This window comes from Pseudoliparis swirei, chromosome 6 (genome assembly GCF_029220125.1).
Source record: "Pseudoliparis swirei isolate HS2019 ecotype Mariana Trench chromosome 6, NWPU_hadal_v1, whole genome shotgun sequence".
NCBI lineage: Eukaryota > Metazoa > Chordata > Actinopteri > Perciformes > Liparidae > Pseudoliparis > Pseudoliparis swirei.
Window position 1 is genome coordinate 10,728,101 of NC_079393.1, and position 278,839 is coordinate 11,006,939.

At 42.0% G+C, this 278,839-nt stretch overlaps 27 protein-coding genes across 43 annotated transcripts in view; 16 read left to right on the forward strand and 11 right to left on the reverse strand.

Moving 5' to 3' along the window:
- Positions 1–2,650: 2,650 nt before the first annotated feature.
- Positions 2,651–12,198, reverse strand: duox (dual oxidase). Its single transcript, XM_056416835.1, has 28 exons — positions 12,117–12,198; positions 11,730–11,793; positions 11,262–11,355; positions 10,995–11,085; positions 10,586–10,691; positions 10,221–10,393; positions 9,975–10,150; positions 9,730–9,848; positions 9,493–9,630; positions 9,278–9,391; positions 8,669–8,871; positions 8,196–8,381; positions 7,743–7,968; positions 7,169–7,262; positions 6,902–7,077; positions 6,738–6,807; positions 6,537–6,578; positions 6,092–6,270; positions 5,744–5,974; positions 5,528–5,627; positions 5,389–5,438; positions 5,161–5,288; positions 4,898–5,051; positions 4,497–4,729; positions 4,235–4,393; positions 3,967–4,122; positions 3,262–3,390; positions 2,651–3,167 (listed from the first exon to the last, which is right to left on the reverse strand). Exons 1-28 carry the CDS (start codon positions 12,159–12,161, stop codon positions 3,045–3,047), a joined length of 3,759 nt encoding a protein of 1,252 aa, XP_056272810.1. The 5' UTR covers positions 12,162–12,198; the 3' UTR covers positions 2,651–3,044.
- Positions 12,199–15,769: 3,571 nt separating this feature from the next.
- duox2 (dual oxidase 2) lies at positions 15,770–17,982 on the forward strand. Its single transcript, XM_056416201.1, has 8 exons — positions 15,770–15,854; positions 16,242–16,407; positions 16,520–16,577; positions 16,668–16,802; positions 16,924–17,131; positions 17,221–17,435; positions 17,528–17,718; positions 17,971–17,982. The coding sequence occupies exons 2-8, from the start codon at positions 16,261–16,263 to the stop codon at positions 17,980–17,982; spliced, it is 966 nt and encodes a 321-aa protein (XP_056272176.1). The 5' UTR covers positions 15,770–15,854; positions 16,242–16,260.
- A 283-nt stretch (positions 17,983–18,265) lies between these two features.
- Positions 18,266–26,896, reverse strand: apba2a (amyloid beta (A4) precursor protein-binding, family A, member 2a). Its single transcript, XM_056416956.1, has 12 exons — positions 26,859–26,896; positions 23,534–24,767; positions 23,187–23,291; positions 22,944–22,983; positions 22,707–22,852; positions 22,065–22,151; positions 21,782–21,967; positions 21,441–21,620; positions 21,076–21,288; positions 20,571–20,690; positions 20,289–20,429; positions 18,266–19,368 (listed from the first exon to the last, which is right to left on the reverse strand). The coding sequence occupies exons 2-12, from the start codon at positions 24,734–24,736 to the stop codon at positions 19,297–19,299; spliced, it is 2,493 nt and encodes an 830-aa protein (XP_056272931.1). The 5' UTR covers positions 24,737–24,767; positions 26,859–26,896; the 3' UTR covers positions 18,266–19,296.
- Positions 26,897–27,413: 517 nt separating this feature from the next.
- fan1 (FANCD2 and FANCI associated nuclease 1) lies at positions 27,414–34,446 on the forward strand. Its single transcript, XM_056416798.1, has 13 exons — positions 27,414–28,864; positions 28,942–29,082; positions 30,381–30,582; positions 30,665–30,898; positions 30,977–31,108; positions 31,197–31,305; positions 31,710–31,829; positions 31,926–32,090; positions 32,197–32,359; positions 32,441–32,544; positions 32,633–32,827; positions 33,228–33,356; positions 33,477–34,446. The coding sequence occupies exons 1-13, from the start codon at positions 27,661–27,663 to the stop codon at positions 33,612–33,614; spliced, it is 3,036 nt and encodes a 1,011-aa protein (XP_056272773.1). The 5' UTR covers positions 27,414–27,660; the 3' UTR covers positions 33,615–34,446.
- A 204-nt stretch (positions 34,447–34,650) lies between these two features.
- LOC130195476 (disintegrin and metalloproteinase domain-containing protein 10-like) lies at positions 34,651–49,181 on the forward strand. Its single transcript, XM_056417018.1, has 16 exons — positions 34,651–34,779; positions 36,926–37,076; positions 38,673–38,791; positions 38,892–39,050; positions 39,586–39,686; positions 40,895–41,044; positions 41,200–41,292; positions 41,377–41,560; positions 43,080–43,243; positions 43,357–43,540; positions 44,093–44,243; positions 44,355–44,538; positions 44,637–44,745; positions 44,895–45,115; positions 45,195–45,321; positions 46,272–49,181. Exons 1-16 carry the CDS (start codon positions 34,713–34,715, stop codon positions 46,466–46,468), a joined length of 2,361 nt encoding a protein of 786 aa, XP_056272993.1. The 5' UTR covers positions 34,651–34,712; the 3' UTR covers positions 46,469–49,181.
- A 6,627-nt stretch (positions 49,182–55,808) lies between these two features.
- Positions 55,809–59,820, reverse strand: LOC130195434 (aquaporin-9-like). The gene is made up of 6 exons (XM_056416961.1): positions 59,678–59,820; positions 59,410–59,536; positions 58,131–58,268; positions 57,885–58,003; positions 56,947–57,164; positions 55,809–56,429 (listed from the first exon to the last, which is right to left on the reverse strand). The coding sequence occupies exons 1-6, from the start codon at positions 59,777–59,779 to the stop codon at positions 56,225–56,227; spliced, it is 909 nt and encodes a 302-aa protein (XP_056272936.1). The 5' UTR covers positions 59,780–59,820; the 3' UTR covers positions 55,809–56,224.
- Positions 59,821–60,033: 213 nt separating this feature from the next.
- On the reverse strand, positions 60,034–72,814 carry LOC130195433 (cingulin-like protein 1). 2 transcript variants are annotated; one of them, XM_056416960.1, is made up of 19 exons: positions 72,725–72,814; positions 70,274–71,260; positions 70,105–70,199; positions 69,093–69,156; positions 68,867–68,962; positions 68,634–68,782; positions 67,795–67,936; positions 67,494–67,706; positions 67,200–67,406; positions 67,001–67,105; positions 66,691–66,843; positions 66,342–66,512; positions 65,901–66,053; positions 64,612–64,701; positions 62,507–62,590; positions 61,150–61,274; positions 60,808–60,916; positions 60,560–60,723; positions 60,034–60,463 (listed from the first exon to the last, which is right to left on the reverse strand). In XM_056416960.1, exons 2-19 carry the CDS (start codon positions 71,231–71,233, stop codon positions 60,388–60,390), a joined length of 3,156 nt encoding a protein of 1,051 aa, XP_056272935.1. In that variant the 5' UTR covers positions 71,234–71,260; positions 72,725–72,814; the 3' UTR covers positions 60,034–60,387. The 2 variants fall into 2 exon arrangements, with proteins under 2 accessions (XP_056272935.1, XP_056272934.1); XM_056416959.1 differs by having other exon boundaries at positions 70,105–70,202.
- Positions 72,815–74,153: 1,339 nt separating this feature from the next.
- On the reverse strand, positions 74,154–84,642 carry LOC130195758 (transcription factor 12-like). The gene is made up of 13 exons (XM_056417460.1): positions 84,490–84,642; positions 82,030–82,129; positions 81,487–81,632; positions 81,269–81,392; positions 81,111–81,181; positions 80,637–80,733; positions 80,446–80,519; positions 79,552–79,728; positions 78,469–78,580; positions 78,199–78,346; positions 76,234–76,469; positions 75,334–75,503; positions 74,154–75,173 (listed from the first exon to the last, which is right to left on the reverse strand). The coding sequence occupies exons 1-12, from the start codon at positions 84,556–84,558 to the stop codon at positions 75,361–75,363; spliced, it is 1,497 nt and encodes a 498-aa protein (XP_056273435.1). The 5' UTR covers positions 84,559–84,642; the 3' UTR covers positions 74,154–75,173; positions 75,334–75,360.
- Positions 84,643–93,023: 8,381 nt separating this feature from the next.
- LOC130195442 (DNA-binding protein RFX7) lies at positions 93,024–105,999 on the forward strand. The gene is made up of 10 exons (XM_056416970.1): positions 93,024–93,671; positions 95,443–95,476; positions 97,857–97,941; positions 98,200–98,236; positions 98,328–98,450; positions 98,546–98,662; positions 98,761–98,845; positions 98,947–99,154; positions 99,461–99,756; positions 99,855–105,999. The coding sequence occupies exons 1-10, from the start codon at positions 93,544–93,546 to the stop codon at positions 103,161–103,163; spliced, it is 4,422 nt and encodes a 1,473-aa protein (XP_056272945.1). The 5' UTR covers positions 93,024–93,543; the 3' UTR covers positions 103,164–105,999.
- Positions 106,000–108,386: 2,387 nt separating this feature from the next.
- On the forward strand, positions 108,387–123,200 carry LOC130195606 (protogenin B-like). Its single transcript, XM_056417234.1, has 19 exons — positions 108,387–108,453; positions 109,273–109,572; positions 112,503–112,647; positions 112,809–112,942; positions 113,039–113,335; positions 113,559–113,718; positions 113,821–114,068; positions 114,666–114,830; positions 115,087–115,392; positions 116,188–116,373; positions 118,225–118,320; positions 118,418–118,604; positions 118,872–118,999; positions 119,157–119,327; positions 119,787–119,969; positions 120,575–120,698; positions 120,815–120,953; positions 121,162–121,269; positions 121,367–123,200. Exons 1-19 carry the CDS (start codon positions 108,387–108,389, stop codon positions 121,778–121,780), a joined length of 3,558 nt encoding a protein of 1,185 aa, XP_056273209.1. The 3' UTR covers positions 121,781–123,200.
- Positions 123,201–124,423: 1,223 nt separating this feature from the next.
- rsl24d1 (ribosomal L24 domain containing 1) lies at positions 124,424–126,929 on the forward strand. Its single transcript, XM_056417299.1, has 6 exons — positions 124,424–124,565; positions 125,679–125,792; positions 125,877–125,949; positions 126,045–126,108; positions 126,217–126,302; positions 126,550–126,929. Exons 1-6 carry the CDS (start codon positions 124,485–124,487, stop codon positions 126,624–126,626), a joined length of 495 nt encoding a protein of 164 aa, XP_056273274.1. The 5' UTR covers positions 124,424–124,484; the 3' UTR covers positions 126,627–126,929.
- A 1,010-nt stretch (positions 126,930–127,939) lies between these two features.
- arpp19b (cAMP-regulated phosphoprotein 19b) lies at positions 127,940–130,377 on the forward strand. Its single transcript, XM_056417300.1, has 3 exons — positions 127,940–128,120; positions 128,635–128,757; positions 128,854–130,377. The coding sequence occupies exons 1-3, from the start codon at positions 128,076–128,078 to the stop codon at positions 129,022–129,024; spliced, it is 339 nt and encodes a 112-aa protein (XP_056273275.1). The 5' UTR covers positions 127,940–128,075; the 3' UTR covers positions 129,025–130,377.
- Positions 130,378–131,918: 1,541 nt separating this feature from the next.
- LOC130195604 (unconventional myosin-Va-like) lies at positions 131,919–146,633 on the forward strand. Of its 2 annotated transcripts, XM_056417230.1 has the most exons (40): positions 131,919–132,040; positions 132,437–132,547; positions 132,977–133,148; positions 133,410–133,554; positions 133,678–133,834; positions 133,916–134,059; positions 134,414–134,495; positions 134,603–134,710; positions 134,867–134,973; positions 135,080–135,345; positions 135,437–135,518; positions 135,601–135,741; positions 135,876–136,001; positions 136,281–136,364; positions 136,625–136,750; positions 136,993–137,090; positions 137,208–137,294; positions 137,409–137,517; positions 137,625–137,836; positions 137,917–138,073; positions 139,372–139,611; positions 139,710–139,958; positions 140,636–140,729; positions 140,811–140,953; positions 141,214–141,333; positions 141,772–141,906; positions 142,022–142,078; positions 142,271–142,498; positions 142,610–142,677; positions 142,756–142,830; positions 142,915–143,113; positions 143,640–143,733; positions 143,832–143,975; positions 144,098–144,252; positions 144,344–144,433; positions 144,530–144,680; positions 144,791–145,070; positions 145,493–145,667; positions 145,752–145,832; positions 145,951–146,633. In XM_056417230.1, exons 1-40 carry the CDS (start codon positions 132,014–132,016, stop codon positions 146,101–146,103), a joined length of 5,472 nt encoding a protein of 1,823 aa, XP_056273205.1. In that variant the 5' UTR covers positions 131,919–132,013; the 3' UTR covers positions 146,104–146,633. The 2 variants fall into 2 exon arrangements, with proteins under 2 accessions (XP_056273205.1, XP_056273206.1); XM_056417231.1 differs by lacking the exons at positions 131,919–132,040; positions 132,437–132,547; positions 132,977–133,148; ... (1 more) ...; positions 133,678–133,834; positions 133,916–134,059 and having other exon boundaries at positions 134,415–134,495; positions 134,603–134,705.
- Positions 146,634–147,916: 1,283 nt separating this feature from the next.
- myo5c (myosin VC) lies at positions 147,917–157,698 on the forward strand. 2 transcript variants are annotated; one of them, XM_056417232.1, is made up of 40 exons: positions 147,917–148,000; positions 148,416–148,526; positions 148,632–148,803; positions 148,904–149,048; positions 149,122–149,278; positions 149,443–149,586; positions 149,666–149,747; positions 149,847–149,954; positions 150,034–150,140; positions 150,227–150,492; positions 150,592–150,673; positions 150,771–150,911; positions 150,999–151,121; positions 151,259–151,342; positions 151,484–151,615; positions 151,775–151,872; positions 151,975–152,061; positions 152,150–152,261; positions 152,361–152,572; positions 152,661–152,826; positions 152,932–153,078; positions 153,149–153,313; positions 153,401–153,494; positions 153,576–153,639; positions 153,721–153,995; positions 154,094–154,157; positions 154,238–154,318; positions 154,420–154,600; positions 154,695–154,788; positions 154,896–154,959; positions 155,042–155,210; positions 155,339–155,423; positions 155,504–155,602; positions 155,709–155,863; positions 156,160–156,249; positions 156,359–156,509; positions 156,604–156,889; positions 156,970–157,144; positions 157,233–157,313; positions 157,438–157,698. In XM_056417232.1, exons 1-40 carry the CDS (start codon positions 147,974–147,976, stop codon positions 157,591–157,593), a joined length of 5,232 nt encoding a protein of 1,743 aa, XP_056273207.1. In that variant the 5' UTR covers positions 147,917–147,973; the 3' UTR covers positions 157,594–157,698. The 2 variants fall into 2 exon arrangements, with proteins under 2 accessions (XP_056273207.1, XP_056273208.1); XM_056417233.1 differs by lacking the exons at positions 147,917–148,000; positions 148,416–148,526; positions 148,632–148,803; positions 148,904–149,048; positions 149,122–149,278 and having other exon boundaries at positions 149,566–149,586; positions 149,670–149,747.
- Positions 157,699–158,509: 811 nt separating this feature from the next.
- Positions 158,510–162,997, forward strand: LOC130195629 (guanine nucleotide-binding protein subunit beta-5). Its single transcript, XM_056417290.1, has 11 exons — positions 158,510–158,707; positions 159,196–159,332; positions 159,438–159,479; positions 160,157–160,233; positions 160,330–160,462; positions 160,802–160,945; positions 161,042–161,133; positions 161,336–161,384; positions 161,463–161,559; positions 161,692–161,858; positions 161,964–162,997. The coding sequence occupies exons 1-11, from the start codon at positions 158,572–158,574 to the stop codon at positions 161,973–161,975; spliced, it is 1,086 nt and encodes a 361-aa protein (XP_056273265.1). The 5' UTR covers positions 158,510–158,571; the 3' UTR covers positions 161,976–162,997.
- An 872-nt stretch (positions 162,998–163,869) lies between these two features.
- On the forward strand, positions 163,870–174,336 carry ap4e1 (adaptor related protein complex 4 subunit epsilon 1). Of its 2 annotated transcripts, none has more exons than XM_056417235.1 (21): positions 163,870–164,153; positions 165,293–165,364; positions 165,478–165,601; positions 165,803–165,876; positions 165,958–166,079; positions 166,219–166,378; positions 166,455–166,621; positions 166,715–166,788; positions 166,880–167,002; positions 167,107–167,216; positions 167,304–167,443; positions 168,091–168,203; positions 168,345–168,463; positions 169,136–169,438; positions 170,105–170,216; positions 170,552–170,690; positions 170,797–171,046; positions 171,295–171,840; positions 171,937–172,127; positions 172,200–172,370; positions 172,999–174,336. In XM_056417235.1, the coding sequence occupies exons 1-21, from the start codon at positions 164,013–164,015 to the stop codon at positions 173,192–173,194; spliced, it is 3,447 nt and encodes a 1,148-aa protein (XP_056273210.1). In that variant the 5' UTR covers positions 163,870–164,012; the 3' UTR covers positions 173,195–174,336. The 2 variants fall into 2 exon arrangements, with proteins under 2 accessions (XP_056273210.1, XP_056273213.1); XM_056417238.1 differs by having other exon boundaries at positions 172,200–172,360.
- Positions 174,337–175,807: 1,471 nt separating this feature from the next.
- LOC130194975 (aromatase-like) lies at positions 175,808–179,601 on the reverse strand. Its single transcript, XM_056416202.1, has 10 exons — positions 179,568–179,601; positions 178,870–179,008; positions 177,807–177,957; positions 177,576–177,730; positions 177,165–177,341; positions 176,928–177,042; positions 176,727–176,841; positions 176,473–176,635; positions 176,143–176,381; positions 175,808–176,059 (listed from the first exon to the last, which is right to left on the reverse strand). Exons 2-10 carry the CDS (start codon positions 179,003–179,005, stop codon positions 175,808–175,810), a joined length of 1,503 nt encoding a protein of 500 aa, XP_056272177.1. The 5' UTR covers positions 179,006–179,008; positions 179,568–179,601.
- Positions 179,602–181,010: 1,409 nt separating this feature from the next.
- gldn (gliomedin) lies at positions 181,011–189,695 on the forward strand. Of its 4 annotated transcripts, XM_056417255.1 has the most exons (28): positions 181,011–181,359; positions 182,094–182,145; positions 182,251–182,268; positions 182,355–182,426; positions 183,143–183,235; positions 183,386–183,505; positions 183,841–183,894; positions 184,014–184,091; positions 184,326–184,412; positions 184,513–184,602; positions 185,099–185,185; positions 185,264–185,338; positions 185,525–185,605; positions 185,697–185,786; positions 185,869–185,943; positions 186,104–186,184; positions 186,277–186,366; positions 186,449–186,523; positions 186,749–186,829; positions 186,921–187,010; positions 187,093–187,167; positions 187,322–187,402; positions 187,495–187,575; positions 187,678–187,734; positions 187,883–187,957; positions 188,100–188,225; positions 188,333–188,483; positions 188,575–189,695. In XM_056417255.1, exons 1-28 carry the CDS (start codon positions 181,042–181,044, stop codon positions 189,044–189,046), a joined length of 2,925 nt encoding a protein of 974 aa, XP_056273230.1. In that variant the 5' UTR covers positions 181,011–181,041; the 3' UTR covers positions 189,047–189,695. The 4 variants fall into 4 exon arrangements, with proteins under 4 accessions (XP_056273230.1, XP_056273231.1, XP_056273232.1 ...); XM_056417256.1 differs by lacking the exon at positions 187,678–187,734 and having other exon boundaries at positions 187,898–187,957; XM_056417257.1 differs by lacking the exon at positions 185,264–185,338.
- A 2,574-nt stretch (positions 189,696–192,269) lies between these two features.
- clpxb (caseinolytic mitochondrial matrix peptidase chaperone subunit Xb) lies at positions 192,270–203,303 on the forward strand. Of its 4 annotated transcripts, XM_056417268.1 has the most exons (16): positions 192,270–192,468; positions 192,578–192,612; positions 193,173–193,250; positions 194,297–194,457; positions 194,580–194,694; positions 196,185–196,339; positions 196,444–196,603; positions 198,366–198,407; positions 199,059–199,235; positions 199,379–199,543; positions 200,619–200,707; positions 200,798–200,962; positions 201,055–201,351; positions 201,742–201,834; positions 201,915–202,021; positions 202,142–203,303. In XM_056417268.1, the coding sequence occupies exons 3-16, from the start codon at positions 193,196–193,198 to the stop codon at positions 202,230–202,232; spliced, it is 1,872 nt and encodes a 623-aa protein (XP_056273243.1). In that variant the 5' UTR covers positions 192,270–192,468; positions 192,578–192,612; positions 193,173–193,195; the 3' UTR covers positions 202,233–203,303. The 4 variants fall into 4 exon arrangements, with proteins under 4 accessions (XP_056273243.1, XP_056273242.1, XP_056273244.1 ...); XM_056417267.1 differs by having other exon boundaries at positions 192,270–192,612; XM_056417269.1 differs by having other exon boundaries at positions 192,270–192,612; positions 198,372–198,407.
- Positions 203,304–206,454: 3,151 nt separating this feature from the next.
- On the forward strand, positions 206,455–208,477 carry LOC130194976 (ubiquitin-associated protein 1-like). Its single transcript, XM_056416203.1, has 5 exons — positions 206,455–206,557; positions 206,615–206,862; positions 206,968–207,138; positions 207,703–207,804; positions 207,902–208,477. Exons 1-5 carry the CDS (start codon positions 206,455–206,457, stop codon positions 208,028–208,030), a joined length of 753 nt encoding a protein of 250 aa, XP_056272178.1. The 3' UTR covers positions 208,031–208,477.
- Positions 208,478–208,857: 380 nt separating this feature from the next.
- LOC130195618 (protein regulator of cytokinesis 1-like) lies at positions 208,858–213,928 on the reverse strand. 2 transcript variants are annotated; one of them, XM_056417272.1, is made up of 14 exons: positions 213,826–213,928; positions 213,022–213,149; positions 212,783–212,905; positions 212,465–212,698; positions 212,207–212,377; positions 211,944–212,093; positions 211,679–211,826; positions 211,445–211,581; positions 211,264–211,359; positions 210,755–210,901; positions 210,553–210,663; positions 210,329–210,430; positions 209,784–209,948; positions 208,858–209,315 (listed from the first exon to the last, which is right to left on the reverse strand). In XM_056417272.1, the coding sequence occupies exons 3-14, from the start codon at positions 212,888–212,890 to the stop codon at positions 209,244–209,246; spliced, it is 1,641 nt and encodes a 546-aa protein (XP_056273247.1). In that variant the 5' UTR covers positions 212,891–212,905; positions 213,022–213,149; positions 213,826–213,928; the 3' UTR covers positions 208,858–209,243. The 2 variants fall into 2 exon arrangements, with proteins under 2 accessions (XP_056273247.1, XP_056273246.1); XM_056417271.1 differs by having other exon boundaries at positions 213,022–213,154.
- Positions 213,929–214,846: 918 nt separating this feature from the next.
- On the reverse strand, positions 214,847–217,632 carry spi1a (Spi-1 proto-oncogene a). Its single transcript, XM_056417296.1, has 5 exons — positions 217,502–217,632; positions 216,917–217,010; positions 216,643–216,830; positions 215,546–215,708; positions 214,847–215,436 (listed from the first exon to the last, which is right to left on the reverse strand). The coding sequence occupies exons 1-5, from the start codon at positions 217,523–217,525 to the stop codon at positions 215,126–215,128; spliced, it is 780 nt and encodes a 259-aa protein (XP_056273271.1). The 5' UTR covers positions 217,526–217,632; the 3' UTR covers positions 214,847–215,125.
- Positions 217,633–218,997: 1,365 nt separating this feature from the next.
- On the forward strand, positions 218,998–221,403 carry tmem276a (transmembrane protein 276a). The gene is made up of 4 exons (XM_056417295.1): positions 218,998–219,637; positions 220,053–220,166; positions 220,268–220,405; positions 220,556–221,403. Exons 1-4 carry the CDS (start codon positions 219,247–219,249, stop codon positions 220,801–220,803), a joined length of 891 nt encoding a protein of 296 aa, XP_056273270.1. The 5' UTR covers positions 218,998–219,246; the 3' UTR covers positions 220,804–221,403.
- Positions 221,404–224,625: 3,222 nt separating this feature from the next.
- Positions 224,626–226,890, reverse strand: fibina (fin bud initiation factor a). Its single transcript, XM_056416204.1, has 2 exons — positions 226,758–226,890; positions 224,626–226,300 (listed from the first exon to the last, which is right to left on the reverse strand). The coding sequence occupies exons 1-2, from the start codon at positions 226,888–226,890 to the stop codon at positions 225,516–225,518; spliced, it is 918 nt and encodes a 305-aa protein (XP_056272179.1). The 3' UTR covers positions 224,626–225,515.
- Positions 226,891–233,341: 6,451 nt separating this feature from the next.
- ano3 (anoctamin 3) lies at positions 233,342–266,390 on the reverse strand. 5 transcript variants are annotated; one of them, XR_008832100.1, is made up of 25 exons: positions 265,985–266,390; positions 255,399–255,605; positions 252,062–252,189; positions 251,770–251,925; positions 251,578–251,678; positions 251,425–251,469; positions 247,420–247,554; positions 246,771–246,877; positions 245,945–246,000; positions 245,718–245,839; positions 244,050–244,184; positions 243,818–243,917; positions 242,741–242,801; positions 240,731–240,813; positions 240,430–240,570; positions 239,930–240,094; positions 239,433–239,698; positions 239,108–239,165; positions 238,763–238,860; positions 238,348–238,502; positions 238,084–238,236; positions 237,251–237,401; positions 236,974–237,160; positions 236,024–236,492; positions 233,342–235,876 (listed from the first exon to the last, which is right to left on the reverse strand). XR_008832100.1 is itself a non-coding variant. In XM_056417245.1 (25 exons), exons 1-25 carry the CDS (start codon positions 266,184–266,186, stop codon positions 236,310–236,312), a joined length of 3,075 nt encoding a protein of 1,024 aa, XP_056273220.1. In that variant the 5' UTR covers positions 266,187–266,390; the 3' UTR covers positions 233,342–236,309. The 5 variants fall into 5 exon arrangements, 4 of the variants coding, with proteins under 4 accessions (XP_056273220.1, XP_056273219.1, XP_056273218.1 ...); XM_056417245.1 differs by having other exon boundaries at positions 233,342–236,492; positions 239,433–239,544; positions 239,662–239,698; positions 247,420–247,551; XM_056417244.1 differs by having other exon boundaries at positions 233,342–236,492; positions 239,433–239,544; positions 239,662–239,698.
- A 4,007-nt stretch (positions 266,391–270,397) lies between these two features.
- svip (small VCP interacting protein) lies at positions 270,398–274,342 on the forward strand. Its single transcript, XM_056417301.1, has 4 exons — positions 270,398–270,907; positions 271,156–271,206; positions 272,180–272,296; positions 273,065–274,342. The coding sequence occupies exons 1-4, from the start codon at positions 270,845–270,847 to the stop codon at positions 273,077–273,079; spliced, it is 246 nt and encodes an 81-aa protein (XP_056273276.1). The 5' UTR covers positions 270,398–270,844; the 3' UTR covers positions 273,080–274,342.
- Positions 274,343–274,608: 266 nt separating this feature from the next.
- Positions 274,609–278,839, reverse strand: part of LOC130195631 (growth arrest-specific protein 2) — an 18,025-nt gene continuing 13,794 nt past the window's right edge. For both annotated transcript variants that reach the window (XM_056417293.1, XM_056417292.1), the window contains exon 8: positions 274,609–276,503. In XM_056417293.1, the coding sequence (XP_056273268.1) occupies positions 276,294–276,503 (210 nt within the window). In that variant the 3' untranslated portion in view covers positions 274,609–276,293. The remainder of the gene's footprint in view (positions 276,504–278,839) is intronic.

The window sequence follows — 278,839 nt, forward strand, 5'->3', positions numbered from 1 at the left end:
TTTGACCTTTAACTTTTTTGCTAACTGCAAACACTTCTTTACCAGAGAACCAGAAAGGAAATTAGATTAGATTAAATTTGATTATAATGGCAGCAGAAATTGAGTAATTGCATGAACAAACATGTAAGGACATTTACTGAAGATAAAAGATATAATTACCACATGGCGAGTAAGATAAAGGTTTTGTGGTTTGTTCTATATAATAATTGCATGGCATGCACATACAGTAAATATGCTGGTACCAAAAGGAAGTAAACGTGAATTTCTGACTTTCCACATCACCGTATTAATATCATACATGTGTGAAGAACGAATTGGTGGAGTACTTTTAGGTACTAAATTGCATTTAACAGTGAGTCAACTAATAATAATAACTAGAATGGGCACTCGGTAGAGCGCATACCTTCACATATCACAAGATTGGGCATTGCATTATGAACATGTTGGCATTAGTTGCATGCCAATTGGATAAAAATTGACCGTGCTATGGTAAAAAGAGGATTTTGACCTTTCCATGACCTTGATCTTTGACGCGATTGATCCCAAAATCTGATCAAATGGTCCCCGGATAATAACCAAACATCCCACCAAATTCCATGCGATTCAAGAAGATTTTGACCTTTTTCATGACCTTGACCTTTGACCTTTGACCCGATCGATCCCAAAAGCTAATCAAATGGTCCCCGGATAATAACCAATCATCCCACCAAATTTCATGCGATTCGGTTTAATACTTTTTGAGTGAGGCGAATAACACGCATACAAATAAATACGCAGCGATCAAAACATAACCTTCTGCATTTTCAATGCGAATGTAATGATGTAACCTTTATTGATCCCAAAGTGAGAAAATTCTTCTCTGCATCTGACCACCCTTACTTATCTAGGTGCTGCAGTGGAGTAACTGGGGGTTCAGTGTCTTGCTCAAGGAGACTTAAACATGGAACTATGGGGAGAGCGGGGATCGAACCGGGTACCTTGTAGTTGCGGGACAATCACTCTCCCCATGAGCTACAGCCGACCCTAGACAACTAGATTGTACTGTTACAGAGTCTTCTATTAATCTGACGAGAAGATCACCAGATTTGATCTCCAAACATGAAATAGCCGTGCTTGTCGCTCCCTCAGTAGAAATACTGAGCTGCTCTTTATTGAGGCGGTGGCCACCTCATCAGACTGGTTGAACTGGCTGTCAGGTGTGTGGTGTGACTGCACCAGGGCGTTCCTAAAGTGAAACTACCCTGAGTAAATAGAAGTAAAGAAAAATCAACATTGTTTACATCAGCTGGCATGCTGATTCTTGGAATTGCAATAAGCAAGATTATAATTGCATCAGTTTATATGTTTTTTTAAATGGGGAAACTTCCCTGGGCCTCTGGGAAAACGCGAGGTTCAATGTCCCACTGGATCTTTCTGCCCGATAACACACACTTGTCACGCATGACCTTACATTAAAGCGCTGTCTCCTTCCTTGTTCCTATCAGATTAACAGAACACACAGCTACCTCTGTGATTGAGCCAACCGTCCTCGGCTTTTTGGGAAAAAAATATGCCAGAAGTGAAATCTGGAAGTACTTTGGCTACTTTGCAGACAGTGAAGAGAAGCCCACTGATAGACAGAGACCCGTCTGCAAAACACAGACCAAAGGGGTTTGTTCACCTCAAACACACGTCTGTAAAATGATGTAACTCTACAGTTGCTCATCCTTACGGAAGAAACTATGTGGACATCTGGACAGATACGGACACAAGGCCTACATAGCCGTGTACAATCAATGCTATGATGGCACCATAGTTTTCATTAATATCCTGCTGTAGGCTAATAGTAAGATTAATGTAATTTGTTAAGTGTTCAAAAAGCTGGGCATGTCATGGTCCCCTGTTTGTCCTGTGTGTGTGTGGGGGGGGGTGTCTACCTGGGCGTGGCCTTCCTTTCCTCCTCCTGCTGCCAATCAACACACACATGAAACCCATTCCCTCATCAAGCCCGCAGCATATCGACCTCAGTTCTCCCTCAACTTCTCGCCAGATCCTCAGTTCACATTCCTGGAACGGCTCCTAGAGCCTTTTGGATTTTTGGTATATTCTTGTCGGTAAACTTGTGCTTTTTCTAGCCACAGCCTCTCTAGCTACCCAACCAGCAACCAGCCCACAGAGGACGCCTTCACGGATCCCACACCTCTTCCATCTCTGGCCTTGAAATAAATATAATTGTGTATGACTCCTGCTCCATGTCCTTGCTTTTGGGTTCAGCCCCACACCACCATGATAGGGCAGGAACAAGGGAACCATACAGATGTTTTATTTTGTACTATTATCGATAAATATACCTTCTTGTATCGTAATTATCGGGTATCATGATGTTTATGGCAGGTATCGTATCAAAGTTGTTAAGATAATTGGATTGATCTGATAAATACAATTTCACACAGCTGATTTGCGACTACTTTCTCAAGAGGAAGGGAAGGTTAGAGGTCTGTAGTTAGCCAACACCTCTGGATCCAGAGTGGGCTTCTTCAGGAGAGGTTTCAACTGCACACAATCCTAAAGGTCCTTACATAATCTAATGTACTACATAGACCAGATATATCCAGCTGCTGTTACGAATGTGGTACTCACAATGTTCTTCTGACATGATCGAGTTACACACTTATTGTCAAATGTGATTTTATTTGTTCCACATATTTTAAACAGAAAACAAGAAACCAATGACATGAAATCAGTCGAACAATCATGGCATTACCGGTAACAGCAGGTACATATGTGAGTCAAAGAGCAAATAAAAACCTGCATGATGATTACAAATTATTTGACATATTTTGTGAATATAATCATGTATGTTTTGTGATAAAAGAAAGAGAAAATCTCATCCATGACTGCTTGAAATGAATGCATGACAATAATATTTATGAATAGAAAATAAGTTGTAAAGAATAAGGCACATTTAATCCATAAACATTACATTAAATCAAATCTCCCTACATTGTCTCTGTGTCATTAACTGCTGTAGTAGTTCTGCATGTCGTCCGACGCCAAGAGGCAAGTCAGAAGTTCTCATAGTGATGCATGAAATGGGCCTGATCCCTCTTGTTCATCTTCTGGCAAGCTTTCTCCACGTTCTTGGTCAGTCCAGGTGGTCCGCAGCTGAAGACACCGAATTTACCCACCTGCAGATAGTAATACAAGTTGGAGAGCAGGCTGATGTATTGATGTATTGTTTCAGACAAACACGAGGTAGCTGAAGATGGATGAAGGACGGACCTCGGGGTGAACTTCCTGCAGTGAGCTGAGAAAGGACACCAGGGGCGGCCGGCCGAAGTGAGTGACGGAGCGCAGGCCGGTGAAGAGGCTGCGGCTCCACACCTTCTGAAAGTGGCGCTCACACAGGTACTGTGGAAAGACAAGGGGGGGAGGGGTCATTGGTGGATTTCATTACTATTGAGGAAATATGTCATTCGCTTTCCTCACAAGGGTTTAAGATGAAGATCAGTGATACTCTGCTCTGCTAAATATGAAGTTACAGCCAGCAGCTGGTTAGCTTAGCTTTGCATTAAGACGAGACAAAGTGGAACATGTTATATCTTGTTTATTTGAATCTGTAAAAATAAGAAGTTGAGGTTTAATCTGACGTTATCATATGTAAGCAACTATATTTTTTCGAGCTGATAGGCAGCTTTTGTTATCTTTGGACCGAGCCGGGTTAGCTGTTTCTGTTTCTTCCTGTTTCCAGTCTTCATGCTAAGCTAACCAACTGCTGGCTGTAGCTTCATATTTATCATCAGAGTGGTATCAATCTTCCCCTCTAACTACAGTTATTAAGATAATGAGCTTATCTCCCAAAATATTGAACTATTACTGAAATAAAGCACCTATTTGAAAGTGAACATTCAAATGAATTGTTATGTGGATTTATTAAATATGTTTGAAGTATTTCAGTTGATTTATCTGTGTACACTTGGATCTCACCAGCATTGTGGTGCGGAGGTCGAACTTTTCGGCCACCTGCGTGATGTAGGTGTGGACTGAGACCAGCTCCTGGGTGTCCATCTCCTCCACCTCCCTGATGATGTCTGACACCCACTCAAACTGACGCTGTGTTCGCGTCACCCAGATGAAGTACACCTTCAAACAACCAGGGAGTGGTCGAGAGAGAAAGAGTGAGCTTCTTTCACAAATCAATAACCCCTCAGGGACAGATTCAAGACAACACGTCTTGTAAGTTTTTAAGCAGTACCTTTTTACACTGAATCTTGGACTTGATGGATGACTTGAACACCAGGTCTTTTAGGATGGAGGTGAAAGGCGTGACTCCAATGCCTCCTCCCACCAGAACAGACACATCAAAGTCAATCCACTCCTGATGGCCCTCACCAAACGGACCATCCAAGAACAGCTTAGGATGAAATAGAATATGAATATCATGAAAACACATAGAATGGAGAACAAGAATCCACTATTTACACACACTAAACATACAAAATAACGCTTTAACCTGCCTTTGGATAGGCTCCGAGCTCGAGAAGGCTTTCATCTGCGTAGAGGTCTCGGAGCTGGCTGGTCCAGGGCCCCACAGCTCGGATGTGCAGGCTCAGCGTCTCTTCGTGGGGGGCTGATGTCAGTGTGAAAGGGTGGTACTCGTCTGTGTCCAACATCAGGCATGCGATACGAACCCACTGGCCCGAACGATACACAAAGCCCTGCGGCCGCTTGAACTCCAGATGTGTCACACCTACAGGTAGGAAAGCCAAGCGAAGTGTGAACTTGAACTCACAATGCACGCAATCATGACGCGATTCCACTGAAGATAATGGAAAAGTGACGCTTAGTTAGCGAAGATTGAAATCAAGGAGAGATTGTGAATAACATGACATTTCGAAGATTTTTCCAGAAGAGTCACCTGAAGGCAGCAGTTCAGCTCTGAGCACCGGGATCTCAAGGCTCTTCCTGCTCAAGCTGATCAGTTTGTCCAGCAGGAAGAGCAGCGCCGGTGGAATCAGGTAGATGTAGAAACGGGGCTCTTGGAGCAGAGCGAAACTGCCATGAACAACTAGCTGTTGACAAAGCCAGCATCACATGATTTGTAAAAAACTGCCCCTCATGATGTAAGCCACCTGACTGCAGAGTGCATTTGGGGTACTTTAAAGTCCGATAAGTACTTACTAGAATGTATATGGCAACGTAGAAGTAATGTGTGATCCAAAATCCACGAAAGCTGATGCGACGGAAATAGTGTGAGGCAAAAACATACATAAATGCCAAAATAAAAAGAAGTAATACTCCAGTCATTCCTAGGAAAAGAACAAAGAGGAGCAAAAAGCAGGATTTAAGCGCACTATATCAAGCCCTCCGTGTACCACTGGAGGTCATAAAAACTGTTTCCTATAATACCTGGAACGGTTTGAAAGAACCACCACGACCACTTCAGAGGAAGTTCAGACCTAACATGAAACACAGTGAATCAGCACGCGTAACTCCCCACAGAGTGAACACAGAGCTGTTATAATCAGGCAGAGACAGCAAACATTACCCGTTGTTGCAAAAGACTTTGGGGAACAGACAAGACAGGATGCTGAGGTTGCTGACGGAGAAGATGTAGATGTTGAACACATGGCCCAAACTATGAACAACTACAGTTGGAACAGGAATAAAAGTGAGCTCACACAAATTAACAAGAGAAGGCATCAGAATTGTACTTTCCACCCACCCCGTCACTCTCTGCTTTAATTTCCTCGGGGCTACCAACCTGAAAGAAGGATGGCGGTCATGGCCATGAAGCGGTGGAAATCAATTGCTGCGTCGAAGGGGATGTAGCGGTTGAGGAATGTCTCCCGGCACAGTGTGATGAGGTTGCGACACACGGTGAGGAGCATGTAGGGAAACAGGAAGGACACGGCGGCGGCCGAGCCACGGGAGACGACGATGCCCACCAGCGACGTCTCGGGGATACCTGTCGAATCGGACTGCAAACTGTAGTCTGAATTTTTTTTTTTTAAGTCAGAAAAAAAAGGTATCATGCCGGGGGGCAAAAGAGGACAATAACATATTACCATCGTGAGGAAGATGAACAAGGAGAGGAATGATTTCTACTCACAGTAACATCTCTCGAGTGCCACGCCCGCTGCGATGCCGTACACGACGACGAAGCAGACGATATGACGCCGATAATTCTCAATAAAACGCTTGAAGTGTTGAATCTTTTGTTGGATTGGGTTCTTGATGTACTGCTCACGCTTGGGCTTCACATAGACATTAGCAGTGTTGAAACCTGGCCTGAAAATATACAAAAACTATCATCTATTTTATACTCAGAGGATAGTCTTGATCTCATTTAGCTGAGGAGCTTCTGATCATATTCAGGTCACCCAACCACAGTTGTGATGCAACTTAATACATTTTGGTAAACCACAAGTTGCCATGGTTTTCCACACAACCAGTATCCTCAACACACAAACACGAGAACAATTGTGTTTGTTATCTTTATCTTATCTTTCCCTCCAGTCATTTGGAGAAACAGAAAAATCCAATAAGGAACCGACCTTTTGCGTCTGCGTATCTCCGCTCCATCTGTCTTGTTGCTGCTGCAAAAAAAAAGTGAGAGTGCAAGCTGGGATACAATATTCACTGATGATCTATAGATGAAACGAGTAAGTGACAAAGCTACAGCGGATCATTGTTTTCATCCGCAGTGACGTTTGTGATCTGGATGAGTGATCACAGCCTGCGTCCTGTTCTCTGACCTGTTTCCTGGACAGATGAAGGACACTCTCTGGTCTCGACTCATCCGCTTCTTCCCCTGTTTCTCCATCCCTGCACACACCGCAGGCGCATTCATTTCATCAGATGAGGTCAGAGAAATGAGGACTTTACAGAAAAGACCTTCCGAGACAAGACTTTCTCCAACCTTTGACATTGAGTTGGGCAAACTGCAGCTCCTTCTCGTGGCCCCGCAGGAGGAAATGGAAGTCTTCCCATGTGATTCTCTCCTTGTCGTCAAAGCCTGCTGACTGCATCATTGCCTTGATGCCAGCATCTGCCTGGCTCTTTGGCAGAGCACCATTTGAGATTTCAATTAAAGACCTGCAGCGCATCAAAAGGGCAAAGATGAACCATCAGACGTGCAACAAAAACCTGGTGCAGTCATGAAGAAAGAAGAAAACATTGATCAAACCTGAGCATCCGGACAAACTCCTCTTTTGATAAGAAACCAGTTCCATCAATGTCGTTCATGGAGAACATCAGTTTAGATTTTTCCTCTGGAGAACCTGATTAAATACAAACATCACCGATGACGTAATGTAGGACGAGATCGATCCTGACATCAACCTTTTCATCTGACATTCAGACGCTATCTGACATTGCCCACTTCTGTCTAGAGCTACACATCAATCTGTAAAACCTGTATGTTACTTTTGTTTATTTATTGATTTACTCAACTCATTTCAGAATAATAAACAGTCGCAGGAGATCATCCACCAGAATGCTTTAAATTATTTTGTAAATGCTGTTTCGTAAATTCATAAATTATCAGTTGAATTGTTGTGATTTTCTCATACAAAAAAAATGTCTGCTCAAATTTCCAGCTAATAGCAGAAATAAATAGTCATTGCAAATATATGAGCATCAGTTTTTTTCCAAAATGATTCACTCCATCTATCTGGAATGAAATATTTAAATGTTTTGCACAGTTCAGATAGCAGCACACTTCGATACACAATGCAGCACGTTGGAGTCCTGCATTTTACCTTTCATAAAGATAACCATCACGTCAAGAAACTCTTGGAAGGAGAGGTAACCGTTTCCATCTTTATCAGCGAGCGTGAACATGGAGTCTACGAACAAGGAGTCGGGCTTGAGGCCGAGAGCATCGGCAAACTCCGCCGCTGTCAGCTCGCACTGGAGAACCTCTCTGGCTTTCTTGTGGGGAACGCCACTCATGTCGCCAGCGTCACACTTCTCAATTTCCAAGACCTGTGAACCAGAGGGTATGTCATTAGAAATATCACGACGTTAACTGAGGTTACTGCGTGTCCATCACAGATGAGGTCACCATCAAGACCAACAATTAGTTCTTTTGGCTGGAGGTCGGACCTAATTTGACCTCAAACAAGGTTTGACGACATTTTGCGGCCGAGCTTAAACCTGCTGCCGCTGTAACAGAGCGAGGGATGAGGTAAACATCCAGAGGCTGATGGTACCTTAGAGAAAGCGTGTCGAATGAAAGTTTCCACAATCTGAGCCCTCTGCTCTTTGGTTAAAGCCTCCTTCAGCAGTTCCCGCTCTCTCATCTCCATCACTCTAATCTCCTGCGCGAGGTCTGTCACCCCCAGGCACAGGTACTTGACAAACGCTGCACGTTTGCTCTCGTCATCAAAAAACAGCACCTGGATGTACAGACAGGAGAAGAAAAGCGGGACCGGAGTGAGATAAAAAGTGATTTAGATCAGGTACATCTGCAGAATCTTGCTCGCATCATCGATTGAATGAGGTGCGAAATAACTTCACTGATGAAGAGAGAAAGCGTTTGATGAATTTTATGTTTGTGCTTCGACAAAATGCAACAGTAGCAACATCAAAGAAAACACTTTTTTATCCTGCAATTTGAGACACACTGTAGCTTGTTCAGAACCTAAAGGTGTAAATCCCCCCACCCCCATGTTCAGCTGCTCACCAGGTCGTACTCTTTGGATACTTTGAGCATTAGAGCTTTCTGGTGCTGGTCGTTGGAGAGATGGATGTCTAGGAAGTCCTGGTTGCCCAGATTGAGCCTGCGGTGAGGGGACCCAGATCTGTCAAAGAGCTGCAGCGTTCCCTTCTCATCGAGCTCCACGCTGACGGGGTGCAGAGGTTTTTTATGGCCCTGCCACTCACAGGCTAGAAAGCAAGAAGCAGAATGATGCAAAACAGGATTCAGGAAGATGATGCTGGTGTAAAATAACACAACTACCAGTTGGGTTTCACTATTACCTTTAAAAAAAATTGATTATCAGATTTTATAGTGTTTATAGGTTGGGTTCAGTCGCTGGCAGGATATATTAATAATGAAAGGTGCGCATTAAATCAACTCAGTTTTATAATTGTGTTGATACCATGTGACATTGATAGTGGCTGCTGAAGGCCAGCGCTGCAGTAAATCATAGCTGCTGGTGGTCAGCTGATTTTTTATTAGTAATTGACATTGAGTCAGTTTTTAAAACCTTACAATGTGTATGTTTTTACTAACATTGGACACTATTAGAAGTCTTCAACGTATTTTTTAAAACTCCCCTGGATTACTTACCCGTGATTCCCACCGCTGGCTCCTCTGTTCTGTCACCAGCTTTTCTTTTTCTCTGGAACTTCCTGTACCTGTACGTGCGAAGATACGCCACCATGCAAGCCACCAGAAAACTAACTGTGGAAGTAGAATAATCCCATGGGATTATCAGTTTCACAGCCAAACCGCTGAAATGATAATGGTTGCTGTGCAAAAGAAGATGGATTTGTGATACTGACCGACAGGAAAGAAGAACAGAATAATGATAAATATCCCAAAGCCAGCTTGGCTGCCATCAAAGTAATTAAGTTTGGTCGCATTAGTGCAGGGATGCAGCATTGATGCGTTCAGCTGTGCAGGCTGAGGACAAGGGTCACCTATGGTAACAGAGAGTTTATTTATCCATCCTTTAAATATTATATCAATGATTCGAACAACATCCTAGTTTCTTTAATAAATCAAATACACATGTTTACCATCTTTCCAGAAGAACACATTATGTTGTATGTCCGTGGTTTCTGCACTTGTAACTGCGATGAGAACGTCATGAAAGGTCACATTGCGGATCATCTCGATCTCCTCATCTGTGAACAAACTGAAAAACACCCCAAAGATCACACTGTGGTAAGATGATCGGCATATCAGGTAAAACACATAATCGTGTAGGATCAGACACTCTCTCAACGTTTTGCAATGTCCAGTCCTTCAGGGAGGAGCTTACCCGTTCTGCTTGTTCTCGAACCAGAAGCGGTCTCCATTTCTGATGCGTTCAAACTGGTCCAAGATTATTGCGGAGAAAACTGGACCGAGACCATCAAAAGACTCCAGCAGTCCTCCGGGGAAGAGCTCCAGTTTTGAGATGTCTCTGCCGTACAGTTCTGCAATATTGTTGAGCAACTGTTGGACAGAAGAACTTTAATGCACTAGTTCAATGCAGGAGGATCAATCTTTGTTTACAGATGTTTACCTGTGGGTTGGTGCTGTTGAGCTCCAGATGTATGTCTTCAAATGCCTTGACAGGAGGCAGATTCAGAGCTTTTCTGACCTCAGTGTAACTACGCAGGCCAAAGTCTCTTCCTCTCTGGATGGTGCTGGCCACCAAATCTGACCGAGTGAACCTCATGGGTCCGTACATGAAGTCTGTCGGGGTGCAAATGAGATCAGAGCTGTGAATATTACTTCATAACTTGAAAACACGTAAATGAGTGCATAGTGATTTTATTACAGATTCCCATTTTATATTCTATCAATATAATATAATAATATAGAGACAAAATCAACACCTTGCATTTGAAAATCTATTTCTGATATATGCATGAGGATGATTATCACCTCTTAAGTCCTCCACAACAACGTTGTCTTCTCTCTCTGCAATCTGCGAAGTCATGCCCATGAGGAGGTCGTCTATGTCCCGGCTGGTTGTCTTATCATCGCCTGTCTGGAAACAGATGACCAAAAGAAACACAAAGATCCTTTTACAGCTTCTCTGCTGTTCTCCTTCAGTACTTTTCTAAACTAAAATAATTGTACTAAATGTAAATGCTGCTGCTCTCATTTAAAAAATAAACATTAAACAACTACTTATATGAAATACTTTCCTTTCTTCAAAGTATGCAGTGTCCGACTGGAGACAGTTTGTGGTGATGAAAGCATATGGTGTTTATATGAGCACACAAATCAATTTACTGTAAACGTATTCCTTACATGAATATGAAAATGCAGAAGTATGATTATAATCTACCTGACGTTTCCAAAAGCTGTTACAGAGGCGCATTGCTGGTGATGAGCTGCCATCAATGTTGACGAGCCTCCTAAAATGACATGTTCTGTTTCTGTAGGAGAAAGAAAAGGCGATGCAGCTGGTTTCATTTCTAATAATTACATACTGTTTTTTTAGAGGGTGTCTGACACTGTTCACAGCAGCCCATTGACCATTCACACTCAACCAAAGCCCACTAAACATGGTGAGCTTGGATTCTTCTCTGTCACCTGAAACATGGAGAAGTACCTCATGTAAACACCAGGTGGGGCCATAGTGATGCCAAATCGTATGGCAGCCTGGAACTCAGGAGAGACCCCTGGATCAACAAACTTCTGGTAACCTGTAGACAGCGGAAGAAATAAAAAATGAAAATACAAGAAGAACACATAAACTTGCCATCGGAAACAATCCGCATGCAGGCAAACACCCGATGCGAACATCCAAAAGTTCAACCTGAGGCAACAAAAGCAGAGTAAATATGAAAATGAAGATTGAATGGCGAGTGATGGGCTCATCTGACTATTGTCCCTTTAGCTTTCTACAGCTGCGGGTGCTTATTCAGCAGAAGAAGGAGACTCAGGGTGATGCTTTGCTGACGTAGCACATATTTGTCAAACACCAACAACGATAGCTCACCTGACCACGGCTTGTGGTCACCAGTGCATTACCTGTTCCCCTCCACTTGTACGTACACGCACTCTGGCTGAGTCTTACCTGGGTAAGGAGGAAGCTTTTCGTCACCAAGATATCCAGGCAGCCAGTCGTAGAGAGCAATATTCTGTGTGGAAAAACAGCAGGGATCAAAGTTAGTGCAGCTTTTCTGAATCCACTCAAACTAAACATGATTGCATGATGATAATATACGTATTTTCCTCCGTTGTGTGTAATAGAAGAAGAAAAGGTGAAACATGTGTGTAATGTTGAACAGGACAATTTTTGCAGTGGACAGACTTGACTAATCAAACAAGTGAGAGGCGATGCCTTCGCCTTAAAACTAAAACCAACAACTGCATCCATTGATACAACCTCGCTCTCTCCGGAGCGCAAATAAAATCTGCAGCCTGAGTAGTGGGAGAATTACATGGAGACTCTTCCTCCTACCTGGAATGTGGCAACAACGATCTTCCTGGCGTTGTGAAACAGCATTTCGTCTGACCACTCTGGGTGTTCCTCATGCAGTTTGGAAGCTACATAATTGTGGTAGCGAAACCAGATAATCCCCTCTGCTGCCGTGAACACGTTCTCATTGGCCCAGGCATTTCCCAACTCTGGACACAGAAGATGGCACAAATTATAGGGAATTCTGCTCGCTATAGCTACAACACAATAAACAGAGAAGAGGCTGTTTATTCAACTTCTGTTTCATACAAATGCTCTAGGAAATGTGTCAGTAGTGACACTCTCCTATTACCTTTATTTCTGAGGATCTCTGACCATGAATGGATTGATAATTTGCCTGTTTGTTTTTAAGGACGTGACAACAGAGCGGCTACAACATCAGAAGATCCTCCACCTTCACCCCACATAATAACACACACACACACCTTTTACACACACAAGCAACAAAACACTGGTTCCACGACAACTGCACGGCATCCTCTGTGCGATACAGAGAGGGATTTACTGTGGTCAGTGGGACAAGCCATTAACGCAAGAATTAAAGAGTCATAAATCACGTCAGGCTGGGCCTCTTTTGACTAAGCCTCGGGCCGAAACCCTGATCGGGGAAATAATATTTGCAAGAAATTCCTGCCGCTTGAGTTCAGCTGCTTGCAGTATTGTTACTATGATCAAGTACAACAACAAAAGTTCAGGAACCTGATTGTTTATAGTTCAGCCAAACACACAATAAAATATATGCTTTAATCTGTGCCTCAAGATAGTTTTGGATCACATTTGCTGAGATTTGGAGATTTATTATATGCATATTATTCTATATTATTATATTACTAGCTTAGACGCTCATGATGACATAAACCCCAGTGTCTGGTAACCAGCAGACAATCCAAGTACTTATAATGCAAACAGTGTTTTGGATTGGATTACATTTGTTGTCATTGCACAGAGTACAGGTACAGAGGCAACGAAATGTATTCTCTTCATTTAACCCATCCTTAGTTATTAAGGAGCAGTGGGCTGTAATGATGCACCCGGGGAGCAACTGGGGGTTCAGTGACTTGCTCATTGACACTTTGACTTGCAACTAATGGGGAGAGCAGGGATCGAGCCGACGACCTTGGGGTTGCTGGACGACCCCCTCACCCCACTGAGCTACAGCCGCACCGTTTCAGCTCGGATCTGAAGTATATAGTAAATGTCTCACCAAAAAGCCCATGAGGTCCATGTTCTCCTGTAGAGGGGTCTGCGGCGCTCCACATTAGACTGTGTCCTGTTGCCTGTTTTGGCATGTTCCACTCAGGGCCTGAAGTCAAGAGCCCTCCAGAGAAGCTTCTCAGGGAGTCGGACCAGGACGTGGAGGGACCGTAGATGGAGCTGCCATCTATCCATGCTGTCACCAAGTTGACCTGCATGTGACATATTGGTTTTTTCTAAAAGGACTGCGCTTCAGGAAAAGTGGAAATATCAGGTAAAATAATGCAAAGTTCCTTTCAGAGCTGCAACAGATCTTAATTTACAGTTTTTATTTAATTAAGATAAATACCTGTGTGCGAGGATTACTGGGGCTCTGGCCGGACTCTTTGTCCCACGGTCCTCTCTGGAAGGGCAGCAGGACTTTTCCAGTGGCACTGGGGTCAAAGTAAGGGTCAGCTTTTGGGACTGGGATGTTCATGAACTCAGGTGGACAACCAGGAGTTCTTGAGTCAAATATTTCAAAAGAAACATGATAACCTGTAAAAAAACAATTAAAAAAAATTAGGGCTGTGAAACGATTAACATTTTTAATCAGGTTAATCATAGGTTTCTGTGGATTAATCATGATTAATCCCATATATACATTCAGGGTTTTTCCTGGGTCAAAATGGGTCTTCGGTGCTCCCAAAAAATTTTTTTTGCGTGCTACGCGCGCACCGTCTGTTCGTTGAGTGATCAGCAGCTGGCCGCTCGGTCCATTCGCGCACCTCACTGTTGCGTATTGATCAGACAAGAAGACACGCTTATCAACTCCAGTGTTTCCCCTACTATTATAACAGGGGGAAATCTCCACCCGTCACCCTGTAATTGTCGTCTACCCCCCCCCCCCCCCCGTATTTTTCAGCGTGAGAAATACGATGTGTGGCGGGAGTGCGTGAGTTAAGACCGAAATGCGTGAGTCTCACGCTCAATGCGTGACACTTGAGAGCCCTGCATTGCTCACCAGTGCGCGCGCCAGCATCCGAGCTCTGCCTGCATGAGTTAAATGCGTTAAAAAAAACAACTAGTTAAACCTGTAATTTAATTAACTGAGTTAACGCGTTATTTTTCACAGCACTAAAAAAAATATATCACTACAAAAACATGTAGGCCTATCTTGAATCAGAGTGTTATGTTGTTAGATTTTTTACTGAGTAACAAAATACAGATCAGATTAAACCTAACATAAGATTGGTTAAATATCTGCGAAATAATTGTATCTGCAATATGCATTTGTCAAATCGAGGAGTTAGACTCTTAATATAAATGCACTTAATATAAATGTAATAAAAGCATTACAATATTGTAGATACAATCTTGCACATTTATTTCGGTAAGATATGGGTCGAAAATATCATCGCTGCATATTGGTGCATCCTCGGAACAAAAGTTCAATTCGGGTCGATTCGGTTTTCCGATTACATATTTTTTTGGATAGCGCATTCAACGCAACGCACTGCCTGACGTATTTACCAAAGAACAGAGAGAGCACGGTCTGGTTGCGCGTTGAGGGCAGACCGGAGGGGCCCCTGGCCAGCAGGCGGCTCAGTCTGCGGGGGTTCGGCCGCAGCGGCTCCTGGACAGGCTGGTAGACTCCGTCCCAGTAATGCGCGGGCAGGAGGCGCACGAGGTGAGAACCTGCGCGGGCACAAAGTGCAGAGTGTTGGCCCGCGGTGAGCTGCCGCTGCTGCTGCTGCTGCTGCTGCTGCGAGCCTGAAACTCACCGACAGCTCCGTGTTTGGGATTCCCCAAACTGTTGTACCAGCCGTCGAAACGAGGAGCCTCCCAGGTGATTTCACAGCGTGACTCTGTTCGAGAAATGTCGACTTTAAACATCACTTGTGTAGTTTAACCGAGAAGCTGAATATGAAATGCAATGGCAGTGTACTTACGTCCACTGAGTAGGAGCAGCCAGCCAACCGCTGCGCACATACTCCAAACCCGTTTACGCAAATCCATTGATGCGAGAGATGCTCCTCAGCTCAGTCTGCAGCCGAGAGGAGTGAAGGACTTGTGGAAAGTGAAGACACGGTGAAGGTAGCACACATTTTCTGGTTTCTATGTAATACACTGTGTTGGTTTAGCAGACAGGAACATTTTGTGATGAACACCAACTTCGACTGCAGACAATCAAAGACAAGGTCTCCTGAATCAGTGAGTGTTTGATAGGAGAAGATGAAATAGTTGAGTCTTACCCACTGGAGAGGCTGCCGTGTAGTAGTGCAGAAGTAGTGGCAGTGCAGGAGCATACGTGCAGGATGGTGCAATAACTAAACTTGTATTGTGCAGCTCATCACAAACTGCACGAGACCTGTGTTACCAAAAATGGGAATGGTCATTACTTCTGGATACCACCTCCTTTCCACAGCATTCCATCCTCCTCCTCGGTGAAACGAAGGGGCAGGGGGTATAAAAGAAGTGCATGTTCCCTCAACGTTCAAACTTCAGCCTCTTCTTCTGCTGCCGTGCTCGTCTTTCAACTTTCAGGTAAGAAAGATCTTTTGGATTTTCTCTGTTTCATTGATTTTTTATTTTTGTATTTGAAACTTTTATTTTCATTTTGGTTCAAATTAAAATAACACCTATTCACGTCACACTAACTGAGGTGGTCGAGCGGATGAACTGTGAGCGCATGCTTTTGTTGTTATTAAACAGATGCATTAATTTATTTGCAGCAAAGAGACCCAGTGTTAGGGAATTTTAGCTGACATCACACGAGTCAGACGTGCTTGTGCTTCACCGTGTGCCATGTTACACAGCAGTGATATGCGTCCCATATACCGTAGCTGCCGAGAGGGACAAGTGCTGCTATGTCTCCCTGTGGAGGAAACTGAGAGCCCTGCATCTTACACTGTCTTCTCTGTTACACTCAAGTCTCAGCTAAGGAGCTAAGATGACTTTCTACGATGGCATTTACCCGTTCTACCCTCTACAAAGGACCTCCTTCATCTTCAGTGGCTGCTTGCTCACCATTATTCTGGTCTTTCTTGTGCTAGCAGCCGGTCTTCTTCTCATTCTTCCCGGGATACGAGGGAAGTCGGTGAGTGCAAAGCATCACTTGAACTATTGCTCAATGCAGGAACCTCAGAATTATTATCTCCTTTTTTGATTCAGTGCACTTTAAATAATGTTGAACTTTATCTTCCCATCAGAGGCTGTTCTGGCTGTGTCGAATAATTATCAGTTTGTTCATAGGAGTGGTGATAGTCGGTGAGTTTTGTATTCTTATCACTGCCGTTGAATAAATCACAGATTTTCCTTTTTCCCGCCGACTCATCATTTTGTGTCTCTTCTCTGCAGCGCTCAACTTTACCAACGACTGGGCCGAGGCCAAAATGACCACGAATGCCACCTACAAGTCTTTCAGCAACGCAGTGGTTAACGCTGACATCGGCTTGCATGTTGGACTGTACGGCATTAATGTGACGCTGAAAGGTGAGTCACCGTTGCTGCTGTTATGTGTAGATATGTTTACAATACACTCATACACTGGCAGCTCTTTGGCTTTGAACATCTTCTGTACGGTGTTTGCTCACTCGCCTGTTTTCTCTCTCAGGGAATCCTGTTGTACAGTTCAATGAGACCATTAACTACAACGAGATGTTCAGCTGGCATGACACGATGGAAGAAGAGTATAAGGATGCTCTGGAGAAAGGTTTACCCAACCCCATCCTGTACATCGCTGAGAAGTTCACCCTGAGCAGCCCATGTGGACTCATCTTTCAGTACAGATACTCTGGACGATATGCCTCTGCAACCCTCTGGTAATGAGAACTGCCAACAGTTTGAACTTGTATTTATAAACTGTCAGTTTCAGCAGACGTATTTGACAAGTAGCTTCACAATTTCACAGGACGGCATTCTGCTGCTGGATGCTCGCCAATATCCTCTTCTCCATGCCGGTCATTCTGTACGCCGGCTCCATGATGATGGCCACAGCTGCCTTCATCTTCTTCTCCATGGCCTCCTTCTCCACCATCATGAACGCGCCGCAGTGTGTTTTCGCCATAGGAACGGACTCCTTTGAAATCGAGTTCAGCCATTCATTCTGGCTGGCTCTGGCTACAGGTAACGCCGAGAAGCTGCACATTCACTCCATATGTTTTGGACCGTAAACTGGCACACGCGGCGCGATTTCTACTAACTGAAATGATTTCCAGGTGTGCTGTGTGCCGTCATCGGGATCCTGGTGGTGACGTTGAACCTTTTCATACCAGACAAAATGAAAGAGGCTTTCAGTGTTGGCGTCGACAGTTATGAAGACGAGGATAGTTCTTATGGGGAGGGCTACCTGAATGCAGTTTTTCTTGATGGAGTGACAATTTCCCCACTGACATCAAAAGTCATAGCTGTAAGTGGCTTTATTCATTGCACTTATAAATAAATCAGATACACATTTTACTTTGATGTGCATTTATTATATTTAATAAATGCACAATAAAGTTGCGGTATTAATAATGGATGCATGGGAAATAAGATTAATCACTGACATTACAGCCACCACACCATATACGTGAAGAATCTGACACAATTATGTCCATTTAGTATTTAAGGAAGTTATTTTCCGCTTGTTGACTGACATGATTTTGTTTCTGTGTTTCAGGAGCACCTATGAAGCCGTCCTGGATTCCCTCAGAGATTCCCACTAATACTTGAAGCTATGTTTGCTGAATGTGTTGCAGGAGTGTCTAACTTCACACCTGTTTGAATGATCCATGCAAACCTGTTATGTGTTATCCATGATGTAACTGTAAATAGTTGTGTGTGTAAAGTTCATTGTCGTGGGGCAGTAGTTGTGCGTACAATATGTTAATTTGTATGGGATCCATACACTATGTACATACACTGATCAATACATATTATAGATCTACCGTTGCTCTACTTTTCCAGAGATAATGAGAGGTGAAAAATAATTTTTATTTTAATATTGATTACATTTTGGATAGCGTGTATTTTTGAGGCGTGCATGTTGCCGTGGCAACAGCACATGGTGTAATTTGTACATAGGTCCTGAGCAGCGTCATTGGTTGAAGCATCCGTCCGTAACAGTTTCTCAGATTCAAACAAATGTGAAAAACAAGAGAAAAGAATGAAAATCAAACTGCTTGGATTAGAACAATTGATTCATGTCTAATAGAGGAAAATGTACTTTACGTCTTGTCTGTAAGTACTTTTTTTTTTGCAGTACCACCATAATACAATAAAAACCACAACAAGCATTAATCTATAAGATTGTATTCTTCGTGTGTTATACCATTACATTCATTCAGTAATGTATATTGTGATACATTCTTGTACTGTACGCTCTGGTAACGGTAATGATCACTCATACTGCCTGTGAAAGTTAAGTGTGTCTTTGGCCTTCAGCATCACCATAATACACATAGTTTAGTGCCTTTGTACAGCATTTTATTATCATCTTTTAATACTTACTGTAATAGATTATCATATTGGATTGAGAATGAATACCTGGTCAGTAATTCTTCATAATAACATGCATATACTGTAGGAGGAATATGGCCTTTCCAACCAAGTCCTTGAGTAATGCAAAGTATTTACAGTAGAAGTACATTTGATAAACTCCATTCACATTAGAAAAATGACTAAATAAAAAATAAATGTACTAATTTATCTCTTCATAAGAAAATAATCATGACCTTAAAGCTACTTCTCTTCAACACCAGAAACTCACGCACAGTACCACAGACAGAGTATTCACATTGTAAGGCCATCATAACAATGTAATTCAAGATAAAACCTGAAAATGAGAACTGGATATTCTTTACAGCATTCCAACAAGAGGCCGAGAAAATAAAATTATACAAAAATAAATTCCCCTCATCCCACTGAGCCACCTGTCCATCGTGTGTCCTTCGGCTCCACACAGCCAGACATGCAGAACTCCAGTGGGCCGATCCAAGCAGGGTCTCTATATGTAGACGGGCGTCTCCTGTCCGGTCAGTAGTCTGAACATCACAGCAGGCATCGTCTTCATGTTGATCTGGCGGAGATGAGAGACGGGGAACAATTACACTGTCAATTTGAGAAGCACAGTCCTAATCACATCACTTAAGTCCAGGCCTAATTTACTCCCTCCTGTGCCACCACAGTCAGAGGAGACCTTGAACCCATCAGGGGAAAAGAATAAAGGAGACATACACTGGGAGAAATTGGCGTAAAACACACACAAAAATAATGAGTGTGTGTTACCAGCTGGTGAAAAATGTAAATAATAGAGTAGAAGATGCACATTGCTCACTTATTAACACCTTGAATTTTGCTTATTCAAACACTACCAGAAAAACAAGGTGTAAAAAATGACACTTTGTGGTTTTACGAAGGTTCGTGCGCCAGACTTTGAATACGATTTAGAGGTGCTAGTCGGTGGATGTTGTACCAAGCTATCTGTTTGCCCCTGTTTTAAGTCTAAACTAAGCAGCTGCTTGTGGTAGTTTCATAATCACCATAGAGGCAGCGAGATCATCCAACTCTCAGCACAAAAGTTAATAAACAAAACAAATCTGTAAATCAAACTGTTCTTTTGAAACACAGTATCCATTTGGAGATAGATAAGGATATGGACTTTAATTTGTAGATTTAAACTAATATTGTATCCTATGTAGGTTGACATTGAATTGAATCGCATATATCTGGACAAAAACGAGGGTTCTCAAACTATCACTATTATTATTATCCGTGTTTACATCATACAAAATTAAAGATTTATCGTGCTCTTTTACAGATTTTATTTCTTGATTAAATGCATGAAGGATTACAATGATGTCGGAAACCAAAATGTTTTGCCTTTAACCTAACACTGATCTAATCTAGGTATGTCGTTAAAAGGCCAGTTGGGACAGTGGTTTTTGTGGTGCAGTAATCAGCGAAAAATGGCTATTTTGTGGCATGGTGACTCCTTACCTCACCCACTGAGACAGACAGGGTCTGAACAATCTTCTCATGTGCCATGGCCACAACACTCTGACCGTTTATTTCAATGATTCTGTGTCCAACACGAACACCGCCTCGCTCGGCTATGCCGCCTCGCATGAGACTGCAGATCTGAAAATGTAAAGAAGAAAAAGACCCATTGCGTGTAAGTGCATAACAGCCCCTCGCTACTTAAGGACATGTGTTATTTTAAACATGTAGCCTCAACCTAAAGTTTATTGAATTGATTCATGATAACAAGGGTTGACTCACAATGCCATTCTGCACACTGAAACCAAGCTGGAACTTGAGATCGGGTCTCTTGATGAGGACAGTGGTGACAGGAGGGCAGCTCACAATACTCAGCTTCACCATCACCTGATTCTTCAGACCCTGGACCCAAAACACATCAGAACACATTCATCTTGCAGTCATTTAAAGGACAAGTCTGATGAGTCTTACTGTCAACAAATTCCATGAATATATGAAAAACTAAACTAAACCCTTTTGTATTACCTGAAGCCAAAGTCTTCTCCAACTTATTCCTCCATTAGTGTTCGAATAAATATTCAAAACATGAGGGCAGCAGTTCTTTTTGATTTGTTCCTACATACATGTTCCTGCTAAATATTACCACTGCACGAAATCCACAGCTGAAAAAATAGTCTGCTTGAGTAGTGTTTCTAACCAGCAGGACATTGTTGATGTTGTGATACCTCCTTTGGAGAACGAATGAACACTGAATATGTGAAAGCCGGAGGTGCTTGATGCTGCGTACCTTGATGATGCCCTGACAGGTGGCGAGTGGCAGCCCCACCAGGCTGGTTTCATTGATGGACATTATCTGGTCCCCAACACTGAGTCTTCCAGAGCGAGCTGCAGGGCCGCTGTTCAGCATGCTGGCCAGGATGACGGTGGGCAGAATGGAGCCCCAACCAGACTCCACGATCACCACGCCGAGGTTCTCCCCTTTCTGCTTCTCCACATCCAGCTGCAACAAAGAGGAAGTCTTTCTTCGTCGTGTTCAAGCATATTCCAAATGTCACGGTTTAGTAGATTTGTGAGGTTCTTGTACAGTGATTTATTTTTAGGGAAATCCATCTGTCATCATCCACACCTGCAGCCAAATAGAAAATGTCCTACCTCTTTACAGTTGTCTGAGTTTGAGAAATGGACGAGGTCATCGTGGTACATTTCCTGGGAGTTGATGATGTCACTGTATTGTTTCTGGCTCAAGTCGGTCGGGTTGATGCCATTGGCTCGCAGGAACTCTCTGTAGGCCACGCTAAAAGCCTGACCGATGGACTGTGCAATGAGCTGCGCCTGTGGGGAGGGGAGAGTTTGGGGCAAACTACTCAGCAGAGAGTTGACGACAGCAAGGAGGTGAGACACATCGCAATGTTTTAGTGGCCATAGAACAAATATCTAAAAGAAAACTAAAGTAAAAACTCCAAACTAAACATGTTAGAGCAGCAAACACTCACATCCTCCGACTCAAAAACATAGCAGATCATCCTATACTGATTCTTCCCTTCGCTGGCAGAGTCGGGAGATTCTGAGAAGTCCTCCGACGAGGTCTGAGACATCCGCCTCCGTGCCATCAGAACAACAATATTGCCAATGTCGGCTATATAGGAAATGGTCCTCAAGGCACTGTCCATCATTGTCTCCTGTGGAGCAAAGACAATGACATTATTTACTCATTATTTCTGAAAATAGAGTTAACACAGGAGGGCGAGCTGAACCAACACACTGAGAGTCACCGACCTGTGTGTCAGCATTCAGCACTTTGACAGCTTTAGTGGAGATGAACAGATCCACCTCTGTCATCATTTGAGAGTCTTCATCTTGGCTCTTTGAAATATATGACATCATGTGTTAATCAGACATTTCTTATCTTTGTACTTTTATCTCGCAATGCAGACTTTCAGCACATTTTCAAAACGACTGACAAGTGCAGGTGTGCAAGAAAGACATGCAACAGCTCCACCGTGTGGTCGAGACATGACTCTGCTGCTGGGCTTCACAAATAAATCTGCTGCAGTTCAGTTATATAAAGACTTTAGATTACAATCAAATGAACTTTAGGAGCCTCTGCATCTGCCAGTGCTGATTAACCTGGTTGTTGTATCCAGAAACATCAGTTGTGATTCTTAAAGTTGCAAACACGCACTTAGGATAGAGAATAAAGTCTCTATGTCGGTAACTTGTCTTATCGCAAAAATTCCAGATCACCATCAACTTTGAATCAATTCTTCTGGTCACAAAGACATCTGTTTAATAAAGGTGTTGCTACATTATTAAGACATACACACAGGAAGACAGGATGCAGCAGCATCTTTGTCCGACTTGAATTTTTAAACTGAATCAATGCATGTTAACGAGTGTCTCCTCGAGGAGGCAGATTACCTTGATACGACTGACAGCTTCGTGGGCCTGGGACATGCGGACAGATTTGGATGGGTTCTTATCAGACAACACCTGAGTGCAGCCCAGGTAGTTAGCAGCAAAGATGATCCCATCAATAAGGTCCTCGGGCTCACAGGGACCTGGGACTATGCAGCAAAACAAAAGACTCTCATTGTAACACATGGTAATGTGCTGCAATGAATGAATAAATTACTCCGAATATTAGGAGATAATTACCATCCTCAAAGCTCGGGAAAGAAGCCGCTTCCTGTGTGTTCTTTAAAACAAGTTATCATGTCAATACGTTAGACTTCAATGGACAACTCTGTTATAGCAATAATTTCTGAAAAGACATATTAGCCATATCAATAATCAAAGCAGATACTTGTTGTGTTGTGGCCCAAATCAGAGACGAGTTAGCGACAACTACACAGTTAAAATATTAAACTGGTTGCATCACACATCTGACATCTTCTTTACCTTGGGTGTGTTGCTGTCCTCCTGAGGGACACGCTCTGGACACGGAGGCCTCCTCGGCTGCTCCGGCATGACCTCAGGTAATACAGCTGTGCTGGGCTGCTCACCCTGTTGTATACAAACAACTGCTTTAACTTCAGCAAGATCATTTTAAATGGCTTGTATTGTGCTCTGTAGGTGATAACCGAAATGGGGAAATGGGGAAAAAGACTATTTGTGGCTAAGCATGCAATTGAAATCATACTTAGTTAATTCCCTCTGGGACACAGAGACGGGGGATTGTACAGAAACAAACACAAGACAGCAGGGAATGAGATCTGACAAAGATCTGCCCTATTTGCATTGCCGACCTGCTGGGGTTTCTCTGGCCATCTCTGCCGCTCCTCCGGGGGCTCCCTCTCTTGTTCCGGTGTGTGAATAGGAGCCCGGGATGGTCTGATAACCCTGGGTTCACTCTCCCCCCTGTCAGCAGAGGAGGGACTGGCTCTGGGAACAGGGGAAGTCTCTTTACGAGGCGGGGCTTTCCAGGTGTCAGCAGGCGGCTGAGCATGGGAGTGACGAGGTGGTGGAGGAGGGTGTGGCTTACTGGAACCAGACCTAGCTCGGGTCCGCACAACAGCTTTTTTGCAATCCTTTGACAAGGTCTTTGGACGCTGTTCATTGCTGTTTGTCGAGCATCCTCTGATCCCAGAAACATTAGGCTCCATGTCATCTCCTGTTACCTTCCTCCCTCGTCCTTTCCCCTGCCTCTGCTTCTCTTTTGCACCCATGTGAGAGGACTCACACTTCTTTCTGGCTCCTGGGATATAATGGTTTCTTGTGACTTGAGTGTCATCGTCTCTTTCCTTTTCAGCATCTCCCTTTCTGATTCTTTCATTGCTGTTGTCCTGATAGAGGCTAGTCTTCCTTTGAACACTGTTCTCTGTCTCCTCTAAATCCTCTATAAATGTGGCCCCATCCAGCACCTCTTCTATCTCATCTCCATCGCTGAAGAAGAATCTGTTCTCCTGGCCTTTGCCCACCTCTCTCTCAGCTTTATCCCCTGCAATCGGAGCACAATGGGACCTAAAGCGATGGCCCATTTTGTGAGGCTTAGGGTCTGATTGTGGTCCCTCACATATTTCTTTGTCGTGACGAGGCCTGCGAGCGAACTGGTCAGCAGCACTGCTGTTCTCATTAACATCCCCTACTGCGTGCTTTATATAGCCACCATCCTCGGGAGAGTACTGTTTGTAATACCTCGTGTCCACAACGCCCTCCTTGCTTAAATGCAGCACCTCGTCATAGTCCTGCTCCACATCGGAGCCCACATTGTCGTACTCAGAGCAGGTGTCCTCCATGTCCTCGGGACTAGGGTCACAACTCATGTAATCGTGGCTTGTAGGGACAGAAGGAATCAGCTGGACGTTGTTATCATCCTTCAGGGTACACAGGGGTTTCTCAGATGCCTCCCTCACCAAATCTTGCTGCTCTTCTTGGCTCTGTTGACTGAGTCCTGGAGGGCTGGGCGCCAATATTTTGATAATGGTTCCTGGCTTTTTTCCATGAGCCATAACTGGCCCCGTAAGCCCGCTGGCCTCAACCCTGCAGACATTTATTGAAAATCGAAAATTAGATTGTTATTTTTTTTTTATGCATTATGCTCTCTGCATATTTTTGACTTGATGCCTTAAATATCCGGAAAGAAATTCAAGAATTCGCACAAAAATATTGTCATAATTCTTTACTGGAACCAACGTACTGTGAACTGCCACAGGTTATGTCTCTCTTCATCATAAATACATACATTATTTAGTCATTAAGATGTTGTGTGAGCTACAAAACCACTTTTTTATGGTTTTCTTTTCAAGCTATTGCAGTCAAACCCAGCAACACACCCCAGAGCTTCTCTCAAGCACTTCACACTATACAAGATTTAAATAACATACGATCAAAGATTTGTTTCCGTACTCACACAAGAATTTGGAATGAGATTATTTTAGAATAAATGTCTCTGTTTCACACTTTAAATTAACCCAATACCTACAAACAGTAACCAGTTATTAAAATCATAATAATGTACATATATGTATTACTTCCCGACCATCTAACAACTCACAGCCGCCATCTCAGTCCTTTTGTCTCTGACTGCTGTTGTTGTTTCTTATCTCTTATCTACTTCATTGCATCTGCTCTAATGTTGTCTTGATGTCCCGCAGAACAGGAAACATGCAGCAAACCCATTTAAAGAGTCAGGCCAGCAGCCTGGGATATTTCTCTTATGTTAAATAATTGTTACTCTACAAAAATATACCACGCACTTACAAAGCATTTATATAGTGTAAGTATGAGTGCCAGATTTATGATCCATGACTTATGTCTTCTTTGGAAACCTGTTATAATACTATATATTTATAATTCTATACAGTTATACTACTATACAGTTATAATACTACAGAGTTATAATAGCCTATATGTTTGCATCTGAGAAGAATCTCTGACGTTTGCTCTGGACTAAGGCAACACAACATATATTGGCAAATTAACAGATAATACCACAATTCAATAAGACTGAAACACATCTGGTGCAAAATGTATTTCTGCACTCTTCTTTGTCTCTTTTAGGATATTTTTTAAATAATTAAACAAAACTAATCTAATAAACAGCACAGACTACAGCTGATACAAATCGATTAATCAATTAGTCGATTTACTGACTGTTAATCTCAAACAAATTTCTTAAAAAGAAGAACAACATTCACTGGTTCAAATTCATGCGGGTTTATATGACTATAATTTGAACATCTTTAAGACAAGTACACGTGATAATGCTGCTCACATAAAGGCGTTATCACATGTTTTGTACTGAATCTATTGGAGCTGTCACTCTGAATGAAGTGATAGCAGTCTAAACATGTCAACACCCTCATCTAAACCTGAATCATGTAAGCCTCATGCTGAACTGCAATTGCGCTGTTTGGGCACAATCATGTGGATATGTTTCAGATGTATCCAACAAACAAAAAATATCCAACCGTGTTGACCAGGTGATAATGCAAATGAGATTACAGTATAAGAGCAGGTAACAACCTAATCCAGATCACCTCCAATACAACACGCGGACCTAATCATGACCTCTCCGTGGTGCTGAAGTGGTCATTAGGCTCAGGTTTTATGATTTCACGCATTTCGCCCTGCCCGTGACGTATTTGTGGTGATATCTTATAAACCCATTACGCTCAACTTTTGCCGCACCTGCAGAAGTGGTTGTTGTGGTTGCTCCGGTTTCAAAACAAGTGGACGCCGCATTCCCATCTGCTAATATATCGATAATATAATCAGATATATGGTTTTCCTGCGTAGGCTATATAGCACGCAGTGATGGAGCTGCCTCCCTGCACACACATACACAATCACACAAGCACACACACACTCTCTTTCTCAGAGAGACACACACTCTCTCGGCAGGTTTCACCATCTGGAAGCAAATATTCCACTGCTGCTGCGATTCACATCGACCTTGATTTGAAGCATCGAGACTGCACCATGCTGACATCCAGTTTATGGGCTGATGTTGTATTAGAGGAGCGCATCCAGCATTGTCTTCAGCTCTGTTATCGCAAGCCAAATAGGCCTACGTGCATTACTATTACATCACCCCCTCCCATCCATACACGGACAATACGTGCCACTTACCAACATTAGTCCTGTCGGTAGCCCTCCTTGAAAAAAATGCTCTGTGCCGTTCAGATCAGATTGTTCTCCGGAATGGTGGTTTTTGAATAAAAGCCGCACAGCAGCCCAGGAACCTGTGTAGAAAATACCCCCCCCCCCCCCCCCATCATGTGCTCACTGCTCGGTCCCCCAACAAATAACACAGTTAGAGGCATAATAAACGCACACAGTCAAACAAACACCTAATAATTGACCTATATCATTTGAGTTTAAAACACTTATATAGGCTAGTAATTTCTTATATATTTAACATTATAGTGAAACTGCCATTTTCATGCAAAAGAAATAATTATATAATATATGTATATATATATATATATATATATATATGTATCCAAATAAATATTATATTTATCTAATTATCTTATTTATTTGTACCTTATTTTGTTTGCGTTGTTGATGTAGTTAAATATCGATGTAGTTGGGATCGATTAGTACATCCTAAAAGGCATTCTGCGCTCCACTAGTTGAGCCTGAGAAGCGGGAGCGTTATCATCGAGCACTGCAGCTCTTCTCTCGGTATGTCATCTTGCGTTTTGAATTGACACTCTCTAAATTAATTAACGTTTTGGGCGTTTTCCCCCCACGCATACGTGAAGCACCAACAGCGACACCTGCGTGACAGTTTGAGTCTCTTTCTGAGCTAAATTAGCTAAACGGAGCCGTAGCGTCACTGCATGTCCACCGATAATCGTCCTCAAAGTATGCAACAAAGAGAAGCTTCTAAAACACGTGACGCTCAAAGTTTTCACCGAGCCGCATCATGGCCGAGAGAGCCAACAAAGACAAACTCAGACGCAGTGTGTCGTTGTCCAAGAGTAAGAAGAAAGGCCACGTCAGAGCTGGGCTTTCTGCCGGTGCTGCTGCCACCACGTCTCCCATCACCTCGTTCTTCAGCAGCCGGCCTCCCCCGAAGCTGGCCTGCCCTCTGTGTGGCCAGTTTGTACCGAGATTTAAGATCAATGAGCACATAGATTTTCAATGTCAGAACTTTGAGAGAGGAGACAGCAATGTCGCCTCAGCAAGTAATAGTGTTGTGCCAAGCATCCAGCTATCACCCACAAGGGATCCCCCAAAGCCCCCACAGCTGGATCCAGAGAATGAAGAAGAGGTCAAAGAGACCAAGACCAGCCCTTATTTCAAAAAGAGTAACCCTCAGCAGGCACCACGGGAGATGAGAAGTAAGAGTGTGGTCAGGACGATTGACCTGGGAAGTCTCTCCTCCAGGTTATCTGGGAAATGTCCCAAGGTACCTAAGAGCCCGCAGACGGAGGATAAACATTCACCAATGTGTTCTGAAAAGAAGCTATATTCTTCTGAGACCCTCAGGAGCTCACAGAAAGAAAATCTTCAATGTTTAGAAGACAACAAAGATTGTGTGACAGTCAATGACCTTACAGAAACTAGTGTTGATACTCCGACTGCGCTGGAAGATCCACCGTGTTCAGATAAAGGACGCAATCTTGAACAGAAAGCATCTACATCTAAATCAGAAACTGTCCTAAAACGAGTCGCTCCAACGCTGCGCTCTTCTTCCTCCAAACTCTCAAAGAGAAAGAAGGAAGCAACTTCCTCTGGCAAGGTGTCTGATTTCAGAAAGAAAGCAAAATATGAGGGGAGCGGCGGGGAGCCAGTTGAGTTGTTATCTGGTGAAAGTGTAGCAGAGACAGCTGATACAGACCGGCTTAAAGCTGAGGCACCTTCTTCCAGTACTTGTGAGGGCCCTTTGAGTTCAGAGGAAACATGTGAGAAAAGTGCTGCAGCAGCGATTAATCATGATTCCCTGGACGAGTCGGGTCCTGAGAACACGGCTAGTAGTGACCAGGAGAGCTCTCAGCCCCCCTGGCTTCCTTACTACCTGCGTAACTTCAAGACTGTACTCCAAGCTGTCCTGGAGAATGAGGACGACAGGTCGTTGTTCAACCAGGACGACATGTCCCTCGTGCATGCGTTTGAGAAACTCTCAGGTATGCTGGTACATCACTCCGTCGTCGTTATTAAATGTAACTAAGGTCTTATCTCACGTGTATTTTCCCTCTCAAAGTCATGGGGCAGAAGCTGTACGTGAGACTCTTTCAGAGGAAACTGAAGTGGCTTCAAGTAAATAAACTGGATTATGAAGAGATAAACAGAGATCTGGGACCTGCTACTCAGGAGTTGGTTCAAGGTGGTTTCCTACAATCAGGTAAATAATTCCTAATATATTTTGACATTTTGGAGCTTCTCTAGGAGAATTAGCTGAAGCCTTTAATTATTGGCATATTGCTCTTAACACTTTTTCATCTTCTTGATTTGTATAGATCGAAGGTAGAGTAGGACTGTCCTTGACCAAAGAAAATGTTTGGTTAAAATTCTTTGGAAAAAAGCTTTAGAAATTAAATATATCATATATATATTATATTATATATATATATATATATATATATTAGGGCTGTCAGCGTTAACGCATTAATCTATGCGATTAATTTGGCCGCGTTAACGCACTAAAATATTTTAACGCAATTAACGCAACTTTGTTTACTTCCGGTGTGCCTTGAAGTTTTTACACTCAAACCGAGTGTCAAACCGCGGCAGTACGGTTTAACACTGTTTCCGTTTTTAAAACAATTATTTCTCCGCGAAAATAAGGAGCATAAATCAGTTTAAACTCGTGGATGAATCAGTCGGGTTTCCTCCTGCTCCTCCTTCCTCCCGTCTCCCCCTCTGATACACAGAGGAACGGAGGGGCGACGTGTCGGGTGACGCGGCGCGGAAAGAACTCGTCACACGAAACCTTCACCATGATTTGTCAATCCGTTTGTCTGTCAACATTTTGCGAAAAAAACAACCAATGAACACTCAGTAAATCACAAAGGACCTCCCACCTCACAGGTGAGGCTCATTAGCCACCTGTCAGTCAGAGAACCAGAGAACACGGCGCGAAGACAATGTGCCTCATTATATAGAGATGAGATTGTTCTCGAATGTTTGATGTATAACACGTGAATATGTCATATGAAAACACCTTTAAAAGGTGAATTTACATTTTTTTGTAAAATGGAGACCATGCCCCCAGCCTCCAGAGGGTTAACGTGACATATGTGAATGTCAGTCAGTTACCAAGGCCACTGGTTCTGCTGCTGTTCAGTGGTAAAGATGACAGGACCAATGGGGTCTCAATATACTTCTTTTTTTTACTAATCTGGATGTTTCACTGAAGAAACAATTTATCATCCACAATATTAAATACCTCGCTGGCACTTTATAGGTAGGAGCCTCTTTGAAACACAGCTCTGTGTGAAGTTTTGTCTTTAAAAAGAAAAGAAAAAACCTTTTAATCGCGATTAATGAATTTCAAAATGTGCGATTAATTAGTTAATTTTTTTAAATCGATTGACAGCCCTAATATATATATATGTGTGAATTATCTGTCTGAAAGACCACTTCACCCAAAATATGCACATTTTCTCTTGTCAATCCCCTCCGCATTATTGTTCATCAAAGAGATTGACCTTAAGGATTTGGGGGAGGCCCTGGAGCTCCTTCCTGCTCCTGAACTCAAAGCTCTGGCTAAGACTTTCCATCTGGGCAATTCTGGGACTCTGAAACAGCAGCTGGTGGACGGACTCCTCCGTCTGAGCAGACAGAAGTGCCCCTTCTCTCTGAGCCCGGCTCAGGCCAACATCGGGGCTGTCATCCTCAAAAGGTGGGATGATTAAATGCAGTGTGCTGATCGCAGCACTCGTATCGCCGTCATGGTCTCACCCCTGGCCTCTCTAACCCTAAAGGGCCAAGCAGCTTTCGGGTTCCTGTGTGCACCTGTGTCGTGGTCCTCGAGCTGTCTTTTCTCGGATTCTTCTCCTCTTCTCTCTGACGGACACCTTGGATGAAGAGGAGACGGCGGCCGGTGGGCAGAGCCAGCTCTTCACCATCCTGCTGGTGAACTCAGGGCGCCTGGCCTTCCCAGACTATACGGTGCAGCGTAAAGCCAAAGTGTTCCAGGACAGAGACGATCTTATCAGGTCTGCCACGAGAGTTAAATGAAGTCATATCCACGCAGGACAGCCAGGAACAAATACTAATGACTCCATCCATCACAGGTATGAAGCATCCATGCGAGCTCTGCAAGAGGTCGTCTCAGCTATGCAGGGAGGTCAGTGGGAAGAAGCCATGGAGCTTTACACTGCTGCCAAAGGTGTCTGGCAGGAGCTGAGGGAAAACCTTGACCTCAGGTGACACAAATATGTATCTGCTTTTGTCTAAAATAGAGATATAGTCCCAAATATTGTTTCATGTTGACATTACCATTGTGTTGGATAGCCTCCAGGAGGAGCTGCCTGCTTTCCTGCGTAGCTTCTCCACGGGATGGGCTTACACTCGGATCTTATCCAGAGGCGTGGAGATCTTGCAGAGGCTACGTCATTACGAGGTGTCCTAGCCTTCATCCATTCACAATCTCAATTAAAGAACTTATGATGGTACAATGATGTAAACCGTACTTAACCCCTGTGTTGCCTTCGGGTCAATTTGACCCGATTCAATGTTTAACCCTCCTGTTACCTTTATATTCACTAACATATTTTACCCTTGAGGTCAATATGACCCCAGCTATTAAAATCTCCAGAAAATTATTAGAATTAATATTGTTTTCCAAGTTTAAGTGTGAGGTACTTTATGTTTGTTTGTTGACTCCCGAAAGAACACCGACATTAAACATTGAATCGGGTCAAATTGACCCGAAGGCGACAGGAGGGTTAAATATTGAATCGGGTCAAAATGACCCGAAGGCAACACAAGGGTTAAAGGTGTTGTGGGTCTACTTGTGTATTACAGGAAGCAGTAGAGGAGCTGCGGTCTTTACTGTTGCAGTTTGTTTACTGTCCTGACAGCCGAGGGAAATGGTGGGACAGACTGGCACTGAACCTTCACCAGCACCTAAAAAAACCCGAACAGGTGAGCACCAGTGTCTGCGCTTCCGTTCCGCTCTTGAAGACGCAACAGCTGATGTGTTTTCTTGTATTTAACGTGGTCTGTTCCCGCTGCTCCTAGGCTATCTGTGCTATCCGAGATGGGCTATCGGACCCTCTGGTGCGAACTGGACCTAAACTTTCTCTTCACCAGAGAGCTGTTAGGATGAACGAGTCCGCCAGCATGAAGAAGTATCGCCTTCAACTTAAAGAACTGCCCACTATCCAAGTCCAAGATGTCACACATGTGAGTTCAGCACGATATGTCAGTCTTTGGGTTAATAATAAAAATATAAAAAAACGTTGCATGTAAAATAGTAGATTTGAATTAATGTTAGTGCTTTTGTCTCCAGGTGACGATCCGGGGACAGCTGTTCCCTCATGAGGGGGGAATGGGGAAGTCCAAGTTTCTTTTACCAGCAAATGGTGACGGGGAAGAGAGTGCTGGGACCACTGTCATCTGCTCTGTGGAAGAGCTGTGTTTAGCACATTACCACCAGCAAGGCTTCGACCAAGGTAAGCCGTTTTAAATTCACTTATTAAATATATTTCGGTATCCGTTGAACACCTTGTGTGTTGCCATTGTTAATGTCATAGGGATCCATGGAGAAGGCTCAACATTCTCAACATTATTCGCTCTTCTGCTATGGGACATCATTTTTATGGAGGGTATTCCAGATGTCTTCAGGAATCCGTACCAGGTGAAGTGAGCTCGGCCTTAATAATATGTGCAACATTCCTGTGCATCTATTTAAAACTCATCCTACTCATCTTCCTTTCTGCTCACAGACATGTCCACTGGATCTGTACACCGACGGTTTCTATGAGAACAGAAAAGAGGCGATCGACTGCCGCGTGCAGTTACTCAGTGAGTCGTCGGTGGAGACGCTGCACGCCATGTTGGAAGATGTTTGGACGTCCCAGGAGGGTAAAACGTGTGCACTGGTCAGCTGGGAGTGTTTCTCATCCCTTAAACAGGCACAGGTATTTACTGTCACTCTTGTAAATGTACACTCAGTGACCACTTTGTTAGGTACACCTGTAAAATATAATGCAACTCAATATATTCTACCTTTACAAAGATGATAATGTTCCTGTTTCTTTTACACTATTAGCGAGGTGTTCATTTAGTACATATAGTTTACAGTGGTGTTGAACTTCACTTCATTATTTTGAGAGGTGTTTCTAATATTTTGCCTTCACATTTATAAACACGAGCGGGGACTGAATATTAGAAACACATTTCAATACATTACAACAAGACCAGTAACTACAACCTCAGTAATAAACATTACGTCACATTATAGTGTATAGACCTGTTCTGGGTCTTCTTGTCCACATGTGTAACAGTCGGTAATAACATGGTACTGTACTCTATGTGCAGTCTCTCGTGTCGTGCCTGGGAGGAGCCTTCTTAGGAGGGATAGTAACACGAATGTCCAAAGACTACAGACACTGCCGTGCAGGTTTGCCTGATCTGGTGGTGTGGAACACCTCAAACAACAGCTACAAGGTGAGATCACATCTTATTCTGGCTCTTTGAATTAGATACCTTCCTGTTTGTATGGATTCATAAAGTTTGTGGTACCTGATTATTTTAAGTCTGGTTACATGGGGTGTCTTGTTGTTGCAGCTGGTAGAGGTGAAGGGGCCCACTGACCGGCTTTCCCAGAAACAACAAATATGGCTGGATGAGCTGCAGAAGCTGGGGGCGGATGTGGAAGTGTGTCACGTGACGGCAATTGGAGCCAGAGGAGCTCGTCTGGAATAAACAGACGCGGAAGAACTGACTGATAAGACGTTGCTGCCAATTCATCAGAGTGCGGTCCAAAATGAGAACAGCATTAGACAGAAACAAACAAACACAATATGATCTGGGAGAACATATGTTGATGTTTACATGAATAACTCTATTTATGTTACCTCTATCACAAATGTAATCCTATTTGAGTAGAGGGACTCGCATGGCAGGGAATGTTCCGTGTGACATTAACATCAGGAAACCTACTGCCTTGAACAGGAAGAGGTGCATCCTGAGATGATTAGAAATAGCTTGACTCCAGATAATCTGAGATGATGCAGGACAAGACGTACGACCAAAGACCACACCAAAGTGATGGTGTTTCCTTTTATTTGGCAACACTATATTCTCAGGATTTCTGGTTGCCAAGCAACGAAAACCTACTTTTAGTTGGCTGCTTATAAATGGTATGACAGCTCTTCAAGTTTTTTCCACAAGTAATTACTGTGATATGAGTATAAATATGCTGCTTTGTCACTACTCTACATGATCATTGTAATTATAGGGCTGCAATCAATGATTATTTTAATTATAGATTAAATTGCTGTTTGTTCTCTCCTATAGCATTAATTGATTTATCGTTTGGTTTTTACGTTGGTGGAAGATGTGCTGCACATCTTCACAGTTAAGACGCTGGAACTTGGGAGGGTTTTTTGGCATATTTGTTTAAAAAGGCTCAAACTGGTTGCCAACTTTTATTTTTTGTATTAAAATCTAATGCTATTAACTGTCACTGAAATGTCTTAATATGTCAAACAGTTCACACACTGAAATATAAAAATAAAACTTTGATATAATTGTTCCTGTTTTCTGATGATTGTCACGTTGGGGAACAGACGTACACATTGCAGGTATTACATTGCAGACAATCGACCCAGAGGCAGTTGTCGCTGTGGATGCAGGCCTCTGGATCATGGATGCATTTGGGGGAAGGGATGCCAGGCGGCCGTGCGTCTGACGTCACGACGCTGGAGAGAAGGCGATGAGAGGAAGGTGCAATAAACACACAGGGCGTCTGCGCCTATCTAAGTAGGACAATAAAGTGAAAACGGTATCAATGTTCTAACAATGGATTTGTTAGACATGCTTCTTCTTAAAGTGTTCCTTTTCGTGTGTTTGCTGAACTACACCCAAGGTGAGTGAGACGTTTCGTGGAGAAAACGTTCCAAGTTGTGTTGAATCCATGAAGCTAAGCGGGGCAGAAAGGCTGATAGCCCGCTAGCTAACGGACGGATCAGCAGGGCCTGCTTGTTGTCAAGAGGACTGCACCCTTTTTGCCGGATTACTTCGAGATAAAAAAATGACACATGGAGTACAAACTGACTTGGAGGCGTGCAGTCGATTGAAATAAACCGATATCGATGAGTTATTTCTGCGTGTTGTCACCGTTTTTATTGTCCGGTTTGGCTCGGTTTTGTTGTTATCGTGCGAATAGCGCCGACAGCCATTGTTATGAGAAGATGGAGATGCCGACCGGGGGAACGAGCCGTTAGCTCAGCTCGGTGCGAGCTAACGGTCGAGCCGCGAGCGTTGTGGTTGCTGTCCAAAAATAAGACACGTAGCAACTGTCGTTATGGTACCTGCCTCGTGCCAGGGTTTACAATGTATCGTGTTCAGGTCGGCGTCAGTGTCTTCTGTGTTGGGACTCGGCAAAGCTGTCCTCTTGTTTAACCCATCCGTATTGTCTGGATTCAGTAACTTATTTTGAAAATAATTTGTCTGTATGATTTTGTGATGATTTTTTTCCTCCACGAAATCTATTAATTGCTGTATTGACTTGTGACGTACGCAACGTAACGCTATTTATACCTGCATCATATAACGTTACTGGTCAAATAGTTTGCCAGTAAAATAAAATGAGTTGCATGTGACTCAAATGTACTTCTATTAAAATGTCAAACAGTTGTACGGTCCATATTTTTTTTCGGCGATGGGAATATTTGTCGAAAGTAGCAGACTTGTTTACACCATAGGGTCATCTCCTGTGGTACATATATCTAAATATATTCATGTGATGTGCTTCCCCACGTGATGCTATCAGTGGTTTTGTATAGATTTATACAAAATAATGTGGATGGTTTGTTTTATCAAAGACACGCCTACTTAATGCTCATTGTTGTATCTTTTGTAGGCCTTGATAGATTACAATATTTCAGAATAGTCATTGCCTTCACTTCTCATAGTCACCCCAATGAAAAATGTAATGTTAGCATTTAAATATTTCATACTTCTAATGGACAGAGAAGTAGCGGGAGCCTGGTCTACTTACTGATGTTTCCTACATAGTTACCCTGAATCCTATAATTTGCTGCCCACTAGTAAGGCACAATTACCTGTCAGACGGTCCTAATTACATATATCGTATTTACTGAAAATACTTTCTCTTGGTTTAAATGTTATGTGGAAAAAATCCAATCTCAAAGACTTGCTAGTATGCTCAGTTTACTGTTTTAACATTGACAATGCAACTTTCTGAAGGAATTAAATGTCCTAAACAAAATTTTAAAAAAATGTAATGGAATTTTCAGTCTTTTGAGTTGAAGCAGTTGGTGAAATGGGTGGGAATTTCTTTCTCCTTCGAGCCCACCACCCACTCTATATACAATAATTATACTGAGACGCTGGGGGTTGTTGAGCACGGCATCCATTTGACATATTTCGCTGCATTTTAAAACCGGTCGAACAGGTTTGCTGTCAGGTTTCATCATTTTATTCCTGCCTGATGATCCCAAAACATAGCTGTTATAGTCTGATGACATCTTAAAGACTCAAATATGATCCACGCTTGAAATATATTGCCTAACAAACAAAACTATAATTTCAGTTTCTCTGCCATCAACTAAAAATCGTAGATGTGACGGATGCACTTTGAGATCAAGGCTGTTGCGAAGATTTATTTTAACAATTGAAATGATGAATGCGCTGATGAATGACACTGTGGTATGAAATGTAAACCACACGTTGGTGTTCCATTTGTACCTCTTTACTTAAGATTTCATTAAACATATTTATTTATTTTTTACATTAGGTAGTGGACATTTTAAGTATTTAAGTAAGTATTTATATTACTATTATTACTTTTGTAAGCTTACATTTTATCTATGTGTAATGAGCTCTCAGGTACACTTATACCAACATATTTTTTTGTCCATTTACTTCTTGTACATACATATACATTCCTGAATATATGACACTAAGAACATATCTTTACAGCTACGATGGCTGTATTTATTTCCCTTGTTTTTGCTGATAACCTGAGTTTCTCTGTTCTTTTCACACAGGACATTATAGAAATCCCCTGAACAAGTACATCCGTCACTATGAAGGCCTGTCCTACGACACAGAGCTTGTGCACAGCAACCATCAGAGGGCCAAGAGGGCGTTCTCGCCTGAAGACAAGTTCCTTCATTTAGATTTTCACGCCCATGGAAGGTTTGTCAATTTTCCAAATGTTAACTTGATGGGGAAATTCGATTTGGATCTTTTTCTGTCTGACTCTTGTCTATTTGTATGTCTCCTCATCTATATCTTTACTTACTGGTCTGTTTATTTATCTATTTGCAGAACCCATCCCATATTCCTTCATTGTTTCTGTTTAAAAGTGCAGGTTAGCTATAATGGAGAGTTAAACTATTTTTGATGATGAATTAATTTATTCAAGCCATTTCTAAGCTAAAATGCCAGACATTCCTCCAGTTTCAGCTTTTCAGTTGTGAGGATTTCCTGATTTTCTTTCTATGAAATATTAAACTGATAATTGTGTGTGCTTGGGACTATTGGTTGGGAAAAAAACAAGCAATTTGAAGACATAAACTTGGCCCAAATTGAAAATTGATTCATCGATACCGAGCATAAATTGGTAGTCACAGCCCTAGTTTAATTTTTTCTGATCCGCTGCCACAATCCAAATACATACAGGAGAGGTAGAGTCTATTAGTGCGTTGGTGTGTATCTGTGTGTTTGTTAGCCCTGTAAGGGATCGGGTGTTTTCAGGGTGTCTCTGTCCACTTGGTGCCTGGTTGTGAACCCCTTTTAGCTGAAGAAGATGGCTGGATGAGCACTTGTAGTCTTTGTCATGGTGCTTCATCCGGCATTTTGAAGAGGTGTTGTTTGAGAGAAAGTGTCCACACTCTCCGTGACAAAGTCAAAACCATCTGGCTGGAAGCGTGGCAAAGGCTGTTTATCGTCCAGCCTTCTGTTCCCAAACGGTGACACTGCTTAATCGGGAAGAGAAAGATAAGAGCTCCGCAAACAAATGCAGAGAAGGAAGATGTCTGTTCCTCTTTTTTTTTAAAGCATTAATGTGTCAGTTTCTTTTCCTTTTTGAATTCATGCTCGAGATGCAAGTCAATCCACTTCTGTTTGCTGATTGAACGAATTTGAAGATGTCTTACATTTTCTCCCTGAGATGACGTCATAACAGTAAACAATTATGGTACAAAAGGTTTTCTACATGTGCCATGTCAAGTTTGACCATAACTTTCTGATCTTAGTTTTACAAAGACCTGTTTTCTTGCAGTCAATTTAACTGCTGTGTCTGACCTACATAACCGTAGCTTACGCCCTATACGAGCACACCAGAGCACTGCGTATGTGTAACATGAACCCAAGATTTACTGTAGCATCTTTTGTTTCCCTGCCATATGTTTGATCAACCAAACAACTGGAGCATTGATTTAAGATGTCCTAATTTTCGGTTCCCTTTCACAAGATGAGTCCAGTTTTCCCTCTGCAACCAACATCGCTTAGAGGTTTTCTCTCTGCCAAACTATGCCCTTCCTTGCACCTTTTTTCTCCTTTTCATTCACAACTTCCCTTTTCTCCAAAACCGATGGAATATTGCTTACCTACAAAAGTGTGATCCCCACCCAAACCCATTGGCTCACACTCTGTGACGTGAATAATATCAGCAGATGGTTTCGGAAACAAACTTCTTGCAATAGAGATAACACTGTTGTAACCTTTGTCATCACGTTCCAATGTCTTGTGTTTTCTCTCTTGCCTATACATGTATTTCTTTGATTTCAGACATTTTAACTTACGAATGAAGAGAGATACAACCTTGTTTGCCCAAGATTTGAAGGTAGACGTTTCTGGAGACGAGATTCCATTTGATACCTCTCATATCTACACTGGAGAAATCTACGGTGAGACCTCCCTTCTCATTTTAACATACCCGATATAATGTATCGCTGCTTGATCTCGTGTGAATCCTCTGACATCGATACCGCTAATTTGGATTCCCAGGGGAGAAAGGTACCCTGACGCATGGCTCCATTGTGGATGGTAAGTTTGATGGCTTCATTCAGAGCTACCAGGGCTCCTACTACGTGGAGCCTGCGGAGAGATACCTGGAGGGAAAAGACGTGCCGTTCCACTCGGTCATCTATCACGAAGACGACATACGTGAGTTCCCCAGCAACTTCAGCTGCACAAATACTTTGACACGGTGTATTCGTCTAGTATGTGTAATTGGATGCACGCATTTAAAAATGTGTGAGCGGGGAAGTGCAAGGTTAGAGCAGCTTAGCTGATGGAGGCAGAGTGGTGTGATCGGCCCCCGGGGAGCAGAGATACCCGGGGTGGGTGTTGGCTGTGTAACAGGATCTTTCTCCAGGGCTACTGGCTCATTCCAGCGGTCTCCTCCATGTTGGTACTGATAGTGAGCACCAAGCATACTTCACTGGCACCCCCTAGTGTCAAATGATCTGTGTACATATAGTTTGTGGCTGAGGGGCAATTAAAGATAAATGTTGGAGGAATCTCTAATGAGAGCGAATAGAAAGTAACTGTTTACTTAGCAAAGCTGGGCTCAAGTGGCGGGTAAGTACATCCATTAGCTGAGCATAAATAGTGCCAGAAATAGAGTGACTCAGGGGGTTAAGTGGCTAACATTGTCTTTCATACGCCTAACTGTGTTGTGCCTGCCTCTCTCACTCAGACTACCCGCACAAGTTCGGCCCGGAGGGAGGCTGCGCTGATAGCTCGGTGTTCGAGAGGATGAAAAAGTACCAAGCCTCGGCCTCGGCACGGCCACCTAAGGTGAACTTCACCACAGTAAACCCTGATGGTGTCCATTAAAGGGATGGTTTGCTTTTGGTGGAAGATGTACATTTTTCTTTCTTAGTCACGGTTAGAGATTCCCTCTGATGCCTTCTTAAGCCTCTGTGTGCCCTTTGAGGTTATATTTACTGGTGAGAATAGTCGGTCTCGGCTCAATTAATGGATGTCTACGTGATTTAATTAGTAGCCCATCACAAGAGAATGGGGGAAATGTTTCTAACGAAAAGTAATATTCAAATTTCTTTACAACACTTTCATTTACAAATCAACATTTCAAGTATAGCATTTTCACAAATGCATTCATCCATGCTGCTGTGGCTGTGTGTCCACCAAGTAACAGCCTCCTGCTGACGCATGAATCCAATGTTGATGTGACAAAAGCTGCAGATCTTCAAATGGTCAGTGATGCCAAAAGCCCCCAGTTTGAGCTTCACAAGCGCTCCTCAGACACCGAGGGGTGACGTGAGGGAGACTGCGTCCATGTGTTCTCCGGTCTGTAGTGTTCCACAAAGAGGAAGGGAATCTGAGGTTTGATGTCTTGTAATTTCTTTATAAATTACAATAAATGTACATACTATAAAGGTATACACAGTAGCATGTTATTTATTTGTAGTTGTTACTGATGTCTTTGTCATCCATGAAATGAGGAAATCGATGTTAATCTCACTGTCTTTGAGAAACCCGGAAAGCAGTTTGATAAAATGTAGTAGAATCCTCAAGGATCCCTCTTTACAACTATAGGAACACATATTTAGTCTCCTGCACAATAATACACATTTTAATTCCTTTCTCAAGTTTGTTTCTAATCCAACCAAAGATGAAAGCCAGAAATGACATATGTCCAGAATACACTTATTATGCTTTCTTATATAAAACTATATTATGGTTTCTTTCCAATATATTTCCCCCAAACCAAAGCTTTCCTTTTCTCAGACAGTTGGTGTGCTCTTGTTTAAAAACAAAAATACAATTTCTTCCCTTATTTCCCCACCATATTCTTGTATGTAATGTAGATAGTATATCTTCCACAGAAACAGGGTTGCAGTTCGTGAACATGCTGCAGCTGAAAAAGCCCGGCCTAAAAATACCCGACATTATTTATTTAGCCTCTGTTTGGTTGAAAAGGTTGTATATACATATATGTTTTATTTAACTGTCTATTTCCTACTCTCGTCTGCTCTCACCAGGAGCTCCACACTGAGATGAGCTTCAATGACCCTGTGCTGCTGAGAAAGAAGAGGATGGCCCAGGTTGAGAAAAACACCTGCCAGCTTTTCATTCAGACGGACCATCTCTTCTTCAAGTACTACAAGACCAGGGAGGCGGTCATCGCTCAGGTAAGTCACTTATTTGACACAGGCCTCTTTGGTGCTGTTAGAATTAGATTGACACAGTCGGTTTGTTTCTTTTGTGTGATATTGGTGGAGAGGCACGATTATAACCAACAGAACATTATATAGAAGAGTTTAAAGACTAAAACTCTCTCCTTCAGATCTCCAGTCATGTCAAGGCCATCGATGCCATCTATCAGGGGACCGACTTCATGGGCATTCGCAACATCAGCTTCATGGTGAAAAGAATCCGGGTGAGTCTCGTACAGACTTTGAGGCCAGTGTGTGGACCCTAGATGTGTCCCCTGTGAGCTCATCGTCATCCCCCTCTTGTTTAGATCAACACCACCAGCGACGAGAGGGACCGGTCCAACCCGTTCCGCTTTGCCAACATCGGTGTGGAGAAGTTCCTTGAGCTGAACTCGGAGCAGAACCATGACGACTACTGCTTGGCTTATGTTTTCACCGACAGAGACTTTGATGACGGGGTGTTGGGTTTGGCCTGGGTCGGAGCCCCTTCAGGTACTGACATCCGATTATTCACTTTCTCATCTCTCTTAGAAGCATTACACAGCGTGTAACGTATTGTAGAATAGTAATTGCATTTATGAGTAGGCACATTATCATTCGGGATACCCAGTCTTGGTGAACATGAGGTTATTGTATCCAAGTTAATTTGGATTTATCTGGATTTTACATTGTAGGTACAACTAAGAAAAGAGTCTCTGAAATGCAGCTTGAAATATCAACTCAGACAATATGCAGATGTGATGATTCCCAAAGGATTTTATCATGGCACTAGCCATATATTTATTATTATTACATTCTTAATTTGAAGTTTTAACAGAAGATATTGCACTGTTGAAATGTTTAATGTACTGTGTCCCCCTGCAATGACACACTTTGAAATGAACAACAACATGTTGATAAATCCCACTCATTATGTTTTATAGTAAGACAATTAATTAAAAAATTGTCGTAGCATAAATAGGGTTGGGTACCGGAAACCGGTGCCAATGTGGTACCGGTTCCAATACAACCGGTATTACCCGGACCGAAACGCAACGCACATTTCGGTGCTTCTTTTCGGTGCCTGAACCGATTGAAATTGAAAAAAACTATTATTGTGAACTTCTCTGGTGACTCCGCCCTGTCAGCAGGTTACGATAGCCTCTCATATTTAAGTTTGACAGCGGAGGCTGCGCCGTGTGTGACGGCGTGAGCCCGTGTGGAGCACACCAGCGTCAGGCTGGGCGCGATGGGGAGACCGTCACCGGTCCCCCTGACAGGGCTCTCAAGTGTCACGCATTGAGCATGACAGTCACGCATTTCGGTCTTAAGTCACGCACTCCCGCCACACATCGTATTTCTCACGCTGAAAAAAACTCGGCTATTTAATGTTTTAATGTGCCGCAGCGCGCAAACATGAGCTGCGCTGCCCTCACCGTGGAGGAATCAAGCGCTCCCCTGGAGGTCTGCTGTGAGGAGCCACTTATCAGCCAATCAAATGATGATGGGTGATGGAAATGTGTTACCGGGAATATAATGACGGAGGAATAAAGACCGTGGGGCGTCACTTTGTTTCAGTGGAACTCTCGCTGTCAGAAGCAAAACTTTATTTGTCACGTGTCATCTTCAGTCCCTCTGATTGGTTGTTCTCTTTGTCCATCAAAACAGTGACAGGATTAACCCTATAAGGTCTGCACATGACAATACATATCACATCATATAATGGAGAACATATATTGTGTATGTTAACAGTCTGATATCCGTTGTGTGTCAGTGCTCCATGATAACGGCTTCTACAGGGAATATGGCCAAAGAGGTTTTTAATGTCCTCATTGTGCGTTTTTAAAAAGAAGTATCGGTTCAGGCACCGTTTAGGCACCGGTATCGTTTTAAAAGTACCGGTTTAGCACCGGTATCGGAAAAAACCCAAACGATACCCATCCCTAAGCATAAATCAGGTTCTCTCTCTTATATATTTGTGTCTTTAGCTGTGGTTTGAAAGACATTGCCAACTTGTGCTTTAAATTGGCAGGGAGCTCCGGAGGCATCTGTGAAAAAAGCAAGCTGTACTCCGACGGAAAAAAGAAGTCTCTGAACACGGGTATCATCACTGTACAGAACTACGCCTCCCACGTACCGCCAAAGGTCTCCCATATCACGTTTGCACATGAAGTAGGACACAACTTCGGCTCCCCGGTGAGTTACTTAGACGTGTCACATTAATGCACGGTGAGAATTAATAAGGCTTGCACACTTTGTAACTTCTCCTTCTAACCTGTGATTATTCTTTCTTTCTCTGTCGTTCCCAGCACGACTCTGGATCCGAGTGCACCCCCGGAGAATCCAAGAGCCAAGACAAGAAGGAGAAGGGCAATTATATCATGTATGCCAGGGCTACCTCCGGCGACAAGCTCAACAATAACAAGTTCTCCATCTGCAGCGTGCGCAACATCAGCCAAGTGCTGGAGAAGAAGAGGAGCAACTGTTTTGTCGGTGCGTGTCACTGTTTTCATCTTCGCTGTCAGACTTGAGGTTTTGTACATTCAAACTACATCATTTCTTCTGATTCTGCTTTTCCTGTACTGATGAGTGGGGGATTTTAACCCCCGAGCGCCCTAATTAGTGGTTTTATTCAGGCTGCCTGAGAGTCACCAGCATACTGACTCGTATCGGCTTTGAAAAGCACTCCTGGCTTTAATCCAGTGTTATTTTTACTGACAGTATTAAGCATATTTTAGACTTTTTTGACACGCTTATTATTTAAAAGCTTAATCTATTTTGCACATGCTGTTTGAAGTCTCATGCGTACATATCCATCCTGGCTAATATGACTGCGAAAATATTAGATTTTGGTGTACGCTTTTAAAAAAAATCTTGCTCACAGGTGACGACGGTGTTTTTGCTTCAGATCAGTGTTTGTATGTTTTCATACTAAATGTCTGATTTTTCATTCTCTTTTACCCGTCAGTACAAAAAGTCCAACGATGAAACGCGTTGTAGTTTTCGGGAAACAGACTCGATGTTTATTTTTCCTTCCCAAAACAGAGTCTGGCCAGCCCATCTGTGGTAACGGCCTGGTGGAGCCAGGAGAGGAGTGTGACTGTGGCTACAGTGACCAGTGCAGGGACCAGTGCTGCTATGACGCCAACCAGGCTGACAACAAGAAGTGCAAGTTAAAGCCCAACAAAGTCTGCAGGTAGATGTGGAAGTTATTCAAGTGTTTTCCTTCCCCTGAGCATTTTGAGGCTTCATACGGATCTGACCGCTCATGTGTGACGGTTCTTGACCAAACTGTTCTTCCCACCAGCCCCAGCCAGGGTCCCTGCTGCACCGCCGAGTGCTCTTACAAGGGCCGTAATGAGAAGTGCAGAGAGGAGTCTGAGTGCGCTCACCAGGGCATGTGTAACGGAGTCGGTTCCCAGTGTCCCACATCGGAGCCCAAGGCCAACTTCACCGCCTGCCACGGGGAGACTCAAGTCTGCCTCAACGGGGTATGGCTTCACACCTGGAAGAACTGGTTGTTATAGCAACTTCATGTGCGTACCAGTCGGCGACTGATCTCGCCTGTCCTCATGCTCCTCCCCCGCAGGGCTGCTCCGGCTCCATCTGTGAGAAGTATGGGCTGGAGGCCTGCACCTGTGCGAGCCTAGATGGCAAGGACGAGACTGAGCTGTGCCATGTGTGCTGCATGGAGAAGAGTGAGTCATTTACCCTTTTTATTTGCTCTTAATCTTTTTCCTGCCTTGAGAAAATGAAATTAATCTAAATATAATGAGCCTGAGATTTCATCTTCTTTCGTTGGAATCGTATATATTATGTTTATCCTGTCTGTGGTCCGTCTCCGCAGTGAATCCCAACACGTGCAGCAGCACCGGCTCAGAGCCGCTGGCTCGTTTCTTTAATAATAAAGTGACCACGCTGCCGGCCGGCTCGCCGTGCAACGACTTCAAGGGCTACTGTGACGTGTTCATGAAGTGCCGCCTGGTGGATGCGGACGGGCCGCTGGCCAGGCTGAAGAAGGCCATCTTCAACCCGGAGCTCTATGAAAACATTGCAGAGTGGATCGTGGTATGTATTGATTCTGATTATTATCATACTATTTTATACTTTTATTTTAGTTTTGACTGCTTGATTTGTGCTTCTCTAGGCCCATTGGTGGGCAGTGCTGCTGATGGGCATTGCCCTCATCATGCTCATGGCTGGCTTCATTAAGATCTGTAGCGTGCATACACCGAGCAGTAACCCCAAACTTCCTCCTCCAAAACCACTTCCAGGTAAGTCCAGAGGTTTACAAAGATAAGATAACATTTAACGTTTATATATTTATTTATAAATATTTTGTACATGGTTTACAACCCCATGTCCCAGTTAATCTGATCACATGGATGTCCCAGCTGCCGCGCCACTGCATTGACATATGAATAGTGTTCATTTGTAGTTGCAGGTTTGTTGTTTTGAAAGTGTTTGTGATATTGTGTCCATCCCCTGTAAATAAAATGTGCTGGTTATTGCATCTGTTAAGCCACATGCAAAAAGCTTAAAAAGTCTGTTTAAAGATGTTAACATAGCTCAAGAAATCAAAAACATTAGGCCAACTTACTGTCACGTTTACCAGGTATTACACCTTTTTTATATACTTTTCTCTCACTGGTTCTTTTCTTATTGCAACTGACATTCTTACGTTTGGTATGAATACTTTAAAATGAATAGACGTTGAGTTTCGTGAGTTTTGAAGTTTAATAACGTCTTGTTTTATTAGCATACTGGTTAGTGTGAGAGAAGCTAGTTTAAATCTTCTTATCAAGCACGCGGTGGCCACACCGAGACGAGACACAGAGCTTCAGCAAACAAAAAGATATGCAGGACCAAAATCCCACTGCGGCTCCGCACAATAGCATTTCACGTTGCATTCCATGAGCCGGTCCATACTGCTCAGAGATTTTTAATCCAAAGGGGCACCGTGGCCAAACCTGGGAGCGGTGCAGAAGAATGATGCAAGTCGATGACGCGGCAGCTCGAAACCCTTTTCTTACCCCCGCTTGTAATTCACCGTGCTCCGCAATGCCTCCGACTGCAACCACCATTTTATTAGAGCCATCTCTCACAGTGTGACATGCCATGCACTTGCAATATAGTTGTTCTCGCAGTGACGGCATCAGGAGCAGACTGTCAATAGGTTTGGTGTAAACCTACAATCTGTCCCTCCCCCCCCCCCCCCCGACAGGCACTTTGAAGAGGCGGCGAGCGCAGCAGCTGCAGCAGCAGCAGCAACAGGCCAACGCCCAGGTGCAGAACCAGTCTCAGCAACCGCACGGCCAACACGGCGGCCCGCGGCAGCCCCAGAGGCAGCGGCAGCCGCAGCCCCAGAGGCACCACCGCCAGCCCCGGGAGAACTATCAGATGGGCCAGATGAGACGCTGAGACCCTGCATCCCGCCCCCCAATGCCTTGGCTCCTCCTTGTGCCTACAGTGGGAAACAAAAGCGTCACTCCATCCAAAGAAAAGCCGGAACGTGGTTGTTATCATCATGTCCTCCATTTACAGACTCAGCGGATGCGCGGAAAAGAGAAAACACTATCGAGCGACTCGATCGGCTCTTCGCCGAGTGGACTCGACCATCAGCCGTTTCCGATGCGGTGCGATCGAGCATCTCTTTCCACCTTCTTTTCTTTTCTTTTCTAAGGAGTGCCAAGGAGTTACGGATCATGTATAGCTTTAGTACATTCTGTGATGTTTTTTCTTTTCTTTTCTTTTTTTGTTTTGTTTTGTTCTACTGCGACGTCTTCTTCAAGTGACACCGCCCGTGGCGGCTGGTGAATTGTTCCGTGATTATTTTTTTTCTTTTACCATTCTAGCCAGGAGAGAGAGACACTCGGTGGGGAGTTGTGGCACTTTTGTGATTTTCACATGTCAAGCGGCAAAAGACACAGGCTCCGGTCTCTGGTGCAGACCGTCTTCTGCATGTGACTGTACATATTCAGTGTATCATAAGTGAAAACAAACTATTTCTTCTACTGTAAATGTGTAATTCTTCACTTTTTTTTCCTTTTATTTTTCGGTTAGTGCTCTCAGGACTCTTAACACATAGTTGAAGGAGTGATGGTTGCGATGAGTTCCTTGGACTTTGCCGTTGAGGATTTGGCGCCATCAAGTTCTCTTCGCAGTCGTCCTATCAGGTGGATCTCTTTCACTCTCGTTAGATTGCTAGATCTCGAAGGTCACCATATCCCACTTTTCAGACCTTCGTTCAAGGTCCCTTTTTTCCTAATTTTTTTTAATCATGTTTTGCTTATGTTGTGTAACGAGCCAGATGAGGTCATGGGAACAGAAAGGGAAGATCGCTTCGTTTATTGTCTTACCGAATTTGCTTTTTGATGAAGGATGAAAAACCACTAACTGAAGCTGAGGCTGATTCTACCTGTTCAGATATGAAGACGAGGCAACGTGAAGGCTGCTGTGGCTTAGTTTAGAAGTGAGAGTGTATCATGTTACAGAGTTAGTTTACATGAATGTGGAAATAAATTTAAAAATGACTCCGGTGTGGATGTACAAAAAAAACCTGTAAGATTTAAATAATTATAATATCCTTCAGATAGCGAATCTGAGAACTTTACAATGTAGGCATGCGGACACATTTATTAAATGTGACTATTAATGGACAAAGGTCTGTAATATTTGTATGTCACACAACACGATTTACTTTGACAGCTATTAATGTGAGTCTTAAAACAAGTAACAGGAGCAGCGTCGTCACACTATTCACACACACTTCCTCAGTGTGTTCACCCGTCTCACAAGAGACGAGCTGCGGTTTTATTTTATTTTTAAACTCACCTGCAGTTTTCTCCCGGTCAGATTTCACCACGGACTGAATCCCCAAAAGAGCACATGAGTTACAACACGGAGCTCTACAAATGTGTACGGCTGATCTTTCTCCACACAGGTTTTATACAAACACGGCAGACACCTGTTACGTCTCCGACTTTTAATGGGAAAAATAAAGGCGATGGGATTGTTTTTCCGTTGGATTGTTTGACCTCGAGGGTTTTCTTCCTCCCTCCTCGCTGCAGCGCAGCGCGAGGGGCGTTCTGGAAGACGACAACGTGATAACACTAACCGAAAGGGTTTGATATTCCGGTTGTGCAAAATCCCATGATTTATTTTCCCCTGTAAACATTTCACCCGCCAAAAATTTGGCGCAGACTTTATAATTTTTCATTGCATATTCAGCAAAGTACGTTTTGTGCTCTGACTTTATTTGATGCTGCCATTATTTGTTGAAGCGCATGCAATACTCCCAGCTGGTCTCTCACATGTCCTGATGGCTGTAAGCATCACACATGTGATCTGGAGGGGACGTTAGAAACAGTGTCTCACAGTTAATATTTCACATGCTGAATAAGGCAGGTCGCCATACTGTCTCATTTCTGTTCACAATGGAGCTCTTTTTAAATGTCGTCTCCTAGGCTGGAGCTCGCCTGTGAAGCCTGGAGAGCTTACGTGTAAACTTGTACAGTACTTCGAAGATTAGCACTTCATTTGAAAATGAAAAATTACATTTTGATACATCGGTTTAATTTTTTGTATTCTAATTCCAGAGTAAGTTGTTGAAAGATGTTCATATGTGACAAACCTTCCTCTCCTCTAAGTTATTTATGTTCTTGTATGTGCTAGTCGGACTGGAGTTTTGCTTCTGCTACTTTCCCCCACCGTCATCAATGCTCAAAACAATTCAGGCTGATGGAGTGAACGTTGCATTCTCATTTTTGTCTTTGTTCTCCTGTGGCATGGTTTGGGTAGAAGAGCAGAAGAATAATGCCTGTAAATTTACTTTCTTTTTAATTTCTTAGACTTGGTAAAGTTTTTAGATAAACGTGCACTGAAAATGTCCAAATTGTGTTGAAATGTTGTAGGTGATGTAGGCCGAAAGAACACAAGGTTAAAAAGTAATACTACTGTCTGATTTTAATGTTCACTGTGTTTTATACAGTATCGGAAATTTTTGTTCACTTTGAACATTTTTACTAAAAAAAAAATCAAATTGTATTGTGCAAAGAGATGTGATTTTTGGAGTACTTGAAATGCATTAATTAAAAGACTCGTTCAAAAATAAAATAGACCCCTGTTTACTGTCTGCAAGGCGTGCTCTCTTTTTCTAATCCTCTAGTTTATGTGCATTAGTGTATGAACGTAGAAGGCAACATAAAGCAGAAACAGAGTAGCCCCACGCCCCTGTCATCCCGGTCACCCAGTGTCCCCCATAGCACAGCCCCCCCCCCCCCCCCCCGGGCATCCGCCCCCTCTCACCCAGTCCCTCCCAGAGCTCCATAGAGACTGTGTCTGTCCCACGGCCACTTAAACTTAAATTAATTCTATCAAAAGAAAGCAGAAGAGGAGTCGTACACAATAACCTTATACAAGTTAACACCATTATTTCAGCAGTGCAACAAAACGGGACTATTAAATGTGGTCTCCTAAATATTCGATCTCTGTCATCTAAAGCTGTGTTACTAAATGATTTAATATCAGATAATCACATTGATTTATGTTGTCTAACTGAAACCTGCTGAGCCATGAAGAATATGTCTGCCTGAATGAATCGACTCCTCCAAGTCATATTAATACTCACATTCCTCGAGGCACCGGTCGAGGAGGTGGAGTAGCAGCCATCTTTGAATCGAGCCTATTAATTAATCCTCAACCAAAATTACACTACACCTCATTTGAAAGCCTTGTCTTTCACATCCAACCTGGAAAACACTACAGCCAATTCTATTTGTGATTCTGTGCCGGCCACCAGGTCCATATTCAGAGTTTATATCTGAATTCTCAGAATTTATATCTAGTTTGGTTCTTAAAACCGATAAAGTTATTATTGTAGGAGATTTTAATATCCATGTGGATGTTGATAATGATTGCCTTAGTGCTGCATTCATCTCCTTGTTGGACTCGATTGGCTTCTGCCAGAGAGTACAGAAACCCACTCACAGCTTTGGCCACACGCTTGATCTTGTTCTTACTTATGGCGTTGACATTGAGCATTTGAAGGTCTTCCCACAGAATCCTCTTCTGTCAGACCACAACCTCATAACTTTTGAATTTATACTTCCGGAGTGTACTCCGTTAGTCAAAAGTTTCTACACCAGATGTCTAACTGATAGTGCTGTAGCTAAATTTAAAGAAGCGATTCCTTCTGCATTTGATTCGATACCACGTCTCAATATAACAGAGGACTCCTGGTCTAACTTTAGTCCGTCCCAGATTGATCATCTTGTTGACAGTGCCACAGGCTCACTGAGAATGACACTGGACTCGATAGCCCCTCTGAAGAAGAAGACCGTGAGGAAGAGGAGGTTTGCTCCCTGGTATAACCCTCAGACCCGCAAACTGAAGCAAACGTCACGAAAGCTTGAAAGCATATGACGTTCAACTAATCTGGAAGAATCCCGCTTAGTTTGGCGAGATAGTCTTAAAACTTATAAGAAGGCCCTCTGTAATGCCAGAGCAGCCTATTACTCATCAGTAATAGAGAAAAATAAGAACAACCCCAGGTTTCTCTTCAGCACTGTAGCCAGGCTGACAGAGAGTCACAGCTCTGTGGAGCCGAGCATTCCTATAAACCTCAGTGGTAATGACTTCATGAACTTCTTTAATGAAAAGATTTTAACTATTAGGGACAAGATTAATAATCTCTTGCCCATAACCAGTGCCAATCTGTCCTCAAGTGGAATGGCCTTGGAAACCGCTGTATGCCCTGGTGTATATTTGGATGGCTTTTCTCCCATCAACCGTGACCAATTATCTTCAACGGTTTCTACTTCTAACCCGTCTACCTGTCTCTTGGACCCCATCCCGACGAGGCTGCTTAAAGACGTTTTGCCTTTAATTGGCAGCTCTCTATTAGATATTATCAATGTGTCTCTGCTAACAGGCCACGTACCACACTCCTTCAAAGTGGCTGTTATTAAACCTCTCCTGAAGAAGCCCACTCTGGATCCAGAGGTGTTGGCTAACTACAGACCGATCTCTAACCTCCCTTCCTCTCCAAGATCCTTGAGAAAGTGGTCGCAAATCAGTTGTGCGACTTTCTACATCATAATAGTTTATTTGAGAAATTTCAATCAGGATTTAGAAAACACCACAGCACCGAGACAGCACTGGTGAAAATTACAAATGACCTTTTAATGGCAGCAGATAAAGGACTCATCTCTGTCCTGGTCTTGTTAGACCTTAGTGCTGCATTCGACACCATTGACCATGACATCCTGTTACAGAGACTGGAGCAGTCGATTGGCATTTCAGGCACGGCACTAATTTGGTTTAAATCCTATTTATCAGATCGATCTCAATTTGTATTTGTAAACGATGACGCCTCGATAACCACCAACGTTAATCACGGAGTTCCACAAGGTTCTGTGTTTGGACCAATTTTATTTACTTTATACATGCTTCCTTTGGGCAATATTATCAGGAAACACTCCATAAACTTTCATTGTGATGCAGATGATACTCAACTATATCTATCGATAAAACCAGAGGAGAGCAACCAACTCGGTAAAATTCAAGCATGTCTTAAAGACATAAAAACATGGATGACCTGCAACTTCTTGATGTTAAACTCAGACAAAACCGAAGTAATTTTAATTGGCCCTGAGCACCTCAGATCAATTATCTGGTGATGTGGATTCTGTAGACGGCATTGCCCTGGCATCCAACACCACTGTAAAGAATCTTGGCGTTATCTTTGATCGGGACTTGTCCTTTAACTCCCACGTAAAGCAAATCTCAAGGACTGCATTCTTTCATCTACGTAATATTTCAAAAATCAGGCACATCTTGTCTCAAAAAGATGCAGAAAAATTGATTCACGCGTTCGTTACTTCGAGACTGGATTACTGCAACTCCTTATTATCAGGCTGCTCTAATAAGTCTCTTAGGTCCCTCCAGTTGATCCAGAATGCTGCAGCTCGTGTTCTCACTAAAACTAAGAAAAGAGATCACATCACTCCTGCACTAGCTGCTCTGCACTGGCTACCCATAAAATCAAGAATCACTTTTAAAATTCTTCTCTTAACCTACAAAGCCTTGATTGGTGATGCACCATCATATCTTAAGGAGCTTGTAGTACCATATTGCCCCACTAGAGAGCTGCGCTCACTAAATGCGGGACTACTTGTAGTTCCTAGAGTCTTAAAAAGTAGAATGGGAGCCAGAGCCTTTAGTTATCAAGCTCCTCTTTCATGGAACCAGCTTCCACCTTCAGTCTGGGAGGCAGACACAGTCACCTCGTTTAAGAGTAGACTTAAGACTTTCCTCTTTGACAGAGCTTATAGTTAGGGCTGAATCAGGTTCACCTGGTCCAGCCCCTTGATATGCTGCTATAGGCTTATAGCTGCCGGGGACGTTTTAGGATGCACTGAGTACCTATCTCCTCTTTTTCTCTCCTTAAGGATGAATTTTCATCTCTCAATCACACGTTACTAACTCTGCTTTCTCCCCGGAGTCCTTTTGACTTCACGTCTCATGGGGTCATAGATCCTATCTGCCTGATGGATCATCGAGGTCTGGGTCGTGGAATTCCTGCTCCTGACTACGCCACTGTCCTGTTGAGACTCCGCCCACTGTTGAGACTCCGCCCACTCCTCCTCCCCACCGCCATCTGCCTGATGGATCGTGGAGGTCTCCATCGTGGAATATGCCTACTATGAACTATTCATACACTCTGTCACATTCATTGAATGTATTTAAACTCTAAATCTGTCCTTCTGTACACATTACATCTATTGCATCTGTCCATCCTGGAGAGGGATCCTCATCTGTTGCTCTCCTGCAGGTTTCTTCCCTTTTTTTTCCCCTGAAGGGTTATTTGGGAGTTTTTCCTGATCCGATGCGAGGTTTTGGGGCAGGGATGTCTATGTGTACAGATTGTAAAGCACTCCGAGACAAATTTGTAATTTGTGAAATTGGGCTATACAAATAAACTGAATTGAATTGAATTGAAATTGAACAACTTTTTGCAAAATTACAAGAAAAAAGGCATCAGATGTTCTTAAAAATAAGGTTGAGATGCGTCCGATTTATTGCATCCACTTGTTTTTTTTACGTTGTTTTATTTTTTAAAATTCTGCATGGAAGAGAAGAGTGATGTTACAAAAAAAGAAGTGATTTTAGATGAAGTTTCTTGTAATTGGATGAATTTATGTGACAGAAATCCCCAGAATGTACCATAGTCTTGTTGCTGAGCCTCTCCTCCGGGGGCGGGGCTGTGGAGCGGCATCCTGAGTCGGGTAACTTCCTACATGTTGTCATCTGGACCTGCTCACGCAGAGGTTTGCAGAGGAGGTCCGTCCACAGCGGAGGGAGCAGCTGTGAGTCACCAACATCAGCACCACGGGGCCACACAGCTTCTCCTCCCCTCTGTTTCCATCAAAGAGCAGTTAACGTCTACAACTGTTCACTAATACTTTATTCATGTGAGCAAAGAGGGATTCAATTCAGTTTATTTTGTATAGCCCAATATCACAAATTACAAATTTGCCTCAGAGGGCTTTACAATCTGGACACATACCACATCCCTGTCCCAAGACCTCACATCAGGACAAACTCCCAAGAAATAGAAAAAAAACCTTTCACAGGGAAAAAAGGGAAGAAACCTTCAGGAGAGCAACAGAGGAGGATCCCTCTCCAGGATGGACAGAACAATAGATGTCATGTGACCAGGAATCATTACACAGTTACAACATTGGGGATGAAGGGATGTAATGCCGCTGCTCAGACATTTGTATTTTCCTATAGTCCATGTGTTGGTCACATGCATCATTTACTCAAGCCTAAACATATTGATGACTTTCCTCACGCGTGTGTTCGATGGTGTCATAACCAGAGGGAAGCACGCATTAGCACATGCAGTGGAATGAGGCCCGCTATTGATTTTCAATGTGGATCCTCAGCTGCAGTCGCTGGTCGTGACATGAACAGGCCCCCAAAAGAAGTTCAGCGTCTATATTTTCTCAGTAATGCAGGCAGTGAGTTGACGTGCAGTAGATTTAAAGTGTTCCTACTGATGCTGTATTTCCCCTCAGCGCTCTTCCAGCTGATGTCACCGTGCCTTTCCCTGCAGAGAGAACAACGCTCCTGGTCAGTCCACATTGAGAGTTTCAGCTCTGTGCGAGGAGCTGACGCCACGGCCGACGAGCGAGCTGCACCTTTTGTCTCCTTTCAGGGACAAAGCATGATTGTAATGGTGTCACCCAGACTGAATAGAGCGGCAGCTGGCCCCGAGCACTGCAAAATAAGAAATGGAGATTCCATATAACTCCCGGCTCATTGTTCAGCGTCAGATAACGCCCAGAGGTTAGGGTCGATTTTCAAGTATATTTTTAGTTTGTATAGACTCGTGAAATCTGAATATGATGCAAGAAATAATGCGACTGATTATTAAAATATGCGGCCATATAAACTGTAGGCCTATATATACATTTATAACATATATATATAATATATATATAGGCTCAAGCACTGGTCTCAAGCCTTGAGGATCTGATATATACACATGTACATACATAAATACATGGTGAACTAATCTTACATTAGGTTGTTCAGCTGTAGTAAGACGGCATTGAAGGCCTAGGTAGAAAATGCACGGACCGCCACTGTTTATAAGTATCCATGTATAGTTATATTTGTTCCTACTGGCTCTGGCAGCTGCACCACTTCAGATTTACTGGTCTGCACCGCGACTCTGAAACTTATAGTGCATGAAGAGGGGACTTGAGAACACTTTCTAGAGTTGATCTTGGTTTTTGTTTCATCAGTTTCCTGTTTTGTTTTGTAAATTCACTCTCCTTTTGTGTCCTCTCTCTGGTTTTATGGGATTATGGCATTTGTTAGTTTTACTCCACTTGTGTTGTTGTGTCCCGCCCTAATTAGTCCCCCTGTCTCTTGTCAGGCCTCTGGTCGCCTGTGCCTCTGCTCAGCGTTTCCCACTTCCCCCCTTGCTCTCCATACCAGCTCATTTGTCCAGTTCTTCAGTCGTCTGTGTGCTTGCCTGTTAACTGCATGTTGTGTTGGACTCCTGCTCGAAAGCTTTTGTTTCTTAATCCAATCATCGCAATATTTCTGCGGGATCTTTGAGTAAAAGTTTGAATTCCGTACTTCTACTTGTCACAGAGGACATTTGCATTTTGGTATTTATTTATGATTGTACTCAAGTGAATAGTGAAATACTTCTCCCACCACGGACTAAAAGTGTGAAGAGTCTCCTCAGAATGACAGGATGGCTACGTTTAAACGTATTCATTTGCCACATGTAACCACATTCCTGTTGTTTCCTCACGTTTATCCCTCTCCAGGTCCCCACCTGAGGTTTGAATTACAATCAGACGTCCCACCGAGGCTCTTTGAGTCATCAGCTTACACAGGAAACCTTTTACAGCATATTGTACTGAGCTGACACGGAGAGGCGTAATCATCCTCAGCAATCATAACAACTCACAACAAATAATCCATCTTTGTTTTGGTCCAATTATAGTTGAAGGTGTTCAATCTTCGACCAATAAATGTATTTGTCTGGTGAGGTTTACTGCAGAGATGTGTGCCTGCCGAGCCTTTCCTCTCTCACTGCATCACACGAGCCTCTACAACCATCTGAAGGATGTTTCAGGATATAAAGAGGAATGGTGTAAGATGGATATGACATGAACTACTGCAGTAATATATATGATGGAGTCTCATCTACTGAAGTTGAATATCTCTTTTGAACTCAATATTTGTAGAAACTTTAATCGACAAAACATCACAGAGTAAAATACAAATATTAATAAAGAACAGGAGGAAAGGATTTCTCATGGTTTGCAACAGAACAAAACTGAAAGTTTGAAGTGAATATACAGAGAATATCATCACAAGCACTTAAGTAGAAGGGAGCAAACGGAGACGGAGACTGGCAGTGTTGTCAAACTATTAGTCCAGTACCAAGTGTTAAATATAGCCAAACAAAGGATCTAATATCTATAATACAGTATTTACATGAACATTAATAACAATGTTAAGCAAACAGGACTGAGACTTTCATGTGTTTATGAAACATAAAATGCTAAATTGCAACATTGGTGTGGACAGTGACGGAGGAGGCCTGTCTTTACAGATGAAAGAAGGTTACCGTCTTTGTTTCGTATTTTAGCTCATCGTGATCATCTCATATTTGTCCTTCAGGCTGCTGTCCTCGCCGTCCTCGTCTTCCTCCTCCTCCTCCTCCTGAAGGGGCTTCTCGGGCTCATCGCGGTGGTGGTGCACCTCGATGAGCAGGTAGTAGATGACGGCTGCCACCACGCCCCCCACCATGGGCCCCGCCACCGGGATCCACCACCAGTAGTCTGCGGTGCTGCAAACAGCAAGGTGTAGAAACACAGAGGCAGGAAGAGAGAAATGAATCTCACGCAGAGGCCACTGAAGATCCCCGGTGCCGTCACCGGGTCGTTCACAAGCAACATGTGACGTTATGTAACCCTGTGGTTCAGGTCAGCAGCTCAGGTCTTAGTCCGTTAACCGGAGGACAATCAACAGTCACAACCTCTGGATTCATTATTAGGTTCTTTTGTTCATAAAGATGTATTTCTTTAAATAACCAAAATCACAATTGTATAAAATATCATCTACTTAAAGTTAGACAAACAATCATGATATGATAATGAAGCAATAACACGATTATGGCCACTATTACATTTTTATTTATTTCAATTGCTTACATCTAACATTAGATGCATGGAATCCAAATGCTAACTAAGAAATAATTGACTTAATGTAATAAAAAGAGATATTTACAGATATGTGTACGTCTGTACGTTTCTATGCAACAAATAATATCCATCCGGGACAGAAAAACAAAAACTAGCAGTTACCTGAAGACCTCCATCCCCCATCCCGCTGCAGCGGTGAACAGGCGGGGCCCCAGGTCCCTGGCGGGGTTCAGGGGGTAGCCACAGTTCAGCCCCATGGACACGCCGATGGCCATGATGATCAGACCGATGGCCAGCGGCTGCACGCCTTTGGGAGCGCCGATGTTTTCACCATCAATAATGGCCAAGATACACAGGACCAGCATCCCGGTCCCCACCACCTGCAGGAGGGGAACAACGTTTGTTTGGTAAACTGCAGAGTTTAGGCAACACGGTGCGACGAAGACGAGTAGTTCTGTTCATCTTGGCTCAAGAGGTCTCTGTGCTTTTAGCTTTTAGAAGTTGTTTTGCAGACAACTTTACATTCATGTATATTTAAGTCTGTATATATGCGAAGGTCTTTTAGAATAATGGTATTTTTTTGATAAAGGACATGCGTAGAGTTATTATCTGATCCCTTCTCACGGTTTTTAGTTGTAAAGTGTATTACTGAAACAAGTTTAAGATAAAAGGTTTAAAATCTATGTTTTAACCGCTATTCATTAGTATGAATTATTTAGTATTTTGAGGCAGAACCCTGTTACACAGATATTCTAAATGAAACATGAGCACAATCACTCTGATTAGAGTTTAATGAGACTTAACTCAGTGGTTCACCTGATGTGGTTTTTTTAGATGGTAGACGTGTTATTTTTGGATCGCTGCACCGACTAAAAAGGTGGAAAATGGTGTCAAGTATAGATTTGACCTTCCGGTGAATGCCAGGAAATGGGTCATTAGACCCAACGCTGAAGCAATAGAGGGGGTATTCTCAGACTAAATGGGGCAATCAATTTTGCATTCGCTACATTTGCCAGACTTAACAGAATTTAAAGGCTGAATGGGAGCGGCGATGCACAATTTATTTGGGAGGTCATTAAGTTACCGTGACCGGAGCTCACCTGATCGATGAAGCCGCCGAGGACTGATAGGTGTCTCGCAGGGTAGGAAGCAAAAATGTGACCTGTTGCATTAATTCCCGTCACTGACAGAATCCCACTGGTGAAGTCCATGAAAGCATCTGTGAGGAGGACGAAGAGGTCGAAACCATTAGTATCTCATTATCAGGAAGGTGTAGCTGAAATACTTGTACTGTGACAGTCGTGGCCGACGGGTGCATGGGGATAAATGTGTTCAGGTGCATTCACCATAGTATAATCCAAAGACTGCAGCAGCTCCAGCAAAAGCACCAAGAAACTGAGCCATGACGTAGAAGGGAAACTTCCAAATCTTCAGTTTGCCCAGAATCACCATGGCCAGAGACACAGCAGGGTTCACATGGCCACCTGGGAGGGAAGACACAGCAGGGAGTGAAAGAGGGGTGCAGTGGGTGGAGCAGTCTGGCATGATATCCACTCCGTCATTAGTGAGGCTGTCACTTTTACGAGGTGCAGCAGAAGGACGGCGGCCCCCGGGGCGGTGCTGCTGGGTTTTGTTTTGTATGTTCACGAGCAGAAAAGGCAGAATGATGGTCACGTATTAGAAATTCAACCAGTGCGTAAGAAGAGAAACTAAAAGGGAGCATTATTCTGTTCCTTTAATCAAACTGCGCTCACGTCCTGCCAATTTGTTTTATTTTGTATTTTTTAAACATCTGTCATCTGCCAGTGACCTGTCTCCATGAACTCTGTTTGGTCCTTTTGTGGTGAAATTGGGAGTCTCTGCTGCTCAGATGAGTCGGTCTCGCTGGGCCTGATGGACGTGGAGGGTGATCAATGGAGTTTGCAGGACATTTAGAGCCCTGGGTTATGTATGACCCTGGAAAGGCCTCGCACTAACAAATCAATGGGCACTTTCATCGGCTCTGGACAGAGAGCTGGCACGTCCTCATGACACTGGCTGGACAGGAAGTCATAAAGTTATATTATCACGAGCTGCCAGCCTCATATTTGCATTACAACACATACAAGGGACCTATTTCAAGTGGGTTGCATTAACTATTCATTATTTTAATGGAGTCTGTAATGCTAATATATATATATATATATATATAGAGAGAGAGATATTTCTTCAATCAATTTGACAGGATACCATGACCAAGCAGAGTAAAACAACACCCAATCACATATTCATCTATCTCCATTGCACATGCATTACATTCAAGGTGCTGTATCAAACGTGTGGGGAGTGGTGGCTTATGTCCAGTAAGTTCTCCTTGAGTGGAAACCACATTGGGGCGGCTGTAGCTCAGTGGGTTGAGGGGGTCGTCCTGCAACCCCAAGGTTGTCTGTTCGATCCCCGCTCTCCCCATTAGTTGCAAGTCGAAGTGTCCTTGAGCAAGGCACTGAACCCCCAGTTGCTTCCCGGGCGCATCACTGCAGCCCACTGCTCCTTAATAACTAAGGATGGGTTAAATGCAGAGAACTAATTTCGTTGCACTCTGTGCAATGACAATAGATTGAATCCAATCCATCCAATCCAATTTACCTGACACCCCACCGGCCACGTACTCCGCCATCATCAGTCCCACGGAGAAGCCGATGTGGACGGTGAGCGGCTCACCCAGGGTGTTCCGGCTGAGGACGGCCTGAGCGACGGAGCCACAGCTGAACAGCTGACCGACAAGAGAGGAGGGGGACAGCAGATGTTCACTCGCATCATAAAGGGACATATACAAGAGCTCAGACTTTACAACCTCGAAGGCAAATATATTGTATGAAGTGAACTAAATTGCAATACAGAAAGTACTACTTACAACCAAGACAAATGTCCCCAGGAATTCTGCCAGGAATTCCTTGAGTATACCATGTTTGAGAGCACAGTGTTGCCTCATACTTCTCTTATGTTGTATTTCCATGTATAACTGTGCCAACTGCTGTTAAAACCACCAGATGTCCAGCAGTGTGAACCTCTGGAGATGTCCAATCTCCACCTCTCCCCGACCGCAGCCACTCAGAACAGACCATTGATCCACTTGTAAAACCATCACGGTCCTCTTTTCCGCCTCGTCGACACACATTCACGAGGTGACATTTATATTTGATCTCCATTTCTCCATCTGTGTGTGTGTGTGTGTGTGTCGTCACGGGACAAACAAGCCACATTTTGCAATAGTTTCTTAAGATGTACAAACATAATTTTATTTATTCATTAGTTTAAGATGTACAGTTGTAAATAAACACACACTGGAGAGGAATAACTTGTTAACACATTAATGATTATGAGTAGAGGTAAATAACCCAGTTCATCTGCTGCATTGTAAAACATCAGTTTGTCAGGTGGTGTAGTTCTGCATGTCGCCACAAGGGGTCGGACTTGGCAACTGAAAAAAACCCATCATGACATCACACCTGAGTTTGTTAAAGAGGTTATGTTGAATTATGATCTTGAGGATTCTTCCCAGTAAGTCCAACATTTCTCAATATAGTCCAGAAATGACATCATTTCGTCTTCATCACACGGCGGTCAGTCAGACCCAAAGTCATCCGCGTTGTTCCCGTCGTCCTCCGCGGTCTTACTGAGAGGTGATTTCCTCTTACGCCTGTAAATACACAGAGGTGACATGACTCGTGTGAAAGAACAACTTGATGTAAAGTCACACCGAATATTAAGCGCAGACACTGGGGCGAGCGGTCACCTCATCTCGTTCCTCAGTGAACTCAGTTGGCCGTGGAGCTGCTCGTTGGTCTCGATCTGCTCGTCCACTTCTCTCTGCAGCTTCTTCTTGCCGTGTTCCAGACGCTCGATCTCCTCCTCCGCCTCGTCCATCTGCCTCTTCGCTATCTTTAGTCTCTGAGTCAGCTGCAGAGTTCACCAAAGTGAGAGATGAGAAGTCACCGAGTCAAGTCCGCAGCTCCTGACTCTTTGATGACTTTGTTTCTCTACCTGGTCTCTCTGGCTCTGCAGGTTGACGTGTTCCTCGTCCGTCTGCATCTTCATCTCCTTCACCTTGCGCTCCAGCTTGCGGTTGGCTTGTTGCAGGCTGTTGTTGTCTCTGAGAGAGAAAAAAGAAGCACCGAGAGATCACGTCTCTGCGGCAGCTTCCTGTAACTCAACACCTTCCTCGTGTGTTTCGGACCAGAGATGCAACCACAGGGAAAGGGATACGAGTGGGTTCACTGCTCGACCATCAAGTATCCAGAGGGTTACCCTGCGCTGGTAAATACAAACTCAGAACACGTGGATTGTCTTGTTAAAAAGAGACATAAAAGTCATTATTTGATGTACCTCTCTTCTCCTTGCAACCTTTCCTCAAGCTCCTGGATGCGGCTGTTAAGTTTGGAGACGAGTGAATCCTGGTTGGTCCTCTGCGATCCTTCCAGATGAGTGACTCTGCTCTTCAGGTCTTTATTCTGACATAGGAAATGAAATAGAAGAACGCCATGAATAAGGCAAAATGTAAAGGTACCCAGGGGAGTGTTTGCTACGGAGCAATGACAAAGAACAGGATGCCGTGAGACACGGTCACATCATTCCACTCATCAACAAGAAATACAGCATTGTGCCAGAAAACTTGTCAACAGAAACTTTGTTTGTTGACAAGAACATCAGGATGTCAGCAGAGTGATGAAGCTGGATTATCTGTGCTGTTGAATGTCCTCCAGAGCTGATGCCAGATGTCATGTCCCACTCTCCAGCAAGGTTATGTTTACATTATTTTGTTCTGTTTAATGTTGGTAAACTTAACGTCTGTCTCCTGCCTCTCTGTGTTTCCTGCCAGCGTGATTTTAAATAAAAATATATGAGCAGTAATATAAGTACCCTTCTTCCGACCGCTGAGGGGGTTGCACCAGGAAGCGCATCTGGTGTAAAACGTACACTACCGTTCAAAAGTTTGGGGTCACTTAGAAATGTCTTTATTTTTCAAAGAAAAGCACTGTTTTTTCAATAAAGATAACATTAATCAAAAATACACACTATACATTGTTAATGTGGTAAATGACTATTCTAGGTGGAAACGTCTGGTTTCTAATGAAATATCTCCATAGGTGTATAGAGGCCCATTTCCATCAACTATCACTCCAGTGTTCTAATGGTACATTGTGTTTGCTAATCGCCTTAGAAGACTTATATCTGATTAGAAAACCCTTGTGCAATTATGTTAGCACAGCTGAAAACAGTTATGCTGGTGATATAAGCTATACAACTGGCCTTCCTTTGAGCTTGAAGTTTGAAGAACAAAATTAATACTTCAAATATTAATCATTATTTCTAACCTGGTCAATATCTTGACTATATTTTCTATTCAATTTTCAATTCATTTGATGAATAAAAGTGAGTTTTCATGGAAGACACGAAATTGTCTGGATGACCCCAAACTTTTGAACGGTAGTGTATGCCCAAATCAAACGTGCGAATCATAAATCAGATGTCCATAGTGGGTCGGTCGAGGCCCGGGTGCAGAGGATCCGCTGTGGCGCCCTCTAACGGCAGCGGCCAGTACGAGAACGATGACAGGCGATGTAAGGTCTCTGATCGATGACGGCCTCTATTGTCAGTAAGTGGACATTGATTTCTTTATTTAATAAAAAAAAGAAAAAGACTGTTTTGTTTTCCAGGCATTGCATGGGGTCAAAGGTCATACCTGTCTCTCCAGACTCGTCTTGTCACACTCCAGGTCCTGCCGGACTGCTCTCTCCTGCATCAGCTCACTCCTCATCTGATCACCCTGTCACAGAGAGGAGGGAAACAGTTCACCTTTCAGCAGTGGGGAAATATAACTAAGTACATTTCCTAAAGTACTCTGCTTAAGGACACTTTTAAGACAATTGTGCTTTGCCTGTGTATTCCCATTATATGCCACTTTTACTTTCACTCCACTACAATTATCTGACAGCTGTAATAACGAGACACGAACACGTTACGATTGTACATGAAGAGGTTTCATGTAGAAACACACAACAGCGCGTGTGCATAGTGTTGAGTAACCGGGTCATTTCAGGAAAGAAGCGCTGCTGGTAGCGTGCCATGTAGTCCCATGGAGAGAACAATGACTTTTCTACGGCCAATATCTTTAAAACTAGGCAACTCCTACCAAGACAATCTAGATTGATCAACAGCACTACTTGTAAGACAAGACATCTATACTTTATATTTTGTGTGAACTGTCCCTTTAAAGGTTAGAACTGCATTTCAAAGCCTTTTTTTGTCTCGTGACCTCGTCCCGGTGTGGGGGATTGTTTGTAGCTTTTCTGTTTTATTTTGATAGTCACTCTCCTCATGTGTCACGTCTTGTTCTACTTCCTGCCTTTGTCTTTTTCCCGCCTGTTTTCCATCACACATGCGTTTCATTAGTGAATTAGTCCCCTGTGTATTTAGTCTGGGTGGTTTCCGGCTGCTCAGATGTCAGGTTGCCTGCCTTCCTAATGTTCGTGCTACGCTCCAGCCTGGCTGTTAGTGTTTAGAGTTCTTCAGTGTTGGGTGTCCATAGTTCATGTTAAATTAACTTCTGTTACTGGCCTGTCTTGGTCTCAAGCTGTAAGTATTATTTTTTTTGTCATGAGCTGATTTAATGAAATTCTCCCTGCTGCCTCTTCATCTCTTCATTTGAGTTTAGGTCTAAAGCTCTTAATCCCAGAGCTGTGACAGACCTCTTACAAAGAAGAGCCGCTTCAACTAAAGAGATCAACTGAAGAGACATTTACCGTCTAAACTTCTCACTTAGCTTCATTTCAAGAAGTGTTGTGACTCAAAGAGGTTAAATTAACCAATCGTTCATAAATATCAACATAAATGTCTTCAGCATAGCTTAGTTTTTGTTTTCTAGGAACCACCGGACTGATCTTACCACCCGTACATAGATGCTTTAGCCCGCATATAGAATAGAATAGAATAGAATATACACCATATAAAATGATGCTTACACATTAAGGTATCAGTATAAACAATTTGATAATGTCATATATAATAAACAATATGTCAATCACATGGGTTTACTGTTTATACTTGTGTAAAAATATACTTCTGCATGAAAATAAAGGATTTTTTTAAGCAGGGCTTTTACTTATTATTGTATTTTCCCGTTGCTTTATTGGGTTTCTATTGGCAAAGGATCTGATACTTACGGTGGCGTTAAGTCATAAGATAAATAGTGTAACCTAAATGTGCAAGTTGGTATTATTTATGCAAATGTTTGACCATAGACTTGACATGGGCTTGAATTTTATGCAAACTGTTATTCATACTGACTGAAAACCCAACATTATTAAAAAGGACAGCATCTGTTGAAAAACACGTTCAGGTTAAAGTAAAAGTGTTCAGCTTAACTCAGGAAATGCTGGTCTGAGCTGCTCTATCCGATGTAAAGACTATTTTCCTCTCTAATAACAGCCAGAGGCCCGGTGGGGGGAGCGTGAATAGCTGCTCACAATAGTGTGCTGCTTCTTTTGTCTTTGCACTGTGTTTTGTGTCAATTAGTCCGCGCCACATTGCTCGGATGAATGGTGGCCTACTTCACAGGCAGGCTGAGGACGCGAGGCTCTGGTGACGACACCGGAGAGGAAGAGACGTAGATGAAGTCCGAGCGGTTCATTCGTGGTTCAGGGGCTGTCGCAAAGTGAGCGTCTGAAATCTGAGTACTCGGCCCAAAATGTGTTTTTGATGATAGCGGATGTCGAGCGTTCAAACTGAGCAGTTGGGGAAATGATGAATGTCAGCAGATTGAAAAGGAGAGTGAGGGAGTGAACCTGCCTGCTCTTTGGTTTTGTCTAATCGTTCCATCAGGTGGTCACCACTGGTGCGCTCATCATTGAGGTCCTCCTCCAGTTGACTGACGCGTCCCTGAGAGAAGAGGAACACATGACAAATACGTCAAACCGTTAATATACTGCATGACGCTATAAAGCAGCGGACATGATGAATCCATGGGTTGAGCCTGTGGATAGAAAACTGCCTTGTATTTTCAAAAAAGGTGTCATGGCTGATAATACATGAAGCAAGCTGAATAAATAAGTGGAGTAAGACAAGACAATAACACCAGTGTTTGTCTCTGGGAACGCAGGAAGAGTGAAAGATGATTCCCGAGGACGGCCAGACGGGTCCGATAACTTTGCACAGTAAACACGAGCTTCCTCGGTCGACACGCAGTGTCAACAGTGATCGCTCTGGTGTCGCCGTGTCATGTTTTGTCATCAGCAAGACAAACAGTGCTGAGCTGTGAGGTGTTTGTTGCCACTGCTCTTAAAGTTCACAGGGAAAAAGTGAGTGCAAATACTGGCACCTGAACCGAGTCAAAACACGACGGTAAGCCGGAGCGTGTTGGACTGAGTGCTCGAATGAGGAGGAACAGATTCACATTGTTTTCAGCTTCGTGTCTTCGTGACATCATGTGGTCCTGGAGACACAGGCTGGAGCTGGGAATACCACAGAATCAGGTGTGTGTACTTTACCAGGTGTTTGTTCGTCTGTCTGTGGACAGATTGCGGAAAACGTAAGTGTGTAAAATAAATCAAAATAAGAGTTGGGTTCAAAGATCGCTGTGGTCGGAACAAGGCCGCAGGAAGTAGAGGGGTAGGACGTCACGCCCTGAATTGGTGTTGTGACTGGTGTGATCCCAACATGGTTTATAGTTATTCTATTTATTTATCTTTTCATTCACAAACAACAATTGCTGAGTGTTCATGTTGATGGAGGTGTGTCTTACTGTTTACACACTGCACTGTGACAAAGTATTGTTGCTGTTCACCTGATATTTGGATGCCTGACAGCATCTTAAAGGCACTTTGCTGATTCTACTTTATGTTCAGTTTACTGATCATGGTTATTACTCAGCCTGTGAACATATGTGTCCTCTGTAACTTTGTTTGAGAGTTCATCTTAGACTTGGATACCACAGATTTATAAAAGTGACCAGTCAGAGAATATCTGATCCAAGATGAAATTAAGGACCCATTGTTTTGACCCATTCTAAAAGTCAAAACAATCTCTCTATTAAATCTCTGGAGGACACCTTTCATTTCCTCAGTCGCTGAGATGTTTACCTCCATGAGTTTGACCTGGCGCTCCCGCTCTTCCACCGCCGCTGCCTTCCTCTCCTCCAGCTCCTCCGCCCTCTGCTCCAGCTGCCGGCCCCTCAGCTGGGCCTCCTGCTGCTCCCTGCAACAGCGCCGCAGTTCCTCCTCCAGAGGAAGCAGCTGAACTCATAACAGACCACAGAACAAACACACTGGAAAATAAGGTAACATGCAACATTTGCCAGGGTTCGTCAGTCTGGCATTTGTGCACACGTCCAGTCTTATTACACTTCTGGAACTACTTTATTGGGATGTTTAATTGAAAATAGTTTTAAAATACATTCACACTTAATCAGAATAACAATATCGAAACTGCTTTCCATCCTAGTGGCGACTTTTCGTTGTTATTGGTGACTCAGACAGTTGAACCCACATGCTGGTGAATCAGAGAGACAATGGGTACCACACCTCTTCCTGAAGTTTTTTGGCCGCCTGACGGGATTTCTCCAGCTCTGCTCCCTTTTCCTGCAGCTGCCTCCGCAGCTCGTCCAACTCCCTCTGACTCTTCTCTCTGGCCTCATCAACCTGGTCCTGGAGTACATCTGTAGAGGCCTCGCACTCCTCCATAATGCTATTCATCTGAGATCAACAGAGTGTTTCTACGGTGAGATGAATGGACCTCTTTGGGTACATGGACACATATATAAACGAGCACAATAAATCAGCCGTTTCTACTGATCTCATGTGGCTTCAGGGTTGAGATGACAGATGAAAATAAATGCCTAATAAGTAAGTCATATTGTTATAAACCTCTCACCTTCCTCTGCAGTTGCTCCACAGTCCGGTCCTGCAGCCTCCTCTCATCCTCCAGCTCAGTTTTTGCCTTCCACAGCTCCTCTATTTGTTTCCTCTCCTCCTTGAGTTTCTCCTTCAGGTCCCTGTGCTCGTGATTCAGCTTGGACAGCTTACTCTGGGGAAGGAAAAACAAAAGAAAATGGGACAACCGTGAGCTTCCTGGCATCGCTGTAAAGGCCGTAGGAATGTGTGAAGAGACGGGATGCATGCAGCAAAGTACAAAGCAGTTCTATGTGATGCTCTGGTGGTTCTCTCAAGCTGACTGGCGTTACCTGCACGTCCTCCAAGCGAGTGAGCAGCAGCTGGTTGGACTGACTCATCTCCTCCTCATTCCTCCTCACATTCGTCAGCGCCTCCTCAACCTGCTGCTTTTCCCTCTGGAAAACAAGGAAAACAAGGAGAACATTGGTATATGGACAGCAAATGACAGATTGAAAAAGATAAGATCTTTGAATAAATCAGGGGCCCCACCTCCAGCTGCTTTGCTCTCTGCTCCAACAGCCTCTCTGAGGCTTTGGACTCCTGCATCGTCAGACTCAGCTGATCCACATTGTTGTTCATCTCCTGCACCTTTCCTCTCAGCCGATCTCTGTCCTGGCTCAATTCCTTCAGCTGCACCTTCGCTGTGCCTCTCTCCTCCTCTGCTTCAACCTTCTCTTGACCCAGCAGAGCGCTGTTCTGGGAGACGGGACGGGGGAGTCAAATATGAAGCGTTTGAAATGTTTGGGGCTTTTGGAAATGATGACAAATAGAGATCCCCGTTACCTCTTTAGCCATGTCTAAATCCCGGAACAGCTTCTCGAGCTCAATTTGGTATTCCTCCTTCAGAGCGCCGATGTACGCGTCGTGAGTCTCCACCTCCTCTTTGAGCGCCCCCTTCAGGGCGCCGAGCTCCCTCTCCCTGCGGTGCAGCGCCTCCTCCTGCTCCTCCTTCACCTGTAGCATCTCCTGAAAGTCCACGCGCAGCTGCGCCATATCCTGAGACATCCATCAAGATACTACGTCACTACCTCCAGTCCAGTCGAGGAGCTGCACAGCTGCTGTGTATTCGTGCGGTTTCCTTTACCTCCAGAAGGACGTCTCTTTCTGTATTCGTCACCTCGACCTTCTTGGCGTGGTCCAGCTCATCGTGCATCTCAGACAGCTGCTGCTGAAGGTCTTTCATCTCCGTCTTCGATCTCTCTCTCTCTGCCTTCATCTGTGTCAGCCTTACAACGTGCACAGAAATGCAAGAAAGACAGAAACATGACATGTCTTATTTTAGATCAAGAACAGAAGCCTGCTTCCTATGTTTTTTAAAAGTTTTAGAAAGGTTCTTGATAGGACTAGATAACAAAATAAGGTTTATCTGCACACTTCATCCAATTGGTATTTGACCCTGCTTTCAGTGAGATGACCTCCATCAGATCACACATCAGTTCACATGAATAACCTTATTAAGTATTAGCAGAAGCTTAATTTAAAAAAGAGTAACATAGCATTGAGGTATTATATTTAGTTATGCGTTTAAAACTGTTTCATTTGCTATCCCTATAAAGAAAATTGAACTCTATTGATGCACTTTCTTTTGCAAAACTAGAATTATTTACAGGAATATTTCAACCACTCTCACATCGGCACGCTAAATATGAAGCTGATTAGCTTAGCTTAGCATAAAGGCTGGACACAAGGGGAAACCACAAGCTAACAATACAAAAAAATCCACCTTTCAAGTACATCTAAATCTCAATTGTTTACACTTTATTTGTTTAATCCACATAAAGAACAAGCGAGCCAATAGCAGGCTAGTCTTTATTAAATGAAGACACCTTTCTTTATGGAAGCCCTCATTCAGCTGCTAAAACGTGTATATTTGAACACAGCAGTTATCATTTTAATCTTTGTAAACGAAGGTCGGACCCTTACTCCTGCTTGGTGGACTGGAGAGCGGCCTCGATCTCGGCCAGCCTGTCGCTGAGTTTGTAAAGCTCGTCCTGACTTTTGGCCAACTCGTCCTGAAGTTTCTTCTTCTCTGTCCTGGCCTTTTCACAAGCCTTAGCGAGAGTCTTTTCATTCTGCACGACAACACATCATCACTAGTCACTGCAGTAGGAAGTGAATGTTTGAGAGGGGAATCAGCACGATGGCACTGCGCTGACCTTGATCTCTGTTTCCAGTCTTTGCTTTAATCCGGACACTTCTTTCTCCAGCGCCGCTTGTTTCTGCTGCAGAAACTTCACCTCAGCTGCATAATCCTACATGTGTGAAAAAGGAGACGCCCAACATCAGCGTTAGTTTACAGACAAAGACAGTAAATCAGGCTGTCTGGCAAACATCTCATTCCAACACACACTTTCTCCTCCTCCACATTTTCAGCAACTTGACCTTTTTGACCGTTTCAAGGAGCACGGTGACTTTCTTCTGAGTGGTGGAGTCATCGTCAGCTGTCCTGAGGAGCAAGAACAATATTTCACAAACACTAACAGAACACGGTTTAATGATAACATCTGACGTTGTCAGTTGCTATAGAAAGGCCTAGCAGTGCAGATGTCTGAGTGGCGTGACCCGCCATAGGCACACAGTGTTGTTTCAAGCACATATTTATAAAAAATACTTTTTTATGCCAAGTTATTTTATCAGTGGAAACAAGTACATGCTCTGCATTCCTGACTGCTGCATGAGCACACAGCTGGAGCAGAGCCCCCGTATCTGCTGCACTACGTGATCACAACTACAGCTAAAGATGGCTGGAGGTTTCTCATTTAAAACTGCAAATGAAAGCTCATTTATTTGTCTGTTTAAACATAATAAAAATATTTTTTACTGTTTTACGCTTATTTGCATTAATGCTGAGAGTTAAATAAACGATTGATACCCTCTCATATCTGTGCAAAGAATATAAAGCTGCAGCAAGTTAGAGTTGCGTAGCACAAAGTCTGAGGACAGGAGGGGGGGGGGGGGGCAGCAAGCCTGGCTCTGTACAAAGGTAACAACATCTACCTTACAGAATATCTGAAGCAAGCTAATTAACACATTATATCTTGTTTATTTGACTCCTGATAGTTACCGTGCAAGAAATAGTTTAGAACATATAATAATCAATAAATAAATACAATTAAACATGTTAACTCATGAGCTTTAGAGGTGCTCGTACAATCTCGGAGCCACAGTCTTTTTTAAATCTAATTTTATTGAACTGATTATTTAGCTTTTTGTTAAATGTTGCACAATGGATTTCTTCACCTGGTGTAAACCACTTTGAATTGTCTCTGTTTAAAAGCTGCAACACAAGACTCACATGAAGCTGCTGGCTCTCGGCAAGAAAGCAACTTTTTTCCACCTTCCTTTAACTTCCAAGTTCCTTGAACTGAATGGGCTCGGGCTGAGGGGCACTTACCCATCCTTGAGGTAAGTGAACAGCAGGTGTTTTGCTGCGTCTTCAGGCGGGTCCACTGAGAGTTCTTGCTGTCCTTTCAGAAGATCAGGAGTCACCTGCTTGGGAGAGATACTGCAAATAAATACACACTTTTAAATGACAACCGTGCCTTGGCACCAATCTCTTTTACCTGTGCTTCTCTTTCATCGGATTCATCCGTCTGGTCGCTGAACGGCCTGGACATGGAGGGTTTCTCTGCTCTGTGAAGTAATTTCGCAGCAGGTGGAGACATAACCTCGTTTCCATGACGTCCTTTAAGCGGCGCGCTGGACTGGTTCTCCTCCCTTGGCAAAGGGGCTTCTCTGCCGAGGAGTCGAGCCCTGGCTGACCCCGGAGGATACGCCCCACCTGGGTTCTCGCCTCCGACGCCCTTCAGAGACGAGGCTCTGCTGGAGGAAGAGGACGAAGTCGAGGACTCGCAGTTTCGACTGCTGTCCACGCTGCGTGACCTCCGACACTGCTCTGGTTCCAACCTGTTCCTCGGGCCTCCCCTTCCCCTCCTCTGGCTGCTGTTGAACCGACTTATTAGCTTCCCAACAGATATGAAGGAGCCCGTGTCCCCTGAGATTGGGGCCATTGCAGGGACTTGTCTACCTGGAAGAGGAGTCTCGTTCAGGTCCACCTCGCTCTGGTCTCCCACCGGGCCCTCGGCAGGCAGAGGGATCTTGGGTTTGTTCACATTAGTAATATCAGCGTTTAGCTGTCCGGGGTGAGCGACTGAAGCTGTTGAAGGAAGGACTACGTTCATGTTATTACTTTCAGGGTCGTAAGGTCTCAGAATCTCGGGGTGTTTCAGATAATGAAATGTGGAGGAGGCTGCAGTCCTCTGTGACTCAGAGGGAGAGTGTCTTTCATCCACAGACCTCCTCACCATGCCAGAGTTGTACCCCGCTTGGTGAGTGATAACTGAGACGTCGCGGTGGATCTCCTGGCCAGAACTGTTCAGAACCACGTAGGGTTGACCTTTGATCCCTTGGACCTGCACCCTGACACCAAACATGTTGTCCTGGCTGCCTCTGGGGTCGTGTTGCTGCATGTAGCTCCTCTGCACCCTGACATCCGAAGAGCCGCTCAGCCTGTGAGACTCCATCGGGACTCTGCTGGATTAACAGATGAACTGGTGAAGAAAAAAACAAACCGGCATGTTAAAAAGGGACCCTGAAGTAAAAATGACCCTGCATGGGAATTGGAGAATGATGCATCAGGTTGGTCACGCGGAGGTTGATGTGTACACAACATTGGAGCAGGGTGAGAGCCACACAGGGACACAATGACAGACATCCAGGGAGCTCCAGATGCCCTCAGCCAAGAGAAAGAGAATAAATGGAGGCTGACGAGAGCCTGATATTGCTGTGCAATGAAAACAGCTCCTTCTGTGTGCTCATGACAGTGTACTATTGTACGACTGCATGACGACTACAACTGGCCGGAGTCTCCAAGATGTCGTCATCCACTTCATGGTATGACACTTGAGGAAAATGTTTGTCAACAAATATGTTACTGTGTGACCGAAACGCAGGAAGACAGGAGGCATTGTGCAGCAGACAGAACGGTGTCTTCTTAAGAGCACCATCCCGGGTAGGATCGCTTCAATCAATCACACGACAGGTCATTTATAATAATAAGTTGTAAAAGTACCACTTTTTAATAAGACAGCGTTTACAACGGGCCCTGTGATTGCTTTATTATTGGTAATACTTGATTGACGAATGCGTTATAAGGTTAACTGTAAGACATTAACAAGAACAACTTTTGGGTTGCCGTGCATTATTCTGAGTGACCCCTCAAAGGGACTGTTTGACCTCAGTTTAAAGGTGCTATATACAAGTTTGGGATCTTTTTAGTTGCCTCCCAACGGCTTTCAACATGGCGACGGCTTAGCATGCGGTTCACAGGTGATGGTGAAAGTGCAAACTATGCCAAAAGTGCTGGCAGAGGTAAGAAGGGTGACGAAGAAGCTCAGATTACAACAGAGAAAGAGGAGGGAGACATTACTCCCTGTATATTTACACAAGATGCTATATGAATGCTCTACATATCTAATATAAGTGTGTGTATTATGTGCAAGCTTATATAAATGTTCCATGAAACATTTAAAAATGATTTAGAAACTATTAATAGCACCATTAACTTCCATTAACTGCAGCTTAGTAAACTTTTTATGAAGTGACCTGTACAAAGAGACGTACTTGTCCAAATTAAGTTTCTTCGCATTGTAGTCAATATATTAAAGGGATTTTATTTTCCAGCACTTTTTTTTGGTGCATATTCGTCTCTCAGAAAAATACAATTCCAGTGTCTCTGTTAATGAGGGAATCCCCTCCAGGTAACGTTAGACTGTGAACAAGTAACTTACTGCGTGTATCCGGTTTTACGTGATGCATTTAACTTTAAACAGTAACGTAAAACTAAGTCCACCGTCCCAGTATAAAGCATCACGTCAATCTACAGTCACATTAAGTTATGTTACATCGAGGGAACGTCAATCACAAAGTATATCACAACTTGAAGTTTACTCTGACAGATGAAGAAAGATGGAAAGAAAACCTGAGCAGCGACATTAGGATGACCCTGAACTCACCACCGAGCCCCGCAGAGACGCTGCACGTCGCCGTTGAAGCAGTTTCTCGTTCTTTTAAGGAAACATGCGCGATAGAGACATCGACCCGAGCTGGACGTACCCGCTGAGTCTTGAGTGTTGGACAGAGACCTCCTCCTCCTCCTCCTCCTCCCCCTTATCTCCTCCTCCCCCTGTCCGCTCACACTGCCCTGCCTCCGCCCGCGTCCCGCTCTGAGAGGCGTTCACGGCCCGCTGTCTGTTAGATATTCAATCCGTATGATTACTGACGCGAAGATCTCAAAACAACGAAATGTATTTCATTTACAAGCAACTTATTTCGTTAGAACAAAAGGATAATTTAGCACACTGTAATGTTGTGATACATATCCAATGAATTGGTTGAAGTGGGACTGTTAAAGCTAGAAGTTCCCATAACATTGAAGGACACTCGGAGAGACGATTGCAGATGTGTGTTGTTTAGTGTAGCGGTGGTGGAAGAAGTATTCAGATCTTTTACTGAAGTAAACGCAACACCACAATGTATGAATAATCTAAGACAACTAAAGATCCTTTATTAAAAATGTCACTTTATTAAAAGTGCAAAGGTCTTAGAATCCACATACATTGAAAGTAGATCAATTAAAAGTACTCATTATGTCAGTTTATTATAGCTTTGGTTGTCACAATAGATGAATAAATAGCTTTAATGATGCAGCTGGTAGGATAATTTTTACTTTTGGTAGCTTGTGAATTTCAACAAGGGATTATTAAAGTCTTATCTTTAGTTATCCATAATGATAAATTATAATTTATTTGTTGATTATATGGTATGTTAGTTTGAATATGTAAGGTAATTGTAATCAAATATAGTAAAATAGTATTTCTTACCTCTAAAATGTGGAATCTAATGTTTAATGTGTGTTCTTTACTGTCGTACTTTACTAATTGTGCAAACACCACGGTGTCAATTTCTATTTTTGTGATCAATAACTATCAAACTATTATGTCTTTATTGGAACTTTGTTTCTTTAAATTCATTACTTGGATAACTTTAAAAACGTTGCTATTTTTTACTTCACAACCCCCCAGATGTATATTGTGACCCTTTGATGGGGCCCGACCTTTAAGTTGGGAACCGCTGGACTAAAATAACCAACTATATATAACGTGTCTGAAACTAGCTACAATAGTTAAATTCAAATAACAATTGATTAATGAGTATAACTATCAAATAATACAATATCTGATTATTTAAGTACTTTCACATTTGATACTTTGAAATTAAGCAGATAATATTTGATCTTTTCTTTACAATTGTAAATGCACTTGTAATGGAATTGTTTATTGTATCGGTACCTACATTATTAATCCGACACTGTGCTGTACGTTATATACAGGAAGTGTGTGATTCACACTTCTATACAACATAATAGAACACACAGACTCAAACTATTTGGAAAAAAAAACATTTATTGCTACATTATCATTTTGACACATGCCTGTAGGCTACTTCAAACTGTACACATACTGTACATGTTATGATGGGGGTATTACAGATTTATTTTTTATTATTATTCATTAACTGTTCCGCAGAGTGATAAGCAAACAAGACATCAATTATTCTGTAATACTGTGTTGCTCAGAGCATCAGAGCATGACATGTGGGCTACATCTAGTAAAACTGCACAAAAAGGTTTTTTTTCTGTGTAAAAGTAAATAGAGACATTATGAAATTCACAATATTTGTATAAAAGATAAGTTACATAACTTAGAAAAAATGTAATGTTCTATTAAAAACTCAAACATGCAAAGAGCTTCGACTACGTCTGAAGAGCAATGATGACACTGAGAAGAGGAGGGACTCCGCCCACCAGCGCATCGTTACGTGTAATCCGTTAACAGCGCTAACACACATGTGTAACAAATGTACAGATAACAGATGATGCCCACGCGCTAACACAACATTCTCAGAGATCTGTTCATTCACAGAATGGTCAAACTCCTGCAACACACACACACACACAAACAAACACACACAGACTCACATAGACACACACACACACACACACATACCACAGGACAAATGAAATCCGTTGTCTGAACACACAGATGTGGGAATGTCGGTCCTCTGAGCTCGGTGCACGTGGTAAATAGTGAAACACTGTAAAAGTCGCTCCGAAGGTTATCTGGCTCTGCCAAAAAATCTAAACTGCAGATGACCCCTCGTCACTCCTGGGTTTCATCCCTTCAGATATATTCAAAACAGACAAGATAATTGATAAATATACAAAATATGTACAAAACATCTGCAGCTTACAATGCATTTGTCTGTTAGAAGTAAAGTTTAGGCACAAAGTTAGACTGATGATTGTTCAACGGAGAAAGGTCGACCTCCAAGCTCGAATTCAGAAGAAATGCTGGACCTCCAAAAATCGTCTGGACGCTTCCTGGGATGCTCTTCACTCAACATCTGAGACACAGAGATAGTGACAGGATTAGACCTTTTATACAAACATTATTAATGTTCAGTTCTCTCCACACAGGGTTTGGCAGCGTTAACATTTGGTCAACAATATGACAAACATCTGACAGCTGTGTGGCTGTATACGTGTAACGTGTGAGTTGCATACTTGCTGGATGCGGTTCCGGTCAGGTCTTCAGAGGTGGCCCATGGGGTTCGCTGCGGCTGTCCCGCTGGGATTGAAAGCGAGATGCATGGACTGTGGATCGTTCATGGCTGCAGACGCCTTCTCTTCCTCTCTCTTCCGCAGACACGCTGCCTTCGGGTTCAGGTTCCTCTCTGCGGGATTCAACGGGCAACGAGTTAGTGTTTGACTACATTTGAAAAAAGAAGATGTGGATATTTTTTGTTTTCATCCTCTGTGTGGAGCAAATTCAGGAATTTTAGTGCATCACCAATTATTGTTGTGACAAACTGCTGTCAGGGTGGCTTTAAACCTGCTCTAATCAATATTTGTATCGATCAATTTGACTACATGTATTGTAAAATATCTCTCCTGGACAATGTTCAGCAAACTGCTGTTCTTCTCAGCTCATTGTTTTTGATCTTAAACTGTAATGTTTTGGTTCTCTCTCCTCAGTGAGTTAATTCGGTGAACTCTACACAAAATTCCTTAACCTATATTTGTTAATGCGACTTGGGAGTGAAAATGAATCATCAATTAGTCATTTGTTGTGTTGTGATTTCAGAATGAAGACAGATGGAGAACAATTAGATACAAAGTAAGAAACCCACATTATGTAGAGGTATTCAGGCGTGAAAAATAATGCATTTGAAAAAATCTCCTAATAAATGACAATGATGTCCGCTAACTGTATAAAAAGCCAACTGGCTTGTGGTAAAAGTGGTCAAAAAACATCTGTCTGAATAAAGTGCATTTAACACCATATTCAGAGTCTGTTAATCTGCTGACTAACTCCTCGTTGTGTGTTTCCATCTCATTGTCACTCTCTCCTCTCCTCATTTGACTTTACGGAGACACAAGGCTCCCTCTCCAGGAAACACTGACCTCGGACTTGTTGCTCCATGCTGAGGATCAGCGACACGGCCTGATGCAGCACCAGCAGCTTGGTCTGCGGCTTCTCGCTCTTCAGGTGCAGCTGACACATGTGACCCAGCTCCTTGAACGCCTCGTTGATGTCCCGCACACGCAGACGTTCGCGCGCGTTGTTGGCCATCCTCCTTTCGCGCTCCCGCTCGGCCTTCTGCTCCGGACTCAGATCTTCATCCCCATCCTCATGGATACTGCATCAATGAGACGTGTATGAGAAGACGCTGGTTAGGGCGGTCCTTCGTGTGTTTTCTGATTCTTTTAGACATCCATGATCAACTTAAGGTGGATCTAAGAGCCTCAGTGGATCAAACAAAAGAGTTATACTCTGGATCTCTCTGCCCTCTGCTGGTCACTGAGCTGACTTCCTGTTATTGCATCCCCTGAGGTTATCTGACATATCCTCGTTTGTCCGTTGAGGAGTTTTGCATATTGACATATACGCAAGTGATCAGGCGAACAATTCATTTAAAAGAGTTTTTTGTTTTGTTTTTAGATGATCTTTTCTCCGTCCATAAGCACTGATAGTCAAGAGATGCAAGAGGTTTTATTTTCAGACATTGTCTAATTCTATTTGAAAAAGAAGACAAACAGTTGCTGGAGGACAGTCCCCATATGGACCTGTACTCGTACAGCGCTCTTCTAGTCTTCTGACAATCAAAGCGCTTTAACACTAGATGACATTCATTCACCCATTCATACACTGATGGGAGGAGCTATGGTTCTAACTAACATTCACACACAGCTCCGGGAGCAAAATTGGGGTTAATTAAGTGTCTTGCCCAAGGACACATCGACATGGACTAGAGGAGCCGGGGATCGAACCTCCGATCCACGGGGTTGAAGGACGACCCTGCTCACCACGGAGCCTCAACATCATTTTCCCTCAACCAGATAATAGATATAATTAAAAAAGAAAAGATGTGCTCAGGCATCAGAGCAGATGTCCTGAAGTGACTTCTGAAACGAGAGACGCCAGAACGAACACTTAAATAAATCTGTGAGGTTCTCAAGATGTCACCTGGTTTTAAAGTCACAACGGTCTGATGACAAAAATATAACAGAAAAATTAATAGTAAAGCAGCAATTAATTGGCAACTATTTTGATACACAATTAATTGTTTAATTAATTATATTAGCAAAATGAATGGATGCAAGGATTTGCTGCCTTTCTCAGTTTTATATATATAAAAAATAAAAATAATTTGGGGTTGGAGACCAAAGAGATTGTACGCATTTATTTTTTCTATTTAATAGTCTAAAAATATAATTTAAACTAAGTGGAACTAAGGGCTGTAACTCATCCTATTTTGTATTTTAGTTTTAATGGCTACCTACCATGGAAAGTAGTAGGAGACTAAAAAATAACCCCACAACCCGAAATACTTCCTCCTAACATTGATGTCTTTAACATGTCCTGGCAGCTCCTCTTTTTCCTCATTTCAGTCGCTGTAACACGAGTAAGAAAGATGAGGCCGAGCTAAATAGGCTCGCAGGACACAGCTGCCCTTCACATCAGGGGGTCTGACTCGAAATTCTTGCCTTTAAAAAAATCTGTGTAAAGACTTTACTGTCCCAAAATACATTATTTCTCACCCAGGCGGCCCGGGTTCAATTTCCAGTATGGGAAATAGGTTTTAAAAGGATTCTAACCTGTATGTACAAAAATTGGTTTTGTCAAAATGAGAGCATTTTATTTCTAAAAATATCTTTTTTTCAGTCATAAACAGAGTATAATTATTTGTTGATAAAAGTAATATTTGAATTGCCATCTTAAGTCCCATATGGTCTAGCGGTTAGGATTCCTGGTTTTCACCCAGAGGGCCTAACTCCCGGTATGGGAAATAGGATGTAAAATATTTTTAAATTAATATATATAGAATATTATATGTATACATTTAGCAGGAACGTGAGACTGTTTACCTGTTATTTCCGCTGTGGTCTCCTTGTGTTTTGAGTTCACTCTCATCATCTGATCTCTGGCTGTCAGAGCTATGTCTGGTGTGCATCATCTCTTCCCTTTCCCTGCTTTCCATCTTCAGGTCCAGATTACTCTGAACTCCCAGACCTGCTGTGGGAGATCAAACAAAATGTTAAAAAAATATATATATATATAAATATGTTGGGAGATCTCTTAAGTCTTTATGGCTCAAAGGGTCATATAAAGGAGGTTAAATCGGCAGCAGCCTCTACCTCCACTCTGCATGGACTGGAGCGGACTCCTCTGTCTGGCCGGGTATGGATGGCCGTTCTGTGTGCGACTCTGGAAGGCTGAGTGGTTGTTGTTCATGTTGACAGCTTCAACCTTTATGACAAGCAAAGAAAGAGATGCGATAAGGGAAAGATTCATGTGTTCATGAGACAGCCAGCCTGGCTCAGTCACATACAGTAGGTAAAACATAAATAACAGTTACATGCAGAATGTAGACTGAAGCAAATTTTCTTTAAAACATTTTAAAAAACCACAAGGTGAATGCCTAACATCAAATTTAGAGATTTTGAGGTGAATCTTTCAGCCGTTTTGTCTGTACATCATTAGCTCACATTAGCAGAAAGTGCAGTCTTTTATTCTGTATAATATAGGTCAATAGGAAATGTAAGAAAATGTTATTAATGAAAACTTGAGTGGTTTTAGCAAGCCATTACAAACAGCACATACAACTTTCACATCCAACCAATGACAAATAAATCACAAAACCGACATCTGCCTCCTCATTTCCGATGTGTCTTCCGCTCGACAGAATTAATTTAATCCCAGACAATCTTAATCCTTCCCTTAAAACTACTCCCTCCACATACAGTGCCAATTAACTCTCTGCAGGAACGATGATTCACGACTAACAGACACATTTGGAAAAATAAAAGTGAGAGAATTTAATTCCCCCCTCCCCCCCCAAAGGATTATACTTAAAAACCCATTCCCCTGAATCCACTTCCACTCCAGCTGGGCCAAAATCATGTGGTCTGCTGAAAACACGCTGGAATGGGAATTTTACGATGCAGGCGTCCCTCATCAACCTACAGAGGAATTAAGAGTACGCACACACTGCGTTCCCCACACAAGGGCAGCGCGTCACAGCGCTCTCCCATTGTGCTCAGTTTCCTATTTCAAGGACAACAACCTTTACATGAGGAAAACATGCAGACATGGCGGGTGGAAAATTCCTGTAACTGAACACCAGCACAAACACACACACACACACACACAAACTATGGGAATTCCATACTCGCTGCCCTGTCCTTCCTTTAAAAAACTTCAAAGAAATGGTTTCTAACCATGGCTGAAGTGTGGCAGCTGAGCGGCAGAGAGCTGGCAGAGCCCAGGTGGCCGTGGAGGTTCTGGTTCAGCAGGCCGTGCATGTCAGAGGGCAGGCCGGCCGTGGGACCCACAGCGTGGTTCCTCAGGACGTGGATCACATCGTCCAGTCGGTCCAGTCGGTCCTCCACCTGAGACTGAACACGCCAAGACACAACAAGTTATTTTGTGGGATTGGCCAATCAGGACACGGTTAATGAACGGTTTATTAGAGATGGGCCCTTTTCGTTTGGCCAAATGTCAGCTCTGAATTCATTCTTACATTTTCTTTGGTGTCGCGCAAGTCACTAAGTAACAAAGAAAGGGACGTTGTAATTTTAATGATCAATCCCCCAGAGAAATAATTCAACATTTTAGCATTGCTCACGTTCTCGACGAGAGCTATCTGACAACATTTATATCATATCTGTGCATTAAATATGAAGCTACAGCCGGCTGCAGGTTAGCTTGATTTAGCATTAAGACCCCGCGGGCTCTATTTCTGGCCCGCCAGAGACTTCCTGCTCTTTTGTCCAGGCTGCTTTTCAGTTTGCCCTCATTTGAAGCCTTTTGCAGTCTCTCTGAGACTGGTTTATTAAGCAAACATCTTTTTTACTATCATTAGTATAACTATTGTTATTATTGTTATATTGGTATTTTCATAATTTTTCCAGGTATGTGCGCATGTAATCATTAAAATGTTAATTATTGTTTTTAATATACTTATATTCAATCTATATATTTTAGGTATGTTATATTGAATATATTATCTTTACTTCATTATATTGGCTGCAATGCTTTCTACATGTATATCATTATTGGCACAGCCCACTAATATTAAACTTCAGGCATGTCATATCAAATTCGCTCTTTACCAATGATATCAGTGAAGACTCATAGTGCGGTGACACTGGTGTCTGAACTGAACCCCGGGGCCACATGTTGGTACCTGAGAGGAAGAAAACAGGCTTATTAGACCATAAAAGGGTGTAAAAACACAGCGTGAATGCAGAATATTTAACTTTGGGCAGCTGCTATAATAACAGCACGTGTGACTCCAGTTTACCTGCATGTTCAGCTGAGTTCTGCTGCGGGGACGGAGACCTCACCGGTGTAGACGAGCTGGAGGGGAAGCTGCTGCTGGTGTGATCGGGGGAATAAATCTGGCAGCAGACATGGAGGGAGAGGAGGAGGGGCAGGCGGGGGAGTCGGACATTGATCATTTTGAAAGCACAACTTGTCATTTCTGCGTGAGGTTTTACAGCTGCTGCCACAGCCTTTGGAGCAGGCTCGTAACATCAACTAAACTCATCAATTCTGGTCATTTTACTAGTCAGCGGCCAGTAAAAAGTCTCGCAGCAGGAGTGTGGCCCTTCGTTAATATGCACTGGTCTGTTGCAGCCAGGGACAAACCACTATTTCCCTCTTGCATGATACCGCTGGGGCTCTGAGGGCTTGGCTTCATGCTGTGCTCTGACTGTTTGAACATAACACGGCATAGATGAGCCGTTCTAATGGGATTGAGGTGGTGCATACTTACAGAGGCCAGAGCTTTGCCCAAGGTATCGCCCGTCTGTGACCCTGCTGACACATGTCCCTTGCTCCCTGAGACTGAAAGAAAAACACCCATTGTAAATTATTACAACGGACAAATTGAGTTAAAATAAGCGTTGGAGATTTCTTTCTCCATTTCCTCACTTGTTGAATTCTCTGAGCTGTTGACTGACGGCGTGTGTGACGCTGTATTGTTGCGGTGGAAAGTGGACATTGGCGGGAGACCCCTGTTCATGTCGGCAGCCATCACTGACTGGGGAGAGTAGTCCTGAGCAGTAAGCAGACACACATTGTTATTATCAGCGGGGGCGAACAGGGCGCTGTGTGCCGTCAATATCCACGGCCCTGGAGGTAAAGCTCACCAGGTGACTGTGTTGCAGCGGCTGCAGGCTGCTGTAGGTCCCCGGCTGTGTTTGGTGGGTTAGAGCTGCTCCCATTGCTCCTTCATAGCCCTGCTGGTTCAGCCCGTTTACAGCGCTCCAGATGTCAGGAGAGTTGCTCATCCCCTCTAAAATAGGTGACAATATGTTATCGTCTGCACCGGAACAGCATCTCAAGCAGCCGGTCAAATCATGAAGCGCGATGAAAAAACAATGAAGCTCTACTAACTGTCAGGCAACGGCTGGACAATGCTAATGTACACATCTGATGTTGGAGCTCAAAAATCTAAAAGGGAATGCCCAGTTTTTCAGACTTCGATTTTGTATATATTAATATGGCGTTTAGAGTTGTATTTTTCTGGTTTTAAAGGCTGTTTATATGTAACGCCGTGTTATTCTGAATTTATCAAACACTTTTATCTGTTCTTATGTTTCCCTTTACCCATCGAGTCATGACACACATATAATTGATGATTATCCATCAAAAATCTCATTGTGTATATATTTTGTAACTCTGAAGCTCACCAAAGAAGGTGCTTGCGAACACATTGCTGTGGGACTTGCTGGACGGATGTGAAGATGAGTTCTGGTTGATGTCGTCATTAGTGGGAGACTGCCCGTAAACCTAAAGAGAAGAGATTATTTGAGGCTTTGTTGACTTTAAACCATAACGTAATGGACAGAAACAATTATTTTCTACACGTCAGGAACGCTCAAAGCAATCTTACTTGCATAACCGCGTGCATACAGCACTGTGAGTGTGAGCTGAAGCAACAGTATTATAAAAACAAAGCAGAGAGCTGATGCACACTTAGAGCTATGCGATAATCCCTAAACTGTAGATCCATGCACCTCTTCATCCGGATTTAGGAACCATTCACCATGAGAAATCCCTGCCCTCATCATGATCAGGTTCGACTAGCCTCAGAAGACTGGGATACAATTCACTCCCAAATATAAATTGAATTACCGGCCTTCACACTTTGTCCTCGGAAACAAAACCAAACAGAGAACTGAATGATTCCCTTCTCGGGGAAACTAAAAACTGCAAATAGCAAATGGATCTAAGAATTTACCGAAAGACACCTTTTGGTTTTTATTGTAAAGCACGAGGCTAGAAACTGCACATATCCACACAAAACACCCCAACACATGCTCGCTCACTCAAACCCACCAAGAGGTCTGGGCTGCACCTGCACCTCCCTGGTTTGCTTTGATGTGCCCCAGGAAATGAAAATAAACCTCCCTGCACAGCATCAATGGGGTGTCAGTTACCCGGACGACAAGTTCTGTAAAGCAGGCTATTAAAGACTCTCTTGAGTATGCTTGTGCAAGCACTCACACACACGCACAGACAAAGACACACGCTCTTAAGCCCACACACACACACACACAAGCACGCGCGTGCGCACACACACAGAGCCCTGACCCTGGCTGGCATGAGTCCCATGGTGATTGTGGGCTAGGCCAAACAGAGGAGCCCCTGCCGACACTGGGCCCGTCTGAGCCGCCGTGGGCAGCATATGGCGGAGGATAAAGCCAATTGTCCTCCTTACCATCAGCATAGCAGACGACCCGTTAATAATGGTCACACCCCCGCCCCAGCACGCCCTCTCTGGCCCCCGCTGGAGAAGGGGCCGTCAGCATGTCATCCTCTTTTAACATAGCATTGATTTAGGAACTATCAATCACTGCCTCACAAATGATAAGGGACTTTTTTTTTTTACAAACAAAAAACACAATTAATAGAGGATTGAAATACTATAAAACCTTCACATGGGCTTGTGAAGTAATCATTTTGAACATGAGTCATTTTTGTTAATCAATTAAATGCATTTAAAAAATTTTTTTTTTACTTCTTTTAATCTGCAATAATCAGCTAGAATGTTTTCCCATTGTAAATGCACACAGCATTACCATGCTAGATGAGTGAAATATCAACTTGCTATTCAGGGCCTATGCTGTGCTCCACCAGGGCCAACTCCAGCCACATGCAACCAATTTTCTGCCTCTGTGATCCACGATGTCTGGATATGGTTAGTCTCACAGAGATCAAAGCTGCCTTTGATAATGGCAGCAGTGGTGGAGGGACTGCACTGCTCCGACATAGCAGGGTTAAATCAAATAGAAATAGCAGCAATCTGCTTCATGTCAAGATGTTTTCTGCTGCTAGGCTTGACGGTGCTTAGGGAACAGGAAGCTCGGGTCCCACTGGTGCATTTGAACATAGTTTTGTTGAAAACCATGTGAGAGAGGTGTTACTGAATGGTGAGATTATTTTAGGAACTGTGCACACTTCAAGTATTGTGATTTGTGAGTAATCATGATTTATATTGTCATGAAATGGCATTATTCTTATGTGGGTTGAATGCTATTAAATAAAAACCAAACTAACAAGTGACTCATGGCTATCCGAGAGATTCTTTTGTACCTTATAATGTTCCACAAACTCTTGTCCTGGATCAACTCTGGCAAGTTGCAACCGTTAACTAAGACTTTGAAACTTTAAACAACAATAAGCTTCACACCATTGTGCACAACTCCTGAAGGAAGTGACAATAACACATTCAGCACAAATCAGACTCTCTCTCTCTCTCTCTCTCTCTCTCTCTCTCTCTCTCTCTCTCTCTCTCTCTCTCTCTCTCTCTCTCTCTCTCTCTCTCTCTCTCTCTCTCTCTCTCTCTCTCTAACCGACCCCGTGGAAAAAAGCAACCGCGCATATCCCAACAAATGTTCTTTACAGAGTAAGAAATATCAATCCACACAATTATAAAACGCTTCCTCCAAAGCTATGAGCGCGTGTGAAGTTATAACGCGTCGTCTCGAGTCGTATAGTTGTGTAGTAAACTGTGTTTCATTATTCAAGTCGACGAACGGGCGGCAGAACATCTGAGAAGACGATTAAAGAGTGCGACAGCCTCCTCGCGCGGACATCACGTTTCCTCGGGGAAATAAAATAGAAACATACACAAGAATTGTACTCACCGGTTTCATGTTGTAGCAATACATGAGTGAGTTGTTTCCGGTGCCGGACACAGGATGCGCGCAGTACATAACTCCGTGTGGTTCAGTGCAAGGTTCTCAGTACGGTCCACAAACAGCTCGTCGGTCCGCAGCTCTACTCATGTGTATGTCGGCCACATGCACTCCTTCCCCTAACCTACCCCTGCTGGTCATGGAGCTACCCGCAGACAACTTATGCAAATTAGGACTGGACCATTGCAGGCGGCACAGAGGGGTGGCCGGTGGTCGGTGCTATTACTGAGGCTGTTCCTCCATATTATAAGCAGTGTTTTTTTAATTTCTTTATTTTAACCAAAGAAAGATATAGGTCTAAACACAGTCAGGTTGTAGTTTTTATATTTGTTATACTGTTTTGTGTGTGTTAACTATTAAGTTAACTGTTTGCCCAAAAGGGCAAAATTAAAGTAACTGATTATAATCAGGGAATTCCCCCACGCACGCATGGTCAGACACCTTGACCACACCAGAGCAAAGATGAGGGGGGGGGGGGGGGAGCTATCAGCAGTGTGTGTGTGTGTGTGTGTGTGTGTGTGTGTGTGTGTGTGTGTGTGTGTGTGTGTGTGCGTGTTGTTCAGCTGTTATCCTTTTCCAATGGTACCCTGCTTTGGTGTAAAATTATATCTGCAAGCAAGCTCAGAAAGCCCTGTAAGCAGTGTTGATGCCATGAAGATTATCTCTGTCCGACAGGTAGAGGTTTCCAGTAAACGCAGGCAAACAAACCCTCGCTTGACCTACATGCACAAATAGATCCAAATCTTTAGTGTGTAGGCACGTGTGGCGTGCTGAGCTCCTCCAGCGGCTGGGTTAAAAGTTATTTATATGCTAGTCTGGGTGATGTTGATGCTGTTCATGTAAAAAACTCTTAAACAGTCTGACTTCCTCTGTGAGATTAAATCCACTGTCAGCTGCCCTGGTGCTGAAACTGGAGTGACCTACTGCAAACAAAGACTTTAGAGAACTCTCATTAGGAAGTGAACTGCCTGAACCGCTCATGTTTTAATACTTCAACAGCCACAGTCCAGGGCGTGTAAACAGCACAAGAGGCTGGCCTGCTGTATTTTGTGTAGCATTTAGTGTGTTACATAAATACCAGAGAGGGAGAAAAAACACACACGCTGCAGTTGGCGTGACACTCAGACCTGCAGTGTGCCACACTTTCCTGGCAAGGTTGTTTGTTTTTTCCTAGAAAGACTTCAAAAGGAACCAATCAAATAATTCCCACTGAGACAGCATGACAGTCTTTATGAGTGTTTACACTGAAGGGACGACGTGAATGTGGAATATATCCTTAATACTTCTGTTTAAGGCTGAAGACATACACAGACATCACGTCATCATGGCAGTGTGCTGTGGTTTCCACAACCTATTGCTAAAGAATGTGTTCTGTATTTTAAGCTCTGATATAGTGTGAAGGAAAGTATCAATCCCTGAATCAGAAGAAGACTATTTAAGCAGCAGCACAGTGATAAGATCACCTTTGTTTACTGGGGGAAGAAACGGAAAGCAAATTGATCGAAGAGCAGAAAACCACGAACTATTGTCTGCTGGTTTCACACTCAGCGTCCTTAAAGTCAAAGTCTAATCCTGACTATCCACGCTAGGGTTAACTGGGGTTAGCAGGTCACTCTTCATCATCATCATCATCATCATCATCAGAACAATCACTTGTGAACATTTTTTGTATTCTTCTTTTTTTCCTTAAGTTAAGATATTATTAAGAGCAAATGTTCCTAATGTCTTAAATGAATAACGATATTCAGGAGTTCTACAAATACGAGTCATTCAGGAACTTCCGTGGCAACTGAACGACCTTTCCCTCTGACAGAGATCAGTTTCCTATCTGACACACTAAGCATGCATCACTAACACACACACACACACACACCACACACACACACGCACATCTTAGGTAAATGATCCAAGAGCAAATATATACAGTCCCCTAACCCTGAACTTTGCATCAATCTTAGTTAATTGCAGTCTTGTCAGGAGTGCGATTATTCAAACAGGTAATGCAAATGTTAATGAGTTCAAATTTGCATATCTTTATTTTCCCATGGTTGAAATGTCATTGGTTTTGACGCTCTACAATGAAGAATGTCACTCCTGATGGCCCCATGATATGTTGTTGGCCATTAAGAGGCCCAAAAAAAAGAGCAACGGAAGGGGATGGAGGAGAAATAAATAAGGAGCCGGGCTCAAAATAAAAGAAAGGAAATGGAGACGTTTACAAGACAACAAATAGAAACACATGCAGGCAATGACGTCATCATAGCAGCCCGCGGTTATCTCATTTAATTTAATTTGCTGAATATATTGGCACAACATCTGATTCTTTTCTATTTTCATGTAGCCATGCCAATGAGAACAAAAAGGAAACATCCGCCTTTGTGTCTGAAGTCACGGATGTCCTTTGATTGTAAAATATGCTCTTGTGCATACTAAAGCTGCAACACACATTTTTAGTGCGCTGGCATATTGCTCATCGTCATGCGCCTGATTTGACATGGCTTAAATAACTATCTTCCTGCCAGTGATTGGCATTCACACAAGAAGGGGTGAGTGGGACTGGGGAGCAGATGGTGACATTCCACATGACCAAACTGATCAATCAGCATGCTGGGACGCAGGTGCAGCGCAGGCGGGCAGCACCACACCATCTATTTCACCATCTACAGGGCACAAACACATGGGCACCAATCGTGGCACCCTAAGGGTCTGCATGCTCCTGTGTCCTGCTGCGCCAAGGTTGATGACATCAGAATTTCCCATCCGCTCTTCCACAGGACGCCAAGAAAAAGGAGAAGGAAAAAAAAAAAAAGAGAAGAAGCTGCCGTATACACTCTGCGGTAGCAGCCCGGCCTGCGATCGGTCGTGTAAGTGACGTCAAAGACAAGGACTCCCATGTTTCTCCCTGGTACTGAAACGTGGACAAAAGTACCTTTACATTTTGGAATTAGTCGTGTTATTTTGTGGACATGAGAAGAGTATTTGAGGATTAAAATGTCGTATATTTCAACCTTACTGCAGGCACACAGTTGATCCTTTTGTTAGGTTTAGCTTTTACAAAAAAATAGCATTTGTTTATTTTCAGGCTTGCAACTAATGATTATTTTTGATTTTTCATTAATCTGCAGTTTGTTTTGTTCAGTTAATCAATTTTAAAAAAAGGTCACGATGGAAAAAATACCCCAAAAGAATAAATATGTATCACACGCCAAGGTGAAATTAGTGTGTTGGCCTTATAAGCACATCCTTATATTTTAACAGATGAAACAATAAAATGTTTGCGAACAATTAATCTCTGATCAAAATAGTAACCAATTAATATTATTTGAATGGACTATTTATCGACTAATTCTTTAAGCTCTAGTTTCTTGCCTATGAACTTTAACAACACATTACTGTGGATGAGGACTTGAGGACTTGAATTAGAAGTGATTAGGGTACCAGGCCAATAATGACAGGTTGGTTAACACCGACCATATGATTGTCTTCCAGTACTATGTCTCTTCTGAAGCAGTTCATACAGAATATATCTGTAAATATTCTCCTTCAGAGGACATGAAAAGCAAAGTGGCCGACTGTCCACATGCATGCGTGTTGGCTGTGTCTCTGATACCTGCTGGCCCGACTCTGTACTGAGGATCTCCTGCATCTTCGGGATAAGACCCGAGCACAGCAAGCTGATCTTAGAGTCTGGCTTGAGTGCTGGAAGAAGTGGGGGTTGTAAGAGGATTGGAGCAACCATGGCTGCCTGGTTGCACGTAAAAGGCAGACTCACCGACCTCTGGACCACGGTGACCTCTCTGTGCCGCATTCATCAGAGTTAAAGGAGAAGACGGGTAGCGTTGGGTCACTGCCCGTCTAATGCGGGACCTGCTCGATTTCCTGGGAGCAACTCATGAAATCTACAACAAACAAATAAGTGTTATTTGAGGACATGTGTATACGTGTGCTAACATGTACTGTATATTTTAAATGACAACGTACAGCAGAATGTATATCATATTAGCTGTAATTGCATTTATCTCATAATAAACTGAAGAAAAAAACAATATGACATTGATCATTGCAGACTGGATGGTCCATGTCAGCTTTGACTTTATGGATTTATTTTCTAACAATATGTGTTGTTGTATTTTAGTTATATTTAAGTAGGAGTTGTCCCTGCATGTGTTTGTTAAATATGGCTCAGCATAATGTGAAATAATTCCCCTCTAAAAAGTCATATTTTGTGTAAAGTTTGAATAATCAGTCAATGAAAGTCGACACATGACTCTGAACCAAGCCGGAGATATTGTAAATTGCATACACGTCCACTTGGTCACAAAAATGGCAGCAACTCTATAAGTGTTGTTTAAATCTTAACATTCGGAAGAATGAGCAAGGGCAAAGACTCCTGAGATGACACCTTCCAGCCCAAATGAGTAGTGACAGGAGATTTACAGTAAAATAAATCAGTCCAGAATAGCCAGCAAGCGAAAGGTCCAAAATAAAGTGAGAAAACAATGACTAACAAGGAAACAACATTTTCTTGAGATTTAGATGAAGTGTCACTGTTCCACACCTCCGGTGTCGCTGACAAGCCAGCAAATGATGAGGTTTAAGGGACATGTGTGTGTGTGTGTGTGTGTTATGGAGAGAAGAAGAAATTGTCAATAATATCTAAATGTTAAAGCAAAGACTAATTTGATACAATTACATCAGCACTAATGAAATAGACATTTAAGTGATCCGATAAATAAAGCTTGTTATTATTTGAGAAAATGTTTTATAATTTAACAGACTGTTCCATAAACACCAAATCACATCTCAGTCGTTGACACACCACAGCTACATTAACAATATAATTTGACAACTCCTCCTCATATGTGAGCTAATTAGTGGCCATGTATTTCTGCTCTCCAGGAAACAGTTGCATAACATCTCCGTCTATGTCTTTATGTTTACAATCCCCCAAAACCACAGCCGACTTTAAGATCCACCACAAGATGAATAGTTAGTATATAAGTATCAGTATGAAAAGAAAATGTAAATCGTTTCTCTTTTTGTCATCAACTTTCCCCTAAAATATATGACTTTTAGAAGAAAGTGTAAGATCCCGACTCAGTATAAAAACATACTTATTAACATACTCCTCGGGATATCATCAGCATGGTCAGGAATACATACCAGCTGTAAGATCAGGGGCTCAAATTATGTAATCAACCATCAGTAATTAATTTTCATACATCCTATGAAAAGATTTCATTCATATTAAGCACATCGCCCTGCATCCCCACAGAGGGTGATGACTTAATGATCATTGACTTGTACGCGTTACTGGATCCTGAGAGTAATGTCCTCATTCACACACTAGCAGCTGGATGTCCTGAGTTCCAGGGCCTAGTATTAGTTGTAGATAGGAAGTATTTGTGACACCATTTCAGTTATCTTCCAACAGGCCAGATGTTTCAGAATAATGGAAACGTTTACTGGAGAATATTTTATACACACACCCAGGACTCCGTATATCTCCAATATAAAGGGATCTTGTGTTAAAACTGATTTGTTTGAAACAATAATCTACAAATATGATAAAATAAATAATTACCCGTGTAGTAAAAAGATTCACTAGTCACATTTTTCTCAATAAATCTAGCACCATCATCTTCAACCTAATACTGGCCTTTAAATATAGATTACGTAAATATAATATATCATATTATTGTTGTATTCTTGTAAGACAAAAACACACCCAACTGGACAATTCTCACCACATAATGAATAATATTCTAATTTCAGTTTTAATACTTGTAGTCTCTCAATTATTTGATAATGTATTGTTTAATATGTTGTCCTCTTATTTATGTAATTACCTGCTGTGAGTTCAAATTACTGACAACACATGTAAGTTAAGGCGTCACCGTTCATCTGTTCAGACTTTTATTGTGAAACATTAAAAGCAAAACATTGTGTGAGTGTGGCTTCTTCTTAATGTGTAACAGCTCATACCACTGAAGAGAGATTCACTCACTCACTCACACACACACACACACACACACACACACACACACACACACACACACACACACACACACACACACACACACACACACACACACACAGTCCTTTAAAATCTACAAGGTGGTCAACTATAGTAGCTTTTAGGAGTGGTTGAGTAATAATCTTTTACTCAAATAAAAAGAACAATACCAGAGTGGACAAATACGCCTTGACTAAAAGTAAAAGTACTCTGTATACAGAATGGCCTATTTCAGAGTAATGTTTATTATATTATAAGATTATAAAATGTTTCTACTGACAAAGGCTAGTATGATTTCAACTGATTACTGGATATTTGTAATAATCAGGATATCATAATATTTTATTAGCTCGCATTTGGTTATAATATTCAGAATATGCAAAGTAATTAGTAACTACAATTATTTAAAAAATGCAGTGAGTAAAAAGAACAATATATTAAAGTATTATAAAATTGAAATGGAAAATGGATTTTAAGTTTGTATATCTTGATGTCACGTCAACAATGCATAATTAACTTCTGTGCTTTGACAAAACGCTTCGTCACTGCAAAAGACCAACACAATATATAACATACTGTACTGAGACATCAAGTAAACAACACTGGAGCAGAGCCACGACGCACCCTGCAAACAAACTGAATCCAAGAAGCAACGTATGTTTTATTCTCTCTTGTTCCTGTTATTCTTATCTTGACAGGTATTAAGTCATCCTACTGTGTACGTGTCCGGGTGCATGCCTTTCCCGTGTGCGCGCGCGCGTGAGTGTGTGCGCGTGCTTGAACGTGTACGTTTGTGTGTACGTGTCTGTGTGTGTGTATGCGTGCGTGCGTGTGCGTGTGCGTGTGTGAGTCTATCGCTGTCTTGCATTGTGTTTCATGAGCGTGGTGTCAGTGGAGTAACATTACCGGTTTCCATCAACAGATGGCGGCATAAAATAAATCATGATGAAATAAATTCAGATTATTTTTCTTGACCTGGTGGCTTCATTCCTGTGACTTTATATTTCCACGAAGGAGATATAAAAACATCTCTATTCATGTGTTGTAGGTTAAAACAATGAGTAATCAAATGAACTGAACATGTGCACAGCCTGGGCTCACACTCTGTCATGATCTAGTAATTATCTAGGTTCACTGATGTGACATAAATGAATATTATACTGAAATCTGGAACAGACCGTCTCAATCCAAACCATCCTCTCAGGTTATTTTTTTCCGCCAGCTGTGTGTTAGATTTCAGCTGAAGGAAATAATAGTAGGCTGAAGTGTGTGATGTCTTGGAGCAATCTGTTTGATATTACATCATTTATTCCTTCACTGAAAGTCTGATCATCACTCGATTTAAACATATTGGTAGATCATTGGATCGATACACGCGCAGGTATATGACCGGTTTACATGATGAGGTGATATCATCCTGGCTGTTTACCCGTCGTTGTCACTATCTGATCAACCAGCTTCCTGCAACAGCGCCCCTGACGGCTGATAGCGGAACTGCAGCACACGGACCAGCGTCAAGTTAGAGGAAACGCGATAAATCCCCGTCAGGAGTTTAAAATTAAGACTTTTAAAAACACACATATAGCAAATGGGAAAATAGCAGTACAATTATGTATTTAAAACACAATGATTTACTTTCAACCGATAAATAGCTTTGTTGTTAATTAATCTGACAATTAATATTTGTAATTAATGGATAATGATTTTTTTTCTTTATAAATTGCATCACATATTGACCAGAGCATAAGATGACAAATTCAATTGACTGATGTTTTGTTCAACCACTCCAATGATATGCAGGTAATATTCACAGCTATTCAAGTATATGAAAAGTGTTTTGTATTGATGCTGAAAAAAAGTCACTAAATTAATTAATATAATTTCAAAATTGCCAATTCATGTTCTTGCAATACTTGGTTGGCATCATTTGAACCCAGAAACCCTTTCATATTAAGGGACTTTCTGGTTGAAAGGGGCCAGTAGTCAAAGTGAGTTGATCACGTTGTATATTATGTATACAGTATCAGGGGGGCCTCTAGTAACCCAGGTTCATTATTTAGCAATTTTTTCAAGGTAATTAGATTTTTGCAGAACAACAACATACATGTAGTTGTTGTATCCTAGCATGGGGGAACTCTCACATAGTAGGAAGAACCAAGGGCCCGAGGAATTGTTTATGGACCTGGTGCACACACTCAAATTGAACATTGATTTGTCAAGTCTGCCATACAACAATAGTTTGCTACTATAGTTTTTGCTTGCTATAATCATAACTCCTGTTAATACTGGTCATTATAATATCCCTTCATGATGTGCTTCCAATGTAAGTGATGGGTTAGAAAAAAACGACACTCTTTGTACTTCCTTATAAGAGTGTTTTAAATACTAAAAAACATCTCCATGTTAATATCCCTAAATAAATACTATCTGTGAAAATACAAAGAACATCTTAATATATTCAGACACACTTTGGATTGTGCAATTATGTCAGAGAGGGATGTTGTGTTGTCCAGTGTGAACAGCATACACGATTACAGCTTGCATATCTATTTGAATGCACAACTGGACATGCCATTATTATTCAAAGACACACACAAAAACGTGAAACTTTCCCGTAAACAGTTTCAGATCCCGTGCTTTTATTTTGAAGGCCCACACTCCCCGTGTACTTCCGGGCTGGCCGTGCTTCTCGTCTGTACCTTGACGCAGCCAAGCTGGTCTGTAGCTTCTGCTGGCTGCTGCAGGCGTGCTATTTGCGGCAGCGGAGAGACCTCTGCGAAATGCCTTTTGTATTCCCCGGGTGTCATTTTTGGTTCCGTTTTGTGTTTTGCGTCGGGTCCGATCACGGTGTTTGTCGCCATGCTCTGCGGTGGATTCAGCGGGCTGTCCTAGCTGACTGAGCCGCTCCAGCAGCGGTGGGTCCGGTGCAGCGCACAGCCGGGGATGAGGCCTACTTGTTAAAGCTCCCCCACCACCCCTCCGTCGCGATGGCTGATGATCAACAACAACCTGGTCAGAAGCCTGCTTCGGGATTAGGCTCTCTTCCAGCGCTGGTGCCAGGACTCCAGGGGCCCGAGGCGAACGCGTTACAGTTCAAAATAAAGAATTCCATTTGGTAAGAAATGAAAAATGATCCTCGAGCAGCCACACTTGTCCCTTTTTTTTCTCGTTTTTTTTCCGCTAGCAGTAGCCTCGTAATTAGCGTATCTCGCTGTGGAGAGGCAGGGGGGGCAGAGGGCTGCACAAAGCGGCTGGAAATAACACGGTGCCGACCGGAGGGCATTTCACGGGAGGGAAGCCGTGCTGCCCGCTCGCTGGTTGGGCATCAATGGGACGTTCACGCCTGGTTATTTCCAGCGGCAGTGGCAGTAGTCATGAGCCAGAGGAGGCCATGTGATAGATGATGCTCAACCCACCGCTGGTGCTGCTGCTCCGGGTGACAGGTGTCAAACCAGAGATGCAGTGCTGCTCGTGGTTCAGTGTGTTTGTGTTTTAGTTTTTCTACGGTGGCTTTGGAAACGATTTTAACGACATTATTTCGGTGTGTTGTGCAGTAAATTGCGAGTAAAATCAATTAAATATCGCGACGTTTTATTATCGACATTGCTCAGGTGTTATGACGTACTGTACAGTGGCGTTGGTAATAATTCAAACCTCATTCGCAGTTTTTGCACACTTTATGTATGTGATTTCAAATGGATGTTATGTACTAACACGATAACCATCACCCACAAAAAGAAAAAAACATGTTTTTCTTTTTGCAGATTCATTTGACTTTTTCAAAGTGAACTTGCTCTGCATCCATTAGTGCACCTGCTTTGATATGATCCTGGCAAAGCCTCTAGGGATGTGTCTGAGCTCTCCTATTACCGCCCTATAAACTACACAGTGCATTAAAAGTGCTGTCCACACCATACCAGCTTACCTATGTTAAAATCCAGAATTTGAAATGTATAAAATATAAAGACATTTTCCAGCCGTGTAGGAAAAGCACAGGTGTAAATGATAATAACAACGATGACTGAATTCCATTTAGCTGTTTCAGTTTCATGGTCTTGGTATTGTGCATGCTGGTTCACTGTCGCACTCACATGGCTTACGAGGACACCCAACTAGAATGGAGCCATTGTTAACGTTATTATTAACTCCTGAGCATTTACTACCATAACAAGTTATAACATGTGATGTTAAAAAGGCCTTTGGAACAATCATGCATTGTCCATGGCTCAATGCAATGCACTGCATTTCTCAGATGAGGTGTGGTGACACTACACCTGCCAACGATGATGCAAAGTGATAATAATTCATAACTGTCAACAAATCTACAATGAACTAATGAGGTTACATTGGGAGGAGTGAATGAGGACACAACATATAGTTTGATTGGTAAATAAAAATGATTTGTCATGATTTATAAATATATATATATATATATATATATCATACTCAAGGCTAACAGGGTCATGGTAAGGGAGGTGACAGTGGCCCATTGGCCTTGGAGTTTACGACTCAGCATCACAACAACCTGGAGCAAACAGCCAAGCCAAGGTTTTGGGTCGAGTCTCTTCAAGTCGCTGAATGACCAGCTGAAGCCCCAAAACATCTGTTGGGAGACCTGAAGATGTCTGTTCATTCACTCCTGTTTCAACCTGACCGATTGTGTATCTTAATTTAGTATATTAAAAAAATATTCAAAAACTGCAGTAATATATGAAAAATTATAAATATCAATACGTTGCCTGACTCAACTGTTCATATCGGGTTTCTTATACGTTAGACCATACAAAGAAAACATGAAATAACAGGAAAAAACTGCAGTTATCAAGGTTAAATGAATCCAAGTCATATCTATTCTCAATTCTGACTTTTTCTCTTTTCTATTGCAGCAAATCTGTACAATCAAAAGTGGACAGCATATTGGTGAGTACCCATGAGAAAGCCTTCTACCTGCACAAGCCAAGTCTTTGTGGTGTGTTACCTGACACTCGACCAAACCCTTATTATCACAGTCACATGTAACATGTTAGTTGGTGGATCATGAGAACAGATGTGCAGTTTAGCTTTAGTTGAAAATAATTTATATACTTTTCATGCTTAGTTGTCCTATTTTATATATTACTCTTATGTTTTACTGTTTTCTTTTTTAATCATGGTAACAGTATTGTGAATTATATGTGCCTGTCCATACACATAGATCTTTTTATTTACAATATTCAAAGGAACAACTTTTTTTTGCTACTCTGCCACATCTGTATATTTCAAATATTTCTATTTATGCACATTCTGTTGTGGATTTATCTGTGCTGAAGTGGCCCACATCTCGTATTCAGCAACACAGCCATGTCAGTGACATCAAAGCTACATGATAAAGCATTGACATTCGTAGTTACTGAATACAATACAGGTTAACAGTTTCTATTTTAATTTCAACAAGTCTGTCTGGTGTTTGATAGATTTCAGAAAGAATATTCCCTTTCAATTGACACATGACCCTGTTGGACAAGGCATGTCAGGCTGGAGCAGATAAAAGACCTCCTTTATAAAGAAAATTAAAACTTGAAAATGTGTCTCACTTATGGATTGTTTCAAATATGGTTGTGGGGTAAATATCAGAAGCTCCTTATTGTAAAATAATATGAGCACACAATGTATAGGTAAGGTGAAAAAAGGGTTTGAGATCTTAAAGTAATACTGAGGGGTGGGTGGCATTTATTAATCTTTTATCACCATATATGTTATCTTGTATTAAGATGTTTATATACATTTTGGCAAAATTGTATTGCATTAGCTTATCCAGTGAATTAAGTAACTGACAAATCAAAATATTTTATCACATTGTGCCACAGTATAGTCATATTGCCTAAAATTAAAAAAGTAATAATTCCATCCTTTCAGAAAATTAAGCATTTTTCTTGCATGTATTGATGACCTCTTCAAAAAAAGGAAACACAACATCCTAAACCACATTAAGAGGTAACATGTTATGGTCTTTAAATACTGGGATTAAAATGTGGGGCCTGTTTATATTGCTGAACATATCTTAACTTAAGTCTTCACGTACTCGTTGCCCAGAATATATGCAACGCAACAGTAATACACGACCACGGCCTCCTCAGCACCGCAAATCAGTCACTGTCCAATGTGTGATCGGACAAGGAACATTGAACAAAATATTAATAAAGTGCAAAATTATGAAATGAATAAAACGCTTGCTGTGATGAGTAAAATAAATATGCTAGCTGCTTTTGTAAGCTACGTTTTAATAACCGCGTCCATAATAACCACCTCGGAAAGGCAGACAGCCCAGGAGTCCCTATTTTACTTTATTATTTATCAATAAAAAAAGGTGTAGACTGAATCCATAGCTTATTACGACACCTCCCTTTAACATTATTACATTGAACAAATATCAATAAACTTATACACCGAAAATGAAAGATAATCAAAATAAATGTTTTGTACATATAATCCATACGGGTTTTGTATTTGATAATCATTTTATTTGTACATATTCCACATTTTATTTTTATTTTCAACTCCGCAAATGACGTTCTGTGACTGTTAAACATCTTTGTTTTTGCATTTGTTCTCGTCTTTGTTTTTGTATACATCTGGAAGCATCTTATTTTTTACTTAATCCATTTAATTAAGTGTTTTCAAAGTCCACCAAATAATTTTTTTTGAAAGCGCATGAATTTATAAATAACAAGTTTCCTTTGTCTAAGTATAGGTTCAGGTGGAAAAGTCCTCTTAGAAAATACAAGAAAATGTTTTCGTGGATGTTGCCAAAATATTGAGCCATGGCTAGTTCACCATCTATAAGCAGAGGAGGACTCGTTCACCGTGCTTGAGGCAATGGAGTGTAGTAAATAGCGTTTTTCATTCACTGCTCATTGGCCGACAGCTCTGACCTCATTCATTCAAGTATTGGTTCCCCTAGCAACAAAGAGGCAAATAGTAAAGGAAACCGGGAAGATGAGTCCATTCTTAGAAATTCTTAGAACGAAAAGCAGTCGGGGGGGAATCAATAGTTAGGGGGTTGTGTCTCACCAGTGGAGCGTTTAAGAATCGGTGCTAAATTCAAACTAATGCTGCGAATGTATTATGTGTTCCCTTGTGAAATCCATTAGGTCTAAAATATGATTTACAAAATATTGATCAATGTCATCTTCTGTCTTCATTCTCTCATCCATATCGCACTCACGAGGCAGACATTTATAGGTGATGTTTGGGGAACTGATTTGACTTAGTTTTTTATAAATGATGTGGTTTCCTTTTTGTGATCATTTTATTTTTACAGCAAGATGTTGAGAAGTTTACAGACATCGAAAAACTCTACCTCTACCTGAAGTTGCCTTCTGGTCCCAGCAGTGGCAATGATAAAAGGTATGACACAACACACACACACACGCACACATACACACACGCACATCCCTCAAGTTTAAATCAAGTTTGCACACTTTGCTCTTTGGCTTTTTTGGGCTATATATATATATTATAATTGTCATTCATTTTTCAGCTGCATGATTGATTATCATTATGAAGCAAACCACTTGTGTAGATTCTTGCTATACCTACCTGTCTGTGTTTCATTTGTTTCCCCATATCTATTCATCACTCCAACCCCCCAATTCTACCCATTTGGACTGAGAATGAGAGGGGGTCCACCCCTGGATTATGGTATTTAAAGTTTCTGTATTAACGAGAAATGATGCATGCAAACCAAGGACATCGCCTCACCAGATTTATCCTTCTTCTACACTAATTCCAGTGATCAGAGTTCCATGTCGTCAAGCCGTACTCAACAGATGTATGCTTTCAACTGGATACGGAATCACCTAGAAGAGCACCCAGAGACTTCCCTCCCAAAGCAAGAGGTGTATGACGAATACAAGTGAGTGTAACAGAAACAGAGAGGGCACAGGAAAGGGGTGTGACGACAGTATGCGTTCCTCTTTTAATCTTATGGATGATTCTCTTCTTTTGCAGGAGCTATTGTGACAATCTCGGCTACAATCCACTGAGCGCAGCAGACTTCGGAAAGATCATGAAGAATGTCTTTCCTAACATGAAGGCACGTCGACTGGGCATGAGGGGGAAATCCAAATATCCTTTAATTCTGATGAACCTGTCAACAATAAAAGGTGTTGATGTCTATTTCCAGATGAAGTCATTGTGTTTAAGACTCCTTAACTCCTTCTCACATACTGTTATAGCGGGTTAAGGAAGAAAGCTTTTGTTCACATGCCGTCCTTACCCAACCTGGATCTGCAGAAATCTGGTGATGGGGTAAGTTACTCTGAAGAGAAAAGAAATAAACATCCAATAAAATATCTTGTGAGACGTGTGAAACTGTCTGACGCTCGTCCGCCTGCCGCTGTCCACCGCAGTGTGAGCTGATGGAGCCGTCAGGCCAGTCCCCGAGCGCTGAAGATGAAATGAGGTCTGCCGCCTGTGGACTGGTGTGCGAGTGGGCCCAAAAGGTGCTGAGTCGTCAGTTTGACCATGTGGAGGACCTGGCCCGCTTCCTGCTCAATAGCCACTACATTGGTACTAAGTCCATGGCTGCACTCACTGTTATGACTGGAACGCCCACAGGTAAAGAAAGACGGCCTCTCATCGACTGGTGTTGTGATGTTACTGTCGTGTTCTGTCCTGGCCTCTCATGATCAACATAACAGTGCATCGGCCATTGTAAATAAACATGACATATTACAACGATGTTATCCGTCACAGTTTTTAAGTTTGTGATAATACTGTGCATAATAATCTGTGCTTACATGGCCAGAACGAGTTAAATTGTCTCTATTAGCAGAACCTGGTTGACGGGCTTTGCTCTCTTTTACACTGTATCCTGACTGATTCTTACATCATTCTTTGATTTCCGTTTTCTCCGCTTGACAGGGATGAAGACGCCAACTCCAGCCTCTGCGTTTGTGCCGACAGCGGAGGCAAACTCTTTCCAGCCCCAGGTGAAGACCCTGCCTTCTCCCTCTGTTGATGCGAAGCAGCAACTGCAGCGCAAGATCCAGAAGAAGCAGCAGGAGCAGAAGCTCCAGTCACCGCTGCCCAGTGAGAGCCAGGTCAAGAGGACAGAGGCCAGTACTCTTGGCCCCACCATCGCCTGTGGCAGCCCTGCTCTACTCTCCCCGCAGCCCACCATAGGCATCGTGGTAGCAGCTGTTTCCAGCCCAGTCACGGTATGTGGCGGAATTTCTGTCTCCAATTGTGCTCAGATATGTTATTGAACAGATGTGCCGAAGTGTCGTTTTATATATTTTCACATTTCTTCTCCCAGGTACAGCGAGGCAGGCAGTTGATGACCTCTCCCAGCCCTGTGGGGACTTCAGAAGGGAAAGTGTTGCCTGTGAACTTCCAAGTGGTCACTCAGTCTCTGAAACAGTCCCCCAAACACCCTCAGAATATATCAGCCAGTCCTGTGAGTGACCGGCTGGCACGACATGGTACGCGGTACGCACAAATCCTGCCCAAGCCCTCTGCCACCAGTGCCATCACGCTGCGCTCACCTCCCACCCTGCTCATCACCAACAGCCCGATAAAAACTGTGATGCCAACTCCCCACGTCAGCTCAGTCAACGTGGTGAAGATGACGGCCATTGCTCTGGCTCCCAGCAGCAGCACGGCCATGCGTCCTGCCTCGGCGGGTGTGAATACCATCGCGACCCTGGACGACTCACAGTACACACATTGTGGGAGTTCATTTGCCCCTCACTCCTCTGCAATCCGACCCGGTGCCCTGATCTCCACCCCGATCCTCTCCACTGACATCAAACTGTTGTGTGAAGCTGGACATGACAATAACCACGGCCATGGCACAGGGAGAACTGTTTTGGGGGTAAAAGAGGATAAAATGGCTAAGTTCAGGGCTGCAAGTGAGCCAAGCTTCCTGATTAAGTGTTCTCCTGGACCCGACAAGGGGTCAAGAATAAAAATTGACCCAACATCCCCTCCCATCTCGAAATCTGTAGCTGGGACTCAGGACAGCAATAGCAGTAACTGCCATGGCAGTACTTTGTACTTGACTGTTGATAATCACAACTTGTATTGCAACACATCATTCAATGGCTCCTCTGGTCTTACCCCAACATCGAAAGATGTCTGCCTGGATATCAAGAGCCCAAGAAAGCGCACAGGCCCAGGTGGAGAGTCCCATGTCATTCCTGTGAAAAGAGTGTTTATTTCCCAGCAGCCACTGGCTGTAATTGACAATCCCAAACCTGGAGTCAGTGCTGGATTGAAGAGGATCCCCAGACCGGGAACCCCCGCCAGACCAGAGAGTGCTCCCTGCAAAGTGACTGTGAGACACACCTCCATGGGGCCCACACAGATCCTTGCTCTCTCTGACTCGCCCATCACACACAACGAGTGCTCCCAGACTGTTGTCAAACCCCAGGCCTTGCTGATGAAACGCGAAGACCACTCCGTCAGAACTGATACAACCGCCGCTGGAAACAACATGCCGGATCAGGCGTTGCTACGGCAGATCACCAGAGACCCTCTCACCATACCAGCCAACTCAGGAGCACACGAAGCCTCTGTGATGAGAGACTTAAAGAGCACAATATGGGAGGAGGGACAGCTTGATGAGCTTCGGAAGCAGGCGTTTGCGCAGCAGATGCCAGCAGAACACAAACAAGCCCCTTCTGACCAACTTTCCGTTCTCGGTCAACCCCCCGAGGCCTCAGGCCAGCTCAGCCTCGTGCAGGAGATGGTTGACTTTGCAGGTTCTCAGCCCAACATGGACTACTTCCCGTTCAACGATGACGACATGACCCAGGACAGTATTGTGGAGGAGCTCGTGCAAATGGAAGAGCAGATGAAGCTGAAGGGTCTGTTTGGTAGCTGTGTGGATGTGTCCATACAAGGCCAGTCAGCCAGCGGTCAAGGCTCCATCATGAACGCTCACCAGTCTGGCCCTACCTTCTTCCACTCTGCCCACAGCAGCACCACTCCCGTCCAAACTCCCACTCCAACACCGACTCCGACGCCGACGCCAACCCCCACCTCTGAGATGACCCTCGGGCACAGCATGACGAGAGAGAGCCCCTGTTCCCGCATGGCTCCGATCACCCCTGTGGATGGACCCATGGGTCGCCACACCCCCATCAGCACACCACTGTCCAACTGCAGCAGCGTCCCCCCGAGCCCGGTGGAGTGCAGGAACCCTTTTGCGTTCACGCCGATCAACTCGAGCGTCACGGGGTACCACGATGCCAGCATTGTCTCCAGTAGCCCTGTTAAGCCCATGCAAAGGCCAATGGCAACACACCCTGACAAGGCCAAGCTGGAGTGGATCAACAACCGCTACAACAGCAACTCTGTCGCTCCTTTGCCCAACCACAGCATTGGCATTCTGCCCAGCTACCAAGACCTGGTAGATGATCAGTTTCGTAAGCCGCATGCTTTTGCGATTCCGGGCCAGTCCTTTCAAGCTCAGTCCAGACAGGATGCGGCTCACTTTGGCCGGTTGACCCCCATATCCCCGGTGCAGCAGCAGCTGCTGCTAACGGGTGTCACTACTCCCACCAAACAGGAGAGTTTTGCTGTGCCTGCACCGTTGGACAACAAGGCATCCACCTCATCTGCATCCAGCACTTTCCGTTGCCGCAGTGTCAGTCCGGCAGTGCGCCAGAGAAACTTCAGTGGCAATGCCAACCCTCCAGCCACCACCAACACCACCACTAACACCACCACCCAAGCTGTGGTTTCACCCTTTAACTGCCCCATCACCTCCGAGGTGCTCAGCATCCTGTCCAACAGTCAGACCGTCGGCTCGGTGCACAGCATGGTTCAGCGGAGCCAATCCGTGCCCCTGAACATCATGATGCAGAGTGAGAGGATGCCCGTGCACGGTCAGAGCAACGCCGCCAAAATCACCAATGTTCTTCTCAGCAAGATGACAGCTGATGGCGGCGATTCTGTCCGCGGCCTGGGCATCAACAACCTCGCCTCTAACTACACGGCCCGTATGAACCTCACACAGATCCTGGAGACCACTCCTGGCTTTGCGGAAGGAGCTGCCCACCAGACTCAGCTGCCTGTTCGCTCCAGCCCTGCTGCCTTTGAGCTCCAGCAGCATGGCTACCTCACCTCTAGCAGTGGGGAACAGGTGAGTTTCTCCACTGTGGACAGCCAAGCACAAGTGGGTCCTGGTGACCAGCAGCAGGTCCAGGAGAATGCTGTGCAGACACAACCGCAGCTCCTCCTCCAGAGCACACAGCAGCAGGAGGACGAGCAACAGCAGCTTGATTTCAACAACACCGTCAAGGACTTGTTGGGGCACGACGGCCTCAACCCCAGTTCTCAGTTGGTGGGTCAGGTAGCTTCCGAGCTCAATGCTGTGGCGTCTGACTTTTCAAACGACATCAGGCTGACCTCCGATCTGTCCAGTAGCATCACTGACCTTAACACGTTGGACACCAACCTGCTGTTTGATCCTAATCAACAGCAGGAACAATACGAAGACTCAACACTGGAAGAACTGAAGAACGACCCGCTTTTTCAGCAAATATGCAGTGATACTGTGAACTCTTTTGACTGGCTAGAAAGCAAAGACCAGCCGACTTCAGTCGAGATGCTGGGCTAAAGTCATCTTTTACTCCGTATGATTTATGTTCTCTGTTGTTTGTTTGGTGCGTATGTAGTTTGTCTGTTTTTAAACTATAGTTTGTTTGGATTTGTCTGGACTTTGCCATTCGTTCTGTTAAAAGTGCCGGGCTTACCAGAAAATCACTCGTACTAACGTTTAGTTACTTCTCTCCTTTTTCATTCGTCACCCAGAGATTCAGTACTTAACCACATTTCGCCCTCATCTGAAAATAGAAATGTCAGCATTTCAAGTAAAAGGTGTGAGTACTTGACGGCAGCATGCACTTACAAAGGGCAGGTGCGTATGGTCTGACCATTAAGAGAAACATAATCTTCCTTGTTCTAACCAATCAATAATGCAATATTTGTATTCAACAGACACTTAATGAAAGAAAGAGATGGACAGGAAATTTGGCACAAAAGACCAAAAACGTATGCTGTTGAATACTATTTTCAGTGTGTGCGGCTCAAGTTCAACCAAATGGAGACAATATTGGGATTGTAGTATATGCACATAATAGTTGTAGTACATTTGCCTGCCATATCTGAATATTAAAAAAGGGTAGCATCTTATGCTGCCAGGTGCTGAATTTACGACATAATCTTTATACTTTATCATATACCAAATCAGTGGAAAACTGATTCACGTCTGAGCATTGTCCAAGAGTGAAATTTTCTCAAAGCCTATACTTCTTGTACTGTTTAATATCTTATAAAGGGAGTAGATGAATCAGGAGGGAGAAGATGGGAATTCAGGCCACGTTGTGGACTATACATCGAGAGGAATCAACAACTGGCTGCCTTATTCCCAAAGTCCAAGGCCTTATGCCATCTGTAGAGAGACTGTATATAGTATAATGTTAAGACTCTTCAGAACCATCCAGAGCTTCATCATATCAAGGCAGCTGTAACTCTGATGTTTTCAGTACTTTTTCTGATTATTTTTCTTTTGCAGTGTTACAATATAGATGTGTATTGTATAGGCTAAAAACTACACTGTGTGCTCTTATCAGTAATGGATTAGGAGGAATTTGATATGCTGTCCATAAAACATGGCAGGCACACTTTTAAGTCATGAGATTTTTGTTGGCATGCTATATCAATGGTATGGAGAAGGCTTAGTTACATAGAAAGCTAGAGGCTGACATTTATGTTTTGATGTCATCTTGGGATCAAAAAGAAATGAAATTATGTTTGTGGAAAATCCAGCCTTATTTCCATACCAAAGATGATCTGTTTAAATAACATAAGAGATTATTACACATAGACACTCCTAGTAGACGTTAACGGCAACAAAAAACAGGGCGACCTCGGAGATATAAAAGAGTTTTATTTCGATGAAAAAGGGTTGAGTTGCATAAATCTTATGTATAGTATGTACATTTGTGAAAAGGGTCACTGTCCTATGTTTGATAGGCAACCATGGACCTGAGAGCATGTTGAAACCATCACTGCTAGCCAGGTAGGCTCTGTGATACAGTAGAATGCTTGCTTGAGTTTTGGGCTATTTGGTCAATGTTGTATGAGTCATGTTTAAGCTCCATCTGTAAATAGGATAGATACATAGAGATGTGATGTATCAAGACACTATATTATGGCCATTATTCTAGCTAAGTATGTGCCATTCATAAGAGAAAAAAAAAGCTTAACAGATCTATAGTCGGCAAGATACTGTATGTTGTGTGTTACATTTCTGGCTCAGTGTGTCGTAAAAGTAATGCTGTCGGGTCTCGCTTGCTGATTTTCTTTAACTTTTTTTCTATTCAAAGATAATAGGTCTCTGCAGTTGCAGAAGTGATGTGCGCTTTTGAGCAGGATCAATAGCATGGTATATTGAGAAAAAAAAGTTGTGCTACTGTTAGCTGGTTGCAAACATCTCTGTGACAGACATTGTGCTCGAAGCCTTTCAGCAGACACTGGAGAAGAAAAAAAACAGTTACTCATGTTTCAACAAACGTTGGAGGTTCACGTTATTGCACTAAATTTGTATGACACATTGCTTTGCCACATCTTTATGGACAAACGTAATGATGGCTGCCCACAAAAAAAAGGACGACAAATATTTTTTATGACAAGATGAGTAGGGAAATTAACTGTCAGAAAATGACTAATTGTCTTGTAGCAAAATGTGCATTAATCTCAGTGAGATACACATTTCTTACTCATTCTCATACACGAGAATATAAAGCGTTGAGGGGGGGAAAGTTCAACAACCTTTTAAAACCTACGTGCTCATTATGTTGATAAATGATTGTACGCACACATGTGTGATGACTTCTGTTGTACTTTGTATCCTTGGTAACCACTGTCTTCTGTGATTTGGGCAGGTTCTGTTAACCAGACTGGCAGTGCTAGTTTCATAAGTTTGATTACTTCTGTTGTGTGCTGTTTACTAAGTTAATGTTGTTCTATATGTTATGTTCATGATGACTGTTTTCTGTTGATTTTTACATATTCTTATTTTTTTTGCAAAATGCATTTGTGAAGAAATGTAAAATTTTCTCGTAATCTTTTCTTAATCAATAAGGCACTGATATTTGAATTTGAATGAAGGAATGCACCTCTTCATGAGTACAGGAGCTCCATCAAGCAGTGACTCTGATTCTTTACCTTTGACTGACCCAGAACCAACTCTGTTTGACTATCTTGTCCATTTATACCAGTAGAAAAAAAGAAGAAAAAAAAAACCTCCTCCGTGGTGTTGTCTGGTGTACTGCTTAATGTACAGTAGCTTGTTAATATTGCAATTGCGTTGTTTCTTTTTTCAATGGAAAGTACTCACTGGTGAGATTTTTAAAGTGGTTTTAAAAGCCAATAAACTTTTTTAAAGAATGTTCCTGTGTGTTTATGTGATACAGATTTTGTATTTTACTGTAGTGAAAAGAGAAAGTAACCTTACAGGATTTATTGTAGTTTAAAAATAATCATAATTAATAGTTTGACTGGTTGATTTGTGAGCTAGACCTTTAATATATTCTGTGTCATGGCCAGTGCTGTTAAAATGTCCCTGGGTAATGTCAAGATTTGAGGAAAACGTTGCAAGACAAAAACACAGTTTTTGCTAAGACTGGTGTTTATTTGTTTTTGGTCAAACACAACACACCTTTAATATTGTAGAAATCAAATATATGCAAAGCTATCCATTACCCTCTTGGCTTGAAGTCAGAGGTCATCAGCTCTTCAAATGACCTCCTTGGTCAGTGGGGGGTGGCCTCTCCTTGCGACTCGTTCCAGCCAATCAGAGCCCAGTTCGTTGGTCCTCTGCTCAGCTTTCCCAGGGCCTCATGGTATTCATAACATGCTAATGACCTTAACCCTATTGATCATGGCCAAACAGCCTAACCCTTAGCCATGTGGAGCCCTCCACAACACAACATTTAGCAACGTGAGTCAACAGATTTCATAAGCAATATACAAGATTATATTTCCTGTTTGTTCACAACACGTCAATAACGGGAGAATGTAAAGCTACAGATAGAGTGAGGCAGCAATGCAGAAAACTCATGTTTATTTTCCTTCATTTACCATCCTTCTCACAACTAAAATCATCTGTGGAGGTTTTGTAAGGGTGAAACCAAATATTTGCTCTTTTTTAAATCTATGCAAACTAGAAAAAGTGTCAATAATATGTCTGAACACAGGGACACTTCATACCACGTGCATTAGTTGATAACCATCGATGACAAACAAACAAAAACAAAGTGCGTTTCCTAATAAAGATAAGTTCATTAAAATACATATTGAATCATTCATAGAAGGATTTGAAAATCTAAACTTTTGAGTAAACGCATTACACAATGCTATTAACCTAACCTTTGATTTTTAGCATTGACTTATAAAAAAAAAGGTTTTAGATGATTAAATCAATAGTTAGTTGTAATCAATACATAATTACACTGCTCTCATTTATTTGATATTGAAGTGTGGAGGTGCATGTCTCGGTCAATACTTCCTTAAAAGCATTACACAACAATTCATAGACATTGTTGAGAATGTGAGTTATAATATATATATTGAAGACCCGACATAGATCCCATCCTGAATGTGATGACTGCATTTACCTGTATCAATGGACGTGTTTTGCTGATACAGCATGGCTGATCTCACAGCTGCAGCCATTGTGTTGCTATTGAATGAGGGCTGAGAGACGGGAGGGTCATTGTCAAAAGACACGGTCGCTGGATCAATATCTGAATTCATTAGGCGGCGGACTTGCAGCCATCAATACCTCCTCATAATTAACAGGTTTTGTGGTAGAAGCAGATGCTGTTCAGAGTGACCTTATTACCAGTGGCCTTTGGTAACTGATAATTCACTATGTTCACCTCATTTAGTCTTCTAACATATACGATGCACAGAAAGATCTCTCAAGGCTAAGTTGCAAAATGGTAAATCAGTATAGTTGATTACTGATCAACATAGTTATAAATGTACTAGTGATGTAGTCTATGTGCCTCATTAGAGCTTGACTTGTATATGCATTTCTCTTTATATCGTTTTTCATCAGCTTGACTGAAATAGATTAAACCAATGCAAGGTAAGTCTAGTTAGTTATAAAGCGCTATTCCTCCCCAGTCTTTAGATCCTCCTCTTGGATCAAGAAAACCTGTATAACAGGGAAAAGGAAACATAAAGGAGAGAAGATTAACAGAGGATGGATCCTTCTTTCAGAACCAACAGATACGTCGTAAACCTCTCATACACAAAGCATACACATAACACGGAGAAAGAGAATGGCATTATTATGAATCAAGTGTGAGAACGCAGAAGAAGTTAAACTCAGAGATACCAAGAGTAATTATGTCAAATAACCAAATGTGAATATAGATATGTATTATTATTAGCCAACACAGACCCTGTTTGGCTCTGTGGTATAACCACGGGACCTTTTGGAGATCTTTTCTGCCAAAGTGAGGATCTATAGGGAACCATCACCATCTCTGGTCATCACGTCCTCCTGTAGATGCAACCAATAACATTTTCCAGTTACTGTTTTGTGACAGTTCCACCTGAAGGCCCCTGGGGTCCCCAGACCTCAGTTGTTTGAGACGCACTTGCTTTTGGCTCCGCACTGTCTGCGCATGCGTAGGAAGGCGAGGGTGGGGGGGCCCCGGCACCCCTGGAGAGCTGTTGGTTCTCTCTCGCTGGCAGAAGTGCTTTTGGGGATGTACGGACAGCACGCGGGGCAGCGGCGGGGGATGGCACAGGGGGACCTAGATAAATGGGAACGTTTAAGATGAAGGTCCACCAGCACTGGCTGTTTATGCTTTTCTTTTTTCCTCTATCAAGTAAGTGTGTTGTGTTGTGTTTGTTGCTGATGTTGTGGTGAACATTACCTCTGTGCCGACCGTTGATGGCGTTAAATGCGCATTGCTCGCGCACGGCGGTGTTCCGAGCGCACACACACGTCACTATCTGGTTAAAAGTCAGCGTTGTTTTTCTGAACATTGAGTCAAATGAGATTACTAGAAAGGCGGTTCAACTCTAACTATGTCTGTACTTTCTTATAGTCCTGCCTGTATCTGTCATTGGGGCGGCTGTAGCTCAGTGGGGTAAGAGGGTCGTCCTGCAACCCCAAGGTTGTCGGTTCGATCCCCGCTCTCCCCATTAGTTGCAAGTCGAAGTGTCCTTGAGCAAGGCACTGAACCCCCAGTTGCTTCCCGGGCGCATCACTGCAGCCCACTGCTCCTTAATAACTAAGGATGGGTTAAATGCAGAGAACTAATTTCCCCTTGGGGATTAATAAAGTATATATCTTATCTTAGTTACGTCGGTATACAGATGTTGACGAACTTCACTTAATGTCTGATATTTAGCGTTATGTCAACAAATATTAAAACAAACTGCCAAACTTTCACGTTACGTCACGGTTTCTGAGAGATAAATGGTGTTTTTTATTAAACATCAATGGTAACCAGTCCAATACAGCAGATCTATCCAGTGTTTTACTAACAAATTAATGTCAACAACACCTTTCTGTGTGCTTGTTAAAAACGTTTTCAATAACATCAAGTTCATTTTCTTGTGATATTCCATGATACGTATAATCTGTCCCACTTCTTCTTTCATTACAACTCTTTAGTAATGGTCCCATTCTTTTCCTCCAGGTGTTTTTTGTTTCAGCGAGTTGTCCTTCATCACGGAGCCCAGTGACATCACCTTACTACCAAAGGACCCTGCTGTCTTGGACTGTCAGGCTCATGGCCTTCCTCCAGTCACCATCAAGTGGCTGAAGAATGGAGTTAAATTGGCAGAAAGTGAGCACGTACATTTTCTGCCCAACGGCTCCTTGTACATACCAATGATAGATCATACCAAGGAGGACTCAGATGAAGGATTCTACCAGTGCCTCTCCCAGAATAAATATGGAGCTATCCTAAGCCAAAGATCACGTCTGACTATCGCAAGTAAGTATGGAGCGTAAGGGATTGTCTGAGGCTAACATGGGCATTATTCCTGTTTTAAACTGTTGGAAGGACGGTTAAAAGTGTTGGTGGTATCCACTGTGTGGTGTCAACATGCAAGAATCAGAATGGCAAGTTCATGGGTTAATAACCTGGAGATGAGAAGCAGATGTACCCCACACGCTCTTATTTTCTTCACTGAGGAAAAAGCTCTAACGTCTGAGTTTCAATGTTATTGGAAGTTGTTCAGACTTGGTCGTGCTTGAGTTTAAAGCTGTCAGTCCAGTTATACGATCATTTTAAGAGACAGTTAAAGGTATATGGAGAGTCAATCTAAAAGCTCATAAATACTCCATAAACAAGCAGCCCTGAGTACTCAGGGCTGCTCCCTGTTTCCTGGTTTGAGGACACACCACTTGCACACTTCTAAAAGTACCCAGGAAGCATTGGTAAAAAGTTAGAAATTAGCCTTCTCTAGTTAGTTAGTGGGATTGTAGTGTCACTGCAGACTGTGACTCTGTGTAATTGCTGAACGGTCGGCAACACAGAGGAATCTCTGAAAGGCCACTTGCCTTTAAGCCTTTGTGTGGAGTAACCCTGACCGCGCCAGAAGAAAAGGCGAGGTTTTCAGGGCATTTGTTTGTCCACATATCAGTGGACGGGACAGCTGTGTCTATTCAATGGGCCTGCACTACCGTGGACACTTTTCACAGGTTTTGGAAGGCACATCCCTTGACTGGTGTCATGGAAACGAACTTCTAAAATATACTGATTTTGACATTGACACTGGGGTTAGAAAGTTTGTGGCAGTATGTCCCAATACTCAACAGTACAACTAAGAAGACCGAGATACAATTATCACACAGGAAAGATATTTATATTAATAGAAAACAACAAATGTATAGACACTAAAAGACATATTTAGGCTTATAGACACACTAAGGCTGCTCTAAAGAAAAGGGAAAAAAGGATGACCACATGAAAACCTTCAAAAATCAAGTTTAATCTGGGGTCCAGCCTTTGTCAGTGAAAGGGTAAAAGGTTTTTTGGTCAGCTGTGGGCAGGGAGTGGAGGATGGGCCTCTTCTGTGCTTCCCTTCTGTCCAGAGGTCCTGGGGGTCAGGGGTCAGCAGGGAAAGCCTTTGTGATGTCACAGGCCTGCTCTGGCTGGGCTGCCCTGCTGTTTCGTCTTTCAGCCCACAATCCCTTTCACTGGATCAGTCCCTCTGTTGCCCTGTCAAGCAGAACCCTTTTGTTAAAGAAAGCCCAGTTTGTCATGTGATTGAACTGGCCTGATATTCCAGTAAAAAGAGATGATCCTTTTAAAAACATGTTCACATTGTGGAGGTATTTTCCTTGTTTTAGGACAACATCACTAGTTTCACCACCTCTTGGATTGGAGGTGTCAGCTAGCTCATATATTTATTACAATATCGTCAACATATGTGCTTTTCCATTATAATTAAATACTACTACAGCATTTGACATGTGATATGAACAACAAGATCCTCTCCTGTAGACCGATGGTAAACTGACTTCGATCTGGCTCCCAGTTTGGGCTAAAATTGAATGGACAGGGGTTTGCAGCGAACTTTGACCTTTTTGGAGAGCCCTTTGTGCTGTTTGACCTAGACATTGATTTGTTCTTTACAACAGAGGTGAGCATATTAGCAGATCACTCTGTGCAGGCCACACCCACCATCTACATCACTGATCTCAGCACGAGTGAGCACGGTTATCTCCTAATGGAGAGTAAACAACTTATTGTTTTGAACTTCCATCCTGGTGTTGATGGCTTTTCATGATCACCAGTCACCTATGGTGTCTTATACACAATAAATGATCATTCCAAACTTATTGACCATTGGAATATAATTACATGTATTTAACAGTAAAGCGGACCTACTGCCATTCCAAAGGAATAAAACACAAACAAACTCTAAAGGATAATTTGCCCTGGTTTAGGCTTACTCCCTAATGCACTTCACATATGCAGGGTTTCCAGTATATTTGTGTAATATTGATGAGATTATGTCTTGAATTAAAGGATTGCTCTTTAATTTGTATGACCCAAAGCTGAGCATTTAAAGCTGAACATTTAAAGGTGGAGCTTCAGTGGGAGAACAGGGTATCGATTTACTTCAACATGATATTGACTTCCTTCCTGTGAGGGAGGGGGGAGGGAGAGAGTTACCACCTTAATGAATAAAGGTCATTGGTCAGATCTTACAGAGTGTTCTGGAGACAAAATGCAGATTGGGGGTTGTTACGGCGATTATTGAAAGGCTTTTTGAACAGAATGTGACTCAGCAACTTATTCACAGTTGTTTTAGTCATTTAAAATCAAATATACTTAATCAGTGTCTCCAATAGTAGTGTCTAAGAATAACATGTATATATGCATTGATAGCTGTAAAGTAACATGAATCTGATAACATCCCGTGTTTAATTCTGCTGATTTCTGCAAGAAAATAAGTTTTTCTATTAAATTTCAACATAGTTTTTTATAGTTATATATTCCTGGTGGTGGCTGACAATCCTTATTATTCAAAGGGTATTGATTAGTTTTTATCGATAGCAATGCATCATTTAGTGTCATTCTTCAATTGATTCATTGATTGGACCAGCTGGTCAGTCTGGCACCTGATAGCTCATCTGCACACAACCAAGACCACGGTGTCTTCTAGAGATCAATTCCTTTCATTCAATCAGTTAACATCCATCACAGTTAGGCCTTTGCATGCATAATGTATGATGCGTTCCCAAATATTGAAAGAAAATGCTATATTTAGTCACAAACACAAAAAACTGCCAAACAAATTGCTGCGAATAATAATTCTAATTGATTTCACAATTATATAATGAATTACGTTTTTGTTGAAATATTCTACTGCTGATATTTCGACCGTGATTGATCTTCTTTTTTTCCCACAGGTATCTCAGAGTTTGTGTTGCATCCTGTGCCTATGGTGGTGACTGAGGGCTCATTGGCACGATTCTCCTGTGCTGCCACCTCTAGCCCTCCTGCCACTATCACCTGGGAGCTCAACCAAAAAACATTACCGCTACAAACAGAAAGGTACCTGTCGACATGACTCGAGTCATTTTAGACGCCATCGTATAATCCACTTGTTTTGTGGACAGCGTGTCTTTTTAAAAATCTAGAAGCAGCTCCAAAAGGATGTTGCAGTCTACATATATCCTCGAGCTTTAACTAATGTTACCATTGTATGTTCCCAGAATAACAGTTTTGCCCAACGGAGTCCTTCAGATCCACAATGTCCAGTTTGAAGATGCTGGACAATATCGATGTGTGGCAACTAACATTGGCAGCCATTTGAAGAGTAGAGAAGCCACACTGAAAGTCAACCCAGGTACAGAGACTGCATTCACTGGATTTTAAGAGTGTGCATTAAACCACTATATTATATCGGTAATTTGATTTTAAACATTTTCTTTTTCTTGTGAAGGTGTAGGCCCTAAGCCACGTCAGAGGCCCAAAATCATTGCAGGACCTCAGAATGTCACAGTTTCTCTTCACCAAACGGTGGTGCTGGAGTGTGTGGCCACAGGCAATCCCTGGCCCATCATCTCCTGGAGCCGTGCTGACAGTAAACCCATTGATGTGTACAACGCCAAAGTGCTGGGCAATGGAAACCTTGTTATTGCCGATGTCAATTCCAAGCACAGTGGAGTCTACCTCTGCAGAGCCACCACCCCTGGAACCCGCAACTACACTATTGCTGCAGCCAACCTCACAGTTCTAGGTACAGCGAACTCTGAAGTCGTTATACAGCACTGGTTCTCACTGCTTCTCACATTCCAAAGCCTTTACAGATGAAACTCATGTTATACCCAGAGAATAAGTCCATGCCTGCTTGTGGATGAAGTGTTATTTGCAAGATGCCACACAGTTCGTGTTTTGTTGTTTCACAAATGCAAAGCGATAGCCTTTGTTTTCATCACTTTTCTCTTACACCTCTGTTTTAGTGCCACCATCCATTGTCGAGAGGCCAGAGAGCCAGACCCGCCCGAGAGCAGGCACTGCCCGGTTTATTTGCCAAGCAGAGGGAGTGCCCCCGCCACGCATCATGTGGCTAAAGAATGGAGAAGATGTTCACTTAAATGGGAGGATTAAGATGTACAACAGGTATTACAATCAACCTTATCTAAGTACCTTGAAAATCATTAGTTACAATTGAATTTCTTGAGGTTAGTACTGATTGTTATTATTCTGTTTATCGCTTCACAGTAAATTGGTGATTACCCAGATCATCCCTGAAGATGATGCCATTTATCAGTGCGTGGCAGAGAGTGCACAGGGCTCAGAGCTGTCCTTGGCTCGCCTTATTGTTGTCATGTCCGAGGACAGGCCCAGTGCACCAAGAAATGTCCACGCCGAGACCATCTCAAGCTCTGCTATCCTACTGGCCTGGGAGAGACCTCTCTACAATGCAGACAAAGTCATTGCCTACTCCATCCATTACATGAAGGCTGAAGGTGAGACCAACAGGAAGACATTTCATTATTAATTATTTAAAAAGGAATTCAAGCGGTAGAGAACTGGGAGTTGTAAAAGTGTGAAAAGATGCAAGATCACAGTCAACCACAAAAGGTTGTCTCACGCTCACATGTGATAGTCTTTTCTCGGTGAAGGCCACCTGTTGTTGCTGCACAGAGCAGAGGTCAAGGAGGACTCAGAATGGCAACTTCTCCGAAATAACAACAGGTTTAGCCAGCCCATTGTCCACTCCCCAGCTCATTCTGCTTGCAGTTAAAGGGACAGTGTATCTTTTTAAAAGCCTCGTCGTCTTGCAAACCGGTCGCATTTAACCTAATGCATCAACTTAAAAGTTAAGTAACTCTATTCAGATAAATATGCGTTTGTAGTAAACACATTTTTAGATGTGTAATTGGGTTTGCCTTCAAACGTTATAGTTTACTAGTTATGTGGCTGTGCATTGTGTTACACATGTTTATAGAAAAGAGGAATGACATTCAGAAACTGCCAACGCCAAACCTTTCAAAACAGTTTTGTCTTCTTCTTTGGATAATCTTCACCTTCCTAAACCACTTCATGATTTTGTTCCATGTCAGGTCTAAACAACGAAGAATACCAAGTTGTCATTGGCAACGACACGACCAGTTATATCATCGATGACCTTGAGCCAGCTAGAAACTACAGCTTTTACATCGTTGCTTATATGCCAATGGGAGCCAGTCGTATGTCAGACCAAGTCAGTCAGCATACCCTGGAGGATGGTAAGCATAGAGCACTGAGTCCCCCAACATTCCTTGCAATAAATCACTCTGGTAGTTCAGCTAACATGCATGCAAGTGATGTGTGTACACAGGCCATTTTGAGTGGAAATAAGAGGGATTGGCATTCTAGTGTTTTCTATTTCCTATTTACGAACTGCAAATTTGTAAATTTAAAGATATGTGACAATTTAATTGCTGCCATTCAAGTTTGTATTCTAGTAATCCATCACTAATATGTGTGTATCCATATCCACAGTGCCTTTGCGTACCCCAGAGCTGAGTCTGATCAGCCGGAGCTCCACAGATATTCAGGTGGTTTGGCAGCCGCTGCCTGCCAAGCTGAGCCGCGGTCGGTTGTCTGCATACAGACTATCCTACCGTACAGCTGCGGACAGCACTGTCACCTCTGTGGAGTTACCTCAGAACAGCACCGAATATCTGCTGGAGGGCCTGCAGCCTGACACCATCTACCTGCTTCGCATGGCTGCAGCCACCCGTGTGGGCTGGTGTGAGCCTTCTGCATGGACCTCGCACCGCACACCTAAGACCTCCAGCAGCAAAGGTAAACCTGCAGAAGGATGGAACCGAAATGTTGTCAGGATGTGTATCGAGCCGTTTTGTTCACTCAAGTTTTGAATTTGTTGCAACGTTTTCATGCCTCATTTAATTTATTCTTATGAGTCAAATAAGCCATCGGGCATCTTCGGCAAGATGAGAAGAAAACTACAGGTTGCTATAGAGTCATAGAATCACGTGGTGCCAACATTGTAACTGGCTATGCTTTGCTTTTGTTGAGTTGCTGTTTTGCTGGATCACTGCAGCTCATGCAGAGTGGCTGGCTTATGACTGGAGTTTGCTCTTGTTGCATTGTCCCACACTCTTTGTGTTGGTTACTCAGGAACCTTTGCCCTTCGCTGTCAGTGATGTTAGAGTGGCCTCAGTCACGGGTCATAAAGAGAGGGCCTCAGGCGTCTATGTGGGGGAAGAATAGCCTCTTTTCATGGCCTGGTGTGTTGAGGGAGGCTGTTTGTCCACCAAAGCTGGACTTCTTGTTTTCGAAAGTTTGGTTATATATTTAGGCGATGAATAGAGCAAGAGAGCCAACATCATTTTTTCTTTTTATTTGAGAGCAAGATCTAAAACACGAATTCTGGTGAAATACCATTATAGTTGTGTATTGGTGCATTTTCTACCAATATGCAGCTTAGATAATAACTAGGTCACACCCAAAACATAGTGTTAATGAGTTGGGCCTCCATCCATCCGTGTTCATTGCCCAATGCAATGTCCTGTTGGTTGGAGTCTTCCTTGGTGCTCTGTGTGTATTGATAACATGTCCACTGTCTCTGTCCCATAGTGCCTTCAGCCCCTACTCTTCAACTTGAGCCGCTTAACTGCACCTCCATTGTGGCACGCTGGCAAACCTCCCAACAGTCTGTGGTTGTCCAGGGTTACCAGCTGTGTTACCATGAGGAAGGCCACCCGGAGCAGCCTATCATCCAGCTGCAGGCTCAAACCTATACCCACACCATCAGTGGCCTTGGTGAGTGATGCACTTGTCATAGACGTCTATTTGTGAGAATATGGGATGGTGGAGTGGATGAGAAACATATAACATGTATATTTGACTATGTTGGTGCATTTCTACCACCTAGACCTCTAGATTTGGTGTAGAGACAACAGGGAGTGACCGATGGGGTCTTACTCAATTTGGTCCCAATTTAATTCAATGGGCAGTTGAAAGCTATATTTGCATTTTACCCTCTGTCTTGATCAATAAGGGCTGACCCCTCTTGCCTAAGCAGTAGCCCCTCCAGTCCGGCTGCAGTATTGTGTGAGCGCAGGCTCCCAGGGTTAGAGGTCAGGATCCAGATGTCCCGCCCACCACGCTTTCCCATCTTGCAGCTTGCATAATTTCCCCTGGTCATTGTGTTCTATCCAGGGCCAGACCTGGTCTGTAAGGCCCTTGACACTACCCTCTTAGCTGGACACTGAAGCACACAAACAGGGACCCCTGGGACTGGCCAAAGCTGGACCGAGCCACTGACCTCTAGTTGTGAAACAGCAGTCCTGAATTGGGACCCTGCCCCCACTGGTCATCTGTGCTGTCCATGTCAATAGCCCACAGACATCTATATGCCGCATGAACCAGGGCCATCAAAACTGTTCACACAATAATGTTGTCTGGAGTGAGTGTTTAGGCATAACCAACAAGTTGAAACAATAGCTAGATTATTAGAAAATATTTTGTATCCAAATGTTTTGTTTTTTGTAGTAATATCAATATCTTGCACGATCTGTAAAAACACTCCAGTTTTATTCTCTTTTGATAATCACACGAGCTGCTGTGATTGGTCCTACGGAACTAATCTCAAAATAAATTCTCTTTTGGGGTCATTTTTCTTTCTGCTCCAAGTTTAAGGCTGTAACACAAGGCCAGTAGGAAGGATGTGAAAGGGGGAACAAAAGGGGCCCAGCTCCTCTCTCACAGTCCTGCGCCCAGATTCCTTCTGTTCTATCTTGGCCTGACCTGGTGACCCCAGTCAACCCCCCCCACCCCCACCCCCAGTCCCATGGGCCTAGGATCCCGGCAGCTGAACGCTGCCCCTAGCCCAGCCCCCATAGCAGGCCTGGACACACCGCGTTCACTGGTCAATACCCATCGGCTGACCTTTCACACCACAGGCATAAAACAAATCCTAACACTCACGTTTCAAACAAAAGCTTCCCACCCTCAGGCACCAACAAACTTGCTGATGTCTTCTAGCCAGTACTTGATACATCCTTGTATTTCCCATAAGTACTTTCTTTTTTCAAGTTTTTACCGAATCTCATCTCAGTTGTTATCCTCAATTTTTGTGGTTTGTTTGAATTGTGTTTGAAAGCACAACCTAGTGCTGATAGGGTTTCACAGCTGTACAATGTTTACAAACACTTCTTTCAAAAGGAAAAGAACAAATATTTGTGTGCTAATTTTTATAGAGCTTATTGATCATGTCCCCATATTTACTGGGCCTTGGGGCTGGTTGATCTTTCTCATGCTCCTTACACATGACAACACATGATAAACGAGAGGTTGGGGTGACTCAGGAGACCATGCATTGTCCATGCATGGAGAATGGCCATTTATGACCTGGAACCGTCCCCTCCTGCAGCTAATTGTCAAAGCGGCTGCCCTTTTTAAAAAAACAAATGCTGCTCTGTTTGTCACCCATAACCTCTAGTATTTTATTGGAGACATTTCAGAGTTTGGAATTATTAACCAAATGTTTGGCCCCTATTGGACGAATCATTTGAAAAAAAGCTGCTTTGGAATGTCAGTTTGACCAACCTTCAGTTGGAGTCAAAGCCACATGGGCAGAAATGGCAAAACAATGTATTATTTATGTTTCAGACCCAAGGAGAAAGTATCATGTCAAGATTCTGGCTGTCAGTCCAGCTGGAGATGGCTATCAGACAGACCAAACAATTAGTACCCCGGGATGTGTGTGTAAGTACATTTATCTGTTGTTTGTTTCAAAAGTCTTACAATTTAAAATAGAATTCAAGCCTTTAACAAAAATATGCATTTTCTTTACATTGTTCAGCGGCTAGAGACCAACTGGCATCAGCCCCTCCGCCTCCAGATCACGTGACTGTTTTGGCCAAGAATTCATCTGCAGTGACTTTGAGCTGGAGCCGTCCTACCTTCCCCTCTGGAAAGGCCGTCACCTATACAGTCCGGTGTACACCTGTGGGCACCCACAACGCCTCTGCTATACGCTACCTACAAACGTAAGCTGGGAACACCCCCAAAAAAACTGTATTTTATATCTGACATAATTAATAAAACCTCCAAAAGGTCTTTTTGGTTTGCGTTTAGGTTTTGTTACAGTGCATGTTTATGAATTATCTTTGTGCCTTTTAAACATTTGCTGTTTGTAATGATGATAAATGTATTTACGCTTTAGTTTACCCATCAGCCTCACATTTGATCACAGTCAGTAGCTCTGGATTATGGTCTGCCAAATGCCCATAATGTATGAATGTGTCTGCCCACAGGACCAGGCAGAGAGTGATGGTTCAGAATTTGGATTCAAACACTCGTTATGAGTTTGTTGTGCGTCTTCATGTGGACCAGATGTCGAGTCCCTGGAGTTCTGTCTTTCACCATCAGACTCTACCAGCAGGTACTATTAATGACTGTAACATCCTTTTGTCATGACTATGTTGTTGTGTGTGTATCCCACCCCTCTGCTGTGCGGACTCATATCAGATAATCGTATATTTCTCATTAATTTTCTTAGCAAGTGTTGTTTAATGTGAATGTGGTTTCTCTGTGTGCAGCACCTAGCCAACCACCGGCAGGAGTGCGAGTGAATCTGATCGAGGACGACACTGCTCTGGTGTCCTGGAGGGAGCCCATAGAGCCCAATGTGGTGGTGACGCGCTACACCATCCTGTACGCTTCCCAGAAAGCCTGGATCACGGGACGCTGGCAAATACTGCAGAGGGAGGGTGAGTAGTGGACGAGATCATGTATACTCTATAAATCACATTGCACTTTATCGAGTATACAGTAGCAGAACATTACAAAGATAGATAGTGAAAACAATGAAATAATGTCATAGAAGAGAGTTACCTTAAGCACAATTAACTAAGCACTGAATATATCTAAGGCCTTTTTATCCCCTATAGTATGAGTGTTGGAGTGCTGTCGGCCAATTTTAAACATATTTGATTTGAGCAAACATTTCAATATGTCTTAGCCTGTAGATTGTGTACACTACATAGGAACCTTCTTTCACTCCAAGTTATATTGGGTTGTGTATCATGTGAGCTCCCCAGCTTCAGATATACCTGTCAGGGTGGAGGGAGCTGTAAAATACGATACATGCTGGAAATATATATTCATTCAACAATAAGTGCACCAGTATAGGTTTTCTGTATTTCTAATCTTGCTGCTTTTCTTAACAGGGAGCCACACAATGGCCTTGCTGGAGAAGCTGGAGGCAGGGAGTGTTTACCTGGTGAAAATCTCGGCCTCCAACCACGTCGGCGACGGGCCGTTCTCTAACATCGTGGAGTTGGCGCTGAAGCGTGGAAACACCCACCGCAGCAAGAACCCCCGGCACTCTGACACCTTCCCCGATACAACAGGTGAGCTTCATTCAACACTGGAGCACATGGTACAGGTACCTCTCGATGAGTTGATTCATTGGTTATATCAAACTGCTAGTTATGTGGGAGGAAATTTATAATTATTTATTCTGATGTTAGTATTCTTAGCTTGTAATGTAATTTGTCTAAGGGTTTAATGTAAAATTCAGGTTTTGATACCACTTAGTGCCTTAACTTATTCTTGATTTATTTTGCTTAGTAAAATCTATGCTGGCTTCATTAATGTGTCCTGTGCTAACAAAGTGCATTTCTACTGGGAGTGGATGTACTTTGACTTTAATATGAATTCATTATGGATTATTTGTTTTACTTTCTAAATTTGTTGTTATATTATTTACGGTATTAATGGTAGGATTTTGAGAAAATCTATTCTAATTAAAGCAGAGTGTGTACTTTTTAATTCACGTCAGTCCTGTACAAAGTGTTAAACAACAATAGATAAATGTGAAGGTTTTGTTCATCAGCAGTGTCAAGGCTCAGAGTATTAACTTCTGTTCTCCTCTGTTTATTAATTATGATCTAAATAGTTGTAGGTAACGTGTAATCATTTCTCATGTGAAACACTGCTCTCCTCTATCTTCCAGTCATTTCTGACGGTCTCTACCACATAGACCAGAGGTCAATGACTGGGATCATCGTGGGTGTGAGCATCGCCCTGGCCTGTATAGTTATGTGTGCCTTAATCCTCATCAGTAAGGGAAGACCAAGGTATTGATCATTATCATTTGCAATAATGAAAAACCTGTTTACAATTATTTCATGAAAGATTAACAATATTTTTTTTCTGACATGTTTCTACATGATTATCTTTGTATGACTTATAGGAAATCCTCCAGCCACAAAGTCATTGCTGTGGGAGCTGCTGAAGGTCCACATGCTGGTTTGTCTCTGCCAAACGAACACCATAGAGAGAACATAGAGGCTCTTATACCCATGATAAGCCACCACTTCCTGGATACCGAGGTGAGCCAAAAAGAGAGAGAGAGAGAGAGAGAGAGAGAGAGAGAGAGAGAGAGAGAGAGAGAGAGAGAGAGAGAGTGTGAATGATCATGTTTTAATTAATCTTAATTTAATAAAATTAGAAGTTTCCCAGTTACATGTTCACTGTTCAAAACATCACCGGACCATGTAAACAATCTACATTTCTTGTATATCATCTAATTTGCCACAGGGTGAAGCTGATATGGGCATGAATAGTGCCGGTCCAATCAGCAGCAAGAATCAGAGCAAGCGGTGGCTGCTCTTCAAAAGGGAGACCAGGAATCCAGCTGTGAGTGATGTAAGTGACGCTGCACTATTCTGGCTAATCATCTTTCTTGTCAGTCAGAATCATTTTTGCGATCTTAATTTCAATGTGGTCATCTCGATCCCATCAGGCGGAGAGGAGAGCCAGCTTGTATGAAGCTGGCAAAACGGTTTTGAGGTACGAAGAGCAGTTAGGTTCGCCGCCCTTGCCACCTTCGTCCCGGGAGATCATCTATGAACCGTATCGCTCGGAGAGCTCTCACACCAGTGAGGGCAGCCAAGAGACGGGAGACTCTGGACACTACTCCAACGAAGAAAGCAACGAAGAGATGAGCAACCCTTCCACCAGCCGAAGCTCCCGACCGGAATCCTTCGGGTCGGTCGATGGTCCCACTGCCGCCGAGCTGAAACAGTCTTTTGAGGTGGAAAAGGAGGAGATGCTGAGCCGTCCCCTCCATCACTCCGGCCCCGATGCGACCCACTTCTGCTGCACCTCAGAGTGCGCTCATCCCGCCCTGCACACGTCGCAAGCTGTCGCCTCCTGACACCACCCGGCCTAGATCTGCTCTCCAGCAGCCGAAGCTTTCGCCACTTCTACCTCGTTTGCTTCCTGAGATGAGCCCCTTGGTTATTTCCTGAGGCACAAGGGATCGGGAAGCCGGCTGCCGCGATGGACGAAATGTGCGTTTGCTTCGGCTCTACCTCAGGATTTCTTATGAATGTTTGTTATAACATTTAATTTCCTTTTTTTTTAAACGTTCTACCTGTTTGTCTGTTTGGCGTTGTCTGTCCTAAACCAAAGCTCACCCATGATGAATGTTAAGAAGAATGTCAGAAATGTACTGTGATACATGTTCATTATATTGAATTACTTTCCACTGGAGCAGAGGGTGAAGTGGAGCCCTTTTGACTGATTATCTACCTCCGTATTCTGTTCTTGTGTATACATAACTACCTCCTTTTCACCATATATTGTGCAGTATTATCTCAGACTCAGGGGACAAGGTGAACACATTTTATTGCCATGTCTTGAAACCTCCGTTAGGACGTCATCGTATAGAGGTCCTTACTTTTTGAATTTTCGAAACTTTTTTTTTGCGCGGTTTTAGGAGCTTTTGTTTCACATTGTTTGTTTTTGAATGATTGAAATTGTGAACATAACAAGTGCATTAGATATTGTCAAGCTAATTGAGCTTTATCTTACAGTATTGTTTGGCATTTCCAGTGCACTGAACTCAAAGCTTTAACATGGCCTTAGTATCGAAAAGGGCTTTGCATACTATAGAAAATGAGCTCCAAAGACACGGAGAATTGTACCCAAAGAGATAAAAGATATTCTAAAGCAACCAAAAATATAGAGAATATACATTAAGGGTGCATTTGCCAAAATATTGTTCTTGCCAATGATGTACATTTCCCTTCGAACGGTGGTTTGATGCTTTATTCTGGTGAAAGCTTTAGCACAAGTCTCCCCGGCTTGTGGTCCATTTGCCTTCTCGACCATTGCTAAATGCAGCGGTGATGCCGATGCTACTATCCAAAGAGTTGTCTCCTTCCTCAGATGGGTATGGCTTTTCATTCAGTGGGTCCTTGGTACTATGAGGTGGAAATATTTGACACATGACCAAAGATCCAGTTTGTCTTGCCAGTGATAGATGATGATATTTATTCTTTGTTTGGAGAGAAATCTGTTTCCGATCAAGAATATAGCTTTATGGGGGAGAATTATCTTTCTCTCTCCATGATATGCCACGTCCAGGTGTGACAATGAAGGATTCAGACTATCGAAATGGAAACCCTATGTGTGAAGAGCAACATAATCAATTTTTATATCTTTGTAATACAAATAATCCGAACCAAAGAAATTTGAAATTTAGTGATTTTCTTTGGTTTTCATTTATATTATTTGCATTAAAATGTGATATTTCCAATGGTTTTGATTGCTAGAAAGGCATTTTTACATAGTTTTTTTTCTTCTGCTTGAGATGTCTAACTGTTCTGCTGTCTTGTTATCACCATGGAATTTTACCTGTATGATACTTATATCGGTTAAATTGGAGATTTTCTTTTTAGCATGATTTTGTAAACAAAAATATTTCCCAATTTGAATGTGACATTTTTTCTAAATGTTCAAAGTTGAAAGTTATTCTGTGTCATGCAATAATTATAAGTGGTTAATTTGAAAGCCACAGATACTTTTGCTGACTTAACTCAGGTTCCAAATGTAGATTTAGAGAGACTTAAATGTTAATATTTAAGTTATGTTTTTTATTTTATTTCTGCTTTTTAATACCAAAATACACCTTTTAATCCAAAGTGAGCAACGAAACAAATTATTTTAAGTGTTGAAATGTTGCAAACGCCTTTTTTTGATACTCTCAAGATGATAGCAAATACTAGATAATAAAATTGTTCTTGGACAAATTATGTATTTGTTTCACACTTTGTCTCCTTGCGTGTGTGTGTGTGTGTTTATAAAGCTTTGACTTTTTATTGTAAAGTCAAGATGATAAGAAGTATGTTGAATAAGAGCATATAGTTGCAAGCATGACCAGCTTGTAAGGAACAATAATACTAATCTTGAGATTAGGTGACAAACAATGAAACCGTGCCAGATGGTCAGCACGAGACTCAAGATTTCATCACTCACACTTTTTAAGCCTTTTTACAATGAAGAGCAATCCACAGCTTTTCTGTTTTGTTGGCTCATTCACCACGTTCATGTGTGGCATTACTTTTGATCCCATAATCAGTATGAAGTCACTTGATGTGTGAACACACCACCGTCACCAGCTGTTTGATAAAAACAGTTGTGGAAGAAACACAGGGATTCATGAATATTAGATAGGAAAATGTTTAATCTTAAATTAGTAAATAGAGTCAATAATAGTTAACTATATGAAATATCTGAAAAAGTTTTCAATATTTAAAAAATCCAGTCATTATTATAAAATGTGTTTTCAATAGAAACTTGGTTTGACAGAAGCTTGCTGGAGGAAACGCTTTACAACCTGCGAGATGATATTTGGTAGAAACTGATTGAAACCAAAAGATGGCAGTAATGTGACAACAATGATGGATGCTGCCGTTAAATTCCACAGACGAAGAAGATGGTTCGCCAGGAGGTCCAGCAGGGGGCAGTCGACCCCGATCAACCACTTCAGCAGCCGAGATCAGAGAAGAAGAGGAAGAGGAAACGGGACGGTCTTGTTTTCATCGCTCGTCGTACGCAGCATCTCTGCGGCGACAATGCGTATCGAAAAGTGTTACTTCTGCTCGGGGCCAGTGTACCCCGGGCATGGTGTTATGTTTGTAAGGAACGACTGCAAGGTATGATCCTTTTATTCAGCCTAAATATGTCTGTAACTGTAACAGAAGCTCTTGTTTGCCTGTCTGCGTCGACCCGTTAGCTAGCGGGCTAACGTTAGCTCGCTCCCATAACGCGCTGTTCTCGCTCACGTGGGATCGACGCGTGGTTTTAGTTTCTCACGCACACGTAAACAACTCATCGTGGTAGTTGTCTACCGCCGCGCTTACTTATGTACAATGTGGAGCTGGGCCATACGTTCTGAAATACTAGATCAATAATGCCTTTTATTTAGAAAAATGTATGTTGATGAATAGCTGGACATTTAAATGTACAAGGCCTCGGGGTTTGGTCTGTGGAGTAATGGCGCCCTCTGAAGGTGAATGTTATACTGGGCAAATTATAAACAGCTCCGCCATCATGTGTGAAGTTAAAACTGGTTATAACTTTGCGTAAATGTTTGATGTACAAATATGTACCGCCTTAATATCTATCGCACATCACCTAATGTGTTTTACGTGATTTTAACAGTCATAAAGCTAGAAGATGCGTTACAAATGTGATATTCAAGGGTTAATCTTTTCTTTTATAGTAAATTTCTATTCAGTAAATGTTCTAAAACTTATTAGATTTTAAACTAGATTATGTTTAATACTAAATTACTAACAGTGAATAATTGTAAACATCTGTCACCATTTTTTACATTTCATAATTATGTAGAAATGGATATGGTGTTTCTGAAAACAGCTGTTAGACAAATATAGGTTTATAATCCCCTTTCCACACTGAAACATCTTTTATATATGCTTTTCCATTACACATTTTGTGATGGCGAAATAGTACGTGAGACATTTTACAGACGAAAAATAAATGTGCTTTGTATGGTTGACAGTGTATGTAATGGTAAAACTGTTTTCTAAACTACCTCCAACATGCCTTGAATATGTAGCTCAATATTTTTATTTTGACCTTTTAATGTCAAGTCGTCTGTAATGCAGATTGTTTTAACCTCAACTCAATTTGTAACAACAATCTGAAAAGAACATTATTTTTTCATATCATTCAGAGTCTTGTGGTTTCTTCTTGATTTACTTTATAATAAGGTTTTTTCTGTGTCTCTTTTTACATGTATATAGTCGTTCAGATTCTGCAAATCAAAATGCCAGAAGAACTTCAAGAAGAAGCGTAACCCAAGAAAAACCAGATGGACCAAAGCCTTCAGAAAGGCAACAGGAAAGGAGTTGACAGTGGTGAGTTGGTTATCTATCGAGAACTATCTATTTAACATTAATTGGAGCTATTTTAACTTATCCAACAAACATCCTCTCTTTTAGGATAATGTCCTGGAGTTCGAGAAACGTAGAAATATTCCTGTTAAGTATAACAGGGATCTGTGGGACAAAACAGGTAATGCAGAAATGTGTTTCTCACGTGTACTTTCTGTAAAAAATGTGTCATTTGATGTTTGAACTAAAGAGTTGTTTCACTTTTAATTTCCACAGTGGAAGCCATGAAGAGGGTGGCGGAAATAAAACAGAAACGACAGGCAAGATTTATCATGAACAGGTGAGCAAGTCATTTATATGTTGTGTTTTTATTTGACAAATATAGTATTAACAGAATTTGGAAAAACATGATTGCCTCACCGTTGCTGTTTTTGCCTCCACTTAATAGATTAAAGAAGAACAAACAGTTGGAGAAGGAAGACGACATCACCGAAGTGAAGAAAAACATTCACCTTATCAAAGCACCACATGCAGGTAAGAACCTTTAGAGTCACCAAATAAACAAAGTATAAAGAAGACAATGTAGTAAGATACACTAAACAAACTACCACATGTTCATACATCATAATGGAAACAAAGATACTTATTGTGCCTTTCCCCCTTGGTGGAGGTGAAACATTGAGGGGGGGAAATACTGCTCAATACTTATGAATGTACTTCAGATTAGTCTGTGATTTTAGCATTGTTCACATTTTGTCTGTTCTGTTTTTATTTTTTACAGGAAAGGCCAAACAATTGGAAGCCAAAATGGTGCAGAAATTACAAGAAGACGTGGACATGGGGGATGAAGTTAACTAATCTTATACCCAAGGAAATGTGTTCTTGTGTGATTCTTGTGAACAAGTTCACCTTGTATTATATTGTACTTCAGTTTTGGAATTAACATTTCTAAATGGCTGATGATCGGCACAGTAATGGTTTAATTAGAAGCTCGGCCTCCAAAGCAGGAGCATTTAAACACATACCTTCCAGCTATTTTTTTCCAGTGTTATTTCGAACTTTAAATAATTACGTAATCATTTTGCATAGTAAAATGTATTTGTAATACAGTCAATGTTAAAAGGTAACCAACAACAAATTAATAAACTTCTTTTGGGGTAATGGTTGTTTCTTATTTTCTGTCACATTGAACACACTATTACCATAAATAAATCACAAGTTGGTGCCACAACAAGTGTAATAGTATAGAATACTTATAGTTGTTAGCAGTATGAGAAACCAAGACGTTTGAGTTTTGTATTAAATTGTCATAGTGGTTATAAACGTGTTTTCTGATGCTTTTTGTGTTATGAAGACTTATGTAAGAAAATAGTTTGCTGCTCTTTCCTACACTGCACCCATATTATGTAAATAATGTAAGTTCCTCATTGAAGGAGATTCACCTATCTAACTAGTAGGCAATGTTCAACATGTGCACATCTGTCACTCACTTAACTATAAATTAACTGAAGGTTCTTTTATCAAATAATTTGACCTGATCTATAGTTGTGTGGGATAATGGGTATAAAAAGTATATTTATAAGTATTTTTGCCGTGATTATATTTCCTACAGAAATATAGATCAGGATGACTATTGTTGAGAAATATTAGTCTGATTGACCTTTGACAGCAGGTAGATTAACACTGACAGATTATTGAAACGAAATACTATGAAGAAAAAACTATCTTTTATCTTCCAGGCTCAAATACACTTAATTTAACAGATTCCAACGATTTGTAAATAACAAAGATCATATTGTGTCGCAATGATGAGAAAAGCAAATATAAATTCACTATATGTTCATATTGTGAAAATCGACTTATATTAAAAAACATATCAAAGCAGATAAACGCTGAGTTTTCCGGCTGCCAGTCTTCAAAGCTCAAAAGCATGAATTAATAACGCAACTTCCCCATAAATTATGCAAACATAGTGTAGAAGCACAAGGTGTGGCCTCACTTGAGCCCCGGAGATATGTTCACCTTTTTTTACTGCACCTATTGTAAAATTCTTCTTTAGCACGACACTTGATAAGAAACCATTTAGAACGATCGTTGGGCTATTGGACAGATTAATGTGACGCTTCTGTTCACCATCTGCATCTCTGGCATCGATTCCCCGGCCTGTTGCTGGACAGACTGCCGCCGCCCGCCTCTTCGTCTCCGTCGCCCTCAAACCACCGTTCATCTTCCAGAAGAGCTGGTTTAACGGCTAACGTTTCACCCGCAGAATTTTGTTGGCGAACAAAGCAGGGATTCAATCCAACGATGTCTGAAGAGGTTGAAGGCACGGGCACTTCGGAGGAACAGCAGGTAAAGTGTAACTATTAACGTAATTGACAGTTTAATCTCACGTTCGCCAGCGCCGTTAGCACATCGAGCCTCCTAGCTTAAATTAGCGGCAAGCTAGTTAGCTTGGAGCTAATGTCACCAATGATGCTAAGTCACAAGCGAATGAGCTCTGAGCGAACCAGAAACCAAGTTGTTTTTGGGACTACGTGAATAATATATGTCCACGATTACGTTTAAATGTGTTTTGAAAGCGGACCTTAGATTGTTTAATGGTGTAGCGTTAGCTAATATGCTAAATTAATTGGGAGCATTTATGCTAACGTCAGTGCAAACACTAGTATGAGTTTTCCCTCATGGCGGCGTCTGCAAATTTTTACATATTTAACATAAATTGCGAGCATATCAGTCGTATTTGTTACTGCTGTCAGAATGTTTAACTGCAGTTAATTTATCACTAAAGTCGTGTACACGTTCACAGTTTTTCTCCCATTGGATTAGTGGAGCATTTGCCATTAACACACTGCTCTTTCTGCAGGAAATGGAGGACAAAGTAATTAGTCCAGAAAAGGCAGAGGAGGCCAAACTGAAGGCCCGGTATCCTAACCTGGGAGCCAAGCCTGGAGGCTCAGACTTACTCAGGAAAAGACTTCAGAAGGGGGTGCGTTTTGAACCTAAACTTTGCTAGCATCTTATTTCTTAAATATCAATATAACAACAATAATAATAATTCTCCCTTTACATCTTATTTGTCCAGCCAAAGTATTTTGACTCTGGTGACTACAACATGGCCAAGGCCAAAATGAAGAATAAACAGTTGCCATCAGCCCCAACAGAGAAGACTGAGATCACAGGGGGCCACATCCCAACACCTCAGGACCTGCCGCAAAGAAAGACGTCAATTGTGGCCAGCAAACTGGCTGGTTGATGGTTTCATGTTTACTCTTTTGTTACCATTCCGACACCCACTTTATATCTACCTGCTGTTTATGTTTTTTGTTTATTTTTCACCTTTCTATGTATCCTCCAAGAACACGTAATGTACTAAGCCAAATTCTTGAGAAAATGTGACAACTGTCAGCCACTGAATTCTCCGTGGGTTAAATCAGACAAAGTTGCCCAACATGTTTCTCAAGATCTTAAAAAAAAAAAACGAAATGGTGATTGGTTTATAAAAAACAATAGACGTTAATGGTATCTCACGTAACATTTTCACTTTTAAGGATATATGCCTCCATACAAATTTCTTGTCTAACAGAAGTTGCGCAGAGGGTTCTGCCATATTACTGAGGCAAAAATACTCAAGTTATGACCACAGAAAGTTTGCATTGATGTAGAAGTGTGATTTACAGATGTGCCTTTCAGTTTGAAATGGAGTATTCAGCTGCTCATATGGAGGTATATCTGTTTTAAATGATGACATGTGATGTAATCTTGCTTTTTTGTTTTCTAATCCTTTATTGTTTGTGTCCTCCATCAAGCTGTTTGATTCTGCTTTCAAAGTACCAACAATTAGACAACACACACACTATATAGCCAGCTGTATTTTAATTAATTTTAGTGACATTTGTTTGCAAGGACTTGCTGCTGGTGTCCATCTCATCCTAACCTCTAAAATGGCCTTAAAAGTAATGAACCGTTGTTCCTCTTGAGCAATATTTGCTCCCTCAGTGAGAATCTTAGTTATGAATTTTGCCTGAAATGTCTGTCACTGTCTGACTGGAATCACTTAGGATTTTATGGAAAGAAACTCCCATGACATGTCTGGAGTGTGCATGTGCAGTCATACTTTGCCATTTGTTTTGTAAATAAAATAGTTTTGCATAATATCTCATGTTATTTAAACTGCCTACACAAAGAAGAGCCCAGTTTATATTGAACGTAAGTAAGATCAAAGTCTAAGGATACAAAATCTGCTTTCATTTATTATGGAGTAGTATAGAAAACAAAATTATTTCTTGGCCAGCAAATACTTGCTACACTATTCATTCATATTAAGGATTCAATCAACTTTAATGAAAATGTAGATGTAAGCAGGGAAATATACATAGAATGTAGGATGTATTTACAAATTAGTGATGACCAATGACTTATTGTGGAGGTAAACTATTCTGGTGTGGACTTGAGTTAAATACTTGTCTACTTGTGTATGTATCTTTATTTTCATCTGGAATGTAGCAAGTGGTGTACAATTGTGTTTAACAAATAGAAGCACTCAAATCAAGAGAATTGCACATTGAAATATTGTGAAATTTCAATAAAAAGGTGACATTGAAACTTATTGAAATGAATCCAATAACATAATTTATTTTTTAAGTTCATCTGATTTCTGTCGAATTGCAAGGCATCTTGTATCTTCATTGTAGAATATAGTTCATTACACTTTCATGATAAGTGTACTGCTCAGTTACAGCTCTGGTTATTAAAAAGTCTCAAATTACAGAATATTTATATTATAATTAGTGCTGTGAAAAATAACGCGTTAACTCAGTTAATCCAATTACAGGTTTAACTAGTTTTTTTTTTTTAACGCATTTAACGCATGCGCAGAATGAGCTTCCAATCCGTCTGTTGTTGGTCGTTGGGACGAAAAAAAAGTCACTTGCAAAATGAGCTTCCAATCCACCACTTCAATCTGAACTCTGTCCGCTCTCATGCAGACGGTCTGTTCATCGGTAATGATCCTTCCGCAGGTTCACCTACGGAAACCTTGTTACGACTTTTACTTCCTGTAGATCAGGGTCTCAACACGTCGATCGCGACCTGCCAGTCGATCGCGGCGTAGTGTCGGTAGATCGCATGACATTAAAGAGATTGGCCCGCCCCCTGACATGTTCTCTAGAGCACGTCTTTGTTCTTTTATTAAACTAAACGTCTGTTGTTGATCGTATCTCCACAGCAGCATGTCATCTCTGTCTCTACGCGTTGCGTTAACACTTATCGATCTCCGTCTGGCGCGCCACAGAGCTCCGTGCGCGCGCATCGGGACCGAGCAAAAAAAGTCACTTGTCAATCTGTCCACCTTTAGATTGTATCATGGTGGAGTTAATGGTTGACAAACAAGAGAAACATGCTCTGTTTAACCCTAACCCTGTTACCTTTACATTTACTAACATATTTTACCCTCGGGTCAATTTGACCCCAGCAATTAAAACCTCAGAAAATTATTAGAATTAATATTGTTTCCCAAGTTTAAGTGTGAGGTACTTTATGTTTGTTTGTTGACTACCTAAATAGCCCTTTAAATAAATAAAAAGTTGATATTTCTGATATGTTTGACACAGTGAAAAACAGCCTGGGGTCAAATTGACCCCAAAGAACACCGACATTAAACATTGAATGGGGTCAAATTGACCCGAAAGGTAACAGGAGGGTTAAACATTCTGTTTAGGATGAAGATGTATTAATGTTCCATATGGAAGAAAACTGCTAAATAACTGCTGAGTTGCAGCACCATTGTATAGAAGAATGTATAAATGTATATATCCGTCTTTTGTCATAAATCTCTATGTTCTCACAAAATATACCGAGAATATCGGTAATATGTGATTAATCATGATTAATCCACAAAAACCTGTGATTAACCCGATTAAAATTTTTAATCGTTTCACAGCCCTAATTTCCTAGATTACGGTCCCTTTCCATATTAACTGGGTACAATGATCCTCCATGCGTTATGAGCGCGTTTGGCCGCTAGGGGGCGGGCGAGAGCAGAACGTGTCGGGGCACGCGCAGCTGACTGGCAACCCCTGTGGCAGCCACAGTTCAACTCTCCTCCCGGCTCAGAGCACCGAGCTGCAGGGAGAGCAGCGCAGACAACTTCACGGTTTACAATTTGGAAGTCAATACAATATTTGAGTGTCTCGTCTGCGGCCGGAGAAAGTTTCTCAGGGCTGCGTGAGCGACTTGATAGACATATGGCAGCCTCTGAACTTTACGCCAAGGTAGGTCGGACTGTCGGGCTCACTGGGTTTCAACGGGTTTTAACGGCTTTCTTGAGCTAAAGTGATGCTAGTTTATTTGTCGTGATGCATATCTGTCTGGAATGGTAGTAAACTCGTCACTTAGATGTATTTACAGAACAGTTTGGGTTTTTTAAATTGAAATTTGTTGCCCCCCCCCGCCCATCTGCCTGCCACTTAAAATACCTCTAACGTAGCTCTGTCCGTATTATACGCATGACTGCTGTCTGCTGACTTCAAGTTAACTTCAGCCGCCCGGCCCGTTTTCCTGAGGCACATATCACTGCTGTGTTGTTGTAGTTTTTTGGTTAAAAAAGGGGATGACTGTGAGGTGGTTGGACGGCTCTGACCCGGGCTCCCCCCCACTGTGTCCATCAGTATGCCCGTGTATGGCTGCCAGATGCAGGAGAAGTGTGGAAGTCAGCGGAGCTCACCAAAGATTACAGCCCCGGCGACCTGAAGCTGACTCTGCAGCTGGAGGATGGCTCGGTAAGGCGGATGCCACACACACACACACACACACACACACACACACACACACACACACACACACACACACACACACACACACACACACACACACACACACACACACACATACGAGTCACATACAGATGGAGGCACAGAGGTGGGAATGGGTGTGTTCAGAGCCGTGGAAATTTTTCTCTACAAGAACTCTGTGCTGTTTGCGAAATGCAAATAGATTCCCAAGACACCTCGAGCAACTTTGCGAAAGGTTCGAGTTTGTGCATGCCTTTCAGGTAATGAAATAAGACCAACGAGTTATCTTGACTGAACACGAACAACCATCTATTTTTATTTAATTTGATCTTTTTTCCAACTTGTTCCAACAGCAACTTACTTTTTGTTTAGGCTCACACTGTGGGTACTTATAGCTAACGTCTTGTGTTTTTATAGGAGGTGGAATACAAAATAGACCCCGGAACCAACAACCTCCCACCTCTAAGAAACCCTAACATCCTGGTTGGGGAAAATGACCTCACAGCTCTCAGCTACTTGCACGAGCCTGCAGTGCTACACAACCTCAAAGTGCGCTTTATCGACTCCAAGTTGATTTACACATACTGTGGTAATAAGCTTCATCTTCTTTGACTCACACTATCACTGTCACGGTAGACTTTGGAGCCCTGCTCACTGAGATAATCTCCAGTACATCATGCTGATTATTGTGGTGCACGCTGCTCTTAAAGGAACACACATTCAATGTATTACTATGAATGTGTGATAAATAATATACATGAAACAACGACATTTATTAGTTTCAACCAATTTCAGATAACATACGTTTACGCTGATGCTCACAGAGAATCTTTCTCATTGTGGTATTTAGGGATTGTCTTGGTGGCCATCAACCCTTATGAGAGCCTTCCCATCTATGAAGCGGACATCATCAATGCCTACAGTGGACAGAACATGGGAGACATGGACCCCCATATCTTTGCAGTAGCAGAAGAAGCATACAAACAGATGGCCAGGTTTTGGAACCTCCAAATATATTTCCTTGTACATTTGAAAGAAAATGTATGTCTATTTTTGATGATACTCTAAATGTTGTCAGCTGATATTTGGTCTGCATGTCATCTCACCCTTTGAGACAGAGATGAAAGAAACCAGTCCATCATTGTGAGTGGTGAGTCGGGAGCTGGCAAAACCGTCTCAGCTAAGTATGCTATGCGTTACTTTGCCAAAGTCAGCTGCTCCTCCAGTGAGGCCAGTGTTGAGGAGAGAGTCCTGGCCTCCAACCCCATCATGGAGGTAATATGGACAATGCAGGAGAATAAGACAAAATGACAAAATGACACAAGTTACTGAGAGCCTGTTGTGTGTTTCCTCTAGGCTCTTGGGAATGCCAAGACAACGAGGAATGACAACAGCAGTCGCTTTGGGAAGTACATTGAGATTGGGTTTGACAAGAAGCATCGTATCATCGGGGCTAACATGAGAACCTACTTACTGGAAAAGTCTAGAGTTGTGTTTCAGGTAAATTTCCTTCATGTGACTACGGTCAAGTGTCTAAATGTGGCCCTCTCAACATCTGTATCTTATGTGCATCACCTTGATTTAAAACACTATCATGTGCATGTAACATGTGTACACCTTAGTAACGTCATTACAAACAACATGAACATCACTCAGTTCCCACTGCCTCGCCCTTGGCTCAAAGATGGCATCACATTTGGCTTTGTAAAGCAACTGAACTATTTTCAAGAGATAAGCGTGTGTTTCACAACGTGCTTACAGTTCATACATGCATCTACAGCCAAAGTGGCTATCAATTTCACAGAACGTGCATGCAGTACTTGTGTTATTTACGTCTCTTTGCACTTCTTTTAGACCGACGAAGAAAGGAACTACCATATATTCTACCAGCTGTGTGCCTCTTCACATTTACCAGAGTTTAAAGCCTTCAAGTTAGGTATGAGAGTCACCAAAATGTTAGTTGTCATTTTAGCAAGTTTTTTGATGAATCTGATCTATCTGGTCTATTTAGCACAATGTTTTATATGATTCATGTTTTTGAAGGTTGCGCAGATGACTTCCACTGTACTAACCAGGGTCAGAGCCCAGTCATAGATGGAGTGGATGATGCCGCAGAGCTGTGCAATACCAGGAGTGCTTTCTCAAAGTTAGGTCAGGGCTTATTCCATTTTAATAAGGTTTTGCTGCTTTTACATCATGTTGAATAGACATTACTGTACAAATACATTTTGTTTTTGTTTGTTTTTGTTTCCAGCTTTCCTTACATGATTGAGTTCTTATTGTTTTATTGTTCTGTTTTCATTGTAGGGATCAAAGAAAGTGATCAAATGGCAATTTACCAAATTATGGCAGCTATTCTCCATCTTAGCAATGTGGAGGTGAAAGATCAGTCAGCAGACAAAAGCAGCATCTCGGTAAACACACTTTACCTATGAAAACAACATAAGATCATTTTATGGAGTATACTTGGTAATTTTACATCGTACCCGTATAAGTTCATTAATGTTAATGTATTTCCAGCCGGACAATGTCCACCTGATGGTGTTTTGTGAGTTGATGGGTGTAGCCTATGAAGAAATGGCCCACTGGTTATGTCACAGGAAACTCCAGACGGCCACAGAAACCTTTGTCAAGCCTGTCTCCAAAATGAATGCGGTCAATGGCCGGGATGCCCTAGCCAAGCACATCTACGCCCGACTCTTTAGATGGATCGTGTGCAGTATCAACAATGCCTTGAAGTCTGCAGCAAAGAAACACTCCTTCATCGGTGTGCTCGACATTTACGGGTATGTGTTCATCTCCAGGTTTGAGATTTTTCCATTCATGTTCCCGAGATGACCAGACGTGTTTATATTTTCACATGTATTTTTCCTTCAGGTTTGAAACATTTGACGTCAACAGCTTTGAACAGTTTTGCATCAACTATGCCAACGAGAAGCTTCAGCAGCAGTTCAACCTGGTCCGGGTCTCTTCTCGCTCAACTTGTTAATTTAGCAGTCAAATCGTTCTCGTTAATCATTCCCAGCTATCACTCCCTCTAGCATGTCTTCAAACTGGAGCAGGAGGAGTACATGAAAGAGGAGATCCCGTGGACATTGATTGACTTTGACGACAACCAGCCGTGCATTGATCTGATTGAGGCCAAGCTGGGGGTTCTGGACCTTCTGGATGAGGAGTGCAAAGTAAAATGCCAGTTTCCTTTTTTTTTTTTTCAGTTAAACTAGTTTTCCACTGGAGGAATCTCCACCGTGCTATGTTTGGAGGTTATGACTAAGACCATGAGTAAATGATGTGTCAGCTTTTCCTGTTTCCATAGATGCCCAAAGGCTCTGATGACACATGGGCCCAGAAACTGTACAACACTCTCCTGAAGCAGAATGCTTTCTTTGATAAACCCAGGATGTCAAATAGAGCTTTCATCATCCACCACTTTGCAGACAAGGTAAAACACGGTTGTGTGGGCTGTGCTGAGGTGGCAACACATCTCAGAAGGTCAGCAGATGGATGGATGACTCATGTTTATCTCATCTAAGAGCGCCAAGGGAGTGAGAAATTCTAATAACTTTGTCTGCAAAGTCAGAATTATGTCTTCACCACTAATGTTTGATGATTCTATTTATTAGAATAGTACTGATCTTTCTACTTTTTACTTTCTAATGGTGGATATGACCTTTTAATCTTTTGGTGAAGGAACAATGTGTGACCCGGTCCTTGTGCCTAGGTGGAGTACGAGTGTGAAGGTTTCCTGGAGAAAAACCGGGACACAGTCAATGCGGAGCAGATGAATGTGCTGAAAAAGAGCAAGGTGAAATGGTTTATAAGCAGTTAGTTATATTGTCTCTGTCTTGTTCTTCTCAGTTAGTTAGTTTTTGGAGCTCACATGGATTCAAAATAAAGACCAAATATATATTTGTGTTGTAAGTGCATGGGCACACACCCTAGAGTGTTTAACCACAGCTATTCGTGGAAATACACCAACATCTTCATTTCAGATTGCAAACACTGCCATCTGCTGTTCAATGAATACTTAGTGTTTTGTCTGACATCGGAAAATATTTCTTTAAGGTTGATTGGCTGCTGAAGCTGTTTGAGGACGATGAGAAGGCAACAAGTTCTGTGAAGAAGCGAGCTAGTGTCGCTGGAAGGACTGGTCCGGCCCAGCGGGATAATAAGAAGACTGTTGGACTTCAGGTCAGAGCGGGCCACCTGACATCTGGGGGTGTGGGATAATGCATTATTGAAATGTATCTTTCCTCAACTGGTCAGACTCAATTGCCTTTTAAGGAAATAAATAACCTCCAAAACATTTACGATATGGATCCTTTTGAAGTGAATCTATCAAAATCTGATATTTAATATTTAAACTGAATGTTTTACAATTTTTGTATTTTCATAATTACTCATCAAGGATTTATCGTTGTCTTTTTACTCAGTTCCGACAGTCTCTACATCTGCTGATGGACACGTTAAATGCTACAACTCCTCACTATGTACGCTGCATCAAGCCAAATGACAACAAATCTCCATTCTTGTGAGGATAACTTCAACTCTTCGTTTTCTTTATGATTATCTGCAATAAGCACTTATGAAAGAGTAGTACCCTTACTTTTGTTACAGGTGTTTTGTATGTTCTTTACCTTTTATAAAGCATGGATCCGATGAGGGCAGTGCAGCAGCTGCGAGCATGTGGCATCCTCGAAACAATCCGAATCTCAGCAGCAGGCTTCCCATCTAGGTAATATATAACATTATCCGGCGCAGCACATAGCCATGGGCAGTTTATGTGTTTAGAATACACAGATCTATACAAATAATCCATCCAATTGTCTTATTAATATCATTATTGCAGATGGACCTATCAGGAATTCTTTAGTCGCTACCGGGTCCTCATGAAGCAAAAGGATGTGCTTCATGACAGAAAACAAACCTGCAAAAATCTCCTCGAAAAACTTGTAACGGTATGTCTGAATTGTATGAAAGCTTTCCCATAATATCAGAAACAACTTAACTTTCACAGGAACATTACATATTACATTTGCTAATTCATATTCTGTTTGTTTCCTAGGATCAGGATAAGTATCAGTTTGGCAAAAACAAGATCTTCTTCAGGGCGGGTCAGGTAGCTTACCTGGAGAAGCTGCGTTCTGACATGCTGCGAATGGCCTGTGTCCGCATCCAGAAGACCATCCGCTGCTGGCTGGCCCGCAGCAAGTACCTGAGGATGAGGGCGTCTGCTCTCACCATCCAGAGACATGTACGAGGTCACCAGGCACGCTGGTGAGTGGAGACGTTAAAAAACTGAAGAGGAAACAGGAGATATTTTAAATGTCTTACATGCTTTTTTCTTCTTCTTTCAGCTATGTTAAGTTTCTGCGAAGAACCAGAGCAGCTGTTATCATTCAGCGCAATGTGCGCATGTGGGCGGCCAGGACACGCTACCAGCAGCAGCGCTCTGCAGCTCTCACCATTCAGTGCTTCTTGAGGGCCTACATGGCTAGAAAGCAGTACTACAAGGTAATGCCAGGCTTGATGCTCGAACAATTGGGTGTTATAATTCAACACTTGTAAGGTCTCCTTTTCTGGAAGGTTTGATGCTCAAAATTAGATAAACTAACATAATTTCAAGAGGCAATATCAACATCAGCCTTGATTTGAGTTTGTTTCTGGAGCTTGAAAAGGTTGTAAAGGGTATTTTCTCAACCTGATAGTTTAATATTGCATGAACCACACTGGATTTATTGGGTGCCACCAAGAAAACAGGAATCAGTGCCTCAAGAATATACAATGGAAAAGTTTCCAGCTCAAAGGAAGCCCCGATGTGACGGCTTCCGTTAATAACATTGTTGAGGCGGTGAAGCCTTGTAGCAGCAGAGCACTCCAGATTGTTCTGCACTTCCTAAACCTGGAGCGCTGTGATGGATTCAAAAAGATGAAGTCATATGAAAAGAGATGGACAATATTCATACTGACCTTTTTGACCTCGTTTACATTTTAATATTAAATGTTGTTTTTAATTTATACCGAGCATTTGCCAATAGAATTGCATTTCTATTCAACAGCGTAGGTCCATTTACTGAAGTAACAAGGAATATATATTCCAATATTATAAGTTCTTAGCACTGCAACAAGGATTATATATGGTTTTGTATATATTTTTAATATTCATATATATATGTATATAGTTTTGTTTTATTTATTATTATTATTTTATGTAGAAATGTACAGTATATACCATCAAATATTCTTCTCATTATCATTTCACTTCAAGGAATATATATATATATATATTTGTATAAGTTCCTAGCACTGCAACAAGGAATATATATGTTTTTGTATATATTTTTAATATATATATATATATGTTTTTTATATATATTTATATATATATATATAGTTTGGTTTTATTTTTTATTATTTTATGTATGTATATATATATAAATGTATGTAGTTTATATTTATTTATTATATACAGTATATACAGGACTGTCTCAGAAAATTAGAATATTGTGATAAAGTTCTTTATTTTCTGTAATGCAATTTAAAAAACAAAAATGTCATGCATTCTGGATTCATTACAAATCAACTGAAATATTGCAAGCCTTTTATTCTTTTAATATTTAAAATTTTTAATTGCATTACAGAAAATAAAGAACTTTATCACAATATTCTAATTTTCTGAGACAGTCCTGTATATATATATGAATGTACGTAGTTTATATTTATTTATTATTATTTTATGTAGAAATATACAGTATATACCATCAAATATTCTTCTCATTATCATTTCACTTATTTGTTTATTTTTTTCGCAGTTGATATTTGAGCAAAAGGCTCTTGTCATCCAGAAGTGGTTCAAAGGCTGGCAGGCGAGAAAGCATTACAAACGCACCATGGAAGCCATCGTCCTGCTGCAGAGCTGTGTGCGCCGCTTGAAGGCAAAGAAGGAACTAAAGAAGCTGAAAGTGGAGGCTCGCTCTGTGGAGCGTGTCAAGAAGCTCAACATTGGCATGGAGAACAAGATTATGCAGTTGCAGCACAAGATAAATGAACAGGTGAGTATTGTGTGAGTGTGGGAATCTTGTGTAATTGTGTTAGTTAGGGAGGCGTCGTATCACATGCTTAGCATGTGTGTGTGTTTCTCCCCCTGCAGCATAAAGACAACAGAGAGCTCAGTGAAAGGCTGAATGTTACGGAGAAGACTCAGACTACGGAGAGAGAGAAACAGAACAGAGAGATTGAAAACCTACGTAGATCCGAGCAGGAGGCCAGAGTCAAGGCCGTGAAGCTTCCCTCGCTGCTGGAGCAGCTCTCCTTCCTTCAGCACGAGCTGGACAACACCCGCAGAGAGAAAGATGACCTGGAAGAGCACACCAAGGTCTACAAGGAGCAGACGCTTCAGGTAGGCCTACTTCATCTAGATAAATGCAACTTGACTGCTCGGCCACCTCACGACAATTCTGGCGCTCCTTCTTTAATTATCTGGATGATAATATTTGAGTTACAAAAGACTTATGACTTTGGGCATTTTATTAACTTATTTTGTTCCACTTTTGTTGTTCTCTTAAAGCTTAAAAGCCATAATGAATATGATATGATATGATATATACCTTTATTCGTCCCCAATAGGTTTAAAGACTAAGGCCCTGGTCAGACGGAGAATGTTGTATCACCCTGGGGCGGCTTTTTGTAATTGTTTTTAATGCGAGTGAAGCATTTTGCACACGGCTTTTGTGTTGCTGCGTGCCTCGCGTTTTTTCAGGAGCACCCTAAACGCCTCGGGTTGAACAAAATTCATGTCAGATCAGAAAAGTTTCTCATTGTGGCTTTTGTCGGACACCTGGACCGATGTGACCTTGCCAATTGTACAACTTACAAAGATCAGAAACCAAAACAGCTGGCTTGGAGGCCAATTAGTTGTTTTCACCGTACTATTACGGTTGTTTTCACTGTACAGTTCATGATTTGAGTTAAGCTAACACTAGCACTCATTCGGTTGTTGCCTTGCAAAAACAGCAAACTGCAAAAAACGCTGATCTGGGCCTAAGATCACAAGATTCTGCCTCCTCTCACATTCAGGCGCTAGAAGACCTTAATATAAGGAACAGCTTGCTGATCAGCCAGAAAGATGAACTGAGCAAACAAAACCTGGAACAAGCAGATCAGTTGACAGGTACTGAACAGTCCACTTCCAGCCTCCACAGTCCTTCAGGAACGACTGCATTTAGGGTGAATAAAAACTGTTTTATTTCAGAAATCAAAACCAACGTTGAGAGTGCAAACAGGCTGGAGAAGGACTTAGCTGAAGAGCGCTCTCGCTACCAAAGTCTCCTGAGTGAACACCTGCACCTGGAGGAGCGGCACAGAGACGCGAAGGACGAGATGAATCTCAGCGCTGTAAGGAACACTTCATTAACAACATGGTCACTTCATTTGATGGCGTCTCATCAAAAGGTTCAGTCGTTCATGAGAACCTTTTTACAAAGTGACAGTAGCTTACAAAGATACACACAAAGAATGTGCCTGTACCAACATGTAAAAGGTTCACAATGTGTCAGTGTACAGATGACATGTGACATTAGAAGCGGGTTTTTCATGATTGAATAAGCTATTGTCTGACAGCTTGTTCCTTCAGTAATTTGTTTTTTTTCACACAGAACCAGAGTTCAAGAAAATCTGGTCACAAGAGGACGGACTCCAACTACAGCAGCAACTCATCTGAGTTCAGTCAGAGCTTCTGCTCCTCGGAGGGGGAAGACGGCTCCAAACAAGCAGAGGTAGAACCCACAGCTACACAATAGTCCAGTTTGGTGCAGTGTCAGAAATGCTTAGAAGTAGTTTTTATATAAATACACACACACACACCAGCCTAAAATCATCATGTTGAGTATGAAATGCTCACCCCATGTACGCATGACATTTTTGTATTTTCTATCAAGGAAAAGCAGCTGTAGTGTACACACAGCGAGTTACAACACATTCTAGTTTTCATTTAATTTCAACTTAAACCGTTTCCAAAAGGCAGCTTTCCCGACGTGGCGGTTACAATGCTGGTGATAATAAATGATCACAGGGGCGACCAACACTGGACACTGATTTCTTGGAGCAGCTGTGGGAGCATTTAGTTCCGGCCTTGTCTGTGTTATAATCCCATTAGTGCAGCATTGTAGTCAGTCAGTGAAGAGAGTCAGCCGATGCTCGTGGTGTGTTCTTAGGATGAGACCCAGGCGACGGTGGACCTGTCGATCCTCCTGAAGCTGCAAAGACGAGTGAAGGAACTGGAGCAGGACAAACAGTCGCTCTGGCTGCAGCTGGATAACAGAGAAGAAGCCCAAGAAGAAAAGGCAAAAGTATGGACTGAAATTAATTGTGAAATCACTAAACAGACAGAAGAGTTTTATATCAGCAAGCTATTCGTATTTTCTGTTGAATGGTTTGTATTTACATTTATATCTTTCAAAAAAGGAGGTGGAGGAGCAGATAACTGTTGGCCGAGCAGAACTGGACTTGGAAACACTGAAGGTATGACTTCCTCAGGTACATGTATGACTGTGGGGTCAAAGCAAGATCTCTTTCAACGAATCAAAAAGGAGATGTCCTCAAAGAGTCCTCATATTAACATACCGTAAAACAGCGACAAGAACGTTACGAGAAATAGAAACACAAATAATTTGTATCTGTTTAACTTGTTGGTGATTCTCTAAATGTCTTTAGCGGCAAGAACTGGAGTCTGACAACAAGAAGCTGAAGCAGGATCTAGATGAGCTGAGAAAGTCTCTGACCAATGAGGAGAGTGAGTCGGCGCCCCCTGTCCCCGGCTCGCTAACCTACAGCATCCTGCTGGAACATCTCGGTTCTTCCAACGATGAACTGGAGATACGAAAAGAGGAAGTGCTGCTCCTCCGGTCCCACATGGTCCGCCAAGAGGCTCTTAAACATAAGGTGAGAAAGTAAATGACATTGTTTCATTCATTTATTGATATTTTTGCATTTAATGCCTCAGACATCAGACAATTCCGATGTATAATAAATCACCTATGAACTGACTTCTAGGACTCGGTGCTCGGGAAAGGTGTGAACTTGGATCTAAGTGAAGTTCCTTCATATCAAGATGTTGACAAGTAAGACCATGGGGCTCAGTTTAAAAGTTAGTTTAGTACAGTTATGTGTTATTTACATTCTCTGATGCTGTTTCTCAGGTCCACTAACATCTATACACTCAATGAAGATGGAGAGATGTGGCTGGCTTATGAAGGCATGAAAGAGACCAATAGGTAATGAAATAATATTCTGCAATTAGTTTGTTCAAATGCAAGACCGAACCATGTGGAATCGAATACTATCCGTCCATCTTCCAGAATTTTGGTGTGCCAGATGCAGGAGCAGAAACGTGCTGGCCACGTGGAGTATAAGAAGCTGCTTGAGGAGGTGAATAAGTTCAAGGCTGAAAAGGAGCAGCAGCAGAAGCTGCTGGCCCAGAGCCTCCTCCTGCCTGAAGACGCCCGCATTGAGGCGAGCCTGAAGCACGAGATGACCCGGCTCACCAACGAGAACCTGGTGAGTGATCACTCTGCCTTCTGTCACGCTCTACGCTCTTATTGTTTTTATCTATTGTTTTCATTGTCATTTTAGTTATTTATATTGTATAGCTTCTAGGTTTTAATTATGGGATGTAAAGTGTCTTTGCGTACTTCGAAAAGTGCTATATAAATTTAATGCATTATTATTATTATTATTATCAGTTATTATGTAATAACGATGCAGCGCTCCTTTATAATAAGCAGTTGGAGTTCACTGTCTTATATTGTGGATCTCTACCTTTTTTTAGGGCCTTTATTTTTAAAATGTTCCTAAATGTATTGTTGTTTGAGTAAACATTGTACCCGCAAAACAAATAATGCAAACAAATGTACAAGAAAATACAGGAGAGTTAGGAAAGTGTTTTTATGGGACATAAATAATTCTCACCATGTTGCTATTTACACAGATGTTCTTTTAATTTGTTTTTTTTAATATACACTTGTGCACAATATGAAAGTTTAGTTTTCCCTCCCACCAATCTAGTGTGTTTACATGATTGTAGGAACTCATGGAGCAGCAAGAGCAACAAGTCCAAACTGTACGCAAGTTGACAAAAGAACTGAAACTTTACATTAAAAAAGTGGAAGAATTTGAAGGTAACCACGCGGCATTGAATGTGTCGCTACATTTTCTAGACGACATTAGAACAACGTTCATCCTGTGACTTCTCACGTTGTGTCTCTGTTGTATTCAGCGAGTGTTCATCAAAAGAATAAAGCCCCCGTGATGACTGCTCCCGTCAGAGCGGTGAATATCACCCGCAAGGAGAAAGAGTACCGAGGCATGTTGGCGTACAGGGAGGGCGACGAGACCCGCCTGGTTAAGAAACTGGTCGTAGGTATGAGAAACCTATTTTACTCTCTAACTATTTTGATAATTGCAACCAAATATTTTTCATAGATCAAGGCCACATTTTTTCCCCTGGTGGATTTCGCTTTTTAAATGCTGTAATCTTCTCAGATCTGAAGCCTCGTGGTGTTGCAGTCAGCTTCATCCCCGGGCTTCCGGCCTACATCATCTTCATGTGCGTACGCTATGCAGACAACGTGAATGATGATCAGAGAGTCAGCACTCTGCTCAATTCCACCATCAGCAGCATCAAGGGCGTCATTAAGGTGCAGCATATAACTAAAGTTTGACATGCGTGTGTGAACAAAAAATGAGGGATGCTTTTATTTTGAATCCATTTTCACACTGTTTCTGCAGAGGAGAGGAAGTGATTTTGAAGTGGTGTCTTTCTGGCTGGCCAACACATGCAGATTACTGCACTGTCTGAAGCAGTACAGTGGAGACGAGGTGAGCTTGAGAAGGCGTTGGTATCAGAATGATGTTTACATCTGTACGTGTCCCTTAACTAACCCCGGATGTCTGTACGACCTCTATTCACTGCAGGCCTTCGTAACGCACAACACTGCCAAGCAGAACGAGCACTGCCTGGCCAACTTCGAACTGTCTGAGTACCAGCAGGTTTACGGTGATCTAGCCATCCAAATTTACCGCCAGCTCGTCAAATGCATGGAGGTCACCCTGCAGCCCCTGATTGGTGAGAAGACATAAACTCACCAGACACAACGAGTAACAATGTCTTCTTCTGCTGACTATAACAGAAGCCTATACATTTGTTTCTCCCTCAATTCGTACATTTTTGTGTAGTGGCCAGCATGCTGGAGCACGAGATAATCCAGGGTGTTTTGGGGTCCAAACCGACCGGCCTGAGGAAGAGGAGCACCAGTTTCCCCGATCAGGCTGTTACAGTGGAAGTCCTGCTGCAGCGTCTTGGCGGCTTCCTCAGCACCATGAGTCAGCACGGGATGGACTTGGACCTCATTAAACAGCTAGTCAAGCAGCAGTATTACATCATCTGCGCGGTCACACTCAACCACCTGCTGCTGCGGAAGGACATGTGCTGCTGGAGTAAAGGCCTGCAGATCAGGTACCGCACAGAGTGGTCATCAGCCAGTTGCTGTTATACTCCATGCAATGAAATTAGAGGCGCAGAAGAGTGTCTGGAGGTGTGTTAGTGCACGCGTACATCAAGCAAGCGTTCTCAGGCAGCATCTCAGAAAGTGGTCGGAATGTTACAAAGATTAAATACAATCATTCATCCTCATAGTGTTGTGGACTGTGGACAGAAAAAGACCATACTACTCATTTAAAATAAATAAGGCGAATAAGAACATCATTCAAAAGACTGTTGAATAAGCTCAAAGTTGCATTAAGCTCAACAAAACTGTCGTACAAGCGGAACCTTTTTATCCGCCATGAACCGTACTCTGGTGTCACGGAACAGATTGGACCTTGCTCGATGCTGCATCGGTTTGGTCTGAGTGGTTTGTCCGGTGCCTCTGGCTTCAGGTACAACGTGTGGCACCTGGAGGAGTGGCTGACGGAGAGGCAGATGTCAGACTGCGGTGCCAAGGAGACTCTGGAGCCTCTCGTACAGGCGGCACGGCTTCTACAGATCAAGAAGAACACCGAGGCAGACGCACAAGTTATTTGCACCATGTGCTCCGCCCTCACCACAGCACAGGTACCAGTGAAGGTTCTGCCCTCTTCATCGGCAGACACTGATGGTGCTGATGGTGCTTTGATCCCCGTGTGTTTCTCTTTGCAGATTGTCAAAGTGTTGACCTTGTACACCCCAATGATTGAGTTTGAGGAGCGAGTGTCGACCACTTTCATCACAACTATTCAAGTGAGTAGAGGTTTTGTAAGTTTGCAATGAATGTCGGGATGCTTTATCCGCAGTTTCTGCTTATTAAGGCGATTATATCATGTTTGTTTCACTATTTGTTATTCTTTCTACATTTTAGAACCTTTTGAAAGACAGAGTTGAGTCGACCACATTGATGATGGACACGAAGAAGATCTTTTCCGTCACCCTCCCCTTCACACCGTCCTCTGTGGCCCTGGAGGACATCCAGATCCCCGCCAGCCTCAATCTGGGCTTCCTCTCCCGCATCTAGACCCGAGACCTCTGACACTGTCACCAGATTAAACACGGTGACTCAAGTTTCTACCAGCTGCAACGTTTACACTGTCGATTATTGCAGCACTGCAGCAGAATATTGTTCACTGCATTCATGTATCAGCTTTCCAGCACCGCCAAAGACTAATAACTGTGTAAATGGTGAATATGCAAAGAAAAAGTATTTTAAAAGTCATATGTAGCCCCACTTCACCTAATATATTGTCGGTCCAGGTTATGATAGTATTTTGTGGATTCATGTGTATATTGTTTTCCTAATATAATACCTATTCATCAACAAGTCTTTTAAAAAAGAAAAGAGAAGATAACAATGAGCTATGACGTTCATCTCATTTAAATGTTGTAAATGTCTCATTGTTTTATTTCCATGCATTTTTATTTCTGTAACTTCTAATAACAAGTGATGGTATTTATGTACGTACAACAGAAGGAACAGAACATTATTCCAGTATGTTTTTAACCGGTCTTATTGTTTTCAGTCATATTAAAGGCAGTTTTTTTCTGTAAGATGCTTTGAAGATGCTTTGAAGTGCAACACAGAGTTCTACAACCTCACATTACACATCTGTTCTCTCAAGCTCACTGTGGAACCAGCACGGAGGACCAAAGGGAAAACGAGGAATCCTTTTGTGACCCTGACTGACACGCTTATGTTGCGGGTAATTGGTATTAAGCACGAGATAACTTAATGGAAGAAAATGTATTTAAACACAGAAGTGCACTCTGAGCCTCATCTACTTGGGAGAAGAGCTGTAGAAATGGAAAAGTTTGGGGATCTAGGATTTAGAAATATCCATGTAACACCTGCCTTCAGTCTTCTAGGAACATCTGGACCGTACACGCTCACCGTGTTATGCTTCCAGAGCATTTGGGATTTTTCCTTCCATGTTCATTATTACTGTGTATTTCTAAATGTTTAATCTATGTAAATACATAAAAAGTTAATAACTGATTTATGTCCTGTGCTCACCAGGAGTGTGGACGTGTGTTTAAAACTCGGGCATTCCCACTTGTTTCAGTGATATTGTGAACTATTTACTATTTTCATGTAGCGACCTGTGGTGCTATAGTCGTGTACTAGTTTGAGTAGGCTGGAATGACTTCACATGTGGCGAGCTGACGGAGGTCTGTATCCGGTTTCTTTTGTTTGTCAGAATCCTTGATCACACGAGCGCACCCACTCTGTCAAGCCGCTGTCACAAGACGGGGGGGGGCGGAGTCGAGCAGGCAAAGTCCGCAGCAGGTGACCGACAGAGCAACCAGGAATACGCACCTGGGACATGAGCGGCAAGGCTTTCAGAATAAAAGCATCAGCTGTGTCACTTTAGATGGGATGATTTTTAACCACACTAGTGTCCAATCGTTTGATCGTTGACCTCTCAAACTTGAGCAGAAGTCTATCTGAGGCTCCACATCATGGCCTTGAGTTTGAATGTCCTTCTCAGATTGTTTGAATTCAAGAGAATGGGGAAACAAATGTAAAGAGTTGGAATTGTTCTACTCACTATTTATTTCCTCAGATCTGGTGAAATAAAAGTCATTAATAAACGGAATGCCATTAGAAGCACATATCATTGTAGCACATATTAACCGGTAAGACTGACCTATGGGTGAACATTTCAACGAATAATATTTTTAGTGGAAAACTGGATCACGATTTTTTGTGTCAATAAAAAAATATTTTATTTTGAAGGTTTAAACCAGGAAAGACAAATGATTACGTCTTTCTTGACTTGTGATACTGGCATAGTCGTGAGTGGAGGGAATAAATTCGTTGGTAACCTGGAATGTTCAGTGATACACAAGCTGACAATACTGCAGAGAAGTTAAAACAACAATGCATAAATATGGCTCTTTTGGAACTGTACACCAAGGTAAGAGAAACGCACCATGTTTTTCTTTTTAATTAAAGATAGGTACCGTTATATTGTTTTACAGAAACATATGGAAACTTTGTCAGGGCTCAGTCAAGTTGTGGAGATGTAGAGGAGGCTGGACTTAAAGTCTAAATGCTTAACTATCTACTCTTTCTCAACTTTTTAAATGTAAATCTTTATGACTTGTTAATATGCATATATATATATACTATTATTTGTATAATATTATATATATATATATATATATATATATATATGCTGTTAAATAGGAAAGTAATTAAGGTCTTCACAGTTTATTATGTAGATGTTCACACAGGAAATTGTATTACATTTACAGTGTTATATGTTTTAACTAGGCTATAGATATATTGTTAAATGTTTATCTTGACGCCTCTCAAATCTTCTCTCTCAGTACAACAGAGTGTGGATACCAGATGCAGAACATGTGTGGAAATCAGCCGAGATTATGAGTGACTATCAATCTGGGGATAATGTTCTCAAATTGCTTCTTGAAGATGGCACTGTGAGTAAAATGTGTGATAAAACCGTCACATGCAGCTGCAATGGATTCATGATGGTGAAGAGTAACAGCTGACCTTCATCTTTTACATAACCTGTCATTGTACAGGAGCACAATCTCCCTGTTGACCCGTCAAAACCACAACTGCCTCCATTTCGCAACCCGGACATCTTGGTGGGGGAGAACGACCTCACCGCTCTCAGCTACCTGCACGAACCCGCAGTCCTTCATAATCTTAAAGTGCGATTTGCGGAGTCCAAAATCATCTACACCTACTGTGGTACTGTGGAAACTAATCGTTGACTGTCAAACTGTATCCTACCACTGAATGTAGTCTGGTGGTGCTCTTGTCTCAGCCTGTGCTGCTTCCTCAATTGCAGGTATTATACTGGTGGCTGTAAATCCATACAAACAGCTTCACATCTATGGAGATGCAATCATTCATGCCTACTCAGGCAAGAACATGGGAGACATGGACCCTCATATATTTGCAGTAGCAGAGGAGGCTTACAAACAGATGGCCAGGTAAATAGAAGACAAACATGATCAAATAAAGTAAAGTATATAGTCAACTTACAACTGGAAATATTTTTCTTAGAAACCACAAGAACCAGTCTATCATCGTCAGTGGTGAATCTGGAGCTGGGAAAACAGTGTCTGCTCGATATGCCATGAGGTACTTTGCTGTCGTGAGCAAATCTGGAAGTAAGACTCACATTGAAGACAAAGTCCTGGCATCCAATCCGATAACAGAGGTATGATTTAACTGGACCAAGAGCTCTCACAAGGCAGCACATCGCTGTTCTCTCCACTGAACTGGCAGAATGGTCAATGTTTCAGTACTGGGACAACGTGAAACCAATATAAAGCACCCAGTGCATTAATTAAGACCTGTTGAACTGGGGCGATATTCTTTTAGGCAATAGGAAACGCAAAGACCACCCGGAACGACAACAGCAGCCGTTTTGGGAAATACACGGAGATCAGCTTTGACAAGAGGTACCGGATCATCGGAGCCAACATGAGGACCTATCTCCTAGAGAAATCTAGAGTCGTCTTTCAGGTAGTGTATGAGATGAAGGTGTTGTGTTATAAAAATAAATAAAACTGATATATAACAATGATACTCTTGTTCTATTCAGACAGACAACGAGCGAAACTATCACATATTCTACCAGATGTGTTCCTGTGCTCACCTGCCACAGTTCAAGAGTCTACGCCTGTGTGAGTGTTTCTGATGAGGGTTTATTGAGCAGGTTTGAGCAGCGACTTTTATTTGTTGTTGTATTGTAATGCCTGATGATATACTCCTGTGATCTGTAGTGAGTGCGGATAAGTTCCAGTACACCTGTAAGGGCGGTGATACCAATAGTGAAGGTGTCGATGACTCGAAAGACATGGAGGAGACTCTAAAGACCTTCTCACTGCTGGGTAAAAACACTTTATCCGTCAGAATGCAACTTGCTTTGAGTGTGACGTCGACGTTACTTTCCCCTCTCTTCCTATCCAGGGTTGAAGGAGGATTTCCAGTCAGATGTGTTCAATGTTTTGGCGGCCATTTTGCACTTGGGAAATGTCCAAATCAGAAACTCTGGAGATGGAAAATCATCAGTTCCCGTGAGTCTCACCTCTGAAAGCCTAAATGCCTTTTTTGTCTGCGAGGTTCCTGGTGCGATACACAACTTGATTTGCATATCTTCCAGCCCGGTGATCCACACCTGGCGTTCTTCTGTGAGTTGCTGAGCGTGAGTGCAGAAGGGTTGACGCGTTGGCTGTGCAATCGGAGGATCGTTCTGGTGGCCGAGACGGTGGTGAAGCCGGAGCCCATAGAGCGGGCTGTAAATGCTAGAGATGCCCTCGCCAAGCAGATCTATGCCCATCTGTTTGATTGCATTATCAAGAGGATAAATAATGCACTGCAGGCTCCAGGACAGCAACATGCTTTCATTGGTGTTCTGGACATTTATGGGTAATGCAGACACAACAATGACTTCCCCCCCCGCTGCTTGATGTTTCTGGTCTCTCATATGGCCATTTCTGATGTGATCTTTATTTCCTTTGTCTTCAGCTTTGAAACGTTTGACATCAACAGCTTTGAGCAGTTTTGTATCAACTATGCAAACGAGAAGCTTCAACAGCAGTTTAACTTGGTATGCTTCACCATGTTTATAAATCATTGTAAGGCACTGTATACAGACCATTATCGGCCCAGGGGGTTATTATGTTGTCTTTCTCATTTTCAATCAGCACGTGTTCAAGCTGGAGCAAGAGGAGTACATGAGAGAGGACATACCCTGGACGTTGATAGACTTCTACGACAACCAGCCAGTCATCGACCTGATTGAAGCAAAGATGGGGATCCTGGACTTACTTGATGAAGAATGTTTGGTAATTCAACGGATGGGATGTGAATTTTTACAATGAAAAATTTCACTTTTGCGGTGCCTCCGATACATATATCTTTTTACTTTACAGTTTCCTCAGGGAACTGACCAAAGCTGGCTGCAAAAGCTCTTCAACTACCTTGATGCCAATCCTCTGTTTGAGAAGCCCAGGTTATCAAATGAGGCATTTGTTATTCAACACTTTGCAGACAAGGTGAAGTCTGGTGACCTTTAGAATCCCATTCCCAGCATTATGTCACATACATGTCACTCCTACTATTCACTATTAATGCTTTTGGATTACGGACCAATGCCTTTTATTGAACTATGCTAATCCTTTTCCACTAACAGGTGGAATATCAATGTACAGGCTTTCTTGAAAAGAACAGAGACACTCTGTACGAAGAATTGGTTGACATTATGAGAGTCAGTAAGGTAATAAAAAGCCCTGTTTTTACTAGATAGCATAGTGGTTAAAAAGGTAGCAAATCGAAGGGTCTGTATCATTAAAGCCAATACACTTAGCCTTGTTTTTTTATATTTTGACACATTTCTCTTGCTTGTAACTGTTATCAGTTTCCTTTTCTGGCCAACTTTTTCCGAGAGAAGAAGCAAAGTTCTGTGACGAGTAAAGGTGTCAAAGTGAGGCCTGCCAGACCTGGAGTGAAACCAGCCAATAAACAGTTGAGAACCTCTGTGGGAGATAAGGTGAACATGTTTGCTTACCGTTGCTGCTCACTGGAGATTAAACTCCCACTGAAGTTTCCATAATATGTTGTATACACCGATGAATATAGAATAAAACAGAATTGTGTTAGTGTTGTAGTTTTATCCGTCCTGATTAATTAACTTTGTGGTTTTATGTAGTTCTGCAGCTCCCTCTGTTTACTGATGGTTACACTGAACGCTACCACCCCTCACTATGTGCGCTGCATTAAGCCCAATGATGAAAAGCTCCCATTTGAGTGAGTGCTGGTGAAACTGCTTTGACATGAATCAGCCTGTGTGAGCCTCAATCATTTGTGCGTGTCTGTGGTTGAAGTGAGTATTCCCCTGTTTGTTTTTAGGTATGACTCCAGGAGGGTGGTGCAGCAGTTGCGAGCGTGTGGAGTCCTTGAAACGATTCGTATCAGTGCACAGAGCTATCCGTCCAGGTGATTCACTTTGACACCGTTCAATATCAGCCAAAACAAAATCTTCATATGCTCATGTTGTAATGATTGACGTGTTTTTGGTCACCAGGTGGACCTACAATGAGTTTTATAGTCGGTACAGTATCCTGATGTCACATCAGGAGGCGGACCTCCATGACAAGAAACAGACCTGCAGGCATGTGTTGCAGAGGTTGATTCAGGTTAGCCGTCTCTTTGATTGCCTTTTGTTACAACATTGTTATGCATTATTGTGCACTGCATGTTGGTGTATACCTTTGGCCTTGTGGCTTGATCTCTAGGACCCCAACCAGTACAAGTTTGGTCGGACAAAGATCTTCTTCCGAGCCGGTCAGGTAGCTTATCTCGAGAAACTGCGCCTGGACCGACTTCGAGGAGCCTGCGTGACCATCCAGAAACATGTCCGCGGGTGGAGCCAGAGGAGGAAGTACCTGCGCATGAGAGACGCAGCCATCATCCTCCAGCAGTACATCCGTGGAACGAAGACAATCCAGTGAGAGGCATTCATTTGCAGTTCTTGTTGTCCTGCATCCTCTTTGTATGCGTCGGGGTTCTTGCATGTGCGCGCTCTTGTTCTGCAGTAAGACCGTGAGTGCTGCAAATCTAAAGCGGGGATGGGGAGCACTGGTGATCCAAAGATACTGGAGAGGTTACCGCATGGCACAGATCTACCAGGTAGTCCGTCTGGCGACCATCACCATCCAGGCCTACACGCGAGGTTGGATGGCCCGTAAACGATACAGGAAGGTCTGTGAAGTTCATTCACCAGTCATTTGTATCATTGTGATGAAATTACAAATTGTAACCACATGTCATTCATGCTCTGCTGTTTCTTCATCAATGACTTCTCAGATGGTGAAGGAGCAGAAAGCCCTCATTCTACAGAAGTATACCAGGGCTTGGCTGGCACGACGGCGTTTTCAAACCATGCGTCGGCTGGTGCTCAATGTTCAGCTCTCCTACAGGGTTCAGCAGCTCAGAAAGAAGGTTGAAGAGCAGGTAAAGATGCTTCCAAGGTTACTGCTGGCCTTTCTGTAGGGGACGTCACTAAATGCCTGAACCCCGACAGAACAAAGAGAACCGTGGATTGATAGAAAAACTTTCAAGCTTGGCCAACTTCCACGCTCAAACCATGGACAAGCTCCAGGGTCTGGAGGTACAGCTGGTAAAATCAACCAACCAGAAGGCGTCTGTGGAGGCAAGAGAGAAGAAAACCAAAGAAGATGCCAGTCTGGTCAGTCTTGAAGTTGATGCTAGAAATCCGTGGTTACAGATTGTCTCTACGGTATGAGCCTTTTAAACACTTGTATTATTGCTACAGACAACTACAAAGCTTCAGAAGGAAATAGATGCACTAAACCTTGAAAAGCAGAACTTGAAGAACAGGTTTGAAGCTAACACCAAAGAGGCTCAAGGTAATAGGAGTCATGATTGTTGTGTCTGCTACTCTTATTGGAATTTTCAACAAATTTGTGACCGGTTTTACACTCTTACAGAGACCTTTGATCAAATAAAGTGGAATATCCTGGAAGAGAAAGAATATGAAACCAGGTTTAGAAAGTAAGTAATGGAACTGTTGAGTCTACCTCCTCTCGAGCATGAAGCAAATATTTGTTTAGCTGATGAGATGACATGTGGCAGAATTGCAGAGAACAACTCTGAGATCCAGAGACAGGACCATGACAATGAAGTGGAAACTCTGAAAGAGGTGATTAAGAGACTGAAAGAAGAGAGGATCAGTCTGCAGAGAAAGTTGGAGGAGGCGGGCCAGGTGAACTCTGACCTGCAGGAACAGGTCATCCAGCTCTCCAAACACATCAAGGTCATTCCCGATCTCCGCAGAGATCTCAACAACATGCAAAACCAGAGGAATAACATGGACCGAAAGATGAAGCAACAGTCGGAACAAACAAGAGGTAAATACTTTTACTCGTCTGAAGTTTTGAAAATGATCCGTTGGTAAACATACATGACGACACTATTGTGCTGGTGATACTTGAATATCTTTCTGCAGCTAAAATTCACGACATTACGAGACAACTGCTTGGTGGTGTTGTTGAAGAGGAGGATATTTTGAGGTAACTCAAATATTTTATAAAGAACATAGTTGTTCTATAACTCATGTAGTCATTTCATCTCACACATTGTTTCTCTGAAGGCTAACTCCAGACGACTCAGAGAAGATTCATGAAATTGAAGATTTGCTGGTAGCCTTTGATGGTCTACACAAAGCGACCAGGTCTATCTCGATATAACGATCCCTTCACTTAACGGCAGTATTATTACGTTTTTTTTCTTTGCCTGTGTGACACATTTGTTTACTTCCACCATTGATGGCAGAATACTAGAAATCCGGCAGAAGGAGCAGAAAGAAAGCTATGCGATACAAGTGGAGGGCTTGAAATTGAAGGGGGAGCACCTTCAAAATGAGAACAGCAAGTTGCAAAACCTGTTCCGGGAGAAAAGTAATGTCAACGAAAGCATTGGCCAAGAAGTGTCCAGGCTCAGCAGCGAGAACTCAGTGCGTTATTGCATTATTGATCCCATCTTTCCTTCCTTTGGATAGATGAGGTGCAGAACATTCAGTCCTTTCCCTTATTTCATGTGATCCACAGGTTATACCGGAGCTCAAACTGCAGGCTTCAGAGCTGCAGAGGCAAAAAAAAGAATTGGAGGCCCACGTAGAGATGCAGAGCAGAGAACTAGCAGGTTGTCTGTTTTCCCCCAACTACTTCACCTTAAAGCTCTTGTGTAGATTCAAATGTCACTTGTTCCTTTGTTTACTTTGGTTTTGTTTGTTTATGTGACCTGAAAAGAAAAAACGGAGGAGATCACAAACATTCTTCAAAAGAAGATTCAAGAAGAGAGCTCCAAACGAAGGTAGGCCAGGATTAGAAGACGTTTCTTGATTCATGAAGTGATTGCCATTTCTGGAGTTGGCTTCATTTTTGTGATTTTTAAGGCACTTCGAGGCAAAAGCTGATGAGCTGGAGGAGTTGAAGAGGGAGCTTCAAGGCAGAGTGAAGGAGCTGGAAGATGAGAATGCTCATTTGAAGAGACAGCAGCAGATGGAGAGCGAAGCGAAGAACAAACTGAGACAGGAGACTTCACAGTTAACTGCTGAGAATATGGTGTGTGGGTGTGTGTGTGTGTGTGTGTGTGTGTGTGTGTGTGTGTGAGGGGGGTGGAGGGTTACTGAGTGTGTCCATGTATGTCTTGTCTGTATGAAAGACAGAAACAAATTGTGCTTTTCTTTCAGGAGTTAGAAGAGCAGCTCGACCAGAAAGACAGAACAATAAAGAAACTCCTGAATCACATAAAGAGCCTCGAAACATCACAGAAAGGTGATGCTGCGGTTTGTACACACACATTATGAGATGAATCCACCTGCTCTATGTTCATCACTTTCACCTCGGTCACACAGCAAAGCAAACACCTGCGCCTGGCACTCCCAGAGATTACCTTGGCATGTTGGAGTACCGGAGAGAGGATGAATCCAGGCTCATTCAAAACATCATTCTGGGTATTCTTCTTCATTCATTTTGAGACTTCCTTTGCACGTACGCTGGGGTCCTCTGGATGTTGAGCAGGAATCAATTATGATTAATCTTGCCATATTCTACTCACAGACCTGAAGCCCATAGGTGTGGTGGTCAATGTGATCCCCGGCCTGCCGGCTTACATCCTCTTCATGTGCGTCCGCCATGCGGACTACTTGAATGATGAAGTCAGACTCAAGTCTCTCATGACTGAGATCATCGGTGCTGTCAAAAACGTCATCTTGGTGAGGTTCATTCCCATTCTAGTAGCCTTTATCTCAACTGTAGATCTTCTGAATAAATAGTAGCATAATCTAATAGTGATAATCCAAAAACTATTACTCGTAAGCATATTTCAGATTAGGTAGCCTGAACGTTGGCACCAGTGTAGTTTACTTTCATTGTTTTGCTTTGTGATTTTGATCATGTGAAAAGGATAAACAGCTGGGAAAATAAATGTCAGATCAATCAATAACTAAAATTATAAACATTTGGTTTTTGAAAAAGAAATTTAAGCAAAATGACTTAATTTGTATTTCAGAGTAACAAAGACGACTTTGAGTTGCTGTCGTTCTGGCTCTCCAACATGTACCAGCTGCTCAACTGTCTGAAACAATACAGCGGGGAGGAGGTCTGTGTTTACCCTGAATGCACTATTATTGTTTTTGTTGAACATATTGTGTCCATAACAGGCAGATTTTGACATTCCCTTGTGTCTTTGTTGCTTTCTGTTACAAAAGGAGTTCCTGAAGCAAAGTACTCCTCGACAGAAAAAGAACTGCTTGCAGAATTTTGATTTGTCTGAACACAGACAGATTATCAGCGACCTGGCCATTCAAATCTACCATCAGTTCATCTCCATCATCGAAGAGACCCTAGCTCCTGCAATTGGTATTTCCTCATCACCATTATCAGATGCAGATTTTGGAAGCGGCCCTTTTTATTAGCAACCTTAAATCTGCTGCTTGGCTTTCTCGCCCGACAGTGCCAGGTTTGCTGGAGCACGAGAGCTTACAGGGGATTTCTAGCATGAAGCCGTCGGGCTTCAGGAAGCGCTCCAACAGCATCTACGAGGACTCGGAGACGCACACCATCTCCTCCATCGTTCAGCAGCTCAGCGTCTTCCACTCCACCATGAGCCAGCATGGCATGGAGCAGGCGCTCATCAACCAGGCAGTCAAGCAGATCTTCTTTCTCATTGGTGCGACCACCCTCAACAACATCATGCTCCGCAAAGACATGTGTTCCTGCAGAAAGGGGATGCAAATCAGGTCCGTGGTGGTTTTTGCGAGAATTAAGACAATTTTTATTACGCAGACAAAAATGTGTTCATATTTTTGTTGTTGTTCAGGTGTAACATCAGTTACCTCGAGGAATGGCTGAAAGAGAAGGAACTGCAAAGCTCTAATTCTATAGATACTCTGATGCCGTTGTCTCAGGCCGCCTGGCTACTGCAAGTCAACAAGTCCACTGACGACGACGCCAAGGAGATCACGGAAAAATGCACTGAGCTCAACCAGGTCCAGGTACTTTAATCATGCCACACATGCCATATTTTCAATATTGTAAAAATCCAGGTGAACATTGAAACAAAACTTACATTAAAATTTGCAGATTGTCAAGATTTTGAACTCCTATACTCCCATTGATGATTTTGAGAAAAGGGTGACGTCGTCGTTTGTTCGCAAAGTTCAGGTGAACTTGATCGTTTATTTTCTTCACACGTTTCCAATTTAAAGAACAGTGTAATGTCATGAAATACATCTTCACCTGACATACTTTCACTTGACTAACTATGCCACGTTTCTCCCTGTTGCAGTTATTACTACAAGACCGTGACGAGTCCAGCTTGCAGCTGATGCTGGACTCAAACTATCGTTTCCAGGTCACGTTTCCTTTCTGCCCGTCCTCGCAGGCTCTGGAGCTGCTGCAGGTCCCGAGTAGCCTTCACCTGAGCTTCCTAACCAGGATCTGACCACCGGCCTTCAACCAGTCGTAATCCGGTGGCCCATGACTCATTTACTGTGTATGTAAATATGTAAACACTTTAAATAAACAATGAACACAATATATATACAAATTGAGGGCTATGGACAAAATGTTTGAAATACAGAGGTCATTTAACTTCTAATGTCTTTGTTTGATTTTTTTTCTGGCTTAAAAGTAACCAAACTATATATAGTAAGTGTGAAATACATAAATATAAGCCAATTAAATAGCCATCAACTCAGGGCATGACCTCACTGTTGTCAGTGCGAGCAAAAGTAAAAGGGAAATCAATCAAACACATTTAATCGATAACTCGAAACAGAAGATTATATAGGATAAACACATATATATATATAATATATATACATATATATATACATACATATATATATATATTAAAATATGTTTATTGTAACAGCTGTTTCATTTGAAAACATGTTTACAGAATAATACACTACGTTGAAATATATGCTTTTAAATTTTAAAACACCACATTTATCTGCTGCGTACAGCCACACCTGTATCAAATCAGTCAAACCTGGATCAAGTCAGCCACGCCTGTATCAAATCAGCCTCCTGATTACATTAACCTCTTGCCTATTTGACAGCGGCACTACGCCCCCAAGTGGCGGGAGGCTTAACTAAGCAAAACAATAACAAAATGGCTCTTAATGACAGTTTGCAAAACAGTATTGTGTTTTCCGTGTCGGCAGTATTAAATGCACTATCAGCTGTAGAGTAGTGAGGGCAGATGAAGATGCAGGCCGTGCGGAGCAGCAGCATCATCAGGATGCAGGACCCTCCTCCTCCTCCCCCTCCTGCCCCGCCTCCTCCTCCTCCTCCTCCATCTCCATATGAACACTGGTGGAGCATCTTCTCTCTGTGACGTCATGACAGCAGCATCAGCTGTTAGCTCTGCTTCAAGCCTTTTCGCTGCCCATCGCTGCCTGCACGAAGGAAATATATGAGATCCCCTCTCGTCCCTGAAATGGCGACACAGGAGGTACAGCTGAATGAGACTCTGTCTCATCTCAAAACGGAGTCGGACACGCTGAAGGCGAAGCTGGAGGAGGAAAGAGCGAAGCTGCACGACGTTGAACGTGAGTGCTGCTGAAAATGGAGAGGCCTCGGTTCACTGCCGCGTTCACACTGTGACGGGACGAATAAAAGCAAATTTCTAGAGACAAATTTATTTTAGCGGGAGGAAGAATCTCGCCAGTTTTTCAGGGATGCGAGTCCCGACTGATTATTGATCCGATTGGCTCTAAGTTTCCTCAGATATCTGAAAGGCGACTTGAGCAGTTTGTTGCTTCCCCATTTTACAGAGCACTGCTTCCATCTCAATGTATTCTCTGTTGTGGTTTATTGCCATCACATCTCAGCCATGTGGCAGATGTTAAAAGGAAAAATAAAAAAAGAGTGCGTGATTTATGACAGAATATTTTTTTATTTTATTTTTAAATATTCCTGTGTATATTTTGTAAACAGACTTTAATCCTTATTGCACCTGGGAATATTAATCCAGTGTGTATTCAGTAGGGTTTAATACACATAGTGTGTGTGTGTGTGTATATATATATTTGCACAGTACATCAAGTGGCAGAGAAGGTGGAAGGGCTGGGTCAGTTTGTCATGAAGACCCGAAGAACTCTGAAGGGACATGGCAACAAAGTTCTGTGCATGGACTGGTGTAAGGACAAGAGGAGGATCGTCAGCTCCTCACAGGTCACACACACTCCGCACCTGCTGCCTTTTTATGTTTTTATCCCAGTGTGTATGATTGCATCATTTACAGTATGTGTTTTATATTGTACTTGTTCCTCTTTGCAGGATGGAAAGGTGATTGTGTGGGATGCTTTCACCACCAACAAGGTAACTTCTAACATGCATGTATTTTTATTACAAAACTATTTTTTTGTAAAATGCTGGGATTAAAAAACATATTTGACAATTGTACCAGTTCCTACAGCATCCTCCTTTTACGCTTGTTATAAATATTTTTTTTAGCTATGCTCCCTGACACCAAGTCAACCTCCTCGACATCTTTAACTCGTGTCTGACAAGACACGAGTTAAAGATGTCGGACAAAACGGTGTAAGACAAAAAGGTTGTTTCAAACCTTTTTGGCTTGTAACCCTTCAAAATGAAGCGAATATAATTTGTGTACAAAACTGGATTCTAGTGTTTGTAAATGTTGCAGGGGAACCTTTGTATAGAAACACCATCTTGAGCCAATAATTGAGAATTTGACATCATGTAGAAAATCAAATATCTTGAGGCATAATAGACAGGAAGAGACGTGGGAGATTTCCACATCAACAGGATATCTACACAAGAGGAAGGGACTTCAGAGATTGATATTAGAGTTGAAAATGTATTTAAAGCCTGTTTGACTTAATACAGTTTCTCCTTTTGGACAAATGGCTACACCGCTGATGTGCAACAGCCGAAAGCTTCCTGTTCTGCTCCAATTAATTGATTCTAATGAATTGGATTCATGTTGCTGTCCTGATGTGGCTCATGCAGCTGTGTGTTTTGATATGTATTAGGAGCACGCTGTGACAATGCCTTGCACCTGGGTGATGGCCTGCGCCTACGCCCCCTCCGGCTGCGCTGTAGCTTGTGGGTGAGTGTCTTGCTGCTCGTCAGGCTTCCAAATGTGCCGCATCATCGGTTTGGGTTTGTTCTCTTTTTGTAAGCTTTGGTGATTTTCTTGTCACAGGGGCCTGGATAATAAATGCTCGGTGTATCCCCTCTCTCTGGACAAAAATGAGAACTTGGCTGCCAAGAAGAAGTCAGTGGCCATGCACACAAACTACCTGTCAGCCTGCAGCTTCACCAACTCCGATATGCAGGTGAGATCATCGACCATGCACAAAAACACTCACCGAAAGCCATTTCCCCCCCAACTGTCAGCAAAGGTCATGCAAACAGGGTTTTTCTTTTTCTATTAAAAACGATCCCGCATTATTAATCAGAAATCACTGCCTTTTTTAAATATTCCCATGCAAAGAGCTCCCCGCCTTTTGTTAATAATTCACAGCAGCCAGTTTCTCCTGTCTTGACATCCTGGTCACATGATGTTGTACACCGCAAAGACAATCCATTTATCGCTGTGTGTTAACCCACATAGACTCTTACTGATGTTAAGAACAGACACTATTCTTCCTTCTCATCATCTGCTTGTGTTAAAGATCCTGACGTCCAGTGGGGATGGAACATGTGCATTATGGGATGTTGAGAGTGGGCAGCTGTTGCAGAGTTTCCATGGGCATGCCGCAGACGTGCTCTGTCTCGACCTGGCCCCCTCTGAGACTGGAAATACGTTTGTTTCAGGGGTGAGGACACCTTTCACTACAACTTGTTGCAATTAAAATTTCACTGAATTACTTCCACCTGTTGGTTCTATTCTGCATTATTCTCAACTATTGCAGGGCTGTGATAAGAAAGCCAATGTGTGGGACATGCGTTCAGGACAGTGTATTCAGTCCTTTGAAACTCATGAATCGGACATAAATAGTGTGCGGTAAGTTAATGCCAATCATCAATTTTGTGTGATAAGTATACATGAGTATATTTTGTAAAATGTCATGTCTTGTAAGATCTTCCACTACACAGTGTGATCTTTCATGCCACCACCGAGAGTCGCTAAAAGTCAAATAATGAAATCTTACACAAGAGTGATATTTGTTCCTAACTGTGGTTGTCTGTTTGTTTGTTTTTAATAGATACTATCCCAGTGGAGATGCATTTGCATCTGGCTCTGATGATGCTACAGTAAGTAATCCGATTTACCACATAGTACAAATGGAAACGTATTGAAAATAACTAACATACAAAGGACCTTTTTTACAGTGCCGGCTGTTTGATTTGCGGGCAGACAGAGAAGTGGCTATTTACTCCAAAGAGAGCATCATATTCGGAGTCTCCAGTGTTGATTTCTCTCTCAGTGGTAAATATAGACCTCAGTATGAGTTTGGTCATTCAACCAAATGGCAGTAAATGAATAATCTGAGCTTAAAATTAATTATTTTAGGATGCAGAGTTTAAAGCATTTATGTTCTGTTTTTTAAAAATCTTTCAGGACGGTTACTATTTGCCGGCTACAATGACTACACCATCAATGTGTGGGATGTTCTCAAAGGAACACGGGTCTCGATTCTGTTTGGCCATGAGAACCGTGTCAGTACACTGCGTGTTTCTCCAGATGGGACGGCCTTCTGCTCCGGGTCCTGGGACCACACTCTTCGGGTATGAGATGTCTGTTATTGTTGTCTGCTCTGACAACTTTGCAAGTGTGTGTGTAGTGATGTTTTTGGTGATGTCTTCTCATGTTTGCTGTTTTGATTTTTCCAGACCTGGGCTTAAGGATGAAGACACAGATGATTCAATGGTAGACAACCTTACTGAAGACACACCAACATTTCTGTTTGCTAGAGTACAATCACAGAGATGGACAGTCTTTTTGGTTGTACATAGGGCATATCGATAGCATTGTGTATATATTCCAGTCTCATGGTCATAGTAGATTTACATATTTCAGAGTAATTAAACCAAATGGCACGCTTCTGTTACAGTATGATTGAAAGAAAATTGCACAGATGCTTATGGTTACAACTTAAGATGTATAATGCAGAAAAATACCATTGGTAGTGACTAGCATCAGTCTAGGATAGAAGTGACACAATAAAGTGATGTGTTGTATAAGCCCACATAAAGGACACTACTTGTTCGTTGTTTTTTGCACACAAAATATTGGAGGAATGCAGACTGAAGAAGAAAATATGATAATGGGATGTAAAATACATCTGCAGAGGAAGCAGTAAGGCTCCTATGAAGGCCTTAGGTTAAAATTTGCTTGAGTTTCTTATTCCACTGACTGTGAACATGCGAAATGATAATGAGGAGGATTTGATTGCCTTGTAAAACAAAATGTTTCAATAATAGATAAGTTTGAAGCCATTTGATGGATCATTGGCATTAAATATTAATCAACAAAGGTACAACAATGTAGTTGATATAAGAAGGAAATGCATATAATTCCAAACCCTGTGCACCCAACAAGCCTTGACAGCAATTCACCTGCCAATATTATTCCAATGTAAAACTAAGCACATGTTGAAGTTAAATAAAATATGATGTTCCCTCTGAATTATTTCTAAATGTCTGTTTCCAGCTGTGGAAGCCACGTACTGCTCTGTGCACTCAGAATCTGAATCTGTGGCCCCTTACTAGACGTATACATACTAATATAATACATTCTTAGAATGTACTCTTTTTCATGCAGTTGTCCAATGGCTGAAATTATTTGGTTGTAGTTTGGTGTACAGTTATTAAAGGGACTGTTTATCAAAGTATTTCAAACATAATAAACTGAGTTTTGAATATCATTGCACTCTCATTGTCGTTCTTTAACAGATGTAGATTAATTTTCTTGTGATCTATTCAGACTATAACTAGAACGGGCACTCGGTAGAGCGCATACCTTCGCATATCACAAGATTGGGCATTGAATTATGAACATTTTGGCATTAGTTGCATGCCAATTGGACAAAAATGTATCGTGCTATGGTAAAAAAAGAGTTTGACCTTTCCATGACCTTGACCTTTGACCCGATTGATCCCAAAATCTAATCAAATGGTCCCCGGATAATAACCAATCATCCCACCAAATTTCATGCGATTCAAGAACATTTTGACCTGTTCATGACCCTTGACCTTTGACCCGATCGATCCCAAAATCTAATCAACTGGTCCCCGGATAATAAACAATCATCCCACCAAATTTCATGCGATTCGTTTAATACTTTTTGAGTTCTGCGAAAGATTTTGACCTGTTCATGACCTTGACCTTTGACCCGATCGATCCCAAAATCTAATCAACTGGTCCCCGGATAATAAACAATCATCCCACCAAATTTCATGCGATTCGGTTCAATACTTTTTGAGTTCTGCGAAAGATTTTGACCTGTTCATGACCTTTGACCTTTGACCCGATCGATCCCAAAATCTAATCAACTGGTCCCCGGATAATAAACAATCATCCCACCAAATTTCATGCGATTCGGTTCAATACTTTTTGAGATTTGCGAATAACACGCATACAAATAAATAAATAAATAAATAAATACACGGCGATCAAAACATAACCTTCCGGCATTTTCAATGCGAAGGTAATAACAGCCACTGTTATAACATTTCCCAAACACAAGCGGAAGTGACGTCATTGGTCAGTCTGCTGAATCAAAACAATGGCCGACTGTCAAGCTAGCGCGTTACCTCTTATGCTCCTTTAAACGTGTAGCAAGTACGTTTAACTTCCTCTGTTTAAGAAGCTGTTACTAGGATGGATAGATGATTTAATAAAGGTATTTATAAAGAAGAAAACACAGCTGACAAGCCAACATGAGCGACGTTGTGGAGAAGACGCTGACAGCTCTGCCGAGCCTGCTGTCTTTAGACTCTCTCTCTGGATCTACAACACTGTCCTCCACCTCGAAACTAGGAAACCTCATCAGAGGGATCACCGAGTTAACATCCAAACATGTGAGTTTAAGTTGGTCCGTCCTTAAAAATGGAGCTTAGGTGAAATGAGACGCTATCATTGGACGATGTGCCTTCACGTTAGCTTGCTAAACTGTCTCTGCTAACCTAAAGAAAAGGGCGTTTTTACGTGTTTTAACGTGCTTACTTTATACCGTGTGCTCTCTGCATTACCGGCTATTTTTTAGATTTATTTACAGGTTCCTTCTCGTCTCTGCTATGTTACTATCACGTGATAATATTGGCGAAAACGGAGCTGGGACTATTTTAAAAACGTGTCCTTGTTGGTGCGTTCACGTGTTTGTGATAAACTCAGTTATTCGGACTGTCCAAGAGTCAGCTGCTAATTTGCTCTTCATTCATAAACTTTGTTGCCGATAAGTAAAACTTGGATACAAATATAGACGTTATGATAAATGTTGCTGCTGTCCTTCAGCCGATTCTCAAGTCCCACTCCTAAGAGTTGTAATATCCCGTAAACACTTGAATGCACTTGATTTCCAGTGTATACTTGCATGGTATACTGTAGGCAATGGATACAAGTAATGTCAAGTATATTTTATAGTTTTTTTGTTTGGTTTATTGACAACAGCAACAAATGTCACAGTGCACCAACCGTTGTCAAGATCAAGACGATATCACTTTGAGAGTCTTACCTAAGAAATATGAGAACAGATTAACTAAAACGTTAAATTATCAAGTTACTAATTATTTTTAAGAAGCAGACAAAGTCATACAAAAAGCACCTCATAAATAGTATAATAAACTAATACAAGTCATGTCAAGGCATAACTATTAATAGATTGATAATCATAAAGCAAAACATACATTCACACTCTATGTATGTATCAGCCACTGTTTAACATTTGCATTAAAGTTAGAAGGGTTTGACGACTTTAATTCAAGTAGGCAGCTGATTCAGCACACTTTAAAGAGAAGAATCCTCACTCATTAAAAACTATAAATCTTCCCCCTTCTTTAAATAACTACCTGCACATATTTCTCTGTACGATTCTGAAATGCAGCTAATGGGCTGAAATATGTTTTTGTAACCTAACAAGGCCGTTGACAGCAAACGGAGGATGGTTGTGTCTTATGTTAGCAGGCATTTTGTCACTCTTTGATCTTTAAACCCTTTTCAGGAAGAGGAGAAACTTATTCAACGTGAACTGACATCTATCAAAGAGCAGGTGTCCTCCCCGAACATCTCCACGGTACGATTCTCCTGATTTTCCAATTTGGTTGAGGGGGTAAATGAGGTCAAGATGAAGTGATGGCTTCAATTATTGATATCTTTACTTTTTCCTTGTGTCATAATCTCATCCAGAGGCAGATGAAGGAGCTCATGGTGAGAGCGATCTACTGTGAAATGCTGGGTTATGAGGCTTCGTTTAGCTATATTCACGCCATCAAACTGGCTCAACAAGGCACTGGTCTGGAGAAAAGAGTCGGTATGTTTGTTTGTGATGAGCTGTGAAGCTTAGTCCTTCTTCAGAGTCCTTACTCTTTAATACTCTGTCTCATTATCAACACAAAAGCATGATTTGGAGGCTAGAGCTTCAAAAGCTTCAAAGCAACGTTAACTCTTTAACTCACTGCATCTTCCTGAGCATCTTTCAGCAAAAGGATACCTTTGTGTTTCTGAACTGCAGGTTATCTCGCCGTGTCTTTGTTTCTGAATGAAAGTCACGAGCTGCTTCTGCTTCTTGTGAACACTGTATTAAAGGTGGGTGCTATGTTTTTACCCACTTTGTCATCTGGCTGCTGATCTTAGCGGAAGGGATGTTGATGTATTTTGTGTTTTCAGGATCTTCAGAGCACAAATCTTATTGAAGTGTGCATGGCGCTCACTGTTGTCAGCCAAATGTTCCCCAAAGATATGATTCCTGCAGTCCTTCCTCTGGTCGAGGAGAAACTTAATCACCCAAAGTAAGAAAAGCTCTTTAAATGTCAAGTCTAAATAGTTACCAATATGCATCCAAGTGAATATTTTCATATGACAAACTGGAGCAGGAAAAAAACGCTTGAATATTATGATTAATAAGCGTTTCTCTGAACATATTTGCAGAGAAATCATTCGAAGGAAAGCAGTCCTGGCTCTGTATAAGTTCTACCTAATCGCGCCGAACCAAGTTCAACACATCCACAACAAGTTTCGTAAAGCTCTGTGTGACAAGGACCCTGGCGTCATGACGGCGTCACTGCACATCTACTTTCAGATGATCCAGGTAATTAGTTTTTCTGGGCTCTGGACCCTCTGGTTTAATGAGTCCAGTCTTATCACATATTTTGTTTTTGTTCCAGGAGAATCCAGAAGGTTATAAAGACCTGACATCAAGTTTTGTCACCATACTGAAGCAAGTGGTGGGAGGAAAACTGCCCATGGATTTCAACTATCACAGTGTTCCTGCTCCATGGCTGCAAATGCAGCTTCTCCGAATACTGGCTATTCTTGGGAGAAATGATCAGAGGTAGTTATTTTGTTCAATAATTAATCTGGTTGTTTATGCCATGATGTAGCTGCGCTTTGTACTCAATGTGCGAGTCTGATCTTTGTGTGACAGTACAAGTGAGATCATGTATGAAGTCCTCGACGAGTCTTTACGAAGAGCAGAGATAAATCATAACATCACCTATGGTATGTCCAATTTAAAGTGTCATTTTATTTAGCAAATGTGGTTCTCTAAAATCATTTCAGTATTGTATTCAACCACCATCTTTATTTCCAGCAATATTATACGAGTGTGTAAAATGCATTTACACAATTCATCCCAAATCTGAACTTTTGGAAAAAGCTGCAAAGTGCATCGGCAACTTTGTTCTGTCACTGAAGATTAATCTCAAATATCTCGGTAAGATTCAAATAAAAGATTTGATTGAAGTTATTTTGTTTACATTGACATTCCAGACTTCAGATATTGACTGTAGTAAATTGTTTAATTTGGTGTTACTGTAGGCTTGAAGGCCCTCACCTATGTGGTCCAGCAGGATCCTAAACTGGCCCTTCAGTATCAGATGACCATCATAGAGTGTCTCGATCACTCCGACCTCATCATCAAGCATAAGGTGAGGCAGACACGGATGCACTCTGGATTTTGGTGTCATATAATTGTAGGTTTGTAGCATTATGTGTCTTTTTCTGTCGTCTCGTAGACACTGGAGTTGCTCTTTCGGATCACTAACGCCCAGAATGTCTCAGTCATCGTGGAGAAGATGCTGGCGTTCCTGCGCGTCAATAAAGATGACTACGCTACGATTGACCTGGTGGGGAAGGTGGCAGAGTTGGCAGAAAAATATCCTTAAATATATATACATTTTCTTCTGGTGGCCCACTGCAACTGGAAAAATTGAAAAAATTGCCAGTTATATAAATAAGCTGCTATAAATACTGAAACGAGAGCCCACTGCCGCTACATCTCTGATCCAAAAAGCTAATTGTCCATACGCTAAAATAAGTTCATCTTGGTGGTGAAGCAGAACCTTTCTAGATGCATACAGTTCCTCTTTATAGCAGCTTTTAACTGAAGTTAAACACGGATCAAAGCTGCGAATGTTCAGGTCTATAATAATCAGTAGTAGTATCGTGTTTTATAAAACGATGCCCACAATCTTGAAAAGCAAGCTTATTGGTTCTGACAATTAAAAGGGTCACAAACTTTACTTTCTGTAAAGTTGAATGAGATTTAATTTACACAACTTCCTGCTAGTTTGTTAAGACAACGTCTGTAATCCTGTGAGATCGTGGGCCACTCATTTTCTTCAGCACCATAACTGCGTAACGGCATCACAGTATTCGGTCTCTCGAAGTGCTGTTGGTGTAAATTCAATACAAATTAGTTATGTGTTAAAAAACAGAAATCCGGTCCTTTTAAAAATCATGTTGTTGTATTATTTATACCTTGTTTATTGTGTTGATTTTATTTTCCTATGGACAATATACATATGCACCAGATAATGAATGGTTCATTGAGACCATGAGCACAGTGTTTTCAGTGGGTGGAGACATGATGCAGCCTGACATCCCAAACAGCTTCCTTAAACTGCTGTCTGAGGGTGAGAAATACACACACACAAACACTCACTCACTCACTCACTCACAAGCCTTCTATTGTAGTTGTTCTGCTGTGTTGTAATATTTCAGTTCAGTTATTTGATGCTGATAGTTAGTCCTGTAATGTTTCTCTTGTGGCCTAGGCTTTGACAGCGTGGAGGAAGACAGGAAGTTGAGGCTGTTTGCCGTGGATTCATATATTTCTCTGCTGCAAGGAGAGCCTGGCAAACTGCCACAGCGCTTCCTCCAAGTCATCAGCTGGGTGAGTGCTGTATGCACATGAAGCTGTTTGTATAATTGTTATGTCATAATAATGACAACAAGAAGCAGATGATGGGACATGAAAACAAGATTTGGTTTAAAGCATACTTTACATTTTCCAAGCACAAGAAAAGAACAGTGACATTTTGGATGAAATAACATCTATAGAATACATATCACTGACCATTTGGACGAATAACTACAGAAAAATCCCCCCCCCCAAAAACACAATAAGAAACGATACCTGTTTTAAACAATCCTAAATAAGTAGTCGGCCTGAATTCCTCAGGTGGGTCATTAAGATCATAGTTTTAAATCCAGATGATAAAAGTACAGTGAGTGAGTTGATGGACACACTCACTGTACTTTTATCATCTGATTTCACCGTGTTTAAACCTGGCCAGTAAGAGCCTAATGTCAATTTCATATCTATACACAGTACATATCTAAAAATGGACACCTGTGAATTAATTTGCAATGGAATAAAACAAATATGTGTCATGGTAGATAAAACAAAATACATTATTTCACAAATCTTTTCCAGATTAAAAACCACCAACTCTTCTTTAGCTGTGCTCAACATATACCGCACAACACATTAGATACAGAAACCATGCAGGACATTCACAGAAGGACACACACTCAACCTTTGCCACTTCTCTGCCGTACGCAGGTCCTCGGTGAATACTCCTATCTGCGGGAGGAGCTCGAAGCGGCCACGGTCCTGAGGCTGCTGGCCAAACTTTTGGACATGAAGAGCACCAGCAGTGAAACCAAGAGCTGGGTCCTCATGGCGATGACCAAGCTCTGTGAGGGCGGGGCAGGTGTCTCTGTGATCCAGGAGGTTTGTGGAACATACTGCAGCTCCCTGGACACATTGCTGAGGCAGAGGGCTCAGGAGCTGCAGCACCTCAGCCAAGACTGTGAACTACGAGCCAGGGTGCTTCCCCGAGGCGCCGGCCTGGAGCGCCTGGAGGTAACACACGCAGGCCGCAGAATCACAATAATAATGTTGACATGTGTGGTGCGTTGTCAATGTAATGTTGTTTTATTCAATATTCATGAACAACTGGTATATTGGAGACATTTAATTTGACCGTAACGGTCCGCTCCTGTCGACACTTGCTTTAGCTCGATGAACCTCAGCGGATGTTACTTTGTAGTTCTGCCTCTCTGGCAGGGTAAGTGCCTTTTATCTGATCATTAGAAAAGAAAACCTGCTGACACTTGCCCCTCCATGACACACAGTATATTATATTCTGTCCTCATAGAAATAATGGGGCTCATCATTTCAGCCCTCAGCGAAGCAGCCGTTAAAGCCTGTCTAGAGTTGTCTGATGGGTTTACCATCAGAATCAGAATCAGAATCAGAAACAGGTTTATTGCCAAAGAATGTTTTCACATAGAACTCCATTCAGTACCGGATGGAGGAAGAGAAGAATAATTATATTCTAAATACATAAACGCTTCCTCTCGTTGTTTCGAAAATGTCTTTTGAAAAGCGTAACGGTTATACATATGAGTCATATTTGCAAGCACACACAAATAACATGTTTAGTCCTGCAGAACTTTTCCTAATGATCTTTCCGTCTGCCTCAAAAAGAGAAGTTTAGACTTTATTGTTATTGATGTTGGTTTCTAGGTGGATTCCTCTCTGTCGTTTCTGGATGGATTTGTGTCGGAGGCGTTGGCAGCTGGCGCTGCTCCGTACAAGCCTCCCCATCAACGGCAGGAGGAGCTCGCTCAGGCAAAAGGTAAAAGATTGAAGTTTGGATTTTGGATTTTGGCAGATTTAGTCGCACATGCACAATTGTTTTCATTTCATTTATTTATTTGAACAGGGACCGTACACATCAGTCAACCCAGGGGGAAATGTGTCAGTCTTAGCTTAGGCTACATTTCAACCGTCGTCCCCTTGGCCGGATATTATAAGCCTTCACTAATGGAGAACATTTTTAGCACAAAAACATCATAAAAAGCAAATAAACATACAGGTTACAATCAAATATAGGCCTCATCATAAAATCATAAAAAACATCCTAAAAAGCAAAGCCGTTTTGATTTGTCCTGGTTGTGTGTTTTGCCTCAGCGTTGAGCCTGGAGCCGTACGGCCTGTCCCTGCCCATCAGCATGTCCTCCTGCAGCATCGCAGACAGACAGTCTCCCACACTGTTGTCTGTGAGCTCTGGTCTGTCAGGCGAAAGCCCCGACCTCTCTCACAAAGGAGGGTACGTGGACACACACACACACACACACACACACTTATGCTGCCCTATTTACAATAGGTTACACACAAATGCACGGCTGGCTTAGAACTTTAGTTTTTGGTTTCAGCACAACAACTCTGAAGCTGGACGGTGTGAAGAGGGTGTGGGGGAGGGAGGGCTACCTGTCGCAGAGCGAACCTGTGGAGGAGCCCGCCCATGTTGAGGTGCCCAGCCCCCTTCAGTCACCCAGCCAGCAGGGAGAGGCTGACCGTTCCCACAGCCAGACTCCCACTCCGACCCCTCAGCCCGAACAAGAGAAACAGCAGCTGGCCTCGTCGCTGTTTGTGGGCCTGGGCTCCCAGAGCTCTGTGTGTCTGGTGAGCTTTGTCATTAGTTTGAGGAGGGGATGTCCAGTCTGAAGTAAAGATGCTAAGTGTGATGAATGTGTTGGATATACAAATTCAATGAAGACTTAAACGCCTTAAGCTGCAAGTCAGCTACTCTACATCTGATAGATATGAATCTCGTGACCTTAATGCTCACTTCGCAGATTAGAGAACTGACCGGAGGCGCAGGATAAGGCTGTGCGTGCACATGTTACAACTAAAACTTTTCTTTTTAACAGATGGGAAAATCTGAGTCGACAACCCAGCGACTCAGAAGAAAAGCAAAAGGTCCGGTTTCATCCTCGGCTGCCAGCGAGCAGATATCCAACTCCCCCGTCTCTCCTCCGAGCACAGCAAATAATTTGCTGGGTAACAACCTCCTGGACTTCAACATCACCTCAGACTTGTCTGTTTCTTCACTCGAATCGACATCCCAACTCTCTCAGGGCCCGGCTGCTGCGAACGGCATCTGTGAAGTAGAGTTAACAGACATGACGGAAAGTAGCCCCGCTCTCATGAGGGATAACGGTGTTGCAGCTGCTGATCCGACTCCACATGAAGACCCAGACGAGCTTAAAGACGCGTGTCTCCGTTCTCATCTTCCTGCAGAATTCTCTGGACTCTGTCACTCAGACATCACTCCTCTGTGCACAAACCAATCTCTGGATTTCTTGGCCTGTCATTTGCAGAAAGAGGATTCTTTATCGCTGGTTGTTTTCATTTACAACTCCTCTGACTCTGACATTCAGCAGATACTACTGGAGCTGGACTCGGATGAACTTGAGGTACAGTAACTATTGAGAATCATCAGCGTCTTATTAGTTCATAACCCTCGTGAGGCTTTCATATACAATGGCGTTTCCTTGTTATGCTCCTGTCAGGTATCCTGTGTGTGTGGCAGTGCAGTGCAGGAGGCGAGAAGCCACAGCGTAGCGGTGTGTCAGTATTCCCTGACTGTGAAGAGGCCTTCAGTCCATGTGGAAGTGGTTGGGATGGCGTCTTACCGGTGTCCTGCCGAGACGCCTCAGTCGGCGCGGTTCTCATACAAGCTTCCTCTCACCAGCTTCATCAGGTGAAATATGTCCTACTTTTTCACAAGTGTGATCTTGCAGAGAAGATTATTAATTTCCCATGTTTCCTTCAGACCGTTGACCGTGTCCACAGAGGAGTACGGGGCCATGTGGCTGGACTTCTCTCACGATACAAAGCAGAAGCTGACCCTGGGAAGTGATGGCCGGGAATCTCTCGCCGACACGCTGAATGTGCTGAAGAAGAAACTTAATCTTCATGTCGTGGAAATCATTGGTGAACAAACGTTGAGTTCTAATTTTAAATGTAAAAGCTCAGCTTTTAGACATTTATTTATTGTTGTAACAAGTCCCAGAAGGCACATGTTCCCGTCTCACAACAACATACGGATATATTAAAAAAACATGGTGTACGTATGACCATATATACACCTATATATTCATGCCTTTACATCTAGCCCCACTCATTAGTTTATATTATGTTGTCCACTTACTAGCATTTCCCAGAGCTTTTAACCTAGCTGATGAAGACCAAGAGATGTGATTGAAGGGTTCAGAGTAAAGCAATGATAAAGTGGACCTGTCGCTTCATTCATGTGAATGAATTGGCTATTAATGTGAACTTACATTTTATGCCAGAGAAGCCATGCATTAGATGCAACAATCAGGGTTGACTTCCTCACTTGTTCCAGAGCGTTGGAGCTGGTTTATTTTGCCAGCTGCCGCTAAAGATCCAAAAGGAGCCGCTCAGGTCGAGTCATTGGTTTTGTTTCTCACATTTCAGGGCATCTTGAAATCACATGCACACATATGTGAAAGGTGCAGAGGCACAGTATTTCTGTGTTAAATGCAGCCTACTTTCCCCATGTGTTTGTTATTGTATTCGTGATTAACCTTTATTGTTCTTCCCCACAGGTACGGAAGGTATTGTAGCTTGCCGGCTCCTCCGAGATCAGCCGTGTCTGATGCACTGTCGCCTGCACGCGGGGTCGCTGTCCGTGTGGCTGCGCTCTCCGGTGCCCGACCTGCCCGACTGCCTGATGTACCACTGTCAGAGAGCTTTACAGGAGCACTGAGCCGCCGACCGCCACTCCTCCACTTACTGCACTGAGCAACGGGACCACCTGACCCTCAACCACCAAGGAAGAAGCTACACAGAGCCTTACGCAGAACATCTCGCTCATCTCTCCCACTATAAGTTACAAACATTTGTATTTTGTCCTCAAATCATCTATTTTCAACATCAATTGCTGGAATAATTCACAGGCTCACAACGGTTTGAGTGTCATGGCTGGAATAACCTCAAGTGATTGTGTTTGAACCTTCTGTGAGTGTTTGACATTTCAGATATAATAATGTCTTAAGATTTTGACTTCACTTGACAACTTCAATAGGCTCAATCATTGTTAGGAGTGAAATAAATGAATGACTGAATAATAAGTATGATATTCTTGGAATGAGGTGAAATTCATCCATTTCTACAGTTATTGTTCGCCTGCATGCTGAAGAAAGAGAGAGAGATCATGTCCTGCTTTTTAATTTGTAACATTATTTTAAAGAATCAGCACATTTTTCTAGACTAGAAGAATCATAACAGTGACGCTCAAATTTGTTTTATTCAGACAAAGACAAAAAGGTCATTTGGGTTATTTTCAAGTTCATCAAGACTTACACTGGTAATGTTAGTTATTAGGTGTTTTGTAAAAGAAATGGGAAATATTGATTTGTTTTAAGATTACCAAATTAATTGTTCATTAAGCAGCAATGCCCGTCTGTGATGTCCACTTGTCTTTGTGACGCTGCCTACCGTGTGATAGTATAATCTATGCACTCATGTTTCTGTCATTTTCATTTAGAGGTGGATTTCAGTGGTCTTTGATTATTATATTTTTATATCAATACAGTATTATAAACATATTTATTGAATTAATTTTCTTACTGAAAATATTTTACATTAGTTTTTCTGAAAGAAAGAAAATCATCGTGTTCCATGTGTGTTTGAGCGTGCCGTGCCAGATTGGATTAGTTTAGTTCTATACTTTAATTCAACCTGAAAGGAAAGGTGTCCTCGGGGGACGCGCAGCGTGAAGCTAGCAATGTGGCTCGAGCTCAACTTCGACCCAACGCCTTATGTTCTAACGCCACGTGGCGTGTTTGATTTGTGCCTGTGGTACAGACTCAGTGCTGGTTCTTACAGTGCCTATCACTACATTCTGCTAACTTGTGAATAAATCCAACACATATGTAAACAAACTCTGCTTTGAATCAACGATTATTCATGAGATACACACAGATGTGCTGCACTTGAAGCAAGGCGGGACATCATAGAGTAAAGAAAAACAAATCATGTGGTATTTGCTTCAAGGAAAGAAAACTATTTCACATATTTATTGAATGAGTTTTGTGTTTTTACTACAAACACCAAAAGCAAAACAATACTAGTGTCATTTGATTTGCAGCCTTTGATGTACAATCCACATTTCCATTCACTAAGACCCTAAAAAGAAGTTATCTCCTTTTATTATCAAAATTTGTTATAGCGATTTAACAAAAACAATACAAGATAGAGAGGGTTAATGAGTTTTTATCTGGAATCCTATTGCATTTAGACACAATATTTTATATATTCCAGTGTGCTAACATTTTTGAGAAAACTTTTATATATTGTACTCCTCCCTATTCTATTTGTTAACATTGCTATTCTAACTTAACATTTAAAATAGTTACCCCTATAATGCTAGAGGAAACAGATGCTGTCTGGTCCACATGTCGGAGACACTTTTCATTTACAGGAATTAACTAGGATCAATATTACAAATTGAAAAACTAGCTGTTTGTCCAGCTCTTAAACAAAACCAAGTTAGCTCAACATTAGGATATGTATTTAATTAAAAATAATAACAATGTGTTGGCATAATATTAATTTTGATAACTCAAGACTAAATCTAAATCTATGTCCATGTCCATCCAGTTTTTCCAAACTGCATCATATGGGCTAGAAAATCCTGCTTGCACTGCACCGAATCAGGTAAAAGCTTCAGTCATATTGATTAAAGATCAGTTATGTCAAAATAGACGAAACATCTGTTGTGATGTCACACATTTAGTTAGAAAGGTCTGCAGGGATGACGTATTTTTGTATCGCACTGGTTCCCTCGACAAAAAGCCAGTGGGGTTTCTCATTGGATTTATAATTATTGCAGAAAATAAGATCTGTGGCAAACACAAGGTTATGATACTTACAGCTTTTGTGCAGCAAGATAATCTTCAGGTGAAGACCACTTTCTGTCATTGAAGTATGAATGCAATCAGCAGATGTGAAATGCTGATGTGAGGCTACAAACCAACCACCCCACAGTCAGATGGCTTCATCATCACCTCGAAGCCTAAAGCAGACTCGTGTTTGGCGTGATGTCATTCCTAATTTAGCCATTTAGCAACTGCTTTTTTTAATCCACGTAAAAACTTTAAAGATCCAAGAGAGAGGGATTTTTCTGACGTATTATATGCCGTAACATTCTAAAATATCTTAAACTTGTGTTCGACCATATTTCAGGCATCTCACCAAAGGCCTGTTCAAAAGCTTCTTTGACTTGGAGACGAGGGAACCGTTCCCTGGTTGTTGGAATTTTTTGCACATTTGTACAATCTTGGCATGGGAATATTTTTTTCTTAACATACTTCACCAAGTAGTTTCCACCTAAATGTGACCCCTGCATGCGTCTCAGGGCTGGCTGTGCTGAGTTAATGTCGTCCGAGGGATGAAGCGCATGGCCAGGCTGTGCTCGTCCTCCACAGGCTGCTGCGACAGGTTGTTGGTCTGCCGGATGCTGCTGAGGGTGCAGCCCCGCCGAGGACACACGGTGTACCGAGACAACAGGGTGACCAGGATGGCCTTCATCATCACCATGGCGATGTGTTTGCCCACGCAGGACCGAGGCCCACACCCGAATGGCTGGAAGAATCGACTGGGCACCTGCCAACCAGAGGAGGTCAACACTGAGCTGCTGTTTGGGATTCTTGAGCCACATGATGTTGCACAACATGCACCTGACTTACTGTTTTGTCAAAGTTCATCAAGTTGAACTCTTTTGGCTTTGGGAAGAATTCGGTCTTATGCATAAGACCGATGTTGAGAATGATGTTGGTTCCTTTTGGGATTTTAATGCCTTCGATGATGTCATCTTCCAGAGCTTTTCGCATTGTGAAATCGACCACCGGATGAAACCTCAAAGACTCATTGATGAAACTCTCCAGCAAATTCAAGCTTTGATAATCAATGTTTTCACCTTTTTCACCTAGCAATGAAAACGCAGTATTTATGGATCGTTAGAATATATTTTAGCTGTCAGAGTGTAACAGAGAATAATACAGCACAAATGAACTCACTCTTGACCGTGTTCATCTCCTCTACGATCCTCAGCTCTACGTCTGGGTTTTGTTTCAGCAGCATCAGCATGAAGAAGAGGCTGATGGAAAGCGTGTCAGGTGCTGCGATCACCATCTCCAGCACGCACTGCCTGACGTTATCTGCTGAAAGCTCTCCGACATTCTGCTCAAAAGAAAGTAAAGCGACACGTCACATGATCAGCCCGGCACCTCCGTGACGCGGGCGGTGTATATATTCACCAAAAGAGACAAACCTGAGCAAAGATGAGCTCTGTTGCAAAGTCAAGATCATCATCCAACTTCTCAGACTCATTTATAATCTTTCTTTTCATTTCAAGAAGGCTCTCCATCACGTCCTGCAGCTCCTGGCTGTTGACACAAAAGGCAACGCATAGATCAGGTCGGAGAAATCCCACGCTGAATGTGGAGCTGCTGGCATTTGTGAGTATCTGTACGCTGCTCTCTTGTGCTTGTTGTACAGCCATCCGATCTTGAAGAATATATCAGGCTTTATAAGAACTGTTTGCCAGGTCTCAAAGTAGTTGTGGATTTTCATCAGCAAGTCCTTTTCTGAGTTATGAGGAACAACAACAACAAAAAACAGGAGTCAGGAGCTGCAGGAAGTGCACAAAGGTGAAATATTATTTGATGGTTTGAGTGTATAACGTGCAGACAATGACCACGCAGCTGACCGTTTAGCGGCACCCTGAGAAAAAGCCTGTTGGAGATGTCCACCACGACGACTCTGAGCAGATTGAGAGCGTCCACGTGTCTGGAGGGGTCTGTCATCTCCTGCAAGTGGTCCAGATGTTTGGCCGTGGAGCTCACACAGATCCGCACCGTACTCTGGAGGCCTGGGCCAGTCAGAGCTGTAAAACAACCGTGAAACAGGACCAAAGAATACAAGAAGGCAGTGTTTCAGTTATTGACAGAGGGAGAGAGAGAGAGAGAGAGAGAGAGAGAGAGAGAGAGAGAGGGGTTGTTCAGAAATCAGAAACAGGTTTATTGCCAAAGAATGTTTTCACAAACAAACGAGGAACTTTTTTTGGCGGAAGGTGCAAGAATCGCGCACCAAGACACCGAGGCTAAAAAAGGTTGCTTACCTTTAGAAAAATATGTCCTCACTTTTCTCCAGAGCAAGACATCGCTGTTGAAAATGATCCCCCTCCCTTCCATCCCGATACACTCCAGCCCTTTTTTGCTCCCGAATCTGGCGGTGTAGTGGGCGCTCCTCAGAACATGATACACGGCTGAAGACCTGCGAGAGGAGCCAGGCGTTGACTCACTACAGATTCATGGGATAAGATCTGAGTGTTTTATCTCAAACAACTTGCCCGCTCAGAATGAGAGTCTCCTCGCCATTAATCCAGACCCGGACCATGCTGCCATATTTGTTGTTATAGTAGTTGCTCGCTGTTCCTATCCCTGTCCAGATGAACCTGCTGTAGGAGAGGAGAGGACCGAGTCCTGCCAAGAAGGACGGACCTGGCAGAGAGAAACAGGTGTTGACAGAAGACATAACAGACCTAATGTCCGAGTGAAAACAGAGGTCTTGTCTGGAAATCTGTTTCTGTCATGTCATCAATAACGTGACGCTGCAACATTCAATTTGGCTCAAAGTTTGATCGTACACTATTATTGAAAATGTACTCTAATTATTCAAAGTACAAAATTCTTCAAAACATATACCTCTCTCTCTCTCTCTCTCTCTCTCTCTCTCTCTCTCTCTCTATATATATATATATATATATATACACTACCGTTCAAAAGTTTGGGGTCACTTAGAAATGTCTTTATTTTTCAAAGAAAAGCACTGTTTTTTCAATAAAGATAACATTAATAAAAAATACACACTATACATTGTTAATGTGGTAAATGACTATTCTAGGTGGAAACGTCTGGTTTCTAATGAAATATCTCCATAGGTGTATAGAGGCCCATTTCCATCAACGATCACTCCAGTGTTCTAATGGTACATTGTGTTTGCTAATCGCCTTAGAAGACTAATATCTGATTAGAAAACCCTTGTGCAATTATGTTAGCACAGCTGAAAACAGTTATGCTGGTGATATAAGCTATACAACTGGCCTTCCTTTGAGCTTGAAGTTTGAAGAACAAAATTAATACTTCAAATATTAATCATTATTTCTAACCTTGTAAATGTCTTGACTATATTTTCTATTCAATTTTCAATTCATTTGAAAAATAAAAGTGAGTTTTCATGGAAGACACAAAATTGTCTGGATGACCCCAAACTTTTGAACGGTAGTGTTTATATATATATCCTCTCTCTCTCTCTGTCTCTCTCTCTCTCTCTCTCTCTCTTTCTGCAGTCACTTGAACATGTGGATAACTGTGTGCCAGTGTTGTCCACGAACAGAAGCTGAAGCCTCTTACCGGGTATAAGTGACCGGTTGATTCGGCTCCAGGCCGTGAGCAGCAGCAGTAACAGCAGTAGAAGCAGGACGGTGGTGACTTCAGACATTGTGTCCACAACCACGCCGCCAACGGCGAGTGTGTCCGGCGGCTGCATCGCCTTCACAAACACACACACACACACAAGCAAGCTGACTGTCCTCTGTCTCATAAAGCTTCGGCTTCCTTTAATAACCAGCAGGTGAAACAAACTCCTCCATTTGTTAAAACTAAAAAGGGGAACATTAAGATGGGGACATCCCTTGTAATGATGTTGTCTTTGAGTATGAACTATTTATCATCCAGACAGCTGCTCAGTTTGTGGGTGACAGATTATTCCCTTATTTCATTTAATATTATAACAGGTTTATCATGCTCACAATATTAGCACCGTAACTCATGACATCATGTACATTGAGTTGAAAATATTACAGACAGAACCCATCCAAATAAAAACACGAGAGTTCGTTTCAACTGAATTTCATTACTCATATATTTTTTTTTACTTCAGTCTCACACAGTCTTTCAATACAGGAACAACATCCACATAATTCAATTCAATAAAAAAAAATAGTTCAATTAAGTTCAACGTAGTCTATGTTTAGATGTTTCTACGTATTTGACCCTGAAGAGTATCTTTTTAATTGTTGATGAGCAAATTAGCAAAAAATAATACTTACTTTGCTTGTTCTTTTCGACCGTTGACGAGTTAGTGCGGTTTAAAGTGATGCAGTTCTTCCTCCACTGGTTGTAAGGATGATCAACATGCTCCTACCAAATAAATCACAGTCATTCAAGTGTTTATAAATCCTCGGTTAAGCCCTCATTTTACTGGTTGCTTAGAAACACAGCCACTTTGGGGTTACAAGTACCATAGATGGCAGAACAGTGCAAAAGCCATGCAGATAACAGGGCATGTCTAAACCCCAAAAAGAAGAAAAACAAGTGGTATTTATTCATAAGAATGCAAAAACCTGCAGGTCTTTCATCCCTTTTACTCTGCAGCAGTTTTTTTAAATGGATTTACTTCACGTGTAGCTTTGTCCAAAAGAAAGAAACCCCACTGTCTTCTCCCTGAGGAGGCTTTTTAATTAGCTGGGTCAGACTGACCCGAGTCAAAGGGAGTAGGGATTCACTCAGCAGTTCAGAATGGGAAAGACGAGAAAGAGAAAATGTCATCTTTATTATTTAAGAATTTAAAGTCTGAAAAATGTCACGAACAGGTGTCACTGCTCCGCTTCTTTAAACATGGGAACGGATGCAAAATCAAAAAGGGGAAAACAATGAGAGAGATTATGTGCTTCTGATGAGATGCCCTTCAAGCTTAGTACCTGAATAGCTGGTATTCTGTTGATGAAGATGTTGGCCTCAGATTTAAGGGTTTGGGTGGCGGCTTTTATCCCAAGTTGGCTGAAAAACCTGCTCTCCTCATTGTACTAGAGACTAAACTGGGAAATAAGAACTGTTTTGCAAATGGAGAAACGTTACTGTTACTTCTCCATCGACACAAGTGGAGAAGAAATAAGTAACTATTCTATAATTGTAAAGGCATAACACACAAACACATACAGACACACACACGCGCGCGCACACATGCAGGCACACACCCACACACACACATACACGCACACACACACACACACACACATACACACACGTACATACACGCACACACACACACACACACACACACACACACCCACACACATCCACACACTCACAGTCTTTTATTGAAAGCTTCTGAAAGCTCTTTTATAAATACAAAGAATGCTCCACTTGTTCAAAACTTATTTATTCCACTTCCTTGTCATTTTGTGTAGGACTGGTGGCAATATTGAGACAAAGAGCATCAGAATGATGAGAACCATTACTGTAAGCAATTCTGGGAATATGTCCATGAGCTGCTTCTGAATCATCAAGGCCTCCAGATTTGAACTATTTCCCAGATGCGTGTTGTTGCGCAATGCACCACGTGGTTCCCCATAGTTACAAACAGATCCTGACATGTTTATTTCCCTCTCAATTTTCCCAGCTAGAGCGTAGTTCCCCTCTGACGACTCATCTGTTGGCAAGTGGTCAGATATGTGCTGTATGTGTGTGTGAATGTCAGAGCTCAGATTACTCTGCAGTGGAGGAAGAGCGAGCAGCACAAACATGAAGGAGAGTGGAGGTTTTTTCTGGAAGGTGCTGCTGGTGGGGATGTGTGCGTTGCTGCTCCTGAGCTCAGGAGGTTTGGTGTTCCTGCTGGTAAGACAGAAGGAGCTGACGGAGGAGCTGGTGAGGTTGGATGCCCAGGTCCAGGTGCTGTCTCAGAGCTGCGGGCTGCAGGCGGGCGTCCTCCAGCCATCGGACCCGGCGGAGGCTGTAGAGCTCCTGAAGCTCCAGCGCAGCAGAAGGAACCAGGAGGGGAAACCCACAGGAGGCGAGGGCGAGAAGGATATGATGATGCTGATGACATACTCCATGGTTCCTGTAAGACACCCACATGCTTTAAAGGGGGCTCTTTATATGGAATTGTGAATATTGCAAACTGTTAACTCGTGGAAAGAGAATTTCTCATGATGTTATAATGAGACAGGAGAGAGGAGCGATCAACATCTCTTTGCTTTATTTTCAATGAAAGCCAAGAGATGTTGTTCCTCTCTTCTCCGATTTGGGATAATAATAATCTGTAAAATGCAAATACTCCTAGATAGAGTCAGTTGCAGTTATTTGTTTTTCCACTGAGTGTTTCCAGGATAATTGGTGTAGAGCAGTGGAGCGTGACTGCTCCTCCCTCAACTGCACTCAGTCTGATGGGAACTGCCTCTCTCCAGAGGGCGCGACTGGGTTTTGTGACAGCCCATTTATCAGCCTTGTTTTTACCAAAATAAAGTCTAGTCTTATTACTGATCTGATTGATTAATAATCACCAATAATAGTTAAGGCTACAGGTACTTTTATTTTAAATTAGTCAATCTTTTATTTTATGCATTAGTTGATTAATTATACAACATTATTAATTGATTATTAAATAGTATTGGGTCAAAAATCAATTAAGCGTATCATGTGGTCAAATCTAATGGTGGAATATTGGGAAATTAAAATAATTAATAATGTATTTTGTAATCTTCTCTCAAATCATGAGAGCAAATGGGTCGCACTATAAAGCTTTCATATGTTGTAACGATCAACGCTGACTTCACCGTCTGTTTTCTCGCTTTCAGGTTAAAGCCTTCATGGATCTGTGTAACAGCTCCAAGGGACTTTGCTTATCAGGTGCTCTTCCTTTACAATGCTGTGGTTGTTATTGATGCTGTTGCTTCCACTTTTTTTTGATTGTAATCTATTTATTTACCCCCCCCCCCCCCCATCCCCCACCAGCCCCAGCTGGACCACCAGGTAAAAAGAAACCTTTTAATTAACTTCATCGGTTATTTAAACCAAGCTGAATTTGTTACTGCAGCCAAAGCACTTGTGCCTGTTAGGTTTGCCTGGTAGAGCTGGTTCATCGGGTCCTCAGGGTGTGCCCGGGCCGGAGGGGAGACGGGGAAGAAGAGGTGAGACATCTGTTGTGTCAAATAGGACTAACCCCTCTCATTATCTGTGCACCACAGAAGACAAATAAACCCAGAAAGTCAGTTAAACGTTTCAAACAGTCTTCCACTGTTCAGCCATCGTGACAAAACATGACAATGCCGCTCACTTTTCTGTCACTGCAACATTAGAAAAGCATTGGAGATTGATTCATGATTGATTACTGGACTGATAACACCTGAATTATGCTGGTTCGAGATCAGCTCGGTTGTATTTAGCACTTTGAGACTGCATGTTTAAAATGCATACATGTTCTCAGTCTATAAAACATGGTCATCCTGGTTTTCATTTTCTATGTTCAACTCATTGGTTTAACCCTTGTGTTGCCTTCGGGTCATTTTGACCCGATTCAATATTTAACCCTCCTGTCGCCTTCGTGTCAATTTGACCCGATTCAATGTTTAATGTCGGTGTTCTTTCGGGAGTCAACAAACAAACATAAAGTACCTCACACTTAAACTTGGAAAACAATATTAATTCTAATAATTTTCTGGAGATTTTAATAGCTGGGGTCATATTGACCTCAAGGGTAAAATATGTTAGTAAATATAAAGGTAACAGGAGGGTTAAACATTGAATCGGGTCATATTGACCCGAAGGCGACAGGAGGGTGAAACATTGAATCGGGTCAAATTGACCCGAAGGCAACACAAGGGTTAAACTAAATACTTGTCAATAGGAATTGCTGGTGAAAAAGGAGAACCAGGACCTAAAGGTGACGCTGGGCCTCCCCAAGGGAAAGGAGAGACCTACAATGAGATTCTCATTGAGGGTGAGCAATGACGACATATTTGAACCTCATATAAATAACGGAATTAACAGAGAGAAAGTCAGTCACACATTGTTGTTGGTTTAAAGTGCCTGTATTGTTTATTCGGCCAGTTTTACATGACATAAAGCCACTGCATGTTAATATTTGAAGGTACTCCTGGTCCAAGGGGTCCAGCAGGCCCAGCTGGTCCAGCATGTCCTGCTTGGTATTGTAATGACGTGAGAAACAAGATCCTCAGAGAACACATCCGTCAAAACAACATGTCGCTGGGTGAGCAGAACAGAGTCATTAATCGGTGAACCAGCATGTTTCATTTTCACAGCAGAGATTGCGACGCAAAGGCCTCTTTGGAGAATGTTAAATTAATAGTGCTAACAAATTAAAAGTCAGCCTTCTGGCAACAAACATTGTGCCCACACATTTTATTTATTAAAGGACCAGCGTGCAGGATTGAGGGGTATTTGTTGGCAGAAATGGAATATAGCTTTTATTCGTGTGTAATCACCTAAAACTGAGCTTGTGTTTGTGTGACCTTAGAATGAGCCTTCATAACTACATAAGGTGCTTGGATAGTTATTATTTCTTATCTTACTCTACATGTTTAGATTCATCTCCTTCTGTGACCAACGGAGAACACCGCAACTCAACAATGAACAATGGCAGGAAGAAATTCAGAATTTACATTTAGTCTATAACAATTCTATACGTTAATTATTTAGATTATAGGCTGTTTGTGACTTCGTAAAAATAGTAATGTATGATGTCTTTATTTCCACAGAACCTCCCCATCCAGTAAATGAGAGCGTTTTGAATGTTACTGCCTCTAAAAAAGCTCTAAACACAAGTACAGATTCTGGTAAGCAAAATCTAAAGCTGATCCAAGAACTGCTTTGTCAATAAAGAAATACTATTGAACAAAAAGCAGGCAAATTCAGAGAATGTAACTACAATCTAGTTGTAAACCATTTTGAGAGTCAAGTAGATTATGTTGACAGATTTAAATTGTTTCCAATGTATTTTATAACATAACCGTTTGTAATATCATGTTAAGTGTAAAATGTATGGTAATCCAAATTCTGTTTTCTGTTAGTTTCACATCGCCCTGACCACAGACACGACCTGTGGATGGAAACGGGTACAGAGAATGTTACAGAGGCATCAACTAACGTATTAACAGGTACGCGGAGCTGAAACTCATTCTTGAAATGTTTGGCAGATTTGTTCACAATGTACTCGTCTTATTAAATCTTATTATTAATCTTATTAAATCTCCACAGTTTTACCAAGGCCACATCCAACTCATGAAGCCTCCGGTGGTTTTAACGTTTCTGACTCGGAGAAACTGAAAAAGACGGATAAGAAATCTGGTAAGCAACCAGCAACATAATCTACACACACACACACACACGTATGTATTACACATATATATATCTATATCTATATATATAGATATAGATATAGATATAGTGGAAGCGGTCATTTATGATTTGATTACCATAATAATAATTTTTTTAATTTGTACCAACATGACAACTGATTTTATTTCTTTATTAGCTGCATGTTACTAGCTGATCCTCATGAACAGATATATTGGATTTATTTGATCTTATACCATTGTAAATATAATGTTAAAGTTATTGCACTATGTTGACTGTTGATTGTTTTTGATTGTTGTTGTATTGTTTGTTTGATCAGTCTTTGTGTGTCTAACATAGGGCTGCAACTAAAGATTACCCCCCCCCCCTCTTCTGTGGGATTCACAAATCCCCCCACCCTCTCCCCACCCCTTCTGATTCTGATTCTGATGTGGAAAGGAATAAAAAAATGCATCTGCAAGAAACTCAATCCCTTTTTTTTCCCCAGAGTCAGTATCATTTCATAAAGACTACAACCACGACACCCTGAAAAACACACATAATGTTACAGAAGGACCAATACAATTATCAACAGGTACATACACTCTGTTTTGAATAATGAAAGTGACCATAACTTTAAAAAACAATATATATGTTTAATTTCATTCAACAGCTCCTCTTTCTGTGGAGCAAAATGGTGATTCCTTCAATAACAGTGACACTATTATTGATGCACACATGCAAAGTGGTAAGAAACTGTATATTGGTCCCACCAGTAGACTACTCACAATATATCACTTACAATTGTGATTTCTTTTTTTAAAGATAATTTTCACTAGCAACACGTGATCGAGTATGTTGTTTGTGAATTAGGAATTGCAGTTTTAATTATATTTAATATTTGTACTATGTCTTCTGATTTTTTTTCCTGCAGCATCAACAACTCCTCGGCCATTTGACCACAGCAGAGATGTTACTGACCCTCAGAAACCTCGAGACACAAACATGGAAGCTGGTAAACAATCAATTTGAACAGCAAGGGACTTAAAAACAAACTTTAACCATATGAACCAAAGTTAAACTCCCAACTTTTTTTTTTTTTCTAGAGTCAGTATCATTTCATCAAGACGACGACCATGACAAGTTGAACGATACCAAGAGAGAACATATTATAGACCGACTGATAAGATTATTAGGTAGAAACACTGTGTTTTGAATTATGAGTAAAGTGAGTATAACTTTAAACAGTTGTATTAAAAGTTTCATTATATTCAACAGTTCCTCTCTCTGTGGACCAAAACAGTGATTCCGTCAATACCAGTGGAACCGTTATTGATGCACTCATGCACAGTGGTAAGAAACTCTGTATTGTGTCATTGTTTTGTGTCCGTGTTGATCAATTCACACATTTAGTTTCAGTAGTTTTGATCTCTCACCTTGAAAATAAGAACATTACATATTTCTTCAGTCTCGAGTTGAATCTCTAGTTGAATCTCCTTTTTCTTTCCTGCAGCATCAACAACTCCTCGTTCAACTGACCACAGCAGAGATGTTACTGACCCTCAGAAACCTCGAGACACAAACATGGAAGCTGGTAAACAATCAATTTGAACAGCAAGAGACTTAAAAACAAACGTTAACCATATGAACCAAAGTTAAACCCCAAACTTTGTTTTCTTCTTCTAGAGTCAGGATCATTTCATCAAGATGAAGACCATGACATGTTGAACGATACCAAGAGAGAACATATAATAGACCTACTGATAAGATTATTAGGTAGAAACACTGTGTTTTGAATTATGAGTAAAGTGAGTATAACTTTAAAATGTTGTACTAAATGGTTCATTTCCTTCAACAGTTCCTTTCTCTGTGGACCAAAACAGTGATTCCTTCAATACCAGTGGAACCATTATTGATGCACCCATGCACAGTGGTAAGAATGTTGATCAATTTACACATTTAGTGTTTGCCTTTTTTAAATTTGGTATCTTCCCTCAAAAGAGGGATATTTCATATATGTACCATCTCTAGTTGTTTTGTGTCAGTGTTGATTAATTCACACATTTAGTTTCAGTAGTTTTTTCATCTTCTCTTGAAAAGAAGTACATTTAATATTTGTACCATCTCTTTTAAATAAATCTCCTTTTTCGTCCTGCAGCATCAACAACTCCTCGTCCAACTGACCACAGCAGAGATGTTTCTGACTCGCAGAAACCTCGAGACACAAACATGGAAGATGGTAAACAATCAATTTGACCAGCAAGAGACTTAAAAACAAACTTTAATGATGAGAACAGAAGTTAAACCCTAACCTTTTTTTTCTTTTCTAGAGTCAGTATCATTTCATCAAGATGACGACCATGACATCTGGAACGATACCAAGAGTGAAAATATTACAGACCGACCGATAACATTATTAGGTAGAAACACTGTGTTTTGAATTATTAGCAAAGTGAGTATAACTTTAAAATGTTGTATTCAAAGTTTCCTTTCATTCAACAGTTCCTCTCTCTGTGGACCAAAACAGTGATTCCTTCGATACCAGTGGAACCGTTATTGATGCACCCATGCACAGTGGTAAGAAACTGTCTATCTGTGTCATTGTTTTATGTCAGTGTTGATTAATTCACACATTTAGTTTCAGTAGTTTTTTCATCTTCTCTTGAAAAGAAGTACATTTAATATTTGTACCATCTTTTTTTTTAAATAAATCTCCTTTTTCGTCCTGCAGCATCAACAACTCCTCGTCCAACTGACCACAGCAGAGATGTTACTGACCCTCAGAAACCTCGAGACACAAACATGGAAGCTGGTAAACAATCAATTTGAACAGCAAGAGACTTAAAAACAAACTTTAACCATATGAACCAAAGTTAAACCCTAAACTTTCTTTTCTTCTTCTAGAGTCAGTATCATTTCATAAAGACGACAACCATGACATGTTGAACGATACCAAGACACATAATGTTACAGACCGAAACACTGGTAGAAACACTGTGTTTTGAATTATGAGTAAAGTGATGTGATCATTAATTTTAAACATTATATACAATGTTATTTTTCACTCCACACCTCCATTTCCCACAGACCAAAACAGTGATTTAATAAACAATGCTACAGAGGCACCGACTAAATTATCAACAGGTAAGAATTGCTCTTTTTCAAATGATATGTAAAAGTAAAAAATAACTGTTGAAATATTTGGTTATGTACTTATGTCTGATGCCTTATTTTGATGCTGCACGATAACACCATTAGTGTCTATGTGTATTTATTTCCTTTCATGTTTCAGACTCACTTTCTGTAGGTCTGGAGAGGGAGGCCTCCACCATCAGTGGACATATTACCAAAACACCGATGAGAAGTGGTAAGAAACAGTTTTGTGTCCTGTGTTTGGCTTTAATAATAACAAATTATCTTAAAAATATATCTATTCATCTATCCATCCATGCATCTTTCCATCTATCTAATAACTAATTCAAATACTGAACACATCTTCTTTTATTTAGAGTGCCACATTAGAAGTATTAAATGTCCGGAGACAGCCGCCACAATGCAGAGCACTTATGGAGCCTGGATGTCCGATGCGTCCCGGCTGGAAGGAGGGCGGTACTGGCTGGCCGATCATTTTTCAGGTGTTTTGCTATTTATTTATGTTGATAGTAACCACAAGTCTACAAATTATTCATCAAAGATAGATGTGAGTTTTTTTGTGTATTTACAGTAAACATTTCTTCCCCAGGTCGAGTTTTGGTGGAGCACAGAAACATTTCGACATTACTTGATACAAGCAGCAAGATGATAGATGTCAGGAGGTACTTCCAGGGCTGTGGTCATGTGGTTTATAAGCGGTCATTTTACTTTCACAACGCAGGATCAAACAGGCTTATCAAGTAAGTGATTGTATTAACTTACATAAGACTTAGTCTCTGTCTTTTTAACTTACTCATGCTGACTTTTTTGAACGTGTGTAATATTTTACAGATTTGACCTGAACACCGGTGAAACAAACACTCTGACTGTGGCAAACAGCAGATATCACAACCTGAATTATCTTTTCGGAAACTCAAAGACATATTTCAAGTTTGCTGTGGATGAAAATGGACTGTGGGTCATTTTTGCAGCAGATACAGACGATGATGATACGATAGTTGCAAAGATCAACACTGACACGTTCACTGTGGAGTCAGTCATTCACACTGGCTACCCTACAAGTAAAGCAGGAAATGCTTTCATTGTATGTGGGGTGATATATTTTACAGATGACGAAGACAGAAAAGTTACATATGCCTTTAATTTAGTGAAAGAGAGTCCTCTGGATGTAAGTTTGGATTTAAGGACAGGCGATGGCATCTTGACTATGCTGTCATATTATCCCAACAGGAAGCTTCTATACATGTGGGACAACAGCAGCGTGAAAATATGCAAAGTTAGAGTCAAATTGACCAAGAAATAACACCAAAACGTAATAAAGAAAGCGATAAAGATATTTGTAAAGTCTCAGTAGATTTACGTGAAATTCTTGAATCACTGACTCGATTTTTTTGGAGGCTTCAGTTACACTGGCTATTGTTCACAAGAAATGTATTACTCAAATTAATAACTTCTGATGTTCATGTGTTGATTCCAAGATACCTATATCTGCATTTACACAGATCCTAACTAGGGCTCTAAAAAAATGATGAGACATGTTATATTTCAATTATTATGTACTGTGAATGAGAAAGTCTGTTTTTAATGTCACTATTGAACATGAAGGTCATTTAAAATGTCTAGATAATGTTGATTTATATATGTTTTGTAATTAAACTACAAGACGAGACAATTACATTACATTACTTTTTATTTAGCTGATGCTTTTATCCAAAGCGATTTACAATAAGTGCATTCAACGATGAGTACAAACTCAGACCAATAAGAATCAAGAAAGGACCATTTCTTCAAGAAAGCCAAACTACAAAGTGCTACAAGTAAGTGCCATTTGAGTTTTGACTAAAGTACTTTTTTTTTTAGACAAGGGGACATGAATGATTTGGTCAGCACCAAATCTTTGTATGTATGTTATTATTATCATTGTTGTTAAATAAAGTATAACAGAACTCTGATGCTTTTTTCTGCTATTTCTTATATTTCTGATTGTTTTACATGTAGCCGAGCTAGGCTGCTGTAATGACAGGTATCTCCTACTCCAATAAACTACGATAATCTGTTTAATTAATTTCAGACCACTGTGTGATTCCACAACAAACATATATTGTTGCCTCAAAATTCTGTGAATCTTTGCTTGTTCAGGATAGCATTACAAATTTACGAGGATCACCCAAACGCCACCCAGACGTGGAACACTTGAACGCACCAGCAGTCATTATTTTAAAAAAGAGCCAGATTTACATTAAAAGGGAAGAATTAACTATGTTATATAATGCTGAAGCATTTCGATAGGTGAGCAATGACGAAGTTGTTATCTTTTTATTATAAAGTTTGGGAAGTGGGAAGACTGCCTCGTGCATGGAAAGAGGCTGTGATGATCCCAATCAGGAAACCAGATAACAGACAGATTAACCTTGGAGACCAGGGGATTGATAACACCTCATTAAAGTAGATTTCGGAAAGGTAGAAGAACAATTATTTGTTTAGAGACAGCATAAAACATCCCAGGCAAATAAGGAGTCAGTGATGGCTGTTTTTTATGTGGAAAATGAAAATGATATGGTTTGGAAGGAGGTGGTGTTGATTAAATTAAATATGATGGGAATAGGGGGGAAAGTATACAATTGGATTAAAGACTTTTTACTTGACAGAGTAATCCAAGTCAGAATTGGGAAAGCACTATCGAGAAGATACCCAGTGGAGAATGGAACACCTCATGGTAGTATTTGGTCCAGAGAGCATATTAAATAAAGGGAAGGTACAAGACGCTGTGAATGAAATAAGATAGATGGTCTTATGCATGGGGATTTAAGTTTTCAGTGGGGAAAACTAAAGCAATGTGGTTTCCGAGAAAGAGAGGAGTGGATACTCAGATAAAGATGTATTAACAAACGATTGACAAAGTGAAGGTTTTTAGGTTTCTAGGTGGGTGGTTTGATGCTAAGTTAGCGTGGAATGAGCAGATTCAGAGGATAGTTATGAAATGTAAAAATATTTTAAATGATGAAGTGTCTTACAGGGTCGGAATCGGGAGCCTGCAATGAACAATATTGGTATTGCTCTGATGAGATCAGTTTTCGACGAATTATTTTCTTAATTTAAACAAAACCAAAGCACTGAAAATTATTGGTAATATTGCAGAAGTGGTGGACGATAGACTACAGACAACATATCAATCATTTACCCCCGGCATACACAAATGGATCTAAAGATCCTAATACAGGTAGAACTGGTTTTGCTGTCACCATTCCACCCTTTGAGGATGAGGTCAAACGAAGATCATCAGACCATCTGTTGGTGTATACAGCATTATCTATTTTAACAACACTGCAGTGGGTGGAGGGGGTTCAGATCAGTAAGGCCATCATTTGTTCAGATTCCAGTTCAGCAATATTATCATTACAATCATTCACATCTCATAGCTGGCAGGATTTAATCGATGAAATATACAAAACACTGTTCCGACTTTATCATTTGAGTATTTTGGTATCATTCATGTGGGTGTCGGCACAATGAGGAGTAAAGGGAAATAAAGCGAAAAATTAGGAAAACAAACATTGGAATGTCAGAACAAGACGGACATGTTATTCAGCAACGAATAAACTAAATCAATAATCAAAGAAAGATCATTAAGGAATGGCTGTTGGGATGCTGCAGGCTTTTTTATGCTATTCAGAAAGAAGTTGGAAAAGGGAGGATAACCAGAGGAAGCACTGGAGAAATACAATATATTAACCAGACTGAGGATTGGACCCAATAGGCTGAACAAAACGATGCTATTAATAAATAAACACCCAACAGGATGTGAGCCCTGCAATATAGTGGAAAATGTACAACATATCGTTTGCTATTGCCAGAAATTCATAGTTGAGACAGAAAGGCTTAACCCTTGTGTTGCCTTCGGGTCATTTTGACCCGATTCAATATTTAACCCTCCTGTCGCCTTCGGGTCAATTTGACCCGATTCAATGTTTAATGTCGGTGTTCTTTCGGGAGTCAACAAACAAACATAAAGTACCTCACACTTAAACTTGGAAAACAATATTAATTCTAATAATTTTCTGGAGATTTTAATAGCTGGGGTCATATTGACCTCAAGGGTAAAATATGTTAGTAAATATAAAGGTAACAGGAGGGTTAAACATTGAATCGGGTCATATTGACCCAAAGGCGACAGGAGGGTGAAACATTGAATCGGGTCAAATTGACCCGAAGGCAACACAAGGGTTAAGAGGAAGCTTGAAGTAGAGGAAATACAATTAAGAGGAGATGCATTAACCTTGGGAGCAGGAAAGGTACTGCAATATTTAAAAGAAACAGGATGGGGTGGAAGGATATAGGTTAGGTTTATTCATATATATATATATATATATATAATGTGTTTCAAGGATAGATAACTTTGGTCCACATCCCAATGCAGTAGGTGGCGGTAATGCACCTTTTGTTGTATGCCATCCGCCATAATGCCTAAACAGAAGAAGAAGCTGCTGACAACGTTAGATCTCAAAACATCGGGATGGGTGTGAGCTGCATAGACGAAAGCGACGCCGCCATCTTGCTTAAGCCCGTCACACCGATTACAGATCGCGTATGTTGCCTCCTGCTACCCAGAGAGAAAGCTAACTAGCAGCTAACTGGGTAACCGACCTAGTGCATAACAGCGTTACATCACTTTGGGTCGTCTCCCACCTGGGAAATATCGGCCTCGAGAAGACAACGCTGACTGCTGTATGTGTTGCGATATCAGTCCGACACACTGAGCCGTTTCACTAAAACAACAGGGCGAAACGCTTTGGTGACTTTGAGAATTTGTTTGTTTATTTATTTTTCCGAGTAGGGGCTGTCGAGACGCGACTGGTTTCATCGAGCCCTGTGAGTAAAACGGACATGTTGTCTCTAAATATCCGACTGAGAGTTTAGCTGCGTGTCTGCCTGCTAAGGTTAGCTCACGGTTCGTGTTAGTGTCAGGCCGCTCATAGAAACCGCTGCGCAGCTCTGCCTGTCTGCCTGTCTGTCTGCCTGTCTGTCTGTCTGTCTGTCTGTCTGTCGGTGTTTGTCATGTCAACTGGCAGAACCGTCAGGTAGCTCTGGCTTGGGCCTAGTTTGAGGAGCTACTTATTGATGTAGCCCAACTAGCTACGTTGTTTATTTAGCCGCGATTCGCTGCCGTTAGATGGCAGGACGTCTGACCTTGATAACCCAACACATTATTACATTTACAGAGTAATTTCAACAAATTGTATTCGTACAGCAGCAATCAGCTCTGTCGTTGCCACCTTCACCAGCGAATGACCTGCTAATGCTAACAGTGACGTTGAAGTTACGAAACCAAACAGCCAATCAGTGTTTGCTGCTGTTGTTTGTTAGCAGCTCATTCACACTGCCCCTGTCTTTCGTCTGGACACAGTGTTGACTTTATGTTTATTTTTCAGGATATTGAGCCACACGAAGAGTTATGTCCTGCCCGTGCACTTCGGCTGCCAGGTTGTTCCTAAACAATGCCCACAGAGGTGAGAAAGTGAAAGTACACATTGCCCCACCTGGCTAACAGCTGCAGGACATTGTGCGAACGTTACTCGCCGCTGTTTGTGAAGTAGATCTGCTGCTCACACGGACAGCTGCTGGTCCGTCACCTCATGCCAACTGCAGGTGTACAAGTGTCTTAGTGGCTGCAATAAAGCTGTTACGTTAGTTGTTAACTTGCATCACAGAGTTGTACAGCTGAGATTTAGCTTCAAGAGTGATAATACACACGTGTATGAAATCATAAATATTGTTAAGTTAACAATAACTTGAACTGAGCTTATGTGTAACGTCAGCCAAAGCTCTTCACACTTGCATAATGCAACATGTTCAGCGACAGCAGTATACCTAATATGGACTCGGAGCCCCAGACCATGAACTGTTGCTCTAGATTATATGGTGTGTGTTCAACTGATATCAACTACAGACCAGTATGTTGCTTTGTTTACTCATCTGATGTGTTGATAACTAATTAAGTTATCTGTCCCCAACGATGCATGTAGGGGGGCAACTAACAATTATTTGTATCATGAATTAATCTGTCGATCATTTACTTGATTACCAATGTATTTAGTACTCTTTCAAGTATAATAAAATTTTTCACAATTCTATTATACTTGAAAGAGTATAATACAATTTGTATTATACTCTTTCAAGTATAATACAATTGTGAAAAATGCCCATCATAGTATGGCAGAGCCGATGTTGGTGGGCCAAAGCCCAAATATATTCTGTTTATTACTATGCTGTATATGACAAAGGAAATTATCACATTGGAGAAGCTGGAACTAGACATTTTTTTTATATGTTAACCTAAAAAACGAGTGTTGGTATGTTTATATAAATACTTGCAGCTACATTTTCTTTAGATTTGCCAATGGCTTGATCAGCTCTAGCATGACAAATGGGAGCAGTTAGGGCAATATGTGTTGTATCGGTCATCACATCATTTAAAATGCCATTAGCATTCATTTGAAATGTATGTTAACAAAAAATTGTTTTTTTGCTACAGTAAATAATGTTGTGTTTTCAGGATTGTCCTGCTCCCGGATCCAGTTGTTTTCGCTGAGTCGTCAGGGCTCTCGGGGAAATTATTTACCCCCGAGGGTACGGGTGAGGTCGTTTTCAGAGGCGGCTGTCTGCTATGCCGTTAAAGATGGGACAACTAAGGACAGTGGAAGCGATAGTGGGAAGGTAATCTCTTGGAGGAGAAATCTAATTTGTAGCTCTTTTCCACTGTAGTGTTACCCACTACTCTGTAAATGGAAGGGTTGGTATGTAATAAAAAATGTGCTGACGCTGATGTTTTTACACAGAAAAGCCTCAGTGAGGGGAAGAGACATTCTGGCTCTGGAGGATCAGGCAAGGGGGGAAGCCAGCTACGTTGCCCTAAATGTGGAGATCCCTGCACACATGTAGAGACCTTTGTATGTGAGTAACCTTATTAATATTCGACAACCAGATTTACCAAGACATTTGATCTGATGGGAATTTTAGGCGCAAAGTTTATGTAGAAATCAAGATGAGTAGGTGTGAAAGGGGAGGAGTATATCACCAATGTTTTGAGTTTGCAAACAAAAATACTCTCGAAAGAAACAAAAGAGAACTAGAATGGGCACTCGGTAGAGCGCATACCTTCGCATATCACAAGATTGGGCATTGAATTATGAACATTTTGGCATTAGTTGCATGCCAATTGGACAAAAATGTATCGTGCTATGGTAAAAAAAGAGTTTGACCTTTCCATGACATTGACCCGATTGATCCCAAAATCTAATCAAATGGTCCCCGGATAATAACCAATCATCCCACCAAATTTCATGCGATTCAAGAACATTTTGACCTTTCCATGACCTTGACCTTTGACCCGATCGATCCCAAAATCTAGTCAACTGGTCCCCGGATAATAAACAATCATCCCACCAAATTTCATGCGATTCGGTTCAATACTTTTTGAGTTCTGCGAAAGATTTTGACCTGTTCATGACCTTTGACCCGATCGATCCCAAAATCTAATCAACTGGTCCCCGGATAATAAACGACCATCCCACCAAATTTCATGCGATTCGGTTCAATACTTTTTGAGTTTTGCGAATAACACTCATACAAATAAATAAATAAATACACGGCGATCAAAACATAACCTTCCGGCATTTTCAATGCGAAAGTAATGAAGAGCACAAATTATGAGATGTTCTTTTTTATGATTATGGAAACAAGGCATCTTACAGGGTATATCCTGCATTATTTTTTTCTTCAATAATTGTTGAATACAACATGGAGGTGGAGAAAAATCAAGGGAGTCGATGAGTTGTGCACTGGCTGAAATAATAAACAGGGGAAGTGCAGCCGCAACCGATTTGTCTCAAACAAAGTAAGACACCTCCTCCTTCAGCTCCAGGGTTTCTGGTTTGTTTTGAAACTTCATGGCATTGGAAACTGGTCAGTCTAGATCGACCAAGGCTCCGTCTAGGCCTGTCTGTGACTGTTGAACCACGTCATATGAGACAATAAGCTGATGCATACGAGCAGCAATGTGCTGTAACTTCACTATAACCAGTAACCAAATATCATTTAGCTGTGTCAGTGCAGCTTGGCCATGGCCTGCTAGGTTTCAAATCAAAGTTCATGTTGAAGAAAGAATTAATTAAAATGTGTTGATAATAAATGTACCACGGGCAATGCTCGGCAGCATGTGAACAGCAATTAGTTTTCTCTCACTTATCCTGTTGATAATTCAGCAAGTTTCCCTGTAGGTTCGGACCAGCAGTAGAACCTTTTTGGCCATTTTTCCACTTCAGCCATATGAGCCACCTGTTTGTAGTATGTTTAAGTGAGTTGGCTTAATGATATGCAATCTTGAAAAAATGTCAACCTGGTTGTGAAATGTTTCTTTGCGTTGTGTGTTTATTCTTTTGTAGCATCAACACGGTTTGTCAAATGTGAGAAATGTCATCACTTTTTCGTGGTTCTGTCTGAAACGGAATCTAAGAAGGGACTAAACAAGGAGCCAGAATCTGCTGCGGAGGCAGTGAAACTGGCATTTGCACAGAAACCTCCCCCTCCTCCTAAGAAGGTGAGAAATTGAATCAGGAAGTCAAAGTATGCTTTCTCATTGAAATGTGACACATCCTGTTGTAATAGTCCTGTTATGAAGTGGGCATACTTTTTTTTTTCCAGATATATGCTTACCTCGACAAGTACGTTGTTGGCCAGTCTTATGCAAAAAAGGTGTTGGCAGTTGCAGTGTACAACCACTACAAGCGCATCTACAACAACATCCCCGCTGGGAGTCGGCAGCAGGTGGAGGTGGAAAAACAGCCCTCACTAACACCTCGTGGTCAGTATCACTGTTGTCTGTAGATATTACTTCATTTCTCCCCTGCCGACTCCGCCCTCATCACTGATATCATCACTGCCTCTAAGACAACCACCTGCTCCCTCGACCCCCTCCCCACCACCCTGACCAAGGCCTGCCTCCCTGCCCTTATCCCCCATCTCACTGCTCTCTTCAATCAGTCACTGTCCCAAGGTCTTGTTCCCTCTGTCAGATGGTACAGAACTCTGCCGCCCGCCTGCTCACTACCACCCGGTTCTGTGATCATATCACTCCTGTCCTCCAATCTCTCCACTGGCTCCCCATCAAAGACCGCATCAACTTTAAAGTGCTCCTCCTCACCTACAAAGCACTTCACTGCCTGGCCCCCCCTTACCTGACTGACCTCCTTCTTCTCCATCGCCCTACCCTAACCCTCCGATCCTCATCCACTCCCCCCCTCATTGTTCCTCCGTCCAAACTCAAACACTTTGGTGATCGAGCCTTCTCTCGAGTTGCACCTCGTCTCTGGAACTCCCTCCCCCAGCCTGTCAGAGACTCACCTTCACTTACCACCTTCAAATCCCGCCTTAAAACCTACCTCTTCTCCCGAGCGTATGACCTCCCCTACCCTTAACCACCTCCTTTCCCCAAACCCCCCCCTCCGCTTTGCTTCTATTTTTCCCTGACTACTGTGTTTTGTTGTTCTGTTCTATTTTGTCTCTATATGTTGCCCATTCTTGTCTGTTCTTTTGCTTTGCATTTTCTGTCAGCGTCTTTGGGTCATTGAAAAGCGCTTTACAAATATAATGAATTATTATTATTATTACTTAATGGTGGAACTCCTCCCCCCCCTGTTTTTCATTTGAAAATGCCCTTTCTAATGTCTTTATTCTAAACTATTGTTATGCATATGTTGATTTGGTTTCCTCAGATCACTTTGATTAGTCAATTCACTGTTAATGAATTCACCCGTACACCAGACCATCATCATAGTCTGATGACGGTAAATAATGTCGTGCTTCAAAAAGTGAATGGGAGTTTTGAAAGAAATGGTTCATTTGTCAATGAAGTGACTTTGACAAAAGGTTTATGTTCTGTATCTTTTGTCTTTGGCCCAAATCTGTTCTACTCTAAATATATAGTGCTGAGCTTTGAACGACTTCTGGGCTCTGTTTTTTGTTTTCATTTCATACTCGAGAGCAGAGACGGACCGCAAACATGGTGAGGGAGAGGTGGAATGAAATACGCCCAGGAACTGTAATTTAAAATAGAATTTACTGTATATACCACTCTTTAGATTTTAATATGATTCTGGGATTCATCCAACTATTTAACATTTTTTAATTAATTATGGAATTAAAATCTATCTAAAAACAATGTCGTTCTCATTCAGCTCCTGATGAAGTAAACACTAAAAAGATGCAGTTCTACAAGATTACACTAGTAATAATTCATAATAACTTTGTTTACAAGCAAGTGCTAAAAAAAAATGTTTCAATTGAAGTTTGTTGCATTGAAGCGCTGAAATTTAGTGCACAATAGCTTTTGTTTTCTAAACGTAATCCAGTCATTTACTCATAAAATCTACACAAATAACCGATGAGAGGTTGCAGCTGTGGCCTTCATTTACAACTTGTCTTGAATCGTAATCTGTATTATTTGGCATTTGTTCAATAACCATCTCGCAACTGTATAGATATTCTAACTGGACTGTAGTGATAATGTCATAATGGTAATGATTAATGATAATATTGATTTGGGTACTTTCATCCTCTTCCTGTAGAACTAGAGATGAGAAGACGAGAGGATGAGTACAGGTTCACAAGTAAGTGATTGGTCCTCCTTACTGTTGTTTTGATCAGAGGCCACTTAATCACAACACGTACACTGCAATTTCTGTCCTTATTGTCATTCTGTATGTTTGCACATATGGAAAATTGACAAATAAAACTGACTTTGACTTTGATGAGTTGCACAAATGCCAAAATGTACAGACGGCTGTTTGTTCTGCCTTTTCCAGGCAGATATTTCAAATGACTTATTTATAGTTGTACTCAACCTAAATAAATGATGCTTAATCAATCCACCAGATGATCAGTCAATAAAGCAGATGATGCAGTTCATTATATTTGAGGACATACAGATCCAGTTGAGCAGCGACTGTCATGCATAAAAAATATCTGAGAAACTGAAGCTCTTAAGATTATGTCTGTTAATCTTTGACTGACCGAAGAATAGGACGTTTGTACTTTTGCTCTTTCCGATCCAGCCTTCCTCACTTAGTAACTCCACACAGACTTGGGCATGCAGATGTTTACCCCGCACATGTAAATGTTTCTTTGCACCGTTTGATACATACACCAATAAAAGGCTTGTGTAAAGTGAGCTGCAGTTCACAAAGAAGGCATTTAGTCTTTATAGTTCCTACTTTTCAGTCCCAACAACGCTGACCCTGTGACTTCTCTTGTTGTTGCAGAACTGCTGCAGATCGCAGGGATCAGTCCTCATGGGAACGCTCTGGGAGCGTCGATGCAGCAACAGGCGAGCCAGCAGGCACCTCAGGAGAAGAGGGGCGGGGAGGTCCTGGACTCCGCACACACTGGAATTAAACTGGACAAGAGCAACATCATACTTCTTGGTCCAACGGGCTCAGGTCAGTGTTGTGTCAACATTGTCCTAAATTGTTCTATTGCACAGTGACATTCCAATCATTAAGACTCACACCGCTAAGTCAGCCGTTCATCTGTAAATATGGACCCGTCTTGTCAATACAAATGTTTTTGAAAAATTTCCCAGGAAAAACATTGTTGGCACAAACACTGGCGTGTTGTCTGGATGTTCCATTTGCAATATGCGATTGCACAACGCTGACTCAAGCTGGGTACGTGGGAGAAGACATCGAGTCAGTTATTGCCAAACTGCTGCAGGACGCCAACTATTCAGTGGAGAAGGCACAACAAGGTGGGCAGAGGGACTCGCTGAAAGGGGACAGTCTTTGGATTGGGGTTGTATGAGGTACCAATCCATCGTCGGTGTATGTAGATGACCATTAGCACGCGCCCCGTCGGCAGAAACAGACACGAGTACCAGCACAGGAGCAACGCACTGAAGCAAAACATATTTCAACCTCCTAAAAGAGAGGCTTGCCTCTAAATATAAATATTAGTTTTAGACTGTTGTTTAAAAGGGTTAGTTGGGAATCACCAAAGCCACACAAGAACCCAATAAAACGAATGTATCGAGGCAGCGGTGGACCAGTGACTTCCTGTTCACACGCTGTCATTTGAGGAATGGTGTACTTGTGTGTTTTTTTCACCTTTTTTTTATTCAGGCATTCTGAAATTGTCAGACACACAGTACCGATTATTAATTTATGGAAGTTTGTTTGCTGTTATAAATCTAGAGATGTGGATGATGATCAGAATACACAAACAAGTCTGATGCAAATAAAAAGGCACAGACTTAAAGAGCCGCCACACGCTAATTCAGTCAGTATGACATCATGGTGAGAGCGGTTACTATCCATCAGCCAACATGCAGCAGAGGACTCCAGGAATACGTCTAATAGCAGCAATCTGTCTGCTGCCATCAACTCTGATGTAATATAAACATAATAAAACAGTGCCTTGTAGAAAACTTACTTTTACATAAATTACTGCATTAATCACCTACAATCTGTTTAAATGTGCACTTTTATATCTCATTCATAACTTCCATTCCTTACATGGGCAAATACTTATTGGCTGGATCTTGTTGGGTGTGTTATCAGGAAGAAAAGAAAATAACAATCAAGGATTAACACAATTAAACATCAGTTATATTTTTTTACGGAGGTGACTTATCGCTGCTTTGCAACTGGACGCCGTTTTCTTCACATTTTAACCTTTTTAATTCAAGGTGGATTATGTCTCGTGCAAGCTGAAATCTGAAGCAAACATTTGATACATTCATGCTTGCTACGTTTATTAGAGAAAGTAAATGTCTGATGTTGTTGTGAAACTTAGACCTTCATGGCGCTGTGTTTATATTTGTGCAGGTATTGTGTTCCTGGATGAGGTTGATAAAATTGGCAGTGTGCCCGGAATCCATCAGCTGAGAGATGTAGGCGGAGAGGGAGTCCAGCAGGTCAGTATTCAACCGAGGTGAAGTCTATATATTCCTATATTGGTTGACCTAAACGTGTATTAACATTTACTCCCGTTTCCTTTCTGCCAGGGTTTGCTTAAACTCTTGGAGGGCACAGTCGTCAATGTTCCTGAGAAAAACTCCAGGAAACTGAGAGGAGAGACGGTTCAGGTGGACACAACAAACATCCTGTTTGTTGCTTCTGGAGCTTTCAACGGACTCGACAGAATCATCAGCAGAAGAAAGAATGAAAAGGTCAATTGAAAGCCTCTGACCGCCAGCAGACTCTGTCCACTTTGTCTTCATGGCCGCCTCTAATGTGATCTTCTTGTTTCGTGACTCTTCAGTATTTGGGTTTTGGGACTCCCTCCAACATGAGACAAGGGCGGCGCGCAGCGGTCGCCGTAGACTTGGCCAACAACGGCGAGACGGACACCGTGGCAGAGATCGAGGAGAAGGACCGGCTGCTGAAGCTCGTCGAGGCCAGAGACCTGATCGAGTTTGGAATGATCCCAGAGTTCGTCGGCCGCCTTCCGGTCATCGTGCCGCTGCACAGCCTGGATGAAGAGATGCTCGTCCGAATCTTGACTGAACCGCGCAACGCTGTGGTGCCTCAGTACCAGGCTCTGTTCAGCATGGACAAGGTGAGCACTCTCGTGTAGCGGGTACCGCAGCACACTGTTAAGCCGTGTTCGGACGGGCAGAAGCCCCCCCCCCCCATTCAACGAGACCACTCGGTAGGGGGGGGGGGCTACGGCTCAGCTGTTGCCACAATGCAGCGTCATCTAGTCAAAGGCCTGCAAGGGCACATTCCTGGTAGGTTACATTGTAACGGCAAATCAACAAAGTATTTCTACTGGTCCATAGATTATTGTCTCACTGGTACTGGAATATCTAATCTAATCTACCTGAAAGGCAACGCCTTTTTAAAAAATCAGACCTACAGGAAAGAACATGTTAGTTAACATGTTCTCTGCATGCGCTTGTACCTGAACGCCTGGACGTTGAGAAGTGAAACGACTGTTCTTCCTCAGTGTGAACTCAACGTGACGGCCGGGGCCCTGAAGGGCATCGCCCGGATGGCTCTGGAGAGGAGAACTGGAGCTCGTGGGCTCAGATCCATCATGGTATGTGATTGTTGCCATGGGTATCGTACTCACAAATGTGGCTGTAGCACAACAATGAAACTTGTCCTCATTTCCTCTAGGAAAAGATCCTCCTGGAGCCCATGTTCGAGGTGCCACAATCCGACATCATTGCTGTTGAGCTGAACAAAGACATTGTCCAAGGAAAATCCCTTCCGAGATATATCCGGTCAGTATCTCTCCGCCCGCGGGGCAATGCCACCCTCGTGTTCTGATACTGATCAGATGCCTTAAGCCCAGCTCACTGTCGTGTTGTTGGAAACCTGAACTGGGTCCATTGTAATTTCAGAGCCCCGGCCAAGGAGTCTACAGAAGAGGAATACGACTCGGGCATCGAGGAGGAGAACTGGCCTCGGCAGGCGGACGCTGCCAACAACTGAAGCACATGTCCCTCATTTCACCTAAAGACAGTCTTTGAAATCATTAGCTCATTATGAACCTTTTGAAACTCACTCTGGTTTTGACCTTTAGCCTCTGACAAACACGCTGTGGACTCTGTAGTCGAGGTAACGATGGAGCCTGCCGAGTGCTGATGAACAAGTTAAGAGAATGTAACAAACTTGGGTCCCGCGCATCAGATGATAATTCTCTAGCAGTGCACTCACAGGGTGGACCTTCATACAATATTTCAATCTCTGGGGATTGTTAACATTTTTATCTCTAAAGATATTGCAATTTTATTCACGAAAGGATTTGTAGCTCATTAGTGTTCCTCTCTTGTGGCGATGGCTGTCATGGCAAGGGAAGCAAATGGAAATTATGAGATCATACTTTAAGTGTGATGGTCACGTGTTATGTAACGTTTAACGCACCAGCAACCCAACAAAGCGGGTGTTCAACAACGGTGACCTTTTTAAAACCAGAATGGTTATTTCTCAGTGTTTTGCTTCCACTTGTCGCCGCTGCCATTTCGGGAATGTATCCGTTTACTTCCTGACCCGATCATCACAGGACTGGATCATTACGCTGGCTCTCAAAACAGGATTAGCCGGTTGCCGGGTAACTTTAAAATTATCCTCTGATGTTTTGTTTTGTAGTGTATCTCCTCCGACATAAAGTACACGACTGAATCCTGTTTTAAAATTTGATATTCAAGCTTCATTATCGTGATTCAACTCATAATCGGACAGATGACATCACAGTTGGCCGGATGCCGCTCAAAACCTGCTGAGTCAGGCAGCAGGTGTTTTTATTTTCCGATACGATCCCGTCTCCAGACACGGCCGGCCTGAACCACGCGGCCGTTATCTTTAAAACGCTGTTTGTGCTTTAACATGAGATGAAACTAGATCCGTTCTCTCTCTGCTTTTAAGTTTCCTTTTGCTTCAGTTAAGTTTAAAAAGTGCTTTTCTGTTTTCAGAGGTCTGTTGCAGCACCTGTAGCCTCCCCCAGTTTGTGGATCTAAAATTATTTGTGATTGTTGAAAATATATAAATAAAATGTAAATCTTTGTACAGCATTTTTATTTTTATTTGCCTTTTAAATTTGTCCGCAGAACCCAACATAAGCTTCAAATTGATTAGGTAACCGCGGCTATTGTGTCGAAATGTTTCTCAAATGTTCTCAACATAAATCAATAAAATAGGTAATGAGTGTCCCCGACGTCACGCTGTTGTTCCAGCCTGTTGCGTTGTCACCTTGATCTAATCTGTTAATCTCTGGAAAGTATTGCGCTGTTCTTTGTTTATCAATACCTCAGCAATCTCTAATCCCTTCAGATCCAGATTTATTTTTTAAAGTCACACTGTCTGAAATGTGCCTTTTGAATATGGAAGTAAATTAGGAAAATATTAACCATTTACAACAACAACAAATAATCAATGTATTTATAGCATTGCATGAAATACTTATTTATTCATGTATTATTGGGGCTAGTTTTGAGTATTACTCTCGGATATATTTGTATGCATCAGTTTAAATTCTCCATTATTTGTACTGTACATGTGGAGGTCGGATTATAACGGCTGTCTGTGGGGTGATATTGGTAAACAACTCATCAGCTGATTGAAGAGGCTTATCCCGGATATCACCTTTGTGTCAGTAATTTACTCCAAACAACCGTGAAGGCTTCAGAGGGCTGTGGACCGAAGAGAAGAGCCGACGGCGGTAAGAATCATGACCACGATGAAGTTCTGCTCCGATAACTTCAAACTCAGGAACTCGTTTCCTTTGCTGCAGGACATCCGCTGGTGAATATGAGCCCTCTGGAGGACGTCCCATTCCACAGCCGACTGGCTCCACCGGAGGAGACGGTGCAGCTCGTGACGGCTCCAGACATCACGATGCCAGACCGGCTTCGGATACTACGAGACACGAAGGTCACACATCCAACGTTCACATGTTTCATGTCTTCCTGGCATCACTTCAACAGCTGTGATCGGTTTGACTCGGTGGCTTTCAGCTTTGTTCTCCCAGTTATTCATCGGTGTCGTTGTTTATTTTAAAACACTTATTAATAATACAATTCCCATTATTATTTTCACAGCCCAGAAAAGAAAAATCAATAGGAATATCGCATCAAATTAAAAACATTTCACCTCTGACTTGAAGTGCTATTTATCAATCTTATCTTTATCTACAAGAAGAGGCAGAGACTTACACCAAAATAATCTAGATTGATAAATAACAAAACTAAAATAATAGTTCTTAATCCTGGGGTGATTCTTCTCTTTAGCATCCAAGTTGATCATTTTGACATTTTAATTTAAGTATTTCTTTAATGCATTTTCTTGTGCACTTAGTATTACACTCACAGGTGTTTTTTGATGTATTTGGGGTTATAGTAGAGGAAAAAGTACACGGGTAAAGTACATTAATCATGGTCCCCGGGCCCCCGGCCCCGCAGTCACAGCCTGAACTCTCGCACCGTCCGGTTCCTCATCTCGGACTCTGAGGATGACGATGGTTGAGAGAGGGCGAGTGCAATCACTGGCACCGACAACTCAATGGCAACTCACTGGCACCTCAGTGGCACGTCTGTGGCAAGTGCCACAGACTTGCATAGATAATGTATTTTTTTAGACTTACTTACAATATGCAATACGATATTGCTGTACAATACTGCTGTACTATATTGAATATTGTTTTGCTACTACTACGTTTCACTTCGTAATATATAACACTTATATACCATGATATGTATAATGTACCCGCCTTTCTTTAATAAAAAAATATATATAATTAATTTGTTTACCATGTCATACTGTTATACCTCCATGAAATTCTCCTTTGAGGAGATGCCACTGTTAATCTAAAGTGTAAGCACTGGCACTCAGTGACACTTGCCGGCACTTGCCAGCAGTTGCCAGCAGTTGCCAGCAGATGCCACTACTAGTCAAAAAGTGCCACTACTAGTTAAAAAGTGCCACTACTAGTCAAAAAGTGCCAGCAGACGGAGGGTCGGCCGCAGTGACGAGTCTGCGACGATTTAGTGACAAGCTTCACTGAAGTGCCCGGACAGCGGAAGAAATCACTTTCATGATCACAGAATGGAGGAGCTGCGGTTTAGCTAGATAGATAGATAGATACCTAAAATAGCTAGATACACAGATATATATATTTATATATATATATATATATAATTAGTGTCTTTTTGTAGACACTTACTTACAATATGCAATAAGATAGTGCTGTACATTACTGCTGTACTATATTTAATATTGTTTTGCTTCTACTACGTTTCACTTCGTAATATATTGTAGCGACCCTGTGAAGTGGCTGTCAATCACAGTGTGGCACCGTGCATGCTGGTCGAGGGGGCGTGCCTGTGATTGGCGGAGTAGAGGGGAGGCGGGGTTAACCTGTCGGAAAACGGGAGTTAAGTGTGGTTGACGGGAACCGTTGTTGTTGACATTCGACCTGCTAAACTGAGAGGAACACGCTGTATGCAGGGCTCTCAAGTTTTGAAGACAGGCAAGCGTGACATTTCCATCAGCACCCGATGCTCACCTGTGCGAGCATCGCAGCTGAGCGTTGCGCGCACCGGCATCGAGTCGAGAGGAGTTGTTGACGGGGGGGTGGGGGGGGGGGAGACTTGAGAGCCCTGTGTATGTGTTGGTGGATGCCCAATAAAGGGAGGATTAATAACGTCGTCCCGTCTCCGTGTCATCAGTGCCATAACGTCCGAGACGTTACAATATCATGGTATATAAGTGTAATAGATTACGAAGTGAAACGTAGTAGTAGCAAAACAATATTAAATATAGTAGCCTACAGCAGTAATGTACAGCACTATCTTATTGCATATTGTAAGTAAGTGTACAAAAAGACACTAATTATATATATATATAATATATATATATATATCCATCTGTGTATCTATCTAGCTAAACCGCAGCTCCTCCATTTTGTGATCATGAAAGTGATTTCTTCCGCTGTCCGGGCACTTCAGTGAAGCTTGTCACTGAGTCGTCGCAGACTCGTCACTGCGGCCGACCCTCCGTCTGCTGGCACTTTTTAACTAGTAGTGGCACTTTTTGACTAGTAGTGGCATCTGCTGGCAACTGCTGGCAAGTGCCACTGAGTAGCTGCGGCACCTGCTGGCAACTACTGGCAAGTGCCACTGAGTGCCAGCGTCGCTAGGGGGATCTCGCCCCTACTGCGATGGTTACCGTGAGGACAACGAAGCCTCCTCTACCGAAGACGCCCCTCCATCAAGAGCAGAGAGCGGCCCCGGAGCGCCGCACCCAAAGACCAGCTGTCCAGAGTCAAAGACATGCACCGTGGCCCTTCCACTCACCACCGTAAGCCTGCCTCCCCTCAGAGCCTCAGGGGCCACAGAGGCTCTTCGCCGTCCCTTCAAGACGGCAGACCGCGCGGCCTGGAGCAGCGCCGGGCCCAGCAGGCCGGCCCCCTCCCTCACTGGCAGAAGACCAGCAAAAAGAAGCTGCGTTCACAGGCCTCGGTGGGCAGGAAGGACTCCCAGGACACGCCCCCCGCTCCCTTTCCACCAGGAGGCACCAGCAACGACCCTCCTCCGCAGGGCCCGTCGGCTCAAACTACGGACAGAAGGTTTTTCAGTGTATCCAAGAAAAATATGTATAATTTCTTTTAATTTGACTTCTATTCCATAACCCACTTTGACCCATTTTGAATCTGTTCTTCCCTCGTCACCAGGCACTGAGGGCCGGTGGCTCTCGAGGGCTTTTCTTTGACTCGTCAGCGGAGTTGTTGTCGGCACTCAGCGAGGAAGAGAGGGAGCTCCTCGAAACCATCACAGGGAGGGGCTTCCCTTTACGCACGGCCATTCTGGCTCTGCAAAAGACCGGCTACCACAGCCCACAGAAGGTCGGCACCACTTTCAGATTTTGTTGCTTGAGTTTAACTGCGAGGATTTGTTTGTTCTCTTTGGAGTCACTTATGACCAGCGATAATTGTAAGTGTGTTTTTGGCTCTCACCCCAAACTGTGTCTTATAGATTCTTCCCAGCTGTAAACACTGTGAAGTGGGTCATTTGCTCGATCACCATCCCGTTACCTCACATTTATTCAAAGTAATGGTTTGATACATAAATAAAACACGTTTGCGTTACCCTTTGTTGCTGCACGCCTGATAGTCAAATCCCAGTCACAGAATAGAATAAAACATCAAACCTGCATTTATGTTTATTGCAATTGGAAAAATGGTTGGCAGAGGAAATGCACCAACAAAACCGATCCTTACTTCTGTTGGCAACCACGGGATTAATAATGCCATCATCACGGCTTACTAGTGACCCATCAAGCATCGCTATTCAAACACAATTAATTTCAAACCCTTTGACACAGTACATTTATTTACAATTACCTAGAGATCTAACTTGTGCCGTTTGTACTTGATGCCGTTCTCAATTATTTGTCCGTTCCTCGACAGATCCTGAAATACCTGGTGGCCAGTGAGCGTCTGTGTGAGCTGGGTTACGCTGAAGCTCAGGTGGAGGAGGCCTTGGACATGTTTCAGAACTGTGAAAGCCAGGTGATGACCGCTCGTCAGTGGCTCCTTGCCAAAAGGCTACAAAAAGGTAATAGCAACCAGAGATGTGCATCATTACTTACTTTAAATTCTTTTTCAGGCTGCTGAGTTCCTGCATCTCCTGACTCAGTTTAATGAGATCCAGCCCAATGCGATCAAAGAAGTGCTGCTGCTCCATGAAAATCACCGCGAGAGGGCTCTCGAAGAACTCATGACCCGCATAGCTTAAACATAACTTCTTCCCACTTCTAGTCGGCATGGAGAATGGATTTTATTCTACAATACAATGTGTGAAATGTACTCGCATGTATACATTATGTGGTCAAAGCAATATACTTAACATATACTGACCTCTGACTCCAACTAAACTACACCCTGAGCAACGCAACCATTTAGAAGCCGTAGGTCACTAAAGGGGAAATTATCTTTTCTCATATTGAATAAATAAGTAAAAATGTCAAATAGTTTAAATATACAGGTCGAGTTGTCGATTCACACTTAAATTTTTTTTCCAATCGACTTAATTTCAGCTTACATGAGCAAAGGGAAACACACCTACACTGTACAATGAAAATAAACAGAGGAGCTGTGGGTTAACTTTTTAAATCTTTTCAGTAAGTCTGTGTCACACTGCACATGGAAAATCAAATACAATAAAACTCTGCTCTCCACTCTCTGGATGGTGTTCTCATTCAAGTTCCATAAAACATGTCGTGTAGATTTCCAATTCAAACAATGACTAATTTAATCATATTGAAAATCCGTCGGTAGGGAAAAGGTGTTCTCTAGTCCTTTGACCAACGTGGACCCCCAACAGGTGTTCTCAAGAAATGTCTGTCCATCGACGAGACCCCGTACAGTAGTGTGTACCAGATACAGGAGGCGGCCACTTTGGCAGATCTCAAACAATCAAGAGTGATAAATAGTACAGGTAAGAAATACTTCTGAGTTTGGGGTGAAGTTTAGCATAAACATAAAACCGTTGAATGTCATTTTACCAAAGGGGATAGAAAAAAAACATTCAGGTAGAATTACAAATAATGACACGAGATCATAAATAGTTATCAATATTTATTTACAGTTTGATTAAAAAAATTCATCATCCCAGCTGGAGGAATAACACCACGGTGTGTTGGCTATCTGCTAGAGTAGTAAAAGAAAGTTATTCTCTAGAAATGGTTAAAGTTATTTAAAAAGCTGTAGCCCTAGAAGAAAAATGTCAAATAAAAAAAGCCAGAAAAAACCTAGTACAAATATCAATAACGTGCCATAAAAACAGACGGCAGAGAAAACAGTCGGGCTAAGCCTGGAGAAGTCTGAAGAAAACAGAACAGAGTCAAAGAGTCGACTGAAATATTTACAATTGTTGTAATCGGTGACATTAATGATCCCTCTGGTCCACGATCCGAACATGAGACCTGCAGCGGAGACCTTTGACCCCGTCACTGATGACTGACGGTGGAGTTCATCAGTCCAGACGTCACATTGGATTTAGACGCCTTGGAGAGGTCCCTCTGGAGGAGAAGGGAACATGCCCGAGTCAGCATCGTTGTTCACGTTGAAGGCGTGACACGTGGCGTGCTCATGTCATTTGGGAAACAGTTGGCGTGACGTTAATATTTATGAATTTTGATGCAGATTATCTGTTTCCAAACTTGATGTCGTCTTGGCAACGGCATGGGTTACTGCTTTGTAGTTGCTTCATTTCATATTTCCCCATTTTTACTGCACAGCTAAAATAGAGCAAAAGACATTTCTAATTCTAAAAGAACATTCTTTTTATAAAATGTAGTTCCTGGGACTTGCAGGTATTTACAGAAACTCTGTTTTGGATCAACAGTAATGCCAAATAGCAGAGGTTAAACTATATAATCCTGAATACTTCATAGAATATTGATGTGTGTGGCAGTTCATGGTACTATTGTAATCCTATTAAATGCAGTATTCGATTAACTCAGCACAAGTAAAAAAACTGCATTTACCGCAAAGTCGGAATAGGAAGCTGCAACAGAGTTGAAGGTGTGATCCTGAGTGTCCTGAGACTTCGGCGTGCCACAGGGAGGGTTTCTGACATGAGAGATGTTCTCCTTGTTGCGGTCGGTTCCAAGGGGAGTTTTTCCATGTCCATGGGTTCGTAGAATAAAACCCTGAAACAAGAACATAATGATGATGATGTGCTTTTTACTAGCTTTTTCATTCGATTCATTTAAAAGACTAAAGAAAAGGACCATCATTGCATTGTGCAATGATAACTAAAACATATCTATAACATCCCACAGTCACAGTACACTCCTGCAACACAGACGCACACAAAAAGGTGAAGGCGATAACTTATAAAATATGTTTTGTGCAACCAGTGGTATTTTAAGGAAACCGTAACTGACTAGAGAAACTCTTACATTCAGGGATCTGTTTAGTGCAACCAGCCAGAGAGACGCAGCGCTAAGCAACCCAACCGTGAAGTTCTGCCAGGCTATCAACATTTATTTATTCTGCCAGTGAGATGACGCAACGTCACTGCCAATACCTTGCTGGCAGAGAGCGGTGGTTTCTGGATGGAGTGGCACAGAGTCCCACTGAGGCCCGAACAAAGGATGCTGTTGGGAGTGGCGATGCTGGAGGTGCAAATCTAAGACAGAGGAAACAAATAGTGGGTCAACTTTAGAAAGTATTCACCACGGCAGCCAGAGCCCCTCTGCACACGCAACAATGAAACCCAACAAATGGAAAGAAGCTGCAGCACCATCTCACCTTCCTTAGTTTGACAGGTGTGGGAGTCCCTGGCACCCGCCTTTTGGACGGTGTTCTCACTGAAGTTCCAAACAACATGTCCTCCTGGGTCTGTTTAGTTTTCTTCATTTGCTAATGGACACAACAAATATTTACAATACTTTTGAGACAAGAAATGGAAAGACCAAAATATATATATTGTTTTATCCAAGTAAAAACACACCCTCTCCAGTTTCTCGTTCTCCTTTTCCGCGTGGTGCTGTTCCCACTGCTGCTGCACGTACTCAAGAAATTTCTGTCCATTGACGAGGAATTCTTTGCCATGTTCCTCCTCCCAACCATCAATTTGGGTTTTCAGACTCTTTTCCAGCTGGAACCAAAAGGTAAACATTAAGTGTACCTTGTTGACATGGTCACATTCCCTGTTGACTAGCATTCTGCATTACATAACAGTCACACATTCTAAAATGCCCTAATTTGTTAAAATATGGTGCCAACAATTTTGCAGTGAGATTATTAGTTTCAACATCCCCATCTGTTGGGCTCAATCAGTAATGCACCAGCAACTGCTTGAGCTCAGTTTTTTTTGCCAATTAATTTAATTGGACGTTTATAGATTTTAAATCCACACCAACAGCTTCTTTTGCTAATTGATTAAATTGCAGTCCTGTTTTATAATTAGCTGAACAAACAGAACATGTCAATAAAGACCATGTTTGGACATTTCCTCACCTTCGGCAAACCTTTCTGCATGTCGGCTCTTTGCTTCCCTTCTTTCAGGAGGTTCCCGCGTCTGTTGAATAACCTCGAGGGGTCATTTGCCCTTTTCTGAGAGATGCATACAACACGTTACCACACCGAGATACGTCGGTTAGAAAAGCCTCCTCTCTAGATGTATGAGGATAGGACTCACGTCAAATTCCAAGTACACGGTCCAGTTCTCCTGCCATTTTGTGACTCCCTCAAAGAGTTGTCTGTGGCCCTCGTAACACACCTTCAGGGTTCTGACCTCGGCCTCGTGCAGGTTGAGAAGCTCTTCAGTAAAATCATCTGGACAAATAAAACGCGCATTGAGAACACACTCCTTGTGATGATCAACAGCATAGAGTTGGTGTACGGCCATTGCCAATATACAACACATCTTTACCGTCATGATATGGAACAAAAGCTTGCCGCTGTTCTTGGCTGTAGAAGCATCGCTCCCATAACAGAGCAATCTCAGCCCTGATGGCCTCAATGAAAGTCGTCATGCTCTGCATTTTCAGCAGCTCTAGACGCTCGACCTCAGCCTGGAGCTGGAAAGCGAGAACGCTCATGATTAAAACGTGTTATGCAAGCGTTTAGTGAAACGACAACCAGTGCATTGTCGGAAATTAGTTTATCTGAATGACCACGTGAGGTCGATGTCTTACTGCCTCGACGTTTCTCTTCTTTGAAACGACCATATGCTCGGACAAGGCTTCCCTCTCCTCTTGGGAAATCTGAAGTCTCTCCCACAGCTCCTGGATCTTAGAACGGAAAGCTGAACAACGGTGCTCGTTCTCCGCCTTGTGTTGTTGTAACTGGAAGGAGGCATAACAATCATACATTCAGTCCAATATCATACAGCCCATGAAAACGTAGACTTAAAATCATAGCGTCAGAACACAAAACATGTCAAATATTACAAAATCACCTGACTGAGCAGTAGTTTCAGAGCAGCAATGTTGTCATTTGAAAGACAGAACGCCTCCTGATCCTCGCACATCACATCCATCTCAAAGCTCGTCTCTGGGAGTCGCTCCAGATCATCCATGCAGACAATAATCTCCTTTCTGACGCTTACAAATTCATCATGATGACATTCCTGAAAAAAAGACATGGCAGGTTACTTTACAACCCTAATAAGAAAAAGGCTCTTGGCAAATTAATAAGACCAGAACGTCAGTTTCACCTTCTCTTTGGTCAGATTGTCCAGGTAGGCACGATACGTCTCAAGTTGCTTCAGTGATGGGACGGCATCTTTGTCAATGCAAAATGGAGTCATGCACATAATATCACACAGCTCACGGTCTTTGCCAACGAGGCCCGTAAGCTCTTCCATTCTTTGCTTCTTGTGCTCCTTCAACACTTCTAGATGTGTGCGGCTATTCTTCTCCATCTGCAACATGGTGGAGCAATCTTTCTCCTACGCAGAAATCCAGAAAGTTAATCCAAACATTCACAATTTTCCCAAACCAGTTGATGAAAATCAGGGGGGAAAAAAGACTACCTCAAACGGGGGCAGCTGAAGTTCACTGGTCAACGTATTAAGTTCTTCAACACATGCCTGAATGCTTTTCAGTAATCTATTCTTGAGCTGATCTTCTTCTACAATCATGAGGTCCAGCAGCCCCTGCAGAACGAGAGCACCAATGATACGTGTCAATGTGATAGCTCTATAAATTGATAGCTCTATAAATTGATAGCTCTGTAAAATCAACAACCACAATGCAAATCCGCGAGACTCACTTTAATGTGCTTGTGCACATCGTTGGTTCTCTGGATGCGCTGTTCCTCTGGGATCCCGATTTCATCCCAGATATCCTGCAGCCTGACCTGGGCTCTGTTGAGGTAGGCGCCGCACTCCGCTGCATGCACTTCACTGGACACAAACGCGGGGGTGAAAGTCATTTTCTGTCGGCTCAACACCTGCGTAACCTCATATATTGAGTTACTTTAACAGCTCTCTATGAAGCAGTGTGACAGTGTCTGTGGGGCTTTTATTGTGAATGATAAAAGCCCAAGACGTCGTAGTCTGGCGACCACTTTATTATTTTAACACGCCTTGGACGTGTCCTCTCTTGGTCGCGTTTTATGAGTCACAACAAAAGCCCCAGACACACTGGAACACGGCTTCCTATCAAGCTGTTAAAAGTAATGCAATATAATAGTGTAAACCAGTACATTACATGAGCGGCAGTGAGTAAGTTAAAATCAGGTATCAGACTGTTAGCTAGCGAGTCATTTTTAGCAGAGAGCTAACTGAGCATGCTAACAATAGCTAGACTAGCGTTAGCTAGCGAAGCATTGGCATCAGTTGTAAACTACAAAATACCACATGGAGCATCAATGATTAGCACACAACCTAATTACCATTCAGAACCTGCTATTGCAGCATACGAAGACATCCGTCCCACCAGCCGGGTGCGTCTGCTCATAGGAGCTAACGCTAGCTAAGCTAGCTGATCGGGACACACGATTGCTAACTAACTGACAATCAATGCGAACAAAAACAATTGAAGTTTCAATTAATTTGAATGTCAGGTTACTCACCTCACTCTCATGTTGCCAACGCAAACTTACAACAACTAGTTAAAACAACCTCCCAAACGCAAAAACGGTTTCCTAACAAAAATAAGACGACAACCCCGGTTGTCCGGACCGCAGTTCGCTGGTCGACTCGACGGGTTTGAAATCTGCGCCGATACGAGGTCTGGACTGTGATTGGCTGCTTCGACTGACGTCAGCAGGAAGTTGTTCTGGGGGCGGGGCTTCTTCGTTTCAAATGAATCCCTTTTGAAAGTGATGTCCGTTATTTTGATATTGAAACCACGGAGCATATTTTCTTTTCCTGATGTTGGAAACCAATGGAAGAATAGACAAGATAATCTGTCGAACTCCAATCACATGTATATGTAATTTATGGATGGCACAATATTATGTACACAAAGTCAAATTTAGGAAAACGTAATGCTGTTTTTAATGCATTTCATTTATATGCACTATAAAGGAAATACATTCCTTTTTGTAAATCCTTGAAATATAGGCCTATAATAAATTTAAATCTGAAATCTGGAAAATAACTGCTAAGAGGCGTTATATTATGCCACTGGTTGCCCATTTGTTTTGTGAGGTAATTCAAATTAATGGGCCTTTATTGTTAAGTTCCTATGCTGTTATAGTGTTTAATCACTAACATCACAGGATGCCTTTTTCATAGGTAGGCGACAGACTCCATCCACAAATCTACAATCTGCTTGCAACTGCATTTTATTTTCTATTTATCTGGCACCCACGTCTCCACTACTTTCTTTTAGGCTACTGCTATTTGGTACCGCTTTTTACTGTACACATCTGTCTTTTGTTCTCCCCTTTATTCCCATTTTAACCAAGGTTCAAAACAATGAGAAATGAATTAGCAGCCATGTTGCTCAGGTCTGCCATTCAACATTTTCTGTATTATAATTGGCCTCACCATGAATTGGAATAGATAACACTGGTCCCAGAACAAGATTTGTGTGTATTTAAAGATGGATTCAGTTCATTTGTGCAATGTGACAAAAAAAACCGCACATTCATGACAAAGGTTTATATAAAAACAGTGTTGTTTTTTGTTGTCCCTGATGTTTAATAATCTTTTTAATTCATGGACACAAACACTTACATGCACAAACTACATTTGAGTCTGAAATGAAGAAGTTTATAGGCAAATGGCATAGTACAGGATGTATAATGGCATCAAAAATAAATATGTAAGAAAACTTGGTAGAAAAATTTAAATGCATACAGGAAAAACCCAATCTTGGCTAGTTTAGTGATTTCAGCTTCATGAAAGACAGCCTGTGTTCCCTCATCAGTGAGGATACTGGCGTAAATAGAGATTCCTCAGCACCTCTTCACTGAACTGATAGGTAAGCTTTTTTTTTACTTTTTTAATCTCTCCAGATTTACCATAATTCCTCAGAGCTCGAGCCATTTTTTGGTAGGTCATTTTTTTGCGGTTTCCTTTCTGAGTACCCCAGTGGCTGGCCAGGACTTCTTTGTGTTTAGTGGAGAACTGAAAGATACCCTTGTCCTGGTCCACCCACCAGATACTATCAGTCATGTCCCCGTTTCTGAGCAAGTCCAGGAGGAACTGGTACAAGCGGATTTTCTTCTTGTTGCCTAGATTTGAAAATATGAAACTCAGTCAAGCAATTCAGTTTGGCAGTTTCCTCAGTCTTTATAAGAATGTATATAACGTGCAGTAGATTTATGCCTTGGAAATACTCACTAATGTCTTTCCTGAAGGAGGAGCGGTTGTGGTCTTCAAGTTCCTCCCCGTCTGATACCTCAAGCGGAGGACTGATACCTCTTTGTTCCTCTTCTGAGTAGTAATGTCCAGGCGAGGCAGAGGGTTGGTACTGGTAGCACAGCGATTGGGTGTAATATGGAATCTTTAGGAGAAATGTAAAGCACGGTTTAAGTTCACACAGAGAAGTGATCGAGCTGCAATTTTATTTTGTTTTGCAATCACCCATCGTCTGACATTTGGCTTGAACATTCAGTCATTGTGCTAAAAGAGGAAGTAACTCTGCCAAAATAGACTGCTACGCTCTGCGTGATCATGTGATGTAGACAACGTTTCAGAGAAAACATCCCTGACTGTCCACAACACGTATTTGCAGAGATACAATTAATTTCCTTTTAGATTGCAAATAATCTACATTCATGCTTTTAGTATTTCCTAAAATATGTATGTTTAGTAAAAGAAAAAAAATATTCTGTTTGACCTTGTATTCAAGATGTATATACATTTATAACAGAAACAATTGATTGTTAATCAAATACCCTTGTCCCACCATCTGAATTGTAAGAAGCTGTTTGTCTTAACTGGAATAACTTGGGCTGTTTTCGGCTGTTTATTGGATGAATCCGGCTGTTTGAATGAGTAAATTTGGGCTCTGAAAAATAGTGATGGCCATCTTAAACAGTTTTCTGACATTTTATAGATGAAATGAATCGTTAGTGGCCTTGTTAACATTTACATTTACAATAATTTCCCCATGAAAAGGCAACATGCTGTATTAGTGATAAACTTAAACTAAAAAACAAGGTGAAAAATTAACAAAACCCTGTTTTCGCTTTTCATTTTGGAAAAGTACTTTGATTAATATGACTTATGTGAATCACATTATTTAGTCATACCTGACATCATGCTTTTTGCTCTGTGCAACAAATTACTTCAGCTCGGTAACAATAATAAGAATATGGATATTATTTTGCTGGAGAAACAACAATATACTTTTAATTTAAATATGTCAGGTCACATAGTTATAGATGATGTCTCTTCACACTGGAGCCATCATCCGTTTCTACACATGACCGTACTTGTGGTGACACAGAGAGAGGTACGAGTGGTGGGTCCAGGTGAAGGGGCATCGACTCGCTGCTGTAGCGGTACGCTGGCTGGACCAGTTGTTGAGGAGACACAGACTGAAGCTCAATGAGGTGATTCACTGGAGAATTCTCAAAGTCCGTCGGCTGGACGCGCTCCGAGTGGAAGGTCCATCTATGGTCTAAACAGTGACAGAAAGTATTGTACGGTAGTCACAGTCGTGCAGTGATTCATGTTCACTTCGATGGTTAAATCCATTCTGCTCACCTTCATAAATCTCCCCCACAGTCGTGAGATAAGGGTACAGCTCGGCAGGTGGCCGATAACTATCCGGTTCATTTGGAACGATTTCCTCTGACGCCTTTTGAGGGGAAACATGTGATTTAGTCCCAGAGAAAGTAAAAGTTTGAGTCTCTTTGTCCTGACAAAACTGGTAAAATATGACCATTGTGTTCTTCAAGTCTTTATATATTTGATTGGATCTTTATGGCTGTAATTAGAAGATAAAAAACAGAAATGAATAGTATCAAGTAACAGAGCAGCTGTTCACCGGAGGAAATAAACAAGTTCATACATGAAGGTGGATTTAGCCGGTTTGGGGTTACCCAACAGCAAAACCAAATACATAATAATATTCTTGTTCAACAAAAAACACAACTTCAAGCCCTCATCTTATTCTCAGATATTAATCAACGATTTGAATTTCTAAGTTCCACCAATTGGTCGGTAAATTTTTTTTTAAACAGCTAAAGAAACATAGAATAAACCGCGTGACAAACAGTAAAATATGATCATAATGTTACCAACTCTGATCAGAGAACAGACATGGAACAATAAAACAGCAGCACTTACAGATGATATGCTGTATCCGTCCATTATGTAAACAAGGCAGCATGAGAAACTTTGTTCTTGAAGCTTGTGATGGATGTTAACTTTTTCCTATTGCTTCACTGAAACACGCAACGTCGCTGAGCCGACTTCACCAGACAAATGGGAACTGAAAGTGAGCAACAAGCTGGACTCTTGTCTGCGTTCATATCATCCAATTGTCAAATGCATACAATCAGCTAGTTCCTGATGAGTGTCATGTGCCAATCATGTACACGCATTTCCTGAATTTGTAATAATCGTGCAAAGATTCACAATGATACCTAATATGTTTTAACTATATATATATATATATATATTAATATAGAATATTTTAGGAATGGTCCAGAGAGTAAAAGTAATAGTAATATGATGCAGTTTAAAATGTGTTTATCCCTAAACTACAATTATAGAGTAGAAATAGAGGCATGTACGAGTCGTCTTCATATATTTTTAAAAGCAGTCACACTGTTAAATTAGACATTATTATCCCCTTAGGGATTAATAAAGTATCTATCTATCTATCTATCCATTATTAGTTGTCACACATATTCAATGGTGTTCCCTTGTATGCTTCAACTTCCTCTCTTGTCAGTCCAAGTGTTGCAGTCTTGTGCCCTTCAAAAAAGCTACATAAAATACCATTCTTATTGATTCAACACATATCAAGCTTCCCTACTTTTGCTGTGCAAGAACATGTGATGTACTTGTTTTCTTACCATCAATCACAACAAACCCCCAGACACGATTACTTATAGTTTTTTTTTTTTAAAGAGTTACTGCACGCAGGAGCCGAAACCAAAAATGAGTTTGGAATCAAGCTTGTTCCTCTTTAGTTTGGCATTATGGTTTCAATTGAGGAAGTATTGACCATGAGAATGAAACCTGTGAAAACTTAACTGAGATGTCGGTGTCCCTGAAACGTGTTTGCGCTCTAATATTACCGTTATAGGCGAGTAGACCGTGTTGCCTCAGGAAATACTAGAACTTGAACATATGCTGTTTAATTGGAGCTAAGCAACTTTTTATTTATTTTTTAAGAAATCTATGTTTTGTGTATAACTTCTCTCCCAATAATACAATGAACCAAACGATATTATATTGTTTTGTTGCTGTATTGTTTAATGTGTGATGTGTTTGGCCCTGTTGAGATGGAAAGTTGCAGAGGCAATGTGTTGGATGTGATGAAATGGTTTCCTGTTCACCAGACAGAAACAATGGGGCCCTCCACGAGGTTTTTAGTGGTCTGTCTTCGTGTGTTTCATAAGTGAACGCGTTAGCAGCCGAGGTGATACCAAATGTACAAACCTGAGGACCCTTCCTCCAGTATAACTGTCCAACTTCTGCCATTCACCTAGATCATGATTTACTGTAACTTGCAGGCCTCGGGGCTTGTTGTTCTTTCAAATATGTACTCTGTCTCCATCTACTGGAGAGAAATGTTGGACTGACCAGTATCTAGGCTAGACTGAGTTCAGAGGCAGCGAGGAGACAGCCAAAAGAGCTCACCGAGGCCCCGAATTCATTTGCCCTGCGCTTCGGAATTTGTCTTATTTCGGCGGTGGGTGACACATTTAAGACATGAGCGCTTTCGGGATTTTACGTGCTTTTCAGATTTCCATGAATTGCTGAATTTCCCTCTCATCTCAAACGCTGACGGCAGCAGCCAGCAGCGGAGTCCCGCTGTCCCGTGGAATTATTACGGCACCGAGGCGAGATACGCATGGAACATGGCTGCTATGAGGACTTTAACCGTGGCAGGTCTCTTTTTGGCATTTTGCGCGTTGGGACTGATAGCAGTGGCTATCGGCACCGACAACTGGTACGAGACCGACGCGAGGAGGCACCGGGAACGCTGCAAGAATTATTCAAACAAAAGAAACGACCCCGGCTACATTTACATCTCCAACAACAACCTCCCGCTTCGCATGTTGCCGAAGGAGAGAAATGTGGAGACGAGAAGCGGCGAGATGCTGCTGCGGGCGAAGCGGCACTTCTTGCCTCCTGCCCCGGCCATGGAGTCCCTCTGCAGTCGGCAATTCAACTCCACCATCACCGGTCTGTGGAAAAAGTGCCACCGAGGAGGATTTGACTTGGAGATGGAAGATCTGATCTTTAAAGGTTTGGTTTTCTGATATTTAGTACTATAATGTGTTTGTTTTGGACATGTGTGTGTTGTTGTGCGCGAGGCGCCAGCACACAGAACATATACTTTGTACACGAATGCGCTATCCAAGGTGCTGATGCTGCGCACGGACCCTCAAGGCCTACGCAGCATAGCGCGGAGCACAGTTACCGTTCGACGTGCTGTGTTGTTTCCAGCACCAAAAGGCACGCGTGTAGTAACAGAAGCCTCGAGATGCGTACAATAAGCTACTCTACAATGGTGTGGGTGGATGGGTGGGTGGTGGTGTTGGAGACGGTTAGGTGTTTCTTTTTGGTTGGTAAGGGGGTGGCAGCAGAGCGCCTTGTGATATGCTCTTCATCTGATCTCAGTGCTTTTGTGACATCCTCTTTGTGTTGTTTACATCCACAGGATTGGTTCCGCGCTGCACACACATAAAATACTACTACTCATCATCGGCGTTGCCCAGAAACCTGCCAATCAATCTGATGAAGACAATACGGCAGGATGAGTGGCACGCGCTACGTGAGTTTCCCAAAACCCTACTTTAATAATCCGATGAATGCATGTAGAGAAACCTGGCAGCGTCCCAACTAACACTGCCACTTCCCTCGTGCGCTTTGCAGACCTCCAGAGGATGACTGCAAGCTTCGTAGGCATGGCCATATCCATCATCCTGTTCGGCTGGGTCGTAGGCGTGCTGGGCTGCTGCAAGGAGCATGATCTGATGCAGTATGTGGCCGGACTTCTTTTCCTCATGGGAGGTAAACTGTGATATACATACAGAGCACTACCCATAATCCCCGCAGAGGGGCAGTAATGTCCTTGTTAATGAGAGCGTGATGAAATGATGCATCGGAGGAGAAGAAAATGGACTGCTGTCGTTTTGACTTGTTTTTCTTCCTCTCTGACAGGCACATGCTGCATTATCTCCCTCTGCACATGTGTGGCCGGGATCAACTTTGAACTGTCCCGCTATCCTCGCTACATGTTTGGAATACCAGAGGACATCAGTCACGGTTACGGCTGGTCCATGTTCTGTGCTTGGGGGGGACTGGGCCTGACGTTGCTGGCTGGCTTCCTGTGTACACTCGCTCCTTCCCTCTACCCTCCACACACTCCTGTGGCACACAAGCGCAGGCAGGAGAACGGCTGTGTGTGACAGGCTGCCGCACATTTAAGAGACACCTGTCTCATCCTGAAACAGTGATGAGCCCTGCTGCACAGACAGTTACACCCCGGGACTCCGAGCAGAGAGAGTCTTCACACACAGAAAGCACAGGACGCTGGCTCTCACATGAAAATGAAAAAGAGGTGACATTTGACTGAAGACGATTTCAGTCCTCTGGTGCTTATTTCCCTCTCCCTCTTTACGAATGAACTGTTCAGTGTTAATTGCTTGCTCTTCAAGAGGAGAATACTTATACAAATGTTCTTCCTGTAAAATCTGCAAGTATGAAAAGTAAAAAAAAAAAAGAAACACTGGCAGGCAATCAATAGCACAACTTTGAAACATGTATTGAAGATCAAACTATGGATGTGTACTGCCACATTTCAAAGGGCGACTGTGTATCATTATGTACCCATTCAAAACAAGATATGTACATGTACTATTTGAATTGTATGTATGCAGATGCATTTGTGTTTATTGAAGGAAAAAGATGAAGATTAAGACCAAACTGTGTTTGAGAGAAATGTTTTGTTGTTCTTGAGGTCTTAGCCCCATCAAAATATTTTTGAAAAATAAAACAGCCTTGCAGAACTATTTGTTCTTCCTGTCTAACGCACTGAACAGACGTCACATGAACTTCTTTGTGCTTGTCTTTTCTATTGCATTATTAGATCCCTGGTATGTCATGGAGTCAAGACTTCAACACCGTTATGTTTAAACAGCAGCTCTTTATATTAATGTTTGTGTTACAAGCAGTCTGTGTTATTCGGCCGTTTTGGAAAACGTAATGAGCAAATGTCAGCGACCAAAGCTGAGGGACAAATCTGACAAAAATAAAAGAGTCCAACAATAAGAATTGAACAGAAAAAGGGAAATATTGTCTGCTGTGTATTACAGTGGAGCAACAGCTACTTTAATAAACACAACTTATAAAAATAAGAAATAAAATCCAGATAACGACATGAATTTTCCGATCACATACTTTATTCTGATAACAGCACACGCACAATGATTGATGACTATTACTAATGCTTGTCCATTAACAACATACCAGCCACTGGGAGCAGTAATTACTTGCCCACAACTGTTATGAGAAATTAAATCTGATGACATCCAATTCCTGTCTTTACTTATTTCCTGAAGCAACTCCTCTTTACTATTGTGTGTCTCAAATTATATCTTCATGGAGTTACTGCAGCCTTAGTGCAATTATTGTTGTTGGATAAAACCATACTGGCCCCTGGAGACTGTTTTTGTATAAGTAATATGTTCACGATAGAATATATGATTTGTAGTATTTCATTAACACAGAATAAAAACTATTATAAATCGAGCTGCACTTTGTGACAATCTGAAAAATGAACAGCGTGGAAATGAAACCATGATATGAATGTATTTGAGCATACAGCAGTAATCCCCTCTGGCTGACTGCTCATAAGTGACTCTTGTATAAACTGCACAGTGGGAAGAAGTCCTTCTTTTTCTTAACTACAGTATCAATACCACCAGGAATAATAATAATAATACATAACATTGGATTTTTCAACTGTAATATGTAAATCAAATTACGTATTTGGTGTAAGATGTATTTACATATAACTAATGATTCATTTAGCATTGTTGCATCGTTGTAGTAGTGACTCAGTTTGTTTAATCAGGATAACATCCTGCATGTCCTATGTGCACCCACTGCATTACAAACTCATTTAATATCATAGGCCATATCATTTCTCCACTATACTCTCAGATAAAAGTATAACGTAAAAAGGTCAGTGCTTTTCAAGTGAACATGTACGGTTTCAACAGTGGTGGAACATAATATAGTACAAAGTAAATGTTCTCAAGTATTGTACTTAATTACAGTTTTGTGGTTCTTGTACATAACTTGTATTTCCACGCGACTTTAAACTTCTACTTCACTACATCCTTTCAGCAAATATAACTTTATTAGTATGTTTCACTTTTTCACAATTATACAATAACAATACAAATGATTTACTTGTTCAATTCAATTCAGTTTATTTTGTATAGCCCAATATCACAAATGACCAATTTGCTTCAGAGGGCTTTACAGTATGTACACATACGACATCCCTGACCTTTGACCTCACATCGGATCATGGAAAACCTCCCAAAAAATAGAAAAAACCCTTTCACAGGGAAAAAAGGGAAGAAACATTCAGGAGAGCAACAGAGGAGGATCCCTCTCCAGGATGGACAGAAGCAATAGATGTCATGTGTACAGATAATAATCAACTAATATATAATAATCAACTAATATAAAATCATCAAATAATATATAGTTTTATTATAGAATTGAGGCACCCTGCAGTATTTAATGTTACTATTAGCTCCACCTTCATGAGCTGCAACATTAAACGTGATTAATATCCATTAATTAAAATAAAATATAAATATTATTGTGGAATGGGTCATTTGAAAGAATGAGTACTTTCTACTTTTGATATTTGTTGATCCTGATACTGTTGTACATTTACTTAAGTAACATTTTGAGTACAGGACTTTTAATTGTAACATAATTGGTATACACTGTAGTATTACAGCTGTTTACAGAAGTAAAATATATACTTCTCTGCCACAGTGTCGGAATAAATATTAGACTATACACAAACAGGTTTAACAAACTAATCTTAACTCAAAGTCAACTTCCTAGCTTTGTCTCCAGCCTTCATTCATCTCATTGTCCTTATAAGAAAATGGAATTTGCTCAGTGAGTTCTCAGTGTTCACGGAGTTGGTCCAGTGAGAAGCTTCTGAAGCTCCCGACGAAGCTCGGTGAGCAAGTGGTGGCCTGCAGAACATTTAATCTTTAAAAGTCCAGTGAAGAAGCCAGGAAGTGGACCTTAAGTTAAAATGATACTCATTTAAGTGTGATCATTGACCTGCTTGTCTTTCTTTCAAAGATATTCTTACATACAAACATGTAGTGGCCGGTGTAGCTAAAGGACGGTTATACTATTAGTATTAAAACACAGTATCCATTGCAGTATTAATAAGGGTAGTAGCAGCTGTAGTATTCAAATAGTTCTCATCTTTCTAATAATAACACTCTGAGGCATGTGGTCTTGGGGCTTTGTGCTCTGCACAGATCAGCTCCGCTCTACATTCCCGACCTTGTTGTTTGCCCTTAAAATGTCAGAGAGGAGAATACATTCTCCAGCAGCTGGCTTCACACTCAGGCCTCCCTCCTTCTAAGCATCAGGAACCTGAAACCAATCTGTAGAAAACACATTTCCTATAGGTGGAATGAATGATTGGAGACAAAACAGACACAATTAGGTTAAATGTGTGTATGTATTACTTGATATATGTCTATGGCTCTTTATTTCTATGGGGTACAGCTCCATGGAAATAAAGAGCCATAGACATATAGGGTTTCCAGAGCTCCTGCGGCTCTGGGTTTTTGACGGGACGCTGAGCTACAGAGAAGTGCTTTTTAAAAAGGGGTCCCTTAGGGGAAGCTGGGCTGTGAGGAAAACCAGACAGAGGAAATCACACCCAGTTGCGCCCGTGGAAGCACATCTGGCTCACTCACATCTGCATAGACATGATCTCTGTAAAAAATTGGGCACACTTATGGCAGTAAATTTGCGGTTGTTGTAGACTTTGGCTGAAACAAGACAGTTTTAAGGAGTAGACAGAAAATACACATATTATTACCAAAGGCCTTCTGTGAGTGTGACTGCAGAGTAGAGATGAATGCCTTTCAGGAAGTCAAAACAACTTTCCTACCGCAAACAGTGCGCCTGAAATAAGATGTTATATGTTGACACAGCAGAATAACAAGAGAGAATATATTTCTTCAAGATTTAAACAAGCTGTCATTTGTAAGTATTTTTGAGTAAAATGACATCATCCAAAACCCCACATTTCATATAAACCACAAATATTAAAGATCATAAAAGACAAAAGAGTAGATAATGACAACTGAGGTCGCTTTTGTACAAACACACTTCATACTTGAGGAGATGACTTCCAGATGGAAATGGGAGGCAACCGTAGAAGCCAATTAACCAGAGCCACTTGACAGGACGGTTGAGTCTGCCACTCATAGAGCCGACAACAAAACACAGTGACGTAAAGACAAGACTGCGATCAATCAAAAGTTCAGATTTTTAAAGTTTTTTTCTATTCATGCAAACCGCAAGCTTCAAAGAAGGGAGATGGTTGTAAAGTACACCACGGTATGGCAGTGTGTGTTTCTCAGGACAAATTAGTCAAATATGCAGTGTGAAACATGTGAAACATGGAACACGTTTTATGTGATGAATAATAAGCATTTATTGGCCCAGTAATAACCAACAATTGTATATGACATAATTTAAACCATACAGACACACAAATATATATAGCCCAAAAAATAGCTGAAGGCTTTTATTTTCACACTCCTAAAACTCTTCTTCAGAGGTGGCACAGAGGGCTCCACAAAGACATAATTCATGTTCACATTTCCTTTCCCCCCCTGACACAGAGGAATGTCTGGGTGTTTGTGTTCGAGCTTGCTTTAACGACACATGTCCAAAGAATGGGGATAGCCACTGGGAGGTATATACAAGGTCAGATATATTCAAGGAAGGATAGTCATAAGCCACACTTCACTTTCCACTTGTTTGTTGAACTGGAGGGTCAGACACACACACACACACACACACACACATGCACGCACACAAACTCAATAGCCCACTAAGAGCCCACGTTCAGATACTCGGTCTTCAGGCGGCTCAGTCTGGTGCCGTGACTGCGGATGATGAGAGACAGCAGCTCGTGTTTATCTTTCAGTCCCAGAGAGATATCCGTGGTTTCCCTCAGAGTTCCCCGGATGTCACTAACTTGCTTCATCATATTGCCGTTCAGCTGTTGCTCCTCTCTCAGCTCAGTTTCTTGACTTTGTTTAAACTTCCCTTCAAGCTCCAGCAGCGACTTGCCGACGCCCGAAAAAGCCTCGCCGATCTGCGACAGCTCCCGCTGGAGGAGGCGTCCGTAGCCGGCCTCTCCGTCCAGGTCGTGCGCCGCCGTCCGGCCGATGCCCTCCAGCAGCCGCGCCGCGTCCTCCGCCTGCAGTTTGGTGATGATGAAGTCGTCCCTCACGACGGAGTCCCTCTCTTCGGAGGCCTCGCACGGATGCACGTCCGAGAATTTAAACAGCATCTGGCATTGCTCCGGGTCTATCGTCTCATCGTAGTCCCCGTCCGGGACAAAGAAGTGATGGAAAGTGCCATTGGAGATCTCCGGTTGGAGGGGCCCGGTGTAGACGGCCGAGCACAACGGGAAAGATGTGACTAGGATGAGCAGCAGTGGGACGGGATCCATCGTGCACCTCCTCTCTCTTTCTCCCTCTCTCACTCTGTCGAGCAGCGTCTGCACTGGCAGATCCAGAGCACTGTTTTCACCCCGACTCAAGTTACAGAGTCCCCCGTCACCGAAAAGGGGCAGACCTCTTGTTTTTAGTGGAGGGCCCCCGGTGGCCCCTGCTTACTCAGCCACTATTTCCAGCCACACTTTCCAGCAAAGGTTGGACGCAACAATAACAACGGAACAGCTTATCCTTTGTTATTGCCTATATACCATATTATATTTGTTTTACTATCAAGCACGGTTGACATTTGGTCTCATAAGAGAAAATGTTGCAGGTATTTTGTTTCTCATCCAATTTAATACCAAAACAGACCCATCACTTTATGGATTTTACAGAAAAGTGATCATTAACTTTCAACCATATTGTTATTTAATGGTATAGTCTTAATTAAAACATCTGTAAATCATAGTAGTAGTTTGTGCCAATAATCAGGATCTCAACTGGCATATTATATTGACGAAAACCGTTTAATCTGTCACTCAGTACATCCATCCATCTATTTTCATCCTCTTAATCCGGGGGCGGGTCGCCATGGCAACAGCAGGCTGACCTATAGACCTTTCTCTCACCCGCAACACTTTCCAGCTCATTCTGGGGGATTCCGAGGCGTTCACAGAGATGTAATCCCTCCACCGTGTCCTGGGTCGTCCCCGGAGTCTCCTCACAGTCAGTCGCAAACAAACTACAATATTTAGATCTCATATTACAACACAATAGCCAGGGTTTGTCGTCATAAACAAATTGCAAGAACCAAATTTAAGTTTTTCAAGGTCACCAAATAATAACGTGACATCCGAAGATTTCCTTTATATACCTTTATTTAATATTCAAAGCCGGCCTGAATGCCGGAATGTTCTTTTTGTTACATCATTCCGATCACATACATTAAATAAATCAAACATCCTTCAGTGAGGTCTGGATCGTGGAATATGACCACTACCAACCATGGCCCTGCTGAGACTCCGCCCACTCCTCCTCTCGACCTCGATGGATCGTGGAGGTCTCGATCGTGGAATATGCCTACTACCAACTATTCATACACTCGGTCGTATTCATTGATTGTGTTGTTACTGTGTTTTAATTTGTGTGTCATGATTCCTTCTGTACACATTACATCTATTACACGTCCATCTGGAGAGGGATCCTCCTCTGTTGCTCTCCTGAAGGTTTCTTCCCTTTTTTCCCCACTTGGTTGTTTGGGAGTTTTTCCTGATCCGATGTGATGTTTTGGGGCAGGGATGTCTTTGTGTACAGATTATAAAGCACTCTGAGACAAATTTGTAATTTGTGAAAATGGGCTATACAAATAAACTGAATTGAATTGAATTTTATAATAATATGTCAAGAATGTTTCCATTAAATAAACTACAGTTCCAAACAAACCAGATTAGTTATTTTATTAACCCAAACAAAACTAAATCCAATACAATTACAGATGTCCTGTTATTTTATAAACAGTACACAGGAATGAGGTATAGGTTTTAAAATATCATTTAACAATGTGTAGTGATGGAGTGAATTTCAACAGAGTGATGCGCTTCTGTTCTGTGAGAGTGTCAGAGCTGCACTCTGATTACTTTACTCAGGTGATTGCATTACTGCACGGGGGAAGAGCCCCCTGGGCGACATCCTGTCTTGGGTAATTACAGCATCACAGGGTGGTCTCAAATACGCTCTCCGTATGTTACTCAAACTCACTCAAACTGGAAACATATGGCAAACTGTAAACACAGGACTGGATATGGCTAGTTTTGTCCATCCATAAAGTATCACATCACACAATATAAGAAAATAAAAGTGTTGGCAATAGTGTCTGAAACATCTGATTTATTCCTAGAATGGAAACTCAAATATGTTTGCCCACTTTTGTCGTATTTGATATTCAGGAGTTTCCTCCCTCGAAAAATTATGTACTGAGAGCCGCAGCCGACTCCTCAGACAACTGCAGAAGAAAAAAAGCCAGATTTCCCTTGTTAACAGGCAGGGTGAAGGTCGGCAACAGGTTTGTCATCATCAGCCAACAAAACCAAGAGATGATGCATGCAGGCAGAAGTCCAAAACACATGCCGGGATCAAAGACCCTGAAAAAATAGAAGCCGTAAAACAAGACAAGAAAGTTGGAACAAGAAGACCTCGAAGCCCAATCTCTCAGGAAGCAGATGCTGAAGGGCAGATACAGATTACTATTGGGAGCTGATGAGAGAATTGGAGGCACGTTCTCAGGTGGGTGGAGGTCAAAAACACACAGTGGTAGGGCAAAGCTATAGAGCACATCCCTTACTGATAATATTGATGACACCATGTCAAAATGTCTGCCACAAAAAGACCTGTGACAGCAGTTAGGTGGAAACAGGGGAATTCATCAGATCATCCTGTGGAGAACACCTATCTGTCTCTTCAGCTGCTAACTGTTCACCAGCTGGTCACTAACGGCCTGCCTGCGGTTTGGGGTTAAGGAGGCAGTGTAAGCTTTTACGGTGGGCTGTTTCCACTGAGAACAGCTGCCAGTGCGGCTGGATGTTTATGACGCTGATGAGCAGCAGCGAGATCGGACCCAAACAAAAAGTTGTGGATCAGACATTCAAAACAACGAGCTGAAAGATCTGTGAGGTGGATACGTCTGTGGGTTTGTCACCATAAACATCAGATCAATACTGGTTAACGCAGTTCATGCATTTATCTTTGAAGTTCGAGTCATGCCCCGATAGCATTCATTAAACCAACAAGTGGTCAACAAATTGAGATCGTCATCATCGTGACCTGGCTGTATCAATGCTGCACCACAGCAGTGCCGTCAGAATATTCAGTGCAAAGTTGTGGAAATATTTAGCAAGTGTACTGCAGACCAGGCATTTTTTGCATTGAACATGAGCTTCAACTTTGAGTCACGAGTAGCGAGTGTTGTCTGTTTTATAACCTCTGGCGGACACAAGCGAAGACAACTTGAGGTTTCCCGGCATTCAGCTTTTCTCTGTTTCTTCTTCGGCAACACACCTGAATAAATATAGCGTCCCTCAACATAAACACAGATAAAGTAAACTGACCGGCTCGCCAAAGCGGAGCGAAGACCAGCAGTGCCAAGCTGCCTCGAGCAGATGTGGCAACAGATGTGACAACAAATATAATTTAGAGGAGTTGGGAGGGATGTTGTTGATCCTCTACTGAACACTGTTGTATCTGTATGTATATGTGTGTGTCTCTGTGTGTGTGTGTGTCTGTACAGAGGCCTGACGGCTGTAGTTTGGACAGATGCCTTTCAGATGGTGGTAAAGTGTTTCCTCACAACGCTGATGTGAGAGAGCAGGAGGGTCGAGGGCCTGCAGGCTGCGTGGGAGGCTGCAGATACGAGAAGCTGACTCACTGTGAACAGTAACGACCCAAATTCATTTCAGATGCATTTTTTGTCAGTTATTACTCGTGTAGCAGTGTTTATTTCTGTAGCCTTTCTTTAAAACCAGGTCCTAGTCAACAATCAAGTAAAAAGGCAACGAGAGAGCACAAACCTGTGCACAGTGTTGAGGGAACATCTCCAGTCAGGCTGATGGTGGCAATTCGTTTTGGAGAATAACTGCCGTAAATACTGTGAAGAAATATTAGGACTCCAAGCAAGGATATTTAAGAATTTCAAGTATGTAATTTCCCATTTAAATGTATCATGTAGATCCAGTGCCCCTTATCAGCTAAATGCACATTTTGGAGGATTGCATGGTACGTCGAAGAGCTTTTGGGTTTTGCTGTAATACGATATATTTATGAGAAAGTCACAGTTTTGTCGAATGAGCAACTTGGCAAACAGCGTTTCTAAGCAGGAAAACACCATGGCATATTTACCCCCCTAAATTGAAGAAACATAACATTTATAGGAGATGCAAGGAGAAAAAAAAACGAAGATTTAGCTAAACATAAAGTTATTTAGAAATGGCTACTTGGTGACACCCCTCAATCAGGACTAACAACAACATTGACATCTTTGGAAAAGATCCTTTTGTTTGTGTGCACATTAGTTTGTATACAATATATTGTTTGAGAAAAGGCTTTTTTGTGAACCCACTGTTGCGCAACAATGTTTAAAAATCCCACAGGAGAAAACCCACTGAAGAAGAAGAAGTATTTTGTTCCACTGTCAGAAAGACCAATAGTCTAATAATTCAATAAAGCCACAATATATATCATTCTGTTCCATTTTTCATCTTTAGTATTGTTCTCTCTCTTCTACGCATGAAGCACAGCTGCACGAAGACAGAAGGCCAAACACTCACCGTTGTTAAAAAGCAATGAGCGCTGGAAGCGACCCTGCCGAAGGTCACAGACGTAAATTCAAAAGTGCTGATGAGACTGGATTTTTTTCATCACTTCCCTGTTATTAAATGGAACATTTTTGTTAAATTACTCTCTTTGCTCTCAACCTTGACACCTCCTCCATGAGACTGTGTGTGTTGGCCTCTCTCTTGTGGAGAAACGTCAACAATTCAATCAGCGCATACACACGCAGACACAGTGGCTAAGAAAACAGGCAGAAATATGTTAAATGAAGTCTGAAATATGGATAGTGGATGCTTGTCTGTTTGCTCTTCACTTCTCAGGATGAGGTCCCTCAGCCTCCGTACTCTGCTCATTAAACTATTTTGCATGTTGTTGTTTGCTCCGATGATAAATCCTTCCTGTCTGTTAAATCTTTTGTTGTGGTTTAACTGATGATTTCCAGCTTCTCAGGGCTGCTCGTGGTTTTCAGTGGCTTTTCTACACAATTTCTCATTTAAAGGGAGGATGTTGATGAACAGACGCCTCAGTGTCACACTCAGCAGCTCTGTGGTTGTTAGCATCCGTGTCCTGACGTCAACTAAACTAACCTGTACGCACAACACTTAATAGATTAAAGCACAACCATAACGCAGCAGGTCACGTGACCTCAGGTGGTCAAGAAGTTGCAATGTCACATCTTTACATGTGAGGACAAGATGGTGGATCAACTCGCAGGTGCTTTACTCTGAAGCAGCTTGTTTACTCTGATTGCAACTGTGGGAGGAGACATTGTAAACAAATAAAATAAATACTAATCTTTATGATTTATGAAGGAACAAATCTACATAATTAGGCAGATGTTGCATCATTTTCCACAATAATTGTTCCAAGAATCTCCCCCCCTTTTTCACCCAGCTACATATTTTCCCACCAGCTGCTGTGCAAAATGCAAAAGAAAATTAAATTAGTTTAGCTAAGCTGATTATTGTGTTTCCCTGCTCTGCGAGAGTTAAACAAGGCGTTCTACATGTGCTGTTAGTTTGAATTCTTAAAACACATCTTGGGTGGACCTCATAGGAGCCGGTAGACTTAAATCCAGTTATTGATGAGAAATACTCCGACAGTCTGGTAAGGAAAGTATACTCAGTTAACAAGACTGGACAAGTCCACATATAGTGGCTCTGTGAGGCAATATTTAAATACATAAATGCTAACATCATCATGCCAACATGTTGATGTTGAAGGGCACATCACCTAAATGAAGAATTCCAGTATGTTATTTCCATTCAATTGTTGGCAAGATATTTCACTCAGAAAATTAAAACGTCAATGTCACGGCGTAAAAAGGATCAATGAAGTCAGTGGGGTTCAACCTCTGGGCACCATCAACATCTGCACAAACCGTCGGAGCAGTCCATCTATTAGCTGCTGAGATGTTTCAGTCTGAACCAAAGAACAGACCTCCAACGGCAGACCTAGAGACACTCTGACATTTTATTTAAACATGTTTTGTCTTGAATATTCTGCTCCTGTAATGTTGAAAAATGTTGTAAACCGTTTCTTGCACCAAGCTGTAGAGGATGTTTGTGGACATCGGTGTTGTGACTCTTTTGTCCTCTGCTGGTCATCATTGGCTTCCTGTCTTGTTTACACCTGGGTGCGGTTGGATTTATGGCCACAGTCTCAGAGGGCCCAATGATTGCCTTTACAACCTGCCCTGTAAATCTGTGCTGCGCTTATATGAATAACATCAGTCAGCTGGAAATGCTCCAAGAGACAAAGAACGAATGTCTCCAATATATATATATATATATATATATATATATATGAGAGGGATTAAAATAACTGATATATGAAGCTGGGGTTGGAATAATGTCTCTGGAAAACTGTTTAAAATGTGAATAACGCTGCTGCTGCATTGGTGCTCCAGAAAGAGAACAGATTCTGTTGGTAACGGAGCATCTTTCTTTCTGCACGGAGCAAGACATGAACAAAGCACATTTCTTAATTTTAAATTATAATAAAATATATGAATGGAGCAATGTGTTAAGTGTGGATCCCAGTTTAGTGTGTTCCTGCTCTTATGTCACAAAAGAATAGGGATATAATAATCAGTCACAGCTATATTTCTAAAGTGTTTACTTTTTGATACTTTAAGTACATTTAGTGGTAATACTTCTGTACTTTAACTTTAAGAAGGATTTTGAATGCAGGACCTTTTCTTGTAATTAAGTTAAGTTGATGTTACGTTTCTCCTTTTACTTAAAAGTTAAATGTTCTGCAAATACTTTGCCTATACAGATATACTTATTCAGCCTTCTCGTTATGGTTTTACAATACCACACATCTATTTCCCTTAATATGAAATGACATCACTACAAAATAGAAATGCAATAGATCCACATCTGAACTGTGAAATGTGAATGCTCAGCCTTTTAGGCCAGTGTGTATTATATGTTGGTCAAAGAGGTGAAAGGAAATATGTTGGTGTGGGTATCCAACAGTCAGACCGAACACAATAAATAATAAAAGTATGAAGATTTGTCATCGCGGAGCTCCAAGTAATCCATTTCCTGCGAGTTTAGATCTCATGACATGAATGGAAAAGAAGTTTTAAGTGAAAGCTGAGCAGCAGCGGCAGACGTAATGTCGTAGGAACTACATTACTCAAATAGTGGATTTGTGATAGCAACAATCTTTTTAACTATATGTTATATAAATGCTTTTTGGCAAGAATATTTGTGGCTATTGCGAGTAAAAAAGAAAAGTCTCAGCACTCCTCTGGGCTCTGGTTTGTTCCGTCTGCAGATTTAGTTCAACTTGAATAGTCATGAAGATAATATCATCCAGACCCAGAGGCTGGTTTTTTTCTGTGGTTTATATCTTAATAGAAAAACAAATGAAGAGAAAATTTAAAAGATACAATCCATGGTTTATTACAGAAAAGTGATATCCAAATTATTTTATGTTACATTATTTTTACACATTTCAAGATGTTTTTACATGTAAACAGGAACGAAGTAAACAATGTTATTGATACACTTCATGTCACGACTGATACAACCCGATTGTACAGTTAAATATAAGGTCTTACGTCACTGTGCTTCAACGTCAAGTACATCACTCGCTCAAGCACAATCGTATTCGAGGCGTAGCATAGAACAGAAAGCTTAATCCCCCCGTAGACTGCTATATTTTCAGAGATGTGCAAGGTCATGCCATTATTACTTATTATGCAGTTCCCATATTGTGCTATCGCCAACAGCAGAAGGCATGAAGGCAGCCTTTCCAGCACTGTGCAGTATTAGTGTTCATGAGAGGATGAACCTTTGCTCTCAGAGAGATAACAGGGAAAAGAATAGTAGCTGGTTAAGTCAAAAATCCATGGTCATATTAATTCATAAGGACCCATATCCCATTCTGATTCCCTTTGAAGTGTTCAAACAGGGCAAATCGGAGGATTCACATATTCAGTTTGATCAGACTCCCCATGAAATTCAGTCCAGGTCAGATTATATCAATCAGTCTGGAGTCCAAGCTCTAATTTAGAGAAAAAACTCTTACAGTTTAAAATTCGGTCACATCAAGGAGCATCATGTCTTGTTTGGACTTTCGAAGAGGGTAAACACTGAAAAACGAGGTGATATGTTTAAGACGCTGTTAACAAGTTGACAGAAGTTAGCTCTGCTCGAAGCAGGCGTTAGGTCATGCACACGCCACCGTACAAACATACCAGCACATTAACGTCTGTTCAAAACTCAAGGATAACAACATGCATAGATTTTCACTGGTCACATCATTACTGAACCAACAACCTGCATCATATGTCTCCATACGGAACTGTGTGCTTTCTGATCTGCTCCAATACACTGACTGTGATTACGCAAAGAAAAATCAAACATGCTTTGAACTGCGATTCTGCATCATGGTCATGCAAACGCACTGCAGTGCAAAAATATATCTCTTAAAAAGCAGGACACCTTTGATTGCATCTTATAAAATATAAAACATCCGGAGGACACCTGAGAAATGTGGACGTATACTTTGTTTATCTGATGGAGAAAACGGGTGAACTCATACTGGTAGCACATCATTAAAAGTATAAAAAATATCACATACATCATAAAATGCATACAAAGAACAACAAAATAAACAAATAAATATGCAATTTTTGTAAAATGATTTTTTTCAGCGGTCTGCAATGCATTCAGGTTAGCAATGTATCTTTAGTTGTTAGATTGCTGTAACTCATGGATATTGGATACAAAATCGTATTTCCTCTCATATGATCAACGTAATCTAAACCTCCACTCATCTACAAAACACAACCCACCTCATGAGTGCTGTTCACTCAGCAGCTCTCCATCTCAACACGAATGCAACAGGAAGTGGTGAGGCCTCTGACTCAGCCTCACAGATGGAGATGTCGCTCGTGCCGACTCTTTTCCCCGCCTTCTCAAGCACATCCTGCTCCATGACATGACTTACCACAATAAAAGGTCATGACTGTGCATTCAACCAAACATCATTTCCTGTGAAGTACGTCGGTGCTCTTTATGCCTGAGGAGCAGTGGATGGATGTTTCTTTGCAAGCTGAACATCCAAGCCACAGGTATGTCGAAGTCCTCCAAGCTCTAACCACGCGTCAGGGCCTCCAACAACAAATGAAAACCAGCCCGCAAGCACACAACGGAAGAGCATATTTGCGGCTCCTGCATGCGAATGTATACATTGTTCATGAAGGGGAGTCGCATTACAACGTCTGCCGTGTATCCGAGCCATTGGCTGAGACCCGAGTAGGTAGTGCGGTGTGACTCGCCTCCAAAACAAATCCCAAACGGAGAGTTCAGAGAGTTTACAGAAGATCACACAAAAAGACGACGAGAGAGAATATTTCTTGCACTTGAAGTTGCACGTGCAGCACAAACAGGCACACGCGATGTTGGTGACACCGTTGCGATGCGCACAACTGTAGGCACGATGAAATCTCACGAAGTTCACATTTCCTCAACTCAAAACGAGCCAAGCTCAGCAGTAGCACAGACAGAGACGAACACACAGCGAGTACAGACACACGTGAACCAGGCATCGAGACGGGGCCTTTGTCTATCAAAAGGTACAAAGCAATACTAACATGCATTGTATAGAATGTCATAGAGGTGTCTTTGTCCAACGCACTGAATGGATGTTCACAGCCTCCACAATAAATGATGTCGTCATTATTTTTCTTTTTTTCTTTTCTTGCTGCAAATATGAATCGGCATGCATCGAGGGCAATATACAGTCGCTTTGCGAGAACAGTGTCCATTGTATCTCGGAGCCACATCACCAGAGTCTCTTTTGCAACGTGACCCGCTTGGTGCCAGGAGCTCCGTCACATGCAGTACGACCGGCAGAACGGTGGCTCTGCTGATGCTCACGTGAGAAAACCAGGGCCATGCTGCAGCTGTAGCTCCCACAGAGAGAGAGAGAGAGAGAGAGAGGGCAGGATGGGTGCCAAGAGTGAACAGTGGTGAACTGCAGCCCTTGATCTGCATAGTAAACATTACACTTGCACAGGATTCCCCCCCCCTCCCCATGGAACAGTACTGACCCGAGGGCGACCTGCTGGATGAAGCCAGGTGAGGCGTCGGGGGCGGGGCAGAGCATGAAACCAGGAGCGGCGCCAATGCGGGACGCGAAACAGATGGCGAGGGAGTGGTCAGGTTCCGAGGCTGACGCCAGGCAGGTTTTTTTGGGGGGGGGGGTCTGGTTTCCAGAAGAGAGTGTCTTTGGTGTACAGAATCAGCCGAGTGAAGCCAGAGTCTCAAAGCTAAAATACATGAAGAAGCAGGCAGGGGGAGGTTGTGCCGCATGGAGGTGGAGACGTGGCGGAAACGCTAAGGCCACTCGTGGTGATAATGCCGTCCGTTCTTCTTCTTCTCCTTCTGCAGGTGATCCAGTTCTGCCTCGTACATCATCTCCTGCATCAGGTACTTTTCCCTCCTCATACGATCACAGAGATCCTTGGGTATGTCCGGAATGAGGTACGCGATGAAGGACTTGATCCCGTACACCAGGTGCTGAGGAAGTGTGAATCATTCACGAGTTACCTTCCACAAGACTACGGCGCTTTAGTTGCCAGTATTTGCTGCACCATTCAATACAAAGGCAAAAGTTAAACCCGGTGAGCAACACAATAAGGAACATTATGTGCTCTATGATGTTTTATAGGTGCATGTTATGCCAGTTCTTTCCTCACTATAAAAATAATTGCAGACGGCAGCTTTGTCAGGACAAAAAGAAGAAACATGGTGCCATTTTTGGGCTGGACCACCGTGTCATTTTGGAATGATTGAATGTTTTTTTTGGGTGAAATTCCTCAACCTTCTGTCGCAGCAAGATCCAAACAAAGCATTACAACCACATCCAGATCCTGAGGTTTTACTTACAAAGGACAGCACATATATCATGAAAAGTAAAAACAAATATGACTTTTGAAGACTTAGGATAATTTAGTTTTAGCAGCTTGCCCTGATTGTAAATGAACAAATGAGTAGTTACCTCAAAGACGATGATGAAGGCCAGCCTGGCAGCCAAGACGTGCCAGAACTGCAGGGTGAATTTGTAGGGCTCTGGGCCCCAGGGCGGCGCTCTGTAGTCTCTGTACCTGCAGAAGGTGGACTGGCTGCTGTTCTTCTTCCTCATCTCAAACACAGACAGGCTGCTGTTCACGTAACCTCGCAAACATCTGAGGGAGGAAAGCAGAATCTATCAGACTAGAACACCAGCCCCTCTGCTGAGAAATAGCTACAGCTTACGCATTACATTAAGGACTTACTCATCCTCATAGTGGCGTCCCTTGCCAACACACGGGCCGTATTTGAAGGCGAAAACAAAGCGGGGGATGTAGTCTGAGGTGATGGCGATGACGAAGGCATTGGTGATCACTGCCAGCACGCCAATACCTTCAAGAATCCCATGCCAGATACCTGACGGACAAACCACAGGAGAATTAGGATTTTTTTTCCTACTTCATAAAATAAAAAACTGTAATTGCTTTGGCTTTTTTGATATGCTCACTTTCCTTCCTTGTGCTTCATTTACTATATATATATATATATATACACTATATATATATATATATATATATATATATATATATATATATATATATATATATATAGCCCCGTGAGGAAGGGGTTTGTGAACCGTGCATTACAATAAAGTCTATAAAGGCTTCTGTACTAACAAAGAAAAAAGAATCCCTCTGCCTTTTTGGAAATAGATTAATCTTTGTATGATCCGTAAATGTCAGTTTAGATCAAAAAAAAGAACTGAAACATAATGAGTTCATTGCAGCTGAGGATTGTTCGGGTGGATCGTTCCTTTAATTACAGGGCAGCATGCCACAAGAACCATTTGGTCATATATCACATGTCGGGTGGAGGGTGCTGTTTGTGATCGTGTCAGGAGATGGGCTGGCGAGGTGCAGCATATGGTGGTACAGACACAGAGGATGTAGGAGCAGATCTATCTCCATAGGATGGATAGTGGAAAGAGTTTGTTTCCCATAATGCATTACTGGAACAAAGTAGCTCTGATCTAAAAATACAACAGTCTCAGTGTGAGAGACAGAGAGGAGGTGTGAGGGAAGTCCAAGATCACACTGACCTATGTCAGTGGCTCGGGCAGGCATGGGTCTCCTCCACTGAGTGACAAACTTGTAGGCGTCGAGACGAATCTCAATAATGTTGTTGAGGAGCGCCAGGAGAGGAGCCAGCGGGAACGCCGCCACAAAGATGGTCGTGAAGCCAAACTGGAGCACTGCAGAGAAAAGAGCGTCTCGATTTGGGGCTCAAACAATGTACGAACGTTGATTTATTTACGTTCCCTCCTCAGACAAATATAACACTCAAAAAGAATGTAGTGTTTCACCCATTTCAAGGTACTCGTCCACCAGTCCATGGGCGTTCATGGGCTGCAGATTCCAGTCTTCGTCCCACTGTTGAAGCTGAGCTTTACTCTCCACATTCGGCTCTCCACCACCTCTTTTTTTCATCTTCCTACGAGACCACCAGTTCTGCAGCAAACTGAAAACGTAGCAAGTATCTAACTGTCAATTAGTTCTGACAATTCACTGAAGCCTTTTGCTAAGCCCCATACAAGAAGATTTGATGAGTTTCTGCAGGAGAAAAGCGTTTTCATATGCTAATCATCTAGAGGACAAAACATACAGAAATTGCATACAGTCTGTAAAATGCCAATCACAGGAATTTACTGAATTAACTAAGACATTTGCTTTTTCTAATGGTTCATAGAGAAAGAAGGATTATAATAAAACGTTACTCACGGATAACCGAGTTCCATGAAGTTGTTCCATATTTGTTTGAAGAACATGATGACTCCCATTTGCAGGCAGAGGTCAATCAAACAGCCACTCGGGTTACACTGAGCAAAACATGTTGAAATAACAAAACTGAAGCATCCATATTTCATGCCTGATAATTCAAAGCCAAACAATGAGCGTATCCTACAACACATTTCATCCAGTTCTGTTTCTTGATCCTAGAAATTGCGAGATAATGTTCGCATACAGGCAAATTATGTAAAGGATGAATTGGGTTGTAATTATAAATATATGCTAAAGCAGAAGGCAACAATCAGCACACTAATGATGATGCCGAATTGCACTCACCTCCTCCAGTCTCCATCGATTAAAGAGTTTATTGTATTTTCCAGGCCTTCCAGCAAACCTGAACAGATTGACATTTGCAACATTATATTCAATCAAAACTAATTAAGTCTGTGCTTGAGAAAAAAAGACACTTAAGGTGCTTATTATGTTCAATAAACCACAACTTGTCTACATTTTTTATCAAGGCGGCTGAAACATGAGGTCCAAAAACATAACTACACAGTGAGGAGGGGAAGGAAAGGAGTCAGACGCCATGACACGGGAGGTAAACATCTTTACACAATCGCTCATACAGGAACTGGAGAGTTCATAGCAGGCAGCCTACCTTCCAAGAAAGAAAGCGATGTAAAATGTGGAGCTGTTCAAATTTACAAACTGGAACAGGAACATCTTCAGAGAAAAGCTGTTCTCCCACTCAGAGTCTGTCCGTGGGTGCTCTGAGAGGGGGGGGGCGGGGAAACAGAGGTCGTTTGGGGTGGACATGGAGAAAATCCTGCTTGGGAGGCAAGAGATAATGAATGTATAGACACCTGCAGCATGTGGGCAAGGCTCACCTAAATTTGTCAGCAGATAGGCCACCTTTTCATACACCTGGCAAGATGATAGTACTCGTAAGCATCAACAGGGAAAGAGTGGAGAAGGATAATGATCATGAAAAAGAGAGGAAAACAGGAATCTCAGCAAAGAAATAAAAATAAAAAGAGGTATTTCTGGCTGTGGATTTGAAATTCCCGGAACAAAGTTCAAAATAAATGTTTAAATTAAAACATTTGTTGGACAGAATATGTAAACATGCCAGATGATGCGTGTCCAGACACCCACCACGTTGAGAGACATGATGATCATAAAGTTGATACAGACGCCGGTGCCAGAAGTCGCAAACTGCCAGTTCTTTTTGAGAAATTTCCAGTCGAAGGAAGAAAACTTCTCCATCGCGATGAGACGGAAAACCACCACGGCAAACACTGCTGTGAGAACGAGGGAAATCTAAGCAGAGATGGACAGAAGGAAGCATAAAGTACAGGATGTTAAATGCATGTGCAATCTAATAATGTACGACAGGGGTACCGATTAACTATGCAGGTAAACAAAACACTCATCATTTAAATGTAATCAGTCAACAGGAGAAATTAGGTCATCAGAAAGACATAATCTAGTATTTTCTCTCAATACTGTTTTCATCCAGCAGGGGTGGATGTTAAGCCACAGCCTGGTACGACACAAATGCTCCAAAAGGTGGCACAAAAAAAATAAAAAACAGTGACCACATTCTGAGGCTGAATCGCAAAAAGGGAAGATTATTCAAAGATCAAAGGGTTTACCATGAAGAAAATTCCAGACACAGAAACCAAGAGCCGGCTGAGCTTATCTGAGAGAGGCTGGAAAGGCTCGGGCTTTCCAGAGATGGGGTTAACTCTCTCCACCCTGGAGTACTTGGCTTCAAACTGAGGCCTCAACTCCTCCTGATTCAAAACACACAATCCAGTATGAGCTTTTGAACTCTGTAGTACTTTTCATTTGACATCAGGTAACCAGTGTCAAGTTTAAAAGACGTGCTGCAAGAACTACAATTGTGTGGTAATAAAATTGTGTTGGATCTATTTGAGGATGTTGCCGACGTACCTCCTCCTCCTCCCAATCGATGAGATCCCAGTCATAAGTCAGTTCTGCCCTCCTCCTTTTCCAGAACTCCAGGAATACGGTGGCTGCATAGGGTACCAGGAATCAATCCTAATATTGATCAACTTTGATATGTAACCCCCAGTATGATTCATAATGACTGCAGAGGGACATGAGATATTCTGAATGAAACACAGGCTGTTGTGCTGTGCGTGGCTCATTATGGAAAGTCATTACAGCCATCAGTTCACAGACTGCTTCGTTCCTGGAGATGTTAAAGAAGTAACAGCAAATAGGCTTTACTTTTACAATGCATCACCCCAAAGTCGCACGCTCCATTGTGTTGAAATATTTCAAAAGTGTTACTTTCTGTGGGCAGAATTCACTCTGGACGCAGTGTTTCCTTTGTGTCTGGCTCTATTGAGACTTGAGCTGCACACGACACCATCGTTCTTTTATTATACATACACCAGTAAAAAGGCTTTTATAAAAAGCAAGAATGGGTTAAGAAACCACCTCAGAATCAACATGTATGGGCTCCAATATATGTGGAAAAATATGTCTCAGTAGCATTAGTGCAAACAGAGTGAGGTGAAAGAACGGTGAACTCATGTATGATCTGTTCTGGACAGCACACTGTCACGTTATGCTAGTGACTAGTGTCAGTTTTCAATAGATTTACATATTATACACATGTGTGATTTTGCAGCAGAGGAAAGAATAATGAAAACTGGCATGAGTATTCAAACAATGCTGTGCTGCCTTAACACAACCCTCTTATATCTGTGAATATTTTAATTGTGATTAAGCTAAAAATAATGTATTAATCAATGAAAGGAAAAAAAACCTTCAACCCCTTTAATAATCAAGTACTTTTTTAAAGAAACACCTCAGCCTCAGTCCAAATGACTAATTATGAGAACTGGCTGTATTTATTTTAAATATTTGACAGTAAACTGAATATTTGAAGGTTTTCGACTGTTCGGTTAGACAAGACAATACATTCCCCGACATCACATTGGGATTTCAGACATTTCCTTTCCATGTTGTAGCATTTCTTAGTCTACCTGATTAATCAAGAAGGATTCATTGATGCCAAAACACACTTCACGAGTTACTTGTATATACATTTAAAGTGAAGCTAATTGGTTCCAGTGGAGACGATATATTCAGAACACACAAAGGAATTGTGGTCTTAAAAAGCCCCAGAATATAAATGCTCTTTCAGAACTGTGACTGCTGATAAAGATGTAGAAGTTTATAATAGCTCGACCCACTTTTGTTTTAAAAGAAAGAAAAGCAGCCTTCTCAGATGCCTACATTCGGTGCCCTGGGCTAACCAATCTTTCATCTGTATCTTGCACACACGCCCAGACAGAGCCGACCTGCAGTGGACTTGCTCAGTGGCGCAGTACAGTTACTCTGGTCCACATTGCCAAAAGCCAGAGACCCCAGTGAGCGAGGCTGGCTGGACCTCCCTCTCGGCTCTGCGGCTCCGATTGGCTTTCATTTAACCCGGACTCAGAACACAATGCGCCAAATGTTCCCTCTGTCCTCAGGTGATTATTTACCACGCTGGCAGTGAGAGGAATCTTTGCCAGACGCTGCTCACACTCTACATTACATCGATATTATAGCTGTGGGAACCAGAGCTGCATTACACCGCCATCATGGTGCAATTCTGCAACGCTGAACGATACCATCTCCCCCCCCTGAAGACATTTTTAATTATCTGACTAATTACATCAGGCCGGCACTGGGAGTGTGTGTGCAGACACTCCAACAGTAACACCTGCCCATGTTTTATTCGATTACGAATGTATTACAGAGTGAAGATCTTCTGTATTTAAACTGCAGAGTGTTTACTGTATTGAATTCTCAGTTTAAAAGATTAATGTGTTTAGAGGAGAGTGGAAGGACTGGTTTTATTTCCAGAAGGGTTTGTATCAAGTAAAGCACATAGCAGATGTAATACAACAAGTGTTCACAACAACAACAACATCCTCTACCTACCCCAAATAGCCATGAAGATGGCAAAGAACACAGTGCCGCCATTGTCAAACAGATGGGTCACCTAGAAACACAAGCACACGAAGCGCTGCTCTGAAAAAACAGGCTTCATGAAATGGGAGCTTCACAGATGAAACAGAATTAGGACATGAATTTATTTTCATTTTCAGCCGCTTCCCTTTAAAAAAAAATGTCAGGTCGAGACTTCAGAGTCTCATCGTTAAGTTTGACATTTCTTACAGGAAGAAGAGTTTGATATAATAGTTAATAATATTTATAAAAAGATGTGGATTCGATCCTTTGATGGAGCAAGCAAGCTGCTGAGTCTTGTTTCCAGTCGTTGTGCTAAGCTTTACTACATAAAGTAAGTGTGGATGAATACTGGCATCGGGAGGATACTGACTCAAGTAGCTGGGACGGATACTAATGACAATGGGGCCGATCTGTTCAATTCAATGTTTACGTCTGATAACACTGCGTCATGTGTCAGCAGCACGCCAGTAGACCGCACAGCTGAAGGAGCCATGGAGCAACCTGCCAACTGTTTGGAGGTATCTCTCTCTTGCTCCACCAACGGGTTCAACGATTACTTGTAAGATCTGGAGAGCCAATGTTTTGAAGGATGGCAGTATCACTGCAAAGTACATCCAAATGTTTTCACCAATATGTTGCTGCAGCAAATTGGTAGACTTTTTTTCAATTAACAGAAATTACAATGCAAGTGCCAACCTTTTAAATGCTGTACGATTTATTATTTAAAGAATTTAGAATTTAATAAGATTAGAGGATCCTTATACAATATCAAAGTGTCTTTCCACCTTTAATTCAAAAGGTGTTTTATTTTTTCAATATTAAAATTCAAGCATTAAAATATAGTTTTTCCATTTCAACTTCAACACTAACTGAATGTAATGGCTTTCAAATACATCATTATTTCTCTCTGATTATGATCTAGGGGTGCAGAGTTTTTGAACCTAGAAATATGTGTAACAAGTTTTTTCAAACGTGCGTAGAAGAGACTGAGAAACTGAAACATGCTGAAATGTTGGCACTACGGATGAATACCAGAACGGCACTGACCTTTGCGTAGACACAACTGTCACTGAGGTTCCACGAATCACAGGTATCCTCCTCACACATAGGACACATGGTGGTGTTTTCGGCTTCACAAATCTCTTTACTGGTGAGACAACGAATCAGGAAAGCAACAAGCAAGAATAATATACACGTTTTAAAATACACAATCTGCGTTCTATCAATTCAAGAGAGTATTTGCGTCTTATATATTCTGCAGCAGATTGTGTGAACTGACCTGACTTGGCTGGAGTCCATCGTGAAGAGACCATAGAGGAAGACAAAAACACCGACCAGGGCGGCAGGGATCAGCATGCCGGTGTACCAGCCCAACCATGCAAAGTAAAGACCAATTTTCTCCCCAAAGTAGCGCCTGGGAGAGAGAAGGAGAGACAGTGGGGTGAGAATTCACCAATGAACTGTGTTGACTGGTAATTAAACCTGACCATGTTCACTGGTGGTGGTTGTCGTGGCCTAGTGAAGAGACTGCAGGGCTGAGTATAATGCAGTGGTGGGGAAATAATCAATAACTGAATCTGCCTCCTAAACCACAGCTGTCAGGCTTCCCTTTACACTTATTCCACAACTGCTCCGGTAAAGCCGCTCAGGGGTAATTAGCTGCATCAGGCAATTCCCAGGTGTATATTCATATACTCTCCATCAACATCGAAGGACATGGCTGCTGAGGGAAAAAAGAGTCGGTATATGTAGATGTAGATGCACACTAGTATCCCAGTCGTGGTTCCTGGTTTCAGGAACAGGGCTGATGCACGCGTGCCTTATCACTACAAGCGAGCTCTTTCACACGGTTTTCACACTGCCATTTGATAGATTATTGTTATAAAAATATGGATTATAAGAGAGAGAGAGCATTTCTATTGCCTCCCAATGGCTCTCAACTTAGGCTCACGGCTAACGGTGCCGACGGTGCAAACTACGGGAAAAGTGCAGACAGTGCCAGCAGTGTTTACCTTAAGTAAAACCGAAGGGTGGGAGCTACCCACTCCACGACGATGCTGTCGGTTGGGATGGCGCTGTCAGCTGTAACCACAATATGAGACAATTGCAGAGCTGTGGCCATGAGCTACCCAGTGGGGCACGCTCATGTGTACTTAAAGCAAGCTTGGCCGGGCTGGCCATGTCAACAAAGGAAGGAGAAGCTTGAATAACAACACACAGAGGAACAGCTACTTAATTATCTGCTCGGGTAGACTTTTATCCACGATGCATTTAGCAAATAGTTTGTTGCTATATTAATGCTCTGAACGTCGTATATCCTTCGGTCCAGAAATATCAGACATAACAAGGTGTCGGGGCACGATACACAATCTTGTTCAGGCAGCCGAATGTGATCAATTTCAATTCAATTCAGTTTATTGTATAAAGCCAAATATCTCAAATTACCAATTTGCCTCAGAGGGCTTTACAATCTGTACACATACGACATCCCTGTCCCACATCGGATCAGGAAAAACTCCCAAGAAATAGAAAAAAGGGAAGGAACCCTCAGGAGAGGAACAGAGGAGGATGCCTCTCCCCGGATGGACAGAAGCAATAGATGTCATGTGTACAGAAGGAACAGCATTACAATGAATGTGACAGCATGTATGAATAATTAGTAGTTAGTAGTAGGTATGGACCACGATCCAGACCTCCACAATCCATGAAACAGGAGGAGGTAGAGAGGAGGAGGGGGGGGGGGGCATGGTAGGAGGCTGGCCCACCAGGCAGCAGACATCAGACACAGCCTGGTCCAATGACACTATCAGACACCTGAATATCTTTTAAATCAGGGCGATTAACAACTGAGTCTGTGTTGTATTTAAACAAGCCAGAAGCAGGCTCATCCAGGACACTGGAGCTCAAGTTAGTGTCCAACAGCAGCTCATGATGTTGTGTTGATTACCTGATGAGGTCTAGAGGCTGGTATTTGTACCAGATTCCCCAGCGGGCCCAGCGCTCATACAGAAGATGCCTGTGGTTCTGGGCACCGTGCGTCTTGATTGGGTGTCTGCTCTCGTAACCACCCTGATGAGACAAAGAGAAGGAAACGCTTGATTGCAGAAGGAATTTTACAGTTTGACAATTTGTAAAACTCGACCAATTTTCACCACAAGTAAAAAATCTTCTCACCTCATGAGGAGGAAATGCAGCCTCATATGTGTTGTTGCCCAATAACCGGGTGATACCTACAGTAGAATAAACCGTGTCACGTTAAAAGGATGCAGCCAGAAAAGCACAAGGACAACACATTAAACATTCAGTACCAGTCATGACAGAAAGAGGGGAGAGATATTCATTTAACCTTTTCACAGTCATAACAATCTACTGCATGACAAGCTGCATCAGTCACGCCCATCAGCAGCTTATAACACTCAGGTTAGAATTTCAAATAGCTCTAAATACTTTTGCTGGACCATAAATACTCGGTTTAAAATGACTCATAAAGTGACTGAATTAGCTGCAGCTACTTTACTGTCTGAGGCAGCAGTGAATTAAATGTTGTGTTTGACAGGACAACAGTGCCCTCATTTGCATTGTCATCCCCTGATTGAAACTGTAGACAGTGAGAGCACGAGCAGGGAGGGGTGGATTTAAAAGGGATTTTCCACTCTTGTGGTGGAGCTGATCTTATAAAATATGAATGTGAAGTCCGTTCGAGCCCTTCAAAGACCAAACTTTAATCAGCAAAACATGTCTGTGGCAGTCAGACAAGATAGGAGATGTGGGAATGGACGGGCAGTTTGGAAAGTGCCGATACCAAAAAGACAGAAGGATGAGAGAGATCAGCCACAATGCGGATGACGCCAACAGCTCAGCGGCAGCTCACATTTTAATTATCCCACAAAAAAACAAGAAACAAAGGGATTATTCCTCCCGACACGATAGTGACACTGCTAGAAATATTGTTTAGTATGTGAGGAGCAACAGGGGGAATGCCGCTAGCGCGGAGCCTTACCCATCTTTAATTTTCCATCCTCATACTTGGTGCGCTGCAGCACATGATGAACTATTCTGCTTCTGGTGGAATTGGAAAAGAAGGTCCCTCTATTGTTGATTGTGAAGCTGGAAAGTAACGGCACACCCCGTCAGTTATTCATCATGTAACAATCAATATCATCCAGACACAGATTTGAAATGGGAGCCGAGCTCATAATGATGCAAAGCTCATTAAAACTCAATCTGTGGGTTTGTGTTAATTCTCGCATCGTTATTTTAAAAAGTAATGTTGAGTCTGACAAATGAAGGAAAAGTGGAAACGCTTCACTGACAAATGAGATGAGGAGGCGAGGCCTTTCATCAACGTTTCTTTAAAATGAAAAAGAAAAAAACGTGGAGAAATAAGAAATTCATGAATATCTGTCCCTTTATTTTTCGATATCTTATTTATGATAAGCTTCTCTTTATCCTTCTGAGATCTGACTCAAAGCTATAAAATATACAAGAGAGCTGGTTTCTAAATTTCACATCCAGAGCGGGATGGATGTGATGATAGGAGAGGGACTCGGGACACAGAGCAGGATTAATATCATCCAACACTACAGGTGCAGATGCTGTCATTATGTGAGAGTTTCTGGCATGAATGACTGCGTGCATGTCCTCCTTACTGATGGATGCGAGCTCTGCTGAAGGGGGCTGTGTAGCAGTTGCTCTCCTGCAGGTCAGGCAAGGCCTCTTTGTCCAACTTCATGGGATTTCTGGGAAGCCAGCTTTTTATCTGACGACATCTCAGAAGAAATCTGCTGCACAGACATATGGAGAAAACAGGATTAACAGCACAGATTAAGATGAAGATTGTTGTCTTTGATGTGGAACAGTGGCTCCTAACCTTTTCCCACCAACACAGTCCTGACAAGCTCGCATCACCTCACACCCACTCAAATAAATGTGTGTCATCATATTTCAGCCTACTAACGTTTGCTTATGAGCTCTACACACTAATTACAGCTGAGGCTGATGAGAATGGCATTTCCCTTGCAGCCGTTTGGCCATAAACCGAAGCGTTGTACAAATAAAGGATTTTGACTTGAGATTGCCAAAGTTAGAATAAATTCATCCTGCGGGGGAACATGAATGTCAAGAGCACATTTCAAAGAAATCGATCCCGTCCAAAAAGTCAGAGGATCACAAAAGCCAATATAGAAAATGTCCTCTGGGCACCATTATAGTGTGTGGTGTCAAGGTAATCCATCGAATAGTTGTTGAGATAATCAGTCTGGAACAACGGAGTGGACCGAACAGACCAACGAGAGCTGAACATCAGTTGGCTGCGTAATATTTTCCCACTGCTTCTGCAGATCTAGTGGAGAGGTTTAATTCTTTAGACTCGGCTCCGATATGGATTAAATGAAGATAATTTGGATTCATGGGTGAAAACAGAAAGCGTTTTATGAATGTTGTTGTGAAGATGACAGGAACTCTACAGAAAGTAATGATATCAACCCAGCGAGCCGTGCCTACCTGCACACCGGCAATTTGTTCAGCTTTAATGGGATGTCAGTTAGTGATGGACCATAAGTAAACACATGAAGACTGTTTTTCTTTTTTGAGCATCGGCTTTGACTGCAGGAGCTCAGAGAAAATCATAATGCTCCTCATTGTTCACAATTACCAAGATCACTCTCACAAAAGTGCTTTGTTCTCAGTTGGTGGGTGGGCGAGTGACTCTTGTCTGTGCGATCTTCGTCTGCTATGTGTGCGTAGGTATGCGAGTCATCCAAGCACGACTATTAAAATATACTTATGATACTGGATGTCATGGCGAAATATTAATATTACCCATATTTAATATTATCTATGTTGTCAACTTACAACTTTTCCACTCAATAATGTATTTGTGATAAATAGTTTATTGATAGATCTGCATGATGAAATATGAACACAGTTACACATTTATTGCAGTCAAGCCCCACCGATCATGGTTATTATAATCAATAAAATGCTCAAAACAGAGCCAGAGGGTGAACGCAGTATGAGTTACAACATGTTTTCAGTTGAATAAAAAACAGAAGTCCTTAAAAATCAATAATATTACACCTCACTAACTGTTGCCTGTTCAATGTTTGACAAGGACTCAGATTGATACATAAACACACACACGTCTGCCTTCATTGCTGTGGCTCAAACATCATTTCCATTTCCATCATGGGAGTATTTATTAATTAATTAATTGACGGGTTTAAAGACTCTCAAAACGTGGTTTCATATGTATCTATAATCGTAAATAGTGATGACTAAATAAGCAACACATTCTAAGACGTTTTGTAGTCATAAACTCCACTAATCTTTCTTATCTGGACAGCATGGGTGTGTTTTACCAAGATTTGTTTGTCAATGGACTAAAAAAACAACTGTCATCAGATCTCAACTCAAATGTTGCAGAATCCTGATTGATGTGTGAAAGTATGACATCACCTTTTCCCACCTGAGTCCTTGTAACAGTTTAGCTCCACGCCTTCCTTTTTGTAACAGTTGTTTTCATCCTGTCACACCATCTCATCAATCCAACTCCCCTCACCTGCCTCTGATCACTCCCTCGTTAGTCCCTCATTCCCTTCACCTGGTCCTCACGCCCTTCTCACCTGCAGCCCATCCCCTCATTAGTCCCTCACTATTTTGCTCCCTCACTTTCACTTGTCCTCTGCCAGATTGTCTTGTGTTTTCGTGCCAAGTTCTCCAGTGTTATTGGAGTATATTCCTGACCTGCCTGTTCTGACCCTGCCTGCCTGCCCTGACCTCTGATTCTCTGCCCTGCCCCTTTTTGGACTTGTTTGCTTCTTCGACTGATCTCCCGGTTTTGACTAGTGATGGTGAGATGAAGCCTCATGAGGCATCGAACCACTTCAGCCAATTGGTTCGAGAAAGGGTTCATTTCTCGAAGCTTCATGTGCTCACGACACCACCTACTGGCCAAGTGCATAATCACAGGCAGCAGTATCTGAACCACATAATGTGATGCATTGAATTTTTGTGTCTGTTATGGCTGTTGGGAATGACTATGAATTACAAAAATGTATGAACAAATCATTTCTGTACATAAGTTATCACATATGTGCATAATAAAATATGTTTTGAATGTATTCTGTGTGTGTAAATGTTCCCAAAATGGTAGTATCATATGATATGGCAGGTTGTGTAATAATGTTATTATGTCACTTTAGGAAAATGGCATGGGCTTAAGCAGGCTGAGGACAGTGAACGTGTGTGTGTGTAACTAGGAAGAGGGGACTGAATATGCGTGTGTAACTTGGACAGTGATGTACAGGACAAGGGACATTTTATTCATTTTTATTCAGAAATAACAGTTTCTCAACAGTTCCATCTTATCACCTATCCTTCTCTCCTCACTCTCATAACTCTCCAAACTATCTCTCTCTAAACTCTCCAAACTCTCAACCAACAACCCACATGTTGAATGGAGCCTGAGGGGTTTATATTGCTGTCAAACCTCCCGGCAAAATCTGAACCACTTGCCGAAGCAGTCACGTGGTACAGTCGGGCAGCGAGGCTTCGGACGTCATCATTTTTGGCTCCTCCCCTAAATGAAGCAAACCTCGATACGCGCTTCGAGGAAACGCCCCCTCCATTACTCGACACACGCTTCGAAGCGTCGGCACATCGCGTAACAACACTAGTTTTGACCCAGCCTGTTTCCAACCAAAGACAGTATTCTTTGTTACTCCTGTCTGAGTCGTGCTTTTGGGTCCACTCTAATAGCGCCGTGACAGTCCTGGCCACTTCAAACCAGTGAGAAGGGCACAAGCATAACAAAAGAATCTAAAAGGCAATTTAAAAACTTGCTCTAAATTGAACAGCGCCATGCATAGTAAGATCTTAATCAAGTAATTGTTGAAAACAAGTTTGTTCCGGCCTTAAAGGAAAAGAAAAAAAGAGAGAATTTAAGTAGGTTAATAAAAGGTCTTTTAGAAAAAAGATGCCGATAGAAACTTTTTTTTCTTGATTTGTGTTGGTCTGTTTCCATCTGCATTCCAGTGAGATTAAGATATGGAAATGTGGAGTCCTGTGCAGAGCTCGGTAAACTCACAACACATCAAAGCGCAAGTGCGTCTCTCTAAAAATAGTATGCTAATCAGCCTGTGCAGCTCCAGATATTTGACTGAAAGACCACACGCTTTTCACAGAAAAGCACTGCCAGTGTTACAGTATTGTACTCCTAACAATGCCCCTGCCTTGTAGGATCCTGAGCTTTATTAAAGGGTTGGAAAGTTTAATGAATCAATTCAATTTAAACTAACAGTGCATCAGTCAACTGCACTGAATTACAAAAAATTTAGTGACTCTCTAACCTTTTCAGTTGTGCACATGGGGGGGGGACTTTTCAATAAAAATATATAATCGCAGACTTTATACATACTGTTTATATATATTACCGTTGATAAATCCAGGATTAATTAATGCTTATTCAGCGGTTAGGTTAAAAGATATTCTCTTCTGAGGTGAATGATAACGTATTGAAACACCCTCCAAAGCTCACATCACGACTCAAGCCTTCTCAGCTGTGCCACGTATTTCATTAGAGGCACTGGAGCATCCAGCTCCCTGCCCCCACATATCAGCAGGAAAAAATAATCTTATACCCTATATCTACTTACCTCCCCAAGGTTTTGCTCTTCCAGTCCGTAAAGTAACATTTTTTCCTTAAAGAATGAAAAGGAAAAAACATGTTAGAGAGACTGGTTGGAGACACCAGCCACTGAGGAATAACAGCGTTGAAGGCTCAATCTTTTTTCTCCAACTCCGGTTACCTGAAAGGCATTCGGATGTTCATCTGCTCTGCATATTTACAAAGCGTATCCCAAGGAGCGTGGACCTTCACAAACATGATGTCGTTGTTCGTCAACGAGGGCTTCACGATTAAAAAGAAACGGGGAGTGTGAGAACCGAGTTGAGCATTCAAAAGGAAACGAAAGTCTTCTAAAAGCAAACGTGTGTTGTACCTCCTTCTCCAGCATTAGACCCTCACCACGGAGATTCTTCTCGAAGGTGCACCTCTTTTCCACCTGGAGACTGGACTTCTTGTAAACCAGAATGTAGTCAACGTGCTTTTTCCCATCTCGGAACAACAGCCCAGAGTGCCGAGCTCGATTCTTTCCCTGTAGACAATGATCCAGATGCAGGGATGTGAAACACAGGCCGGCTGCTGAAGCTTCTCAGTGATAACACAACTGTAGTGTAACAGTAGTTATGAACAATCATGCTAATAATCAGGGATTACTGGGAGCGTGTTACCTTACGTGAATCAGCACGGGCCTCTAGTTTAACCCGGGTGACAGGCTTTTGGAGCAGGAAGGACTTGTCTGCCCTCGTTTCACACGTCGTCACCTCTGACTCCTCCTCGTACTGATCCTTTCCCTCATCTGCTGCACACAGACACAGCACGTCACTGAACTGGTAACGCACCACCAAGACATATCCTCTCTGCAGCGAGTCTTCTGTCGTTGGTTCAGTCAATATATTTTTCTTAAATCAAATTGCCATCACTGAAATAAGCTAAATCAAAGTTAGTTACATGTGGGTGCCAGCTTGAGAGCAACCACTTAATGCAATTTAAACCGATCCGGTTTCCTTCTTTCCTGAATTCGTTTTCGTCCCACTGATGTGCACAAGCAACATAACGTTTGGTTAAAAACACTGTGAGGCGGAATGCACTGCAAACTCGTTTTCTAGATGCTCAGTGTCTTGAAGCCTCATCAGATTGCCGGTCTTTGCCACAAACAAGAAGACGTCTGCCAACACAATATGAAGGTGTTTCCATTTTCAACCTGGTGCAGAATGTATTGCTTTAATGTGGAGCAAAGTAGATTTAGTGGGTATAACAAAGCCGACCATTAGGTCTAAATCTCATAATACATGCACTAACAGCATGACATCGTTCACACCCCATAGCTATATGGGGCTGTATCATTTCACAGCACACGTTACGTGTGACAGCTTGGCTCATTTCTCAAGTCCAATGAGTCCAATTCAGCGGTACTAAGCTTGCCGTTTCCACAGTGATAAGTTATTTGCAGTGCTATGCTAAAATCAGGTTGACAAATCTCAAACCATTCAAACAATATCAATGACTAACATTTTTTTGTTTTGTTATGGCAAATATGTATGGAAACAAAGCTGCATTGATCAGCTTTTAAAGCACCGACCCACCGAGACTTCACAGCATCATTTAGTAATTTAAGTCAATATCGAGGCTGCACGTTAGCACATTATTGGGCCTTGGGCAGAAACAATTTAGCTTTAATGGAAAATCACTAGCAGTTCTTTCTTTAGTTAATATTTTAATCAGCATTTTGATCCAGGCTGGGATTAAGAGAAAGCTGTCCCATCTTCTGTCTATTTGGAGATCACAGCTGATACTCTTTACAATAGATATATATCGCCATAGAATAGTGAAAGGTCCCCATAGCAGCTTGCTATTGATGTCATTAGAATAAAGTGGAAGTATATATCTAGTACCCATTACAAAAACAATTAACGACGTAAAAACAATTTCATCCAGTACAAGGAATATCACAAGTGATACAGCTTCAGGCTAGAAGAGAAACTGTTTGGGGTGAAGTGTCTTGTTTTCAGACATTGATGTGAATTTCCTGCACCCTAAAAGCCATTACAATCCATTTGTACCCGGTAATAAAAGTGTCAACTCTGCAGGACTTTTAGCAACATGAGGCGCTGTAAAGAATCCAAAGCAGTCTGAATATACGCTGCTGGATGGTGCTCTGTTTTCACACAGATGCAATGGGAATCTATTGAAGCATTTTCAGTTCCAGGTGCATAATAACATACCTGTGAGCTTCAGTAAATCAAGGACAATCACAGTAAAAACTAAACGTGTTACATTTTGGGATAACTCTCCATTAGACGTGCACCAGCTTAGTTAAACCCCTCAAACACATCTATCGGTGCACACAGGTGGGAAGCTGGTTGGTCTGTCTGCACCACGTCTGCTGGCCAAGAGGAAACCTGTACCTCGGACGTCTATTCTCAGCACAATGACAACTAAAATAGCAACACCTCCCTTGTGTTGCCTCATCTGCATGGAACTGCATCTCCATTCCCACTTCTGCACACTCCACTCAGCAGCAAACTAGCAAAGCGTTGAGCAAAGGGCATCTCAATGTCATGAAAATACCACCACGTTGAAGTGCTGCATGCGCTACAGCCCTCGCCGTCAATGGCCTTTGAATACTGTTGAAGATTTTAATGGGACTGAATAATGTCCCCTCTCCAACGGGCATTTTGAGTTGAAGTCCATTTTGTGAGGTTTTATTTTCTCCCCCCTTTCTCACTGCCTCTGAATGCGCACAGGTCACATTTGACTGTTTTCTAAATCCTCTGCAGCATTATCACAATCTGATAAATCAGTAGTGTGCACGCGCACGTGCCATAATGTCACCCACATGACGGCAATCTGTGCTGCAACCGACTCTGTTCCTGTAAAGCATAACAACAACAATACAGTCCAGGCAGAGTACTGAGCGAAAGATGAAACACGACATACAGACAAAATAAACAGTTTGCATCACAGACATGATGTTTATTTCCTGTTAAAGGCTTCGTTGTAGGTACATTGAGTAGAAAAAGCACTGCGTACAAAGCTGATTCATATTCAAGCCATTTAACCCTTGTGTTGCCTTAGGGTCATTTTGACCCGAATCAATATTACACCCTCCCCCCGCCTTTGGGTCATTTTGACCCGATTCAATGTTTCACCCTCCTGTTACCTTTATATTTACTAACATATTTTACCCTTTGGGTTCAATTTGACGCCAGCAATTAAAACCTCCAGAAAATTATTAGAATTAATATTGTTTTCCAAGTTTAAGTGTGAGGCACTTTATGTTTGTTTGTTGACTACCGAAAGAACACCGACATTAAACATTGAATGGGGTCAAATTAATCCTAAGGCGGGAGGGTGTAATATTGATTCGGGTCAAAATAAAAGAAGACAACTGCATAGTATATATATTGTTTTGGTCAGTATAAGTCATCTTTGCATTATCATTAGCATAGAAGGTATTGTAAAAAGGCTTTTGTTACAATGACTATTGTGACGACCCTCTCTGCCACTGGCTCGTGTTCCTGCAGGTGGGCGTGGCCAAGGGTCATCAGGAGAGTGGAAACACCTGAGGTAATCAGCAGCATTGGCTACACCTGGGCCTTCTGTGCCAGTGCTGCATTTGAAAGGCCCTCTGGTCTCAGGAGCTCTCTCTCCATCCTGAGGCCCAGTTTGGCTGTCTGTAGGAGGGTAGGGTTCGACCCGACCCGGTGTACAACATATCACACACACTTCGCACGCACGCACTCACCTCCACCACTGAAGCTACTGACTCCACACACCACTGTGTATTCTCCCTAAATTGTGTTCATGCTACCCAAGTTAAATAAAACCCTTTCTGTTAACTACTACTTGTGAGTCAGCCCTTTTCTTGTCATGGCCGTGCGGCCCGGTCCGTGACACTATCCTAAAAGTTAAAATCAACACGTGTCAGTGAAGATGACTGAAGCATCTTATGCACTAACGGGTGTCAGGAAGACGACAGTCGGCGGCTCCTCTCAGAAGACTGACCTGTCTGCGGGGGCAGGAGGCTGCAGGAAGTGCTGAGGCTCTGACTCAGAGCCTCAGCTTCTGGTTTGAGCTCCGGGCTCAGAGGCACAGACAGGCAGTGGTTGAGGTTGATCGGATGAGTCTGACTCTGGGCCAGACAGGGCAGGCTGCGGCGAGACGGCTTCAGGCTCTTCTCCTTCAGGATCTCGCTGATGCTGGTGTGCATGCCTGAGGACCACAGGAAGCTCATTTTAAAAACATATTTAGAGATACAGAGAACTATAAAACTAATTCCTATATACATTTAGCCATTTATCCATTTCTATCATGTTTAAAGTGAAAAATAAAAACACAAATTTAATTTGGTCAGAGACACTTTGATTAAGCTCTGCTGGAACACATATGACCTTAAATGTATTACATAAGGTGGAGGTTGGGTTAGGGCCGCGACTTCCAGCAGCTAATGGCATCGATGCCATGAAGGTCTCAGCAGAGTCGACAGGAAGAAGTGTCAAGTCATTACGGATGCATGACTGGGCGTCACTAAACAGCTGGTGGCCAAACGGGAGATGAATGAGCCTGTAATGGGGAAGCATGAAAGGGGCGCAGCACACGTCTGTTTGAGGCAGTACTCAGCCTGTATCTCTGAAGTGAGCTGTATAATGTCTGCCACGACAACCATGGGGAAGTCGTCAGGCTTCAGAAAACCCAAACGAACTGAAGCCTGGCAGTTTGAAAGACGCAGGAATTCACCAGGCAGGGAGGCTTTCACTCAGGCTCCAACTAACTTGTATTAATGGAACATGGAGTCCAGTGTTTTGGGATCTTGGCACCAACAGTCAGGATGCCTCTGCTGCATTCATTTTGACCATGCTTTTAAAAAGCTCACTCGGTAGCCAAATTTAGGAAAGTCCAACTCTAAATCACTGGCTATCCATTACACCGTGTTTTTAATGAACTCCGAAGTTCATTCAGTGAGCGACTCAGGATGCCTCGGTGTTCCGCTGAGCGACTGAGAAGGTCTTTTGTTCCAGCAGCACTTCGTTTTTTTATCTAATCTATTCTACCACTTAAAGCAGCCGATGCCAAAAAGCTAATGCAAATCGACAGCACTTTAATGCTGCATTCGCACATATTTATGCATTTATACAGTAGCTACATCATATTTTGAAATACTTACTGAATGAAAACGTAGGCAATACATTTTAAATGTCAATCAATGTATTGCTTAAATTATTGATCCTATCGTTTCATTGTGTTGGTTATTTCTCGTCTTATCTTGCAAAATATTTAAAAAGAGTCGCTTTCGAAAAAAAGAAGAAAATGATGGAATCGTAAGCAGATTGGAGAAAAATGTATTGTAAGAAGATTTATTCACGATCCAAAGCGTGAGCCGATAAGAAAAGAGAGTGAGTGGAAAAAAGGAGGGAGAAATCACTGGTCCTTCCTTTTATGGGCTACAGTGGTGATAATGTGGATTAAAACCAGCAGAGCTCCTCCTCCATCATCACACAGCTCAATATTTCATAAAAAGCAATACGATGCTGCAACTAATTTCCCAAAGATACATGTAGTAACAGCATTCATGCGTGCCGTTAGCTTGTCATTTATATTAATACCAGCAGAGGGGATCTTCAAGGTTATTTCAGCCGTAACAACAACATGGTGATGGTGGAGCTGACCGATGTTGAATGATTAATTCAACAACGCTGTCATGATGTGTTGTAACGAGAAGCTCTGAGGTTAACAACAATTAATGTCCAGTGTTTGAAGCCGGTCATTGTGGCCGACCTTCACAGCGGGCAGCGGCTCCTCACATGGATTCATGAAATGAAGGCGCTCTTTCAAATGGGAACGGGACTCCATTTCACCTCCAGTGAGGAATTCTTCCAGTGACCTTCCTGAAGCGTTCAGCTGCATCGCTAATTCACTCTCCTGAGGGTCCTCTCCCAGCTGCGCAATAACTCGCTCTCATGACATGGATACCAACGGGATTTCCCAGTGCTGTTGGGCGAGAAGGGAGCCAGTTACAGATGTGAGCTGGAGGGCTCAGGGGAACCACTGACTGCGCTGTTTACTTCCTGTGCAGCCCCACAGATATGAAATGAATGAAAGTGGTGCGCTCCAGCTCGGAGCTAAGAACCCACAGTGATTAATAAGGAAGGGAAAACTGTCGAAATATTAATGTGTGAACTGAATTTACTCAGGAGACAGATTTAGAAAAATGCTTTGAACGAAAAGTCATTTAAATATAAAAGTATGATTACTCAGCACAAATTACGACAAGAGAACACTTCAGAATTAACTTTTTCCTCAGGCCAACAACAAAGCTTGATTTCCCAGTGCCGACATTATTTCTACTCGGTGTACAAGCATGCCCTTGCTTTTCAGAACTTCAAATCAATTTCATTGAACACTACAAATCAATCCTGAGCTGCAGGGGTAGTCAAGCTATCATTAGAGAGTCATATTGGGCCAATTACATCTGCAATGGCATTTCAGAAACCAGAGATGTCCTCGTCCAGTGAGCAAGATTAGTTTCTCTCAGCAACAACATGCTTTATGACTATCTGGCAAATCTGTGTGAGCTTCCACTCACGGGGCCAGAAGCCTAAAGTGCCATCATTTCACAGTCTCTGCCTCCCCTCTCCAGACCAATTCACATTCTTATTTAATATAACGTCCCACTTTCTCCCCATGATGCTGATCGATGCATAGAGAATGGGTGCCGTGTAGATCAAAACGGTACATTTACTGGGCGCTAGCCGGTCTCGATAATCCCAACAGACATTGCCAAGGCTCAACATGTCTGAGGTGATTCATCGGAGCAGAGCAGCTAATGGGCCTGTAGGGGTGAGGCTCGGTTGTCCCAAAGGACTCCGATTTTAAAATAGACCACAAATTGGACAGAGTTGGAGTTGTGTGTCAAAGTTTCCATGGAAATTTCAGAGCAGGTACAGATGAAAAATAATATTCACTGGTCAAATCGCTCAGCCTGAATAGATATTAAGGACATAATACTGCTATCTGACAATCAGTGCCCTGTTGCCAAGCTTCAGCTTAGTTTTCTGATGCTGGCAGACCTTGAACCGAGTCCCACCGTCAGAGCAGCTGTGCAGTACATTCTGAAGACGGTGCATTGTGAGAGTCTATATAAATATATATATGGTTAATCTAATGTGAACTCCTATCTTTAATCTCGCTGTGCACTGGCTAAAACGGGTTTCAACAGGAGAAAGTTAATCCTGCGTGTGTGTGTGTGTGTGGACTGATACCGAGGCCTGCACAGAGAGCACTTAATAGGAAGGACACAGGAGACAACTAAAATAATCCAAAAGAGGCCCAGGAAGTGGACGTCCGCTGTCAGGTGGTCAGGGTAAAAACACCTCCGTTTTTCCCCACAGCAGCATAACACAGGGGGACATATTGACAATCAAACATCGAAAATAGAGGTTGTGTTTATGGGTTAGGGTTAACATATCTCATATCGCTGTCTCAAACCAGCTGGAAGAAAATACGTTTAATTTGAAAGACTTCAAGGATTTTTACGATCAATTGCTGTTTTATATCGGAGGAAACTAAACAATGCTGTGAACACAAGGACAAACAATACATGTAAAAAATACTTTTAAAAAATATATATTTTGCTTTTATTCATTTGTTCACAATCAATCAAAGACCTGAGCAGAAACTTCATGATTAAGATGTAGCGCAAAGTATCAAACAAAGACTTCAGGTCAGTGGGCTGTTTCCCATCATGCCTCTGTCCATCCTCATTCTATACCTTCAATAATTCATCCATGTTCAGCCCATTGCACTTTCAGTCAGGAACACTGTGCAGCAGAACTTTTTTATGCACAACAGACATCCCTATTGCCTTCCTTTACAGAGTGCATTTGGGGATCCCCGCTATAAAAGAGTGCAAAAGAAAGAAACTAATCTCTCACACACACACACACTTAAGAGAAACGGTTCCAAAACACTGCTGCGCTGCGTTTATATTAATCATCACATGGAGGTCGGACTGAGGCGAGGCCGGCAGCCTCTCCTCCAGAAACCTTCTCTAAGCAATTAGAGTGTTTCATCCGCCGCCTGGCACCGTATCAAAGAACACAGACAAAGCAGAGTTCACAGGAAGAGTTTGAAACGATATCATTAGCAGACACTGAATATTCAGCTCTTTCCTTATATTACACGGTGAGTACTCGAGGCACACAGATCATTTTTGCTGACCAAATACAAGTCTGTAATCATGAGTGAACTCTGGAATGAACCGCAGTTCTAGGCAGAAAATGTGAAAATTAACCACAACACTTTTGTTCCTGCAGCTTCATCTGACAAAATCTAACTTGCATTGGTAGAAACAGGGGATGAGTACAATAAACAGTATATTCAACATCATAACACTCAGGAGCTTTTTAAAAAAGAATAGGTATTTGCAACGCTACCATCACAGCATCATTGATACGGTGACTGCAGGTTTGTAGCTTCAGATTTCACAGAGAATATTAAGTATAAAGGAAAAGATTAACTTCACAATTTTGTATTTCATTGTACCAGGCATGGCTTATAAAATGTTCCACTGTCAAAGTAATAATAACATCTTAGTTGTCCCATGTGATTTATGATTTTCCACAACAGTATTTAATTAATTAAAAAACAATTACGTCTGCTTTGTCTTTAATTCATTTATTGATGATATGTTATATAGTTAACTACACAAATCTGGTAAAGTATTGACTTAACTACACAAGCCATTGACTTTAGTGATGACATTCAATACATAGAAGCTACTGGATGCAATGGAAACATGAAGCATCAGGAGACACTCGTTTTAACAAACAATGAAAAGAAATGTAATTGCGCAACTAGGAAATGACTCGCCTAATTTGACATTTTCAAGTATTTTTTTACAACATTGAATCACAGTTGATGAAATTATGATGTTTTTCACACAGATCAACGGGGAAAAACTTCGAAGAAAATGCTGTCTACAAAAAAGCTAATAATTTGCTCCACGGATACTGTTGCCAGTCTTGTCTGTGTGTTGTCCGTCTATCGTGAGCAGCCGAGGCCGACGGCCCGACCGTGAACCAACACCTCCGAGCAGCCGGCTCCTTTTAGCCTCAGTTTATCCGGTTAAAGACTGTATTCTACAATCCTGGCATTTCCTCTGGATTTCATCATTTGAGCAGATTAAACATCTTCCTTCCCTACATGTCTTAATCTCTTGTTGTTCTTAGTTATAACCTAGCAACAAAACAACCATGGACTATTTAAAGACCTATAAAGTGTTGAAGCTGGTAACTGCAAGACGCACACATGCAGCCTCTTTGTTTGGTCGTGAAGCCTTTGTCGACCTCGCCAGCTACAATCTACACAGACTGGATCAACTTCCATACAACTCATTTCTTCCTAATATCTAGTAAACTACAGCAGAATGTTTAAAGCACAGATGAACCTGTATATGTGCTCTACCTTAAATAGGCCCTGAAATAATGTCTGTATTTATGAAACCATCTGTCCGCTTGCATAAGAGGACAGGTGGCCTGCTTAGGACTGCAACCAAAGGTTTGAACATGAACACACACACACACACACACACTGTAATTGCACACATAAAGTTAAACTAGTCTAACAGAGGACAGGACTGTAGCCCTGCAGTACCCATGGAACCAACCTATTTATAAAGAAAACACACTTTTATTCTAATAAAGAAATAAATCACTAATCCAAAACTCTTTTTTTTCCATGAGCCAGATATTGCTTCATACTAAATATTGATTCTTTAGAAACTCAGAGAAGTTGGTTCTTTGTATTACTGCTCATGACAATGTGGGATATTAATATACTATAGGGCTGCGACGAGCGATTATTTTCATTATCGATCAATCTGCCAATTAAACTCTTGCAATAAATCGTTTGGTCTATGAAACAGAAACAGTAAGACACGTCTATTACAATATCCTGCAGCACAACATGACGTCGGTAAATGTCTCGTTTTGTCCAAGCAACGGTTTAAAGACCCCAAATTATTGAATGCAATATCACGCGACACCAAGAAAAGCAACATTTTGTCACATTTGAGGACCTGAAACCATCAACTGTTTTTCTTGATCAATCATTTTAATGATCATCAAAATTGTTGATTGATTTATTTATCAAATCTACTAATTGATTGCAGCTAATACTTAAATGAATCCATTAGTTTCTTACTCTCTGTTTTTTTCTTCAATCAAATTTGGATTTGTCTGATTACCAATAACAGCAGCAGTAACGGCCTTGGCTCCAGCAACACTCAGAGAGCTTTCCCCCTCCTGGGTACAGAAACACAAAGCTACACATTCAGCTCCAAGCCTTCAAAAGCTCTCACGGTGCCGCTGATCGAGTTAGAGTAAAGCTAGCAATATCATTTAAAAATGCTGCATTTTGCAGGCCTTTATGAGCCAACACCCTCTTTGCCTTTAATGTAATGGAGCACTTAGCAGTCACTGAAATATTGAGAGGGCCCTCATGTCCGAAGTCCTGTGCATAGAAGACGTGTACACAGCTCCAATACCATGTGTTTTCTGAGGCCAGGAAGTGGTCCACTCCATCATGTGTAATGCTTAAGCTGTTGAAAGAAATAATTCAAAGTTGTCCGATTAAATCCAACCCATTAAAACAATAAAAGTCTGTTTAGATGATCATAAAAATGACAAACAAATTCCTTATGGCATAATGTGGCTCGGTTCATTTGGGGAATGTAACGGTAGAACAAAATAGAGTGTATTGTCGTGTAACCTGCTTTCCCCTCTCTATTTTTTTGTCCAACTCCCTCAGTTTGCTTCCACACTCCAAACCCACACAGAGAAATGAGCTCCAGCAGATAAGCCACCACCTCCTTCAGCAGGGCATCCCCTCACTCCAGAGGTGTCTCCTCCTCTCATCCAACGCCAGGGAATGGACCCTTCCACCCTCTTCAACACAAAGAGGGCATCGCTCCCCGTTTATGAGCCAGCGTCAGCATGAAAACAAGACGATTGTCCACAATTTCTTTAAATTTAGACCGCCAGGGCATGAATAATTAACAAAGTATTAAAAGAAGCCCTACTTGTGGATTTAAATCAATGCTGCCGCAGCAGTGTAATCAGGATGGGATCAAAGACAGATCGATGACATGAGGGGTATTTATTTATAGAGCTGAAGAAATCTGTGCAGACATCAATTATCCTTCTTTCAGTGGAGTCTGATGATTTTCACAAGTTGCTCATGACAGGGACTTCTCGTCATCTTTCTATTACAGGCGAAGCCTGAGTTACTCTTGGCAAGCTTCTTCTCCTTCAGCACAAAGTACAAACTATTCTGCTCCAGAACAGATTTGTATGGAACAGTTTGCATCTTTCCTCAGAGCCGCCGTGCACAGCACAATGTAATCGCTGCTTACTGCACTTGTAGGTCCCGAAGCATGAAGGGACCGCACGACTGAGTGCAGTTCAAATCACTGCAAGTTCCAACCACACTAAACACCTTTCAGAGCTCTGCGGCAACCGTCCACTTTATTATAACAAATGCATTTAAATAGTATAATAAATAAAAAAATCCTGATCAATGGAATGATATTTAGAGTAATTCCGTTGGACTGGATCTATGAAGCCTCGTGATGAACACATAATGACCGAGGGCAACGTTGCATAAACGAGTGGCTACTACGAGTACGAGGTTCATCAACAGACTTCATCGCAGGAGGAGGACGCGGCGAGACCTCCAACTCTGCGTCACGCGGGCAGCAACTGGAGAGTCCGACGCCCGAGCGCCATCTGACATCCGCAACTAAATAACTAACTGGAAGGCGACAAGTCGACACACGCGCGCATCATGGCGGGACGCGACATGACCAAACTAGCGACCAACCTTTCTGCTGCTTGAAGGACTGGATGGAGCCCGAGTGGTGCACCATTGCGACGGCCAGTTGGTGTCCGGCGGTAATTGAACTCCGTATCACGAGGAGCGGGGATGCAGACTACTCGGCAAACTGTGGCGGGGACGCGTAGGTGTGCCCGCAGCTCCCATCCTGAAACACGATCTCACGGGCGCTGCGCAAACCCGAGCAACACCTGTCTAAGCTCCGCGTGCCCCCCACCGCCCCCAACCGCCACCATCCACGGCTGTTGTCATGGTGACGGGCGGCGGGGGAGGTCCTGAGATGGACCCCACCACCCTGTCCTGATTTACTGACTCCAAATAAACTGCGGGATACTACCAGGAGCAGCGCATCTCAGACACGGGTATTGATTATGTCATCAGCGTGTACCCGCGTTCCAGCCTGTTGGCGCCACGCAGTCTGAACTACAGGTACAACACAGGTATGGCTACAATCATGCCGCCATACTCGGAGAAGATCATGTGTGCACGTTCCACAACATCTTTTTAGAATAATGTTATCAGACCATTAAAAACAAAATAAAAACACATTATTTAAATGAAAAAATAATTAAAATGTTCACATGAATAAAGGCATTCCGATTTAAACCGATTAAACATGACGTAAACGTCAATATAAAACCTAGATGGCAGTATCTAATGATGTTAACTGCCCATGTGCAAAACGTTTTCTATCTCAACATGGGGACTTAAATGGACCCTTTCGAGGCTGAACCATTTGCTTTGGCAGACATCAAATATGAGGCTGTGAGAAAAAAGTCAGACCAATCAATACTCCATCTTATTCCAGAGCTCTGCTGTGCTGACACACTGCTGCAGCGCAGGGCATCCCATACACAACCAGTGGTGGAGCCCATCAGCCAGGAGAACTGAGCAGGGGCTCGACATGGCTGCAGGAGTTTGATAGCCTCATGTTAAAAACGGGTCACTTTGTCATGCTGCATGGCTTTGTGGCACACACAGGAATTTTCGGGGGGAAAGTCGATATAGAGATTTTTTTAGGTTATTTTAGATTTGGGGCAATATTATGTACACAATATAGAGAACAGTATTTGTTTTATTTGTATTTTTTCAAACAATAATGTCTTACTTAAAATAATATTCCTCCCTTGTCACCTTGTTTTGATATGTCAATTTGAATTTACGGTTTCTTTCTTTATCTTAATGTTGGAACAGGAAGTATGTTATGATTTATCACACAGTCAGTTTATGGGGTGTCTAAACCAATATGAAGCCAACATACAATATTGTCTCCTTATCACTTTGCCGTAGGTCTTCAATGGCATAGTATCAATAAAACAGATCTTATCGTGGTTTATCTGCAAGGTCATGCTCTCATCTCAATGTCAACCACGCAGGGTTACAGACCAGCGGACCTCCATCCGTGATCTGAAGCCCACGAGAAGGATTCCCTGTGTTGTTCACGTTGTTGCTTTGTGAGACACTGAAGCGGTTGCTGTCGAGTGGTCAGCCTTCAAAGGGTCACAACAGTTTGGTCTGTGGTCCTCCTTTTGTGTATCAATTTCTGTCTGCGCTGGTGTTCTGGGGAGTAGTCTAGCATCTGTCATAGAAGCAAATACCATCTGCTTTCTTGCAGCTCAGCATGCGTCTCCTCCCACTGCTCTGAGGTTTATTGAGGGCTGGTGGCAGGGCTGTGCGTGCCAACTGGAAAACATGCCATTGAACTACGAGACAAATGCATTTCTTCTACTGGGCCGATAAATAAATAAGTAGGGAGCTCTTATAAGGTCAGTCCATTTAAAATGTGATTTCCTCTATTCCTGCCTGTCAGTTTAAGGATGTAGGTCAGATGATAGCTCTGCAGAGAGAGCACTACTGCCACCTTGTGGTGGAAGAGATGAATGACACCACTTCTCCGGGAACCACATACTTGTTTGTGTATTATTTACCTTTAACCAATGCATGTCAATTTACAACCATGAACAACTTTTGTACCGGCCTCACAACATGGTTTTCACAACATCTATGCATTAAAAAACAATATATTATTTAACAGTGAAAGCATGTCTGTCAACAACGAGACTATAACTGTTAAATGAGCGCAGTTTGATTAGAATGGTATAGGCTACTTTTTTTTAAATAACAGAAGAAATTAGCAATCAAATATTTCAGTCAGAGAAGAGGTCCTGTGAAGGGAGATATTGAATCACATTCTGAAACAATCAAAGCTCTACCGTCCCTAATATTCAACACATCTCTTGTGGCTTAAGAGGGTTCAAAGTTCACAGAGTTAAAGAACTCTAATGTCTCAGTTATTAGTGACAAAGTTATTAAAAGAGTTTAGAGCATACAATTTAGCTGATGATTCATTCTGAAGTCAAGAAGACAACAAACTATTTTCAATAAAAAATGATTTGATACATTATTTATTTTCGGAAATTTATTAACAAATTAATCTATAAATGTCAGAAAATAGTAATAAAATGCCAATAACATTTCCCGATAATGAACATTTTAATTTGTGTCAATTCTATTTTACTAATCGATCAATCACAAATTCAACATGTCCATATTCATAAAGAAATTGGTTTAAATTCTCAGTGTTAACCTACTACTTTATAGACACATACGGTGTGCAGCAATATTCCTAACACGTGAGGGCATATCTTAGATGGATGTAATGCAGAAACGCCTTACTTCACCAGCGCAGCTGGTAAACTCACCGGAGAGCTGGTCGCTGTCCGTCTCCAGGTCTCCAGACGGGAAGCTGTTGGCCAGAGAGGAGCTCCAGGACACCGAGTGGCTGATGGTGGTGGGATTGACCGGAGCGCGCCTGTCCAGCAGAGGCAGGAACATACAGGTGTCCTGGTGACATGATCCTGCAAAACACACACACACACACACACGCACACACACACACCACATGTACAAAGGTTGAGTCTACAATGTTAATACCATATTATTAAAGTATCTTCATTGTTGCTTTTATTTTGAAGGGCATTCGTTCATAAACTCACACCATGATACTAGTTTCTCAAGTTATCAGAGAGGAAATTAAAATGTCTCGTACGTAGGGGAGCGCAGTCGTCCAGCTCCCTGCTCAGCAATCTCGTGTTACTGCACTCATACATTTTTTAACACATGACGAAAATGTCTGACACTTGACACTAACAGGGAACAATGAGTCCTCTATCTTTAACCAACTGTGTAACTCATCTGATCAGGATATATTTAGTTTCTAATAACACCAGTTAAATTGACAAATGTGTGTAAGTACAGACATGTGATCTTAATTAAACTGTTGAGGGATACCTTTAAATAATTTTAGGAGTAAACAATCGTCTGAACTGAAGTTGTCCCCATGAAGTTTGTTTTCCAGCTACAGAATTATTATTTTTTAAATGCTGAAGTAAAATAATGAAAAGTTATGAATAAACAGTGTATTTAAGCTCATGTTGAAAACGGGCAAACGGTCCACCTATACACAGATGGAATTGCTTCTCAAAGTGTATGTTTAGAAGGGAAATATTCAGCACAACAAGAAAATAAATGTCTAAATGCACATCAGAAATGAATATGCACTATTTTTGCAAATAAAACACAAACAATTGTTTTGCAGTATTTGAATCATTATATAATGGGAAGGTTACCGTTGTGAATCTTAAATAGGTCACAGCTTAGATTAACCGAGTTAGCATACAATAATGTATTTTTTATTTGTTTCCAATGGAAAAACAACATCGAGTCAGTCAGTGCTGCCTCCCTCATGTGTGCATGAGGCACCATTAAGACAGAGAGGAAGGGGCTGCACTCAGAGTCCCAATAACATGACTCACCAACATTCACAAGTACTTAACATCTCAGGAATTATTATTATTCCACAGGTTAAACAGCAACATCTCTCTTCGCCATCACTTTTCAATAGAGCCCATACAAAACAAAATATAGCTCTAGTTTTGAGTGAATCCAAAGTAGAGTTTAACCTGTTCACAGTTAGTTAATTTAATGAATTAGTTAAGTGCAAAATCCCTGGAGTGCTTCACTGACAAACAGCAATAACAGTCTTTATTGCACAATAATGACAAGTGACATGTGGAAACGTCATGTGACATGTAGAAATGTCATGTGACATGTAGAAACATCATGTGACATGTGGAAACGTCATGTGACATGTAGAAACGTCATGTGACATGTAGAAACGTCATGTGACATGTGGAAACGTCATGTGACATGTGGAATCGTGTGTGTTTCGGTGTGTTTTTCTGCACAGAAAAACTTTCCCTGGAAGTGCTTCGTCCATTACAGACGTGTAGTCTGAGTGCAGTAATATGCTGTCCTGAGGACTTAAACATTATGGAGAGACGATAGGTAGAGATCGATTGATGAGTAGGTACTTCCTGCTTTAACTTCCTGACATTTATAATTTATTCAAACAAATACATTTAAAAACACTGGGTCACTTATTTCCTCTATCAAACAACCATAAATGTGAGATGTTGAGTGTGACTCCATTAACAATGCATTTGTATAATTCATATCAGAATACATAATAGGCACCACATCAAATTTTATGTGACTAAATTGCTACTTTGCAATAAGTATCGCACATCTTCGGAAATGTTGATAACCTGAGAGGATGGAACAATATAATCAATATATGTTCACAACCACTTTACAATATGGGAATATGAACAGCTGATCAACAAAATGTTGTTTGAGTGCAAAACATCTTCCATCCAGAAATGTGTTAATTGAATAAAAGAGCAACAGTGTTTATCACATTATTAAATTTAAGCTAAGGCGTGGGCAAAGGAGGGCATTAGATCACTTAAACGGCTGATGTTAGTCAGATCACTTAAGGCCACAGAAATGTCTCCATAAGATCAAAACACTCCCGTCTCCTTCTCTAATTCAATTTGTGACGAACAAAATGTTGAGTGAGTGCATTAAGGAGCAAACATTACAGCCTTCGAACACCATTCCAACAAAGACGATCAACTTTAAAACTGTAAAACAGCAGGCAAAGAATTATATTTCAAAAAAGGATCATGACTTCCAGCAGATTCTCCTGGATCCCCAAACCTCACAGAGAGCTTTGACGGTCACCGACAGAAAAGAGACACGTGTGGTAGCTACTTATCAGAACTGTTTAGACGAAATCTTCTGCAGCTAGAAGGTCAATATTATAAAAGTCTCTAATGTAATACACAACTTTTTGTTGTTGTTGTGATTTTCTTCTTCTTTAGGTAACACAGATTGTTAGAATGTAGACGACCATTCAAAATAGTTTACTAAAAATAAGCTTATCAATAAGAAGATTGACCATTTTCTTCACAGAGAGTTCACACACGATTGGTCCAGAGATTGCACTATTTTAAAGACAATTCCTTTGACACCTGCTTTGTGTACATTAGACACTGAAGCGTTACCCAACACATCAGGGAAAGGGGCACAAACTGAAGGCTCTCTTAAACGCCAGTTTAAAATGCCTGATGATGTACACTGTGGTAAACACTTAACAATGCAGCTTCTAGCAGAGCCACCAGTCTCTGCTCCCATGCCCCCCTCAGAGTCTGTGCACACCACTGAACATTATCCACATGGCTCAACACAGATGTAAACACTGTCCTATTAGCTATCCGGACATAACCACAGTGCTGCCATTTCCATCTTCAGTGATGAGTTAGAACAGCTAAGAAAAGCCACAGCATCCGCGCATTAGATATAGCTCATTAAACGGAATGATGCTGGATTTCCCTTAAAAACAGTCACGCTCTCCTTCCTTCAGTCTGTGACTGACCACAGATGTTTCATAGAGCACAATGTGCTTTCCTGACCTGTCAATGATCAAATCAAATACAAAAACTAATTTTCTTAATCACCACTTAATCTATTTCTCAAACTTTATAAATAAATAAAACCTAAATGATCAGTTCTCATCAAGTATGTCAAGTTGCATGCACATATGTGACAGTAGAATGAATATCCTGGTCAAACGCTCAACAAAAGTGCACTGTTATACCTCTGCTGTCTTCTGAATAAGAGCCCTGCATAAACACTTAAATACAATAAAACATTGGAAAAAAACACGAGAACACCCGAATAACAGTTAAAATTCTGTATTAAATTGCCATTTGTTGATTTTAGTTGTAAAAAATCTGCAGCTTTACTGAGATTAACTGGTCAACTACTCAGAAGTGAGTCAAATTTACCTGAGGAGCTGACAAGAGCCTTGACTTCCATTGCACGCAGATTTGCGCCTTCAGTTCAAATCCCCATTTCTGAATGACAACTTGTAGCCCGAGAAGCTGTGCGAGCTCATGAACCTGCCGGAGCCTCAGTGCAGCACTTAGCGCTGCGAAGTAGCCCGGGCGGAGCAGCGAAGATGGATGGCCGGAGTTTAACATGTCGACGGGTTAAGCCGGGTCCAACATTAAAACTCTTAAGTTATTGATTGTAGAGTAGAGACGGAACTGCTGAATCATCACAGCTCTCATTAGTCTACACTACGCGATGGAGAACGTAACCAGGAGAGCAGAGACACCGGGTTGCCTTGAATGTGATGCCTACACTGGCACAATCTGCTACCATAAAGGTGCGTTAGTCTACACTTCACGATGTGTTATTGTTGTATTGAAGCCTGCATGTTGTCGGCTGGAAGACCCATGATCACTTTTCTCTCCTATCTTTTCCAGCCCAATATTGGTTTTAAAATCGAAACCAGGACATGGCATTAACCCGCCCATTTATGATCCCCTTTGCATTTATTTATCTTGTCGTGAATAAACTGCAAACCAAACATCAGATCGTTGTAGATGCACGTCGATGCATAACATTGTCATTATCACGCTGGAGTTGTCCTTCGCCACCAGGTGGTGCTGTTGGACCAGCGAACAGAAGACCAGCTTCAAGCGTCGCCGGCTCACACTGAGCTACGTTCAAGATCCTACAATAAACATATTTTAACGCAAACAAGTTTTTAAAATGTGTTGTAAATATAACCTCTACACAACCATTTACGATTCATTAAATATTCAAGACAGTAGGGCGTTATACGCTGACATGAAAGTCAACACAGGGTGTTGTTTATAAGCACGCCATCAGAAAACCGTGTGCAACGTTCTTGAACGCACCCTCGCAGATTCATCAGCCAGTTGAACTGTGACCAAAACAAACTCGGAGGGATCAAATATTTCTCTTTGACGTCTGACTTTAAAACAGATATTTTCCAAATGCCAATGCGATTAAACAAGAGGTGGTAGGGGAAGTAATTAAGTCGGTGTCTTGGAGAAGCAACGGGGCGTGTCGTGGTAGTGTATGCTAGCCGCTAGCGAGAATGCTAACGTTACCGACAGCTAACTAATCGGAGCCATTAGTTAACGGTAACGTTGCTATGCCGGACGACCCGACAGCGGCCGCTCGGACTAGAACCTGTTGCCTCAGTGGCCTTAACAAGCAGCCCCGCGATTTGAAACGGGCTCACCAGCTCGTCCGGTAGCTGAGCTGGTCCCGCTCAACCAAGACAGACCGTGATAACTCACTTTCCTGGGTCGCCTTTCGCTGGCCGGACTAACGCCTCCAGCATGGGGATGTGCTTGTCGTGCTTTGGTGGGGCAGCGGACGACGTGGTCGTCACTCCGGATCCAGTAAGTTGATTCAATAAAATCAATAAACACGTGTGCTGCCAGCTGGGTCAGTAGGTAAATCATAATGCTAAACGTGCAGGTTAATTTAATGTAACGCCACGTGAACGTGATTAATCCCGCCGGCCCGACTAGGTGATGGTATTTCGCCTCCGCTGTAAACAGCGGCGTGTCCAGTCGAGGCCCGACTGAGTTAGCTCGCTGTACACTAGCGAGCTCTACTTCCACGTTATGTGTTTGTTTTTTTACAGGAGATGAGGAGACGACAGTTAGCTGAGGCCGCTGAGAAGAGGCAAAAAGAGGTGGGTTCATTTACAAGTGGTGTTGATACACTTCGTTATCATGTTGTTAGTTTCATGAAGCTGAAAGTGAGTGTAATACAACATGTCTGCTATGGATCACATCATTATGATAGTGGCTTCAATATTATATACATTTCTCAGTTGTACACTTTGCAATTCAACAGCAAAGCACGCCACAGCCTGCAAAATATACAAAAAGGATTAAAAGTTCTCTTAGACGGTGTAATAAAAAACTGAATATCATAACCTTAACAAAGATAGGATTTATTGTAGGCTGCATTGGTTTTAGCTTAATGTGCCTACCACTTTGGTAACTTAGTGATTTATAATTTAGGAGCCTTCAATGTCAAATTCACACCCCAATCAAGGCAGATCCACATTTTTTATTATACAGAAAAGCCACTTGCAAAGCCGTAAGAGCCATGCTAAAGTTGTACCACGGTAAGTAAACATGGACCAGATTAAGAACTTTTCTCGGCAGGGTGAATCTTTTGGATCGGCTCATGGCTCACCTGCCACATGTTTCTGCTACAAGTCACGATGTTCACCTCTTTGAATCTCCTGACACACCGAGGACTTCACACTTTCACTCCAGCAAATGAAAGCACTCTGCTCTAACCCACAGCCACGTTTCAGTTAGCTGCTCCGTCATGTATCTAAAGTGCTTTATTTGGCAGTTGAGTGCCCCTTTGCTACTTGTGATTGCCTTGTTCGTTGTGGAAGACATGCATGTTTTAAAGAGTGCATTTTAAACATATCTACAACAATTTAAAAACTGTTTTAATAAAAGAAAAGTACCTTTTACATAAACACTGAATGAAACAATTGCATATATCTCTCTCTCTCTATATATATATATATATATATATATATATATACACACACATATATACACACACGGACGCACAAGATACAATTCTATGTTAATGAAGCCAGTTTCCGTTGGTGCTTGATATAGTCAACTCTTTTTCAGACAACATACCGGGGTGTTAAAAATCCAGACGCTGTCGAGAGGAAAAAGAAAAAACAGGAAGAGATTGAAAAACAGGCGATGACCACCTCGGTGTCTGGTGGCGGCGGCGGGTTGAAGGTTAGTTTTGTGTCCAGAAGGCTGGTCCTGAAGGTCATTTCATCATCAGACTGTTTGCTGTCCTGGCTCCTCAGTGGTGGAACGAGCTCCCCACTGACATCAGGACAGCAGAAAGTCTCTACAGCTTTCGCCGGAAACTAAAAACACATCTTTTCCGACTATATCTGGATTAAAACACAGATTAGCACTTCAGTGGCACTTTGATAGCTCTTATTATGGTACTTTTGTAGTTCGACTATGCTGAGGAAATGTTACTTTCTGTATTCTTGTTGTTCTTAGTTTGTACTCTAGGTTGAAATGCACTTATTGTAAGTCGCTTTGGATAAAAGCGTCTGCTAAATGACATGTAATGTAATGTAATGTAATAATTTCTGAGGTCCAGAGCAAATTCATATCTTTGAGCACACTGTATGAATCTTGAGATGTTATGCAACATACAGTTTAGTTATAGTAAATCATCAGGTGCAAAAACATGTGATGGTGTTAGAAGTTGAAGTCTGTTTTGTAATATTTGGCTGAGTATTATGATTATACAATGCGTAAATAAATGTATTACCTCCTCAGAAAAATGCCTTCAAATATTAAAAGAAGAAAATGTATTGTTCAGCTGTACTTGATCTGAAACTCAGTAAGCAGTGACATCATAATATTGCACTAACCACATTTTCCATACGACATCTATTCTCATGTTTATAAATATTATATGATCAACTGTCACTGTCTTAATTTTAAGCTTGTTCTGATGATTTCCCCCGCTCTGTTTTCTAGTGGCAGGTAGGATGAAATCCAGATGCTAACGGCTGAAGTCTTGACTCAACATGAAGTATTGCAGCAAGATGACTTGAAAGAAGTTCGAACTGCTATCCAGTTTTCTAATTTGTATTTTTTGCCTAATTTATGATGTGAGACAAATGATTACAGTTTTTATGCAAACAAGTTTTGAAGTGATTACAGACGGAGCAGCAGGATGCCCCTTGTTGCCAATTAGACAAGTCGTTTGGACCTTTTGGGAAAGTCGGGGCTGAAACTGAATATTTGTAAGCAAGTACAGATCCTACTGTACGTTTTATTTGAGTAGACGGTCTTACAATATTTGTATTCTCATCTGGGGACACTTAAGATGAAGTTGCAGCACTTTTCAGATTTTTCACTACACTGCTTTTGGTTTTCATTGTTGCGGACATGTCGATTCACCTCGGCCACATGACTTTGGACCAGTGATGCAAAGGACACATTTCACAAGTGAAACACAGTTTATGTTCACAAACATGTAGGTGTGCTTATGCTGTGGTTATTGTAGACGAGCTCATTTCACTTTTATTTTCCATTGCTTGGCAACACAAAGACTTGCAGTGCTCTCACTTCCAGGTGTTTATTGAACTTGTATTGCACTTTGCTAGTTTGAGTCCTTGGTGTATATTGTGATGAGAATATGTTTGTACTCGGTGCAACGTCATTTAATCACTAATGTGGTGAGACGGTCATGAAGTAAAATCTACATACTTGATTAAATATGCAGAAGCAATAGAACACTGCAGACTAGAATAAAGCAACACAGACGTTCTCCAACCAGTGGAAAGGAAACGGCGCTGCACGAGGAGGAGACTGTGTGCACACGGCCTGTTGCTCTGCGCTGGTCTTTGCCATTTACGTCTGTCATAGAGCCCTCTTTGCTTTTTCTCCGCACAATTTGAGTTTGATGCATTGAATTGTGATGTTTGCAGAACATTCATGTGATGCCTGCTTAATTATATTGAAATGTGTTGGAGTTGCCATATTTCACACCCAAGCTTTGGTTAAGGCATCTGTTTGCTCACCGCATGCTGCCTCATGTTGGAAGAGATTTGTGTCACCTGTAATGGAAACTGAAGGAGAAAAAAAAGTGAAGTGTGTCCAGTACGTAGTGAAGTATTTACTTTGACTTGCTAACTAAGTGCATTTCTTTCAGCCTTCACTGGATCCTAAAATGCCGCCGGTGCTTACGCCTTTTTGTAGAACAGGAAATCTAACCGATGTTATTTGCTACAATAAATCACATTTCTGCTACTCGTGTGTAATTCATGAGTTTCAGTTCAGATAAGATTTGATTGAAACTATCATTGCTATTATTTCAGCATACAATGGTTGAGATGTAGACTTGCTATAAAACATGTTCACTTAGTTGTGGAACTTTTGTTGAACATCCATCAACAATTTTCTGTTTTACAAAAATGTAAAAGGTTTAAATTCCCAAAGCTCCTTTTTTGGGGTTTTGAGTGAGAAGAAACTCTAGTCCTGCATCTTAAAATGATATTCAGTGTAGTTCTTTCAAATTATGAAGATTAAAGTTGAGTTTATTAAAAATCTAAAACATAAATTGGAACAATTATTTTCACATACAAGCCTTTTACCAAAGATGATCTCAAACCTACTTTTTTATTTCCCAGGGACAAATGAATATATTGAACAATAATGTAGTGAATCTATTAATTGTAAAACATTTAACAGATTATCAAGTTGTAATTATTGCACTACCACTAGAGAACATGCAACAAATTGTAGAATTGCAGAACCTCAAATCTTATAATGTTTTGATCACAAATCAATGATGTTCTGTTTAACTACATACTGCATCTTGTCCATGTTCTTACATTATAAAAGATATAACACAGCAGCTATCTCAATAGTGAAGAATTGTTAAAATTGATTATAGTATAAAAATGCATTTCATTGAATAGGTATTAAACATGTTAAGTCTAAGCATTGCTTAACTTTAAAAAAACCAAGAAAAAGAAAAAAAACATACATTTGGTTTTTAACCCTCCTGTCGCCTTAGGGTCATTTGATTGATTGATTGATTGATTGATTGATTGATTGATATATTTATTTGTCGTTTGCCAGAGTACGGGTACAAAAGCATCGAAATTACAAGAAAGGGTGGATGAAAGATTACAGCATAACATGAGGGAAGAAGGCGAGAAAAAACACCAACCCCCCGACTATGCCCCGAGAGGGGTACAGTGTGGGAGCAGGAAAAAAACACCTTAGCACATAAGCACATACATTTTAGACATGACTTGCAACGAGTAGGAAGGGGGGAGGGGAGGTAATCCAACAACTGGGTGATCTAAGCCCATCCATTGGGGGCAGAAGGTAACCAGCACCGACAAGCAGCCAGCCGGTCCGGCGCCAACTCAGCAGCGCCAGCCACAGCCCCGTCCGGTCCCACTGGCATTTTGACCCGATTCAATGTTTCACCCTCCTGTTACCTTTATATTTACTAACATATTTTACCCTTTGGGTTCAATTCGACGCCAGCAATTAAAACCTCCAGAAAATTATTAGAATTAATATTGTTTTCCAAGTTTAAGTGTGAGGCACTTTATGTTTGTTTGTTGACTACCGAAAGAACACCGACATTAAACATTGAATGGGGTCAAATTAATCCTAAGGCGACACAAGGGTGTAATATTGATTCAGGTCAAATTGACCCTAAGGCAACACAAGGGTTGAGGGAGATTTGGCAGTTTTTACTAAGCAAATTATACAGTTGAATATTATGTAAAGATTTGATTAATTATATTTCTTTGGACAGTAAAGTTACCACGTAGTCTTCTTATGTTATAGTTAAAGTTACATTTGCAACTTCAATATGCTGCCCACTAAAGCCACCCGTGTATCCCGTGTAAGGCAGCTATAGGTTAACAATATCACACAAATGACACATTAAGAAAAAGTCAAAATGTCTAACTTGCCAGTTTGCCAAAGAAAAGGTTGTGTCCACCACCTATTTAATTTCATTCAAAAAGAAGCCTGATTGACTTCATTTTAATAATATTGTCATGTAAAATAAAGCACACGTTAGTGTGACTTCAGGCTCATTCTGCTCACACACTCGGCTGAAGGATCTGCTCTCCATGGAGGCCTTTGTGTCTGTCGCCATATTTCTGAATAACAACAGGGACATGTTATATAACAAGCCATCCCGATATGAACGGCCCGTTGCAGACTCATGTCTTCACTTCTTGCTGCGGTAGTTGGCCGCCACGACCAGGTAGCTGTCGGGGGTGAGGTCCTTGATGTTGGGGGACTTGCTGCTCATGGTGGACACCTTGCCCTCCACCCGGGTCACTTGGAGTATGCGGCACGGGTCGTGTTTCAGCAGGTAGCTCTCAAACGTCTCCCAGCCCCCACCAACACGCACCATCACATGCTTGTTGTTGAGCATCTGCAGAGAGAAATAATATTGTAATGTCACTGTATCAAAGGAGAGCTTAAAACGAGTCACTGAGCCCTTTAATCGGACTCATGTCAGTTCACTGATTGAGTCTTTTGTTCTAAGGAAGTTGAAGAAACAGTTAAACATGGCTTTGATGTCAGATGACCTGATACTTTAAATCAATCAAATAGTTGTTGCAGAAACAATATTGTCAACCTCATGGTGGCAGGAGAGAAGAAGTAAGAATTCATCCTCTGGGGACCATGAATGTCAGAACAATATGTCATGTTGAGATATTTTGGTTTTGACCAAAATGGAGGACTGACATCCTCATCGTCAAGGAATCCTTTACGGCTAAAGAATATTCACACGATGGCTTCATCACACACAACCTACAAATACAACATACACTCTGCTGAACCAAGACTCTTTTTTTTTAGCGTTCAATCTACAACATTTGCTTCAAGATGATGCCACCTGCCACACATTCTCAAGGTTGGGTACCATGGCAACATCGGCCATTTCAATAGAGACAAGAAGATATAAAAGGCTCTGTTGTATTGGATGCTCAGACACACGCATCGCCCAGAGGCTTTGCCCATAAAACATGTCAGCATCACCATGGAGCCTGATCACCTTCTTACCTCATTAATACAACATTACACCTCTCGTAAAACGAGCTTGTTTACTGAGTGCCCCTCTCACATGAAATAGTACATGAACAGCTTATTAGCGTGACAATAAGGATGTTATGTGTGTTTTAAAAAACACAAACAGTCGGAGAATTATCTGTGAAATGCCAAACTAAATTGTTTGATACCAAAGGGTAAACTCCCTTATGAGATTGTCCCCTCGCTCTGGATATGAGGCGTTCTGCCCTCTGGGCAGCGTAACATGCAACATTTATAAGCCTCTTAGAAGAATCAATCATGGGGGCACTGGTGGGGCAGCGCCTCCAATCACCAGCACCAGGCCTGCAGGCGATGTGACTGTGGACTTAATGGACCTGTGTGATGCGGAGGGGTTTCAATCACGCTGCTTTGGGACCGGGCCCTTGCCCAAGCCCATTCCCTCCTCTGCAGCCCAGAGAAGGATTGGAGCCCGAGGCTGAGCTTGGACTGCACTTCTCACAAACACGGCGGTGTTACTCTGCCTCCTTGTTGAGCTGACAACCACCTCATTTATTCCAGGAGCAGACAAGGTCAGTCCCTCAGTCATGTACGGATAACTGTGGTGTACACTCCTATTTGGGCTGCATGCCACTGTTGTCCTCGCTTCCTACAGTGACTTAGTCCCACTGTCCTCATGTCCTCTCAGTGGAAGCAGCTGCTGCAGGGTAAAAAACATCTGATGCATTTTAATTAAAGTGTTTTGACTGGGAAAAGAGACAAATGAATGGAGGTTTCACACTCTGATCAAACAATGCATCTCTATACTTTAACTGTGAGTACACATGATAACGCATGCTCATAAATATGTGTAATTTTGGTGTTAATTCTAACTACTCTGCATATTTAGTGCATGCTTGTCCATCCTGGAAGAGGGATATCTCCTCTTTTGCCCTTCAAGGTTTCCTCCTTTTGTCCCCCATTGAAGATTTGGGTGGGGATTTTTTTTTCTCCAAATCAAGCGTCTGTTCATCGAATAGAGTACAAAGAGTAGAATGCTGTGCAAATTGAAAAGGCCCAAGGTTCAGCTCTATTGTCAACATGCCATACCGGATTGTACAATGAATTGCACTTGTAGTCCTCCTCCACACGACACACACTGACACTATATAAACACAGATTTCGAATCAGAATAGAATGACACAATTATATAAGTAACACAATATAACTAATATGTACAAATAAAAAAACCACAAAAGAAATAAAATACAAAAAACTCAAATATATATATTTACATATAGATAGGAACATTTGTGATTTGTTGTTTTAGTCTAAATTAATCAAATTGACGAACAGATATGTATGGTGTTGTAGATTAAATACTGTACAGCATCCTGCATTGGACCAACATTGTGAGCTTCTCACCATCTGTCCTTGGTTGCTCAGCAACACAATGAAAACTGAAGCATCATAAAACACCAAATGATGATACATATTCAGATTCCCACCTGCTATTCGAGCAGGAAATCTTATGGAGTCTTATGGTCCTCACTATTAAAAATAGTTGTTGTTCATCCACATATAGGCTTATAGCTGCCGGGGGACGTTTAGGATGCACTGAGTACCTATCTCCTCTTTTTTCTCTCCTTAAGGATGAATTTTCATCTCTCAATCACACGTTACTAACTCTGCTTTCTCCCCGGAGTCCTTTTGACTTCACATCTCATGGGGTCATCG

Coding starts and splice junctions, on each gene's coding strand:
- duox (XM_056416835.1), bottom strand. CDS start 12,161: ATGCTGTTTCACAACGCCAGGAAGATCGTTGTTGCCACATTCCAG. Junction 9,392..9,492: donor TCTGTTCTTCTTTCCTGTCG/GTCAGTATCACA, acceptor CTACTTCCACAG/TTAGTTTTCTGGTGGCTTGC. Junction 5,289..5,388: donor GTTCTTTCAAACCGTTCCAG/GTATTATAGGAA, acceptor TTCTTTTCCTAG/GAATGACTGGAGTATTACTT.
- duox2 (XM_056416201.1), top strand. CDS start 16,261: ATGACTTTCTACGATGGCATTTACCCGTTCTACCCTCTACAAAGGACC. Junction 16,578..16,667: donor CATAGGAGTGGTGATAGTCG/GTGAGTTTTGTA, acceptor TCTTCTCTGCAG/CGCTCAACTTTACCAACGAC. Junction 17,132..17,220: donor TATGCCTCTGCAACCCTCTG/GTAATGAGAACT, acceptor ACAATTTCACAG/GACGGCATTCTGCTGCTGGA.
- apba2a (XM_056416956.1), bottom strand. CDS start 24,736: ATGGCTCATGGAAAAAAGCCAGGAACCATTATCAAAATATTGGCGCCC. Junction 20,430..20,570: donor TCAGTGTGCAGAATGGCATT/GTGAGTCAACCC, acceptor TTACATTTTCAG/ATCTGCAGTCTCATGCGAGG. Junction 19,369..20,288: donor TGTCTGTCTCAGTGGGTGAG/GTAAGGAGTCAC, acceptor CATCTCCGCCAG/ATCAACATGAAGACGATGCC.
- fan1 (XM_056416798.1), top strand. CDS start 27,661: ATGGCCGAGAGAGCCAACAAAGACAAACTCAGACGCAGTGTGTCGTTG. Junction 30,583..30,664: donor GGGGCTGTCATCCTCAAAAG/GTGGGATGATTA, acceptor CTAACCCTAAAG/GGCCAAGCAGCTTTCGGGTT. Junction 31,306..31,709: donor AGAGGCTACGTCATTACGAG/GTGTCCTAGCCT, acceptor TGTGTATTACAG/GAAGCAGTAGAGGAGCTGCG.
- LOC130195476 (XM_056417018.1), top strand. CDS start 34,713: ATGGATTTGTTAGACATGCTTCTTCTTAAAGTGTTCCTTTTCGTGTGT. Junction 43,541..44,092: donor GAGGAGCAACTGTTTTGTCG/GTGCGTGTCACT, acceptor TTCCCAAAACAG/AGTCTGGCCAGCCCATCTGT. Junction 45,322..46,271: donor TCCTCCAAAACCACTTCCAG/GTAAGTCCAGAG, acceptor CCCCCCCGACAG/GCACTTTGAAGAGGCGGCGA.
- LOC130195434 (XM_056416961.1), bottom strand. CDS start 59,779: ATGGAAATACAACATAAGAGAAGTATGAGGCAACACTGTGCTCTCAAA. Junction 58,269..59,409: donor CGTGGCCGGTGGGGTGTCAG/GTAAATTGGATT, acceptor CTTCCCTCCCAG/GTGGCCATGTGAACCCTGCT. Junction 57,165..57,884: donor TCGGCGGCTTCATCGATCAG/GTGAGCTCCGGT, acceptor CCCCTCCTGCAG/GTGGTGGGGACCGGGATGCT.
- LOC130195433 (XM_056416959.1), bottom strand. CDS start 71,233: ATGGAGTCTCACAGGCTGAGCGGCTCTTCGGATGTCAGGGTGCAGAGG. Junction 70,203..70,273: donor CCGATGAAAGAGAAGCACAG/GTAAAAGAGATT, acceptor ATCTCTCCCAAG/CAGGTGACTCCTGATCTTCT. Junction 66,513..66,690: donor TGGAGCAACTGCAGAGGAAG/GTGAGAGGTTTA, acceptor TGTTGATCTCAG/ATGAATAGCATTATGGAGGA.
- LOC130195758 (XM_056417460.1), bottom strand. CDS start 84,558: ATGTACTGCGCGCATCCTGTGTCCGGCACCGGAAACAACTCACTCATG. Junction 81,182..81,268: donor CAGCTCAGAGAATTCAACAA/GTGAGGAAATGG, acceptor TTTTTCTTTCAG/TCTCAGGGAGCAAGGGACAT. Junction 78,347..78,468: donor CCAGTCCATGCAGAGTGGAG/GTAGAGGCTGCT, acceptor GATCTCCCACAG/CAGGTCTGGGAGTTCAGAGT.
- LOC130195442 (XM_056416970.1), top strand. CDS start 93,544: ATGGCTGATGATCAACAACAACCTGGTCAGAAGCCTGCTTCGGGATTA. Junction 99,155..99,460: donor TATGACTGGAACGCCCACAG/GTAAAGAAAGAC, acceptor TCCGCTTGACAG/GGATGAAGACGCCAACTCCA. Junction 99,757..99,854: donor CTGTTTCCAGCCCAGTCACG/GTATGTGGCGGA, acceptor TTCTTCTCCCAG/GTACAGCGAGGCAGGCAGTT.
- LOC130195606 (XM_056417234.1), top strand. CDS start 108,387: ATGGGAACGTTTAAGATGAAGGTCCACCAGCACTGGCTGTTTATGCTT. Junction 115,393..116,187: donor TAAGACCTCCAGCAGCAAAG/GTAAACCTGCAG, acceptor TCTGTCCCATAG/TGCCTTCAGCCCCTACTCTT. Junction 119,000..119,156: donor CCATCAGACTCTACCAGCAG/GTACTATTAATG, acceptor CTCTGTGTGCAG/CACCTAGCCAACCACCGGCA.
- rsl24d1 (XM_056417299.1), top strand. CDS start 124,485: ATGCGTATCGAAAAGTGTTACTTCTGCTCGGGGCCAGTGTACCCCGGG. Junction 124,566..125,678: donor TTGTAAGGAACGACTGCAAG/GTATGATCCTTT, acceptor ACATGTATATAG/TCGTTCAGATTCTGCAAATC. Junction 126,109..126,216: donor GCAAGATTTATCATGAACAG/GTGAGCAAGTCA, acceptor TCCACTTAATAG/ATTAAAGAAGAACAAACAGT.
- arpp19b (XM_056417300.1), top strand. CDS start 128,076: ATGTCTGAAGAGGTTGAAGGCACGGGCACTTCGGAGGAACAGCAG. Junction 128,121..128,634: donor GCACTTCGGAGGAACAGCAG/GTAAAGTGTAAC, acceptor CTCTTTCTGCAG/GAAATGGAGGACAAAGTAAT. Junction 128,758..128,853: donor GGAAAAGACTTCAGAAGGGG/GTGCGTTTTGAA, acceptor TTATTTGTCCAG/CCAAAGTATTTTGACTCTGG.
- LOC130195604 (XM_056417230.1), top strand. CDS start 132,014: ATGGCAGCCTCTGAACTTTACGCCAAG. Junction 134,711..134,866: donor GAGTGCTTTCTCAAAGTTAG/GTCAGGGCTTAT, acceptor TTTTCATTGTAG/GGATCAAAGAAAGTGATCAA. Junction 145,833..145,950: donor CTTTCATCACAACTATTCAA/GTGAGTAGAGGT, acceptor TCTACATTTTAG/AACCTTTTGAAAGACAGAGT.
- myo5c (XM_056417232.1), top strand. CDS start 147,974: ATGGCTCTTTTGGAACTGTACACCAAG. Junction 152,573..152,660: donor CGTGGAACGAAGACAATCCA/GTGAGAGGCATT, acceptor CTTGTTCTGCAG/TAAGACCGTGAGTGCTGCAA. Junction 154,601..154,694: donor GGCTCAGCAGCGAGAACTCA/GTGCGTTATTGC, acceptor TGTGATCCACAG/GTTATACCGGAGCTCAAACT.
- LOC130195629 (XM_056417290.1), top strand. CDS start 158,572: ATGAGATCCCCTCTCGTCCCTGAAATGGCGACACAGGAGGTACAGCTG. Junction 158,708..159,195: donor GAAGCTGCACGACGTTGAAC/GTGAGTGCTGCT, acceptor ATATTTGCACAG/TACATCAAGTGGCAGAGAAG. Junction 159,333..159,437: donor GGATCGTCAGCTCCTCACAG/GTCACACACACT, acceptor TCCTCTTTGCAG/GATGGAAAGGTGATTGTGTG.
- ap4e1 (XM_056417235.1), top strand. CDS start 164,013: ATGAGCGACGTTGTGGAGAAGACGCTGACAGCTCTGCCGAGCCTGCTG. Junction 170,691..170,796: donor GACCTCTCTCACAAAGGAGG/GTACGTGGACAC, acceptor TTTTGGTTTCAG/CACAACAACTCTGAAGCTGG. Junction 172,128..172,199: donor CCTCTCACCAGCTTCATCAG/GTGAAATATGTC, acceptor TGTTTCCTTCAG/ACCGTTGACCGTGTCCACAG.
- LOC130194975 (XM_056416202.1), bottom strand. CDS start 179,005: ATGCAGCCGCCGGACACACTCGCCGTTGGCGGCGTGGTTGTGGACACA. Junction 177,731..177,806: donor GAGACTCTCATTCTGAGCGG/GCAAGTTGTTTG, acceptor CTCCTCTCGCAG/GTCTTCAGCCGTGTATCATG. Junction 176,842..176,927: donor AACAAGCACAAGAGAGCAGC/GTACAGATACTC, acceptor TTGTGTCAACAG/CCAGGAGCTGCAGGACGTGA.
- gldn (XM_056417255.1), top strand. CDS start 181,042: ATGAAGGAGAGTGGAGGTTTTTTCTGGAAGGTGCTGCTGGTGGGGATG. Junction 184,603..185,098: donor AAAGACGGATAAGAAATCTG/GTAAGCAACCAG, acceptor TTTTTTCCCCAG/AGTCAGTATCATTTCATAAA. Junction 188,226..188,332: donor GCTGGCCGATCATTTTTCAG/GTGTTTTGCTAT, acceptor TTTCTTCCCCAG/GTCGAGTTTTGGTGGAGCAC.
- clpxb (XM_056417267.1), top strand. CDS start 193,196: ATGTCCTGCCCGTGCACTTCGGCTGCCAGGTTGTTCCTAAACAATGCC. Junction 193,251..194,296: donor CCTAAACAATGCCCACAGAG/GTGAGAAAGTGA, acceptor TTGTGTTTTCAG/GATTGTCCTGCTCCCGGATC. Junction 201,835..201,914: donor GTGGGCTCAGATCCATCATG/GTATGTGATTGT, acceptor CATTTCCTCTAG/GAAAAGATCCTCCTGGAGCC.
- LOC130194976 (XM_056416203.1), top strand. CDS start 206,455: ATGGTTACCGTGAGGACAACGAAGCCTCCTCTACCGAAGACGCCCCTC. Junction 206,558..206,614: donor CCAAAGACCAGCTGTCCAGA/GTCAAAGACATG, acceptor GCCTCCCCTCAG/AGCCTCAGGGGCCACAGAGG. Junction 207,139..207,702: donor GCTACCACAGCCCACAGAAG/GTCGGCACCACT, acceptor GTTCCTCGACAG/ATCCTGAAATACCTGGTGGC.
- LOC130195618 (XM_056417271.1), bottom strand. Junction 211,827..211,943: donor AGAAGAGAAACGTCGAGGCA/GTAAGACATCGA, acceptor CTCGCTTTCCAG/CTCCAGGCTGAGGTCGAGCG. Junction 211,360..211,444: donor CCGTGTACTTGGAATTTGAC/GTGAGTCCTATC, acceptor TGCATCTCTCAG/AAAAGGGCAAATGACCCCTC.
- spi1a (XM_056417296.1), bottom strand. CDS start 217,525: ATGGACGGATACAGCATATCATCT. Junction 216,831..216,916: donor TGTGGGGGAGATTTATGAAG/GTGAGCAGAATG, acceptor GTCACTGTTTAG/ACCATAGATGGACCTTCCAC. Junction 215,709..216,642: donor CTCTCTCTGTGTCACCACAA/GTACGGTCATGT, acceptor TTTCTCCTAAAG/ATTCCATATTACACCCAATC.
- tmem276a (XM_056417295.1), top strand. CDS start 219,247: ATGGCTGCTATGAGGACTTTAACCGTGGCAGGTCTCTTTTTGGCATTT. Junction 219,638..220,052: donor GGAAGATCTGATCTTTAAAG/GTTTGGTTTTCT, acceptor TTACATCCACAG/GATTGGTTCCGCGCTGCACA. Junction 220,406..220,555: donor ACTTCTTTTCCTCATGGGAG/GTAAACTGTGAT, acceptor CCTCTCTGACAG/GCACATGCTGCATTATCTCC.
- fibina (XM_056416204.1), bottom strand. CDS start 226,890: ATGAGATCTAAATATTGTAGTTTGTTTGCGACTGACTGTGAGGAGACT. Junction 226,301..226,757: donor TGAGCTGGAAAGTGTTGCGG/GTGAGAGAAAGG, acceptor CTGAGTAAGCAG/GGGCCACCGGGGGCCCTCCA.
- ano3 (XM_056417242.1), bottom strand. CDS start 266,186: ATGTGGTGTGTGTGTGTGCGTGTGTGTGTGTGTGTGTGTTTTGCAGGA. Junction 246,878..247,419: donor AGCAGAGCTCGCATCCATCA/GTAAGGAGGACA, acceptor GTTACTTTCCAG/CTTCACAATCAACAATAGAG. Junction 246,001..246,770: donor GGATGGAAAATTAAAGATGG/GTAAGGCTCCGC, acceptor ATTCTACTGTAG/GTATCACCCGGTTATTGGGC.
- svip (XM_056417301.1), top strand. CDS start 270,845: ATGGGGATGTGCTTGTCGTGCTTTGGTGGGGCAGCGGACGACGTGGTC. Junction 270,908..271,155: donor TGGTCGTCACTCCGGATCCA/GTAAGTTGATTC, acceptor GTTTTTTTACAG/GAGATGAGGAGACGACAGTT. Junction 271,207..272,179: donor CTGAGAAGAGGCAAAAAGAG/GTGGGTTCATTT, acceptor ACTCTTTTTCAG/ACAACATACCGGGGTGTTAA.